The sequence below is a fragment of the Siniperca chuatsi genome, linkage group LG20 (genome assembly GCF_020085105.1).
Source record: "Siniperca chuatsi isolate FFG_IHB_CAS linkage group LG20, ASM2008510v1, whole genome shotgun sequence".
In the NCBI taxonomy this organism is placed as follows: Eukaryota; Metazoa; Chordata; class Actinopteri; order Centrarchiformes; family Sinipercidae; genus Siniperca; species Siniperca chuatsi.
Genome location: NC_058061.1, coordinates 18444015 through 18732372, shown reverse-complemented (window position 1 = coordinate 18732372; position 288358 = coordinate 18444015). Strand labels below are relative to the sequence as shown.

Genomic DNA, 288358 nt, shown 5'->3' with positions numbered 1-288358 from the left:
AGAAGTTAATTTGTTTGTAGCCCAAAGCGGCTGTAAAGCCAGGACCATGCAGATTATTGTTTTGGAATACAGATTTTCATGATGTTATCAATTCTGTCCTCTAACTACTTGAGGGCTTTTTTCTTTGTCACTGGCACACAGGCGTATTTGAATGTCCTTGCTCTCTTTGCTCACATCCAAAAGAAAGCTCATTTTACAATGTTTGTCTTGAGCTGATTTAATTAATCTGCTTATCCTCTGTTTATTGTCAATTATGTCAAACTTATTGCCTTTTCTGGAAAATGCTGCTCAGAAAAAGTGAGCAGACCCAGCGTGTTGAGAGGAGTAAAGAGGACAGCCAGGGAAATTTCCAAATAAAAGCGGGACCATGCACAAGTAGTAGAATTAGGAGTGTCACACAAACAACTTTCTCATTGTGGAAAAAGTAATGAGCTCAATTCTGATTCCTCTCACATCAAGAGTCGCTTTTTTTGGTCGCGCCGGTTTTGAGGTTAGCGTCCGTTGTGATGGCTTTTATGAGTGTGGTGACATGGCGCACTGGAGACAGAGCACACACACACACACAGACACACACAGAAACACACGCAGACATTATGCTCTAATGTATGTGTCATTGCTTCTGCACTCATACTAAAAAAACACACTAAAACTCTAAGACACACCTACACACACCCTCACACACACCTCCAGCCAGACTGTTGGACAAGCCTCATTTAGCCTGGTGTGTAACTGTCTCTGTGTAACGAATGGCTTGTGTCCTACAGTCACGGGTCCAGCCAGACCAACAGCATTACAAGTACCCTCTACACTGACCAGACACACACACACACACACACACACACCCCTCTCTACACTACCCAGATATCCTGCTTCCAGCTCCATCTATCACCTCCATGTCCACACTACGCTTCATATCAGGAGCCACCTCAGTCCCTCCAGTTCCAGACCTGAGCTCTGTTTTGGGCCTCGATGGTGCCACACCTCCCCTCCCCTTTGAGTGGAACTCCCCTGTTTAAGATGCACCATCACGTCCCCAGCTACCGCCACCACTTTCTCATTCTGTCCACAGCTACCGGCAGCGGGAAATTATGACAAATGGCCTGGTTTTTATGGCTGTTTTTTCTTCCTATTTCTCCTATTTCCTAGTTTGTTCTTCTTGTTGAGAAAAAAAAAAACATAAAAAAGACTGAAAAGATTAAAACTTTCCATTTTTGGTGATGACTCAACACAGCGCAGTGTTTTGTGGTTTGACCTTTCATGAGGTGTGCATGTGTATGAATGTGGACAGTATGGGTGTTTCCAGCTGATGTGTATAAATTGGAATATGTGTCTGCGTATAGCCTCCACACACACACGACTATGGGTGCGTGCAGAGGATGAACAGAAGGAGGATGAGAGACTCCAGCGGGTTTGTAAATGTTTCTGTCTCCTGGTTACTGTGACTGGAGTTGCTGTTCATTCAGTTCTTTATTGTATGGAAGGCAAAATGCAACTGACCAAATGGCAGTCGGAGGAAACTGACTGTTATACCCACTGATCCTGGAAGGTGACATCAGTAAAGGTTGGCACGTAGGCTCAGTGGTTAGCACTGTCGCCTCCCAGCAATATGGTCCTGGGTGTCTCTCTGGATGTAGCACATTGTGTGGACTTTGTTCTCCCCGTGTCAGTGTGTTTCTTCAGGCTCTTGTTTCCTCCCACAGTCCAAAGACATGCAGGTTAGATTATTTTGAGACTAAATATCTGTGAATGTGTTTCTATTTGCATGTGATAGAATGGCAGCCTGTCAAGGGGTTTGCAAAGTCTGACACTGTGGGCCCCCCCTTTAGACAAAATCCCCCCCATCCCCACTCCACTCTACATTTTGGAACTACAGTTCCCAAAGATGTTAACAGGAATTATGCTGTTGCCATAGATTCAGTGAGTTACGCTTTGGGCTACAACTTAAGCCCCGTTTTTTTCAGCCTGTATTTGTTCACATTTTTGCAAATTGGCACCATTTAAATTATGCCCAATTAGCTATTTGAAGTTCCTGTTTCCAATGTACCCATGGACAACTATCACTGGATTACTTTGTTACTGAAGAAACCTCAAAAAGGTGATGATTCTCAGGCAAGTTCTAGAGTTAAGAGCAGTGTCGTTTTTCTATAGTTTCTATAATAAAGGGGATTCATAGATGTTTATTCATAGATAATGACATCCTCAGAAACTGTTAGACACACTGAATCTAAAAATATGTATATCATGTCGGTGTGTTCAGATTTGACTGATATATGACACAGAGATGTAAAATGCTTGACGCAAAATACGGCAACCGAGCACCAAGGGTTTATAAGTACCTTAATTGCCTCCATGAGCTGTGTGTCACAGCTGCTGCTGCAGCTCCAACCTCTGACCATGTTAAAAGCTGGCAAACTCATCCGGCCTAACTACAAGAACTGACTTCCTGTGGTTTTTAGAACACCATCCGGCATGCACCTGTCTCTTCCACCTCTTTGCTTCTTTGCTTCATGTCTCTCCCTCTGCCCCCCTGTTCGTGGTTTCTGGGGTGAAAATTGTTGCCCTGTTGCCTCCAACTTCCCCTCATGTACATTGCGCACAGCAGACTACACATGGTATCCTATCATTTAGCCCAGAAGCCCAGCAGTACTCCTACGCTGGAATAAAACTATTTGGTCCCTGGTAGGAATTTGATGAAATGCTGACGATAAACCATGGAAACACAATTTCAACTAAAATAATTAAGGTCTCCCAACAAGAATGTGACACAGGTGCTCTACAACAGTGGTTCACAAACTTTTTGAAACCACATCAGTCTTTTTTTCCCCATTGCATTTCATTGAGGGCTTTTTACAACGACAAATGTTCCTGTTGCTTGTCTCGACTGCAGTTTCTGACTTTTGTGTACCTGAAAACCGAATTAGCCAGAAAGCATGTTGCATTACCATGACAACCAGCAACCGTGAGCTGTCCTGTCATTAGCTGCAGGATAACTGCATATTAAACACATTTTGATATCCATTGCTTATTTCTTTTGTTTGGATATGTTTGAAAACATAACATAAAATGTAGTCAATGCAAATGCCACCTCTTTTATTTAAGTAGTGAAACATCCTAACAAATGTACAATAAGAAAATTTACATTATAAAATATTGCGGCACCCTTGGCCATCTTGAGGCCACCCGAAAGTGGGTGCCATGCCCCAGGTCAGGCGCCCATGTTGCCTGGTTGATAATCCAGCCTTGGAACACTTTGACCAACTCAGCAAGTCCATGATTTAACCAAGAATAGCCTTCTATTTTGGTGAATTCAGCTTTTTTTCTGGAGGTAGCAGTCACTGATATTAGGAGAAAGGTTTGGATTTTGGGTTCTGCTCATCCCATATACAACAATAGCACCTCCTTATTGTGCACACTATGATTTAGACTGCTAAGACATCTCTTACCAAGTTATAAGTGCAGAGTGAAATCAACATTTATTTGTTTTCAGTACGAAACTGTTTGTTCTACATTTTTTTTATCATTTTTTCCAACTTTGCTTCTCTATCACCCTGCACTCATAGAAAAGAACCCGGGTTCATGTCTCTTTACATGACAGGTCATAGTTAACATCACAGGCAGCTCTCAGATTTAACTGAGCTTCTTATCATCTGTGTGAAAACAGCTGTCCGTATTGATCACTACCTACCGGAATGACAAATATTGACCAATTGTGACTTCCCACCAGATCTACAGATTAGAGGCAGGCCACAGTGGCTGTCCAGTGGGAAAACATGTGTATTTGCAAAGGCAGATCACAAATGACCGCAGTCCCGAATGAAAACAGCAACTGGACATAAACAGCAGAGAGACCTTGAGTTATTAGGTTTCACACCTCTACATATTTTGGCCTGGACTCTTTCCTGGTGATGTCATATGTTGCTGGGCTGCAGAGCTGTTCAAAACATCCACAGTGGTACTGTAAAGTATACCACTTTTATATGTCTCAATATTTGCTTTGATGGCGCCATTGTTGTGGAGTCTTTGCTGTTCTCTTCCCAGAGTTCACATGTTTAAAATTATGCTTGGAGTGTAGTAGACTTTATAGTGATCATGTTTTGAATTATTAAGTCTAAGTACCAATGTAACTGTAATGTTTTAAAATATCCTTAATTACCCATGATATGTATCTGTTCTCTCCTTGTGACTTTATCCAACCTTATCTTTTCCCACTGACCATATTTATAGTAATATCTAACAAACTGACACCGGTATTGAACCCAAAAGCAAACTTGGCAGACAGACAAGGTAGGATGAAACATTCTTTATTTTGTCAATAAGCAGACTTACAGTCGGCAACATGAAGGCAGTCAGATAAAGCAAACAAATCGAGCGGGCTGAGGTACTGTATATAGGCAGAGGTCTACAGGCAGGAATGTCATTTACTGTATTTTTATCATGAGGGGGGACAGAAAATGATAAACCTCTTGTCCTTGAATGTTTTCTGGAGAATGAACACTGCTGTCTAGTGATAGGGTCGGGGGACATGGAGGGACAAGAGGAGGGTGGAGCTGCTGAAACCATGATAGTAACTCACAGTTGAGAGAAGTTGTTGTTTTAAACTACAGCTGCGAAATGGTTAATGAATCACATAGGCCTGTAAGCTGAAACTCAACATGTGTTATCTCAGTTGGCAAAAAAGTAGGAACATTTGATGAAAATTTGCAAGTTGTAGGGAACCCTTTTCTCTGGGCTATACTGATTAAAATTAGTAGTACTGAAAACTGTGTGTGTCCACTAAGCGATGACCCACCACGTTGTGGGAATCCAGAAGTTAATGTTTATTCCCCAGAGGCATTATGGGTCCAGTTCAAAATCTGTGATGGGAGGTGCCATCACCCATACCCCCTTCCTCCAGCATCCAGACCAGCTTTCTAGGCGCTCGGCCCAAACAGCAGAGGGAAGACAGGGATAGTTACATTAGGTTTTGTGTGTTACTGAATGTCTCAGTGACTCAGTCCAATTTTTAAAAAAGTCTCTAATTAAAAAGTTCAACAGACGATTAAACCACATCATCCAGTCTGTGTGTTTCTTGTTTCAGAGTCATTCCTGCATAGCGATCAGACCAGTAGGTCCCAAGCTTGCGGTTTTACACACACAACCACATGCATACACAAAATCTTTTTTTTTCTCCTTTTATTTCTTTTGGTTTTTCTTTTATTCCCTTCCTTTATTCGCTGTGTCTCCTTCATGTCTTTTCTTTCTCCCTCTCCCCCAACTCCACCCCTTCCACCCCTCCACTAGGTCTGATGATGTCTCTGGTAGGAGACATGTAGGATTATCAGACCCTTGTAAGGGAGGAGATAGTGTTACTCTTGCTAATTTTCCAGTTTTTTACCGTCACGCATCGTGCAATGATGTGTCTCTGGTCCGGGTCAGGCTCAGGTTTCTAAAGGCCGGAAGGACTCCTGGGTTAAAACCAATCATCTCTGTGCTGTTCTGCACACTTGCACTGAGGTGTTCTGCCTTGTCTTGAATTAAAGTGGAGGCTCTACAAGTGATCTTCTGCAGCATTCCTAACAGTGGTTTTACTGTTACACTGGATGCAGGGTAAGCAAGTAAGTAAAGCTTTGTTCCTACAGCATTTTTGAAAACACACAGTTACAAAGTGCTTCACACACACACAAGAAAAATATAAATGAGTAAATAAATAAAGTAAAGAAAAAGTACAATATCAAACACAGCAAAAAACCAACAAAACAAACCAAAACAGAGACAGGGATGGAGATTTATAAAAAAGCCTTGCCTATAAAGCCGCTTAAAACAGTCCAAAGAGTCAGCAAATGCAGCAAAGTTGCCAGTCCACAAACAACAACAGAAGTCGGTAATTCCAATATAAATGTCAAAAGCCGGGCGAGACAAACTAGAGTAGCATTTTTCGAACACGTACCCCTGCACAGCTTGGTACGGTGGTCGGTGCAGAGGAGATGTTGCTGCAGTGCTCGTGGATTTGGAGGAGGATCATGACAAAAATACACAAACTGTGTGCTGTTGGACTAATTGGTGATGAATTACAAAATGCATCAAATGTTAAAGCAAAAATGTTAAGGTCCTGTCAGTCACAATTTTTTGATTTTCTTAGTTTTCACGGCTAAAAGTTAACTGATAAAGCTACTGGCTGTCGCAGCAATGCAAATTTCGAAGTTTCTGTCAGACCCATTTCGGAGGCACCTTGACAAACCTGAGACACTACTGCAGCAACAAAGACGTGGTCCCTCACTGGCTTTCCACATCAAATCATCATCTGGCCCCTGGGAATCATAACCAGAAACTCAAAGGACGCACAAAAATAGAAAATATCCATCTGCATGCCTTTTATCAAATGTATAATGCTGTGCATGCACTGTTCTTTTTTACTGATCTCAAACGTTGTGACACTGGGCGCCGTGCACAAGCCTGGTTTCCACTCCCACAATTATCCACGGCCATAATAACCTGTTTGCATACAATTATGTCTGTTAGCTTCACCAGTTTTCAGTACTGTCAATGGAAAGAACAGTAACAAAGAGCACAAATTCACCTTTTGCTTCACAATAAATTTGCACAAGGTTTATGAATGCCCCTTACATAGGCCTATTAAAGACTGCAAAACCCAGCAGAAGTGACTAATAACAAATGTGTTATTATTATTATCTCTCACCGTATATTTTCCATTTCCACCTTATCATATTACCCTCGACTGCCTCCAGAAGACCAGATGTGTACGCCTGGTCTAAAGTAAGTATGAGGTGCACACATTCTGTTTTTTGAAACACCAATTTATATGTGGGAAATGGCATATGCATAACTTCAGTGTGCATACAGTACATCATTAATAGATCTGACCCAAGGTCTCCGCAGTGGCTGGGGAGTGGCTGTGCATCCCCTATGCATGTTCTCTTAACTGGTATGACACCCGAGAAACTATTGAATTCATGACTCTCCCTTACAAGTGGTGCATTTGTAATTGTGCAATACGAACCAAAAACAAACAAAAAACTGCAACATGAGACAAGATGTGATCATTCCGGCATTCTGGGTCGTTGCTAAAAGTTGACAGAGAACAGTTTGCGCAAACACATATTAGAAACACACACACACATACCTCATCCCAGGGCAGCACACACAAACACACACACACACCGCATCCCAGAGCAGTGACCCTGTTTGTAATAAAGAAGAAACAGGGATTTCTCTGTAATTACCTTCAAAGTAAAATGGCTTAGACCGACCAGCTGAACCAAGCTGAAAGGAAGCCAACATGCCCCGTCGCTAGCACAGTACTGAAACTGTGTACACTGTGCCATCTTCCTGGTGCAGTAACCTGAGCCGGGTGGAGCTCATTAGAAACGGGAGATAAAGATCAACAGGATTATTAAGAAGAAGAACATGTTACATCGTCCTCTGACCGGTTTTCAGTAGTTTCCACTCCTTTCCAGCCTGAGCACATTATTATTCTGTCTTGAGCCAGATAAAATCAATGATGCATTTTTGTCAGGAAAATAGACAGCCAGCTACTGCAACACTGGTTGTTTTATTATACCTTTACTTCTACCTCCATGCCTCCCATTTTTTCACATTTCTCTCCTTTCCCATCTCATTTCATTTATATCTCTGTTAAGTCATCCCTCCTCTTGTCTTATTCCCAAACCTCAATGTTTTTATTTTTAAATCCAGCCAACCACAGATGTTTGGCCTGTGGCTTTTTCTTGTTGAATAATCAAATATACAGTAAGGGAGCTGGCATCAGGGTTTGAGAAAATGAACTTCCCTGCACCACAGTCTTGTCATCATTAGAATGGCGATACAGTGGGATTTCATTGTTGTGAGAACGACCTAGACATGCAAATGCTAACTACGTGTGCATCATTCTGTGCCTTGATTTCCCAATCCCTGTCCACACCGGAAGGTCAGCTCTTCATTAAGATTTTACTTTGCAGTGCCTTCAGTTTATTGTCTCTGTTTTTAACCTAAAAAAAGGATGAGTAAAATTGAAAACCATATGTTTATGATTAAAATTTGTTGTACTTACTGTTATGTGGTTTAATACACAGAAATATGGCCAATGACAACAAAAACATCACCAGTGCCTGTAAAGTCACTGGGGTTAAAACACATTGTTTATGTAGAAAATTAAAGTGGGGAGGTCACAAAAAGGCATAAATGGAAAAAGACATAAACAAGCATGTAACCTTGTAGAAGAGTATCGTGTTTCAGATGGTGAGACAACAGGGACCAGAGGCTGATTTCAGGAAAAAAAGAACAAAAACAAAGATGTGTGGGGTAAATATCTCAAGGGAGTCTACAAGGTTCAGCGGGTAATGTTTGGGATCACAGTTCACCTGGACCCTCCAGATCGCATGCATGTACTTGTGTCTGTGCATGCATATGAAGGAGTATTTTTGTGCATGTACGTGCGTGTCAAGAGGAACATTAATGTAAGACTTGACCCCGGGAGCTTTACCTTTCACCTTCAGGTCATCCAGAGGTCGTCCAGCTGTGGGCAAGAGTGATGGGAGCTGTCTGGCAGGGTTGAAATGTCGGGCTCGTGCTGGTTATTAAAGTTTTTTTTTACTGCAGGCTTGGTGAAATACTGCTGCAAGTTTGCTCAGTTCCCTTGAGGAAACGTTTGGACGACACAAGTTTCTCGTTTACTCTATTTTAGTTACTGTCTTTTACAGAGAGCTCTGCTAACGTGTTGGTTGTGAGACAGCTGACATGGCTCTGTTTATCAAACATGTTTGTCAAAGCAGGAAAAGACACAGATGTAACTGATAACTTTAATGCTGGCTCCATTGGACGGAAGTCTCCCAGTGAGCCATGCCAGTGAGCAAGCACGTATAATAGCACAACCCTGAAACTGTTACACCTAAATGGAATGCGGCCATTACTCATGTTATCAGTCAAACCTGTGCTTTTCCTGCTTTGACAAGTCAAAATTTCTGTGGAAAAGGTCAGCTGTTACCACTGAACTCTGCACACGAGTGCATGTGTTATACCATATGTACGCCTGGGTGCATGCCAATGGCGGAACCCTAAAAGAGGCTAATCATTTTCTGTCTCCCCTCATAATAAAAATACAGTAAATGACATCATTAGTTAATGTTTGCAGCACTAAGCTGTACAGCTTTCCACAAACAGGTATCTGCTACAGGCTTGACTGCTCTGCTTGAGTGAGTCATTTAAAGTCACAGGAGAGCTGTCATGGGCTGTTAGCTCACTTGCTAACAGACAGTAGGTTTTTTTTTTTAGTGTTTGTCTTTGTCATTCCTTCTGTTGCAATGAGATTTTTTTGTGAAATGAGCACAAACTCCAGGTTTCATGTTGCCAGCATGAAGGAATGTTTATTTCCTGTGTTGTGAATTGGGTAATGTAGCATGAGCAATGCAAGGCATATTCTCTTGTTCACTGTGAACTCAGGAAGCGCTGATTTGGTGATTTGCAGGTCAAAAGATGTCTCAGTGTTTGGGTTAAAACTGGGCTGAATTTGGATGAAAAATAAACGATGCATTAGGGTTAGGTGGCAGATCACATCAGCTGTTGCTAGTTAACGTCAAACCTAAACTTGTCTGGTGCTCTCTACAGCTGGTGTCTGTGCTCAGCCAAAGATATTTTATAAGGGAAGAACCTTCACTCTGCAACGCCACTGTACAATCAGAGTGGACTGAGGAGCTGCAACAGGGTGATACTAAATGTTAAAGGATTTGGATCGGGATCGAGGCCAAAAAAACTTGATCGTCCCTGAAGTGTGCTTTAAGCATAAGGACTAAATAGACATATCATTTGTGTATATTTGTCACAGAGAAATTGTATAGTCTCAGTCTTTAGCATGCAAAGGATAAAAAATACTTTTTTTCATGTAAGCGCCATTAAACATCATTTACATATATTTTTTTGGAAATACAAGTTTGTTAATGCCCAAAGAAAGCATGTATAAGGAGAACAGTATTGGTCCCAGAATTGAACCTTGAGGCACACCGCACTTGATATGGGAAAAGGTTGACATAAAGTTATTAATGCTGACACAGTATTTCCTATTGGACAGATAAGATGAGAACCAGTCTAGTGCAGTGCCAGATATGCCCACCCAGTGCCTCAGTCTATCTAAAAGAATGCCATGATCAGCTGTGTCAAAGGCAGCACTTAAGTCCAACAGCACAACAATTGAGCACATGCCCACGTCTGCATTCATTAATAGGTCATTAGTGACTTTGAGAAGGGCTGTCTCAGTGCTGTGGTGTTGACGAAAGCCAGATTGGAACTTTTCAAAGGTATTATTGTTTTCCACAGCAGCAAGAAGCTGCTTAGATACAAGTTTAAATACAATGCTTTGATAATGCTTTGATTTAAATGCTACCTTCCTGCGGTTCAATACAAAATTTTTATTTTTAATGCAAATCAGTCACTGTTTTGGCTTCATAAATGAGCACTAACTGCAGAGGTTTCATCAAAGCAGTATGTATATTCAGGAGTAAAACACAGGAAATCAAGGAAGAATGCCAAGTCGTTGCTAACCACAAGAGGCCAAATCTGGGCAAATCACTGTTCGCTTCATAAGAATTATAGATGCGATTAGAACATGTTTTTGGCTGAAAGTAGCTGTTTAGAACATTTAGTTTTATATCGGGCCAGATTCTTCATAAAACCACTAACTTCTCCTGGACTGCCATTGGACAATGCACTCACCCTTTATCCTTGTAGATGTGTTTATCACTCCCATCATTTAAAGTACTGACGTGAACATTTATGTATGTGTGTGGTCCATTACCTTCTTTTCTTAGCTATGTTCCCTTCCAAATGCTTCTGAACATTTTCTTTGTTCACACCCGACAAATTTCCAACCCAATTATCCTGACTGCTTAACGTCACAAAACAAATCAGTGTTGCCTTTCATTCTCAAGCCAGCATCACTCTTCCAACCCACACATCAACACACATTTACCTCTTTACCTCAAAATGCTTATCAGCCTCTGAACTCTCAGACTATGATATCATCAGTGAACATCCACACAGGAAACAGTTACTTATGAGGGGTTCATAAGTACAGAGACTATAAAAAGCCCGCATGGTAACAAAGCCTGGTAAATAATCACAGGCATCTTATTTTAACATGTACGGTCGATGACATCATTTAACCCGGTCAGTCAACCCTCACGCTGTGTTTGTAGTTCCTGGTGATGAGGATGAGCTACAGGAGGCTACAAGAGACATATGAGTCACTCTGCTTTTATGGGCAGATGTAGGAAACTGATAAATGTGTCAACAGTGGATTTGGTTTGTTCTGTAGATGATATCAGAATGATAAAAAAAAAAAGTTAAATTACACATCATTTGGCACGTTTTTTTCCAAAGTGCCACACACTCCCATTAGTTGGTTTGTGTTTAAATCATTGCCTGTATATAAAGATGGATGACATGACAGCTCGCCAAAAGAGAAGCCAAAACATCTCGATCGCCCACTGGTGGCTGGCTGCAGTATAGGTCATAAACCCCGTCCCCTCCATGTTAGCGGACTAAAAAATCAAAGTACATGTCAAATAAATTTTTCCCAAAGATGGTTTCTGTCATTTTAGGTAGTTCTCATCATGCTAATGTATATGTAAGTGTCCATTTTGTCTGATAAGTTTGATTTTAATTAGTTACCTAATGCCATAAAAAGGGGGTTTCACGTCACGATCACGACAGCTGATCCCGGCTCACGATTGAGTAGGCCGGGTGTATGGCTTGATACCGCGGCTCCAACCCTAATCACTACTGCGCAGACTTTGGCTCCAAATGACGTCACCAGCACAAGATGGCAGCTCCCGTATCCGGGATATTTTTGCTTCATTTTTATACAGTGGAGACTCGTCCATCTAGTCCATCCAGTCTATGGTTTAAATCCTGACACCATCTACTTTATATTGTAGCTGAATGTCCAGCTCTACTAAAAAAATCAATGGGCTTGACTGCGATGGTCAGGGATTTGATTTTCACTTTGGATACCCATGTTAAAATACATGCATACATGCTACAATGGGGTCAGTGTTACTTTATTGTCTCCCATAATACAAAAATGTCCTGGGCTAAAGGCATTGCTTGTGTGTGTAACAATAAAGACACACTTAATAAACAACAGCGCAGGCACAGCGATACTTTGAGCTGAATGTTAACATTAGCATGCTAACAGGCTCACAATGACAATGCTAACATGTTGATGTTTAGCAGGTATAATGTTTAACATGTTCACCATCTTAGTTTAGCCTGTTACATGCTAACATTTGCTAATTAGCACTAAGCAATTACAGCTGCTGATGGGAATGTTATTAGTTTTGCAGGTATTTGGTCATAAACCAAAGTATTGGACAAATTAAAATTTTGACCTGATGATGGTGCAAAATAAAAACTCAAAGGATCACCAACTTGATAAAATCACACTCGCTTTTTCTGTCACATTCCTAAGCAAAATATTCTTGTCTTACTAAGCTTTTCTTCGTACACTTTGTTCAGCGTGTGCCACCATTTCCCAGTAGTAACTGTGGAGTGTGTTGGGTGCTGTGCCAAGCCTGCGTTTTCCCATGCATCGTAAACTGCCCTCAGTGCATGACAGTGGCCATAGAGTGCCCTGTAAAGAGACCAGGGGATGTGAGTTGTGTGCCAAAGCATTATGGTGTGTGGCATACAGTATGTTGGACTATTAAACACATATTGCCCTGTATACTTTATGTGCACAAAGTTGTTTGGTACAAGACTCCTAAAGGCCAACTGTGTGTTTTGTGTGGCAGCAAACATGCATTGGATCTGGTTTGTTCCTAGCTTGTACTTGGCATTCCCCAGTCTCTTGTGCTGTGGTTGGCATTGAACTGCTTGTCTTTTTAGTGCTGCATCTCTCATTATGAGAGATGAGGGGCTCAGCACTACGGGATGTTTTCTCTCTTTTCAGTAAGCCGTGGCTTGGCACTTTATAACTCTACTTCTTTGGGCATGTGTGTATGTATGTGTGTGTGTGTGTGTGTGTTAATGGAGAGATGAAAGCAACCGAGCAACTAATCTAAGACGGATGCAATCAGACACAAACATGCACATACACCCCCACAGAGGAAGATTCATTAAATATCAGCTGCTTCCGGTGAAGAGAGATAACAAGCAGCAGTGCTACTCAGTACGCTTACACAAATGCATGAGAATGCACACACACGCACACAGGTGGGCCGGTCAGGTCATCTGGGATCAGTTAATGCTCTACAGGATCATTTCTCCATTGCTGCTGTTTAACTCTTTGCCAGCTGGCCTCAGACCAGCACGCAGAGGAGACAATCGGCCTCCTCGTCAAGACAGACAGACACACAAGAAGGAAACATTGACACCTGGATCATGAGAGGGAACATCTGATCAAGTATTAAGAGTAGAGATAATAGCTCATGCAAGGATTTAATCAGAGAAAGGGAACATCTATGCAATATATTCAAGCATCTACCCTCCACTGGTGTAAGTTGAGATAAAGATGGCAAACACTGTGAAATCATACAGAACCATGTTTACTGTATGTTGGCATAATGCAGCAGTATTTACATAAATTGAGGAAAATATGTAATGATAAACTCAACTCATGCAAAGCAGGTACAATAACAACATGTTTTTAATCAATGGACATTTAGAATGGCATCATGCAGTGGAAAAATACATTTTAATATATGCAACTTCATGGATGCTTCAAACTCATAGTCTATCATAGCTGAATGTGTAATACCCATACTAAAAGTGTAGACAATCATCTACTGAGTATTTTGTCATTTATGCTCATGCATGCTTTGAATTGCAAACGTGCAAATAATTATCCATCCAGCTCCTCTCTCACCTGGCAATCAATCCATCTCTCTTCAGCAGTTTGTTCATACCTGAGACAGCATGGTGCCTGTCTGTCCGTCTGTCTCTCCCACCTTAAGCCACCATTTCTTCATTTTTTGAGACAAGAAATTAAATGCCAACTGCCTGCTCTGACTTAGCCGGTTCCAGACCTCTGTATTGAAGCCCTTATCTCCATGACTCAAACAGGTCCGGTGTTGTGCTAATTGATGGCTATTCACCTAGTTGGGAAAGCAACCAAGCCAATCAGGGCTTTTTAGGCGGGATTAAGAATTGGGACATCATCTTCCTGTGCCAGAGCAAAAAAAAAGATTTTCAGCCACTGCCAGCGTTCAGTGCCAATGCAGAAAGTAATGCACGTTCTCTGTATCAAGGCAGAAAGTAAAAGTGTGGAGGTAATATTCCTCCACCTATCATGGTCTTTAGCAGCTAGCTTTGCCTCACCCCATGACAGACCATCACAGCAGCTCAGCCTCCAGCGTTCTTCACCAGGTGATATTTGTAGTATGTATCCAAGCCATCTTAAACAACAGTGTGTAATTTCTGAGATCACGCTTCGACAGCCAGTCCTTATGTAGAGTTCCATATTTAATGTCTTATCAGGCCAGAATATAAGGCAGATCTTTCGTAGACAGTCATTGTGGAATGAGCTGACTTAGTTGCATTTGGTAATTTGCCAGCACTTAACCCTTATATAGCAGAACCAGCTTGACCAACAATCAGATCCTGGTTTTGAGGCTGTGTTGGACTTACAGATGATATGGAGTCTTGCGTAGGCGCTGCTGGCTTTCCCAAGTCTGCAGAAACGTTGCCATTGGATGTATTCAGGGTTTTATAGAATTGTCTAACTATAAAGTTTCTTGTCTGGTGATAGGATTGGGTTGTTGTAAGTCGACTTACAAAAAGTACAACACACATTTCTTTGATCGACATGACAAAGGTTAACTGCTGCCTATAACTGCCTCTGTATTAACTGAAAATGCCGTCACCCAGACAAGTACATCAGTAACAAAACATGAACACAGTGTCAGACTGAGTAAAAGTCCCCCTTCCCTATACCAGTAACTTCACCCCCTGATGCTCTCATACAGATCAGTCAGTTCCTTCTTCCCAGAATGCATTACCTATGTAACACATATTCATTCATTCATGGCTCCAGCTCGGGATTCTGTCAGGCATTAAAAACCTGAAATTTACCAGTTTTAGATCATTCAAGCATTTTCTTCTGTCAGCCTTCATTGTAGTTGCTGGAAATAACAAGACATGGCAACATATCATCTACATTTATCCAGTTATCACAAGAAGAAAAACACTAGAATAGATACCGAAATGAGGGATACATCACTAGACAGCACGTTGTAGGTTATAATGAGTACAGCTGCATATCTTTTATGTTACATTGCATTGTGATTTCCAGACTTTAGGCACTGGCTACTGTATCCTATACTTGATTTATTGGCTGGTGTGACGGGCATTTTCCAATCTCAATCACAGAGAACTTTCATGGTGCGTAATCATCCAAATCTCCTCTGTATAAATCTGTCCCTAGGCTCCGACTGAGCCAGACTTTTTTCTTTATTTTTGGCTGGATCCTGTTCTGGATACTGTCTGTTCAGATAACACTCCTGCAGACACATGCAGGGATACAGGACAAAGACTTAATATTCCTAATTAAAAAAACTACTGGAAAATCTGTTTATATAATTTAACACTATTGATTTGCCAAATCTACCGTAGATAGTTGTGGGACATCACTTTGAGATTTCCAGCAGCTACAATTAGGGGATTTAAAACATTAACTGTATAGTAAATGTCAGGTGTATCATTACACAGGATGCGTTCAGGCACAATATTGAGTGTAGGTCAACCGCGTTTTGTCAGCACTCAGAGCCCAACACACAATCACTGTAGTCATGTGCATAAAACAGAAGAAAATAGACTTAAAGTGTAAAAATCTGCTTTGAGCTGTTACGCAGCATGTGTAGACAGCTGTATATATTGAAATAGGAGTGTATCTGTGTAGACCCATTGTAAGGGTCAACAGAGTATCCCAACAGTTTCATGATACCATAAAGAAACAACATTTTTCTTTTAACCAGGTTGTGAGGGAAGACAGTGACTTTATTTCCATGAAAATCATGAAAATTTTGTTCTCCTGCAACACGTCATCCAATAGACCTTTTTCACAGTAGACATTTTGACTTCTCCTAGTAGTAAAAGCACAAGTCTTTAACACTAATAACATTAACAATGGCTCCGTTCTATTCAAGTAAACCACAGAAGTGTGACTGTGAGCCAGCATGCACAATACCAGGACCCTTAAACGGAAGCTGCTGAATGAAATTCAGCCATCATTAATCATTAATCACAGTGACTATGTCAAAATGTCTTCCTTGAGAAAGGTCTGTCTGCGAGTGACTGCAGTGTTTGTGAAAGTGAGTTTCACCTGCACCAAAAAATCTGCTGAATCATGCTGGATTGGCACAAACAGGCTTGGCGATTGATTCATATACCATGACCTTTCATTATTTCCAGTATTTCTCATGTTCCTCTGATGGTTTAGCCCCTCTCTCTGCGGATTGGTCGGTTGGTCTGTCTGTCCACAATTTTGATTCAGAGAAATATATTTGACAACTACATGAGATATATTCCCATGAAATGTGGTATGAATAGTCATGGTTTTGAGATGTGGAATCCCTTTGGCGTTTTTTTCTAATGGGGTGGATTTTCAGTAAATTTTCCAAAGACATTCATATCCCCCTGAGGGTGAAACCATTTTATGTTGGACTCACAATTTAGACAATTAGTCTGCACTCAAGAATTAAATTTAATAAGAAGATTCCCTTGAAATTTGTTGTTTACATTCATGCTCTAAATGTAACAAACCCTTATGATTTCAGTCACCACATGACCACTCTTCTAGTGCCACCCTCGATGCAAACTTGTGTGAAATGAACATTGCAGCCTCTAGGGGACACATTAAGCCTTTTAGTCAGTGCCGTTCAGTCATGATCTGGCACCTGTGACATTTGGTTATTGGAGAAGCTTTTTGGAAGGGAACAAAACCTTCAAATGCAAAATGAAGTCAATGTTTCCTGCTGAGCAACATTTAAGCAGAAAGTGACAGTTATCAAAGGTAATACCTGGAAGGAAATAGGATCAGCCCAGAATGTCATAACCGTTTGGCACACATTTTGGCATTATGAAATATGTTTGTCACCATTTTATGGGTTAGGGTTAGGGTTTAAACTTATAGTCCAGTCAACACTGAATGTGAAACTACCAATGTCAAGATATGCCATATGGTTTGGACATTCTGTTAATTCAGGTCTTCAAAATGTATGCACCAAACACTGACATGTATACTATCCCCTGATACTCACTGTAGTAAAGTATTCATTTATTTTTCATGACTTGTGCAAATATTCCTCACTGTGTAGAGACGGAAGATCAACAATGCCAAGGCTGACCACAAAACACATCATTCATGGAGTTACTGTAAACCAGCCTGAAAAATGTCGAAATAAACATGTCAGTTTCTACTGCATGTTTTAGCTATCATTTGTGGACCAAAATGGAACATAGCCATAAAAAGATGTAAAGAAAAATGATGTCCAACTTTTTCTCAGTACAGTTTGAAAGCTAGCTTTGCTAACATTTTAGCATTTTGTGAATTCGTTATAGACACACAGATGTTGGTCTGCATTGATTTTGGCATGCTTTGTAATTTAACTTTAGGTAATTGATTGTTACATACCAAAAAGAAATGCAGCCCAAGACCATGTTAAAAATCAAAAAATCAAATCCAGAAGACAAACAAGCTTTTACATAAGGAAAGAATTTTGTAAATTTGTTTCTGTATTGCAACAAAATATAAGTTGCTAAACAATGCTGGAAGCCATTTTTAAGTCTCTGCATTTTAAAGAAGAAAACAATTGCTGCCTGGAAGGTAGGACATCAATCCAAAAATGCATAGTATATTATATTTTGGTGTGATCTGTAGTTAATGAACATATACATCCAAAACCATAATATATACCATACATTTCTGTATAACCAATGTATGTTGGGCGCATAAATATGTTGAAAACAGCATGCTTCAGGTGCATTTATGAAGCACCCATTGGCCTGTTAGGACTACAGAGAACCACAGCCATGCAAATAAGACAGAAGCAGTTCTACCGCAAAGCAACCAACAAATATTTTGTTGAGAATTGATTGTTGTGGTGGAAAACATGAGAATATACTGTAGAGTCAGGCTGGCATTATGTATTGAGTGTAACTTCATTAGCTGTTTGTGTATGTGATGGCCGACTGTATTCTTTTTCGTCAGCAGTTAACAAGCATGGTGGATGATAGAAGGGAGAGAGTGAGCTATGCGTGTCTAATGACCGCAGAGCTTATAGCCAACCAGCTGGCACAAACCTGTATGCTGTAATATCTGCAGCCAGTAACCCACTGGCACTACTGGCCAACTGTCGTCATTCTCTTCATGAAGTATGGAAGCCGTTGTATCGCAGCAGACAAACTGACCGACCTTGTTGAGCTGTCAGTCACATTAACAAGCCAGTAAAATCCCACCTTCGCTGTTGCAGGGGCGGGACCCTGAGCAGGGGGTTGTTGCCCTGTTAAAGTTAATGAGAGCTCATATCTTTTACTGGCAAATTTTCACCTGCATGGCATGGGGCTTGAACACTGGAGTGTGTCTCCTTTCCAAATGTTGCTGCTACTGCATTTCATTAATGAATGGATGACGCAAGTGTGTTGTGTATGGTGTACGAATGGTCGGTTGTTTTCATAATTCCTAAGTCCCCATGGTGTCACTACTTCTGTTCAATGATGCAAGCTACCTCTTTTATATCTGAGGTGGGAAAAAACACATTTTACTCAGTGGTGAGATGAATAACATTATAAAGCCCAAATGCTTAACACATGTCAGAATGCTAGACGTAGCATTTACACTGCTAATTTTGACTGATCTGTCAAAAAAATCAGACAAACCTTTATATGTAATTTGGTTAACAGTACTTGGAATGTTTAATATTAGTGCCAATATAGTATGATATACAATACAGTATATTGATATCAATACATTGTCCAAAATTGGCAGAGTTTTTCTTGCCCTTGAAGAGCAAGTATACCCTAAAAATCTGGTAGAACCCTCCCTCCCAGCATATTTAAAAAATGTGGAGTGAGTGGGGGGCAAACACCTGTAGGAGGTGTGGCCTTGTGGTGATCACTGCTCAGTGTAACATGCACATGTATGTAAAGCTGGTAGTCAGAGCTAACCAGCCCTGAGCAGCTACTGTCGGACTCTCTGTGTCGCAGCTGGAAAATACAGGGTGTCTGGTGGAGCTTTGACAGTCCCCAGAAGCACATTTATGGTCCTTTGAGAGAATTGCAGTGTTGTAGCTTGGCTAGCGGCTCAACTACGAGAGGCTCTTCGGTGCATGTGTCTGTGTCTTTGAGGGAGTGTCAGTACATAGCCGTGGCTCTGCTTTTTATCGCAATTGACGTGACAGTTTGTTAGCACTGAATACCTTGATAAGCTCAGAATATAGCACTGTTATCGCTGGGCCCATGTGTTGTGTTGACTGCCGGAAATCTTGTTCATGTATGATGTCATCTCTCCGCCAGCACTCATCTTGCTTGCTAATGCTACTAGCAGGTATGTGAGAGGTACAAACTGGGGCTACGGTCAGCTAGTGTTCTTCTACTTATATTTGGCGCGGCAGCTGCTATCACTGTCAGGGGTCCACGTACAACGGAGTCTTGACTATTTCGTCATGGTTAGGGAGGGGCCACAAATTTCAGCTGGAATGAACTTTCAAATCCAAGCAGGCACATACAAGCACATTTTTAGCAAAAAGGCTGTTTTTAAACACAATATCTGTATTATTGGGAGAATCACCCCTATTAATATTGTATGACAAGAATCTATGTGATTATGCATACAGCGCAACAAAAAGATTTAGTGTTTATTAGTGTAGTTCCTCTTTAAGACGAGGGAAGATAGCACGCTCATTTTTACGTAGCCCAGTGCTCTGTTTCTAACTTAAAAATGTAATCTAGGCACTTTGTAAAATGAAATGGCATTACTTTTATATTTATCATTAGTTCCTTCTTTGCCATTCATGTTCACTACTTAGCTAATTGCAAGAGACTGTGGTTCTTTGGCTCCACCATAACCAAGTCTAGTATCAAGTCAGAATACATCTGCCTACCAAGAAACTGATCTGCAAATGCTGCCTCCATTTCACTGTTCACTGCCCACTACCTGCTTCAATTGCTCCACATGTCCCTTGTACAGTACTCAAGATTAAGTGGAGAAAACACAGAACATCAACTACAGTAGGTTTCATATCTGTAATTTCCTGTCGAGAACATAACTTTGATGGATCTGCATAAAGGTATAGTCACATTAGCCTTCTGTTTTAACAAAACTGCCCCGCACTCAGTCCAGAAAAAGGATGTGATGTGACAGTTCCAAAATGGGTAATAAATAAATATTGAGCAGAGTGATCACAAATTGTAAACAGTGTATGACAGTAATGCTGCAGTTTGTAGTCTGGTAGTGTGATGATGAGACATCCCGGTAATAATGACTTCCCATTTCCCAGACAGCGCATCAAAGTTTGTGTTGGCCAACTGTGTGAACTCGCAGGACAAAGTTAAACAAAGGTGAACTCTGACATGACACTGGAAGAAAAAACACGTGCTTGGATTTGTCAGTTGTGAATGGGAGACGGAGAAACGTAATTTGGCCGTTCCCTAATTTATCTTTCAATTTGCTGAATTCATGCTGTTTGAGGGCACTCTACATTGCCTTTTATTCACCATTACCTGTGTATTATGCTAATCCTATGCTCTATGATTATCTGTGGAAAAGTATTTAAAGGGTTATCAAAAATTGGTTTTCCATCCAACATCAGATTATGTGTTTCACAGCAGCTTAGTGGAGGTTTCTGAGCCTTTTATGCACTCATGTGGAGCAGATGTGATACCATATCATTTTGCTGTTGAATGTGGGACAAGATAAATAGCTGTCATCTTTACGGGATAGATGGTGAAATCTGTGGTTTGGCTGACTATGGCAGTCACCATGACAACCAGGAAATGTTTTCATTAAAGACAACATTGTGGTTTTTCATCTTTCTTTCTTTCTTTGTCGCCACAGAGTGTGTGTGTACGCGCGTGTGCGCCATTGTGTGGGTGCCTGCCTGTGTTTGGGTGTAAAGTGTGTACATGCTATCCACTCCCAGGTATTCGTATGCAGGGCGCCACACTGACCAAACAAACCTGTTGAGAGAGACGTGTGACGGAAGGTCCACATGTAAACCTGATCCTCTGTTTGCAGGAGAAGCCAAACAGGCTGTGTTAACCATCCACTCTGATGTTATCTGAGAGAATCTGATCTCAGACTGTGGTGGAGGGGGAATGCTGCTCAGCTTGACTGAGGTATCCCAGCCACACACAGCGAGGACTTGACGTCTGACATAGAAGAGGGACATTGCCAGCTACAGTATATTACTTTCTGTATTCTGTCATTTTTGTGAAATGAAGGGTAACATAAAGGATTGAGGACAGCGATGTGGAAATGAGATTCACTGCTTGAGAGCTGGTGGAAATTAGGGGGAAACTACATTTGGACTGACAAAAGCTTACAAGCTCGCCAAGATCAGTCAAAACTTTCCCTGAGTCCAGCCATTTGTTATGTAGGGATGTGAAATACATTCACTGTGAATTCCTGTTTTCTTTGTTGACAAAAAACATTTCTCTTGACAGCAGTGTATTATTAATAAACTTTATTTATACAGCACACAAGATACAAAATGCTTAACATGGTTGGGCCAGGATCAAAACATTTAAGGACTGAGGCAAATAAAACAACGCAATTCAAATAATACAGTAATACAAAGAAATAAAATGAAATAAAAACAGATACGATATGTTGGCAATAACAGATACGATATGTTGCCGTTTAAAGAGTTTCCCCTCAGGCATCAATAACGTATTTCTGATTCTGATAAAATGTGCTAGAATTAATAAAAATGTGGTAGTTTAAGGTTTTTCATTTCCTGTTTTATTTTGTAGTATTCTCCATCTCTTGTGTGTCTTGTGTTTTTACTTCCTGTCTTTGTTTTCCCTCCAGTTTTGATTGTTGGTCCTTCCTTGATTGTTTGCACCTGTATCGCGTTGTCTCACCTCCCCTAGGGTGGGATCACTGTTGTTATACATGGTGTGATTCCTGCATGGTGTGATTCCTGTCTGGTGTGATTCCTGCATTACGTTTTATTCCTGTCCTGTGAGTGTTCCTGACCTTTGTGTGTGTCACCGTTTTGGTGCACCTTTTGTGGTACCTGGTTCCTGTGCCCAGTTCCCCAGCATTCTTATGGTGAGTTTGTATTGGATTCTTTGTCTCCCTTGGACCTTGGCTGGATCCTGGATTTTTGTATTTTGCCTACTCCCTAGTGAACTGTTTGCCACCTTGGACTCACTCCCCTGCTTCCACCACTGCCAGACAGTAACCTATCTGCCTTTTGTCTGTTCATTACCTGTCTGCCTACTGTACTGCCTGTACTTCCTGTAAACTACATCACCCCCATTAAACATGACAGTCATCTGGCTACTTCACCTCATACCGCTTCCTGTTCATCTGCATTTGGGTCCACATACCACTACGCAACATGTGACAGAATGATCCCACCAATCATGGACCCAGCAGAGTTGGCCGAGGAAGTGGACCAGATGGTTCGTGATCTGGTATGCCTAAGGGACATTTGGGGGGGAATACGTGACGAGTCCCGCAGAGAGGCAATCAAAGGTCGGGTCAAAGCCAGACTCTTGACATCGCCTGGGCTGAGGGAGGCCATTTCTGGGTGGCTCACGGACTTCCTTCACACCCAGACACCCCAGCCTGCTACTCCTCAAACAGTCCCAGTCCCGAACCCATACCTAGGCACCTGCCTGGCTCTCGGTGGTCCTCGCAGCCATCGGACTTCACTCCGGCCTGCCAGCCATCTGCCTGCTCCCCAGCCTGCTAGCCCCCAGTTCATATCCCTACATACTTACCTCCTACGTGCTAGTCTTCAGTCAGCATCTCAGCCTGCAAGCCAGGGGGCACCTCAGTCTGTTGCTTTCTTGGCGCCTTCCGGGAAACACACCAGGAGGAAGCGTGACTCCCACAGTTGCTCAGCTGCCCAGCTGCCCGCCTGCCCCACTGCCACGGCAGCCTCCAGTCTCAGTGTGGCGGCGGCGGCGGCCTCCAGTTACAGCTGGATCGCAGCAGCCATCACCCCCTGCTGGATCACAGCAGCCAGCACTCCCTGCTGGATCGCAGCAGCCCCCAGTTCCTGGACCCTTTGCTGGATCGCAGCAGCCCCAGTTCCTGGGCGCCCTGCTGGATCGCAGCGGCCTCCTGGGCTCCCTGCTGGATCGCAGTCGCCTCCTTTCCCGGCTGAATCACAGCAGCACCAATCCCTAGCACATGTCCAGCCCCCGGGCCGACCACCCAAAGTCTCCCTCCTGGCCCTTGAATCCCTTTTTTCTTTGTTTTTATTGATACTTCAACTTTTCCACGTCAACCAAGCAATATTTGGACTTTTGTTGTTGTTGTTGTTTTTTGTTTTTTATGGTGTTTTTTTTTTTTTTTTGGGTGTTTCCACTCCAATCTGCAAATTCATTGAAAATGTTTTGGTTATTCACTCGTTGGTAGGCTCTTGGGCAGATTAAGGTAGTGCATGTGAACGTGGAAGTTATGCAGTCTCACTTTTATGAAATTGGTTATTACAGGACTTTGGGGAAAAAATAACATTTTGTCTGACCTCAGTAGCAGAGCAGCTGATAAGCAGCTTTCATGAAAAGCAGGTGAAAAGACGTCTAGACTACTGAAACTTTTTTAGATTATAGCCTTTATTTCAGTGGCATTTTGATGACTATAGTTTCAACATGTAACAGGTTCTACAGGATTTCTGGACATATTTCTTGGCAAAATTAGTTAGGAAGTAAAATCCTTTACATATATTACAGTGTTATTGTAACCTGGATTAGTCTATAAGAAACTATTCAAAGCATTTTGTAAATGTTATATTTCCACAATTATGACGACTGATAAGACAATATGGGAGGTTATGTATGATAAAGAAAAGTTATTGGTCATTTGGTCAGAAAGGTCATTAATCATCTGTTAGTAGGTGTTGTATGGTGCATTAAACTAACAAAGAATTTAAAAAAAGGAGGTTGCCAAGAGCTCTAACCAAACCACACCAGGCTGGGAGGATCAGGGCAGCACACTGCAGACGAAGGTAGCAATGGTTTACAGAAGAAGCAGAATGCCTGTTTGTTTAAGGCTGTCGGTTATGGAGCGTGACCAAAACAGACTCTTAACCACATTCCTTTCTCGCTTTCTTCCCTGCTCACACTCTTGGTCGGTCCGTGTCTCTCTGACAAGTGGCTACATCAACACAGCAGGATTTCGTGCAACTCTGCACACGCCTGTTTAGTGTCAATGACTATTCATATCAGTTGTAGGCTGTAACCAGTATCTGAAACAATAACTGATGTGATGCTGAATTTACAAAGAGAAAATCAAAAGATCACATCTGTTTGTGATTTCTGCATGTGTGTTTGAAACCAACTAGAAAAGCATTGTGGCAAAAGTCAATACCAAGTCTTTCTGTCTTTCATGTCTCCTTGTCCCTCATGTTAATGCAGTAAAAGCTGAATGAGTTTGTCATCTTCAAAGTAAAATTTTCTGCTTTTCGCTCGTTCAAGGATCAAGTGAAGTAAAATAATGAAGTAAAATATAAATAGTGTATATAATATATATAATAGTGTATCATGTCTATTTCTCTAAAAACTTAAAATTCTATGTAAACCTCTGTATTGTTATTCACTAACCTTTGGAGAATATTGACAGTAAAATGAAACTTAAATATTGTTCTTAACTGAAAAACATGCAGAAACGGTACTTTTTATTTAACCCTGAATACCTCCTGCAGGTCTACCTTTCCTTACATTTTTATCAACTCATCTCGTCTCTCATCTGGATTTCAGCAGCTGGACAGTCAGAGGACACTGTTGGGATTTTCTTAAGAAAATCAACCTGGAGGTATAGTGGGACAAAAATAGAATTTTGATATAATATATAATTTAAGGTTGAAGTGAGTTATTGTGCATAGGGTAGAATGTTTTGGTCATGGTTAGAGGAAAATTCAGGTCATGGTATTGCTTACTTTTATGTCAAAAACCGTTGTTTCGCAGAATAAAAAACAAGACCAATAGTCTACAGCAATGCTAGCAGCTCTGTAAGGTTGTACTTAGGCACAGCAGTGTTTTGAGCTAAATGCTAAAGTGAGAATGCTGACATTTTCACTGTGAAGATGCTAACATGCTGATGTTTTGGCATAATGTTTACCATGTTCACCATTTTAGTTTAGCGCATTAGCATGATAACATTTGCTAATTGGCAATAAGTACAGCTGGGGCTGATGGGAATTTTATTAGTTTTACAGGTAAGAAACTGACCTAATGATGACACTACATAGACAATTAAGGGATCACCAAAGTTATTACAATTCATCCTGTGGGAAACATGAAAGTGTGTACCAAATTTCAACAATCCATCCAATAGTGTCAAGACATTTCATTCAAAACCACAAATGTAAATCACATGGTGGGCAGAAAAGTCAGGGATTGACAAGGTCCTCCTCTGGGAACCATGAATATCTGTAACACATTTCATAGCAATCCATCCAATAGTTGTTTCAGATGTTTCAGTGGTGGACCAAATGACCATATTGCCCTTTCCCTAACTGTGTGCATCCACAGGTTGGTACATGACTTACACCACTGGTAAAAAGAAAAAAAGCCACCATCACGTAGTGTTTCACTACTGTTTTGTGAAGCAGCACTACTGTTGCTACAGCTGATCCCTTGTTACTGCACCCACGTAATACCATGTAATATTATGTCTTTGTACACCCGCTGCAGCTCAGCGGTTGCGTTTGATTCACTTGTTTTCCACATTGCGCCGTGCCAGCGCTATGGTTAGCAGCAGAGCACTCTCGAGGGGCATGACTCTCTTTGGTTTTGGACCCGAGCAGCCTTACTTCCATTTAATGAGGCCCGTCTTTAAAAATGAGAGACAGAGAAAGAGAGTGAGAGAAACTTATCCTTCGCTCTGTTCTGTCTGAACAGCTGCATCTGTGGTTTTCTCCTCTGATGGCGCTGTGGTTTTGGGAGTCATGCCCTTTAGACAATCTACCTCTGCTCCGATGTTTAATGGCAGCTCATCTGAGACACAGAGAGAGGGACAGTGAGGGAGAGAGAGAGAATGAGATACACACCATTGGCAAAAAGCAACATGTACTCTTCCAGAATGATTGATAGCACATAATTAAAACACAAAATGGCACTTATTAGGTAACTTACTGAAAGTCCTTGGTTAACAAAATGGCAAACACTTGCAAACCAAATCATCAATAATTAAGAAATATGGCACAATAAACATTATATAATGATTCTATCCCCAGAATGGACATAGAGCATTTTGAAATATAACTGCTCAAGCGCTAAATGGCACCAGGCTTTGCCACAGTAACCAAAACACCATGCAACATTTAACCTCCACCTCTGCCTTTGCCAGAAAGTCTCAGCACAGGACTGATACCCAAGACCAGACACATGCAGCAGAACGGCATGGAGAAATAATCATCAGAGAAAAAGAAGAGGGAATTGGAGGAGATGAGAGAAGTAATAAAACTGAAGCGTGGTGTCGCAGCCAGGACTTGTGGTTAGGCTGAGGTATAGGCATTGAAAACAAATTTAGTGAGCACATTTTGTGAGCGTGAGGCTCGACGTAGCGTTGCTGTGTCGGATCCTGATGATGAGATTTTTCCTACTTGGTATCTTTCTTGCATTGTCCAACTGATCAACATAAACTTCTACAAAGAAACATAAAGTACCACAAACTGCGACTTAAGTGCTATTACTTTATGTTATTTTGCGGGGGGGTTTTGTAATACCATACCTTATGGTGGCAATGAGCACAATCCCGTCTTACTTTTTCTTTCTGTGTTTTTCATCACAAGTCTGCTTTTCCACTGGTCAGGTGTATTAAAAGGGCTGTATTCACTCGTCAGTATTGTGCGTGGGTATGTATCTACTGTATAACCTACTTTCTCAGTTGACTCTTATTGCTTTGTAATACAGGTCAATCATCTAAACTCCTGCTCACGGCTGGTAGACAAAGGGAGGAGTTGCAGACAAAAACATAACCGGAGGAAAACAACAGATAAAGGAGAGACAGAAGCTCACTCAGAAAAGAGGAGTGCAGGAAGGGAGGGAGGTACAAATGGAGTCAAGGACAGACAGACAGAAGGAGGAGAAGCACTTCTAGCTGTTAGTCCTGAGCAGGGAGTTGTGTAACCTTGGCATGTGATCTTATCCAGGGCAAGAGTCAGCCTTCCCTACCTTTCAGTTCTTCATTACCACTCTTTTTTATCTTGTTATGTTAAGTGTTAAGGCCCGGTGACATCACCATTTAAAATGCTCACAGGGGTAAAGTTAATCCACGCAAATCTTTCATATCAAGTTCAACTTTGGTGAACTTTAACATGCAAATTTGCACCGCTGACGAATAGCAATCTCTTCTGACAATGCTGACCTTTGAGGCAATGGAGGAAGCTGTCATTAGCTTTGTCGCACCATCCACTTTTATTTAACCCTACTCTGTTGAAGTATGAACAGCTCCAATACAGGCAGTTATGAGATGAGACTCAATGATACAAATATGGCTCCTAAACATACTGTCTGAACTTACAGTATTGTCCCTTTAGTCACAGAGCAAGCTAGCTAGGTCAGAGAGCAGTTGTGACTGACTAGCTAACTTGTCAGCCACAGTAGCTCACCAACAAGCCCTGAAAAAAGTCACTATTTCACCAAGCAGGAGGATGAATGCTACTTTCTGATGTGAGCAGGCTTTTAGTCTCTCCCTCTTGCAAATAATAATTTTTTTCTTGGAATATCTAGTTAACACTTGTTGCACAGTATTTTCAGTAGCTTAGCAGAGGTACTCCTGGGTTTAAAATCAAAAGTGGCTCCCTATTAGGTTGTGGGAATGTAAAAGGATTTGTCGGTGTAACCCCCTCTTTCTGGTTATTTCTCAGCAGACTGAAGAAACCACTCGACAGCTTCTCTCAGGTTCACAGCGTTTATTTCGCGGTACAGCTGTTAGACAAACACATGAATGTGGTTGGTGGTGATGGTGAGAACTTACAGCTCCTGCCCCGCCGTTGAGATCGTCAGCGAGCAAAAGGGCTGTAGATTACAACTTTTACAATGTGATCGTATAGTTTTGAAATTTCCAGTACAAAATGAAAATGTACTTTGTACAAATGTGTATTCTGCTTTTCTATGTAACATCTTGTTACATCCTGCCATGAACCCATTTTCTAAATTTATCTGCAAAATGATATACAGTGTAACAATCCAATGCAAAGGCTTTTACAGTGCTCATTAAAAATCATACTACAACATCTCTCCTTACAGAAGATACAAACATACCTGTTAGACAAACACATGAACGTGGTTGGTGGTGATGGTGAAAACCTACAGCTCCTGCCCCTACACATTAGAATAGAAATACAATCAACACACTGCAGCAGTCGCCATCTTACATTAGCTGCACATTACTTCCTCAGAACACAAGTGCACGATGCACAGCGGCTAACCGCTACATAAGCTAACAGACTTAGCAAGCTAACTTCACTCGACTAAACAGTATAAATACAGAATGACAACTTTCTGACAGTCACAAAACGTGACAAAGCTGTTCATGTCATTTAATATACACTTTGATTTAGGTGAAGTTAAGCTAAGTTCATAGCTAAGTATTTAAAACAAATCACTGAGCTGTTTGCAGTGTGTAGCACCGTTGAGATCGTCAGCAGGCAAAAGGGGCCGTCACTATAGTTACCACCACTTGCTACATGTGGGTGCTCCAATAAAACAAAAGGAGCAATAAAACAAATAAAAGGAGCCTTGCATAGATAAAGATAGGATATTAACTATTTTCCAAGGAAATAAAAAAATGATGACTTGCTTGCAAAATAAAAAGAATACTGAATGAATATAGAAATTCATTTTGACGAACTTCAACAATCTATAACAGTTTAGCTGCAGTCTGTTCCATTTAAGACTTCCCGCAATATTAATACAGGACCAACAAAGGATATCTTCATATGAGGGAACTTTTTGTGTTACAGGAAAATCTTTTTTCTTTTGACAATATCAAAACATGGAAAATATGGTTATTTCTCACCATTAAATATATATGCCATACTATATTTGTGAATGATCACTCCTTCGTCACTGACACCGGAAACTTTATGCAATTCACTGGGAGGTTGGCAGTATGACGAGTGAACAGCGAGCTCCATTGGGAGCCCTGGGTTAACCACTAACAACTAGAAGCATTCCAGTGCCGGCCATGCTATGCTTATAAAGCCACTTTGCCAGCACAGTGATGGACGTATGGTGCCAGCCGGGAGGGCTGCGCTAGTTGGGCACCAATATTTATTGTTCACACATATGAAAGGCAAAAGGGAATGGACAGCTCCAAGAAAATCTATTATGGAGTGGTATTAAAGAAAACACAGTTGGAAAATTCTCAAGGACAAGCAAGAAACATTCCCTTTTTCCATCTACTTTCTGTCAGCCTCCTTTTCCTTTATCTCTCCATCCAACAAAGCTGGGAACACTGTGGAGTGGCAGAAAAACAGAGAGAAAGTGAAGCCATGTCTCAGTAAGAGCACCGCTCAAGTTCATAATCAGCCGAATCAACTTTATGCTTACTGACGGGCTGTTCCACTGAAAGCTGTGCTCCCTGCCAGGGGTTGTGTGGGTGAGTTTGAGCCAGCGCGACAATAAAAACCATTGTTGCGTTTGTTTGGACAGCCCGTCCAAGTTCAGCCCTCCCCTTTGGAGCAGGTTTGTCAGCCCAATAATGGCACCTAATTTGTACGGAAGTCGAGAGAAATCAGTGTAAAGCTAAATCTGAAAAACAAGCGCTTTCTCAAGCCACCTTATTTCCGCAAGCTTGCATCCTGTTGTCATATGTTAAAGTTTATTTTGTCCTTGGACCCTGGGACTTGTAGTGATTTAAGTGTTGCTGAAACAGGGTGACATTCAGAGCTATTGTTTGCCAGGGAAGTGTCTTACCCTGTCTGCTTTAACAGGGTCGCTGTGTCTGTGTCTTAAACATTGAAGGCAAAGGCATGCAATCAGAAAAGGTGGGAGCAGGTTATGTCCAATCACAGAGATAACCCTGGACTAAACCTTATCCACTCCTTCACCCACATCCTTCCTACTCTCTTTGTCTTACCAGCTCACTGGATCCCATTTTCCCTCACTCTGTCATCCATCCATATGCCCGTGCCAGCTGTAAGGAACTGACAGGGCAGCAAGCAGAGTGGGATTTTCCCAGAAACATTAGCCTCTCTGAGGACAAGGTGAGATTGGCAGGCAGGATGACTATCTGTCTAGCTGTCCGTCTGGGTCAGTCTTGCTGTCAGTCCTGCGTTACTTGGCTTCAAACCTCCATGTAGCTCCACTACAAATTCATATTCATCATCAAGATATATGAGATGCCTCTCCACACCAGTCTTAAAGAGGATGAATAGGATACAGTAAAAAAAAAAAAAACCTCTGTCTCAAAAAAGAAAATTTCCATCTCTCACTTATTCCTCTTTCCCACCCTTTGAACAATGACATTGACTCACTGCCTGCCGTGACCCATCTCTGCCAGTCCAAGCATTTAAGTCCTTGGGATCAACAAGGTGTGGGAAAATGCCTGCTGAGACAATTTCCTATTTTAGTCAAATCACAGATCGCTGAATTTTCCTCCAATTATCCACCTTTACATGACAGGTTTAAAGTCATTTTTGTGTGAAAGTAGCTGGTTTGGATCTGTTTCTCTGAGAAGTGCCAAGCAGAAACACAACAGTAAAGCCCACAGTGCCAAAAAAGAATAAATAAATTACTAATATATAAGGATCTCTCCAAATTGCCAGATCAAAACCAGGAAAAAGTAGTGCCATTCCCCAAAACGATTGAGTTCAATATGGCACCAGTGCTGCCAGGCTTGCTCTCTCTCTGGGCATGGCTGAAAATAGAAAAGGGGTACCGCTTCCACATACAGAGCCAGGGTGAGTGTTCAATATTGCCATACCAACATGGACTACAGGGGCCCACTGTCCTATTAGGTCACAGACATATCCTGGAAAGGACATTGCTAATAATATGAAAAGTTACAAGAATATGAATCCTTGATATAGAACAGACTCTATAATAATCTAGGTACAATGAATGACAGAATGAATCTCTGGTTCAGGCCAGCTTTTTCCAACTAAGGAACATTGCAAAAATCAGATACGTACTTCTAAAGATTTTGAAAAGGGCATCCATGTTTTTATGACTTCAAGCCTTAAGAAATCAAGCCTACTACTACTGTAAGGGTTGGGTTATGCTCAAACAGAACTACTTCAAATGACACGTTGCCCGACCATATCAGAAAGTAATTATACCTGTTCTGTACGGCCACACTGGAAGGCGGAGCAAAAAGCCGGCCGTCCTTGAGAGGGGGACGATGCAATATTGTGGGGATAACGGCGCACATTTTCATACAATCTCTCCTGGAAGGTATTCACAGAAATAGTTTGTGTAAAGAATGAAAAATCCCTGGCTCCTTTCTCACCTCCACAACATTTAAGTATGTTTTAATTAGTGTATAATCACCTGAAAATAAGAATTAGTGGTGGTTTCATAACCTTAGAATAAGCCGTTTTTATCTACATAAGGAGCGGGTGTCGGACGTCCCCATGTTGTACTGCCATGTTTCTACAGTAGCCCAGAACGGACAAACCAAACACTGGCTCTAGATAGGGCCCTTCGTGTTTTTAGCGAGTTTCGCGGCCACCATAGTTTCTCTTACACGTTTGGAAGAGGAGGGTGATGTGAGCGGTATTCAAATGGTTGCAATCTGCAATTTCACTGCTAGCTGTCACTAAATCCTACACACTGGACCTTTAAAGGGTTAAATTAACCTTTCCAAAAAGGGGGTACTTTGGAACTCCCAACAATGCACACCCCTGCTGCCAGGATTCAGGTTTTCTGGTTTCTTTGTAGCAACCTTTTCTAAACCTATATGCACTCATAAAACTATAAGGAGTTTTGGATGAAAGACAAGGTGCCCGGGGTTGTGGATTAATGATATACTGTACCACCCATGCTTTTTTCTATCTATTTTCTTTATTTCGAGATATGCAGCACAAAGAGCAATGCGACTCTCTCTAGGCTTATCTCTGTCTTCTTACATCTCAGCTTCCTCTTTTTCTTTTCACAAGATGGATGTGTTTTGTGGATCATTTCTTTTTTCTTTTATCCCGGCCAGGAACCCATTTGATCAGTTTTTTTGGTTAACCTTCATTTTGACAAACAAATTAGAGCCACCTTCTCCACCAATCCAATTCACACTGACTACTCATATTCTGAATCATATGCATAATTATCATCTCATTTCTCAAACAACAGCATGGTCTTGAACTGGGATATGACAGACTGAGGGGTCGTCTGGGATTTGAACTTGGAATGAACCCTAAAACCTAATAAACTTAGAGGGGTGTAAAGAGATTGTTCATTATCCTATTCAGAAGCAGGATAGTGCTATTTTTCACAATAATAAATTCACAATAATTGATCCGCTGAGTAATGAAAAAACAAAATAAAAAGCCATTTATTTTTTAGAATATACTCATGGGTGCAACTTTTAGAAAAGGACTAGTACTAAACATGGGCGTGATCTCCATTGTACAGTACTTGCCTTTGTAATGTAAACTGATAAGTTTGCTTTGTAATGTAGTGTAATGTCTGCAATTTGTCTCCCACGTTGGTCATAGCCCATCACACTGGAGACAATATAGGAACATATCAATGACCTCATTTAAGCACAATTGTTCCACAGATTTATCACGTCCCAGCACACAAACTGTGCTCTTGAGTCACTATTGCCTGTCAAGTCATCTCTACTGATCCCAGTGTTAAAGTCCCTGAGCTCAGTAACCTGATAGAGCAGACTGCTACAACAAATATTCCTCAATTTCAGTCAAATCATGTATGAAGGGAAATTTTCCTACACCTTTCTGGTTTAGCATAGCAACATCTGCTGAACCTTCAATGTAGGCTAAACCTTTGGGGCATTTTAAAGGCTTTGGAGTTACATTATAAATATCCCAGCAAGCTTTCAAGTTTTTCCAAATGTGGGTTACTGTAACAGAGGGAAATTGGCTTGTCATCACAACAACCCGTTTGCCAGACACAAAGGTCGATATAAGACAATTCTGTTATGCCTCTTGGTCACATCCGATTACCACATTTTATCTAATGCCAATGTTTTAAAAACATTCTCACTTACAACATCTGTGCATGGCAAATGCTTTGAAGTTAAGGTTAGAGATGCACCAATCCAATTTGTCCAGGTACCAGTTCAAGTACCTCAACTGCCGGTACTGAGTACCCATTCAATACCAGTTCTCTCTTTTTCCCAAATTTAAAATCTGTATACCTCACTTCATGGAATTCATTGGAATCATTTTTACGTAAGGTAACATGAAGCCAGGCATTGCTGTGGCATGAGAAACTGATTTGGCTGACTGCCATGATTGAATGGTTATCACAGATTTTTAAAAACATTACATTTTATAACTTTGATGAAGAAATTGTATTTAATGTTTATTGGTCACGGCTGATATCGGATTTGCATAATCAATTAAGGTTAGAATTTGCAGGAATACTGACCCTGTGAATTGGCACAACCCTAGTTAAGGTATGATATTGGCATTGGACATACATTTTGAGGTGCAGAATAGACTAATATGGACGTAATTCCACGGGAAAATGGGCTGCTTGAAAACTAGTCTCCAAATTATATGTTGCTCCCCAGGCACTACTGCTTGCATAGGAGATGGACAACTGAGTCACTGTGAGGTCTCACTGTGTAAATGGCTGCATTTATATGGTTCTTTTATCCAAAGCGCTTTACAATTTACCTCTCATTCACCCATTCACACACACACACACACACACACACCGATGACAGCGAGCTGACATGCAAGGTGCTTGCCTGACCAGCGGGAGCAATTTGGAGTTCAGTGTCTTGCCCAAGGGCACTTCTACATGTGGACAGGAGGAGCTGGGGATCGAATTGCCAACCCTGTGATTAGTGGACGCCCCAGTAGTGGTGGCTGTAGTTCACTGTACAATACATTACCAGGCAATTTGACATTTCACGACTCTGTACATTTCACATTACAAAAAAACATACTTGATCCCTTGAAATAAATACATTTTAGATACCTAAACTAGAAAGGCAACAGCTCAAGTGACCTAATGAAGTTATTAAACTTACATACAAATGGTGTATGTTAAGTTTCTCAGTATATCATTATGGATTTCTTAGAAAACAGTGTACATTTACATTTGCTACTTGACTTGACATGATTGACCCGGGAGCTGCAGTGGAAAATGTTCGATAGGTCTTGGCCTCATTTTGTTCTGGTGCCGTTTGGTCCGATGCGGGACTATCACACACTAACAGCCCTTAGAGAGCTCATTTTAAACAGCAGCACTGACCTCAAAGTTATGGCTATGGGATGTGGGTACGGGCTAATACCCACGATGCTAACTATACCCCTGATGGAAAAGTCGCAGAGAGAGAGGGAGACGGGGTGACTGTAACTTTTGATTTGTTCTGCATTGCTGATACCCCCTCAATCTCATGGTTTACTAAATTACAACCTTGTGCTCTTGCTCTGCTTCATTATCCCTGTCCCACAAACACACACATACACATTTCATTTTTCATTCTCACACACTTATGAGTGATGTAAGAGTTTAGAGAAAAAGGAAGAAAGGGTACGTGTGGCTCCATGGGAAAATCTATGGTAATTGCATTCTTTTCAACACCTAAACAGGACGTCTTTTATGACATGTCTTATTTTAATTTGAGGTTGTTTAAATGTCTGATGAAACAAGTCAATCAGTAAAAATATTTGAAAGCTGCTGTACATTCTAATACATTTCTGTTCATGTCTGTGTGTAAATGAGCTTTGGCAATAACATGGCTCACCAGCCAAGCTGCCAAATGACAGCACAAATGCCACTGAGACCAGCCAGCCAGCCACCAAGCCAGCTCCGGCAAACTCACACACACAAGCACACACAAGCACACACACACACACACACACACACACACACACACACACACACACAGAAGCATTTGGGGACTCAGCACACATAATACGCTCCTGTAGCAAAGGTACAGTCTGCTCCTGTGGCGACTTCACAAATAGACTTGTTTTCTTCACGCTGGAAAGTATGACATCGAGCCAAGCAACACTCACCACCCTTGGTCCTTTCAACCACACCCACCCACCCATCCACCCTTGAAATTAGATGTTTATGGCGGAAGATAGAGGCAATTCTGTAGGGGCGGGGCTGTGGCATACACTCTTAAAAGGAGGATTTGTACTGAGGGTGTTTAGAGAGGAAGCCAATAAACACCTTAATGTTCCCGACCACAACAAGGATTCAGTGAACGCCACACATTTTAAAGCACCCTGTGATTACCATTTGTAAAGTAGGCCTTTGAAGAACCTTTGCGGCACCTCTTTGTGAGGCACCTTTAAAGGTTCTTCCAAGCGCTTTCCCTTCTCAGAGTGGACAGGACTGCGTTCTGTTCCAGGACTATTAGGAGAACAGAGAGTTTCCATCAGCAGTCACACGTCAAGATGCTTTTTATGAGGGCACTTTCTGTGGATTGGTCATCGTTGTTTTTGTAAGGATATTGGGTGCTGCTGTGAGACATTGGAAAGCTTGATTAGTGTGCGTGTTAATGTGTGTGTGTGTGTGTGTGTGTATAGCTACCTTGATTAACTAAAGCATCCTACAAGAAAGAAGCCTCTCCTAGTATTGTGTTTGTAAAGTGGTTATCTGCTAATTAATTTTAATTTGGCAACACTAAATTTAAGTAGGGTTTTTGTGCTAGATTCAATTGCTTTTATGTGTTGTGAATTTTTTAGCAGTGTATAAAAAAAGAGGCATGCAAGGCCTGTCGTATGAGTCGTGTACAAATAGTCTACCTTTCTCAAAAAACATTTGTTCAACATAAGAATTATAAGTTTGAAAGTTACCTAAATCAACTGCAATTAAACTAAAATTGTTAAATGAAGCTCAATGTGAAATTATTTGCCAATTTACTGGAAGTTTGACAACACTGGTTTTGTTGGCACGAGTATTTTGGCACGCCAACTCCTACAATTCAGTAGTTGCTGGAAAACACTGAAACAGCTGCCTCAGGGTCTTTATGCAAGTTGTTGTCCAGGTGAACATCCTCTGTTAAAACACCCGGCATTGTGACATCACCTGTAATAGAATATATTCCTCTTAACAATCACATATCCAGGTCATGGAACACATCACTTTCACTAGACATTTTTCACGGCATCTTCGTGTCAAACCATTTCTTCTGTCTTTCTGTCACAGTACGGTACTGCTCTAATTACACGATGTTGACAGTTGAAGTAATACCACTACTGACACTGCTACATTTGTTACCTTTATGCGTGCTGATTTTTTAGAACAGAACTTGAAGGTCTCTGATGTGGAATTCTACTTTTTATTCTTTGGTGACTTTTTTTGTGAATGAAACTTGCCCACAATGGAGCAGAACACATAGCCTCATTGGGTGCACTAATTATGCTAATGATCATATCTCATGAACGTGCACCTACTCATGTACAGGTGGCATTTATCAAGTTTACACACGCTACTTGTGACACGTTTGTGCCATTATGAGATTTGAAACGCTCCCAAGCAAGTCTCACAGAAGAAAGGAAGAGAGAGTACAGAATTAGAATACACTAACATTCTTGCATGAGACCCAGGAAAAGTAAGACAAAGGGAACTAAGAAGGAAACATGTACAGTAAGGCTAAAGAGGGGAGTGAAAGGAAGAAGATAAAGGTAGTAAGTATTAGCAAAGATAGAAAGTAGGAGTTCTCATCCTTTAGAGCTCCCTACATCAAACTCTTTTATTTTCTTTCTGTCTCTGTATTTCATATTACACTTTCTCTGCTGGCTTTATATGCTATAGGCTAAGTTAGCACCCAAATTGTGTGACAACTTACTAGTTAACATAATGTTATAAAGGCGTGTGCACATGATCGCACGTTCACACACTCATGTGTCATCCCAGTTACTCTCTGTGGCAGTCGTGCACAGTTCTGGATCTGACCTGACTAAAGAGGCCAATTCCTCTCAAGTGAATCCATGCTAAACTGGGCCGAGCCTAAAGCCTGATCCAAAACCACCGGGGTCATGGAGGTAAAATGAGATCAACTTGTACGAGCAGGGACTGGGTTAACAAGCTGTTTCTGCTCTAAGTGGTTTCAAGCTCATGTCTATTAATGTGCAGATGTGACGTATGAACATGTGTAGCATGAAGTATCCTTCATTTTATTACGTTAGCTGAGCTTGCTGCACTTTTGCTACATCCGCAATAGTCTTATTTGTCAGACATAATTTGGCTCCCCTGTCAGGGGTCGAAAGGATAGCGATTAATGAGTAGTGCATGAAACCAGCCTTCTACAATGACAACCATTGCACAAAAACATGACAATGTGGACACACACATGGCTACACACACTTTCACACAATTTATTTGACCTCAGCACACACTTGTCGACAATTTGGTTTGCACTTCAGTTCCTCCCCTTCGGTTCCTTGCGCAAACAGTGAGGCATGGACCAACGCAACCCAGCATGACGGGAGCCGGTAGAATGGTTTTAGAGGAGGAGGAGGAGGAGGAGGAGAAAACAAACAAATAGCAGGAGAGAGACAGGGGCCATGACTCTTGACAAAATGTCCACCAGATGTTGTGGGTCTTCTTCCAACTCCATGTCTGATGGCTCCATGTGTTAGCACACTTCCAATGGGGGGAAAAGGTTAACTGTGCTTTCACAGTAAAATTTGTTTGATTTGTTTGGGTAGGTAATGCCATTTGAATTCAAGGACATAAGGTAAACAACAATAAACAGTGCCAAAATGCTCATTATATTCAACTAAACTTACAGGAATTGGAATAGTTTATTTTGATTTCCCTTGTTGCCAAAATATCTAAACTGGCAGGGTGAAAGATGACAAAACTCTGTTTAATAAATGAGCTTCTTGTGAGTCCATGAGATTTTTATTTACAAGTCCTGGCTTGCTTATATTTAGGCAGTGTTAACCTTAACACACCCAATAATTTAAAACAAGACCAAGAGTCACAGCAGTGCTAGCACGGCGGTGCTTTGAGCTAAATGCTAATGCTACCATGGCAATATGCTCACAATGGCAATGCTAACATGCTGATGTTTAACAGGTATACTGTTTACCTCGCTCTCCATCTTATTTAGCATGTTAGCATGCATTTGCTAATTAGCACGGAACACAAAGTACAGCTGATGGGAATTAGTTTTGCATGTATGTTGTCATTAACCAAAATACTGGGCAAACTGAAAGTTCGACCTGATGATGGCACTACAGGAAAAGCTAAGGCATCACCAAACGTATTAGATATCCTAAGGGGGACATGAAAGCGTGTACCAAATTTCATAGCAATCCATTCAATACTTGTCGAGAACCACAAAACCACAAATGTCAAACTCATGGTGGCGCTAGAGAAAAAGGATAACCAAAGTCATTAGGAGTCATCCTCTGGGGACCATATCTGTACATAATTTCATGGTAATCCATCCAATAGTTGTTGAGATATTTCACACTGGACCAAAGTAGTGGACAGACCAACAGACCGACATTTCCATCCCTAATGCCATGTCGCTAGCATGGCTAAAAATAAACTCTGCTATTCTTCAGGCCAAAAACAACAAACTGTAGATTTGATCACACCCTAACCAGAATGTGTTGCATATCCACATGAATACATACTACACATTCATTCACTTCAGTTCATATCATTAGAGACAGTGTTAACTCAATGCAGGCAGCATGTGTGTGTGAGTGACGGAAGACGACTGTAACATTTATTAAGGCTTCAGTGTATGTCAATAAAGGGACTCAATCTGCTCCATGGCAAGAAGGCTTAGCACCCCATTACACACTCCAAGGTGGACAAATTTGATCCCTATCGGCCCAGAGGGTGGGTGAGAGTGTTTGTGTGTCTGATTACAAGTGTGTTTGCGTGTCAGGGACCATAAGCTAACAGGGGGGATCAGACCTCAGTCATGTGAGCTGGAATTCAGAGTTTGGCTGATGGTACCAGACACCTCGGGGAAATATGAAGGATTTCATTTAAAGGTAACACTAAGTAACCAAGAGAGAAGAAGTAATATGGTTGTTGCACATGTACACTAACTTAGAAATTTTCACTTTAAAAGCCTTCCATTGCAGCAGAGTGCGTCAGGGTGTGGCCATGGCAAAGGGTGGAAATCATACAAAGTCATAAAACACTCCATGAGAATTCATAAGGTGACAAAACTCACAGAGTGAACTAAAGTGAGGGGAGGGTTTAAGGAGAGCTATCCGGTTTGAATCTGACTTTGATCCTGTCTTATCCAGCCCTTCCTCTTTCCTTCTCCACCTCTACCTCATAGGCACCTCATCATCTTGTCGCTTGTTCTAGCGAGGCTTCAGTAGGCTTTTGGTTGCCGGACATGTGTGAGACGCTGCAGCTGCAGGTCAAAGAACACACTTTTTACTCTCTTGACTTCTCATCCTGCGTGCCCTTAGATTCAGGAGATGATATTTCAGGGAGAGCTTTCTGCAAAGCATATCAACATTTCTTTTCTTGACCTTCCAGAGGACACTGTATCCTCTGCTTTTCTCTGCTGTTTTTCCAACTTTCACCCTCTGGTATTTTCCTATATTTCCTCCTTCAGACTCTCTCTCCATAATCTATTTTCCTGTCTTCTCATCCCAAGGCTCCTCTTCTTTCCCCGCTCCCATGGGGTCTCATCTTCTCTACTGTATCACCCATTCATTATAATCCACACTCCTTAGATAATGCTGCCTTCACGGTATCTGCTTAGTGATCATAAGATGCAGCTCTGTGCTCAGCATCTCAGATGTAGCCACTGCAGAAGTCTTCTTTCTCAGCTTATTCTTTTTGAGCTATCCTTGCAGCTCTCCTCCATTCTCTAGGGAATATTTGGAAAGATCTAGTTCTTCTCTCTTAGTTATCATTGGAAGTGACAAAGAATATATTGGGAGTGTTCATGCAGGACACATGAAGGATAAATTCCCAAACATCTATCACTGCACCTTCCAAAAAAAAGGGCTCAGTGTTGCTCAACGCAGAGACAACATAGTTTTGAATCAGGGGCAATTAGAAGTGATAAAGCTGTTGGCGAACCAAGAGGTTTCCCGTAATTAAAATTAGTCATTGGCACTCACCGGAGCTAGTATCAAGACTCATGTGAACGCTGTTATTGGCAACGCATTGTTCACCACAGATTGCAGCTCGGAAACTCGATCGTCCGTTGGACTGTGAAACAACATTTTAGCAGAGAGAGAGGTAGTCAGTGAAGCGGATAATATCCATCTCTTGGACACACACCGAGTCTCTGATGGACATGAGTGCATGTTGTATGCTTTTCTTTTCTATTCTACTCTATTCTATTCTGTGGTAGGTGATGTCCAACCAATTTTCCTCTTATTTTATCAGGAAGACAATCTTAATTGTCTGAGGTTACCTTGACATCTCCTGCTCTGCTTGCTTGTGCCTCAGGGGATAACCACAGAGTCTTGTTTCCCTACCCAGTTTGACTCTCAACTCTCTGCCAGTGTCTTGCACAAAGCCCAAAAAGCTATGGGTTCATTTAGGGATCATAAAGGAGATGAGGGGATTGATTACGCGTGGTGGTGATTATGTGTCATATGCTCCAGGAGTGAGTAAGTCTTCATTCCAACCAAGCTCCTTATTTCTCAGATTAGTACACCTTTTTATGGGAATGGGAGACCAATTACTGGAATCAGCTGCTGTGCTGTTGTGTTGGTTGTAAAGACGCATGCATTTGTCTGGTTGAAGTTATAATGTTTAAAACTCCACTAATCAACATTTTCATATTAACATTGTAAAAAATGACTGTGTAATGTGAAAGGAGTTGTATGTAGTGACAAAGCCACAAACAGTTATCACCCAACTCAGCCGTTTCGCTCAGCTCTACAAAGCATTTTAGCGTCTTTTAACATTGTTTTGGCTTTACAACCCACAACTTTAATGTTTTGGTTCCCTGTCACTGCTCTAAGTAACCTCAATGGACTGATAAACCCACTGTGCACTGTGCAGCACCAAACGAGAAAGTTCGCAACTATATGGTGAATATAGTGGATCATTTAGCAGCTAAAGAGCCAGATATTTCAGTCAGGGGTTGGTGGAGACCAAAATAGAGCTAAAACAGAGTGAATATTGGACTTACATTCATTGGGTGGCCAGAAATATGACTCCAAATGAATGTTTAACTTGCTCTGTGTCTGTTGGATGTGTAAATATGCGACTGTTTGCTAATACGTTCGCCATATCAACTTTATACACTGATAATATGTTAATTTTGTGCTGTGGCCAAAATAAATCAATGAATGCAGGGTTAAGATTTTTATTTCATCAAACCCCATTATTCATTCAAATTATGTACCTAGAGGTGTTAAATACATTTGTGTAGCCACAAAGTATGTGTGTGTGCGTGTGTGTTGTGGGCTGCAAAAAGCAGCCCAGAACCAGGACAGGGATAGAGCCAAAGAGGATTGTGGGGGATTTATATTCATTTCCACTCATTTTTCACTTGAGAGAGGATTTAGGGGAAAGGTTGAAAAAGTTTTGCGGGGTGCAGGGTCATTTTAAAATATCTTTTTTGGCTTTGTGGTTTGCACAGTTCCATGATGGTGCAACCTGGGCTTGAATAGCCCATGACTGTGGTTTGAAAATCATGTTTGTTCCATCGTAATAAATGGAAAGAAATGATAGCCAAACTAATATTATCTTGAAACCAAGACCAGAGGGGTTATGTTTTACCTCCCAACACAACAAACACTATAATTAAGTGCAACTATGGTGAGCACTGTGTGTATGCATGGTCAGATATTATTACCCAAGGTCTAACCACAACATTTGAGGTGCCATGATTTCGAGGAGTTGCTCTTGATGGTGGTCATGACAACTCAGACTTTAAAAGATGTTTCTTGAGGGTGATAAAACATGTATAACCGTGGTTTATTTTGCTAAACAGCATCTGTAACTTTAATCTAATCAAAATTGAAGAAAGAAAAGGGCGGAAAAGGAATGGATGAGAGTGGTGAGATGACAAAGAGAGAAACACAGAAGAAGGAAAAGGAAGAGGAAGAAGATATGCAGTTGTCAGGGTTCATCGTTAAGGTCAGCAGGTTGAACAGTAATCAGATTTTAATGTGAACACACCTCTGCAGCTGACTGACTGGAGCATCATTTACTATTACATGCACACACACACACACACACACACACACAATCGGTACACAATTGCCGGAGTGCTTACTATAATCAGCATCCCACCACAATCACCAATCACTATCAATGGCCTTGCAATCACTGGAGCAGCGCTCCAGCCAGTCAAATGATGGATGAGTGGTGATGTCATCAGGATGTTATCATCTGGTTGGCTAATGACAGGAAGTTTTCAGAGCAGAGGTCATGGCCTTCAGGAGTTTGTCTGTGCCTAGAAACTAAATTGCTTGGTGGTGTCTTGCAGTGAAAATGACATCACAGAAAATGAATTGAGTCCATGTGTACATAAAGGACACTTATTATATCATATTGTGAGTTTGTAAAGGTGAGTGAAAATGTTTTATTTGCTTGAGAGTGAAAGTTCAGGTTTGACCATGGAAATCGTCGTTTGACAAAATAATCTTAACTCAGTTCCACCTATTTCTTTTCTGGAACTTTCAACCACCTGTCATGGTCTTCATCTGGGCATGGAATTGTCAAACAGTTTTTTTACTCTTATTCACATTAACTTACACATGCATTTACGGTAAAAATAGATTAGACGGTGTAGTCCCTCATTCGTCCAGGAGTGTTCTATCGTGAACTGAAACCTTTTCTACGATAAAAATAGATTAGATTTAGCCATGCAAACATCTACAAATATTCTCTGCTGAGGGAGAAATAATCTTATTGTTTAAGGTAATTCTCTGTTGCCGGAGACAAAAACACAGTTTGTAGTTAAATAACACTGGATTGAACCCTAGCGAAAAAGATAATATCTGAAAATGAACTCCAAACTGCTTATCATTCTGAACTTAGTGACTGTACAAAATTGAGACTGCCTTGCCAAGAAAAATGTCATTTCAGCAAGTGCCCCAAAATGGAATAAGTTTACGTTCAAGTGACAAAGTCCTCTAGCGGCCGTAGTAATGATGACAGAAGCAAAGGAGGAAGTCAGGTGATGTTACTGCAGAACTACAAAGGCCACATAGGGAGGAATTTTGGGTGGATGGATGGGTCAACAAAACATCAGACTTTATCAAGGTTCGTTTCCAACCGATAGTCAACGTTGTTTTTTTTAAACCATGTTTTGTCGTTTCATTTGGGTTTGGTGAGGAATAAAGTCAAGATCGGAGGCACTGTGGTGAAAAATTATGCTCTAGAGACATAACTGTCAGTCACAAGTCTAGTTGTTTCTCAAAACTGACATATTCCTCAGGTCCTAAGATTTGATTTTGATGTGGAAAACAAACCCCTGATAAAGAAACAGGATTGTTGTCCTCTGCATTAGACCAAAAGGCACATTTATGACCTGTGGCGCAAACCAAAGGCCTTTACTGGATGTAACTATTTCATCTTTATTTATGTATTTGCTTTTCCTTTTTACAATAAATCTCACAAGGACAGAATGAAATCAAGTATAAATCTGGTCCCTCCCACGCTCTCGCAAAAATCTTAGACTTCCCAGTAAAAATAAAAAATACATAACCCCTCCCTTTTTTCTGCCCTCCCTCCCCACCTAATAATTTTCAGACAGTCCCTTAACTGTGCTTTTAAAAAAGTTATTTTTAGCACAGTTATTTGTTTATTTTGTATTTTATCATTGTAGTCTATAATCATATTAAGATTGCATAAAGAAATAATACTAGGTTTAATAAAGGCCCCAACAAGCTGTCACTTTGTGGTTGGTGACCATAACAACAACACTGGGACCCTTCCTCACATCACATACACATACACACACACACAAACTGGGAGGGTCATTAATCAATGTCAGACCTCCCTCTTCGCTTCCCTTCATCTGTCCGTCCCTCACTGCTCTCATCCATCTTTCCCTGCCACTCTTCTGTCCATTACTTTCACACTCTGTCCTTCAGTCTCTGCATTATTATCCGTCTGTCAAACTTTAATTATTTGCACTCTTTTGAGTGAAGGGCACACTAGAGATGCAACATTAAATTCAGATATGTCATTTTCAACTTCAATTTTCAATGTAGAAGCAGCGCAACAATATCTAACAAGGTGAAGTTTATGGACATAATAAAGGAAATCACCATCACTTTCTATGTTTTGTGTTCATAAGGTACAAAGTGATGGTGACTTCTTGCAAATACAAATACATATTTGCAAAAACCTGCAAATATATAAGTATAGCTGTGTACATAGACACAGTGCAGAAAATATACTTGAAAATGCAGTTGCTGAACAGGAACAATCAGCACATTTTAGTCTGATCCTACCTTTACAGAGGCTCGCCTGTCTAACTTTTAATGTGATGTTTACCCAACAGCTGTTCTGCTGTCACTCCATCTCCAGGATGAATAGTTTGGCAGGTGCAAGACAAATGCACAAAGACTGACAGCTTCAAGCTACTACTGTGTAGCGCCACATAATAAGAGTCCTTAGTCTCAGTGAATAGAGACAGTAGACAGGCAGTTTTGATTAATGATTGTTGTTTGATCTGACATGTTATTAAGCCACTTGTTACCGTTGTAATATTTGTATTCAGGAGAAAATCAGGAGTAAGACAAGATGTCGTTCTGTCTGACAGGCTCTCCGACTGATGTCACTTTAACCAGCACACTGCACTCACCATCTGTCTCCACTGCCTGGATGATTAACTGAATGGAGTTCAGTCTTGTTAACTGTGCTTCAATTCAATAGCAAGTGTAACGCACAATGATGCACAATTTAGATGGACTACGCAAGTTTTATTTAAAAATACATTCAAACCTACAAAGTGGCATTACAATAGACACAAGTGACCCTGCCCTGCTAATTACAGGATAAATCTGGTGATATTTTATATTTTATTATTGTCAACAAATCCCATGAAACAACCAAAACCAACATTGAACTGATCCTACCCACTAGAGCACCACATTTACAGCTGAAATAGTCCGCAACAAATTATTACACACTATTGGCTCCTGTTTGAGTAACATTTGCTAAAAAGCCACAGTGCCCAGCTGTTTTAAGAAATGATTTAGCTTTTATTTAAAAAAATTAACGTATGTATTCATTACTGGTTTTTAAAGATGTATGTCTTTAGCAGAGCCAAAGACAGGCTGGGGAAGCTGACAGACGGTGTAACACATTGTTGGTTTCTGATAATTCTGTTATGTGATGCATACACGTTTAGCGCAATGCAAAGACATAGTGTAACATAGCATATTTGAAGCATTTGTGATACATTTTTATGTCTACAAATGCATCTGTCATCATCTAATCAACTCAGAGAAACACACGTGACGTATCAATACTCAAACCTCTGTTTTTCTCTCGGAGTCTCTGTTGAATATATGTGATACCCCATAGGCAGCCATTCAGAATGCTCAAATCTTCTACTTTACATACAGTAAATTGGTGGGTCAAGGCCTCTAGTTTAACTGTGGGCTTTCCGGTTTCACTGTGAGCATATAGAGCTATGGTGGGTAGGGAAATCTAAATGAATGTGGAAAAAAAATATTAAGCCATTGAATTTCTGATATTAGTCAGCCTGGTAAAAAAAAACTCAGGAACTGTGCTGCTGACAGGACAGCTGGTTCTGAGAACTGTGACGGCTATGACAGAGGCCCCAACAATGCCAGCTGTCAATCACGATGACTAATGAGCAGTTGATTACATCATTGGCCCTCTAATGGTCCACTGGGGACCTTGAGGTGGAGATGGGGGGGTTGAGAGGCAGAGACATTGACAGAGAGAGACGAACACACAGAAAGAATGAGTGAGAGATCGAGCAAAAGAGGGGAAGGGAGAGACAGACAAAGACATGGGGGAGATGGTATTTATGTTTGGGAATAAAAGGGGAGTATAATGAGCAGGATAATGAGCCCGGGACATCCCAGCGCAACATGCAGACGAGAGATGAGAGATCTGGTTTCCACTCAAAACCGCTGGGGGTTTCCTGACTGAGGAAGGGAGAGAGAGGGAGGAGGGAGGGCTGAGAGGAGGCCAGAGGAGGGAGGAGGGTCTGTGCATCCCAGAATTCCTTTGCTCTCCTCACATCTCCACTTCCTTTCCCCCATTCCTCGTCTGCATGTCCTAAACGCTCTCTGGCTGAGTGGGTGTTGTTTTGACAGCTGATCTGTTTCTAGTTGATGCTAACAGCTACTAGCAACTCGCCCATCCACACTTTGCCCACATCTATCCAAAAAACTGGCTTGTGAAGAGCTACAAGCAATGATGTTAGGTGTAATGAATAAATGAGACCATTATCAAAATGAGTGAAATCCTGCATCTCACAGCAGATGTGTTTTTCAAAAAGACCACGTTTCCAATAACACCTGTCATGAATTTAATCTCTTCGTTTTGTCTTTAGAAAGAGGATAATTATTAGCTTGAACAGACCTTTTCATCAGAATACAGTTTGAAGAACTGTGCCTGCTTTCTGTATGGTGATCACTGGCAACTGTATATAGGTTTGAGTGGGTGTCTGTCAATACAGTATGTATATCTGGATAGACTGGCAACCTGTCAAGGGTCCAGGCTGTACCCAGCCTCTCACTTAACATCAGCTGGGATGGGCTTCAAGATCCCCCCACCTGGGGCCCGGACAGCAAAGGCCTATGATTACCTGTAGTGACCAGTTGAGATTTTGGAACCACTTGTAAAATCTTAAAATCTAAAACTCACGCTTCAACTTGGGATATTTTGCCTTTTGAGAACAAAGTGTGTTAAAATGCGTGGACGACCTTCTATAGATCAGCTAATGAGAGGAATGACCTAATCTTGGTAAAATGTCTGGAAACTGGACTGCGCCACTTAGCCGCATCGAAATTATACCTAGATTACAGGCTTCTTTTTTTTTTTTTTCATTAATACTGATAATGGCTGGACATGCAGAAGTGGAAAGGTGAATTAAAAATGGATGTGCTGCATGTTTGGTTGCACTTTAGGAACAGGAACCCTTTAAAGGGCCGGGACTGTGTCGGAGGCCCCAAAGCCAGAACAAGGTCCCAACAGTAAAAGAAAAACCTTGTAAAGTTCCCGAGTTCTTTAAAAGGAGAGCAGTAGTACAGCATGAACAGCAGAATGCTATTAATGACAGTAAGATAAGATTGCTCCCGTATGAGCAATGAGCCTCAGCCCTGCCTCCTCCATCCAACTCCCACACAGGGGTTGGTGCTCCTCAGGGGCTACATCGTCTCCTCAGCCCTATTTTCATTATTCCTCAATCTCTCAGCATGCTCTGCTCATGCAAGTATTCCACACTTGTCCATCAAAGCTTAATTGTTCTGAGCCATCAAAATAATTCCAATCATATGCAGGGAAAGGGGAGTTTTAGTAACGAGGAGAAGCGACATGAATACAGAGAAAGGGGGAAAGAAACAGTTAACTTTAAGATTGCTGTCAAATTGTCTTATGCAATACCGAGCTCCTGCCAAGTGATCTGTTTGGTCACACTAGTCTTCCTACCAAGCTTTATTTGACTTTATTAGATGTTATTTATCCAGCAAAGATTCACTCAGCAGGTATGTTCTTTTTCGTCAAATGTCCTTCTTCACACTCTCACAATTTCACACACTTACACCTGGGTGCATCCAGGGCTGCTCCACTTGGACAGCCGGGAGGTATGGTGCACACATTTACATTCAAGTAGATGCTGGGATAGGTATTTTTTCATTTAGATTTGATATTGGTGTGTGCAAGCTTCTGAACGCTGCCGTATAATACAGTGCGCCTTGTTTAAAGTGTTAATGTCATCGTCATTCTGAGTTGAAGACAACTCACGAATGATTTTGATATTCTTTGGTAATGCTGGCAAATAACATGACAATGTGAAAACAATGTGACAATGTGAAAGGGGTTGCTCTTAGTGATGAACCTGCAGAGAATTATCGCCTGAATCGCATCTGACACACACAGACCACTCAAAGTGGGAGCAACATCTTCTATTGTAAATACAGTTAAAATAAGTCAGTAAGGCTTCCACAATAATGTCGTTGGTAGGTGAGAAATCTGAATGCTGACCTGCTGCATGTACACAGATTTACAGTAACCAGGTTACTGCAGTAAATGCGTTCTATGACTACCTGCGTAACCAGAGGTCTGTACTACGAAGCAGGATTTGGGGTTAGCGAGGTAACTTCAGGTTTAACCCTGGGTTTTCGGGGTCGCCATGGTAACTTATGCTGCACACCTCACCTGCTCTGCAGCAGGTTCTGTTAACAGATCAACGCGTATAAAAGCACCGCCTGCTGACCAATCAATTCTCTTGGAAAATGGCCTCACCATTCGTAGAAGATCCATGGATGTATTAATAAGACCTAAGTCGTAATAATAATAGCTCCGTGAGAAGATTCTGTGAAGCTCGGTGTGAAGATCGTGAGAGAGTCTTTTAGGAGGGCAAGAGTGTGCAAAGCCCTTTACTTTCCCTGACGATTTTTTATATGAGAGATATAGATTCTCTGCTCCCAAGTCCGTTTCACACTGCCGGGGTTGCAGCTCAAAGAATAAGGCTAAAATTGTCATACACACCATAAGAATACATCTAAGCAACACATTAATTTAATGGAATACACACACGTAATTACAGTCAGATCTACTTGTGCCCTAATGATGGGGAAGTGATATTCTGCTCTCCTTTCTGCATTTGACAGCTGCAACTGTGTTGCTTTTAGCCTGGATTATGTGTTTAACTTCCTCGTATTTGTCTAATACCATAGTTTGCTCTTCGTTTGTAAAATATGCCGTGCTACTGCCAGTAGACATAGACAATAGACCAAGTTTTCGATTGGTCATATGCTGCAAACACCGCCTCTTTTTATGTGAACGCGCTCATGGCTAGATTGGGAAAACCTGGGTTGACTTGTCGTGTGACCCGTGATTGCGGTTGTTAGGGTTAGTGAAGCCATATAACGAAAATATATCGTGGGTATGTTGAACTTGCTTTGTAGTACAGGCCACTGGTTTCTCTGAGTAACCTGAAAGTGACCACCTCTGAAAGTGCTTTTTTCATTTCTTTTCATTTCTTTTAGAATTTTTATCTGCATGCTTCTGATCACTCAAACTATACTACATACGTGTATGTTCGTATCACTGTAGTTTAAAATAAACCAATGATACTGTCATCGTTCATACTTAGGTGATGCTTACAGTAGTGGTGGAAAGGGTAAGTTGAGCCAGTGGGTCAAATGAGCCATTCCTTGTAGTTCAGCACCGGGGACCATTGCACTGACACGGTGCGAGTGCCAAAATGGAGAGCCCAGCTTTTGGTTCAGGTTTAATCATAATGGGTTGTGTTTGCAAAGCCGTATTAGCTTCAGGAAATGTCTTTATTTCCATAGACAACATTAAGTATACATAATATGTATTGTTAGTTACAAACACACATTTGGTTTGCCATAATATGCATAAAGCAGCTTATTTTTCCTAATTCTACCTTACTCAACTCTTTTGAGGTTTCATTTGTGCCCATAATCACAGTAAAGAACACCCTCTTTAAAGGCTTAGACTATAGACTTTAATACTTGATAGTCTCTTTTGGGAATTTGCTGCTGGCAGCAAAACCAAAATACAACATACATAATAACTCACTAACAAAATACAGGAAGATGTAAAACAAACTGTAATCAACAATGGAAAGAGCAGCATAGGCTGATTGAGCAAGGAAGTGGGGGCATCAGCTGGAGCGCTTGTTTTGGAGTATTTGTACAGACTGTAACCCTGCAGTCACGCACTGGTATACTGGAAAAATGAATTTCCTGAAGGAAGTTTTGTATGAATGCTACACAAATTTAGATGATGAAGTCGGAAAGTAAGGGACAGTTTAGCTGCCCAGGTTTCCAAGTGATAATTCAGTGATAACCTTTAACCCTTTCAACAAGTGAAGAATTAATGTTTTTAGTCAATGCTATTAATCATTTTCAGTAATGAGTCCACAGAATGGGATGAACAGGTGAGACCAACTTAAGCACTAATATGTAGTGATTCAGTGTCAGCACAATATTAAATTACATGCATCCAGCAATCATCAGGATCTGCTGTATGAAATCCTGTTCACTAACTCAAGAATAGTTAGTCAAGGGAAAGAAGTCAAATTCATCCGGGTATCATTACATTTAGGTATTCCAAGAAATGAGAAAGCAAAAATAAGGACATGTTGTGTCAATATTAAAAAAAGAGTGGGAACAGTATTAGGATAATGCAACTAAAGGAAGACCAAAATAGAGTCGGTATCGTAAGAAGTAGGCGAACAAATGGGAAAAAGGTAGAAAATTCGACAATAATATTAAAGGAATAGTTCCACATTTTGGGAAATACAATTATTTGCGTTCTTTCCAACAGCTAGATGAGAAATATGAAGCTATAGCCAGCAGGTGGTTAGCTTAGCTTAGCACAAAGACTGGAAACAGGGGGAACAGTTAGCCAGGCTGTGTTTGAAGGTAACCAAATCCACCTAGCAGCACCTCTAAAGCTCACTAATTAACATGTTCTCATCTCGGTTTGTTTAATCTATGCAAAAAAAAAAGTGAAAAAAAGGACGTTTGTGGGTTATGTCCTCCCATAAAAAAGTTACTTCCTAGAGACTCCAGAAACAACATCTGCCTACCAGCACATCTAAAGCAAAACAACAAGTGGTTTTACGGAGGTTATGCTAAGCTAAGCTAACAGTCTCCCGGGTGTAGCTTCATATTTACCATACAGACATGAGAGTGAGTGGTATGTATCTACTTATCTAACTCTCTGCAAGAAAGTAAATTGGATATTTCCCAAAATGTAAAACTACTCCTTTAACAGTACACTTTTCATAATAGAAAAAACATCTGACGGGTCATTGTGATCAGTGCCATGAGAAAAGAAACAGTAGAGCATACAGTATCCTTATAACATGCAGGAAACTTTATAGTATAAAGACAGGAAATTATTACAGAATTATAAAAATTAGGACTATTAGAGACTAATGTAAAAAGTATATTAGAGTGTGGAGTCAGTGGGCAGGGCAGAAGATGGCTGTTTGATTTTCTGTGAGTAAGTGGACCGATCTCACTGGACGTTCATGGGGTTCACATCCAGAAGGAGGCAGTAATGCAACATCAAGGATGCCAGCTGCTAGAAAATCTTAAAGAAGAAGAAGAATCACAGGAAGAAGAAAAGGTAGCATCACTTAAGGAAGTCAGAAAGTGCAGGCAAAACACAGGAGGGCCTTGTTTCATTAGCACCAATAAGCCCATGTTCAGTGATTCTTTGAATCACTTCAATCATTGGATTTCTTTGGAAATACTGAGCAAAGTCAACCAATCAGGTAAGATTGATGTTTTTGTCTTTACGTTGTCATTTAACCAAGAAATACAGAGCATTTCTCATGCAAGTCATGTTTGCATATGCTGGCTTTATTGTTTTTTAGTGGCATGAGTAGCATTGCAAGATGTTTCACGAGTTTGAGAGAGAAATATGATTAACATCCACTTCAAGTCTACTACTGCTTCTACTGCTAACATAACTCCCACAGGCCGGGCTGCTATTACTATTATTTTCATAGTAGAGCCTCATATTACCAAGCTTTGTAAGATTATGAGATGATGCAATATGATGAAAGACCACTGCAGAATGGTCTTTCGATCAGGTATGTCTGAAGCATCTGCTAGCATAAACACTTCTCAGTGTGTGCGTGATCGTCCCACCTCTCCCACTCCATGACTTGAATTTCACAGCTCTAGGACCTCATCCCTCTGCATAAACCAAAAAAACAGAGACTACTACTTTGGCAAATCTTCCATCTCTTGCTCTTATTATTCTTATTCCCTCTCTTCCTCTTCCTTCTGTACACTCTTCTCTCTCATCTTCCATCCCTCTCTCTTTACTTTGCCTCTGAATTGTTGTCTGCCTTGCTGCATTCCCTGGCCGCTCTCCGATACGAGCTCCTTGTTTTCTCCGAGCCAGAATCTCCCCAGTGCAATGTCCTATTAGTGAAAATGAGACACGGGAGTCAGGCTACAGGAATGCTCCTTTTCCCCCAGACAGCCTATCAATTACCATGATGGAAAGTTATGATGATATGTTTTGCTGCATCTGTAGAATCTCTGAACTAACTTTAGAAATCACACACTGTACTTGTCCTGGCCCTCTGTCCGGATAAAAATATGATCAGTCTTCTGGATTGTGAATAAAATAACGTCTAGTATCGCGACGCAATATGTTGGGGAAAGAAATGAAGAAACATAACCTCAATTTATCTCTATCTGCTATTTAGCCAGTCCCTTGCATTACATTTGTATGATTGTGATGTATTTGGAGTTGAAAGTGCCTTGCACCAGGGCACATCGGATGACTTTGAAGGTGGAAGAGAATTTCCTTCAAGATGATGGATTTTTGTTACTTTACACCGGCCTAATATCATTTTTTTTTTTTTACCAGCTTATGGCAGACGCTAAGATAATTTTCTACCATCCACTGAATTTTCAACATTCTTCCTGAATCAAATTTTATGAAGGATCTGAATGAAATGTCCACATTCTGGGAGTTAACCATGCAGGACTGTAGATATATTATACAATCCTGTATTGGGCTGTGTTTTATCAGCCCTGACTAGGCCGGACATCTACAGGACAAACACACAGAGTAGGAACCATTTTACTTGGGAAGTTCCACGGCATCACCTTACTGGAACACATATTGTTTTTTAGTCCTATTATCAAATTCTTCACTCTTCAGAACAAACACCCATAGCAAAGCTATGAAATGAACATAACAACAGTAACATCTACACAGTCAGCCTTTAAAGTGATACAACAGCTGAATGATCCAATGATTTATGAAAAGGTAAAGTCCTTTGAACATGAATAACATTGAATTTATTGCTTTTCTCACTGTTTCTGTCTTTCTACAGACCTAGCCAACTGAGACAAACTATCTACAAAATCAATTGTCTCAACTCTGCAACAAGTTTCATTTATATTATCTGCATCCAGAAATATTTTCTGCAGATGACCTGGCCATGTTCCCAGTATTACAAGGCTTTCTAACATGTGTTTAGTTACTCAGAAAACTTGTGTGTGAGCGCTGCAGGGTGATCCACTGCTGTAAATCATGATTTCGTGATTAGTGATAAGCCCCTTTTTGAAGGGCTGGGGTGCGATAAAGCTGTGAGGTTTGGTGTGTGTGTGTGTGTGTGTGTGTGAGATAGAAAACCACAGAGTGCTGCCAGATACTGCCGATGACATCATAAAGGTTATCTCCCTATCCAACAGATGTGCACATGTCCTTAATGTATGAAAACACACATAGGCTTACAAAGAATATGACACATTCTCCCTCTCTCCTTCCTCCTGTTCCTTGCTCTCATTCCCATCTCTGATTCCTTAAATCTCCTCTAATCAATACTTTTATGTCAACAATGGTTTAAATAACTACATGTAATGTGAAAGGGGTCACATTTAGTGACAAACCGAAGCATTATTACCCCACTCTGCAGTTTCCCTCAGCTTTACAGAGCTTTTTAATGTCATTCAACTTATTGTTTTGGTTTTAGTTCATTCTTATACCCGCTGTACGTTAACTTCCCAGCACCAGACAGTCAGAGTTAGCACTATAGCTGGTGAACATAATGGAGTATTAAGCAACTAAACTCATGATGATATTTCTCTCAGGAGTTGGTGGAGAGCCACACAGAGCAAAAAGGAGAGGGAATACTGGACTTACATTTGTCAGGTGGTCACAAACACGACTCCAAATGAATGCTAATGTTGCTTTGTGTCTGCTCGATGAAAAATAAGCCACTATGTTTGTTAACATGTTCACCAAATCAATTTTAATCTAATCATATGTCAATGGTGTGTTTGCAGCTTGTTGCGCTGCTCCCAAGTGGCCCAAACAAACAAAAATGAATGCATGTTTAAAAGAATACTTTAGGGAGAGGATAAGAAGAGATATAAGAAGATAGATAACAATCTTATGTTTGTGTGTTAAGTACAGAGCTAAAGCAGGATGTAGTTACCCTAGCTAGCTAGCCAAAATTGGGCAATGCATGCTATAGGGAGAGATGCTCTACAGAAGTATTGAGCACATCAATTGTTGTCTGTCAAGAAATATTTCCAACATTTAAAGGACCAGTATGTAACATTTAGGAGGAGCAATGGGCAGAAATGGAATACAATATTTATAAGTATGTTTTCATTTGTGTATAATCACCTGCAAATAAGAATCCTTGTGTTTTCATTACCTTAGAATAAGCCCTTTATATCTACAGAGGGAGCGGGTCCCCTTCCACAGAGGTCGCCATGTTGCTACAGCCCACCGTAGTTTCTCGTACATGCTTGGAAGGGGAGGGTGAGGCGAGCGGTATTCAAATGGTTGGAAACTGCAATTTCACCACTAGATGCCACTAAATCCTACACACTGGACCTTTAATTCCCCTTTATAAGCACAAATTGGTTTGTTTGTTTTTTTGCATTTCTGTTTATGTATCAATTAAACAAAGAAGACACACTGCTTAATAATAATGTTTTTAGTGCTTTTGGTAGGTGTATTTTTGAACTTTGGAAAGAGCACAAATCATTCATCTCATCTCACTCTTGGAAAGAAGCAAATAAGCATTGATTAAATCAGCCGGTATATCTGTTCATTTGCAGCATTTTCATCCCCCCAAAAACATTTTTATTTATTGGTAGAGAACAGCTGGTACTCTCCCTCTGTCTCTTTAATCTCTTTCTCCCCACTCCTTCTCCACGCCCCCTAACCCATGCAGTGCAGTGCACTAGGTGGTTAGCAGAAGAGCAGAGATGGGATGATCTCCCTCCCTGCTGCCTCTACATCTGGCTGCGTTGTGTCGAACCTCCCAGCTTGGCCGACAGATAAGCCCCAGTGATGGATACGAGGTGTCACCATCCAAAGCCCTGCCTATCTATTACAGTGCAGCGGCCGTTTCAAGTGGTGGCTCTGTACATGTGTGTGAGCTAGTTTTGTGTTTGTGTGTGTGTGTGTGTGTGTGTTCCTTGGCAGGGAGGATGGTTCACACATTGGGTCGGTGGGTGGGTGAGGTGAGTGGGTGTTTTGAAGAGCTGTGAGTGGAAAGGGAAATTATTAGTGGGAATAGAAAACTGAACAGCAGAAATAGAGGAAGATATAGGGGGACAAAGTTGAGAGAGATGGATGGAGGGAGATAAAAAAAAGAGCACTTAGAGACTTAAAAACAGTTAGTTAAGTTTTGATCTCCATTGTCATATGAAAATGTCACTTTTGCTATTCCATTGCAAATAGGCTTTTTGTCAACATTTAATATTAAACAATACTGATATTGTGTTGAACAAAGAAAGAAAACAGCTATCATAGTTCGCTCACCTTGTTTGATTAGCTTTGACCTTTTGGCGTTAACTAACTACAGCAAAGAGACGGAAGTAGTTAGCACTAGCATCTATGAAGAGAGAATCAGCAATAAATCCAATATTTTGCAATGTAATTGAATACTTCAACTAGCTTCTGTGGGCAGGATATCTTTTTGGTCCTATTTGTCTTAACTAAAAACTTTGTGTCACTCTTGGCTGTACATCATTAAGTGATATTAAAGTGACACCACGTAACACACCCTTTTCCTCTTGTCCATCTTGCGCATCTAAAGGAACAGATAAGCTTCTATTGACAGATAAGCTTCTATTAAGAGAGACAAGCAGACAGACACAAGGAGAGAGAGAGAGAGATGTAGTGTTTAGTTTTCACTTTTTGTATTTGTATTTTAACTACAAGTCTACAATGTTAACATCTGTTTGCAATCCCAGATTTCAAAGAGCTAAATGACCTCTCAAATTTAAAAATACTCCTAGGAGAAGGAGACAGGGCAGATCCTGCTGCCCAGTATATATCAACATGCCCCAACCTGAGGGACAGTGAATGGCCTATATATACACACACACACACACACACACACACACACACACACACACACACACACACACACACAAACACAAACTCTCGCATAAAAGAAAACGTTGCAGGAGTACAGGGAGTTTTTTTTTTTTTTACAAACAGCAAAAAAGATAAATGTTGGGATGCTGCTGCGACGGCTATTGAAGCAACAAGTAAATATATGTGTTTTTCTACTGCGTCAACAGGTCTCCCACAAGTTCAGTGTGTTTTCTATTTTCCAAAGGTAGCCCAAACAGAAGACAGATTGCTGGTAGTATTGGATAAATATATGGCCTCTGTAGTATAGATTAAATAATAGAATCGACACTGTGTGATCACATTTACACCGTTTACAGTACAGGGCCCACTGGGGGCCTTCAGCCATCTCTTCTCCCTCCCCCAGTGCCATTACCAGTTCCTTAGGAAAACTGTCCTCACCTAAAAACACACTCTCCAAATCCAGAACAAAAACCTTCAATGCCGTTTTTACTGTATGCTCATGTTATTGAGACGACACTTTTTTTTAAAATAATTTAAGTTGTTAACATAAAGTACTACAATAATGTTGCAAATACTGTGCAAGGTTTGTTCATTGTCTTCATATAAGCCACATTATTACATCTGTCTGCTAAAAAAAAGAAGGAAATGGAATGTAACAATATCTATGTGGCTAGAAAGACCTGACCCAATGAATGTTGTTAATGTGTCAATACAAGATAATCATTAAAAATCAAATTAAAAATGCTGTTACAGATAAAGGTTGTTGGCAGTTATTGTTTTTGTGTAGGCCTCAAAATCAACTAGAATACTCACATGAAGCACTTTTGGAACTGTCATTATGGAAGTATATTATTTATATTTATGGCAGATTGTGGTTGATGTGCCATAGTGTAATTTAAATTTCACAGCAAAGCATAAGTTGTTCAATCAGGACTGAACCTTTACTTCAGTACATGCAATTCCTATTTCTAGTAAGGGTTTGATGATGATTCCAGTGTACTGGAAATAATGAATAATAATAAAAGGATTTTCATTACAATGTATTTAAAGCACACAATAAACACAGGAACAATTACAAAATACAATTTAAATTGTCACAGATTTTTTTTTTTTTGGCTAAAGAAACTTTTTATACACAATGTGTACATGTACTCTGTCTTTGATTTTCATGTAGCTGAAACTGGAATATCACACTACACCATGCCTGGGCAATCTTCCCTCGCGGGTGTTGAAGAAAGCACAGAGCTTCTCTCTAACGTCATGTGCTTCTCTCCATCCTCTGTTTCCATCCATGTTCCTCGCGTCCTGTAGGCGTTCCCCTTGTTCTTCTGCCTCATGTGCACACGTGCACAGATACACATCCTTCAGTACCTCACAGACTTGGAACAGGAAAAACATGACCAACACCCAAGATCCTCCTTCAGTTTCAAGGTCAACCCCACAACATTGGCCGCAACAACAGACAACCCAGCCACAAAGCTCTGCTTTTCACTTCATTGTTAATAAATGTCTGATACAATACACTGTGCTAAAACAGTATTTTCTTTGTTATCCTGGTTTTGTGTGTGAGTATCAGTAATAATGATTACCTCAGAGTTACAGCAAGCCATTGTTTTGGTTGGATGGCGTTACTGAAATTTGTTGTCTGCATGGTCAGATCCGGTCCAGTCAAAGAAGGTAGTGAAATACATCAGATGGTGATCTCTGTCAAGACGCAATTCGGCTACAAGAGGATGAAACGCAACAGGTAAAGATGAAGTGCTCTCCTCCTGTCTACAAATCACACTGTGAAAAGGGCAGAGAAAATACCAGATAAAAAACCCCATCAAAACTGGATAAACAAACACGTTGTTAATGTTAGCTGATGTTAGCAGACATTAGGTGGATTCATGCATGCCTTAAGGACATAAAAACCTGGATGACCTGCAATTTTCTGATGTTAAATTGAAGTTATTGTACTTGGCCCCAAACACCTCCGAGACATGTTATCTAAAGATATAGTTAATCTAGATGGCATTGCACTGGCCTCCAGCACTACCGTGAGGAACCTCAGTTATCTTTGATCAGGATTTGTCCTGTAACTCCCCCATGAAACAAACTTCAGGAACTGCCTTCTTTCACCTACATATCATTGCAAAAATCAGACACATTCTGTCTCAAATTAATGCAGAAAAACTAGTCCATGCATTTGTTACTTCTAGTCTGGATTATTGCAATTCCTTATTATCAGGCTGCCCGAATAAGTCCCTTAAGACTCTCCAGTTGATCCAGAATGTTGCGGCACGTGTACTGACAAGAACTAGGAAAAGAGATCATATTTCTCCAATATTAGCTTCTCTGCACTGGCTCCCTGTAAAATCCAGAACAGAATTTAAAATCCTTCTCCTCACCTACAAAGCTCTTAATGGTCAGGCACCGTATCTTAAAGAGCTCATAATACCTTATTACCCGACTAGAACACTGCGCTCCCAGGATGCAGGGTTACTTGTGGTTCCTAGAGACTTCAAAAGTAGAATAGGAGTCAGAGCCTTCAGCTATCAAGCTCCTCTCCTGTGGAATCAGGTCCCAGTTTGGGTTCGGGAGGCAGACACCATCTCCACATTTAAGAGTAGGCTAAAGACTTTCCTCTTTGATAAAGCTTATAGTTAGGGCTGGCTCGGGTGAGTCCTGAACCATCCCTTAGTTATGCTGCTAAAGGCTTAGACTGCCGGGAGACTTCCCATGATGCACCTCTCTACTCTCTCCCTCTCCATCTGTATGCATTCTTATCCCATTAATGCATGTTCTGAATCTGGATCTATGATTGCAAGGCACCTACTTCCCCCCATGTTTCTGCTCAACACCCACTTATTATTATTATTATTATTATTATTATTATCATCATTATTATCATCATTATTATTCCTATCATTATTATTATTACTGTATGCTCTCTCTCTCTCTCTCTGTCTCAACCGGCAGTGGCAGATGGCTGCCTACCCTGAGTCTGGTTTTGCTCGAGCTTTCTACCTCTTAAAAGGAAGATTCCTTGCCACTGTTGCTAAGTGGGAATTGTTTGGTCTCTGTAAATAATATTATAAAGAGTACAGTCTAGACCTTCTCTATAGGAAAAGTGCAGTGAGATCAGCTCTGTTATGAATTGCCACTATATAAATAAATTGAATTGAAAATATATGTCAAAGGGACATTAAGTCCAATATTCAATTTCCTTTTAGCTCTTTTTTGGTCTCCACCAACTCCTGAGGGGAAAAAATGGCTCTTAAGCTGTTAAATGCTCCACTATGTTCACCAGCGAGTTGCTAACTTTGTCTGCCTTTAGGTTGGTGCTGGGCAGCTGCCTGCTACAACTGAAAATTATGTTGATTAGAGCAATGAGAGTAAATCAAAAGTAAAAGCTGTGAAATCATAACAATGAACTGATAGAGGCTATAAAGCTTCATAGAGTTAAGGGAAAGTGCAGAGTTGGATGATGATTTTCTGTTGGTTCGTGACTACGAGCAACCCCTTTCACATTACACAGGTCAATCAATCCATTGTTAGTATAAAAATATTGATTGTGATACTGCTCCCAAGTACAGACTGTTATCACACACACACTTCCCCCTCACTCCCCACCTCACATTTTCACTTCTTTCAAAGTTTCTACCAGGCATAAACTGGTTGACATTATCTGAGAGCATCTGTCTGTGAGCATGCATGTGTGTACAAGTATTGCTTGTCCGTGTGTATTTGCATGTACAAAGCAGTATCAAGCTTTCTCTGCCCACAAGCTTCAGTCCTGGGGAAGATTGCTGTGCCATCCACTTTCATTACTGCATCAGTGAACTGTTCTACTGCTGTGAAATAACTCATAGGGATTTATCCGCGCAGGCCAGTTGTCAAAGCCCCTAGAAGCTCATAAACCTCAACTAAATAATAAGCTCTTCCTCCTCAATCCACAAGCCACTAGAAAGATTCAAGACCCCCGATGGAACACTCAAGACCGCCATAAAGCTGCTGACCAGTTGAGATGTGAAAGTTGCGGGCCTGTGATCGAGGGAAGGTTGCTGGTTGGAATCCAGGACAGGTTTATAAAATCTAGGAAAGTGAATGAAAAATTATCTACCTTTGCACTCAGCAAGTGCTATCAAGCAGCCAGTGACCAAGGCATTTAGTCCCTCACCTGCAACAGTATAGCAAGCAAAGACTGTGACATGATAGCTCACACCATTTACATGTCCCATATAGGGACAATATTTTGTTATCGACACTGTTGGGAGTTTGTGTTTCTGATCCAAATACTTACCTGAAATGTTGGTGATCTAGGAACTGAAGCTTTTTGTACTAACTAAAAGTTGCACTGGATAAGGATGGTAAATGGTGGGTAAATGTAAAGGCAGACTCATTATATTCTGTATGAAAGAGACTGAAATGGAAAAATCTGGAAAAGTTGAAAGACATATACTGGAAGGCGCCTCGCTTGTGGAAAGCAGTGTTCATGTGTCAGAGAAGAGTAAGAGAATAAAATGGCAAGATTTTAAATTCTATGCACGAGAGTAACTGGAATATACGGTATACCCAGAACAGCAGCAACACAGCACGTCAGGATGAAAATATGCCTGAGGACATGTTGAGAAAAATGTGCTTTAATTAACTAAACTTAAGGACCGGAGATTTATTTTAAAGTAACAATTAAGTGATAGTCAGAGCATCTTTAACTTCCATAATGGATCACTGGTTGAGTGGGCAAAAACCAATCCATGGAGAACTGTTGGCCTCCACCCACACCTCCCTTGCCCGCATTTTTAGATCAGGAGGATGGGGAGAAATGAATAAAGGGCTCAACCGTGCTCTTTGGAAAGCACACCTCCTCCTGTGATATAGTTATAGTTTTATATGATGGGTGGTGTTAGCTATTTGCCCCAAGCCACATTTGATTGTCCAAATTTATGTTTACGCCCCGAGTTCAAGACGAGTCATCAAAAATATTGTGATGTTTTACAGTAAGCAAGAAGTAGAGGGACTTGGATATAAAGGCTTTTTGACATATTTGACATATACCAAAAAATAACTGAAATACTGTATATATTTTCTTTTTATCATCATTATATTTTCATTGTTTCTTTAAAACTGCTTTATTTTTGCTAAAGAGCAATCTAAAATCTCATAAATCTTGACATCTTGGTTGATGCTCCAGTTGCTGCGTCTCATTCAATGTGATTTTTCCACCAGACTTTCACCGCTTCAACCATCTGCTGTCAGCGCAACTTTTAAAGCTTTAGCTCCATTTAGAAGTCTTCACGTGTACACTGGGTTTAACTTCTTTCCAGCCTGTGACCCGAGTCAGGCCAGGCCTAAATTATATCCGGTCTAATCAGGTCAGGTGGGGTCCCGTTCTGTTGCTGCGGCTCTTGGATAGGTGTTTCAATATGGTGTCTAATGCCCGAGTGGATTGGATGATTTTGGGCATCAAGCTCCATTTACTCTTGAAGAAAAGTGCAGTTTTCTTCTTTTTGTGATGTAAAGCAATCCAGGCATTTCCCCACTAACATCCAGCCAGTGCTGAAAAGTAATTAAGTACATTTACTCAAGTACTGTACTTAAGTACAATTTTGAGGTTCTTTTACTGTACTTGAGTATTTTCATTTTATGAGAAATATTACTCAACTACATTTATCTGACAGCTTTGGTCACTAATTACTTTTCAGATTAAGATTTCACATGCAAAACATACGAGGGGCTTATGAAATATGATGCAGTGCTTTACTATTAAACTAACCAGTAGTGTATAAAGTACATTAAATGAGCTAAACAGTCAGTAATAATATCCAATAATTTTTACAAATATGACACTCTGAAAGGAGTGTTTCTGCATAACAAATACTTTCTACTTTTGATACTCTAACTACATTTTGCTGATAATTCTTTTATACTTTTACTTAAGTAACATTTTGAATGCAGGACTTTACCTTGTAATGGAGGATTTTTAGACCATGGTATTTCTACCTTTACTTAAGTAAAGCATCAGAGTACTTCTTCCACCACTGCATTTGAGTGGAGACACATCCACACTGCCGATTTTGTCAGCAATGGACCTGTTTGTTTACAGAACATGTATTAAACCCTGACCACATTAACTAATCTCACTGCACCAAACAACTACAGCTTTTCCAGTTGTTCAGTTCCCAGATGCTTGTTTCCACGAGAGACCTGGGACCCTGTGCTTCGACCTCCAACTGTGTAAATGTGTAGTAAAATCTTCCAGACTGGCTTTTCCACATTGATGTACAGTTTCCGCTGTGATCAGAAGTGGCTTTTTGGGAGGGCCAGGAGGTTTGTAAAGAGAGGTCATTCACCACACACACACACACACACACACACACACAGAGGCCTGGACCGGGTCCTGAAAGGAAGGAAATGGGGAGAGTACACAGAGGCACTCACACAGACACACACACACACACACACACACACACACATACAAAAAGTTGTATATATATATATATATATATATATAGTATATATATAGTTTGTGTATATATATATATATATATATATATATATAAGGAAGTCATATTATATATATATAAGGAAGTCATATGAAGTCACACGTGAGGTTAAATGTTGTAAAGACATGAAGGTGTATATATTTATTTGTGCGTGGCATCTGTGTGTTTATAACTACCCATGTAGTTTTGACTACAGTATGTCAGAATCATGCAGTAAAAGCAGCCCTGGAGCTCCATAAAGCCAACTCTACAGTACATATTGTTGCCCCTCAGCTAAATAAGCAAAAACAATGCAGTTCTCCGTTGTTTTTAATAATGAGTTGATTTTCAGACTGAGGCTCACGTTGTGTTTTTTATTTTCCCATGTTGCTGGATGGCAGCAGCAATGCAATTAAAGTCATTGTTTCATTAGGGCATGTTGCCTGTGAGCAGGAATTAAAAACACCACAACACAGCACAGCTACAGTACCTTGTCGAGTACACACAACTTTTTGTGGTCAATGTTTTTTTTGTTTCACACACACACACACACACACACACATGCACATGCACGTGCACACACATAGAACTGAAAGCCCCAGCAATTAGAACCCAATCAAATTTTCCTTTGTGCTTGTCAACAATCTTTCCCACATACATTTTTTCACTCATTTATCTCTTTATGCCTGCATGCTTCCACCATATTTTCCAGAGTTGTTAGTCTGCATATTCTCTCTCTCTCTTTGTCTTTCTCCATCCGTCCATTTCTCTCTCTGTGTGTCTCTATCCCAGGCTCTTAAACTCTAACTCTCGTTCTGTCTTTGTGTAGTATTTTGCATCTGAAAAGACCACCCATGGGTTCAGGAGGGGACAGATTCTCAGAGAGGAATTGGTTTAGAATATTAATTGGGTTTTTTTGTTTTGTTTTGTTTTTTTTTTCTTGGGAAAACTGCCCACATTAACACCGCCTGCCACTTTCATTTCAAGTCCCTGTTCTGCATCGACAAACTGCAATGCAGTAAATGGGGAGATATTCGGTTTGAATCAAGCAGGCTACCATAGCTACTGTTCAACTAGCTTTTTTTAACTCAGTCCAGTCTCTCATTGTGCATTGGCTTTCTAAAACTTTAAACAAGTTTACTATACATATTCTAAGATAAGTGACTATATAGTACAGCACTTGGTATTAGCATTTGAGCCATTTGTGATTTTAGATAAGCAACAATTAGCTTGTTGGCAGTTCTCATGAACTTTTCCCAGCACAGCAGTGTGTGTATTATGTGTGTTTCCAAATTGATACTATTTTGGGAATGAACTCATCTAATCTGCTGTTATTTTCAGAACTATATTCTTAGCTGTCCTGCCTGCCACTTCACCCCGCACAACACCACGTTATTTCATCTCTAGTGACCTCAGAGATTGATGAGATAACCATTTGGTCCCGTACCCTCGCTGCCCTGCTCATACCGAATCCAGAGTTTCACCAGCGTCCGTCATGCTCCGTCTTTCAAACCTCACACTACTCCAACAATGGTGTGGTGCTTAACTGTCAACCGTATCAAGCCTATAACCGGACTACCCGTCTGGAAGGGTATCGGATGGTAATCAGCGCGGCAGTCTACAGTTAGTGTTGTCACTCAGAGCCTCTGACGTCACACCAACATGCCTGTAAGATTAGTTCTGGTTCAAATCCAGCTGACTAGCATTGTCACCCGTGATCAGCATCCTGCAAATGCCTGTAATGGGACGATCATTAAGAGTTTGCAGAGTTGTAAATTAGAAGTATGTGTTGTGACGCAGGGGAAGGCGGTCAGAGGCTGGGGCTGCCATCCTGTCTGGAGCCTTACATTTAGGAATTTTTCAGCATGATTATGTAGTGCTATAATTTATAAACACAGAAATATCTACCTCTATATAGAAATATCTACCTCTATATCTTTTTATAAAAATCAGTGATAGATGAATGTAAGTAACCTCCTGTTGTGTATTGTCCATGTATTTCTCTTTTCTCACTTACCTGATCAAGGCATGCCAACCCTGTCTCCTAGAAATTACATTTATATGGTACTAAGTGTTTTTGCATAATTTTAGGAGACAATGTAATTACTACGTGGATTTCGGCAACGTATTTTCAAGCCCAAGAAGTGGCACATTGTTGTTTGGCACAGATGTAGGTAGGGGGTCAGAGTGGATAGTGGGCATACTGTACAAAGGAAAGGACTTCGACACCGGAGACTCTTTGCTTGGGTAGTTTTAGGCAACACAACCCCTTTCGTCAGGGAAAGATCATGGATTTGGTTAAATATATAAAAAGTAAGCATCTCCTGTTTTACTGTTGACTTCAATATTCAATATTTAACTAAGGCAACAGCATTTCCCTAACCTTCACAAGTGCTCTGAGTTGTCTATACATAACGGCAAAAACTGCCACTTGCCAATGTTGTGGGGAAAAAATGAATGAAATGCGCTGACGGGAAACATTTTATAGATACATTCAGTACAGATATTCTGCGGTTTCGCAGATATGTTCATCAAAAATGAACTCCCTTGGCTTGGTAGATTTCCTTGATAAAAGAACATAATCCACGTGGGAATACTGTTCTCTCTCAATGTATTTGTTGTTGCAAGGTAGTAGTAGTATATAAACATAATTTTAAGGAGACAGGGTTAGGCAAGGGGATACTTTTGGATTTATTTGGCCCGGTGTTTTTGTTGGAACTACTTTCTACTGAAGAACTGGTCTCTCAAAAACTACATGTTTTTGTATTTCGGGCGTGTGGGTGTGTACACACTGTGCTTGATTAAAGTCTGTCTGACTCCCCCATTGATTTTGTTGTACCTGTTGGAGTGGGAGAGGTTACACCTTTCATCATTCTTATTGGTTCATGGAGTCCGGTGGCCTCATGTGATTCCAGCATAGCTCCACCCAGCTTTGACTTGAGCTCTAATTAGTCAGAAAAAGCGCAAACCCCTGTGTTGGTGTGCAGAACCTTTAACATCTTCTTTTCATTGTCAGGGCTCAGACATCCACCAAGCAGAACCTGATTCTGTAAAATGTGGCTTTTGCTTTTGCTTTTGAACTCGCTGTGATCGCAGTTTAGTTGGCCGAGTTGGTGCTCATGCCTCTGATGTGACGTGACCTGTCTGCTTGGCTGTCCGCTGTGGAAAACATCCATATGAAACATGTCATCTGTCCTGCGCTTGTTACTACCATTTCCCCTGTCATGCGAGCGCTGCAGAGACTGATGGCTTTTTCAGATGGGACGATGTGCTACTTGCTGCTGCCTGCAGTCGGCCTACTCTCCACCTTTTTGATATCCTGCCATCTGTCTTTCCCTCTCTTGTTTACTCTGCTATCTCACCTCTCATCTCTTACCCCATCTCTCTTTCTCTTTCATTTCCTCAGTATCTGAGGATTGATCACTATCAAAGCTGCACAGGGTGAGATTTTCATGTAGAAGTGGGGCTGAAAACCGTCCCACACCTCAAATCACTGAGGCACCTACATTCACCTCATTTGCCCAAATTATCTGTCTCCACTGAGGAGAAACAATAAATCAAAATGAAACTAAAACAAGTAGGAAACAATCTTTGTCTGTAGCAATTATGTGATGAAACACCTGCATCCTGGTCATAAGATACATCTTAAATCTGATAATGATTTGTCTCTGCATGTCCTGGTTTACTGTCACCATTTGGAACCTTTGAATGACTTGTGTAATATGACCTCTTAACATCTAGTTTCCTTTCATTTGCCTTTTACGTAGTTTAAAAGTTGGAAAAAGCATATTATTCTGTGCTGTCTGACATGTAATATACATAACACTGAATGCAATATTCAAACCTTGACTGAGTGTTTTTTTATGACTGCATCCTTCCATTACAGGGAATAATTTTAGATATTTTATGCATCATTGTATACTGTACACATATTCCCTAAATTCTGCCTGACATATTTGGTATCTTAAATAAAGTTCTATAGGTTTGAACAAAGTTCTGCTGCACAGTATGAGTTTGTAATGACCAGCGAAGGCAGTGGGATTGAAGAGGATATACTGCCACATATACATATCACTTTCTGTTGTTTTTCAAAATTGAACCATTGGTGAAGAAACTATATTTTATATTATATATGTATATCTAAAATCATGTTTAGTCCCTCTGGTTTCCTTGGCTATGAAGCATCACAGACAGTGTGCAGTTTACTCACATTATGTAATATGGTGGCTCTCAGGTCCTCAAAATACAGTGGCCTTTTACTGCCATTTGGAATCAACAACATGCAAGACGTTGACTGTAACTTTAAACAACTAGCTGATGCTGCATGATGAACTCAATATGTACTGACGAGGCACATTACAGCGTGATAATCAATACAGTATCATATTTGGACACCTTATTTTAAAGTGCTTTACAGTTGTAGCAGTTGTGTTAGATGCATTGTTGCGATGCAGTTAAACTAGACCGCACGCATTTACAGCTGACAAGAAAACAACTAGTCATATGACCTCTGTCACCTTTCTGACTGGCACATGTTGTTCCCAGAGACAGATTGCTACTTTTTTTCTGTGTTCTTGCAGTCAGCGAGTTGTATCGTATGTCTGTTACAGTGGTGGCAATTGGTGTTTACATAACAAGAGCTTGTAGACAGATCCATCGTCCAACTGCGTCGGTCTGCTGGCATATGTGAACTCAAAATGTAAACTCATATCAGTAACAGAAATGTGTGTAGCTCTCAAATGACTAGTTACCAAACCTCTGCTTTTATTATCCAATGGCTACGATAATCGAAAACCTTTTTATTCCAAATAACTCCTCATGGGGATGCAGCTGCAAGGCCGCAGTCCATCAGCAGTCATGCAGTTCAAAGTGAGTCTTGGCTACATCTCCGTCTCACCCGTTGGACTCCTCAACCTTCCATAAATGGAGTGTTCAAACGTCGCCTCCAATGAGTACGAAAACATTGTGTCGCCTAACACATAATCCACATCATAGGAAAGTGGTGTTTGGTCCCCCGGCGGCGTGACATCACTCAGTGTTTCCCCTCCTTGACCTTTGTCAGATGCCAGCGCCGAGGGGAGGAGTCTGCTGCTGAGCAGCTTGTGCCCACTCAGATATTCGATATCGAATATTTCATAAAACTAATAAGAAACAACTGAAAGAGGTGCATGGAGTGTAATGTGTTTTATTGTTGCTTTTTGCTTGTAAATTACTTGTGATAGTTGTAGTTGCGTAACAGATGCTCTGCTTGAAGGGACACCAAGAACAAATCCACAGTCCCATAACGAGTACATCGTACAAAATTCAGAAATTTCCCCTCATTCAGATCCCCAAATGTTAAGCAGCACTGTTGTCAGTGTGATGTCAGGTTCAAGGTCTGTAGAACTTTATAGAAGATCCAACACTGTAGAGCTTGAGATCAAACCTAATATTATACCTGCTGTATTTTCCACTAGTCAAGTGAAGTCAGTTTTATCTGTATAGCCCAAAATCACAAATTAGCCTCAGCGGCCTGTACAATCTAAACAACATATGACTCCCTCTATACTTAGACCTTTCAGTACCCATGGAAAAGTATCATACAGAGCATTTAAAAGAAGGAATTTCTATTTAGTTATTTTAATACTTTTAAAAGGGACAGTTGCGTGGCATCAACCAATGAAACACACCACAGCATTTAAAGTTTTATCTAGTTGGAACATCTGTCCCCAGATGGGGCTTTATACAAATACATACAGCTCAACAAGAAAACACATGCTGAACAAAACAACACAAAACACACACCGTAACACAATAAAAATACCATATGAATCTAATGATGGGGCGTCCTGGTAGCCTAGTGTTTAAGAGGCATACCATATAACCACTACCACATACCCGCTTCGATTCCAGCTGGGGACCGTTGCTATATGTCATACCCCACTCTCGCTCTCTGCCCAAGTTTCCTGTCTCTGTATGCTGTCAGCTTTCTAATAAAAAACCTTCCCTTAATTACTTCCCCCCATAACTACGTCTAATCCCCTTTCGAAAACTGTTAAAAATGATCCCATTCTGAATTCTGAGAGTAATATTGATCCTCTGAACAGACAACAACGTCTGTCCCTCTGAGGTTTCATGAAAAAGGGCATCTGACGATTCCCCATCGATGTAACTGAGCTCTGAGAGGTTTCACCGTGTCACTGAGCACCTTTAGGAGTTTTGTTATGTAGGTATTTATAAGTTTATTATTAGCTAATTTCAGGGCTGAAACTAAAGATAATTTTCATCATTGATTAACCTATCGATTACTTTTTCGATTGATCATTTACTATATTGAACGGTAAACAAAATCACAATTGCCCACACCCCAAGGTGATGCCTTCAAATGTCTTGTTTTGTCTGACCAACAGTCCAACACCCAAATATATTCAGTTTACAATTATATAAAACAGAAAAAAAGCAGAAAATTCTCACATTTGAGAGGCTAGAATTTCTTGCCATTTTTGTCTGATAACTGACTTAATCACCTAATTGTAATATCTTAACATATTTAGTTTTTTGAGAACATGGCGGTGGTGGGATCTTAGCAGATGGATAAAGATCTCATAGCGATGCACTTTTAAGAAGCAGACAGGAGACCGCTGACATGGTCTCAAAAAAGAAAGAAAAAACATAGTAAAAGCTTCGAAGCTGATATGTATTGATTGCCTATTGCACTGGGTTGCGTCAGATTGTGTGTTTATGTAATTGCATCCATATCTGCCCATGCTGCTTATATATTCCAAATGTTATTTTCAGAGACGAATAAAAACAGCCTTTTTTTCCATTTTCATCTTGACCATTGAGCAGTCTGAGTAACTACTATGGGTTTTAACAGCCCATCTGAAGCTAAAGCATGAAAGTAACCTGAGTTGGAGTTATAAGGTTTTTCATAGGACATCATTCATATACATGGGGTGCAAAGCTTGAGCTAAAAGTCTGTGTTACGGTTCAGTTCTGCAGTGTGGACCTGTTTGTATGAATCTCTTCCTCCCCTACCAGGAATTTGTCTAAGCAGGACCTGTCCACCCCACTTTCTTTCTCCCCCAAGTATCTTCTATTGAAATAAATTCTGATTATTTTCAGTAGTTTCACAGCACTTGCTATATCGAGTGCCCGCCTCCAGGTCCCCCAGAGCCTCACCCCCTGCTGCTACCAGCTTACGGGGGAGAGAGGGAGGTAGAAAATAAAAGCAGAGGGGGAAAAAAACCAAGGCTTCTGGGAAAAAAAACACTAGTCCTGTTTCTTGGCACTCTTCTCTTAACCCTTTCACTGACTCTGGCATGTGGAAAAAGTACGATCTGTTGGAAGGTGCTTCAATGTCGTATGTTATTGAGCACGGTGATGTTGCATAACTGAACGTTTCATCCTAAGGGATACATGACAAACTTTCTTTTTTTTAATAGCATTTTCTTTTTTTATTGCAAATACATATACAAAAGATTCTTTAAAGACAGTACAAATACATGGCAAGATCACAGAGGAAAAAACTGGAGAGTATTGGGAACATCAGTTCTTTTGATATGGAGAGAAAAGGAAATGGAGCTTGCAGAGCAGAAAGGATGGACGGTCCCTCTGGTGATCGCACAAACAAAAAAGCCTAACAAAAAAACTGTAAAAACCTTTGTAACTGAGATAACATTTTCCAGTTCTTTCAGCCATAGTTTAAAGTCCAACTCAAAGGAAATTCACAAATAACAAATAATCCGTACACATTTCGTTAGATAACTCCCTCCCCCCTCCCCCAACCCTCAGAAAAAGGCAAATACATACTTAAAATAGACATTTATATAAGATAAATAAACCAAAAAAAGACGATTACAGCGTGTACCGTTTTGTCTATGTACCCCCAGGGTTGAAAATCAAAATTTAAAAAAACAATGAAAAGGGAAATTATATGCCGTCTACATTGCAAAGAGGACGATTCATTAGTTATAAGAATAGTATGCAAAATAATTACTTTCAAATAAAATTAAAGCTAATAAATAAATAAAGTTTTAAACTGGATTGGACCAGAGGGAAGGGTGAAGGGACTGTTTTGGACACCAGCATGGTGGGAGACTGCAGTTGGACACCCAAGGGGGTCAAAGGTGACTTCCTGTAGCTGTCAAACACACGCTGTTGGACGGTAAGTGTAATCTCAGCTGTGGCCATTGCACGCATGCGCGCGCACACACACACACACACACACACACACACACAAAAGTTTGAGAAAATGTAAAAATCCAAGGCACGGATGGTGGAAAGGGCTGCAGTCTCCCCCGTCAAGACAGCACAGCATTGTGAAACCAAGCCTCTCTCTCTCGTTCTCTGTATTGCCTAATAGCTTTTCCAATGATCACGACACATAACTTGAGCAAAACAATCAACAGCTTAAATACAAACCATACTTGCTGAATGACACAGAAAAGAGTAAGCAACAACGACAACAAAAAAAACCCAGAAATCCTTGTATGAAATCGAACAGAGAACCAAATACTGCACTACCATGAGTGGTTAGTTGCTGAACTGTTTAAAATATAAAGCTTTTTGTTTTATATCTACAGGTACAAATAATTACCCAAACCCTCCCCCATCCCCATGGGTTACAAACTGCCAGCGTATGAAGGAATAAAACAGAAAGAAACACACAGTACCTACTGAAATATCAACAATCAATAAGTCCTCACAGAGGATTTTCCTAAGTCTTTTCATCTTTCTAAAAATATATATAGTTTCTATCAAGATACAATAGCAAGGCACGACGTGAGCCAATCACAAGTCCAGCTCTCCGCTTCTTCGAATTCAAGTGTCTGATTCAGGGAGCAGCTCTGGAGGAGGAACTCTCCCTGGAGTAAAGTGTTTTGGAGTGAGTGAGTGAGTGTGTGTGTGTGTGTGTGTGTGTGTTAGGTGTGTGTGGCTGTACATGTCACTGTTCATATGTGAGCGTGCTGTCTCTCAGTCTGCCGGGCGGCTCAGGGTCTGGTGAGCTGGGTGTAAACCGGAGCCTGCTCCCAGTGCTGCGGGCTGCTCTGGGGGATGGAGGGCACCCCCGTGTTGTCGGCTATGGGCGTGTACATGGGCCTCTGGCTGGGGCTGCCCATGTAGCTGAAAGTCGAGTATAGCCCCGAGCCCTGCCCCGCCCCCGCGTGGCTGTAGTAGGAGGCGGCGGTGCTGCCCCCCTGGTGGTCGGGGTAGTCGTACTGCTGCGCCCTGGAGATGGCCGGGTAGGAGGAGGAGGGGCTGTAGTGCTGCAGGTTGAAGGGGCTGTAGGCGATGTGCTGCGGGGAGCCCTGCTGCTCACTGTAGTGGCTCGGGCTCAGCTGCTCCGTCTTGATCTGGGTCCTGTGCTGGGCCTGGGCCGCCTCTGAAGCGCCGCTGCTCCCCAGGGTGGTCAGGGTGTGCTGCTGCTGCTGTCCCTGCTGATTTTGGCTTTTAGCCATCCAGGCTGCGGCGACTCCTGCCTGCGGACTGACCGGGGCACCGCTGCTGATGCTGTAGGTGCCGGTGTAGCTGACTGGCGTGGTGTTGCCAGGGCCGCTAGCAGAGCCAGGGTGCCCGTTAGGCGGAAGGTACTGGTCGAACTCGTTGACGTCAAATGTCTCGATGTGGGAGATGACATCGCTGCTCAGCTCGCCGATGTCCACATCGCGGAAGTCGATGTTGAGCTGGCGCCCGCCGGGGCCTTCGGGCAGAGAGCGGAGGCCGCCTTCACGCTTTAGGTCCATCTTGCCTGAGCTGACATCAGTCTTTGGGGTGGTGGGAGGAGTAGGGGGCCCCTGGGAGCCTGGAAGTTAAAAAAATAATGAGACAGATTAGATTTTGCTTTCTACATTCATTTAGTAGTAAATGTAGTACTTTTTAGGCAAACTAATAGGGCTGGGGTTAGGGAATAGGGAATGTTTTTTTAACTTTTAAGGTTTTTGAATGAGCTTAAGAGAAAAAGGGGAGACCATGAGGCATTCAAACAAGCACTGAGTTAAATGTCGAACTACTGAGGAGACTGAAAGAAAAAAAAAACTTTTGTTTCTACTCACCTGAGTGCTCACCCGGAGAGTGCACCTCTCCCATGCTGGAGGCCGGGGAGTCCGCCTGCTGGAGAGCTTTGAAGATGGCGTTTGGGGAAATGTGCGTCTGCTCGCTGCCGTCCTCCGACTCGCTCTGTCCGTTCTTCACCGACTTCCTCCGCCGGGGCTGGTATTTGTAGTCAGGGTGATCCTTCTTGTGCTGCACCCGGAGCCGCTCAGCCTCTTCCACAAACGGCCGCTTCTCACCTTCGTTGAGAAGTCTGCGCGTGAAAACGACCATTAATGTAGGCTACCAAAATAATGAACCGTGTAGTACTTTAAATGCTCTATTCCAAGACAAAAAACTATGTAAATGATTAAAACCATGCAGCTGATTTGGTTTGCAGGGAAAAATAAAGTGTAAATGTACAAAACAGAAAAGAGGTAAAAAAAAAAAAATAATAACATACAAAAATCACTCTTATTGCATCTTAAATCGGTGCGTAAAAGCTTAAAAGTAGAGCCTTCACACTTTCACACTTACCTCCAGAGTTTTCCCAGAGTTTTGCTGAGCTCCGCGTTGTGCAGGTGTGGGTACTGATCCGCCAGCTTCCTCCGCGCAGCCTGAGCCCACACCATGAAGGCATTCATCGGTCTCTTAACGTGAGGCTTGTTCTTAGAAGATCCGTTAACGCGCACTGGCATAGGCACGAGGGTCCAATCGTAGCCCTTGAGCACCTGGGACACAGCGTCACGGATGCACGCGGGAAACTTATCTTCCTCGTCCTTCTTGAAGTCTCCGTCCGCTCTGAGCAGCCCGTTCTCCGACGGCCGCGTGTTCTCGGTGTCGGAGCCCGAGACGGACGGGCATGGAGAGCCCGCGGAGTCCTCGGACATGCTCGGGCTCGGGGCATCAGAGAGACACTTGTCTTGTTCCTCCGTCATCTTCAGGTAAGGGTCGAGGAGATTCATGCGAAAAACTGTTTGGTGCCAAATTACGCGTGAAACGGGGGACTTTTTTTCTGCTTTCTTGCGAGAGGAAAAGCCACTAAATGAACTTTACCTTACCAAGATGAGTTTGATCAAAGTCTTTCAACTGTGAGAAATGCACATAAAAACGGTAGCTGATTCTCTTTTGCTACGGTGCAGAAAACCGATTTGGAGAGCGAGTGTCTTTACGCATGAGCTTCTGACAGACTCCTAGGACGAGTGTGTTTTCTGGAAGCGGATCCGCACTTGGAAGTGCAAAAACAAGCCAGTTGGTAAGAGTTTGCTTTCAACTCTGTAGGATGAAACGGTAAAGTGCTCCTTTCTAGTCTCCAAGTACAATCCCCAGAACGCGTGAGTGCTTTGAACTGCAAACGTTGTGCATGCGGGCTTTATAACAGCGTTACCATGCCGCACAGGAAAGCCCGAACCTGATTGGGCGACGGCATGTGACGCCAAAGTAAAGGAATTTGATCCCATTTTTTTCCCTCTCCTAACCAGCACAGACAACACACACGCAGACACACACAGTCACTTTCTCTCAAACAAACACACACTGCCCACCAGCCAGTATATATTCTGTTGGTTCGGCTGGATTCTCCTATAGATATTTACAAGGCTGTATGGGGAAAGAGTGATTTTGAACATTTAATCAGACATGTGGAATATTTATTTATATGCTATACTTGAATAAAAATGATCGTTTTTATCATGAAGGAAACACTGAAAGAGAAATTATGTCATTGCAAAAGACCTTGGCAAAAAAAAAAGATCAGTCCACAAGAAAGATTATCAGTACATTTCTGTAATTTATGACATTTAGCATCCTAATAAGCTATATACGCGTTCTATTGCTACTGTAAAAAAACATTTTCTTGTGTTTCTAAGTGAGTTTCACCACACTGGGTCCATACCTACAGTTACATCATCTGGTCAATAGGGGGAGACAGCAGTCTAGGAACCCGGTGAACTACCTCCCTTCCCTTGCTGAGGGCAGCAGGAGCAGGAGGAGGGAGAGGGAGCTCCAGCAGACTGCTGCAGTGCAACAGTTGCTGTCAAACATCAGCTTCTGATTTGTATCGCTCATCTCGTTTCAGAGCAATAATCCGGTGAATGGCGGATTTTGTTCAATTTGCTGACTGTTCAACTTCCACTCTGGCCTTACTTTTTACCAAATGTTCCTCATAAAGTTGAGACCATTTTGAGCGTTGTGTTACACAGTGTTATAACTTTTATATCCATTTTGGAATTATACATATATTTGAAACCAAACTTCCAATACATGTCTACAACAGGTGTTAGTTTACCTGGCTATTACCATTACAAGTAAAAGTCCTGCATTCAAAATCTTAAGTGAAAGTACAGAAGTATAACTGCAAATATCAAAAATAAAAGTACTCACTATGCATCAGAATGACCCCTTTCAGAGTTATATTACCACATACTACAATATTGGACGAATATTTCAGATGCATATATGTGTAAGAAGCATTTTAATGTTGTAGCTGGTCACGGTAGAGCTGATATTAACTGCTTTACATGCTGATGGGTAGTTTAATCTGTAACAATATGACATATTTTCTGTTTTGAATAGAAAGTCTTAACCTGCAAAGTAACTAGTAGGCCTAACTCGAACTGTTATATACATGTAGTGGAGTAAAAAATCACAACATTTCCCTCTGAAATGTATTGGAGTAGAAGCAGAAAGTTGCAGAACATTTAAAAAGTCAAGTACAAGTACTTCCAAATTGTACTTCAGCACAGTACCTGAGTAAATGTACTGTCCACTACAGACAACTGAATGAATGTGCATCATCTATGAGTGTTTTTTCAGTTTTGCTCACCGAACACACACACACATAACTCCCTTTGTCCTCTCTCTTCAGCGACGCTCCAATCAGAGTAACATGAGGTGTTCTGCAGTGGTCACTGATGGTAACCTGCCTGCACACGCCCCCTTTGATTGTTTATTATGCTTTGTGGAGATGTGGAAATGTAAATCTCAGTTCAGGCTAACGTGGACATGTGCTACCTGAAGTCGCTTTTAATAGCTCACAGATGTCGGGCAGAGCTAATTTCACTGGGCTGCTTGCTTGGTCACTCTGTAGCTGCACATATGGACACCCACAGCCCTTATTTCAACAGATACAAATCTTTTTTCACCTTTTCTTTCTCCCCGTTTCTATCTCTGAATGCTGTAATGTTGCTTGTTTGCATTTAGTCTAACTGCTCAAACTCTGCATCACTCTTTCGTAATTCTTTCTCTCCCTGACCAATTAGGCCTGTGGTTCCAAAACACTAAAGCCTAACATCAGCGACTCCTTCGTTCCCCTGGCGAGTTTATTTACATGAGACATGCTTATTTAAGATACTCACTTTGAACACAAATAGAAGGGAGCAGTTTGGCTCTGCGTTAATAGCTCGTGGGACGCGTGTGCACTGCGTGCCGTTACACAAGGCCACCAAAACGCAACCGTGTTTGCTTGTAAAGCTACAGAGGCGTGAACGCATTGACTCACAGAGCTGCGGCAGAGGGGTGGAAAACATGGTGTTGCTATTGACAGAGTAAATATGGCTAATAGAGGTTTGCAAAAGAAGAGAAGCTGGAAGAAGACGGAGGGAGAAGATGGTGAAGTGGAAGGACCATGTGGAAAATCAGAAGTGTAAACGGAAGGAGGGAAAGGAAGATAAAGAAGCAGAACCAGAAGAATAAGAGAATGGTGGCAATAAGAAAAACAATTAGTTAGACAGTTAGTTAGGACTACATATACGGTAAGTATAAAACGAAAGACTGAGTGAACCCTGGCCATAAAGAGCAGCTGCTCAGCTGTCACCTAGCAGATCTGCGTACGTCAAACACACACACGTTACGACACATATGACCTCCACTCCCACATGACATCTTGTCAAAACTGTAAAAAAAAAAAAAAAATGCTAAAAACAAATCTGAGATCAACATATGGTTGAACACACCTGAATACAGTCCTCCTCCTCCACGTGTCACACAGGCGAGTTAGACTCCAAAAAATGATTCATATGACAACTGTTGATACCAAACACTCAGTGCACAGTACGCTCAACTCTCTAAAGTGAATATTTAATTTCTAGAACGTTCACAATTTGTCTTCCAAACAAGTTTCAAATTGGTCTGACAGCACAGTGTGTGAGAGATCTGTCTGTGGTTTCAAAGCTACTGCAGGATGAAAGTGTAGTCCAGTCTGTGGCTCATTTAGGTGGCAGGGGATGACCAGCGGCTGGTGGGTGCAGAGGGCAGGCAGGCAGGGTGAGGTCTTGGGAAACTTCTCATCTTGACTTCAAGCTACAGCGTAAAAAATCCGAGCAAACAGTGGGAGTCAACTGCTAAACCCTGTCCGCTTTTCTTTGGGAGTCCCATCGGGCTTGCTTTACATTTCTGAGCTTCTCACCTGTGGGAGGAACAAATGTGTGTCCAGGTTTCTGATATGCGTTCTATTTTAAAGGTGGGGTATGCGATTCTGGAGAAATCCAATACCATGACAAATATCATTATATAGAGCGAACAACGACGCAGCAAGTAATGTAACTAACGTTAGCTAGGTTGTAGGTTAGCTTAGCTAGGTTGTGGGTTAGCAAACTGACGCTACAGTTGCTGCTGCGAAGCTAACAGCCAGAGAGGACGAGACGGTTTCCCAGAGCAGCACAGCAGCTCCAGACAGCGATGCTCACAACTCTCCTGCTCCTATAGCTAACACCACAACAACAGCATCTTGGCAAACTAGAAAGTAAACTGAATGTCCGTGGGCAAGTCATGAAGGAAAGGAGACACTGTATTCATGCAGCTCCTGTTATTCTGACATGGGAGTATTCATGCATTATTCTAAGATGGCACTGCCACACCTAAATGGAATGCAGCCATTAATGCTACTAGTTGCACCTGTGTCTAAAAAGTCAAAAAGTGCTACAAACTACTAACATTTTAGAGACACTTTATTTGGTATGTTCATTGGAGAATTTCTTTGACGATTTAGCTTCATTTGCTCTGGAAGAACTGCGTGCTTTACTGTTTCTGTTGTAGCCTGGTCCCAGACCTGTGAACCAGAGCCAGAAAAAAACCCTACATCCATGACAAATTGTGACGGCCTTAAAAATGGCAATAAGAATGGATGAGATTGACGCAGGTGTACAACAACTCATGTATTGGTATATTTCTACAATTGTCCTGAAAAACATCAAGTTAACTTCCCCTAGCAACCACCACCGCAGCTTTCCTGGCGACTGAAACAGACTTCGGTGGAACAAATACTTGGTTAGGTTGATTACCGGTTCTGTAAATGATCTTATAATGCTACAAACTGCACCTTGATAAAATGATGACCATTAATTTTCTGCGGCAGTTGTGTAATGACAGCAGGAGAGGATCAGAGGCATTCAAACACCTCAGCAAGAATCTGAGGGAAGCATCTCATCTCTCGGTGCCTGTAGCCTTCAGATAGGTGTGAAGTGTCATTCTTAGAAGATTCGGGGTGATTAATAGCTGCCGCGAGCCTGTGTGTGTGTCTGTTCCGCTCTGATCTGAGCGTCTGGGCACCGGGTGTCTGTTGACTGAACGTCATTCTGCTCTTCATGCTGTTTAAACAACACTTAGAAAAGACCCAGGCAACTCCCGGGGAGGACTGCTCTCTCTGCCATCCATCACTGACTCAAGTCCTGCTGCCTGACTCTCCTTCCATGTCTCTGTTTCTGTCTCAATCCAAGATTCAAAGTTTCTGTTTTCCTCCTTCTTTTTTTTTATTTTAAAAGACATTAACTAAGCCAAAACCTGGGCTGAAAATCATCCTAGATAATCCCGTCCAAAAGTTAGCGAGTCAACACTCCTCTCCAGACTAAATCCTGTAGAAAACAGATCCGATCATGTTCATGCCCCTGGGCACATTTCCCAGCAACCTCAGTTGTTGCTGATTAAAATATGTGCATTAGCTGATCATACCACACTGTACGAGAGGTTGGAAAAGCGAGAGGAAACCCAATCCACTCAGGCTGAGTCGAAAAAGCCGCAGAGGAGTACCATTTCCCTCCGAAGATATGGCTTGTGCAAACAGCCCTCGCTTTTAACAATAACAACGGTCTCACCCAGCCAGGCCAAGCTAACTAATGACAGATCCACACCTTAATGCTGAGCAGTTGTTTGGGTTTAGGCGAGGGAGGACGTGTGTGTGCGGTGTGTGTGTGTGTGTGAGGGGTGGTTTTTGGGGGAAAGAATGGCAGTTGTCAGCGGGTGGCTCGTGCCACTGGAAAACTCCCTCCCTCTCTCCTTCCTTCCCTGGACAGAGAGCAGCACCCATGATTCGGGCGGAGATTGTGGGAGAAAAGCTCTGACGCAGCGAAACGCTACTCTGAGCGACGGAGGACATCCAACCATAACGCAGCACATTTTTACAGCTTATTGAATTGTGCCGGAGGCAGGATAGGGGTGGTGAGGGAGGGAGGGCAGACGTCTGAAATTATTCCTGTGTGTTTTTGGTCCTCGCTCTTTTGTAACAGTTACAGCTTGTCTCTTGGCCAGCAGTGCTCCATTTCCTTTCTGGGCCCCTCTCTGTCTTTACAGTTGTGGTTGATGGTAATTGATGCCTTGCAGTGTGTAATGATTTGAAGTGCTAACGAGGGTTATTTGGTGTCAGGTGGAGGCAAATCTAATCTTAGCTGCGTGTGCTGTTGTAAATTGACAAGCAAATTCTGAGAAGATGCCTCATCAAATACACAAAAAAGTGTATTATATACTGTAGAACCTGTACTGAAAAAACATCCTACATCCATTACAGTACATTCGACAAAAAAAAAAAAAAAATCGTAACTCATGGTCCACTTACTAACTTTTTCTGGGGCTTTCGACCATGTCTCTCAGATGCATACAATGCCAGATCTGTCCTGCCTGGATCTGACATTGGCTTTTTTAATCCACTAGTCGTAGATAACACAGCGAAAGGTAGTAAGCGGACCTTGAGTTACGATGTTTTTGTCAAATTTGAATCTTGTGTTCAACAACAAGGGTGCACACTTAGGTTGGCTGAAATATAACAGAAGCAAAAGTTCCTCTGTTCTGTTTCTGTTTCAATCCTTGCTCCATTCACATGGATTCAGGCAGACGGTCGACGGCAAACCGGACATCATTTTAGTGGACGAGACGGTAAAATTAGGTGATCAGCACAGAGCTGGGTGGAATACCGGGTAGGTGATATGGAAAGTGTGTTATGCTGTATTAGCTTAGCGAGATATCTGGCTTTGTAGCTGACATCACCATAGCAACATATCGTTGTGCGTGTTTCGTTTCGACGTCCTGCCATTCCGTTGGACTGTTTGTCTTTCCTGTGCCGTCCATCTCCTGTCTCCTGTCTATTTAAAAAAAAAACATGAAAATATGATTTAATATTATTGCCTAATCAAATTTAATCATTACTTGAAAAGGATCCAACCTTCCCTACGTTTGAATGAAGGCATGTCACTGTTGTCATTCTTCCAGTTGTGTGGTCCTACAGAAAACCTGCTCTCTTGCTGCACAGTCACCCTGCTCCGAAACACAGACATCTACTTAATGAAACGGTGATGATATCTTGCTGCTTTGGCCGGCTCGCTTCAGCTGCATCCCTCTGCTGAAACCTCCATCCTGCTTTAACCACAGCCATCCGGATTAAAAAAAAAAAAACCTTTGAAAGGAAGGAAAAAGTTTAATGACATAAATAGTTACCGCCAAGTTGGCTATACAGAAAAGCCATTTGGCAAAAGAATCATACTCTTCTGACATTAATCCTGCATTCATCCTGTGGAGGATTGTTTAGTTGTTGTACTATAAAATACATACGTCGGTATTATGTCACAACCAGTTATTGTACTTTTTTCATTTGTTAATGTAAAATGGTTGTAGAAGTCATTTGTTTGGATACATTCATGTTGTCAATTTCCGAAACATGCTGCAGTGCCATATGCTGCTTAGTGCTCCTAAAAAGCTTTTTACGATTTTCCACACTTGACCAAAGTGTTGGACCCACCATCTGACCGGCTAGTCAGCTAGGTCCTTAAATGTTTCTTTTAGCAAGTAAAGTCTCCTTGGGTGAGATATGTTCATTTGAGTCCAATATAAATCATTGAATTCAATCAAGAATTTTCAGAAATCAAGTGATATTCAATTCTTGACACCTTTGCAGTGATCTGTCTTGCTCTCGCTTGTTTCATAATATTGATACGTATTTAAACAAGGACAGCTACTCGTGTCACCCTGGTCATATCCAACCTTTTTATGTTGCTTGTAGAGATCTCCTTGGGAATATGCACAACAGTACTTCAGCAAACATGATGCATCTCAGGGCTTTTTCAAGTTGTATTTCGGGTATATCCTAGTTGTCTGTTATCTGATATTTACTTAAATAAATCCCCTCTCTTGGACATACAATATGTCAACACACAGTGTTTCTCCAGCACGCACCACAGAGGGAAGAGAGCTGGGGCAGAAAGTAGTGGCTATATTATGGTACTGTGACTTTCCTGTCTTAAGTGTAAAGTAGCAGAGACAGTGTGAAGTGAGAGGAGCAGGGACGCTGAAGGCAGTTCGGTGAAACACTGACCCGTCCGGCTCCAGGCTTTCATAACGCAGACTGCATGCAGAAAGCAGGTGCCGAGCCGGTCAACCCTCTGTCTTGTAACTTTGTGCAGAGTTCAGGACTCTGACATTGTGGTGTGGTGCACAGTATATGTGTGTATTCCTCCTTAATAAATGGCACCACACAATCGCAGTTAAAGGGTCTTTTATTTTCATTCTTGTCAACAGAAGAACTGCATTAACGTTTGCATTTCTGAGCTTTTGTTATTTGTAGTAAATAAGGTTTGTGGTTTACATAAGCCTGAGAAAATTCAGTAAATAACCTCCATTATTATCTCTGTTGGTTGTTACAAACTGCTCTATTGAAACTACAGAAATGTAATATCATGGCAGGCTAACAGAAAATGTGTTACAACTTGTGAATATAATGAGCATTTGTTTGCTTACATCATTCAAAACTCAAAGCAGAAATTGTTGAATTGTGAATCTCTTATGTAAGTAATTTCTGGTTTGGCTTACAAAAGACATCAATCACTTCTGTATCAACACTGGAATAATAATTCTGTTTTGCCTCTTGGCTTAAGAACATACTTTTCTTTTGTCTCTGAAATGCGTCGTGATGCTGCTTGGTTGTACAGATAGAAACATTTTGAAAGCCAGATCACCAAGAAGTTGGTCAACACCACTTTTGAACCCTGTGCAAATAATATCATTTCAAAAGCCACACTTAATTCTGAAACTAAGACGGCAAGTAACACACATCTGTAGAAACTTACGAAGGTGACTTTGTTAGAAATGTAAAATATCATGCTCGTTTCAACATTTCCCTTCATGATGCTTAAGATAGTAATTTATGTTCAACTGTAATTGCTCAAAGTGAAAATCAAAGCAGAACATTTAAATAGCTTGTGTCTTTCAGCACTTTTTTCTTAAATACAATTTGTTCAATCAAATTGTTGGCAGTCAAGACAAGAACAGCAGGTGCACAAGCGTATGAATGTCCTTCATTTAGCTAATGCTGTCAATATTTGAGTTGTCTTTGTTGGGGAAAGTTAACTCTGCCACCAATCTCCAGTCAGGCTCTTTTAACATATTTTTCCCATTTAAACCAATAAACATGTGGTGTGTTGGCGACCGCATACTAAAACAATGTGAATGCAGCATTACGTCATTTGTGTGTGTGCGTGTGTGTGTGTGTTTGAATGAGCACACTGCAGAATTAGATCTACGTTTTTTGTGCATTGTGCGTGTGAGCTTGCATGGATGTTACAGTGGTACCAAGCTGTGTTGATGTAAAACAAGCCAGCTGTGGTATCATGTCCAGTCCTGATTTGCCACATCTGGTCTCATCACCTTATGAGCTTTCACATTGTCAAAGTCTTCCTCCAGTATCCTGATCATTTAATCCCAAACTAAGCTTCTCTGACCAGAGTTTATCTCTCAAAGCTCTGTGTGATTGTCTCCGTGAGGCGCAGCCTCGGTCTAAATAAGATTCAGATGGGAGCCAATAAATCCATTGTCAGGAATAACTTGTTACCTCTACTTTACTTTTTAAACCAACAATTGACTTGTGCGGTTTGATTTGAATTTCTTAAATTGTTTGTGAGGTTATGGCTGGTGGGGCTTTAAAGAGGTATTCCAAAGTGAATTGAAAAAAGTCATTGAAACCAGCAGTGAACTTATTTCCCCTTAAAACAGCAGCTTCGTAATGTTTTTGCAGTACCCATGTTGCCAGTTTAATTTCTGTTCTCTTACATAGCTTAATGAACAGTTCTAGTTCTCTACTTCCATTTAAAAATGTCTGCACTTGAATTAGCTTTGAATAAAATAATCCACCAAATGGTTTATGTTAAACAATACGTCAACATGCAATAAGTCATTTTGCATCGCTCTGAGGAGGAAATGAGATCGGTAGTTACTGCGATGCTGACTCAAAATGTCCACTCCGCAACTCTCCGCCAACACGACAGCCCAGTCCGATCTGTTTAGCCTCAATAATAGCTCTAAGCTGGATTTCCTCCTACTGTTTGGATAGCGCCAGTTTTCTGTGCCCATACAGGTCATACCTCTTTCTTCACAATGCTACGGTACCAGTCTCCGCTCTCTAACCTGCCTCACCATGCTAGTGTTACATGTGGCGCTAGGAAATTGCTCAGTCTGATTTCCTGCCATCAACATGTCTTAGCGTAGCCTTCACACAGCACGAAAAGGAACAGAACGTGGGGAGGAGAAGGTGCAGTGAGAGGTCGTCCTTTTATTAGCAGAACGGTTTTATCTAAGGGGACTTTGAGTTGAGAAATAAAACTGGGTCTGGGTCTAGATACTAGATGCCTGACTGCAGCTAGCCTCTCTCTTTGCCGATGTTGCGTTTGATTCGAGGCTGGTAGTGTACAGTGTCGTTTTTTCGGTCGGTATTTTTACTTCTACTTGAGTAAATTAAAGTACTTTATTTTAAAAGTATTCACTGTGGAATGTGTTCACTTTTAATTGAAGAGGATTACCATTTAGTTTTGATTTTGAAGAAAGTAACATAAAAGCATTGCTTTTACGAAGGGAATTATTCTGTTACAATGTAAAAGAAACTGGTGGTGTATGCTTCAATATTTTGCATGCCAACAGAACATCACAGCATAACCATAATGAACAGCACATAAAGAGTGTTTGGAGTGCTGCTCAGTTTTTAGGAGTCTTTTGTGAATTGTTTAACTTAATCCCTCACCTCAAGAGTCAACCTCTCCAGCTATGGCTCACCAGGAAATGTCTTTTTGAGTATCATGTTTGTAATGATGGGAAGGTCTGGATATTGCTATATCTCAAAAATGAGTTTCTCCTCATTATGACAAGTCCCTGTGACAGCTTTGAAACCACAGAATAAGTAGTTCTATCAGCTAATAAGAGAATAAGTAGCCATGGGTGTGCCAAGCAAGGAAACAAATCTGGGGGGAAAAAGAAGCTTTTTTGGCCTTCTTTGACGGAATCGTGTAACTCCTCAGACCTAAAAAGAAAAGGCGATAATGAAAAGATTTGTTGCGTCCAGCTTTCTCTGGACTGAGCACATGGCATTCTGGTGCTTAAGGGACAGTTTTACATTTCACTGTTCAGTTTCGGTTCGACATTTCCTGTGTGCCAAACAGATTTCGAGCCAGTGACCATACCCATAATTTAGGCAAATAGGGTGAATCCACAGGGTCTCAATTATAGAAGATGGCACACTCTTTTCTTAAGCTGCCTCAATTTGTGATTTAGGCGGAAAGATGGATGTATTTTTACATCAAACCCTTGCCAAGTGCAGCTTTAGAGCCTACTCTGTAAAACTCAGGAACCATACTATGCTCTGGTTTGTTCAGTCCTCTTGAACTCAGAGCCATGAGCTGAGCTGCTCATCGCACCACTGAGGCTCGTAATTAAAAATCTCCAGTTACTTCCTCCTTACCTCTTCTGACCCCGGCCTCGTGGCTCAGCCATACCCAGGGCCAGTGAGCCGCCTCTGGGGAGCCACGGGAGGAACTTGGCCTGGGCACTTGATGGAGACCGGACGACGTTGGGAAGTTATGGGGATGTTGACTCAAGGGTGACTAGGGTGGGCGGACGTGACCACTGAAGAAGAGCGTGCCAGGTAAACACTGTGCAATCATGATGCCAGGGTAGCCTTGCTTATGATGCCAGTGTGTATGCTCCTACGCTGTGTTACAGCTTTCTGTCTCGGGAGAAAATTGTGGAGGTTTGAATGTGACCGAATAGGCAGAGAGAAACAAAGACGGAGACAAACAGACGGAATGAGAAGCCGACTAAGCGAATGAGACAGGAACACGCTGAAAGCGATCATATTTCTGTCTCTGGGGTTGCTATTAAAGCAGCATCTAACACCCGGGAATGCAGGAATGTCCGCTGACGTCTTTCTCATCAGGTAGAGAGAGCGAGACGGGGTGGAGAAAGTGTCAGCTTGTTTCAGGAAGGAACCGATACTGCAGGGCCGTCTGAGGATTCAAATATTGCCACTCAGGGGAAAGACAGGAAGACAGAGATATCGCTTTCGTGAAGAATGGAGCAGAAAAACAGTCAGAGAGCAACAAAGAAGAAGAAGAAAAGTGTATTCGAATTAAACCATGATTGAATAACGTCTAAATCCTTCACGGCGAATGAGCCGGGGGTAAAGGTAACACTGGCCCCCTGTCACTGGGACCCCCTCCTGGAGCACCAGCCCTGTGTGGTGAGTGAGCGGTGGAGTAGCAGAAGGCCATACCTACAGTAAGCACTCTGTCTATCTCATAGGCTCATTCAGCCGTGTGGTTTGGCAGGTAGAGCGGCGATGTAGGTGGCTGTGAGTGGAGATATGGAGACCTATGTGTGCCGAGCTTAAGTATTAAATTTACCTCTGCCATTAGGGCACATTACACATTGAGTCTGTGTGTGGAGAGGGGCGAAAGTGTAGGCTTATTGCAGCTAATCCCTCACCTTTAGCCTGCACTTGGCATTTTGCAGCACCTTATATTTGTCATGCACCTCAAGTTTAGGATTCTAATAAGGAAGTCCAGGCCTAAGCTTCTGCGAACAGTGCAGGAAAGTGCCGTCTATCAGCTGACTGGATGAGCAGCGGGGGGGAACGTCTGTTCCAGTAATGGTGGTACCACTCGCATACATACCTACACAGAGGTACTCCCAAACATATATCAGCACTGTTTCATATCAAAGACCTTTATTTTGGCAATCACTGATGTTTGCTTGAAATTAGCACTTTTTAATAAACTGATTTGGTTCTGTACATAGTGTTAATGCACAGGAAAAACACAAGCCAAAGCCTTTTGACGTCTGTCTGGGTAATATGGGCTTATAGGAAGCTTAGACAACTTCCCATAAGACAACATAGAGCCATGCAGGGTTTCGTAGCACAAATGCCCTTTGTGGGACACACAGAGCGGGCTCTCTTGAAGTCTTGAAGTAGAGAAAATGATCCCCCCAAAAAGGTCAAGTTGTAGATATTGTGGAAGTACCAGTTTCTACTGTACGCTTGCTGAATACCCTGTCCTCAAGTGGATTGTTATTTTTATTAAGTTTCTTTTCCATTTTCAACTGTCAGATGGAATTGGTAGTCATGTGGACCCATATTTATCAAACTGCTCCAAGTTAAATGTTGGACTTGAGTGACAGATAAAAGTAAAAATCACTTTAACTCCTACTGGCAAAGTTAAGAATAAAAGCTATTTATCAAATTGTTCAAGAGCAAAAATTTTAATTTTAAGAGAGCTAAAGGTGCCTCTTAAGTTTGTTAAGAGTACATCCTTGATGGCTGCAGTACAGAGACAGAGGTTAACATACCTTCTGATATATGTTAACAAAAACAGTTTTATATAGGGTAGTTTTAGCCTACAATTTGCATTTGATTTGAACATTTGATAGGATGTTACACCACTTTTTAAAATTCATCAGGGGTGCGAACAACAGTAAAAACAGAGTAAAACTGATTTTTGTTTCCAATCACTTTCATGCCTTCCTATTGTCTCTCTTGTGTTGTCTTATCTTTATGTGAATTCTCTGATGTACCTTATTTTAGAATTTATTTCATGCTCCAATTTGAATTTCTTGTTGTTCCCATTTCAGCCATTTTGCTATTACGCCATCCTTATTTATACATTGGAAATATATTAGATTGTTGTTAATTTACATTTTAATTGCAACTGGATTTCTGAGGATTTCACACAAATAAAATGAACTTAAAAAATTTAAGAGCACATGTTCTTTTTTTAAAAGAATAAATAATGGGTCAGATGTAAGATATTCCTGCTCTAAGCTCTAAGTGATTAATCATGTGTTCACTTGAGAGATGCTCTTAAATGTTACTCCTGCACTTCACTGTGAGTAGGAGTAAGTCACTTGATAAATGTGTCTTCTTCACTTTCAGCGCACAGCTTCTTCCTCCTAAGTTGGCTCTTTTGAGCATTCTTAAGCGCAAGTTTGATAAATACAGGCCTTAGTTGAGAGATCCAATGTACTTTTACCTATGTAATAATTCTTAAAAAAAGAACTATCTGCATTAGTAATGTAGCATAGTTAAAGGATGAAAGTTTGAAGAGAGGCTTGTAGTGGCTGCTACTGTAATGACCTGAATTTGCAATGGTCACAAAATGTCTTTTTACATAAAGGTATTTTTCTATTTATTTCCAGTGTTTACCCTTTTTCCTTCTGAAAATAAAGTATGAAACCTATTAACCTGGCGGTTAAGTAGCAGAGCCCTGATATTGCTTCAGACCCATGTGTGGCTTGTCCTCCTCTCCTGCCTGTGTACACTGAAGCTGTGCCAGAGCGGTGCTGCGCTGCGATGTGCTGCGATCTTCTGTTCTATTCTGTGCTGTCCTGTGCTGCGATGCCGGCTCCTCGCTAGGTGCCAAGTGATTTTTATCACTGGGAAAACAGTCTCCTTCCAATCTCAGCCCTCTTAGGAGCATATGAATACACTTTACACTCACACGAAGGAAAACAGGTAACTTGAGACAGGCTTGGGGCAAGAGCTGAGCCCGCAGGTAAAAGGGCTGCAGTGTGTCAGCGTGTGTGCAGTGTGGCATCTGAGTGAGTGTGTGTTGAACTTGTTCGCACTCATGGATACCTTTTATGAACAGAGGTGTGTCTGCACCGTATATATGCTTCAGTTTTAATGCTCCACATACAGTTAGCACTGCGTTTTTGCCACAAAAGATGCATGGCTAAATCTTGTGCCTCCAAAACCAGAGCTGACATAAAATGAGAGCGGAGTTAGGATCTGCTCCTACATACTTTGTTTTAATTTTAACCTTTTATTTATTCAGGGAGAGTCAACTGGGCAAATGTGACTTTTTCCAGTGATGCTCTGTGTCACATTCATACAGTGACACGTGGAAGCTGCTCAGTGCAACCTGAGCTTTCGGCTGTCAACCGCACTTCAGCAGTTACATGCAAAACACCTTGCTCACAGACAACATAAGTTGTAAAAGGAGGGGACGGCATGACCTCATTTTCAGCTGGGCCAGGGATTCAAACAGGCAACTTCAGTACATCATCATTATCATTATTAGTGGGGTTCTCGTGCATTTATATTTCATTCATTGAGGTATGGTTAAAATATAATCTTATAAATGTTATTTTTTTTATATTTTGTAGGCAGCTTATATATACATGTGCGGAGTAAAAGGGGCAGTAGAAAACAGTTGAACAGAAAATAAAGACAGAATTAAAATGAATCACTATAGAAGATTTATACCAACTTCTGGTATAAGTCACATATACTTGCGGCTTCATCCCGCAGACACAGACATGAATACAGATGTTTTGGTAAATAAACAGATACCTATACAAAGTTACTAGAAATGGGCCTGAAATCTGTGCACACAACTTAATCACAGTTTTACATTCAGCAATGGCATAATCAATCCATGTAATCGTTTTCAGGGTTGATTTCCATGTTTGTTTTAATCACATATGTGGAAAAGGAAACCTTTGGAAGGTAGCCACTACTCTAACATGGAAACTTTGTGTCCTAAAACATCGATCTGGAGTAATAACCACCATAGTTTCTAACCTGAACAAGGCGAGGCAAGGCCTGTCAAGGGCCCTCTCCTCATCAACTTCTGTTTATTTAATTTCAGATTTTCTTTTTTGCACACACATGTACATTAATCCCCAGTCATACGTCTCCATCCCTTCCCTCCTTCTTTCACCAGGGCTGTTTGTTTTAGATTTTTTGAGGAAAAACCTGCAGTGAAATGAAAATAAAGGTAGCTTCATACTCATAATATTTGGAGTGGAGAGCAATTTATTTTCCTTTTATTAAATGCTGATTAATATGCAGTGTTGGGGAGACTAATACTGCGGGTTTCATTTCCCCAGTATCCTGTGCTGAGCCGGCTCTGCCTCAGAGGTGGAACCAGCCGCAAACAGGCTGCAGATATGGAAGTCTGGTTTGAATTAAAAGAAAGAAACTCCTTTTCACCGTTGCTCTTTTCCTGTCTCCTCTTCTGTCAGTTTTTTCTTTCTGAGCTTGTAATTGTCAAGATGAGGTGTGTTTTGGGGCTGGTGTGAATGTGGATGCCAGGAATGTCCAGACCCTAATCGCTCTGGTTAAATTTTCTCTTGGATTCGGATGTGTGCGTGTGTGTGTGCGTGTGTGGATTCCTTTTAATTAACAATGAGCATGTATCATCATGGCAGATGAGGAAGTTAAGCCAGACAGTAACAATGCTGCCTCAGCAGCCGTAGCAAGATCTCAAACCACATTCTTAGTGTATGGAACAGCAGCAACCTATTTTTTGCTACATACATCAAGATCTGTGTGAAAGAAAAGTGCATTTGCTGTGAATTAGCACCGCTGAAAAGTTTCAGCTCCCTTCTCCCTTTTGCAAGACTAAATGGGCAGAATAGTAAACTTGGACACAATGACTATTTTTAATTTTTCTTTCCAGCGAACTTCACTTGATAAATTATTTGAAGAAGCCAACTGGCTGCAAATATTGGTTATTTCTCATCTAAAACTCATTTATCATTAAGAGTAAAACCAGACACTCAGTTTAGCCTAATATATTAGTTTGCCAATACAGTGGGCCGATACTGGGGTTTTCAGAAAAGTCTGATATCGGCCTGAAAAGTGTCTTTCAACGTCCTGTCATTTCTCTGGTATGACGAAGATCAGGATATCATTTTACAGCCTCAGAGTTGCTACATCTGAAAATCCTGCAATGAAAAGTGCTTCAGGAGATGCTCACCGACAAATGTATAAGTCTGGGGTTCAGTGGAGAGTTTAATTGTCCCATGATGATCTGACTGTTATTTCAGATACTTGTCCACCCTGATGACAACAATACAGGAAGAGGTGGAAAATGTAAAGATTCTGATACCTGTAATAAAATAGCAGCTCACGGTCATGTCACAAATATTGGTACTGGTATCCCATTAAAAAGTCAAAACTTAAAGCTGCTCTCATCAATATTTTTATTATAACAATGGATCAAATGACTACATGTAATGAGAAAGATGTCTCTTGTAGTGATAAATGCACATGATTTTGAAGTTCCCCTTAATCCTACGGGTGGTTCTAGCATTGTTTAACTCATTGTTTTGGTTTTACAGCCCACAACTTAACTGTTTTGGTTGAGTCTCACAGTTCTCATCAGTATTGTTTCTGGCCTCAGCAGGCAGCTACCCACTGCAACCCACCGTACACTAACTGCCCAGCACCAAACAGCAGATGGACAAAGTTAGCCACTATCTGGTGAACACAGTGGAGCATTTAGCAAGTAAAGATCTAGAAATTTCCTTCAGTAGTTGTTAGAGAGCAAAATGGAGTTAAAAAGAGGGTGAATATTGAACCTGTTTCGTGTCTGCTGGATGTTTTAATTAGGCAACTGTTCCATATTATTCCAATTTCCATATTAACTTAAAAGGTGATAATGTCAATGTTGTGTTTACAGCTCGTTTCCGATGGCACAGAGTGGCCAAGAAAATCGCTTATTTCAGGTTTAAATCAAACCTTTATATTGATTCCACAAATGAAATTGCATCCTCCTCCAACATCTTCTAGCCACTTCAGCAGTTCAAAATGATTGCGATAAACACATCAAGCTACATAATTTTAAAACCGTGTTAATTGAACAAGAATGTCATGATATTAAACTGCCACAATTGCCAGGGAGATTTGGCATATAGCACACAGTTAAAAACTGATGTACGTGCTAAGACGAAAACACAGCAGTGCAAGCAAACATACACAAATTACACTAATGTTTCTTTGCACATGCACACACTTGCATGCAAGGAACACCTCAGAGATGAGGACCTGGTAGGGAACTATGACTCACGTCCGTTGGGTAAGCAACGCAGGTCGGCCCGTCACGTGAAAGGCTGTCCTGGAACAACTCCGTAACCGTATAACTCGCTGTTTAAACAGGCCTCTGAGAGATGCCCTCTCATTTCCTGCTGGAAAAGCTGATCAATCACAGCTCTCATCACCTTGGAGTCGTGGAGAAATAGAGATGTGGGTGGACTGGTTCGGGACAGAGAGTGAAAGGTGAGATGAGTGGAGAAATTACAGGATTCTGAGGTCTTTTTTAACGGTGTTTGTGCTTTATTAGATAGATGAGTGCCCGAAACATCAAGACAGCCAAAGACCATGACTGGCAAAAAAAATATAGCCATAAAGTTAAAAATTGTGAAGGTGCAAGTCCATATTCAAGCACTGAGGTATCTTTTCATGAAGTTTGAGAGTGACATATTGTAAGAAATTAGATGTTGTAATTATTAAGTGGCAAATTAAAAATACATTACACACTTATTTAAAAAAGTAATTTCTTACATCGTCATCAAGTTTGAAACAACATGACCACATATATTCCCTCTGTAGGGCAAATATTTAGTAACACGGAAAGATGGAAGTAAAGGGCAGGAAAGGAGGAAGAAGAAAGGCGAAGACAGGATTGCTCCTTCGCTCCCTCCCTCCCCAATTTGTCTCTGTGAGTGTTTTACAAGAGCTAGATGAATTGCGAGAGGTAACATCCATCTATCAATGCATAAAGAGGAATGTTCTGCTCTTAGTGGTCCTCCCTTCACTCCATCCCCCTGCCCGACAGTTAAAACAACACGTTGTGCCAGCAGCTCTTGATTTCCACTGCTTCAACACCATGTCGTTTTTCAAGCGAGGTCTATCAGAAGCATTTAGTCTGTAAGCAGAGCAGACCCCAGTAGCCAGCTCACCCCTGCCTTCTCTGACTCAGACCATACTCAGCTCCAATTTGTCCAGACATAGGCCAGTGTGTGTGTATGTGTGTGGGTGTATTCTGATATGCTAGTATTGTGTAGATGAAGCACTGCAGAATAACTTTTCTTGTACTTTTCTTATGTTGGAATGTTGCACCATGAAACAAAATGGATATCTGGTAAAGATTCATGCTGAAATTGATAATTTGATTAATAAAGTAATGAATAGTAATGAATCTGTTGCTGTATGTCACTACACATTTTTTTTCTTTCTGTTAGCTGTCTTGCAACTTGCTAAAAAGGCTAATGAACTAGAGCTAAGCTGCCAGGCTGTTGTTGCCCATGGATGGATTTTTGGCTAATGTTGATTAATAAACTATAACAGAATGATTTATGGATGTAGTGAGAGAGGACATGAAGTTAATTGGTGTGAGTGAAGAGGATGCAGAGGACAGGGTTAGATGGAGGCACATGATTCGCTGTGGCGACCCCTGAAAGGGAACAGCCGAAAGGAAAAGAAGAAGAACAGAACAATTTAAACTTTTAACTTTACAGGAACAGAGGTAAAGCAATTATGCCCAAGAACTTAGCATCATACAGTATAGTAAAGCTAGGAAAATAGTTAGATATGGTACGATCTATGCACCCTAATCAAAGTATTTGGGTAAAAATCAAGGTTTGGAAGACCTTACATAATTCAGGTGCAGGGAATTTCACCGGCAGCCATGAAAAGTCATGGCTGTCGTTGCCCCTCTGTCTGGCCTTGATGCCCTCCTGGAAATCGTATGCCCATCAGCCACTGTGGCCTTAGTGCCCCGCTCTCTGCCTGTTTTGTTTTTTTCTTTCCCCGCCCTGCCTCTCTGCCCTCCCCTGTCAAGTCCGCCCCGCTCACTCGTTAGCTACTTCCATCATCAACCCCGGAAAAAACAGTTTTTAATTCAGAATGTTATTGATTAAATGTTATTCATGTTATTAATTAATGCTATTTACTATTTCTCTATAGGGCACAATCCCATACATAAATCTGATATATGACAAAATATGTAAACTACATACAGTGAATATGCCTGTCTCGCACATATATGCTTATAGATGTGATGTAAATATAAGTCATCACCATATATACTCATATCATATACCTCATCAGACTGCATCCAGAAGACATTAAAACTTGTTTTAAAAAAGTCTTCAATAACAATCATGGAAGTAGCTAACGAGTGAGCCATCTCGCTTTCTTTTAATCTTTATTAAGAGTTGTACATGCGCATTACCAACCTTCTTTGGTGACAGCAAAGATGCTCAGCATAGCGACCCAGTGACCCCAAAGACGACGCCATAGTAAAGGTAAGCATTTAGCTATCAACGAATAGCCTATGCAAATCACGTTAGATAGAAGTGTGACACTGCTTATTAAAAAGGTATTAATGCTTTTAGAAATGGATTTGTCTGTTTAAGGGAATCAAAATTGTGTTGTTTTTTTAACTTACGGCCTTGATTACCTGATGTGGCCTGGCAGGTAGAGCATCTTTAGCTCATTTTAGCTTTTATAATGTGACATTTTTCTGAGTGAAATGGAATATGTGAGCTGAATATTATTTCAAAAATAATTTCAAATATTTCAAGGTTTTGAGTTGATCAATCAAAATAAGGAGTCGCGACTTAGCAAGCATGGAGTTGAACCACAGCGATCTGGAACTCTAGAGGACTATTCTTCTTCACCCACACTTCTTTCTCCCACGTTGTTAGATCATAAGGGGGAGAACGAGAAAACATGAGTAAATTAGACCATAACAATGCACTTTTGGAAATGTAAAGAAACATTTTTTTTAACTGATATCCAAACACACACTTTTCCCATGATATTGTTCCGCTAGCTACTACACACAAGCTAACGAGATCCACTGCAGTTACCTGGGCACCCCAAATCCTATTTCATTTACGCTTCAAAACGCTATCGTGTCATCCAAAATATTTTTATTATTTTACAGGAAGAAAAAAGAGGGACATTTGACATATACCAACTGATAGCAGAATAATGAATGCTTCCACAGAAGATAAGAACTTGGAAAATGTATTTGTTATTTTACTCTCCCTTAAAGTATGGACACATGCTATGTTGCATTAGCAATGCACATTTTTAAAACAATTTCTGTGAGAGTTTGGACTTCCACAGTGGCTTCATTTGTTTTGCTAGATAGTCTGCTGTTGTTACCATAAATCTCCCACTTTTTAGCTACACTAGCGGCTGTAGGGATGGCAATGCCGTCCAGACTGAAATAGCTCACGAACTCTTGGATGGATTGCCATAAAATTTTGTATGATGAATCCTAATGACCCTCTGACTTTTCCACTAGTGCCAACAGCAGGTTGACATTGTAGTTGAGGGTGAAATGTCTCAACAACTGACTTTATGATTAGCATTGCAGCCTCACAGAGCGGCTAGCGTGGCTGTACACTCGTAGGCTTGTTATTCCATGAGCAGCAATATGCAGCAACATCTGCTGCACATTGGCTCGTTCCCAACAACGAATTGTTTAGGTTAAGTAGTTGCACTCTGGTACAGTTTCATTTTACAAAATATTATTTCTGTTATGTCATTTAACTTATAAGAGGCTGTGAACAAATCCATGTAGTGAGATTCCTTGGATGGCCGTGATGTATATCTAACCAACCAATCAACCAATGTTTTATACAAAGAGTCAAAACCTATAGCTAAGACTATACTGTACAATCTGGCTTTCGGGACTCATGCACTGTAACACTTGAGGCTGCCAATCCCTCGTTAACTTGCCACGTCCTGTTGAAAAGAAAAAAAAAAATTTCAGTGCAAAAAAATCTGTGAAATAGATCCCCATTATAGCTTCATCTATTATAGCAGACTTTAGTTTTATGAGCTTTTAACAAGTTTCCCAGGGGTTGCAATAATTTCTGTGGTTTATTTTCGGAACATTTACTTTTTCTTTTCCTTAAAGGATCGGTATGGGCCTTTAGCTCTCCAGCCTGCCTTTCCCCCATCTCAGTCCAGTTTCACACTCCTTCTTTGGGGCACTTTACTGTAGTTGGATAGCATGTTGGTAGAGCCAACGTCAATCCTCAAATTTCCACAATCCCAATTCCAAGTCACCTCTTAAGGTTATTGCTGCTTGATTGACATTCAGCACGTAAAGAGTAATAATAAGCAGGAGAGGCATGGCAGAATGGTGACAAGAGGGCAACATTTCACAAAACCAAGAGCCGAGCTTAAAACACGCAACATGGAGGTTTCTGAGCTGTCAGTATGTTTGTCAGTGCATACCTTGTCAGCCACAACATCTTGTACCCGAGTGTCATGTTCTGGCAACAAAACATAATTCCTCTCTGTCTGGCTGTCATTTCACAAAGCCTGAAAGATTACTAGAAATCACATCCATATGTGGGAAAACAAATGAGAGAGGGAGAGGATGGTGTAGAACATGACTTCCACCCTCAGCTGTGCCCACAGAGCTGCTATGTATGTTTTTTTTCCTTTGACCACGCAGATAAATCAGCCCAGGGAGGACATCATTGTCCCACATCTTACCATGCTTTCTCCATTCCTATCTCCGCCCTTCATGCTTGCATCCCATTCCGATATTCCCGACATCCCTCTTTCATCCGCCTGCCTCTCATTTTCACAGACTTCTCCATCCTGTCATCCTGCATGTTTTTACATTCCTTCAGCTGCCCTCCTCCGTCTGTCCCTCCATCCATCCGCACACTGCGTCATGTCGTTATTGTGTGAGTCTGAGCAGTTTGTCTGACAGCCAAAGTGTAACGCTACACCTCTGACCTGGAAGAGTCAACAGTCTGTAGTTTTAGTTAGAGAAACATTTCTTGAAGCTGCTGTGCTGAGTTTTTCAGAAAGCAAATGAGCTCCGTGGCAAAGTTGAAAACCAAAAAGGGAACGGTGGTCAACATACATAGTCCAGCTAAGATACAGTATATATTTTGGCACATGCAATTGCTTTAGTTTTAGTCCTTTGATAAAAATACATATTAAGTTTTAACAAACAAAAGTCATGCATTTTAGTCAAAGTTGAGTTTGCTTGTATGAACATGTTGTTCTTACTCATTGTGCATTATTGCAGTTACCTGTTCTCTCCACTGCACAGCGTAATCATTCAGAAGCCGGATTCATGTTCCTGTTCACTGAAAAACACGAAAAACTAATGTTAACATTACACCCACACTGCTCAAGAAATGGTATGTTAACGTTTGGCATGCTGGCCTGCCTTTTTTTTTCCCCCCCAGCTGTTTTATTGCCACTTGATGACTAATTTTTAGTGGGAATTTGGATGCATTTAGTCTATAAATCATTACTTTTTTTCCCTTCCAAGAACCTGTAAGTTTAGCTAACATTATTGGCAGAGACATAATATTACAAAAATGATGCTGGTTATTCATACAAGTTAAGCAGTACTTTTATCAGTCAGGAACTACGATGTGTGATTTTCCAGATGCATTTAGGTTGTTGATTAAGACTACAGTGTAGTTCATTTGTCCCTCTTTCATTTTATCATTTAGTTATTATTTGTTGACCAATTTTTTATTTATTTAGTCATAATTTTTGTTATCAAAAGTTACTTTTTATTTAGATTTAGTTTCATTTTCATCCTGGTAAAAAAGTCAAATACTTTTAGTCATAATTTACATTGACAAAATGAACCCTGTGTCTAGCTAATCTAAATAACTCCAAGAACACTTAAGAGTTGTTGTTACCCCTTTTCACCCTGCTTCTTCCCCCTGCTCAATTGTATTTTGTCGTTTTGTCATTGGTTTGCACAACTTTAATTTTACTTATGAGATCATTTCTATCTCAAGAGGAGCTTTGCCTTCACAAACACATCCACATGCCACTGTCATGGTAACTAGGTTTGGAAGATTCTGTGGTCTAGGCGTTACCCTCTCTCAGAAACTTCATGTGTTCTTTTAAAAACCAACATTGTCAAAAAAGTTAATAATAAGACATTAACCAAATCCATACTTTATACCTCCCTCCCAGTCCAGAGCTTCTACTTTGGATGGTTGTGTTCCCCTCAGAGGAAAATGACTCAGCATTCTGCATACGAGTCATGCTGTACTCTCTCCCTGAGTGTTGAAAACTGCTGCTGTGCCCTTCTAAGCTACAAACCCTGGTGGCTTTATCAGAATCTGGGAGGACAGGATGTGCTGTGCTGATTCTAATGTACATGTAGGTGTGTGTGTGTGTGTCTACAGGATCTGTGTTCTCAGCACCGCCCCCTACAGAGCGCTCTGGCTGAGGCCCGTTGCCTACCTGCCAATCAGATTTCTCTTATCCTGGGCCAGACAGAGACTCGAGTCCTAATTCATTTCCTAAGAGGAAATTGTGGAGGTAATGATGCAGTTGCGGGTATCTATTGGCAGCTAGGGTAGGGTGGGGCAAGAGACTGTAGTGAAATGATTAATTTCAAGTAACCATGATTGCACAAGGACTCCTGAATCATAAAAAACACATGATTTTACAAAAGTCCTTTTCATTTTTTAGGATGACGACCTGACCCATTAAGTATAGAGCATTGTATATTGTGTTTACACAACAATACTTACAAATGTAGAGATGTAGTACAAATTGCAGTAGCAAGGAAGAGTGCATCGGGTTGGAACGTCGGCCTTGTTCCTTGACAAATGACCAAACCCAAACAGTTTAATGCAGGATGATGCACAGCCTTACTGCTGTGCGCTGTAGGCCAGTGCCTGCATATTTCAGCCATAAAACACAGTCCATGATAAATGATGACCACGTTGGCAGATTAAGAACGAGCTTAAGGGTTCACCTCCCCAAACCTCTACATATGGTTAGGAATGCACACACTCAGATTCCCACCTGCCCTAAAATCTCATTCACCTATCAGACATAATGTCATACTTATCAAATAAATTGTGAGAATGTGGCAACTTCACTGAAAATAAGTCAGACCGAGGTGGGATGGGAACAGTAAAATTATCACCCAAACCGTCAGTTGTAAATATCCATTAGTCTGCCTTTCTGCTTCAACTTTGACCTTCTGAACTTGCTGTATTTGTGCAGACATACAGGTTTCTTGTGCAATGACTACTTGCTTTTGGCTACACTTTCAAAATAAAGTGGTTTAGATATTCTGGCTAAACTGTTGGCTTGTTTACAACCTGTTTTATTGATTGTTTCTGTGTGACTTATGTTGTATCAGTGTTGCTGTGTTCCCAGATCACTTCAATTCCTTTGGTGAGTACAATGGTACAACAACTGATAGTAATGATGGCCAAAACTACAAAAATAAGACCCAAGTTGTAATAAACAGGAATAATTCTTTAAAAATGCTATAATGAATATTTTTATATTAACAATGGATTAAATTACTATGTACATGTGAAAGGGCTCGCTCCCAATGACGAACCCACAGAGAATTGTTCACCAAATCTGCAATTCCCCTCAGCTCTATGGAGCTTTTTAGCTTCTTTCAGCTCCTTATGTTGGTTTTACAGCACACGACTCTTGGTTCAGTCTCACCACTCTCATGACTTGGGGGCAGCTTGTTTCGCTGCCACTAAGTTGCCAAAAATACAATTGAGAAAGTTTTATGTGTTGTTCTAGGACACAATTTTTTAAGGCTGGACTCGAATATTCAACTATTCAGATTCGATTTTCAATTTGGGATTCAGACATTCACACACGCACCTACACCTCTGTCTCTTACCGCTTGCCCCGCCCCGCCTCTTTATGTTTCTTGCGGTATCATACAGGGATAGACACAGGCTGTAACTGTTTGCTCTGTTGACTTTTTTTCGTCAGCAGTATGTTTTAGATTGTTTTGGATTTTTTCATCCGCAATTCTATTTTCACAACAGCAGGTGAGCAGCGTGTGAAGGAGGCTTGTTGTTAATGACGTAGCCTATCGAAAGATAGTGATACCGAATGACATCTGCACCAACCAGGTGTGTTCACTGTTGCTTTACCTGGTCCGTGCTTGTAAAATATCCACCGTGTCGGCGTAATACCAGAGAACGTCCCTCTCTCTGTGTGTGTTTCTCTGCAGAGCATGTGATTGTCTGTTAATCAATCGCGGATGGCGTCCGTCTCTCGGACGGATAAAAAATAAAAAAGTTATGCACACTTATACACCCACATATGTAGGTTAGAGGAGACACCAGCAGGCACACCGGCAGGCAGTAAGAACCCTGGACACAGCAGACCTGCTACACCGTGCCAAAGTTGCCTTGCCAAGATGTAATTGTTTCCATATTATACAATATATTAAACAGTCATTTCCCTCTGTCTTTCTGTCACTCTTTCTTTCTCTCATTATCACCTCCTTCTCTTGGCATTGTCCATTTCACCCTACATTGACTTATTAAATGATTTAATATTAACTACACCAATATAGTACGTGATATCTCTGATTTTTAATAACTAGCAGGTCTTTCCTGTTTCTCTCACTACCACAGTCTGTGCAAGCTATTCTGTCAAAAATAACTGTTTTACCGTACATTAGGGCACATTTCAGAAAATTCAGACATTCAGCACGGATATACTGAATGGGCAATTTCGCATTCAGAGTGCTCCTACATTAGTTTAGGTTTTTAGGGTTTGGCGTGCGTTTATTTTTCCTCTCCTGTGGTGAGGGGGGTATGCTATGGAGCAGCTCCCCCCGGCCCATTTGTGTGGTTCTGTTTCTGTCCCATAAATAAAAGGGGAAATACAGACTGAAACGGGCTCTGCTCTGGTACCAGATGTCTGGGTTTTTTTGGTTCTACATTTTCATGGCTGTAAAGAAGAAAATAACCCGCAAAAAATAACAGGTGATGGAAGAAAAAATTCAAATGAGTTCCAGTTCAACAACTGCTTGGTTATGGCTTTTTTTCTCTTCGGTTCTGGACTCGACTGCAGAAATAAAGCTCTGGTTTGTGGGTCGTCATCTGGAGTGTTCCGCAAAACCATGTGGTGGAACAATGACTGAAATTACCCCCCTCCCTCTGCGAGATTCTGGTTCCAAAGCAGGTGTCTGGGCTCTGGTTTCATGGCTTTTTGGGTCTTTCACACATGTCACACTTTCTGGTTGATTGAGCTCGGTCCTGGATTAAATTCAGGGACCGTGTGCTAGATTAAATTCTGGGACTCGTTCTGGGGTCGCGGTTGCGGGTTGAGCTCTGGGAGTAGATTCTGCCTGGATATGTTTTACTCCACCAACGTCTCAGACCTCAGATACTCTGCCGGCAATTCCACATATTCAGGTCAGGATGGCCAGATAAGTGAAGGAGAGCAGGAGGAAAAGAAGACTGGAGGCATGTCAGCAGTTCTGCATGAGGAACCTTGAGAGGGCCACAGAGAGAAAAGTGGAAGACAAATTATATGGACATGATTCAGCAAGAAAGCAAAAGCTGGAAGGATGATGGATAGGATGGTGAGGAGGATATGGGGAGAAGGTGTGAGTCAGCAGCTGGATGGAGAAAAAGAGTAAGATGGTGATGAAGAGGCTAGAGGAAGATGGTTGAAACCCAAGTCAGTAGTTGTACAGATGTTCTGTCTGTGTCAAAAGTAGAAGAAAAATGTGGAAAGAATTGCAATTGACTACTGGTAAGATTTACTTATGCTCATGACTGGAATCTCAAAGCTTCACTAATCAATATTTTATTATAACAAAGGAAAAAATGATCAATGAGCTCAAATAGGCCTACTGTATGCTACCAGCACAAAGTTAGCGATAGCTGATTAAGCTAGTTTTATAAGCAGCTTTATAAGGTTATAATCTGTCTGTTTTAAGTGTGAAAATGACAATTGGCCATTTTACATGGGTTTATGTGACTGTTGGCTCAGAGCAGTTGCCAGACAACAAGCTGTTACTCCACTGTCTGGCCAAGAATTAGTCGGACACATAACCCACTGTAAAACAGGAGAAAATGTAAAAATTATTTTAAAAATGTAAACTTTTTTGTAAAGGATTAAATATGCAAAATATAACATGGCAATTAGTAAGCTTTAGAGGTGCTGATTGGCAGATTTTGCTACCTTTGGAAAGAGCCAGGCTAGCTGTTTCCCCTTGCTTCCAGTCTATGTGCTAAGCTAAGCTAACTGGCTGATGGCTATAGTCTTATATTTAATGGACATATATAATAGTGGTGTTAATCTTCTCATCTAACCCACAGGTAGGAATTAAATAGTGTATTTCCCAAAATGCCATTCTATTCCTGTCTAGATACAGTTATGTCTTGTTTTGTCAGCAATATTTTTGTGCCGAATTTTTGCTAGCAACAGAAACAAATTGATTCTTGTCAGGCCATATCAGTTCAATTAATCTGTTTAAATGTTTGAATGCTCTTCAAGAAGCCAACTAATTACAATACAAAATGAACACAAAACATTTCTTATTGATTCTGCTTACTCAACATGATCAGAAAATGCTGTTTACACAGTGATTTCTTTCTCAGAGAAAAAAATATTAAATGGAAAATTGACAATATTAAATGACATGAGTGTGGGAACCCAGTCTTTCCTTCTTTCCTCAACTGAACACCATCCCTGTCAAATGTTTCATCCTATGAGGCCTTTTGTGTCACCACGTAGGCTCATTCTAAGGGGAACTATATGGGGAGAAAAACATCAAGAGGAATGGGCTGGTAACCTGCTAAAGCAACATGAAGAGTTCTGTGTTACAGTAAACTGATTATATAGAAATAAGTATATTTCGAAATTGAAATTGAAGTATAGAATATGGAAATGCATGCAGTGCAATGTCTTCTGTGGCTACAGATGTAAAATGTTTCAAGAATGATGGAAATGTAGCCGGTAGGCCTCCGACAACAGAACATACGTAGGTTACTAAACTAACTGTCAGTTACTAACCCTTGCCCTCGTCTCGTGTAGTCTTTATATCTGCCAAATGACACAGCCTGCTGGGACGCTCGAGGGAGAGACAGGAATCCAGAACAAACACATTAACGTCACCTTGATGACCATCCTCTCTCAAGCTTTTCCAAAAACCACCATTTTGTCCTTTCTCATCTTCCCTTTCCTCTCGTGATTATATCTAAAACAAATTCCTATAGTTTTTAAATGTTGGCAAGCATAAAGCATTCACACTTTTCGACGGCTACACCTTTGTCCTCTGTTGGCTTTCCTCTCCAATATGATTATCTTTAGTTTTCACAGTTTGAAATGTTGGCAAACGCATAAGTTTTGCACTCTTTTTCAACTTTCGACATTGCATCTCATACATATTTCATAAACAGATTCTTCCAGAACTCCCATTCCATCATGTTTAGACGTAAACAACTCAGGTTATGTGTGATATACACTAATCTGTGCATACTTTCTGCTGTTTTGAGAGAAGTTGTTTGAGGCTTAAAGCTCAGTTCCCAAGAGTCTGCTTCTCTCACTTCAGCTGGTGACTCGAAACACACCAAGCAGACTATCGCACTGTGACATCTTTCATCTGTTCCAACAGAATTTGTACCACCTACAGAAGACCTGAGGTGCACCAGTGTCACATTTCTGAGGTTGGCAACATCATATGGTGTGTCACTTACAGTGGGATCGCCATATGGACTTCAGGGATGCTTAGGATGTCAGTGGAGATGTTGGGAATGTATTGTCATAAACAGAACAGAAACAAATATTGAGCCAAGTTTTTTCTCATTTTTTTTGTTTGGAATCTGTTTTGCTAAAATTAAAAATGAAGTTACTTTGCTGTTGCATATTTCCTGGTTTAAAATGAATATTTGAACCGTTCTCAGCATGAAGAGTGAAGAGTAAATTCTTAGATTGACTTTATGTGTATAAAGTGTGTACAATAGGAACTAAGGCCTTTATGAGAGTAATCTCATAAAGACAAATTGTGTCACTTCAGGAAAGTGTACAAAGAACATAACCTCTCTGTGCACCTTATGTACTGAAATGCTCCTCTTCAGTCCATCATGGAGTAACTTTATAGCTCTCCAAGCCTCAACCACCTGCTGCTATGAGTGAGCCAGATGATGGCTCCTTAATTAAAATGTCCCCCCGTTGCTGCTCATGAACTTGACCGGGTCAGAGCAGACAGCAAGTCTGTGTGTGTGTGTGTGTGTGTGTGTGTGTGTGAGGAAGAGGAAAAGAGACAGCCTTTTATGTTTAGTATTAACTCATGGTGATGAGTTTTTAATTGTATAGAGAAAAAAGTGCACAAAATCATATAGAAAAGCAGACGCATTGCATCCAGAAGTGGTCAGAAACACATTTGGTCATATAAGTCAAAGTATGTATTGTCTCTTCAGTCCACATGTAGCAGCTGTGTAATGGGGAATACAGAACTAATGTAACTGGCAGCATGCAATGATGGCATGTTTAGGTACCACACCAGCTGAAATGTAGACATGGTACAAATACAAAGTCAGTGGAAAGACTTTGAACTCAAGAAAACAGATAATAGGCGTGAATTAAGGCAAAAATGCGTGCTTTCTTTTCCCCTTAACCTGAAAATTCAGTAATCTCAGGTATGTTTATGTTCATACCTGAGACCTCTAGCTGCCGTAGGAATTATGGCTCTTCTTCCCTTAACACAATGAAAACCACTGTTGTTGTTAATGTTGGTTTCTTTTTACCATGACCACGATCACTCCCCAACCTTAACCAAGTAGGTCTTTTAAAAATGACGACAAGTATCTAGCCTTAAAGAAGCGTTATTTTAACCCAAACCATAATGTTTCTCTAAATCTAACCAACCATAGTGGTATCATATCAGAAAACACCTTTATAAGGCACTGACAAATGATGTTGTCCCTCCGACAGGGGCGTCAAATAAGAAAACGCTTATGTGTTGTTGTGGAGGGCAGTAAAAATGCCGTATTCCGTTGTTAATTTTGAGGACTTGTTGAATAGATTATTTTGTGAATGCAGAACAGAACATGTATAGAGTTCATCTGTGGCATCATGGCTCTGGTCTTGTCACTCCCTGCAATGATACACGAAACTCAGATTAGGGCATACTTAGTGACAATACTAACTTCACCCCTAAAACCACATAAGATACCGAGCCTAATGCCAGCCATTATATGAAATCTACTACGCAGTGAGTTGCCTGAACTAGTTTGCAAGCTTTGCTCTACTTAATAAAAATATAGAGGAATAAGAAAGGAGGAGAGGGCCTAGTGAACCAGAAATTATCAACAAATTGTGTTCCTGCTCATTTTTATATATGTTACATTCAGTAAATTAAATCATTATGAAGTCACAGGTGGTGTGTGCTGTTGTATAAGACATGCATACTATCAGTTCAAGTACACATTTTTTGGCTGCTTATGAACTGTAAAAATACTCCAGCAGGCAAATTCACACATATAAAGTGAGATGAAAATTAAGTTTGCAGTGAATCCGAACACACTTCCATTGTCTCTTTAACATCACTCTACTACAAAAACGTTGTCTTTTACACATTGCCCAATGACCATAAACTCACCAATTAATACACAATTTCTACCTCAGAGAAATGTTTATATGACAGTCCAGCTAAAAAGATCTCGACACTGCATACCTGACAGGTTTGCTAAAAAAAGTAAGCATGACAGGGAGACAGAGACACAGAGAGGGAGATATTTTGGGTTTACAGGTTGTGGAGGTGTTGCACATGCTGGGTGGCAGACTTATACTTAGACTGTGACTGTGGCATTGTAGCTGGTATTTTATCACTGTGGCTTCCGTGCTGGCAGTCCTCACCTCACATGAAGCTACATATGACCTGTGAAACACAGATGATGTGTGTGTTTATGCAGTTCATACAGGTTGACGCTGCTGTGTATAGGTTTAGAGCCATGCCCAATTTAGTAAAAAGCAACAAAGTTTTAATCGTCTTGTCCGCAGGGTAAAAACCATGGACGCCTGGCGATGGCTATGTTTAGCAATCTCAGAGCTGGCAGGAAACAAAATAATCTTGATGCTGTTTTTGGATGTGTGTTTTTCTTTGTTTCTGACACTGCACATTCCAGCTGGATAACAGGTTTTAACCGGTTGTTATTATGCAGTATTGTGTTTCAAATTCTTTGCCCTATTTTCAGGAAACTGCTGCTCCCTATGCAGAATGAAGAATTTGATTCCAAAACACTGCTTAGCCATTTTGGAAATAAAACATTGCTTGATATCAGCAAATATACTAGAGCTGATGTCATCTGAAATGCTATTATTTCTCATGTCTCCAGGTTGCTGATCATTTCGCTAATGTTACATAGTAAGTTTAAGTTTTAATTATACAGCTGTATTTTTCACATGGTTGAAAAGCTTTTCTTAGTACATTTTAAGAGCACTGACTCAGTAATAACATAAACAATTAACTACTCATATTTCTCACAGGACTTCACATAGGATCACTAGCATTATAGCAGTTATTGTCAGCAGGGGTTAAATTGGAATTTGTAAGAGGAGGGAGCCCTTGTATTTAAAGGGTGTCTATTATTGTTACACTCTGACTCACATGGATGAATAAAAGTAGACATAAAATAATAACTAAGAGACAGAAGACATTTCATTATATTGTACAACTTGCAAAATATTTTACTTGTGAATCAAGAAAAAACTCTAGATAATCAACTGATAGACAGAAAATAGATAACTGATCCACATGAGGAGACGGTTGATTATCATACTAGATTAGATTAGACACTAGAGCTTTTTGAAAAAAATTTCAAATACAGTGCTAACGCATAAATGTAGGGTTGCACAATGACTACAACATCGCAAAGTGCTAATGCAGGATAGATACATTACATTAGCTACATTAGCTCTAGCGTGGTTCCACACCTCTGAATCATCACCCCAGATTTGTTCAGCGATTCAAATAGATTTGGTGTTTAGCTCACTGACTGTTGTTTCAGTGGGCTGGACCAATCAGAGCTTAGTAGGCTGGACTAAGAATGGGGATGTTATCTTCCTACAGAGCAAGCTAGCTAATTTGCTACTCTGAAAAATAGCGACACAAAAATGGCAACAAGCATGGGTGAGATTGACATAGCTGAACAAGTAAGTCGACTTACAGAAATAACAACTCTTAAATCAACGTATTTGATCAATTAAAAAAAAACAACAACCTTAAGTTAACAGCTCCTAGCAACCGCTACTGTAGCTTTAGCTAAAAATGACACCTGCGGGATGGATCAGTCACTCGCACTACTAATTGGTTAGAACAAAACAAAATGATCACCCCTTCCAACAAGAAATCAGTTAACATGAACACAATGTCAGGTTTAATGAATGAAATGAAACAAAATTGTAGTTCTGCCTGATTATCGGAACTGAGCTACATTTTCGAGCTACATTAGCTCATATCAAAGCTTTCTTTCTTAAACACAAAAAACAGCTGTGAACATGATTAACAGGGAGAACAAGAGTGAAGGCACACAAGAAGATTACTTGTGTACTAACAAGGTACCTAATTAACACTGGCAAGTTAACCTCATGTAACCAAAGGTTTAACATCACTAAAAATAAGAAGCAAAGAGTTAGCTTCCTAAAGCAAAGCAATCGTGTTGTTAAAGGTGCAGGTACACAACTTCTTCAAAGGTTGAACAGAACACAAACTGTTTTCGTCATCTTGCCCAAGAGTTCTGCCTACTGTTCTACCTACAAGGCTTATTTTTGTCAGTTCCACCAAGTTGTTCATTTTGTAAAACCGGCCCATTGATCAGATCACACTTACATAATCTGTGTTTGCAATAAATTAAAAGAAATCTGGGAAAAATCATACGTGCATTGACAAAACTGACCCACATAATTGTAGCCTGGATAATTTCTACAGCTGGATGTCACCTCCTCCATTTTATCTCAGTCCCAGCTGGGGGACACTGTCTTCCTGCCACACACACAATACCACTTCCCTCCCACCACAATATTGCCTTAGGTGGCAGTCGCAGTGGCTGCAGTGCTGAGGGGACCACACAGGGAGATCGGTACAGAGAAGAGCGATAGGGAAAGCACCAGCAGTAGGATGACTCCGTCCTCCCTGGCTGCTGGATATGATGAGTCAGCAGTGTGTGGTTCAGGGGGAATAGACTCTGTGTGTGTGTTTGTAGGTTTATGATGATGGCTCTAAGATCAGTAGACAGTGCTCAGTGGGAGCTGTAAACCTTTAACAGCGTATCGAACATAATTTAACACCACATAGTGCAGGCTGTGTGAAAGCTCTGGACCAAAGCTGTTCTTAACACTTTTCTCCCTTCAGAAAATCCCACTTGATTTCCACTCAATAAAATACTGTTGATATAACATCAGTAAATGGAGCCAACTCTACTTTCACTCAACATTCAGGCCTTTAAGACAGAGCTCCTCGGTGGCCTGTAGTCATTAATCCATGGTGTTTTAGGTCTGCACGGAGTTGGGATTATTCTTACCGCATGTGCATGCAAACAGCATAATCTGACTGTTTTTTTTTTTTTACTGTGTGTGGATGTGTGTGTCCGTGTTTACCCAGTTGTAATTGGAGTGCAGGTAGGCACAGAGTGTGTCATTTTGTTCTAATCTCCTCCTGGGCAATTCAGCCAAAAACAGCCCCCCATAGAGCCTGCTTGACCCTGCACCTTGGCTGCAATTACAAAGCCATACGACACACACACATAAACACACACTACCAAACCTGTCCAAATTCATCCTGTGCTAGACAGATACCAGGACCTCAGTGGGCGTGTGTTTCCAGAGGAGATGTGACCTTAATTGCTTAAGTCTTAAATTATCTTTAATTGTGCTCGCTGTGTTGCTTTATGGTAATGGGAGGGGGGTGGCCGGGTTCATGTTGAGCTATAGTTACAGCAGGAAACAGGGCAGTGAAAGGCCATGTAGTCACCTCCAGCTGAGTCCACACACACAAACACATACACAGGCTAGAGAGAGGCACACTTATAGGTCTTATAGATTCATATGTACTCATAAAAGTGCATGCAGGCATGCAAAGCACTCAAATATACATATATAATATATATGTATACTAATATAATATACTCACACACAAAGATTGTGTGTATATTACAGCCACACAAAACACAAGAATACCATCAGTTATTATGATACACATATTAAAGTTGGATACAGATTACATCTGCGGCAAGGTACTACAATATATTTATTCTCTGAGGTCATTTGGAGCAAACAAAAATCTTCTGGTATTATTTATCCAATTCAGTGTTATGCAATATGAGATTACTGCAATGCTTTTTCTGTTCATTTTCATACTGGATTGACTAGATTATTACAGATATGCTCAAAGATTGTGGGTTAAACACTCAAATCAAGATTCCATGTAGTATATTATATATATATATATATATATATATATATATATCACCGCCCCGAGTGCTCCGATAACCACTGGCACCACTGTTGCTTTTACTCTTCACAACTTTTCTAGCTCCTCTTTCAGCTCTTGGTATTTTTCAAGCTTCTCGTGTTCCTTCTTCTTGATGTTGCTGTCTCTTGGGATTGCTACATCTGTCACCACTGCCTCCTTCTGCTGTTTGTTGATCAACATGATGTCTGGTTGGTTAGCCATCACCAGTTTGTCAGTATGGATCTGGAGGTCCCACAGTATCTTAGCTCGGTCATTCTCAGCTACCTTAGGAGGTGTCTTCCGTTTTGTCCATGGGACTTCCAGCCCATACTTGTGGCAGATGATCCTGTACAATATGCCAGCCACTTGGTTATGGCGTTCCATGTGCGCTGTTCCTGCCTGCATCTTACACCCTGCTGTTATGTGCTGAACTGTCTCAGGGGCATTAATTCCAGGTTGTTGTTTTGTTAAAAAGCTTCATGCATAAAGCTGACTTTCTTTCAAGCAGTCGACCAGGTAGACACAGACGAAAAGCCAAAGCCAAGTACATAGAACAGGGAGGATGTTTGAGTTTCTGTATTCATCCAAGTTCTTTAGTTCTCTAATGGATGATTAGTGGGTGGAATTCAGTCCTCTGCAGGGAGGACGAGCTTCATGCTGGAGAACAGCCAGTCTGGACAGAATCCTTTTCCAGTCATTATCTTCTTCTACCAGTGCAGATTTTATGGATTTCTACTAAACGTCCATGGCTAGATTGATAACTGTCTCTGTTGAGGTTTCTGTGGTTGGTGTCATAATGCTTGAATGAAGACCATGCTTTTGTGTTTTTTCCATCTGGCCCAGACAGCTGACTTCAGGTCAGCATCACCGCTGGCCCATTGGAAGCTAAGTAACCACTGTATTATCTGCTGCTTAAAAATTATGGAGTTTACAGTATGGTGCCACAGCATGTAATATCAAACGTGTCACTCACTGATTAGCGTTTCCCAGTGACAGAAATAATCCTGTTGGTTGATTTAAACCTCAGTGGGTGGAGCCAAAACTGCTTTTCTGGTCAATTACTTGGAGCTCAGTCAAAAACACAAGGGCCAAGCAAAAAGGAAGCTCATATTATGTAGCCTCACGTATTTACTAGTAATAGAAAACATGCATCTTTGTTATTTGGCTCAGCTGACCTTTCAAGGTCACGAATGCCAAGATTAGAGTGTCATTACCATTTATATTGTTCATTTAAACAATATTTTGACCATGGTTTCTCCAGTTTGCCAATTTGCGCTCCAAAAACCTGTCTTTTCGCTGCTCTTAGTGAGATTTAACATAAGCAATGAGATTATTTCTTCCTCCAGAGCAGCCCTGATTCAAAAAAATGTCTGGAGAAGTAAACCTGCTTTAAATTAACTCCAAACATTACAGGGACTGATGCTAAAAAAGGGAGTTCAGCTATTGTCTCGGTCACAGAAACACAGTAACTGCTGTAACTCTTCACTCGGCAAAGAAGAGCCTGCATCTTATCTAACGGACTACATAAAAAGGATACATTTCGAGTAGCAAATGGAAAGTTATTTGAGCCATGAGTCACCATGCTGTGTGATATCACCAATGTTAAATCAGCACAGAGTAGTTGCTCCTCACCACTGGAAATCACACACGTGGGTGTTTTACAACAGCAGCTGTCGTACTGACAATCCCTCAGTGTCAACACATCAGCATAACAGCCAGCTCTGCCCGCCTCCCTCCATCCTTCATCGTGTCTTTTGATTTCAGAGGTCGGGGAGACGATGGGTGACGACAGCGAGAGGTCAGAGTTTGACCGCCATTAAACTGTCAGAGAGGTCAGAGTGTAGGCAGGAACCTGACGTGTGCTGTGATGTAAACCTGCTTCATCGCTGGCTCAGGGAAATGCGACTGGATGGATGTTAGTGTAGTAAGTATCCTGGTTAGAATATTCCGTTTTAAACTTATTATGTAAATGTTAAAGGTGCATATGAACAAATGAAAGGGTCGGCGCTCTTGAAACCAGGCTTTTCAAGCAGCAGCGCCAGGTGCATGTAGCCAAGATCAACATCTAATAAAAAAATTTCAAAAATGTCCGCACACTGGCAAAGTATCACTTTTATTTCAAGTACAAAAGTGACAAAAAAGTGAATGTTTTGGTCACAGGACCATCATCAGCCCAACTTCAAAAAGTACAGATGACTCGACCCAAACATTCTTATCAGTGTAAAATCCTACTTTTAATTGATTTATTTTATTCTGTTATAAAACAATATAAACACAATTGCCCAAATAAACAAAAAGAATACAAATAAAACATATAACCAAGACAAAAAACACTAATTGAATAGAACATAGACATGGCAGAACAGAGAAAAAAATGAAATGAAATATAATTAAACAATAAACTGTAATCACAGCAGGCTGCTGGCATAATTTGTTGTCACCAGATTATGTTCTCGTGCCTGCCGCCTGATCAGGTCACCTCTCACAACCATGGTTTGTTGACCAAGGCACATACATACTTTAGACCTATTCAAAGTTGCAGTTAAAAAACCCGTCAACAATAAAAACAACCTAAAGCTTTTAAGGCAGAACATAAAGTTATGCATTTTCAGTCAGCCAGATGGTAGCCATCATACAGTAACAGAAGTATGTGTTACATGTGCAGTCTCTAATTTTGCCGATGCACTGCATGTATAATGCATTCTTTGCGCAGTGTGTGTACCTTCAATGTGGCACTGGTAACTAATGGCATAGCGAGTATTGCCAACTTTTTTACCTTTTGCCTATTTATATATCCGAAAGATGTGGAGCAAAGTTACTATTCATTTGGAGACATGTTTCTGTCCACCTGACAGAATAAAAGTCCACTCTCCTTTAAGCTCTGTTTAAAGGACACGCTATTTATGTCCTATATAGCGTGCGACCCCTTTCGCATACGTATAGTAATTTAAAATATTCATCATAGCAGCTTTAAGCAAATCTCCAAACCCCATTTCCTCTGCATAATCAAAAAACTTCTGTTGTTCATGCAGGATTAATGCAGGGAACTCTCAGTTGTATGTATGTTTTCTTTCAGTACAGGATATACAGTAGCAGTATGACTAACTACATGTAGGCTTTTTAATCAACTAATGAAGAAAAAGACAGCCAACAGACAGCAATGCTGACAGGAGTTTCAGTCTCTCTATAAAGTGTGAAGTTGTCAGTCAGGCCTTCAGTGCCAGCTAGGCTAGAGCTAGCACTAACTATAATGAAAAAAAGATGTTATGCATAAAGTTGAAGCATGACTGGATAAAAATATTAAGTCAACAGAACCTATTGGTGTTGAAAGGGCATGGTTGCACTTTAACTTCATTGTTGTGCTTTAACTAGCATATTGGCCCATATTGATTATCCTATAGAATTGTATTGTTAATATACTAAACACCACTTAATGATATTTTGTTCACACTGTGTTGCTCCCATTACAATACAATTTACAGTACAATGTGTTATTTCATAGTTAATACATTACAGAGATGTTAGTTTGCCACTTACACTATGCTATTTTACCTATAAATTAATCCACCAGCAAAGGTACATTTCTTAACCTCTATACAAGGGCAAAAGTGCAGCGTTTTAACATTTGTTTTTATAATCAGTGATATAACCTTAGCTTTGCTAAAGAGAGGGAAAAAAACAGCTCCTTGTTGAAAATATTAAAAAGTGTTTATGTTGTATAATTTATTATTTTTGAAGATCTTGGCAGCTTTCCAGCAGCACCAGCAAGAAACACACAACATACCTGGAGGCCATAAATCTGACAGCGATCACAGCAATACCAATGTCAGGGAATATTTGCTGAAATAGTTTATATTGACAAACATATGGATGGGGGAGGCACTTAATGCAAAATATAGCACGTTGCCAGGTACATTTCTGTGGCTTTTCAACACATACATGCATACACTGCGTGCGTGTGTGTGTGTGTGTGTGTGTGTGTTTGTGCATGCATGTTGACAGGCTTGTAGCTGGATATTTCACAGGCTTGGCATAAGTCCTTTACTTATGTGTGGTCCTTCTGTAAACATGTCAGTGTTAGAAAAATCCTCAACAAGCATGCACGATACACAACATACACACATAAACAGCATCTGTGCATACAGCTTGTGTATGCAGTTCATTGGTTGTGTGTTGTTGTACACTTACACAACAAATATGCTCTCTTCATCTTTCTCATTATTAAGACACTGAAGACACACAGAGACACACACACACACACACACACACACACACACTGTTGCATTAGATCTAGGGTACTGATCGATGAATCCACTTTGGTCCTCCAAGATTATGCCAGGTAAGCAAGGGTCCAGACACCAATAATTGCTGCAATCTTGTGGATTTTTACCTTTTTTGAGAATAAGAAAAATAGAAGCTTGTGAAAAAACTTATAATCACTAATAGTGTCCTGGAGTACTGGACCACTGACTACTGCAGGGAAACCTAACTGGACTGCAGCACCACACCACCGCAAAGAGCAAAATTCAGTTTATTAATTTCACAGTTGTGCTTTATTGAACTGCAGACAGAAGAAGTCAGTAATAAACTACTTATGTTAGAGGCGATATGGGCAAGGTGGGTGGTTGCTCTTTTGAGAGTAATTATAGGCTACATTAGATTGTGATTTTTGGTTTATGCCATAGCTAGAGTCACGCATTTTGAAGTTGTAGGAGCCCACCTGTCACCAGAAGCCTAGGCCTTTTTCTTTGACGGGGTGGAGGCTCGTACTCCTCAGATGAAGACGATTCGTCAGGTCTCTCCCCCATCAGATTCTCCCTCACTCATGTCCTGAAGCATTACCAGTGCCTCTTGGAAATGAATGTTTCTTATGTTACGGGCCATTTCTTGCTTTTGCAATCTTTTTGTAAGCTAGGTATAGGCTACTGTAAGCGTAGGCTACGTGCAGTCTCGCAGTCAAACATACATCTTGACTAAACAATGGGTATTGCTAGGCAACCGGCATTATACAACGGTTTCTATGAAGGGGGTGGTTTGGAGTATAAATGATTTTTCTTTTTATCCCACCCGCACCATAATTCACGAGATGATTAAGAAAACCCATTTTAGGATTTTAGGGGTTTTATTTTAACAGTTACATCCATTTGAAAACGCGAGGGGGGTAAAAAATGACCCCTTGGCGATTCTAGTGTTAAGCTGGGGCGCCCTTGTGGCCTAGGGGTTTAGGGCACCAACCATGACCTGCAACATCCCTGGTTCGAGTCCGGTCGGGGACATTCCCCATCGCTCTCTCCCATCGTTTCCTGCCATCACTCCTCTGTTAACTCTCTAATGAAGGCATAAAATGCCCCAAAACCACTTAAAAAAAGCAATTCACAATGCAGGATTGTCACAACATCTCCACTGTTGCTCTCCTGTCCTCCCCCATGTGTGTTGCATCTGTGGCTCATCAGATACCCCATCAGTGCTGACCCTCCATTGTCTTCCTACTGCACGCCCTGACCTGCCGACCTAAGAGACATATAACATTATATGCACAGTTCCTCATCTTAGTTTAGTTTTTCCTTATAAGTGTAGTAAAGACTATACATGACTATTTTGTAAAATTACTAAAGTACTTTATTACAATTGCTGTGACGTTAGTAATCTTGTTTCATGAATCAGTCATTTCAAGCTGTAGCACATTCAAAACACTACCAATACACTTGTATTTTGATTGTAATAGCCATCATCTGTTTTGCAAAGTGAAGTTGATTAGAAAGATGACTAAATCACAATTTTGATGGTTGACAAGTCTGACTTTCATTCCACTTAGTCAGCTGTAAATCAATTATATTGATCAAGCATACCGTGTCTTTATCTGCTCCTGTTTCACAAGCACGGACACATACCATATATTTAACTCCATGTTTTCCTTTGGGGAGTAAACCAATTTTTTCAGTTCATTTAAATTTATAAGAATCAACTGAATGGAAATCTTTTTTCTTTTTTTTTCCCCTCCTCTTTTTGGCGGGGGGAGTTTTATGGCTAGAAAAACAGAATTTGTGGTTTCGACGGTCGAGGTTTGATGCAAACGGCTTTGGAACCTTTTATGCAACCTGGCGTCCAGTAGACTAAAGAAAATATTTTGCTTTCCACCCTTTTGAGCCTTTTAGCCTCTGCTAGGGGAAAAGGAGAGAGGGGCTGAAAAAAAAGAAAACTTGTGGAGAAAAAAAAAAGTCTCTCCAAGGTCAAATGTCCTGAGTGGGATGGCTGCCAGATCTGCTCCATAACCACTTTGCTCACACACAGTTATTCGCAGAACACACACAGTTACACACACACAGGTGGAAGGGCACAAAACATACGGCAGGGACACACACGTATAATCTTTACATGTAATCTGGAAAGAACAAAATCACTGGAGATACAACAGTTCAATTATACATGTATGTAAAAAAAAAAAAAAAAAAAAAGAAAGAAAAAGCATTTGTGTCTTTGTGTTGGATTTGTTTCTGTGTGTATGGTTGTGCAGACACACCTTAAAATCTCTCCAAGGTACTTTATTGTAAGTGCAGAAAGATGATCAGATAACTGCATAAAGATCGTGGCAAGTGTGTGTGTTGTGTGTGTGTGGGTGGGGGGCACAAAGAAAGGGCAAACAAATGTGTTTTCTCATCACAATCCTGTCTTTGTGTGCATGCGAACATGTTATGCTTCCACTGTGCTTTACGCTCATTGAGAAGTCTAATCTGTGATTAACCATGATGTCATACACACATGCATGCACATAAGTGCGCGCACACACACACACACACACACACACACACACAGACACTCACAGTCCACAGCCTCCTGTGTGCAATTAGGATGCAGTGTGGGGTAGCTTAATGTAAAGTCCATTACTTGAGATCGCAGCCTGATTACATGCAGAGGCCATTTTCATATGTGGCTCCCTCAGGTTCGCGCTCGGCCACACAGAGGAGCTGCTGCCGAGAGGGCGACGAGGTGGTGTGTTGGCCAGACACGAGTACACTGGTGGTCCTGTGTCGCCCAGGGTTGTGTCCAGAGCTGGCTTTGCTGCACCAAAAGCCAGATTAAGACAAATCAGCTAGGACTGCTGCACTGGGTCAAAAAGGGATTGGGTATTCTTCACAATGAAGCAGTGTGAACCAAAAGACAAAATGCAGTATAAATCTAAGGTCCTGTGATGCAGGAAGGCTGTTAAGCTTTAATGAAAGAATGACTGGATGAAGTACCAACGGATTTAGACCTCGAAAAAACAGTCCTTTGCCTTTGTTATCCTCTTTAAATGAGTTGTTTCTGAGTATTATCAGTCATTTGATATCAATGGCAAGCTGGCAGGTTAGTGTCTGAAATGCCAAGTCAACAACACAGTGAGCTTGAATGCAATTATTATCTTTTTATCAGGTTTGACTTCATTTTGAAAGTCACTGCTTGATTACTGAATGTGAGCGCAGAGAAACTTTCTTCAGCAGATGAATGTAAAATCATCTTTCTAGTGACAAACTCTGCACACACATCACTCTGCACAGTGAAGAAACAATAGCTGTGACCTGACGGAGATCTGATACAGGATCCAAACACTGTTCTTAGATCAGATCTTCTACTTACTGTCTGGTTATTGCGATTTATTGTTCGCTCTGCCACTGTCTTTGGTTAATAATGTGATTTCAGGAACATATTGCCACGTTGAATATTTACAACTTTTATATTAGCAAACATTCTCAAATAAGGAATTGTTTCAGTGCAGCTGAATAAACCGTCTTTTCTCTTTTTTTCTATCATCAAAAAGACTAAAATTGCAGCATATGGCCATCAACAATTAGTCATGCTGACACATTATTATGAATACCTGCTGTGGTGGAACAATTCTTCCGATTCCTTTATTTAAGTAAAAGTTGGAATAATACTGCAAGAAATATTACATGACAAGTAAAAGTCCGGCATTAAAAATGTGGTTGTTAAATCTATCACAAGACATAATAAAGATGATCATATGTGTTGTGTCTAAAACAACATTTCCCTCTGAAAGATAGTTGAGTAGAAGGTAGATAGTAGCAGAAAATAAAACTCAAGTACCTCCAAACTGCACTAAATATAGTATGATAATAGGATACAATAGCTCTGCAAGTGCACTGCACTTGGGTCTGAGACATTTTATAATAATAATAATTTAATTTATAGAGCACTTATCAAAACAAAGTACAAAGTGCTTCACAACAAGAGAAATAAAATACCACAGTGAATGACGAAATATAAAGAAATAAAATACACAAAAGCAATAAAATAAACAGCCAGTTCAGGTAAAATCAGGATATGCTTTCAGATAAAAATGTGTTTTGAGAAGAGACTTAAACGAAGACACTGACTCAGACAACCAAATTTCTTCGGGCAAGTTGTTCCAGAGCCTCGGGGCCCTGATAGCAAAAGCTCTGTCGCCCTTAGTTTTCATCCTGGACTCAGGAACAGACAGGAGACCCCTGCCCGAAGATCTCAAACTACATGAAGGTTCATGCAGGATTACAAGGTCTATAATATAGTCTGGAGCCAGGCCATGAAGAGCCTTAAAAGTAATCAACAAGATCTTAAAATCAATCCTAAAACCAACAGGGAGCCGATGTAAAGAGGCTGAAACAGGTGTGATGTGGTCGTACTCCTGGTTAATAGCCGAGCAGCTGAGTGCTGTACAGTCTGTAAAGTTTTTTGATTTGAAGACGAGTGAACAGGCTGTTACAATAATCAAGGCGTGAGGAGATAAAAGCCTGCACAACAGTTTCTGCATCACTAAGATTTAAAATAGATTGGATTTTTGCAATGTTTCTGAGGTGATAAAAACATGATTGGACAAGCTTAGTGATATGTTGCTCAAAACATAAATTGTTATCTTTTTGTGTCATTTCCATAAGATGTTTATGCTATTTTCACCCAACATATTATACAGTGTGTGGTTGCATTGTATATGTACAGTGTACAGTACAGTGCAGTACAGTATAATGCCATTCAATAAAACGCTACAACAAACTGAGTTCTAACATAAATTTAACATTATAACCCTTACAAATATAGGTAGCATTTGTCGTATAGCCATGATATTTAATTGCGTTATACATTTAGATGAATTTACTGTAATTAATAATTTTTTTATGTAGACAAGTTGGTGAACTGCACAAGCTTCTGGAAACTTTGTCCTCTCTGTATTTCTGAGATCCTTGTCTTCCCTTATGCTGAGGTACAGGAGTATCCAGGTTTGGGCCTGTGGTGCTTTTTCATCTGACACTCCATCCAAACGCGGGAGCACGGTGTGAAGTTTTCTCAGGCTGCCGCTGCCGCTGCTGACGGAGAGCTCTGTAAGATGACCCAGGAACCAGCTGGGGCTGCAAATAGATGAGGTGTGCATGTGTGTGTGTGTGTGTGTTGATCCGTGACTTCATAATTACCAGCCGCTCTCAGGGGACCATCAGAGTGCTGCTGCTGACCTAAGCTGTGACCTCACCAGTGACATCACGGCCGATGGGGCTCCGCTTCAGCTCAGAGGCAAAACAGGAAGCTATGATTGAGTACGTGCTGGAGCACATTTGTGTGTGTGCACAGCTCCTGTGTGTGTGGGCTTATGTCTGTATTTATAGATGTGTGTATTCATATTTGAACTGTTGGTTGGGTTGGGTCATGTGTTTATACCAGTTGCCACAGTCGCCCCTACATCTTTTAAAAAGCAGATATGTTGTTGTTGCAAGTACCTTATTTTTCTGTCGCGTTATACTTATGTATTTATTTTTTATTGCAAGCAGCTCTAGCTTTCCTGATGATTTCCCATGATGTTTTGGATTTTTTCCCATAGTGCTTTGCATGTGTTGTGGCAGGAAGGTTTGGACCAGATTTAGGCAGCCTCTCCAGCACGAACTAAATACTCAAATGAAGTTCGGCATGAGTGTTGATTCTGTGCTGATTACCGATTACTAAAGTACATTTCTGAGCTCCATCGTTTTCATAGCGTATTGTCATTTAGTTTGGCTGCCATAATGTTATGGTGCAGTCATGATTTACAACAGCGTATGGCTCCCATACTGCACTGTTCTGCTCATGTATTTTGCGCGTGTGGGCCAGATATATCGGACACACCCTGAAAATAATAAATTCAGCGCCTATGAGCAGCTAAAAAATGAGACACAAAAATTCAAAAAAGCCAAATTTATCAACTTGACAGATACCTGGAGCTACTGCAATTCAGTTACAACTCAAAGGCACATATTGACTTGACATTAGCTTTATTATGAAGCAAACCTGATGTCATTTCTCATGTGTGGACACATCTTTTCGTCACTACTCAGCTTTTATTCCTTTCACACGAGTCACATCCTACAATAAATATCCACAATCATTCAAAGAAAGACAGTAATAAATAATAACATGTAAATAATATAATCAGCAATTCAGTATTCAGCATTTAACCTGCGATGTGAATACAGCAGAGAATCCATGTCTAGATGCTGACGTGGTGCAGGGCTGTCTGTGATGCACCTGAGGGGACGAGCTCAGCCCAGCGGGGAGCCGTCACACCCCTGATGTGTCCCGGTGCCCCCGTCGACCCCTCAGGTCTTCACGAAGCCCCTGATGATCCACCCAGCAGCCCTTTGAATCTGCTGTGAACAGTGCCAACTGCTGGAGGGCGGGGTCATGTGGGAGAGGTCAGAGGTCAACAGTCAGCACTCCAGCAGCGAGACGCTGATTAGACGGTGCCTTCATCTCTCTCTGATCCTGACCTCTCAGCTGGACATCAAGAGAAGAAGTCTGAAAGCTGAGATGGGAGCCCGACACTCGCACATAGTCACTGATCCGCCCACGCCTACAACACTGTTTATTTCTGCATTGCATCAGGCAGAAGTTAAACAAAATCCACACTGTTTCAGCACAACATTAGACTCTCATTATTCCTCACAATAACTCTGACTGTCCACATGAATTACCCCCCAACAACCTCTGTGTGATGTAAAAGGTGCTCAGCTGAATTGAGATCTGGTGATTGTGAAAGCCATAGCATATGATTCACATCGTATTTATACTCATCAAACCATTCAGCGATCACTCGAGCCCCGTAAGGAACCATCTGTACTCATCATGTTTCCCTGCTGTTTTATCCAGGTCTCTCCTTTGATATATACTGTATATCCTGTCTGTATCTGCATGGGAGAATGAACTTCTGCAAAATCAAAGGACTCCCAAATGCAACTGAGAAAAACCATTACATTCCAACTCATTACTTTGTAACTAGTCAACTAGTCAAACACCAGAAAAGGCTTTAAAAAATCCAAGGATTCCCTTACTACCTCAATTTTTCCTCATAAGAGTGAAATAGAAATCATGAGTCAACATAAGAAAGAAAAAGAACATTATTAAAAATTATTGAAACAGTTTTGAAAATTATTTCAAATTAGTTTAATTTGCATGTTAGTACTTTTTTTCGTCTGTTAGTCTTCTACAATATATAATACATAGTGCTGTTATTTTGACTTAAATATCACTGAAATGTCAAATTAGTGTCACATAAAATGTGGCGTCTGCGATGACTCACCTTTATTAGTTAGCCGATAGTAGAGATGGGATTAGAGATTTCGCAGCTCATGGCAGCCCTTAACCCACAAGCCGCCAGGGCACCCAGATTAACTTCCTTTACTGATGTTTACTGTGATGATGAACATAATTGATTTTTTTTGTGTGTGTTTAGATAGGAGCTACATAACACTGCACACATTACCTGTAGTGTTAGTAATTCCTTAACCTGGCAAAGTGATATGCTGTGAAAGAGAATAGAGTGAAGTCATGCATTACAGCCTGTCTGACTTCTATCGTCAAGAAGTGATATTATATTGATATCAAACATTAAACAATTGCTTTGTCATGTGGCGTTAGATGAGAAGATCAACACCACCATGGTATGTGCATATTTAATGCACATACCATGTATGTGCATTAAATATGAAGCTAATGCCAGAAACAGTTTAGCTTAGTTTAGCATAAAGACTGGAAATGGGGAAACGGGCTTTCCTGGCTCTGTTGAAGGTGCTGATTTTGTTGCACAGTGATTTCTCATTCTGTATTATAATTTCACTGTTTGCCAGTGAAATTATAATCATTGTGGAGTTTTTTTTCATGTTATCTTTATTTTGCCTTGTGTTTCCATGTGGCCATTTGCACCCCAGGTCCCTGGTGAGTGTACTTTTTGACATTTGTTTATTTCCTTGGCTCATGATACTGTACAGCACACGTCTTTTCAAATCACTCAATCTTTATCTACTCCTCCTGTTTTGTTTTTTTCTCTACCTCGCCTTCCCACACCTCATTTCTCTTTGCCTTGGCACCTTGCCCTCTGCAAGGTCCGTATACTGTAGTTTTAGAGGCAGAGGGCTCTTGTTGGTCATTAATACCCGAGTTAAATGGCCCGTGACTCTTCCTGGCCTGGCAAGGAGGCAGAGATGTATAGTTATAGCTGGTACTGTTCCTACCAGACTTCCCCAGCAACAGCAGGGTTGTAGCCTCGGATGTTGAACAGCTACAGCCCTGTTCACAGTATGTAAAAGGACGAAGGCAGGGATGGATATGGGTGGGGAGGAAAAGACGGGAGGTGACATGTATGTTTGAAAAAGGAGACAGGACAGCTACCTGAGTGAATGTGGTCTATTTAGTTTAGGTAGTGGGCTGCCTGCCTCTACTTGGTGCATCGCTGGTTCAAGCCTGGGTTTAAATGCTACCCTCAGAGACACTGTGGTTTCAGAGATTTACACTTAGCATAATTATGGACTCCAAAGACGACATATTTACACCAGCTTTGCATCTGAAGAAACCGTGGTCGTATTTGGCAGCGGGGCCGTGGCAATTACTGGTGTTTCCCGATGAAAAATTGCAATCATTTTGCTTCCACCTTCAGCAAACTTCAACAAACTTTTGGGACAACAAATCAACTGACCACTCCGCTTCCATCCACAGGCCACCTAGGAGCAACAACCCCCCTCCCATGACGAATCATTACGAAACAAAAACTCCTCTTGTTTTCTGCCCTCTCTCGACGCATTTCGTTTCCCACCGCGAGCCACCGACGCTCAGGCTCCGCGTGTCACCCCGGGTGTCATGAAAAAATCTCAGCAGAGGAGAGTATCCCTCATTAGCCGTCGTCATTCCTGATCAAAATAGCATTCTGCATCAAAACCAAATTAAATATAAACTCAAGTAGTGGCGGCACCACCCACGGTACGCACACACACCGACCTCCCTCGGTAAACAGACAAGGCTTTTAGCTGGGGCCCTGGTGGTCCGACTGTGGTCCCACCTCGCACCAGGGCCGTGCTGGCATCCGTTTGAAATCCAAACCTGTCCGAGGAGAGGGATGCTACGCCCTTTTCAGTCCTGGCTGCGAACCAGGAACCGTAAATGCGGCTCCTAACCTGAGGTGGACAAATGGAGGGGAGGGAGGAACGTCTGAGGTGGAAAGGGATGCAAGATATGTGTGTGTATGACATGTGAGATATTATGGATAAAGCAGTAAAGGTGCATGTAAACAGGAGGAGAGAAGTTTGAAGCTTAAGCTGGACTTGGGGTTTTTTACAGGCGGGTAATATATCTTATGTGGTGTATTTAAAAAATAAAATAAAATCAGGGTGCATCAGGGAGGAGTCAAATTCAACAGAAATGCCTCCCTGGTCAGCTCACTTGGACTATGAAAGAAGCCATTCAAGGCTGCGGGTGGCGACAGGTCTGGCACGCTGCTCGAGAAAAACTAAAACGACGATATGAGGACCGTAGAGCAAAAACAGGGGAGCCAAAAAAGTTTTTTAGCAAACATTTTTTGTTTTTTTTCTTGAACCACCTATTCGTTTTTGGGGATTGGTGGGGGGTGCAGTGGTGGAATGATCTAGTCAGCAACTTTTTTTGCCCTTCATTTTTTCCGTTTTTTAATCTTTTTTTTGAACTTACCTTCCTCTAAGATTTAAAATCTAACTTGGCACAAATGTGACATGAAGCAACTTCCGTGACCTGGACAATATCAAGTGAAAACACTTCTCACTTCTCCCACGTCTTAATTTATTCCTCCCTGACCTGGCAGCAAAGTCATAACTTTGACTGTCACTCTGTATTCGCGCAGGAGTTCTAGCAGGATATATGTGGGAGGCTTTGTGTGAGCGTGTGTGCGCATGCATATCACCATGCATGCATGCATGTGTGGGCATGGCCATCCATGCATTTTTAGCAGGCAGACACCTGTGGCAAACAAAGAAGGCCTTATATCCCTGCTGTGGGATGACACTGTCATTCAGCAGAGCCCCAGCTGCACAGCATTCACTCTGCACTCGTATTCAAGCTTCGTGCCCATGAGACATGATGAATGGTTGTCATGACAACACAAAGTGCACCCCCTCTCCCACCTTATCAGAAGTCACAGAATGTGGCCCTCGTGTTTGTTGCTTCACTGTTGAGCATCAACCGTTGTGGTCAAAATTTGTAGTAGAGTTCACAAATAATGACCTTGTACAACTTTATATAATCGGTAGCAAAGTCATTATTGTGTGATGAATTTTTGGCACCGGAATTAATGACATAATAGCTCACGCCCTGCACCCACACCCAAATTGTACCTAATCTATTTCTGTCTTTTCTTTATCTGTCCTTTCTTGGGATGGACGTGGGTCAAGCAAAAAACAAAGGAGCTGTCACAGCGAGCATCAGGCCAGAACCCCCACCCGTCTCCATCACTAACCTCCACACAACAAGCTCTTTATAGTGGGCACAGATGATAGTCAGACAGCTGCATGTTTGTGTGGAGTGTGTGTGTGCAGATAAGGGGGGTTTAAGTCCAACTCGAAAGCTGAAGAGTTTTCAGATTGTGTGTGAAGACTGAAAGTTTCTTCTGTTTTATTTGGACAGTGTGGGAACACGGGGGACAGACAATTGTGCTTTAATTTTAACCAAATTCGTTTTAAATCTTATATTATTTCATTCAAATTTAACTTTGTTTTGTTCCAAACCTTGGTAAAACAACTGCAAACAACATTTGTCTCATGTGGCATGAGAATGTGCACCTCAAAACTTTATTCGGCCTTGCAGTTTGTAATTTATTTGTCTGGTGTTCATAGAAGAAAATGAGTGAGAAAAATGCCCACTATCGGCAGAGAGTTGAATTCTACTCAGTGATTTCAGTTTTGTGATTTTCGTTGTGATTTTTCAGCAGGGTAAATTTGTATTATCGTGTTAAATCCCGGTTAATATTTGTTAGCAGAGCGCTGCATGTATCCCAGCAAGATGAAAAATGTTACTGTGTTTTACCACACAGCTTCAGGCCAGTATTGAGTAATTCCTGTAATAGTAGCAGTGATCACACATGCACACAAGAACACAAAGCACAGTAGCATAAAATATATTTTATATATATACATATATGTGTGTATATATATATATATATATATGAGGTCTTTCCCCTCACTGTTGTGTAATGATGATAGTTTTACATGTCAGGGTTCTGTCCTTCACAGCCATTAGAGCTGAGGCCTGGTTATCGTTAGCAACCTCTGAAGGAGAACAGTAGGGGATGTAAAAAGTTAAAGTTGATGCCAAGGCTGCGGAAAAAAAACCCCAATAAATTAATCAATCCTCATTTTTGTGAAAAAAAATATTTTGTTAATTTATAGTTTGCAATAAGTTGCGGGGTTTTTGTCAAAGCAAGTAGTTTTTAGATGGCAGTAGGTAAAATTAAAAATGTCAGAATCCATTTTAGAGCATACCTTAATGGCCATATAGCAGTAGCCATGGTATTAGTGTCTCTTTGAGCATTTATAGTGCACCTGTCATGCTTTTACAACTCCAGACTACTATTTCTTGAATGTTACACAGTAATGCAGAAGAACAAAATTACTATGGCATAAAACAAAATGAATGTCTTTACCAACTGTACCTTGAAATTTCCAATAGTTAAAAGCAAAACGTCATATTTTCCAAGCAATTCCTTTTTTGGGTTGGAACTAAAATGCAATCCAAAATGATACAGTACGACTGAGTGCAACATTTACTCACTGCGCTTCCTCCACCTCCTCATTTACTGCTGAAAGTTGCTCTCTCACCCAGATGTGTGAAAGATAAACACAAGTGGACGAGGCAAGTTGATGGAAAGCTGCTACACCGAAAAGGTAAATTACAACACTTCATCACAAAATAATTGTTGGAACACTCCAAACATCACAGATTAACAAGAACTAACATTATAAGCATATCCAAGGGGCGATTTTTCCTTTAAACTGCATTATTTGACCTTCCATGTGTCACCTGGGCAAACGTCATAGCGCTTGCTAGCCTACCTCTGCACCTTGGCACTTTGTTAATGGAGACAGAGTGATGGAAAGTGAGTGTTTTAGTAAAAGAGCAACACTGACAATGAAATTGGGTGTTTGAGAGTGATAAAATAGAAAGAGAGAGCAGGCGATCCATTAAGCCTAACCATTTCTGTTTGGAAAGTTCTCCCTGGCAGCAAATTCGTCCCAATCATCAAGCTCGAATGTAATCACTTTATGAGGCCAAGGCATAATGAATATAGTGTTTAGGTGTGCAGATCCAGTCCTGGCCCCTGGTTCTCTAGAGGGAAGTGTACATTTCTGTGGCATCCTGTATTTATTTGAAATACCCTCTGTCTGGTCTCATAATACAGACACAGGCAAGTGGGCATAGAAACCCTTTTCTATTCCATCCATTTTCATGATGCGGTCTCGCATTAATGGCACTCTCTATATGTTTTAAAGAAATAAAGCAGTAAAAGTTGCTCTGCTCTGCCTTCACTCAATTTGTCTCAAGTTTTAGGGGAAAAAAAGCATACAATTTGTTTCCATTTTTAGGTTAAGGTATACAATTTGTCTCTATTTTACTAGAGAGGTATATTTAAAGCACATGGGTCTTGGTTTTCTTAAAAACTGTACCCTGTGTACACACATTAGAAGACACACAGTTTGGGTGTAAGGTCAAGCGTTTCTCAGGTTTTGGATTTTGTTCTTGTTAGGGTGTTAAAGCCCCTGGAACAGCATTTACACCATCATAGGGCACTAAAACCCTCTGCTGAAACCACGGGGAGGAGGATTTGTAAGTGTTAGCAGCTCTTTAATGTACACGTATGCACTGTGTTTAAAAAAACTGTGAATTACTTTATTGCCATTACTGCAGTAGCTAAATATATCAGGAAAACTACTTCACTTTCTTGCCAAGAGTTAGATAAGAAGACTGATACAGTACCACTCTCATGTCAGTGTGTTAAGTATGAAGCTGGAGCCAGGAGGCATTTAGCTTAGCTTAGCATAAAGACAGGGAAACAGGGACAGGTTTATCCCTGCTTCCAGTTATTATGCTAAGCTAATCTCCTGGCTCTAGCTCTGTATTTGACGCACAAATGAGAGTGGTATCGATCTTCTCCCCTAACTCTCTGCAAGAAAGTATTTCCCAAAATTTGGAACCATTCTTTTAAAGGTGTAATCTGTAACATTTTACTGCTTCTTTGCACAAAACAGCCATATAAGTGGGTTTTGCCTGTCTCAGTCCTCTGATACCTTAAAGGCTGATGGGATTAAGCTTTCTGCATAGGCACAGCTATGCAGCCTGAAAAATAAATACACAAATGTACATAAACTCATATAAAATAGAACTGCACTAAAGATATGGTTAGTATATGTAAAGGCATTCAGGACTTATTTTACAGGAAAGGTCAGCACTATAGACGGGGTGGTGAGAGGATAAACAAATACTGAGCGTCTCCTCTCACACCTGCTGCAGCATGGCTCGCCTCTGTGGGCTCTGGCTGCTGTAAAATTAGATCCTCCTTCCTGTGTCGTCACTTTTCTCTGTGTATGGAGAAGCGTCTGTGTCTATGCAGGCATACATATTCCCATTTATTTCTGTGCAAATGTGTGAGCACCTGCATACATATGTTCGTACATGTGCATGATTCGGGTGTCACAGTGCCAACATCCACAATGCCCTGTTCCAGACTCCAGCTCTTGTTTGTTTTCGACTTAACGCTCGTCTGAACATGACTCCTGTCCAGGCCAAAAGTGTCCTTGGTTCATTTGTACAATGCATAGAGGAAATGCCCCAACATTCCTGTACTCACCAAACTAATTGCTGACATATTGAAATGTGACAACATTGCTAAAATAACGTCAGACAGGGAAAGAAGCTCAAGAGTTCAGATGAGCATATAACAAACGGTTTAGCAAGATTATCTCAACCACTTTATTTGAAGGTAAAACTGAAGGTAAGCGCACCTGAAATATCTGTAATAATGCCTCATTGTGCAGGAAAACTGGCAATTACGGTAGGTCAAAGTTGAACCAGGAAACACAGTCTGCAAATTTTTAGGTACAACTGAGAATGTGGGTAATAAATGTCACTTTTGCGTTCCCTTATCTTTTCCGAATAAGTTTGTTTAAAGCCCGTCTGATCCTTTAACTGCTGGTGTTTCTTCCCCCCATCTGACTTATTTTCAGCATTGTTGCTTAACTTGAGTACAAAGTTATTACCTCTGCCAGGCATAAGCCTGGAAGGGATCATGCGTTTGGTCATGTTTGTATCTTTCAGTAGCTAATCTTGCATATTACTGGACCCAGCAGTCTTTTTTGTGCACATGTATGACTGTATAGTCAAGGACCTCTCGTGGTTGCGGTGATTCACAATTTTTGAAAAACCTATTTTATTGACTGCTCTGTTTTATACCGACATTGACTGCTGACTAGTCCCTCCTCTTAGCCGTTGGGTAGGGGCCACAATTCATCAACAACTGCTTCAGTCTGTAATCTTGTTTCCGCTAGGGACAACATACGTGGCAGATTCTCTCGCTGGTGTTTCGTAATTGTCCGAGGTTTGTCTCCATATATATTGTCTCCCCTTCACTACTTCCACTCATGCATACACGCTGGACACACAGCTTGCCCTGCACTCCCTGTTCCCCACCCACATGACCCCAGACCAACGTGATATCATGGGATGGCGTATAAATAGCACGGCACTTTTAAAGACATTTTGTGTGTCATGTCTACACATTTTAAGCTTTTAGCGTGTCATTTAACGCTGTTAGAGATGCCGCATTTTATGAGTTTTGGAGGTGCAGGAAAGGACGAAGTCAGGTGACCTTCATCGTCATGGTAACAATAGTCAGGTGACCTTTGTCGTCATGGTAACAATAATAAACACGTGGTTATGAAACGGTCGCATTCGGTTAGGTTTGGGCACCAAAACCACTTGGTTATGTTTAGGAAAAGATCATCGTTTAGGTTAAAATAAGTACGTTAGTTACGTCAGTTAAGTTATGTTCGTAAGTTAAGTTACATTATGTATGTGATTTAAGTTAAATACACTATGTAAGTTAACTTACGTACGTAAGTTAAAATAACATTGACATTTGGGTTCACACGGGACACAAACAGCGGCCTCCTGGGTGAAAGTCCTGTGTTTGTTTGACCCATCCATCCATCAACCCCAACCTCCTCCGCACACGGACTCTTTATACTACGTCACCTGACGTTTTTTTCTCTATCACATTCGTGCGTAAAATGACACACCTGTCTCTGCACAATATAAGTCCGTAGCGACTAAATGGCACGCGAAATGACACGCGAAAAGCAAAGATCTGCACTCTACTGAGTGCACTCTTCTAGTTATATTGGCAGTCTATGTATTTATGATTGATATATCTACATATACAGTATATCATCACAGCTAATTTAAAGCGATATCATTATAAGTTATATAATGTAAGTTATATAATAGATGCCCAATTAAAGCCATTGTCTTGTGTTCTTTAGCTCCAGTAGACATTTTTATTTCTGGATTCTATGCAGCAGCAGCTTTATGTAGCCATCTATTTCTATGAATAGCTGGAATAACGAGGAGACCACACTAACACACACATACACACACACACCTTCCCCCTCAGTGGTGCATATGTTTGCAATAATGAACTGTGCCTGGTAAAGAGTAAATACCGCGTGGTGGTATTCAATGGAGAACAGGTGACCTGTAATCTGAGTTTATCATACAGAGACGCACATACAGAAGGCCAACCAGACATCTGAGCACACAGTCAGCAGCTCGCGTGAGTTTGCGCCGATGCCTTCCTACCGTACCTGCTGGTGTGTCGAATCACTTTCACGCGGCGGGTTCTGGGGAGTGGCGGATCATGCGAAACCCATCGAGCCACGCTCCGCGGCCGGCGTTCACATCAATTGGTGCTGACACCTGGCAAACGCTCCGGCGTTTTCACGTATGAGAGAACATCGACATGCAACTTCCTCCTGCGGTTTGGGTTGCTCCCCAAACATCTTTCCATTACCTTCCAGTGCCACACAGATGTTTTGGTTGATTTTGCGCTGTAACTCGTGAAGGTTTGGGTTCAGTGGCCTTGTTGTGCTGCTGGTGGCTGTTTGGCTGGACTCTGAATGGATTTAGAGCAGTGTTTATTTGAGATCAGATTGCCATCTGTCTGGAGCTATGGAGCCTTTGTAAGCCCAACCAGTAGATGCGCACAGTGTGGATCTGTATGTAAGTCATGCCTATATGTGTACAGTTAATCAGCATGTTTTTCAAATGGCTCTTTATATGTGACATATAGGTCATTCATAATCCAGAGGAAACTATAACAGTAAAGGTTTCTGGAGATCATTTGAGAGCACACTGGCCCATGAATGTACACTACCATACATTGTATAAACATATACAATATATTACAAGACAGAAAAGGGCACTTAGGAATCACATATTTTTCTTTTGTTTAAGCATAAATTAAATTTCTTATTCACAAACCTTAATTTATTCAAACAATAAACACATAGAAAACAAGAAATATAAGGGATCCACATGTTGATGAAGATCAGAGGTATTGTATGACAGCAACACAGGGTTTTAACATTAAAGGGCCGGATATACTACAAAATGGACATCGAGAGTTTATACAACATTGTGTTTGCATATGTGGATGTGTTCATGTGTTTACGAAATGTGCAATCTGCATGTACACTCTGCACAGTTATACATGTTTAGTTGCACCGGTCATCTTAAATTTGCATCATGCGGACCCTCGTGTCTACTCAGACGCAACAAAAGTCAGTGGGGTTGAACGGAGAAAGTTTACCATAGGTATAAGTTGTGTGATTATCTATCGGTGGTTCCCAACCTTGTGACTCCTTAAAACAAAGCTACGTCTTCTTGGAACCCCTCATCACAGACTGAATATGTTTATTGCTTCTCATTTTGTGTGATTTGAATAGAGGCCTGGAGTTAAAATTATGCAGTAATTCGAAGAAAAGTCTGAAAATATAAACCTAATTTTGTGTATTCAGAAATGCGTTTTCTCTTTTCTATCCTGTTACGCTTCTTGCAACACCTCAAATTTATGTTGCAACCCTTTTGGGGTGGTTGGGAACCAGTGGTCTATCTTATAGGCAACCTGTCCAAAGTGTTGTCTATCAGACTGCCTTCAGCCTAATACCTTAGGGAATGGGTTGTAGTCCCGCATGACCGTAAACTCAAATAAAAGGGTAAAGAGTGGGAAAGAGCAGAATTTGCTTAAACCTACAAGAACTGATTTGTTTGACGTCTTTGGGGCAGCTGAAATAACTTGTGAACAAAACATTGACATATCATCACATTTTAAGTTGTTAGCAAACAGTTGCTTATTTACACATCCAGCAGTTATGGAGTAACATTATCATTCATTTGGCTGTGTTTGTGTCTGACGAATGTAAGTCCAGTAGTATCTCCATCAACTCCTGAGGGAAATATCAGACTCTTTAGCTGCTAAATGCTCCACTGTGTTCACCAGCTGGTTGCTAACTGTGCCTGTCTGCTGTTTGGTGCTGAGCAGGTAGTGTACAGTGGGTTTTTACAGCTTTTTTACTGACCAAAATTGATGATTTAACAGTAACATTGATACATTATTATTATGAAATTATGGATTATAGCCGCTTTAAGTAATGAGACAGGGAAGAAAATGTCATTTTCTCAACAATTCTAGTTGTCCTTGAAGTTGCATGGTGGACCACTCAAATCATGGGTAGACTGCGTAACAAAAAATACTGTTTGCAGCAGCTTTAATAAAATGTTCCCAGCAGGTATCTGTATTACATGATATGGTAACTGCTAAATAAGGTAAACGTAAAATGTGCTGTTGGCTAACTGACAACTTTCTTAAAACACACTAACGTTCTTCATTGCACGGATGTAATACGATACCATTAACAACTGAAAACCTTCAGTGTGGAGAGTAATATTAGTGAATAGTCTTTTTCTGAAGCGGCGTAATGTGTTATTTTACAAAGTCAGTCTGTGTGTGTAAATGGACACTTACTATTTCATCCTTAAAATGTACTATTTCATCCTTCAATCCGTGAGGGCTTGAAGAGGCTTGTTAAGATATTGGCGGGCGTGAAGCTGTGGATTAAAGGTTGACCGCTACTTGCCCGTCAGATTTAATGTTAGAACACTTCCTGTGTTGCAGAAGCCTCTGTGCTCGACTGTTTTCTTTTGACCTGTGGTTTAGAATCTATGGAATTTGATGAAAATTGTAGTCCAACTATTTATATCACAAAATGATAGAGTGTAGGTGGAGGAACTAAAGGAGAATTTAGGTATGATTCATCGCTTGCATAGTTGATTTTTCTTAAAATCCTTTTATAGAAGATTTGGTGAGCATGCACGTGCTGTTTCAGCATGACTCGTGCAGTTGTGCATGCAGGAGCTGCACTTTTTCACTGTTACTTGAATTTGCAGGCTAAATGTTCAAGGACACCCACTTTGATGACAGAAATAGATTTACAGTGTAAAATCCTCACGTGGTGATGATGGCTGACATTTCATAAACCAGTGTTTGAATAAGAAAACACAATACTTGTATGTGAAGGCATTGGTCTCCCAGAAATTATGCCTGGAGGTCCATGGGTGTATTGGCTGTACACAAACAAGCTCATGTAACCTATAAAAACCAGGGGGAAAAAACAAGAAAAAAAAACATTTAGGGTAACATAACTGATGATAATCTTCTATTTCAAAATACCTGAGGTTGTAATTTGTGTTTTCAGTTTGTGAGAATTAATGATATTATGTCACAAGTAGTTAGACCACAATTTTCATTAATTTCCATTGATTCTAAACCACAGGTCAAAAGGTGATGAAATTTGTTCAGTTCAGTTCAAAGATTCGTAGTCACTGACTTTGTAGTTCACTAATTCACTTTTTTTTCCTAAGCTAAGTGTTTGCATCGCAGTTCAAAGGCACTTTAGAACGTACAACATTACTGTTCAAATGTACTTTGGTGTGTATAACAGTAAGTGAGCACATCACCGTTCATTCAGTCAGTGAAAAAACTAGCATATACAAGCACTGTTTAATAGCTCAGCAGCTTATTATTTATGACAGAGTTATCAGGTTATAATGGTTTCTGTGGCTTCCGTGGTTTTTTAAGAAGCTTTTAATGAGGAATGTGATGTGTATCACGGCGAGCTGACAACGGTGCTCTCAGTCACCAGTGAGGGGAGCTGCACTGCTAAAAGCTACTGATTCAGTCAGTGACAATAGTGAGTCAGTATACAGTAGTCAGTTCAGTTTAAAGATTTGTTGTTAAAGATCCATTCATATATGCACTCATGACCTCTATAACAAGTTACTATCAATATATAATCTTTTGTGCGCAAGGTCTGCGCTTAAAAGTCCCCTGGACACCACATTCAGACAAGCCACCATCCACAGTGCAAGAGGGTTTTTTTATGCATTTAGCTGCATCATTGTTCAGAGAACATCCAACCAATCTAACCAGTCAAATAACAAGCTGAGTGTCACCAGAATATACTTTGCTGCTTTTTTTTTTTTTTTTTTACTTCCTCTGCACAATATCCCAACATGTTATTCTCTTCTTCCCACTCAGCACTTTGTTGCCCACCTCGGTACTTCTCAAGGACGGTCAAATTGTGTATTCCACCCTTCTCCATCTGTGTTGCATTCAACCGGCCCGGACTATTGTGCCCTTCCTAAGGATATCACAGATCTGGTTACTGCACAAGCAATGCCACTCCCTTCATTGGAGATCAACTTGCTGCCCAGCGAGGCAACTCTCTGCGCTCGGCTAGCTGACCTTAAGATAACGCCTTGGAGAGATACTTCAATCCACTATGCATGGAGGTATGTTTTTGTTCACAACAATGACTAATTCCTGAGTATGCATCCGAGGTATGACAAAGAAAAACACTGTACCAAAAACAAGTTATTTCTAAGTTAAATCTAATTCAGGCAGTGTCTAAATTTCTTCAAGTTGTGCAAGACTTTCCCTCAGTATGTTTTACCCTTTTTTTCCTCTTCTTCGCTGTGCCCTTTGCCACAGAGGGAAAGGGGGTAATAGCGTTCACTAATTTGGCCCTGGGCTGCGCAGTCAAAGCCATATGCCAGAGTGAATCTGTAAAGCTAACATTAGGCAGCAGATATCTGAGGCTAGTGGCTGTGGGCTTTGACATCCTGTATTACACCTAATTGCCACCAGACATTACATCGAAGTCTCTGCAAAAATCCCCCACAACCACCTGCTCCTTGCTCTGTTTACCTTTTAAACCGGGAATAATGCAGGGGAGAGCAGGGCGAGAGTTCCTCATGGTTATTTTCTGACACCCGAGCTGAGGATTGGGGAACTGGAATGTCAGTAGAAATTTGAATTTGAGACGTGTTAGGATAGTTAAGGGGTATCCCCCAGTGCATTGTGTTGCAGGGGTACAGTGTATACTTTTCTGATTTATGTGTTTTTGTAAGAGTAATGAGAGAGGGAGAAAACAGGGCAGGGGTAATATGGAGGCATAACCATAATTAGGTGAATTATAAGTTTCACAGTCATTTTTGTAACATAGGGGAAACTTTTAATGAATGTTATAGCGAGAGGAGTGTAAATGTATTCTGTGCACAAACATTTGGTTGTGGCCATGATGTGGTGAGTGTAGCATTTTTAGCAATTTCGTACATTTTAACCACATACCAGTGTCTCATGTGGGCTGTATATTAATTCATTCTCCTCTGTCCCTCACTCCTCCGACATGAAAGACGCAGGAAAATTCCACACTCCTTGACAGTGTAATGATGAAATGATTTCATAGCGCGCTACCCTCTAACACCACAGTGTCAACCCCTAAATAAGTCAAGCACTGCTCGCTCTCTTTTCGACTAATAAAGCTTCCTGCAAATCTCAAACGCCGCTGAGGACTGTACAGTGTGGAAATAATAAGCCAGTTATAAAACAACAGTGTTTACGGACTTCATGACTCCAGTTTGGAAGGAAACCATGAAGTTTTGTTACAAATTTAATTCAATTTCTCTGTCTGGTGCACTTGGATACAGAACTCCACGTCCAAGAGGTGACCTAAGCGATCGGATTTGGCTGTTGGTTGTGATGTATTTTAGTTTGAGTGGTTAGTTACAGTGGCGGCCTAGAAAGAAAACACTGGCTTGAATTTAGACTCAGTGTTCTCAAATACCTTTTCTTGATGAACCAATTAATTTTTGAGTTTTTCTGTTTCCAGTTATTTTCACCACAGATTTTCTGTTAATCATTTATTATAATCAGTGCAATATAAAATTACTTGGGTAACACTATTTATAGCAATTGTACTTTAATGCAGGAAGAATGAAATGCAATTATTGATCCCTTTAGGGAAATTCAACTTTGTCTTGACATGCTTGAGGTCAAGTTCAGTCAAAGAGCAGAGTTCATATACAACCACAGAGACTCGTAGGTATTCTGTATGCATCAGGCAGATGAATAGAAAAGGAACAAATTGAAAAGTTTAAGTCCCTTAATTGTTAGCAGAGTTCAGCTATTCAACAATAGTCGCCAAGACCGAGACAGGTTTGAATCAAAATAGGTGCAAGATGGAGAAAAATCCAAGATGTGGTATTAAAACCAGACTCAAGATCGAGACCATCAAGGCCAAACTCAAATACCACAGCACATTTTAAAGTGCACAACATTTCAACAATCATGGCACAGCATTCACATTTGTTTTGAGTCTTTGATGTAACTTCTGAAGAAGAAGTAACACAATCTCCCTTGTACAAAAGTAAAGTTGAGTTCTTTAGCAATAAAACACATCCTTGCTTAATTTTATACACTCAAGGGCTTTGCTGCGTGCCTTATTTGGTCTGGTATGACCAGTAGCTTAAATGTTTGATACTGCTAACTAATATTAGCTAAGTTAGGTAAATATAGCTATGTAACTGACATTACTGAGTCAGTTTGCTTACTTTATGACGGCAAGGACCTACATGAAGCCAAAAAAAAGTTGTGTGACATGCCACTGCTGATTCTTGTTTGTTGCTGTGTGCATTTCAGTGCTAACAAGCTAGCAAGTAGCTTCTTTGTTAGCAAGAACTGTAAATTTTAGCCTATGACTCTCTCCAGCTATTTATATGACTTACTTAATTTATGTTTGTATACGTGGTCTTGGAGGCAAGGCACATAGAAAAGAGGGTTCTTGCAAAGGGATATCTTCTCCTTCAAAGCCATTTATCCACACCCTTCCTAGCTCACCACTGCATCACTTTTCCTTTATCAGTTTTTCAGCAAGTCAGTAGAGAGATTTGAGGGGAATTTCGCTCTCATTTTGATGAAGTTAAAATATTTAAACTTTTCCTCCCTTTTCTCGTGTTGCACGTCACGTCGCCTGCTATCCCACAATACTAGGAGGCATAGAAAACGTATAGGGGTGAACTTGTTTCTCGTTGCATTCGATGACTAATTGATTGATATTTATTTATGCATATAGTAGACAAACAATCCAAGGGATAACATGTAAAGTGTAAAACACTTATTTTCCAACATGGTCCCTGGTAATACTTGCCAACCCTCCCGATTTTCCCAGGAGACTCCTGTTTTTCATTGCCCTCTCCTGGTTTCCTCCCGGGGTCACAGTTCTCCCGAATTTCTCCCGATTTATGACAAATTTGCACACCCTTTTTTCCTTTTCCCGATCACAACCTGTTTCTGGCACCGTACAGTCGTGACACTGAAGAGGGCTGCTCACGTCTCGTTCTCTTCAGTGAGTGAGAGATGGAGAGAGAAATGGAATGAATTATTGAATGAAAACTGATGAATATTAGTTTATGCCAGAGATTCACGCCAGAGGGGTGAATTATTCTGTATTCTGTCCTGAGAATTAAAAGTATTTAACATAGAAATGCTGTTGCAGTGTACTAATTATTTTGTTATTTTCATTCTTTAAAAGTCACCGGAATGCAGGAAACAAAGTCTCTGAAAGTCATGGAAAACAGACAATCACACATAACATGTGGGTCTTCACCCTGACTTTTCTTTAATTTTGTGACTGTTATGCTACATTTTATCACAAATATTTCACTGGTTTCATCACAAAAGTAAAACAAGAAGCTAACACACCATACCTCGCTAGCAGACATTGACGTTTGTTGTTCCCTCCTTGTAGTCTCATTCTACTCACTATCTGTCAGGTCGCCTAATGATGATGTATTTAGAACAACTGACACAAGGAGAATATGGGCAGATGAAGTAAAATTCAGTACTTTGCTATCATGCTGTAGTTGAAGCCTGCTGACACGGTGGCCCCACTTTAAATATAATTTAAGCTTGGTAATATAACCAGCAGCACAGTCCCACCCCATAAGGAAACTACTGTTAGCCTACATATAGATCTGCGTAGACAGACATAGAACAATTCAAGCTTTACATCAAGGAACATTTCAGTGTGTGTGTCACATTGTGTGTGTGTGTGTGTGTGTGTGTGTGTGTGTGAGAGAGAGAGAGTGGTAGACAGAGAAAGGTGAAGGAGATTTACAGCCCTAATCAAAAACTGGCACACGGTTGGAAATGTAGCGTGAATGATTTCATGAAACTGTCCCCACTCTGATGCTGTGATTTATCACATAATATGGGAGTCATAAAAGAGAGAGAGAAAAAAACAACAACAGGGACAAACTTTCACAGGCTGTCCTGTGTAGTGTAGCCTGCGTGCATGACCATCCACATTTCCTTGCCAGAAAAGCAAACAAATGTACATTTGGATATTTTCTTTTTCGCCTTGGATGTTACACAAACCTGTTGCCAAAGGGATGATGCATCGCACCGCCAACCCTTCATCAATATGGATAATTACGCTTTCTGCGAACTCAGTGCAGTTGCGTTGTAAATATTTTTGCTGAGAATCAGGTTGTTATTCCCGCGATGGCTCCACACAGTCCAGGCCTTCCTGAGATGAACCCAAGCATATCCCGTGTGTCACTGTGTATCTGTGCTGACAGGAAGCATGACCAACTGCACTTTGGCACTTCATTAAACAAATCACTGGAACAGTTACCCCACGAGCCTGCAGGGACTCCCAGATAGAGAGAGAGAGCGAGGGTGGGTTCTGTAAGATTCTTTGTCTTCTCATGGAATACATATATGGACATGTATTGAAAAGCACAATGTAATATATTATTAGCGCAGAAACAATTAGTCTGTTAATCAATTAGTTGATCGACGGAAAAGTTTGATAAATGTAAATTGTTTAGCTCATTTATCAAGCAAAAATGCACATCCACTGTTTCCAGCTTCTTAGACGTGAAGATCTGCTGCTTCTCTCTGTTTTAGATTATTGTAAATTGAATTATTTTGGGTTTTAGACTGTTGGCCAGACAACACAAGCTATGTGACGATGTCACTTTGGGCTCTGGGAAACTGTAATGGGCATTTTTCTTTATTTTATTATGAACAAATAAATCAATTAATTGAAAAAAATAATTAACACATTAATCACTAGTTGCTGCCCTAAAAAATATCCAGTAATATGGGAGGATCACATGTCAATAAATTCTCATTATCATAGGAAATATGCTTATTCACTGTCATTCCAAGCGTTTAATGAGGACAAAGATACCACTCTCATGTCTGTCTGTTCAATATGTAGCTACAGCCACACAGTCGGTTATTTTAACTTAGCATTAAGCCCCTCTAAAGCTAACCAGTAAACATGTTATGTCTCATTTGTTTAATCCTTAAAAAAACCAAGAAGTTGCTGTTTTACGGGTGGTAAAATGTGCCAGATTATTTCTTGGCCTGGAGACTTCAGAGAGTCACTGAATAGTCTGACCCATAACAACGTGTAAAACTGCAACATGTCCTTTATAAACTTTAATTAGTGAGCTTTAGAGAGGCTGCTTGGCAGATTTAGTTTTTCCTCATGCTAGGTTAATCTCACCATCCTGACTGTCGCTTCATATTAAACAGACGAGAGTAGCATTGATCTTCTCATCTAATTAAGTATTTTTAGTAAATTGACGATACATCATAGATGTTGCAAATATAGTATTCCCTATTCACAATGAGCTGTTCTGGATGAGCTACATAACTTAAATATAGATGTAAAGAATTGTCTACAACAGCAGCTGCATCAGTAATACAGGAGAATGATTGAGGGGGTTTGTATGTGTAGGGTTTCCCCTGGAAAAGATCTTTTCTCATGATGAATTTAATTAGTAGATGAGAGCCTACAAAATAGGCTTACTAAATGAATATACGACATTTTCTGTTCGAAAAAGCACCTCCACTTCTTTTCCCTAAAATCTCATCTAAATGTACTAAGGTTTATGATGTTAGCAGAGGTGGTTTCAGGTGAGGTGGCCCACTTCTGCTACAGAACCCTGTAGGCAACCCTGATGATGGAAGGAGGAGGCAACACTCATTCAGTAGGAATCTGTGGCTTGTGAGAGGATCTGCTTGTGGGACAAAACTAAAACCTAAAGCAGAGTCCAGGCACAGAGCGCAGGTCAGAGCACAGCCCAAAATAGAACAAGGAATCCTGACGTTTGTATTTAAAGGGGTGGGAAACACCTCCTCCCATGTGTGTGTCACACTCACACACAGCTAGAAACAAGAGGCTTGACTATAATAAATGAACTGCCACAGTAGTGCTATTTCAGGTTGGGTCACTGGAATAATACAGGGCTGCGAGGCACAGCTGGGGCAGCGATCAGATGTTCCCTTGCGTGTGGTGCTGAGCTTGTTTCTGCCTCCTGTCACACACTGAAACACAGACAGACAGACAGACAGATAAAGCAGATTCAGACTCCACCATTAAATCCTTGTCTGACTGACTGAATACTCTCTCTCTCTCTCTCTCTCTCTCTCTCTCTCTCTCTCTCTCTCTCTCTGTGTCACTCTCTCACTCTTTGCTCACCTCAGTATTCAGTTTCATCTCAGGAGAAACGTGCTCTGGAATTATGAGGATCCAATTATTTATTATTATTATTTAAGTTGATGAAGTTTTGCAGATTTCGTCTGTCACGCGTGTAAAAATGGTCAAGTGATCTGATGAATGCCACATCATCTGACCATTTTTAAAGGTTCCCTGTGGACTTTTAAACCTCTAGTAGCGCTAGAGAGCTGTTTTTCTGAGTGGGTCCCAATGCTGGATTTAGAATACTTAAAAAATCATCGTTGCAAATTTTTTAATGAGGAGGGAAATGCACTCAACACGTTTGTTAGACCTCAAGGATACACAGTGAGTAACACTGAATGTAAACATAACTTTAAATTACAGGCAATGTGATAAAAGCAGAGGCATTATTATTATTTTTCAGCACTTTCTATAATGTATTATTCTGTTGTTGTCCAGATTATTATTGAATTCCTTCTTTATGTTTGGCAGGCTGGTAGTAGGTGTGGCTTATCCATATACTACTACTACTAATTGTGTACACTATGAACTATATACTCATCAGTATACAGTAACATACTGTTTTTGCAGTTAGTATACAACACATTAACTTAACTGTTTTTTACCAACATTGTTGGAAAGCTACTCCCATTAAAACTTCACAAAGAGAAAGCAAGATCAGAAGATTTAATACCCTTTGGTTTGTTTGCATGTTTTTAAGATCTTTCCGGAGCTGTTTCGCCACCATTTGCAATTGATTCTAATGTTTTGCTGCTCTGAGTAGCTCCACAATTTCCCTTGTGCAATGCATTGTGGGAATGTACTGTACATTAACAGCACACTCAAGTAAATATGCACACTTTTTATCCTTTTGTTTGCGTCATCAGGGCTTTCATCCGCACTCACACACATGCAAACGTAATGTCGGGGAATGACCGTAGCCCTGGACACTTAAAGAGCTCGTCATACTCATAACGCAATCAAAAAGCATGTCTGCTGACAAGAATCAGCGAATCGGCTAACCTCTTATATGGCTCCTCTTACCTTACAGCACCATTCAGTCTCCTATAGGACTTTCTTCCCTCCATCACATGACTACATGTAGCTCAGTCCCCAGCTCTCCTTCCCCCAGCCATACAGATCTGCTCTCAGCCCCCCAGCCTCTGCCTCTGCACTCCATGCCCACCCAGGTCCCTCCACAGAGGGGCTTCCACCCCAGTGGAAACAGACCTGGTCTGGTTACCCACTATGGAGATGATGGATTGACGGCTCACTTACGGGAAAGGCCGGGCCTTCAGGTAAACAAGTGCAGAGCTGTATTAAATATGAAGGAGAGAAAGAAAACATGTTCTACCTTTTTGGCTAGAACGTAGGGAAAAGGAGACAGGAATGTGGTTTATGCTGTATGCATTAAAACCTGAAGCTGTGTTAAAAAAAGAGTACATGTTCAGGAGTCTCACTCAGGCCAATTCTCATCTCTAAGTAAAGTAAATGTGACTTGGTTATTCGTGTTCTAATTGCTTTTCCAAATTAGCAGATTACATTAAGATTGTATCTGCAACTTGACGCAGCACTTCAAACATGAATGATACCTTTTAGAAATACCCTTGGATTCTTGATAGTGGTGACATTTTTCTGTCCTCCGGTTGGCCTACTAAGAAATGATCCATGGGAAGCCAAATCAACAAGGAAATTGGGCTAGATCTTTGCCCTCCCGAATGCGGTATAAAAGCAATTTTGCTCATTACCCTGCCACGAGGAACGTTCACCAACATTACTCTCCGATTGGTACTGATGGCAGTAATTTCATCTTCTAACAATCTGATCCTGACAAATGAATTTCTGCTCCATTTTTTCATGCCAAAAGAACCCCCCCCCCTCTGCCCCCGTCAATTCAGCTGTGACAAAAAACTGAGACGGACAAAATGAGATAGTTTAAGTGACTGTAAATGATGATTAACCAAAGCTCCAACAGTCTGGGTCTTCCAAAGACAGAAAAGTCTACGTTACCTAAAGAAAAACTGCTGTAAGGTTTTAGCCATATAAATAAGAGGAAATTAATTAAATGCAGGGCGGGTGGTTTGGCGCCATGGAAAGAATACACAATTTAGAGTCTTGCGCCAAGGAGCCAAATGGACAAAATGAAGGTGATCAGTCATATTTTGCTGCTTTTTGACATTAAGCATATGCTTTTTTTTTCTAAGAGGTCAGCTAAGCAATTTAGACAAATTGGACAAAATTGCAAAGGTAAACACAGGGAGAGGTCTCGTAATGTTTCTTTCACTCTCTTTTTCTTTCCCTCAGTCTCATTTTCAGACACTATTTTGTTTAGTAAATCCCTTACCTGAATTTTCTGTGACGGTAACAGTGAGACAAAACGACTCTGTCAGGGCTATCAGGGGCAGGACTGTGTTATGGTGTTTGACTGCCCCACCATCCACCAAGCCAACTCAAACTACACTTCTTTGCCCAAGAAATACTTATGCAACTACTGAAACTACATTGTAGTATATTAAAGCTAGGGTAGGTAATGTATTTCAGAAGCATTTCTTGTCATATTTGTTGAAATTCTATTTACATCCCAACAGCAATCAATAAAAAAACCGAGATCTAGTATCTGTGGCTGTCGCAGGCCTGTAATAAGCCCATCCAATCATTTCATTTGGGCTGGCCTGCCTCCCTGCCTCCCTGCCTCCCTGCGCGCCCTCTGCCCTTGCACTCATTGTGCATGTTGTGTTTTGGGGGAGTGGCTTCAGAGGGAGGCCTGCAGGGAGTGGGTGGGATTTTTTTGGTTGGATACTTTCAAAACTAGCTGTCTCTTGCTAATTTCTCCAACGTTACCCACCCTAGCTTTAAGTTCAAATACCGTATAGATTTATGCATTTATCTCCATACGCCAGGGTTTCTTTCAATGAATGGATATGCTTGTAGAGATTCAGTGTTTTGCTCTAGGGCAATTTGACAGGATACATGACGTGATCTTTTAGTTGCAGGCCAGTCAGTTTTTACTCAGTATGTATATATCTAATTCCAGTGGCACTTTATCCTGTACATTTTCTGCACCAGTGTTGCCTTCATCAGCCTGTCGGAACTGCATGGAAAAGTCTAATTTATAACTCGAATTTTTCACTCTAGTTGACAGACAGTAGAGTTTTGTCACAGCATAAACTCATTTGGAGCATAATGATCTCCTTTGTTCACCCAGTGCACATGCTACTGAATAGCTGCTGCTATGACATCCACTAGTGTTGAAGATGAGCATGATTCCACTGAGTAAAGAAAGTTGAGTCATTCTCTGATCCTCCTGCCTGCATTGTTTCATGCAACTGGCAAAAAAATCTTTATATAGAGATAATTTCATGCAAACACCATACTTGCAACCTATGCATGAGAATGCGAGAGGCCTGTAGGACTCTCAGATGTATCTGCAATTTTGGAGCAACAATCATTTGTGAAACGTGATGGTGCCACCATTTGCCACCATAAAAGTGATTTGCGAGCACTGCTTACACATGGTAGGTAGGTAAGCAGTGCTTTCTTATGCCCTAGGTACACAGTTTGCAACAGTTTCCAGGGGTGTGTAGTAACTCGTTACAAGCAACGCAACTGAGTAAAAAACGTTTTTTTTAGGAACGGTAACTTTTTACGTTCCTTTTTAAAACTGTACTTTTACTTTTTACTTAAGTATTTTTTGGGCCTGTGATCTACTTTTACCTTTGCTACATTTGCCAGTTATTTATACCCTCGTTACAACTAGTTGTCCACTATTTATAGCAATGCTTGACGGTGAATTCATTAAATAGAATATCACCGGTGAAACTGATCTTGGCTTTCACTCAGTAGTTGTTATTTATTCAGGAAACAATCATTTGTAAGAATAATAGGGAACTAGCAAATATGTGTGGATAAAACAGTCTTGTTGGGCTATATATGTGACACACAGGTCTCTCTCTATATATAGGCTTACCCTACTTCATTCAACAATGGGCTGCTCCTGTGTTATTGCCACAGTAATTCTTTTTCTTTAATTTTAAGATTTTTTTTGGTATTTCTGCTTTATTTGATAGTCACAGTAGAGAGAGACAGAAAAGGCAGGGGACAGAGAGAGGGGATGGCATGCCACAAAGGGCCCAGGCCGTATTCGAACCCGGGCCACTGTGGTAAGGACTCAGCCTTGATACATGGTACGCGCTCTACCAGGTGAGCTACTGGGGCGCCCAGCCACAATAATTCTTTATGTTGTCAATGTTCATACATGATTTAGGAATAATTGTATTGGGTGCCTGTGCTACTGGAGAAGGCAAATCATATGCAGCTCCCTTCATATCAAAGCAAGTGGTTTGGTTGGCTACATGTCCATATCAAGATAACAACAGATACAGGCAACAACGACAGTAATAATAATAATAATAAACTTTATTTGTATAGCACCTTTCAAAACACAGTTACAAAATGTTTTACAATAAAAACAGAGCACATTTAAAACACAAAGAGAATAACACCAACTAAAAAGTCATAAAAACTAAGCACATTATAGAACACAATGTCATAAAACAATTGAAGTCTACAAAAAGCCACTTTAAAAAAGTGGGTTTTTACAAGTGATTTAAAAGGGGCAACAGTGTTGCCCTGATCTCCTCAGGCAGATCATTCCACAATCTCAGAAACCCTAATTGCAAAGGCTGTATCACCTTTGAGTATTGATGTGGACCGTGGAACATTCAGCAACGAAGCATCACAAGATCTCAGGGTGCGGGAAGGGACATAGGGCACTAACAGATCTACTAAATAATTTGGGGCACGGCCTCTCAGGGCTTTGTAAATAATCAATAATATCCAGTAGGCGATTTGTTAATTTGTAACAGGGGGGATGGCCCAAAGGGAGCGCAATTTAGATTTTTTTCTATTTTAACCGGTGCAACTTTTCTAGCCTTTACACCACTGGTTTAGCGGCCCACGAGTCAAGTCAGTGAGTGAGGTACACACACACAGGGAGAGAGAACTGCAAATTTCACATGCCGTGCTCTAAAAAGAGAAAAGTAGAGAGCGGAAACAGAGCTTTTAATCAAGACTGGACAGACTCTTACATGTTTAATCGTCCCACAGGCAGTTCAAAACCTGTATGTCTTATATGTTCCGAGATTGTGACGATTATTAAAAGCGGCAGTGTGAAGCGCCAAAGACGAGACAAAGCTCAGAGCATCTTTTGAGCAGGTTAACAAGGGGAACGGATTTTGGTAATTTTGCTAATGGTAATGGCATCCCCCCTCGTCCCCCCTCAAATCGCCTACTGATAATATCTTAAAATCAATTCTAAAAGCAACAGGTAGCCAATGTAAGGAAGCCAGTATCGGTGATGTGATCATATTTCTTAGTCCGAGGCAAAATCCTGGCAGCCGAGTTTTGGATGAGCTGGAGACGGGAAAGGGATTTTTTTACTGATGCCAGAGAGCAAGGAATCACAGTAATCTAATCAACTAGTTATGAAGGCAGAAAGTATAGTAGGCTAGGCAGCTAGCAAGTATGATATTTTAAAGTGATCATATTGTTACCTTCATGTAAATTAAAAAACAAAGTAAAATAATTGTATTGAATTGAAATAGCTAAATTAGAAATAATCAACATGCAAAGCAAAGTGCATTCCCTAGAAATAAATAACCATGTTGCACAGTGGCTATTTCTAACCTGATGCACAGCGGATGTTTGGAATTTATTATTCCAAAAAAGAGACTTGACTCAGACTATCGACTTGACTTGGACTTGAATAAAATGACTTGTGAAGATCTCTGGCCCACACACACTAAACAATATTAAAACACAAAACACAATAACTTGTACTTTGAGTAGTTTATTGAGCAAGTACTTTTATACTTTTACTTAAGTAGGTTTGTCAAATGGTAATTTTTACTTTTACTTGAGCAATTTTTTATGAGAGTAATTGTACTTTTACTTGAGTAAAGATTTTCAATACTCTACCCACCACTGACTGCTTCTATCTAGCTGTTTTTTGCAGAATTTTTTGCATAGTCTCAAAGACATATAGTGAATCTTTTGCGATTGATGGTGTCTCACACCATGAGACAAAGTTACCCACCCAGTACAGGGCTGTGGTGGGTAACTTTGTCTCATGGTGTGAGCAGAACCATCTGTAGCTCAATGCGACAAAGTCTAAGGAGCTGGTTGTAGACCTACCAAGGGCCAAGGCACCAGTGACCCCGGTTTCCATCCAGGGGGTCAGTGTGGACATTGTAGAGGATTACACATGGACAATAAACTGGACTGGGCTAAGAACACTCAAGCGCTTTACAGGAAGGGCCAGAGCTGCCTCTATTTTCAGAGGAGGCTGAGGTCCTTCAACATCTGCCGGACAATGCTGAGGATGTTTTATGAGTCTGTGGTGGCCAGTGCTATCCTGTATGCTGTTGCATGCTGGGGCAGCAGGTTGAGGGTAGCGGACGCTAACAGGCTCAACAAACTGGTGGAGCTGGACTCTCTGTCGGTGGTGTCAGAGAGGAGGATGCTGGCCAAACTACATGCCATCTTGGACAGTGTCTCCCACCCACTCCATGATGTGCTGGTCAAGCAAAGAAGCACCTTCAGCTGAAGACTCATCCCCCCAAAATGCACCACAGAGCGCCACAGGAAGTCCTTCCTGCCTGTGGCCATCAGACTCTTTAACTCCTCCCTCTAAGTGTCAGTCTGTATGACCCTAAGTCACTAAACTGGACATTGGATCATTAACATGATTGCAATACTTGAAATAATTGTGCAATATTCTCTGTTTAATACTCCAGTGCAATATACTCTGTTTTCAGTTTTAAATTCCCTATTTATTGATATTTATTCATACTTCTGTTACTGCTGTGCAATATCCACCGTCTCATAATCATCTTAATAAGCTACTCTTGACAGTACTCATTATTGCACTATTACTTATTACTTATATTATTACATTGTATTATACCGTACATACTTATCAACCTCTAAATCTACTTTGGTACTTACACTTATTTTAGCTTTTATACTTACATCCACTTTGTACTTAATTTATCTTACCTGTATTATAGTGTATTATATTTTGATTTACTTCTATTCCTTCTATTCTCAAGTGTGCATTGACGTGATAGCGAGCAGCTATAATGAAAGAGTTTCCACTCAGGGATCAATAAAGCATTTCTGATTCTGATTCTGAACTTCAGTGCCCTGTTTAGAGCCCTGTATGTTGTTGTCCATCAGTTGTCCATCAGTTGCATCAACATTGCAAAATATAGACTATCTGATGTAGTGATGTGAAGTGGACTTCCCCTGGGATTCATACAAGTGGCTGCAGGGTCAGCCTCAGTGCACCACTCCGGGGTCGACTTGTCAGCCGAGACCCAGCCAGTGCCTTTCAGCACCATGGTTCCATGTGGTACAATAATGGCAAGATGAATCATTGGCTAGAGGCACACACACACAGAGACACTCACTGAACCCATTGCTAACACCTTTTGGGTCTAGACATGCGTGCAAGGTGCTGAAAAGCAAGAGCCAGCTGCAAGGTGATTGGTTGTACTGACCACAGAAATTAGGTTTACACAGGGGGGTAACAAATATAGGTTGCTAAGACACTGAAGGAGAACCTGCTGCTGCTTTTCTATTCTTTCACAAGTCTTTCTTTTTAGTTTTTCCTCCCCTTTTGGAGCCTGCTGGAATTCCTCGCTCAGTCTTTCTTCACTTCCTTTCGGCAGTTTCAATGAGGCAACGGTTCACATTTGACAGGTTTTTATGCCACCTTATTAGCCTAAAGTATAATTAAACTGATGATTGTGGCCACACGTTTAGTAAGACAGGGTATGTAGAAATAAAACATTAACCGTCCCTTTAAGTGCGAAGCTTGACTCTGTTCGGTTTGTTGTCATCTATTTATCTAATGACTCCTTCACAGTTTAGACAGTGGGTTAGATTCTGTCCACTCCTGTATGCCTAAAAAAGCACGCTGCTGCCACAACCCTAATCACCTAATTGCCCTGCCCTGCCTCATTAGAAAACAAGCCTAACTGGAAAATCACCTTAAGTGGTCTAAATTAATGAGACCTTCACATTGAACGCTGAGTCATCACAGGCCTGAGTCAGGGCGACGTCACCACAAAGAAAACGGCTGCTCCATAAACTGTCAATGGGCATTTTGGGCAGCAGTGGAGAGGCTGACGCTGACCTTCTGACCATCATTATACATGTCACACTATTTGATATGTGTGATTGTTGTGAGTCACCATTGTACTGTACGAGTTTTGGCCATAATGGCCCAGTGCACTACAAAGTGGCACAGCAAAATTAATCTTCGCAAAATATTTGGTTCTAGAAGCTTAGTAACATAGTGACTACTCACAGGGTTAGTTGATGAACTACTGTAGCTGGCAAGCTAACCACTAGCCAGCTGGGACATGCTAGCGCTAGTTAAAGGTCCCTATGTTTCTTTCTATTTTCTCTGTACTGTGATGTTTACATTTTGTTCTCTGGATTGTACACCATTGGGACTTGCTAACTGCTTGCTAAATTACAGTTACCAAGCTTATCAGCTTGAGTTGCTAACAGAACAATATGTTAATTCAAAAGACTGCTTTCGAAAACACAGTTGTTTAGAAAGCTGGTGAGCTAACCAGTAGCATGCTAGCAGTCATCAATAGCTCCAAAGCTTCTTTCTTTCTTGGGCCGTTTACTCCCCCTTGGCATTTTGCTCTCGGAATTGCACATCATTTCATTCAACAAAGATTTTTATTACAAGGGAAAAAAGCTCTCCGAACTAACAAGCTTGCTAACTACTTGGTCAGCTCAGTCGCTAATGGGACAATATGTTACACAGTTTATTCAAAAGACATATTTGTACCATCGACTCCTGTCTCATAGCTGTCTGCAAACCATATGTGAACCAGTTCATACTCACTGCGACACACAGCTAAGAAGCCATGATAGCTTCCTGCATTTTGGACTCTCTGGCTGTCTGCTCCTTCAAAGGTCAGCACTGTGGGCTTGCTATTGGTCAACGATGATAATTTACAAGTCAAAATTTATCTAACTCAAAGTTGAGAGGATTTACTTCATCCCTGCAAGCAAACCCACCAATCGTAAAAGTTGATTCCATTGGAATGAATTAATTTTGATGTGAAATATGGCCTTATACTGGTGTGACCAGGTCTTATGGGTATTTGAAGCAGCAGATATTGGAAGGAAGATTGTTTTGTCTCTTTGTTTGCAAAGTTATAATGGAATAGTAACAAACCTGAAACTGATAAGTAACAAATTGTCAAAAACGTGCAAAAGTACATTATTGAACTTGACAGTGAATGAGATCCAAATAGGCAAGATGACTGCAGTGATGACCCCATTATTTTACAGCCACTGAGTTTGATGACTTCATTATGTTCGCTCCCATGGTGCTGCATTCCTACCTGTTGCCCTCTGACCCTCGACATGCTGTGTGGACGGTAGGCATGTGTCTCTGGAGCAGAGGAGACGTACATATTCTGGGTTAAAACAAGCTGTAAAATATCAACACTGTCAAGATCGTTTTTGGATAACAGAGTGAGTGGAAGGTTGGTTGTAACTTTCACAGTTACAATGTAGGCATACCCCTTTCTTCTCTTCGTCCTCTCCTTTACCTCCTCATCAACACTATCTATCATTTTACTGTCTGCTTGAATCTTTCACTTGTCTCTATCCTAATCTTTTTATTTTTATTTCCAGTTTCACATTGCTCCGGCTGTCAGTCTGCTTTCCTGCTCCTCTCTGTCGTAATCGGCTGCTTTTATAGGAGAAATTTGAAAGTTGACACATACGGACATTTCATTTACGCTTCGGCATGCTAACAATGCATGTTATGTGCACGCCTGTTATCATACAGCCCTGTGTAATATGCAAGGCCATATGAGATATGAGATTACAAGAGGTAAGAGATTAGCCTAGCCTAGCATAAGGAGTTCTTTCTAAAGTTCCAATAAGTTCCTGCTGCATCTTGGTTCAATCTTTACACAAACAGAAATCTAAATACCACAAGTCGTGATTTTACAGGAAGTTACAGGATGTATTTCTTTCAAACATCAGCATGTAACTTCCTGTAAAACCACAACTTGTCATTTTTACATTTCTGTTCAACGAAATTTAACATATTAATTACTAAGCTGTAAAGGTTCTGGTAGGTGTATTTTTTAACTTTACAAAGAGCCAGGCTAGTTACTTCCCCTGCTTCCAGTCTTTATGCTAAGCTTAGCAAACTGCCTCCTGTCCCAGCTCCATACTGAGCACATAGACATGAGAGTGGTATGGATCGTCTCAACAAACTCTTGGCAAGAAAGCAAATAAGCATATTTCCCAAAATGTCCAACATTTGAAGGCTTCATGTTTGCTGGTTTGGGAAAATTTGTAATTTACTCAGTGCTTTAGTGAACACGAGTTTATCAGTCTGTTCTTCCCTACAGTAGCCGAGCCATCTGTCTCTCATCTTCTGAAAGTATTTACCGTTCGCTTCCCCTCTGCCTGCCATCCCTCTGTGGGAGATTGAAGTGTTGATAGTCGAGAAAAGATCGTTCTGCTGATTCCTTATTTTGGCAAACTCATCACTCCAACCTCAGTCTTCAGCCTCGTGTGATGTTTTTTCATTTTAAAGGGTCATAAGCTAAACAGGTTGAGATTTGTTCCTGTCTCATCTGCCTTTTAATTTTTGTAGGAGTAAATCTTCAAATGCAATTATATAGTAGGTCAGTAACACTATGAGTGAATTGTTGTCAACAGTCTGGCCCGCAGTCCTCTTGCAATCCTCTGAGATTGATCAGTTGTGACTACAGATGACGCCACCTCCACCTCTCTGTTTGGTCCTCCCCATATCTATTTTCCTGATCCAGCCAGTGTCTCCATCACTGCCTGGCAAGACATACAAAAGCAATTCAGGTATCCCTCGTTTGATTTGGGTCAGGGCCTCCCAAAACTAATACCTGTAAGCCCTATAATATGGTAATTTGTAGCGGCTGGGGTAAGGAACGTGGATTTATCAATAACGCGGCTAGCCGGGCTCATATTAATCTTAGATTTGGTTTTTGGAGGGAGACGAGGGGCGCACTGAGGGGTTAGGTGAAACAGAGGTTATTCAATAAGGGGGTGGTTGTTATTCCAAAAGGGAACCAGGGGAACTTATAGGCTGTCAGTGAGCAGGCATTGACAGCCCTGTAGACTGACACTCCATGTCTCTCCCATGAGGAGAATGGGTAGATGATATGCATGTGCAAACATACATGTGTATATGAATATTCAGTCAAGCACATGGAGGTTTATGAAAGTTCTCTTTTACTCTAAAGCACTGAGATTCTTCAAAAGAAGCAGATTTTCACCTAGGTTTAATGTCGCAAAGCCTCCAAAAGTTTAGTTTTCTGTTGCAAGAATACCTGTATTCCACAGTTTGCAATAAACAAGGTTTTCTTGGGACAAACACAGCCCAGCATATGCTGCTACTGATAGAAAAAGACATTTCTAACCAGAAAACTGGAGAATAAAAATTGCAGATGAGCTGCTGATTATGCACCAGAGTCTCTGAGACTCTAAGGCTGTATTCAGACCAAGTCAGGCGTTGCGGTGAAAACGCCAGTCCTCCCATTCATTTGAATGGGGGTAGTGCGATTAGGCTGCCGCGGTGAGGACCTCAGGGGATGCAGAATCTGGTCTGTCTCAATACCCACACACTGCCTATACAGCATGAAAAAGTTCATGACATGACATGTTGGATTCAGCATGTTAGTGTGATTCTTCTAACTGTAACATTAAACCCACCTCTATCAATTATAAAATGTGCAATAATTATTACATTAGCTGAGCTGTGATCATAGCAAGGACACATTTAAATGTGTAAATACCAGTAAACTTTATGGAAATGCTTTATTGTTAGGTTGATCCTTGTGTTTTCTGTTATGGAAAGAGTGTAGTTTACTCACATACAAACATTGTATAGGCCTCCACAGATGATTATCACATACAATAATACATGGTTCTTTAACTCATTTAAGGTTATTTTTGAGCATATATTGATATTGTTAACATTACTATATCTTATTTCATCTTTCCTTTTCTTTTCTATTGCTGGATATTATAAATGATGGGTAATCTCAATCATGACAAGGTGTGTATGAAGCTGACATATAAGCTTTGAAAGCCTGCTATTGGCTGATTTAATGCTTGAGGGCGGGCAATATATGTAAATGTATAGTAGGCTTTGTTTTTTGGAGTCACTGCATTCAGGAATCACACTTAGACTTAGTTTTAAATACCAGCCCTGATTTTCAGCCTTTTTTAATAATCAAACAAACACCAATAAATTCCCAGATCTTTTTTTTACATTAGAAAATTTGAAAAGAAGAGCTGTACTTTTTGTACAGAAAGTCTAATTACTTTCAACTAATAACCATGTAATCCACTGTGTCTTAGTTAATTAACCAAAAGAGAGTAAAACTTTTAGCCAAACACAAAAAGCTAGCATGAAGTGAAAAGTGGAATTTCTACAATTTCTGAATGCGTACATAGACACTGGACAACAAGCAAATGCATGCACGCACACACACACTGACGTAAGGTAAACAAAAGGAATTCATTAAGTCTCCTACCCACTGTCTTTGCATCATACCTGGGTCCTGAGCCAGGGAAGTGCTGTATAATGAGCTGCAGAGATGAAAGCAGCTCTCCAGGCAGCAGGAGGCAGACTTCTTTATGCTGTGAGGTGTTTTTGGCCCACGTTATCTTCTCTCCAATCTCTACAGACAAAACAGGAGCAGACCTGGCAGATGGTTGTAATAAGATAAAACCACCTCCATGGGGAATGAATTCAAGAGCACACGCTGACAGGTCTCTGGGGCTGTATACCAGAACAAACTATCCTAAATTTTGTACTGCGGTCCATTTTAATCATTTTTGTTGTGAGAGTTTGATTTTTGGGTGCATTCATTAATTTTCTTTTCTTAAAATCAATCATTCATCAGAAGTGATATAAAATATTGACTGAATTATTTATTTAGTTAACTGTCTTACAAAGGTAGCCATTATAAAGGTCTGTTATGTAAGTCTAGAACATGTTATTTTACATGAATTATGTGGAAAAACTGAGTTTTGCTCTTTTTTACTGGTGTCATATGATGCAAAGAATGGCCTGGTAGTTGAGAGACGGCAGATATTTGTGTTACACCACACTAACTTCACTGATTCACTGACTTTCTTCCATCCAATTCCATGGGCTTAAAAGATACAGCCATGCATCGCGTTGCAGTTTTCACATCTCACAAAGTCTGTGGCATCTTTTTCGACCGTGAGATCCTCAAAAAAACTAAACTCAAAACACTGACATATGCTCACTGAATCTGGTTGTGACTGTGGTTGTGTAGTTAATTAGAGCCAATGTGGCCACACTGTTCATCACCTCCACTCCAGCCTTCTCACAGTTTGTTAATACTGGATCCCTGAGATGACCTAGACCTAATGGACTCATTAATTAAACACACTTTACTGTGTTTTTAATTAGTCATCTGTTCATTTAGCGAATCAGCGCTGTTTTTTGTTTTTTTTTTGCAGCCAGGAGCTCAGTGCTATGTAGCGTTACGCATAACAGCTGCTCAGTGGTCAGCTTGAAAGAGAGAATAAATGATGTGTCTGGGAGTGGAGCAACTGGAACTGTGAAAAAGAGTGTGGCGGTGTGTGTCTGCTTTGTTTCCAGTGTATTTGGTTTTGGTCGAGTTGTCTTAGGAATGGCAGTGTTCATTGACTGACTACAGTACATGACAGTGTTTGTTCGCCAGTTGATTGTTTATCTCAATATGAGGGTTTAGAAATGGGTCTAGAGGTGTGTGCATTCATGTGTATTACATTTGAGGATCTCTAGGCACACAGCAGGCACAGCTCGAGCTGGCGGAGTGTGCTAGTCGCCTCTAACAGCCTTACAAGTGATTTGTGAGGCTGTTCCCATCAGGCGACTCTTGCCTCAGCACAAGTAGAAATGTTTTTCTAATTTGTATATTTTCTGAGGCAGAAACCAAAGCGCCTGTGTGTGTTAATTAGTGGCTGTAAAGTACTTCCTGATGTAGCATGGCATATCAGCATTGCATTGTAACAAAGCATTGTGGGCCTGTGTGACCACTGCTTCAGCTACTGCTGGTTCCCACTCTCGTCCTTGCTTATTTCATTTGTGCTTTGTAATGGGAGTCAGATGCGATAGTGTTTACAACAGGCCTGAATCAGTCACATGCCGTCTAATTAGCTGCAAATGGGCGAACAGCAGAGGCGGATATTTTTCCTCTGAGTAGTCACGAGTGGCGAATCAAACCCTATACTGACTCTACATAATTGTCTACATGAAAAGTGTCCAAGCAGGGAGAGGCTGCTTTTGAAGTACTGCAATAAGAAATTATGCTTAAACACAAAAGAGAAAGATGTAAAAAGACTAAGTTATTAAGACATTGTATGTGGGAGAGGTAATTTTTTTGTTACTATACAGCGGAAGCATATAGCAGAGTTAGCAGAGGCATAAAACTGAGACTTGAACCTACAGTGTGTCTTGCTCAAGGACACTTGCTCACGACCCCTAGTAGAAATGAAAGGTACCTTATGAAGTTTTCTTGTGAACAAACAACTTTGCGTTTATATTCGTTTCTCACCAAAATGCACTGTTTTTTTTAACATTTTAAAACCTGCATTGTTTATATCCATGTTTGCCAGCTAGCAGTCTTCCTCTTCCTTTGACTCATTGTTACATTTCTTGGCTCATTCCCACTACCAACTGGAATGACAATGAAAATAGCTGAACACAGGGTGGTTTAAACAGGCATTAATTAAAAAGTAAAATAAAATAAAATAGATTTTAAAAGTATCTGAAAAAAATACACAGTGAATAAATGCTGTAAAATTAAATTATAAATACATATGTACAAACAAAATGTTTTTGATACAGAAAATAAAATCATAACACTATGGGCATGTGAGAGAGAGAGATTCTCAGGCCATTTCCATGTGAATGAATGAATCACACTCACCCTGACTCCTCCAAACTATTGATTTATGAGAATTGTAATTCCTACCCACACATGATCCTCTGCTACTGGCTATATAGCAGCCATTTAACTCTACGGAGCGACACATCTAACAGCGACCTGTGACTCTGCTCATGAATGGAGGCAAAGAAAGGGGAGGTCCTGTTCCATTGTCCACTTCAATTTATCTTCACCCAGGACAAGGCCTCTTTCATCCACTCTCCCTGCCAGTCTTTTATTGGGCTCTCCCAAAACGGGTGGGCGATGATGGCCCCGCAATTCAAAATGCAACTTGGAGAGGTCAAATGTCGGATGTGTAGGACGGCGTGAAGAAGAAGGAGAGGGACAGGAAGTGTCGGGGTCAGGACAAGAAAGAAGGAGGGATGGGTGGATGAATGGAGTAGAGAATAGTGGAAGAAATTCCAGCTTGAAAAGTGTGAACTTGAACTCAGCAATAAAAGTGGGGATAATAACTCAAGCTGCAGACACCTTCCTTAATAAATCACAGAGGTGCCAACAAAGAGGGAATCAGTGTTGACCGAGCATGTATATCAAGCGTTGGCATTTTTGTTTTATTGGCATTTACTGTATTCACGTTATCTATATATTTTCTTCTTATTACAGCAATTATATTAGTCCTCTTTTTCTTTATAAACTTTATCATTAAATGCTCTGCCTTGGTTTCATTTAGATTAACATGTAAACTCATACAGAAACTACACCAAACTACTGCAAGGATGAGGGTTATTATTTATTGTCCATCGTGGTCTCAACAAAAGGAGTTTCTCACTACACGGCAGCGCGCCAACTTTTTTTCCTTTTCCTTCCTCTTTTTCCCTCTCTTTTTCTCCTTGGTGTTTTCCGCTGTCAGGCTCATAACTGATAAGACCTGCCTTCTTTTTTTTTTAAGATTATTTTTTGGGCTTTTTGCCTTCACCCGATAGGAACAGCCAAAGAGAGACGGGAAACGTGAGAGAGAGAGAATGGGAACGACACAAAGCGAAGGGCCGTGGGAAGGCAACCCCGGACATGGGGCGCACGCTCCACCAGGCAAGCCACAAGACCTGCCTTCTTGGTGTTTGGCAGTCAATCCATGAGGACAATTAACAACCATGTAACCATGACAATAGATAGAGTACTTTATTAATGCCAATATAGGAAAATTGTTACATAAGCCAAGTCACATCAATCAAAAAACAACAAATAATGAAATGTAAATAATAGACTAAAATCTTTAAACTAGAAGACATTCCTTTACCCGCCATGTTCCTCAGCTCTTCCTGGGGAATTTCTGGGTGTTCCCAAGCTAGATGGGACATATAATTCCTTCCAGCGTCACCTCAGCTGACTCCTCTCAGTGTTAAGGAACAGTCGTTCTACCACAAGCTCCTTCCAGAAGTTCCCTAGTTCTGATGTCAGAATGGTGTGGCGGGAGGGGGTTTTAGATGCTATTCAACCATCCCAGGGTCCCCGCGGATCCTTAAAACATCTTAAATCTAGTTTTTGATATTCAAGGTCTAAAAATGTCTTAAATGTCTGGAATTGTAGGAGGGGAGGCAGTAAATTTGATGTGAGGCAGAATGAATGAGTGTTTCTATATTTTTTTCTTCAGTTTTTATGTTTTATTTTGCCGGCATTTTATATCTCACAGCAATGACCATTTCTACAACGTCTAATATCTATTTGTTTCTTTGTTAAATAGGTAGCGTAAACTCCGCTTGGTTGTGGTAGTACGCCTTGTGTACAGGCTGTGATCCGCATTTTATCCTAGAAGAAGAACGTGTTTATCCAGCTTGCGATTTGAGGGCTGCAGCAGGGGGAAAGGAAAACACCAAGAACACGACGCTGCGAGCAAGCAATGCAGACTCAGCCACAGACAAATTCAATAAGAAGTTCCAGAGATTCGTACGAGGTGCGATTTGAACAAAACATTCAGACTTGAGATAATGGTAAGCACGGATTCTCACGGAGTTAAAATTAGCTCAGCCTTAAACAACTACAGCAGTTAAATTTAACATACACATTAATGCAGCAGCATCAGATATAATAGCAAAACACTGACAGAGAGCATTTTACTGCAGAATGAGTACTTTTACTTTTGAAACTTTTAAGTACATTTAGCTGATAATACTTAGAACTTAAGTAAGGTTTTGAATGCAGGACTTTTACTTGTAGTTGAGTATTTTGACAGTGTGGTATTAGTACTTTTTTACTTAAAGGATTACTTCTTCCACCACTGCTGCTCTGGCAAAACCTTCAGGCCCCGCTACCATTCATCAAACTGCTGCTATACAGTTTTATTTTCGTTAATGAGAAGGTAGTTATGTTAGCTAATGTGCACTGAATATTTCAGTTATTCAAATTTAATTCAAAACGGTGTATACTGTAGTGTAGTTTGTCGATTTCTTTTGCTACGGTAATGGTATTATTTTTTTCCTTTTAGAGGTATTAAAAAGGTCTTAAAAGTCATTAAATTTGTACTTGTGCAGATACGCTGCATCCAACAAGCACTTAGGCTGAAGTATCCCCACGGCTTAATTGTGAGCCCAGCCATGCTGCGAAGGAAACTCAGAAGGTGCTACATTGGCCTAGAATACTACTGAAAATAACTATATAAAAATATTTATACACAGGTATGTATGTATGTATATATGTATGTATGTATGTATGTATGTGTGTATAGCCATGTTATAATACAGGAATATGAGCTGCTGTAATACTAGAGATCCATTCTAAGGTAATAATAATTATTGGATGACCAGATTAACAGATTTAGATGAATAATGATTATCATCATCATTATGAAACATTATTGCCAGCAGCTTTGCATTGCCATGAATTATGAGTGTTTCCATTCCAATGCTACATTTCCCACACACTCCCATTTTCCTTCCAGCTTCAGGAAGCCACTCGCCAAGCCGCTATAGCGGTGGAAAGCCACCGTTTCCCATCGCAACCAGATGTATAGACATCTATTTCCATAGTACTTGGATGGGGCACACACTCACACAGCATGGTATATACTGTATCTCCTATAAGATCCTACACTAGTCTGCTAGCCTGATTACAACCTCAGTGTTTGTGTTATGCCATGTGTTTTTGCCAGCGGTCACCGGTGGGATGGCACAGTGGCGACAGCTTAAAGAGCAACTCCACACACTGGTGACACACACATCCAACACACACACGCACACACACTCACATGCATCCACACTGGCACCAGGGCTGACTGGCTAGTGGAAGATCACGTCAGTTAGGCCTGAAGGCAAGAATAACAGGCCAGGAGGCTCAGTGATGCAGCCACACACACTCAAACACATCTGCACACACATGTAGACAGAAAAAGACACACTGTTGTAACACTGTGGAAGGTTTATTATCATGTGTTTCCTGGCTGTGAGCTTTTCTACAGGACAAGTTTTCTTTTTGGTTTTCCTCTGCCTGTGTGCCTGCAGTCCTGTGTGACCACTGTGACCACCTTCTGTATGGGATGTGCCTTGAATCTGCTGAAGAACTGAAATGGGTGGTTGGAATAGAATGGCTGCTGAAGTGAACTAGTTGTGCATAAGCACTGAGAGCATCCATAAATCCACTTCACGCTGTGCACAGTGAAAGTGCAGTGAGATGGAGCAGAGACGGGTGCATAAACATGTCCTGTTGAAATAAAGACCATCGGACACACACACACACACACCTGCTCTCTCCTGTGACTTGGTGCCGCTGTGCTTTATGTGGCCTGAAGTGGTCTGTTGAGGAATGCTGAACAGAACCACAAATGGACCAGACAAACAGCCCAACGACATAAAACTCAATTGGCTGGTTCCTGATCTCTGTCTCTCTACTTCTCTTCATCATCCTTTAGGTTTTTTTCTCCTGATCTGCTTTGTTAAGTCCACTTCTTTTATGTAATTTTTTATTCTGTTTCTGCCTCTTTACCTCTCCTTAGCTGTCACAATTTATTCCTCTCTGCCTTTTCCTCTATCACTCCCTTCTTCCTCCTACTACTTTCTGCATTCCCTTTACTCTCTTTGTCCTCTTTTCCTGTTTCTCCCCTCCCTATCAAGTCTTTCTACCTCCTCTCTTCCTCCTTTTTTTCTTTTAGCTTACTGTCCCCATTTATAAGACAACACTAATCCTAAACTAACTTCCCTTTGTTTTTAGCCACGCTTTACGGATGGCAATGTCAGTCCAGACTGAAATATCTTAATAACTATTGGATGGATTGCCTTACAATTTTGTACAGACATTCATGGTCCCCAGAGGATGAATCCTACAAACCGTGATGACCCCCTGACTTTCCCTCTAGCACCACCATGAAGTTGACGGTTGTAGTGAGGAGTAAAATATTTCGACAACTATTGGATGGATTGTCATGAAATTTGGCACAGATACGTCCCCCTCAGGATGAACTGTAACAACTTTTCTGATCCCTTAACGTTTCCTTTAGCGCCATCATCAAGTCAACATTTCAATGTGTCCAATACTTTGGTTTATGAGCAAATACCTGCAAAACGAATCACATTCCCATCAGTCTCAGCTGTGCTACGTGTTTAGTGGTAATTAGCAAATGTTAGCATGTAACAGGCTAAACAAAGGTGGTGAACATGGTTAACGTTACACCTGCTAAACGTCAGGATGTTAGCATGCAAACATTAGCATTTAACTTAAAGCACTGCTGTACCGAAGTACAGCCTCCTAGAGCTGCTAGCATGGCTGTAGACTCTTAGTCTTGTTGGAAACGACAAGACTCATGATAATGAGCTAAGCTTTATTTCAACAATTGTTATGTATGGTTCATTTATACATTTTATACAATTTATTCATATGACTCCTTATTTCATAATATCTTTTTTATTTATTTAATATTGAACACTTCCATACATATTCCACAACATAGACACTTTCCTGACAGGCTCTTGGAGGGGGTCTGATGATGTTCTATGGGTGTTATTTTTCAAACTGCCTTTTTGAGCTCCTCACCATTCAATACTGTGACCCCAAGGTATGTTTTGCCGCTTGCTGCAGTAAAGATGTTGCGAGAGGATTTCGTCTCCTTTTCACTAGTCGGCAGCAAAACATGTTGAGCCATCAGAAACTCCCGTAGTTTAACTTACTTTTAGCGCTGAATAACTCTTAACGGACACACTATAAACAGACTTGAAGCAACTCGCTAGCCTAGCAACATTAAGGCTGCAAACAACCCATAATGCAACACCTTCTGTAGCAGCTGGTGTTACACTGGCTCTCTCACTCAAAAGAATATCTGATGTTGTGAATACATAAATGTCTAGTCCTCGAATATGATATGACCCCCCCCACTTTATCTAAATGAATTTCAAGAAAAAAAGTCTTAGGCCAATACAGTACTTTTCGCCATTTCTCGTTTTCTCCCTCTTCTCTTCCGACATTTCTTCCTACCTTCTTTCCTTTATTCCTACATCCCTCCTTCCTTCCCCCATCTTCATCTCAGGTGGCTGTAACTCTGCAAATGCTCATCAGGAATTCTGCAGTGCCAACTGCTCCCCACCGACCTGGCAGCCAGGACAAACCCTGAGTGTGAAAGCTCTCATTTATCACCGGACACCACAGGGCAACGGGCCCAGCCAAGCTGTAGCCATGGGCAGGGTAAGGTAAAGGTTGGGTAGAGTGTAGGAAAGAGAGGAGGAAGGGGGGGGGGACTGAGATGCGAGGAGCCAAATGAGGTGGGGAGGATTGAGCTGGGTGGGGCAGGTGGGGTGAGCTGGTGTGACTATGGGGCAACGAGCTGAGTTACCTTTGGGAAGGGACGAGATAGGAGGAGGCAAAGTGGGCAGGGGAGGAGGACAGATGGATGGGGAGAAGCATGCGGTGGTAGGGGGAAAAACAGGATAGGGCAGGAAATTTGCTGCATTGGCTTGAACATTAGCAAAGCTGAGAGGAAACACAAGGCGCAAAAACGTCAATCTCAAGAAAATCTAGAATGGTTAAACGTGTCAAATATGATAATTCATGACAGATCAATGCAGCAGAGGATGAGATATCCTGACTTTTACTAACTGGTATGGGTCATGCTACAAAAATGCAGGGTCCTGCAAATCCCATAATGCAACTTAATAGCAGCATTACCTACATCACCAACATCTTTCAAACTCCACACCTCTAGTTTGTAATGCTATGCTTTCAATAAAAAAATTGTAGTCTCCCACCCCAGTCCAAGATAACCCTGATGACATCATCCAGGTTGTTTTCTCAGACTTTAGAAAGCTTCTCTAGAGCTACATAAGAAATTATAGAACTGTTTTTACATGCTGAGTATGTTGCATCTCATCACCACTCTATTTAATTTACTTTACAGTAAGCTCTTTACCTCTGGTTGCACGGTTGCTTGAGCAGGAATTTTTTTACTAAACTTGAAGAGCGTTGTAATGAGTGGAGAAACAAACAGGCAAACTGAAGTTACATTACATTACTTATCAAAAGACTGAGATTCCAAAACTATTTAGTTGAGTTTGCTGACATCACAACAATAGTCAAGGACCTGCCTAGGCGAGCTCATCGTGCAGGAGGACAGGCGGGGCAACATTCAAAATAGCATACTACTAAATATTAATAATATAATAAAACATAACATAGTAAAAACACAAATACCACAAATAGGACAAGATAATAGAATAAGACTAGCTAAAAACAAAATGTATTTTAAATGAAAATTCCTATTTTGAACATAAAGCCTGTGTTGCAGATTGAGGGTTTGAAGTTTGGAAGACATTGGCATTTACCAGGCAGGGAAGATCTTTAAAGGTGCTATCAAATAGCATTATGGGAAGTGTAGGATTCAGCATTTTGGGATCTTGACCCATTCTAGGGACTAAAAGCCAGGATATCTCGGCCTTGATTTTGACCATTCTGTTTTTAATGTTTCTTGCAAGCCCCCCAACAGTATGCACGTGCAATACAAAAATAACTGGAGTATCCCTTTAATATGAAGATATTCACAAATGCTACATGGACATGTATGTGATGTGCAGGATAATCCACAGTTAAGTGTCCACTAATTCAGCACACCCCAAACATGCATTCAACTACTGCATCACTAAATAACCCACTTATGCAATAATAATAACAATAAATAATAAAGTGTATTTGTTTAGCAGCTCTCAAAACCAGTTTCACAAAGTGCTTCACATAAAACAGATGATAAAAAAATACAGGAATTACATCAAAAACAGAATTAAAGTAAAACAGTCAGCATAAACATATGCAGCATTTGAAACAAAATTAAATATCAGGGACAATATTGCATTTTTGGATAGACCAATAAATAAATAAATCATGAATGGTTTTAAAGTTTAAAAGATTTCAAATAGTGCAGTTCCTTAAAAAACCCAGTGATGATTATACACTGACCTCTGCAGTTAATTTTGATGGGAATGTTGCTTGACAGACAGTTAACGTAGATTATAGGCTGTTAGTATTCAGCACAACCCAGGCCTCATTAAAGGGCATCATGTTATGTGGTTGGGTTTGTTTGCCCTGCAGTTTACACACTAAACAGAGTTGCCAGGCGGTAAATGTTTCTAAAATGCAGATCAATACTAAACAGTGGAATAAATGAATTCTCATGGGAATTATGGCTGGGAGCTGTGCCTCTGACGTAGAACTGGTCTTTGAGAAATGTAGGCCTTGATGTGTGTTGACTTACTCTCTGCCATGCAATTGCGGGTCAAAGAAGAAAAAGCAAATCACAATTTAAGACCTCACACTGGTCTGCATGCATTCCTATCAAACAGTTAGCATAATATTTATTTCCTTCTTGTTCTCCATTGACGTTGACACTGCTCGTTTAACATTTCCATCGGCAAACATTCTGCAGACGGGCTGGGCTGCAGAAACACAACTTATTTTATGAAATTACCCACCAAATGGCCCATACAAACCCGGGACTAGTTGTGGTTTTCTCTGCATTTGGTTGTTGCTGGTCACAAACGTTTTTTTTTTCTACTGGATGTTTGATTGAGCAGATTTTTCCAGCTTTCCCGCCCCTGCTGAATAGCCTGCCATAATAAGACTAAAATACATAAATGAAACCACTTTTGCCATCAATCTCTATGTTTATGTTGCCTTCCCAAACTAACTTTGACACCTATCGTGACCGTGGGTGGGAAACTTCAAGGGAAAGCTGGCAATCCTGTTGATCACATCTATTGAGGCCTGAATTTGACAACAAAATCAATACAGGAAAATATGTAACAACTTCCACAGTATCACATGGCATTTCCTAGCATGCTAATGAGCAAAATGACACTGTTATTGCAGGAAATAGCAAAGCATGCAAATACCGAATGAAGTTCGGAAAGGAAAATATTGGTTGTTGTTTTTCAGTATTGCAAATCTTATTCAGGCTGTCAAATCCATTTATAATAAAAGTCACACTTTGCTACAATGTTAACCACAAGAGAAACCCCCATTCTGTATCCATAGCATTTTTTAAAACTTCATTCAGGGGTAGGTATCAGCATATTGAACTAGAGCTCAAAGCATGTTTATAGTAGCTTAAGTGTCTAAAAAAATAGGTAAAATAACTTCCTATCTCTTTCATAAGCCTCCTTTTATTTTCATGTCACTTAATAACACTTATGTATATACACATTAAATATTTGGATGTAGAGGAATACATTTTACATGCATTGTGTGGAGCATAAGGGTTAGCCGCTAAATTTGAGTGGTCGCAAGATGATAACAAGATGAAAACATGTTTATGCACGCTGTCAATCTGTGCTGTCGTTTATTGTGGTATACTGGATAGTTTCACCTCTTGAGATCTTTATGATTACTCAAATAATACAATCTGATACACTCTTTGGCTGCACTACTCTCAACACAGACCAATGCAACCTGTAACAGGGCTCACAGGAGGACATGTCTTCATTTTAAAGGGTCACAAGTCAAAATGGTTGGGAACTGTGTGTACTGTTGTCAGTGGAAAAACAAAAAATATTTACTCTACAGTTCCACTCATTACAAGTCCTTCTGGGAAGAGGCCTCAGTTCAAGAGAGAAGATACTTTATAATCCCATTAGGAAAATCGGGTAAGTACTTACACAATACCTACCACTGTACTTAGTAACTATGTCACTATTACTTCACTTATCCGTTCTGGTCAAAGTGACATTTCAAGGACATTGCGGGACATATTAAGTAGGTCACTCATTGGACAGCGCTGCGAAGGACAAGGAGGACAACACACGGTAGTCAGATCCAGACCCATGTGTGTCTGACCTTAGATCTGTTTGCTTTTCAAATCTTTCCATCATCAGAGTTACACACAGTCCCTCCTCATGCATCTACTCTGCATCTCTCCTGCACTTTGTGTGCACAAACTAATTTGGCTTGTTGTGACCACACATATAAGTAGAATTATACGCACTATGCTGCATGATAATTATTCCACTGGAATCAACACAATGGTTAAAAGTCCCTGCAGTTCTGTGAAATGTTCCTTCTCCCCCATTCAACTGCCTTTAAGAGAAACATACACATATAAAATACCTCAATTTGGTTTGAGATGAATGGGCGTCAGGTTGACTTGGCTAAAAGCAAAGGTGAAACTACAGGGCTTTAAAGTTAGTTTATTCGGAGTGAGGAGATTAAGTCTTTAATTAGGTCTGATTTAGGAGATTTTAAAAGAAAGGGGATTTGTTTTACACCGCGAAGGTAATAAGCTAATTTCAGAGCACGGCACCAAATCATGGTCAAACTTACACAGACAAATAAACAAGCGAGTTTTTGTCCAGTAACTCAAATTGCGCACCTCGTAAGCTTGTAATTATCATGCTTAATTTGCAGTTGAAAATAAGCAGGGTTTCTCAATGGCTTGGGATGATGTGTTTTTCCTTTAAACTTGTTTCTTTACCTCATATATTCCAGTGGGATGCATAGAACAGCATGAGTCAAGTCATCTGAATGCACGCTGTCGACTGATGCTTTATCCTCACATGTTAACGGCTGTGGTGCATTCGATCTCTTGCTAATTTCTGTTTACACTGTTCAAGATAAAACTTAAATCAAACACTGGCATTTATAGTCCATTTCTGTATGCTAGCAGTGATGTTCCTAGAAGATGCATCTTTTCAGGTTAGGGGGTCATTTCGGTTGCATAGTTTGGGGGCATTATTCCCATTGATGATAAAAACATTGTACTCACTAAGTAAATTGATGCGACACAGTGACATTGCTAAAAAGAAGTCAAATTAAGCAAGAAACACAAGCTGTCAACAAGGCAGGTTCTTACAGGTTATAGACTGACATTTTGGGAAATACTCTTATACACTTTCTTGTCGAGTTAGGTGGGAAGTTTGTTACCACTCTTATCTGTTAAATATGACGCTGCAGCCAGCAGCTGGTTATCATAGCTTAAAGACTATTTAGTCTGTACAAAAAACAAAGTGTGAAATAGGCTAGTTATCGTTTGATGGGGGGATACGTGTGGGACTATTTCTTGTGAAGTTGCAAGGCAACCAATGGAGAGTCCTGAAAGACCAGTAGGTTGTTTTTTTGTTTTTTTTTAACTTTTGGACAGAGCTATTCTAGCTGTTTCCCCCTGCTTCCAGTCTTTATGCTAAGCTAAGCTAACCACCTCCTGGCTGTAGCGCAATATTTATGGACAGATATGAGAGTGATCATAATCTTGTCAAAAAAGTGAATAGGGGTATTTCCTAAAATGTTGAACTATTCATTTAAAGAAATTTCCAGTTTAGCAAAACTTATCTGAAGAGAAAATGAAGGCAAACGATAAAACTATGACCTAAACATCCATCACAGTTTAGAGACCAAACTTCTGCACCTTTGACCTACCGTTCTTCTTTTGTCATTCAGCCTGAAACTATGTTCACAATTACCAATTTCTCCTTAGGTAGATCAGGTTATTTTATTTTGTATACCCTAACCAATCAGTAGCGAGCATCAATCCTCAGTTGACATGGAAGCTATGTTAGCTAGGGGCTGTCAACATTTTTTACAACAATGGAAGAAATATGCTGATTTAAGAGTTATTATTTCTGTACATGTAAGTCAATTCTAACAATATGTATAGCTGTGTCAATCTCAACAACACGTGTCGCCATTTTTGATGTAGCGAGCTAGCTCTGAAAGATGATGTTCCCTTTCTTTAATCCTGCCTACAAACCTGTGATTGGTTAAAAATCTCTCTAGCAAATGGAAAATGGCCGTCAATAAGCACAACACTGGACCCATATGAATCACTGAACAAATGTTTTTACCTCCAAATAAAGTGGTTTAGATAATCTGTCTAAACTGTTGGCTTGTTTGCAATCTGTCTGATCATCTAATTTATCATTTCTTGCTCCATCGGACAACACTGCAGCGATATGTTCCCAGATCTCAGCAATTTCATGCGTGAGTTTATTATCATAACCAACAGAAATGATGGCCAAACTACAAAAATAACTCTCAAGTTGTAATTAACCAGAATTATTCTCTAAGGATTTAATAGAATCAAGTCTTTTATCAATCTCTGTTGTTGAACTAAGAGCTGTTACTATCTGAGCATCACTGGATATTGAGACACATCAATAGCTTCTACTAATCCCTTGGTTGAATTTGGCTCCCAGTGTCTTTGCTTTCTAATTGCAGCGGCACCGTTTACCCTTGTTTAGATAATAGCAGAGATTCCAACCACAGTTTGATCAACTTTGGGGGAAATGTGGAGAAACAGTCCATTGCACTTCAAACAGAAAGGGAAATGTGAAACACATGAAGAGCTAAACTCCAGTCATTTCTCAATAATCTCTGTGGCTGGGGCGTCCCTGAATGCTTCCTCACTCGACTGTACACTCACTGCCTCGGCTTACTTTTTAAGTCACACTTCAATATTGTAAGAGGGAAAGCCCTGCCAAGGTGCAGCATTTAATGTGATGAGTTGTTATTGTTGATTTAATTTCATTCCGAGCCTTATTAATACTCCTTGGACAGGTAAAGGCTACTCCTTTGGTAAATCTACTTAATGTAGCTGCATTCTTTAAGGCATGTTCTAGAAAAATCTCCTGCACATGTTACAAAGACCTGACTGAATCCACTGCTCAGCCCACACACTTTTTCCAGTGGTTTTTGGCCTTGGCAGACCTTTACCCACTACAGCTACATGCCAGCGTCCAGACTCTGTCTAATATGAGAAGGTGATGTGCATAATTTGTTATATATGTATTGCTTAAAATCTGAAATATAAACACAGCAAAAACGACAAGCCCGCTGCCCTCAAAACCACAAAGAATAACAGTTCAGTTTAAGCGTTCTGGCTGCTCGCATCTGATTAGGACAAACTCTACATTTGGATTTTTTTTCTTATTTCTTTCATGTCAAAATGGCCAAAGGCTTTCCATAAACACCTTTGAGAAATGCAGGGAAAATGAGATTGTGGGTATGGAAGACGCAGTTTGTATAATGAGTGCGTGTTGGGGGTGATCAAGACCCAGAGTAGTCAAATGGCCCCACTACACCACAATATAGCTTTTTTTGAAACCTCGTTATTGGATTTACTTTATGATTTTTTTTTTCTGTGCTTCATGTTTCCTAATAAATTCTGAGTTTTATTTTCATATGAACCAGCAGATGGGTGGAAAGACTGATGTTCCTCCTCCTCTCTCTCCTGTTTAGTGTGTAAAGTATGACTTTACGGTACATTGACGTTGAGAGAGAAGGGTCATGGACTTCAGTCTAGACCCCTCCCCCCCACACACACACCCCTCAGTCTCAATCCGACGCTCGATTAGCGTTCGATTTTGTGGGATTTTCAGTTGCGCTGTAGATCTAACCAAAAGAATAACCCAAATACCTCAACGTCTGCTTCTGGTCCCTGTAAAAACATAGTTAGAGCGGGGAGATGTACGGTGCGGTCGCTGCACTGTGCGCAGACACACACTGTAATTGGAAGGATCAGTGGAAAGGGGAATTTGAGACAAGCCAGAGCAATTTGAGGGGATGACAAGATATTGTGAGGGGCTGAAGAGAGGATGGCAGCAGGTGAGAATGATTTGCTGGAGTTTTTCTTGTTATACTCCAGGGCTGCTTTTGCCTTACCTGCAGCTTAACCCCCCCCCCACACACACACACACACACACACACACACACAGTGTATAAGTGTATATGCATACTGTATACACACCCAGAGATTGTTATTGGGTTTTAATTATATAGTATATATATATATATGCTGGCATGAAAAAAAAATTAAATTAAATGTTCTAGTTTTGAGTCAGTATATTAATACAAAGTATCAGCCACTTGTGATTTCAGTTTAAAAATACAAACATTAGTATTTGCTTCAAAACAACCTTACACACACACACACACACACACGCAGAGAAGTGCTTGCCAATGTCTGTTCACAGTAGCTTTCATCATTCACAGCGACATGAGCGGAGGGATATAAAGGGAGACAAGCAGGATCACCTGCTATAGCTCACCTCACTCTGGCTCCTGCATCCCTCCTTCCTGTCTCCTCGTCACCATGACAACAGACCAAACAGGGCTATGCCACACTGACGCCAAACAAGCTCCAGCTCTATGATATCATACCGGATTTCTTATGCTGAAAGAGGCTGTTTCCAAGACGTCCGCAGGATTAAGCATCGTCTCTGTCACGTGATGAGAGACCAAATGTATCCAAATGCTGCTTTTTTTACCTCCTTGACATTTAAACACAGATGCTATAAAATATTACTGTTTTGATATTAGAGAGCCTGAAATATCTGTTAAAGTCGATTCACAGAAGAACATATAAGGGAATTATTTGTTCTTTTTATTAGTATGGTCATTTAGTCATTTTTCCAGTGTAAACCTACACCACGCTTCAACAACAGAATTAGTACTGTATGCACTTGGGCTTGTCTGCATCACATTCAAATAAACGGGTAACTGATTGTACATGGAATAATACAGAATCTCTAATTGCTATATTTGCAATCACTTTGTTACAGTAATTATCACTTGTTGCAACTGTCAAATATTTCACTTTGGGGGGAAAAATCTTTTCTTCCAGTGACACACACATTGATATTAAGCAGTGTGGTAGTGTTTCCCTGCTTGCTTGAGCCCTCCTTGTGAACCCTGAGCCTCTGTTCAAGGAGATGTAATGGGGTTGATGTTGGCAGGCCATCAGACAGGAACTCAGAGAGCTCTCTGTCGGCAATCATGGATCCTCGGTCTGCAGTACACAGCTCTGCTATGGCTAAAGACGTCCTTTATCGAGTCTTAGCTCTCCTCAAGTGCATGGGCACAACTCTCCAGTCTTGGCACATGTATGCATCGGAGGTTTCAGCAGTGTTAAAAAAGGCATATTAGGCATTTACAAAAAAGACAGGAAGAAGTGATTCAGTGAAGTCTGGACCAGCCTTTATACACAATATTTTATTGCCATTTCTCCACAACTTTCCTACATTTCCCAACATGCCTTTCAGTAGATTGCAGACAACATGCAAGAGGGTTCTCTGCATTCATGTGGCCCTACTCATGTTTGTAACAATATGAAGTTATAATTATAATTATGAGTTCAAGATAGATACAGTTTTGTTGTTGCTGGTGCACAGACCTTGCTGAGACTGAAATATACAGCACCTCTCAGGGTATGTAGTAAAATCAGATCTGCTGTTTAGCTAGAGAACTGCAGCAACATAATGGCCAGAAAACCATGTGAAAAGTAGCTTGCATGAAATATTACTGCAAAGTCACAACTCAGTATATATGATTTTATAGTCAATGATGTAACCTTACTAAAAACAGAAAAAACTCCACACATTTCCAATATATTTCCAACACAACATTAACACACACTAGTTCCATTCAGTGTGAATGTGCTTATATGTGGAGGTATACACAGCAAAGCTAGTTGTGGGCAGAAAAGCAAGGTACATCATCATCAGCATGTTAAAGTCCATCAGTGCTTTCTTCCTTTGAAATCTTACCCTCATATCATTTAAAGCTTTCTGACACTTTTTAATGTTCTTTAGCCTGTAAATTTAAGATATTGCAGTTACAGTGTAAATAGTGTATTTATAGGAGGGGTTAGTGTCCACTGAAGCCATGCATGTAAGAGCAGGTCAAACGACACACATGCTCACGGTGCAAACACTCTCTTCGGTTTTCTGAGCCATCTTGTTTCCCATAAATGTGCTAAATGTGCAGTTTCTGCAGTTAGCATTAACCTTTCCTGCTGAGATTGCGTCACTGTACTTTACATCCACTTCCCTGATTGTGTAAAACCCACAGACACGGGGGCCTTATAATGTAGTCTTTCATGTTGTGTGTTTTGCTAACCCCGTCCACCCTGTCAATGAGATGAGGAGCACGTTATGGCTCAAAATGATTCATTACCTTAAAACCATTGCTTAGGGAGTAGTTTTATATTTCAAAGTAAAATCACTTACCTGTATAAAATATCTGCTGATGTGTTTCAGGTAGCAATACTTCTCTATAATGAATGTGGAGTGTTTTGGAATGAAACTCTTAAAATGCTTGGTGAGAGTGAGCGCCAAAGAGCCGCACAGCAACTCCTATTCATAGGTCCAGTCCAGGAGAGCCCATTGATAAAAAGCAGGCTGCATTAAAGTAGGAGCGAGTGGAAGTGGATGAAAGGGAATAGATGAGGTCACTGAAACTGATTAAAGAACATTTGTGGATTTTTCTGTTACAAAACAATTTATATCCATTTAGAACAAACAAGGCATCATTGCCTAAAGGCCATCATTATGTACCCCAAAGACAGTACATACATAAAGTACAGTTACTTATTCATTCTATATGAGGACATTAAAATATAGCCAAGTCTGCGTGTCTTATAATGATTTGACATTAAGGCAGCAATGCCCCCCCCCAAAATGAAGAATTTGCGCATTCAATATATATATATTTATTTTATCCAGAACATAGATGCCAAGGGCCCAGGTAGCCCTGAAACACATCCATTAAAACAGTTTGTGTTATTCCAATCCCTCACTGCCTGAAGTTGGAGAGCATCAACATCCACAGAAAAACAATAATAAGCTTGGAAATTAAACAAACTAGCAAAACTTTTATTGCACGCAAACGTTTTGATATTACCTCTCCCTCAGAAAAGCGGCCTATTCAACTCTGGCTCCCAAATTACACTCCATGTGCGTCTGTGTGTACGTGTGTGTGTGTGTCGTGCACCTACATGGTGAAAAGCAGAACTGTTGATATTGGTGTAAGATGCCAAACAGTTCTATAAAAGGACTTTTGAGGGTCTTACTGGGCACTGCGCCAGTCTGTCTGTGCCCTTGGGATGCCATATTGTGTGTGTGTGTGTGTGTGTGTGTGTGCCCTTGGGATGGCGTAGCATGACGGCAACAGGAGAGGTTGGAGCCCACTCTAAATTAATGATACAGTGATGCTTTTATTTTGTCTCATACTTTTTCCTCCTGCTTTGCCTGCTGTACTTCCGTCCATCTGTCTCACATAAGAGGATGAGTATCTGTCACCATCAATAATTGTGGGAGATTCAGAGAATAAGAATTTTTGACAAAGGTCTTATGGACGTATTTGCTAACATGAAAAGTAATTAGGTAGATTTGGTCTATTCAAGTCAACAACCAGTAGACAATAAGCAGTGTTCAAACTTAATGTATGAACAATGATATAACACCCACTTTAAAGAATCAATATTTTTTGCATTGTTTTGTTTTTAGTCTTTTTCTTCTTTTTTTTGTGTTCTTGTTTGCTGACCTTAGCACCCAAGTTTGACGTATTATGGCCTTTTAAAGTTGTTATGGCTAACAGTTGCCTATTCACACATCCAGCAAAAAAGAGCAACATTACAATTCATCTGGAGTCGTGTTTCTGGCTGCCAAAAAACAACAGCCTGCGATGGCTGGAAATGGGTTTGATGAGAACACTGAGAGTGAACCAAAACAATAACGTTGTGGGTAAAACCAAAACAATGAGCTGAAAGACGCTAAAACACTCCATAGAGGAGCTGTCGAGTCAAATGATAATTCCATGTGGCTTCATCACTACTAGTGATACCTATTACATTACACATTTGATCCATTGTTATTATAAAAAAAATATATTATTAGTGCAGCTTTAAGATTAATAGTGAGTTAATGTATCAATATTTCTGACTTGTTAAGACGCAGAACATTTATTTCTGTTATATGCAATTGTTCCTGATGAAATCCCTTTAAGCTCCCACACATACCATGTGGACTAACTGATTTGGGCTAGATTTTTTATTATTGGGAATAAAATCAAGGAAACATAAATAAAAATGAATTATGTATAAATGTATTTTTAGATAGGCAGCAAAAATTAAGGTAAGTACGTAAAAGGGTGTGGACTTTTTCATAGTATAAAAATGTGTAACTCCTAAATTTGCTTGTTAGGGTGGGGAGAAATTGACAAAGGAGACCAGATCCAGGGAACAAAAAAGAAAAAAACATCCACAAAACTGTTGGCAGAAGAAAGTCATGTCAATCTCCAAGACTATCCAGACAAGCCAAGTTTCAAGACCAGACCCAAGCACGTCAGCCCTACAGCTGCTAACAGGCTAATGAACTTGTGAACCATGGGGCTTCAGCAACTCCCCAAACAATGCGGTGATTGAGTAGAACTGACGGCGATGTGCTTCACCTTCACTTAGCCTAACGGACACTTGACTGAGTCCCTGGGGCCAACTCTGAGGAAGGGGGTCAGTGTTTACCGTTGTTTACCCGTCACTCTGCAAGGCTCCTGCAGGTTCCCCCTCACGCTCAACTCCCAGAATGGCTCGCTAAGCCAAATAGCCGAGGCCTACAGCTCTGGTTGTTGATGTTTACTCTGCCAGGACCCTGCCTCTAGTCCATGGCAACGCAGATACCATTTTGGAGATTGGGGGGAAAATATTTTCCCAAGCAGGCTGACTCGGGGCAAAATAAACACCTCAGTTTAGGGGTGCACACGGCATCGAAAGAATCCCACCTCAGTCAAGGAAATTGGTCATGAGATGGAGGTAAATAAAGAGAGAGGAGAGGAAGAAAATATGGCGTATATATATATAAACGTAAAATGATACAAAAGATAAAGAATAAATACAAAAGCCAACGGGTTGGACAGCATCGGTTGGACATCCCAATAAGCATGGTGATACAGGTCAAAAAGCCCTTTTGAACTGGGATATGTCATATATAGTCATTGCCTTAAAAACGTTTAAATACTGTTGAAACAATGGTAATATGTAAAATACACATCTAAGAAAACTGTGCTTTTTAGCTAACAGGCTAATGAGCCAAATGCGATTATAATGCTATTAACAAATGTATTTAAAGGAATAGTTACAAGGGAAATACACTTATTTGCTTTCAATAGGTAGATGAGAAGACTGATATCATTCCTCTCATCTAACCCTTGGTTTTCATTCCAATCTAACAACAGAACAGCTGGTATCCATGATTAAGTCCCCCTGATTTGGTTAAATTTGTGGTAATTAGTCAAATCTGTTGCTCTATACTTACGTCACATGGTTAAAAATAACAAAAATTAAGCAGGATGGCTGCGAGTGGAGTGGCAATTTCCCAGTCTAGCTAGCGCAGGAAGCTTTACTTAACTGACTTGTTTTTTTTAGCATCTTCAATCGGAAAAACAAAGTACGAAAGAAGTTCAGTAAGTACCGTAGGATTCAAACCCAAGAATGAATGATAAAGGCTGGGAACAGGTCATAAAGCAAACACCTCAGGGGTGGAGGTCGCAGGTTCACAGGCATTAATCACAGCTGTCCAGCTAATGGCGACAGCAGCACTCGAGACCAGGTTTGATCAGCAGAATCGCATGTGACTGTTGTCCCGGGGAAGTTGTCTCCCTCAATAACAAGCTCTGAATGGGCTCCGTAGGACGAGCTGTCTCACACACACACTGACGTTTCTACTGAGGAAAGCCTTTACTGTGTAAGCCGCTGAGTTTGTGCTATATCTTTAAAGGGTAATTCCAATATTACAATTTAGGTCTTATTTACATAGTATTGGCCATCATTTCTTTCAGCTATGTTTGTGCACAACTGCAGCAGTCCGTCTGTAAACTGATGGATGTCTTGGGTAATATCAATCAACACCAACCCTACTTAAAATCATGTTTATTTCCCTTGATAGAGACCTGATACCTATACAGACAATGTATTTGCATCTTACGTAACTATTTAATGAACACTGTCCTTCACTGTCTTATCTTTGATTGATGTTAAATTCTAGCATCTTTTAAGGAGAATATACATTTTATTTCAATTAAATTAAATAAAAAAATATAGCTCAAATTCAGTTTTTAACCTGAAAAACAAGCACAGTAGGTGGGAGTCACTTTTCTAGCCCTGACTTGTTCCGACAGGTTCTCTTGCAGGCTGCTTCTGCTCATAAAGCTTATTGCTGTGAGTGTACGGTAAATGAAGGTGACTCAGATGATCAAAGAGTGAGTGTGTACAGAGTTAAGATACCACTTACTCTACATTAAATGAAGCTTCACTACACTGAAGCTAACTTTCTGCAAACAGAAAGTGAAAAAAAATGTAGCTAGCTAGTGGTTAGTTGTAGAGAAGTTGCTGGCTTGTGCAGACTGCACTGGCTGAATTGTGATGGTTAGTGTGGTTGACGATGGTTGTGTTAGCTTATTTGGGAAATCCCCTGAATGTGTAAACTCAAGCTACTACTAGATTTACTGACTTTTTATTAAAGTAAATCAAACAGAAACTATAACAGGCACCAATCCTACCAATTTTGTTCATATACTTATACTTATAATTTATATAGTAACTCATTTGTATTGCCAAATACACATTACGTGTTACATTTACTTAATGCATGATGTTTGTAGGGAGGTGGTTGGTCATGTGTGTCAGTTCAAGCTTACAAGGGGTGTTAAGTTGCTATTTAAGGTTAGCAAAAGATTGCAGTTTCGGTTAAATGTTAATTAAACCACTTGGGGGCAGTGGAAACAAGTTATCAATCACAATTTTATTTATATAGCACCAATTCATAACAGAAGTTATCTGATTGCACTTTTCCTATAGAGCAGGTCTAGACCGTAATCTTTGATATTATTTACAGAGACCCAACAAATCCCACCAAGAGCAAGCACTCGGCGACAGTGGCAAGGAAAAACTTCCTTTTAAGAGGCAGAAACATCGAGCAGAACCAGACTCGGCCGATTGGGTTGAGAGAGAGAGAGCATCCAAGCTTTTAATGCGAACTTGTTAGCAAACAGTTGCTTATTTACACACCCAGCTGTTGCAAATCATTAGCATTATTCATTTGGAGTCCAAATTAAGTCCAATATTTACTCTATTTTAGCTCTGTTTTGGTCTCTACCAACTTCTGAGGGAAATATCTGTCTCTTTAACTGCTAACTGTTCCACCATGTTCACAATATCGATTCCAGCAGCTTTAAGTAAACATGTTGTGTCTCATGCTTCAGATCACTGTTGACTTTTTCAATATTTAATCAAAACACCAACTTTCCCTTACCTTAACCAAGTGCCTAAACATAACCATGATAAAGTTTCATCATGCTTTAGTTCCTGCGAGCAGATTTTATATTGCAAGAGCGGATATTGGAGGGAAAACAAATCTAATACATTGTCAGTGAACAATTTGTTCAACATTTTGCGATATGCCAGATAAGTTAATTAACATTTCCTAATCATATTGATAAAAAATGTAATCCGGGTGGCTTTATGTTCCTTGCAAAATGTATTTGCTGTTGCTAATTAGTACAATATAAATGTAATTTCTAAAAGACAGACTTGAGGGGGACAGAGGATTTTCAAATGTGAAGGTGACGTGCTTTCCCTGTCCCCAGTGGAAAATAAGCTGTTTTCTAAAACTACTAAAATAGAACCCAAGTTGTAATAAAACTGGAATGATTCTTTAAGAATGACTATCATGTACTCAAATCAAAACTTTCCAATAGGAAATCAAGGAATATTATAAATCAACTATTAGTTTGTTTCCATCCACCTATTTTCAATTTGTGCATAAAAAACTGTGTGAAAACGGCAGACATTCGCTTATGCTTGACTGAGGTAGGAAAGTTGTGTATCTAAAAAAACAAAATGCGACAAACTGTGATGCAAACAGACTTAGCAAATAAATCATGTCATACATGAAGCATGTGACTTAAACTTCACTCAAGTGTCTGCTCCACTGAAGAGCCAAAATATAGCGGCAGAAGAAAACATCAGATCTGTGTTTAGCAATTAGAAGACTGTAACCTTCCTCAAATGAATACATGAAACAAACATAAATGCCCATGTCATCATGTTTTCTACATGGTTTTCCACCCATTGACTGGCACTCATTTAATTATGTAATCTTGTTGCGCCCTCTTCTTCAGCAGTGGTTTAATGGCACCTGACTGGATAATTATCGCCACCAGCTGTTTTTCTCGATACGCTCAACTCATAATGTTTGCATAACAGTAGTGGATGGAAGCGCGCATTCATTCACATTTTCTTTTGATGATTTTCTGGAAATTGTAAGTTTAAATTCAGTTCCTTACTTTTGTTATGTGTTCTCTAAAGTCTGGAAAACAGGTTAGGCTGCAGAGAGCAAAAAAAAAAAAACAGGTTGTATCTAATCTGTTTTAGTTCTCTTCCCTCAGTGATACTTTCTTCTTCTGTGGCTGTAACACCATGTCTGCATGGTGTCTGTGACCTTCCTCTGGCATCTCCCCAGATTCCTATCTGTCGTTTGTTCTTCTATCTTCCTCTTGCTTCTCTTCTCTTCCCCTCATCTCATTTTCTCTTCTCTTATCTCCCTTCCTCTTGACCAACGCTAAGAAAATTCTAAATATTTATCTGCCTTTTATCTTTGCTCAAGTGTTACCCCCAATCTCCCAACCCCTCATAGTCCACTGAAATTCTGCTTCTCTTCTTGTAGGTCATGTCGTCCACGCCATTTTCAGAAAAAGGGATTTGGTTAAACAATATTTTAAGTCTCCCTCCTTTTCCATCTCTCCCCTTGAGTAGTTTGAATCCCTCAATCCAAGAACAATTGGCCGCCGTGACAAAAGCAGGAGGGAAAATAAAAGAAAATAAATTGATGGTGTAACCATAACATACTTTGCAGACATGGAGGTGGGGAGAAGAGCAGCAAAGGTTTATAATGGCAGAAATAAATCATGCTGTGCTTGTTCATGTCAGCGGGCTGTTTAAATTTGAGTCTCTTTATATAAAGCTTGAAGAAAAGTCCGCATTTGTCCCGACTCTGTTAGTGACTGAGGGGTGATTGAGGGTGAAGGGTGGTGTTGGGTTGCAGGTACAACGTTGCAGCTCATTTAATGAAGAAAAATAATGTTATCATACAAAAATAAGAAGCTCAAACTGTGCAGTAGGCTCTGACAAATGGCAGAGACAAATGTTCACAAAACAAAGGCAGTTGGCGATGACAAGAGTACATTCACTGTTGGAGAATGGTTTCCATCTTTTACATTCGTTTCACTCAGTTACAGATATTTCAAGCTATTCTTCGCTTTAAACTCCATCCCAGTTCCTTTTAAGATCCAGCCACATTCCTTTGAAATGTAAGGCTTTCTTTCTTTTTGTGGTAACATAGTCACAAAAAAGAAACGTTGCTGTACACAACGTTTGCATTTGCTAAAAACGTACAATTTTCTATATCAACCGGTTCTGAGTCACCATTTTATTTATTTTACCATAAAATGTCAAGATGTTTGACAACCACACGGGTTAGTGAAGTCTGCTTAATCCCTGGAGAACCTGTTTAATTCCTGCAACCACCTTTATAAATCACAAGGAAACCCATTGTATATGTATAATTAGCTGGCCAGAGTGTGTACTGTTGTCACTGTATGTTGTTACTGTGTGAAGTTGTTGTCTGATGTGTACAGTGCTGTGGAAAGGAATTTCCACTCGTGGACAATAAAGTCTAAAGTCTAGCACAAAATGGTATGGGCTAGCTTCACGGAGCAGAGTGGGAACAGAACAAAATCCCCTTTCTCCCAGCGCTGGTTCTTTGTGGTAACTAGTAAAAGTAATTGCATAATGCCCCTTTCTTTACTGAAAAGTAGACAATCATTCAAAAGGTTGCATTTTTAAAGAAACATTTGACTAAAAATGTTAAATCTCTGGAAATGTAAGAAAATACACGTCAAGATCTACATCTATCTACAGAGATTCCGTGTTACACTATAATGTCATAAGAACAGCCCACAGCTGCATTTATTCTACATTCTATTCATTTTAAGGTCCTATATTAAAGGGTCAGTTCACTGCAATTAATTTTTTATTATTTTTTTTTAAATAGTGTACACCTTAAACCACTTCTCGTATTTGTTTACAACAGCTGATGTAGTGATGAATCATTGTGGGGCCACTGGTTGCAGCAACCCACACATACACTGCACAGACTCACAGTGACTCTGAGTATGCCTCTGTCCCCTGCCGATGCCACAAACTTTAAACTCATATACATTAAACTGGTATTCCTCCTACATAGAAACTACCATGAAACGGCAGGTCATTTTTTATTACTTTCTGCTAACAAGCCAAAACCCCGGGCCTGCACAGCCAACCATTTGGAAGTTAAAAAACTGCCCATGATTAATGATCGCTGTGACTTGTCTGAGTGAACCAAATGGAGTGTGCATGTAAACGCTCCCCTGCCAAAGCCCTCACCCTCACACTTATTGTAATCATTACAGGGGGGAAAAAATTAGAGGGGGAACTGTAATGGGTTAATTACACCACTATCGGCGGGTGTAGAAATGCAGGCCTTTTTAATTATCTCCCTCCATCATTCGACACATTTCTATTATTTTCCTTCTTTTTATGCTCTCTGCTTTGACTGAGGTGCAGCGGCGTGAAGGAAAATAGGGGGATAATTGGGTTCATCCATCTCTCTCGCTTTCTCTCTCTGAGCCCCCTCCCACCTCTCACTCCACCTCCGCCTCCTACAACTGTTTTAACTCCCTCTGTATCTAAATACCCACACACACACACACACACACACTCTCTCTCTCTCTACCCCCTACTTACCAGTTATTCTGTTTCAGTCACTCTGACCAATTCTGCATTCACGTGATTTGGAGGAATTGCAGGCATGGGTCCACACAAAATCAAGTTGGACTGCAGCAGATATTCACTTTCCATGTTTCTCAAGTTGATTTGCATTCTTTGACTGCTAACACTGAGGCCGCTTTAAAACTTGGATTTAAATATATCTCTCACTGCCATTGTCTCCGATTTAATTCCTGATTCAGTGAGGTGGAGCTGAGGTGGGACGAGCATGTCTAAACACCAGTGATGAAAGTAATAGGCTGAGCCACCTGTCAATAATGCAAAAAGCTGTAACATCTTATTTAAAATGACAAACCTAATTATAGGTACTATAATAATATTTTTTTTTATTTTCTGAAAAGAAAAAAATTATTTTGTCTACGTAACGGAATTAACATCAGGACCATGGACAGGTCAATGTTTCCTCCAGGAATTTGCAATCTTGTGATCGAAAGAATTCAAGCAAAAATGTTCAATTTTTGGCAACTTCTGGACAGTTTTATTTACATAAAAATAATTTTAAAAAATTAATAACCACCCAACATAGCATTTTCAAAGTTACCAAAACTAAACCAGCTCTAATCCAGTCCTGAAACTGCACAGGTCAGCCGCTAACAAAAGGAATGTTCACGAACAGGTCATTATCACCTAATTATATATTTAGATGGAGTCCTGTCTAAATTTCATGCTTCACAGCAATAATCAGTGCATTCTACAAACACAAACAGCTAGCATGCTCTTTTACTGCTATTTATAGCAAAATAAGACAAAAAAGGGTTATATCACATTTCTTTAAAACCTGCTGTAAAATTTGTCCTTTTGAGCCTCAAAAAGGCTCTTAGAGACGGACTGTTATGAAAACGCTCAATCCCAAGACACTGACTCTATTCCTTTTGTTTTATTGTACGCCCCTCCTTCTTTTTCCCCTTCCATTCCTCCCTCCATCCGTCCCCTCTTATCCCAGGGACAGGGAGGATTACAAGATCTCTATAATGTGACGTGAGACGTGTGGCCCCGCGATGCCCCTGGAGATCGCTCACACTCCTCATGATGAAACAACCTCACACACATACAGAGTACATGTCAAAAGGCTCCCAGAGATGATTTCTCGGTGCTTTGCAATCACACCAGTCTGACATTCACTGAAGCTTTTAATCTCTGCACATTAATGAAGTGTCCCGTCTAATTTCCCCGTCCCCCCGATGATCAGGAGGTGGAGGAAGGACAGAGAGCGGTCAGAGGGAAAATCACCGGCAGCAGCTCCATGTTAGCTGATAGACATTTAGAAAAGCAGACAGGGACTTCCTATTTACAGGAGTGTGTGCACGGATTAGTATTTGTGTGTGTTTTGTAGAAGAAAGAGAGACGTAAGGGAGATGCAGTATGGGGGCGTCCAGGATTGCCATTATAACTGGAAGGAGGGCTAAAATATGCAACTTAAGCACTGTAGTAATGTTGTAGTGCTGAAATTGGACTCTCAAGGACTGGTCCCACAGACCTCCTGGAATTATCAAAATAAAAGCCAGGAAATCGTTAGTGGGTTGGGTTTTTTTTTTTTGTGTGGAAAAAGGCTAAAATCTTTAGTGTTTCTCCTGTGACAAAACTACTACCGTTTGCTTTTAATTAAGTTAAGAATAACAATAATATATGATTAGCTAATTCATTTATGATACAATTAAATAGACCCAGCTAAATACATTTTTAAAAATTACTACTTAATTAGAATGAAATACCACTGAGAGTAAAAGTTTGTTCTCACTGATGTTGCATTGCTGGTGTTTTGGCTTGTGTTGTGATTTGGTTATAGAGCTGAATAGGGAGCTACTGTAAGGTCCCATTTTCATGCATTTTTTAAAATTTGCTGCAGTATTCATTACCAATGTTATCGAAGTGGATTTCACTGGGTCATTACTACAGACGGTGGTCGAGAGAGCTCAATGCACTGTAACATAAGAAAACACCTTTGACAACACATATCACGTTTATTAAAAAAAAAAAAACCTGCAACTAAACGCAAGCAAATTAAAAACCCATGGGTGGATTAAAGTTTTACAGGAGTTACAACAAAATGAGTTTCTAAAAACTGATGAACATAATAGGAATTAGTAAAAGGCTAAAGCTAGGTGTACAGTTTGAATTGGTCAAAATATTCTCTTCATTAGCTAGTGTTTTGTCTATTTGCTTCTGTTTCCTTATGTTGCAATGCATTGAGATTTCTCAGCCACTGCAACTGTACAGTAGCTCCATCTGAATTGTTAATGAGGTTGGCAAAAGTTCTGGTTTTTGTATTGTCGCATCTGGTTGTTGTAATGCAATGCTGTGATGCTTGCGCACTTTACGTTACTCTCAAATGATTATTTGAGTTAGTCCATGCTTACCTGTTTATGTAAGTACAGCACAGACTGTATGCAGCTAAGTCCATGGATGTATACATAATATGTGTATATTATAATTAATTAATACCCAAAATGAAGTGCTTAAACAATGTAATACATAAATCTACTCAAAATGTTCAACACAATTAGATTCGACTTCTTTTTCGGATTTGATGGCATGCATATGGCCGTTATATGGATCTTAAGCATTTTCTTATTCAAATTACTACTTCTGCATGCAGAGTCTGAAATATACAATTTATTTACATTTTTGTAGAAGCATGTCAATGTTCTGCACCATTTCAGCAGAGAAACTGAAATTCAAATGCTGCCAGTCTGAGTGTAGCAGGGTGACAGGCAGCGCCCAGGAACCCAAGTGATACAGAGCCATTAATTTGTTTGATTTGAATGGTGCTCAGTCAGACAGTGTGCAGAGAGAACATTTGAGAACAGGTAAAAAAAGAGGTAAGTAATCTAAACAGATTCAGTTTACATTCAACTGAAAAAAAGTTAGTAGCCAGTATGGCAGGTGACCATTATTGATTTATCCACTGAAAACAATTTTTACTGGCATGAAGCGCTTGGCGGGTGGGGGTCTGGTTATGTGTATCATCTTTTTATATATCTAGTGTGTGGGTGTGAGTTAGAGAACCCGCCTCTGCCTGCGCTGAGTAGCAGAAACCCACTCTTATGCCCAATTCAGCAGAAGAAACACAATGAAAACATTCAGCTGTGCTCCTCAAGATTGTTTTTGGCCACAGAAGCCCTGTAGGAGGAAACACAAGCCCACCTCTATACCGCTTTGTGTCTGCTGAAATGTATGGATCCCCCTCGTCTACGGCTGAAGTCGTGCAGCATGCCAAATATTATTTAATTAAAACTCCACTTTATAGGACGCAATTGCAACAGTTTTGCGCACTCACATCGTGACAAGGAAATGTATCTAATTGCTTAACTTTTATTATTGATACAATATTTCATGTTTTAAGAGGGTTTTGGCCAGTGTTAGCGATGGTGACGACGGTGGAAAATGAACCTGGGCTCGGTGTTTTTCAGTCTGCTAGGCCTTGTCCTGGGCAGCGTTGTGGTCAGACCTCAGTCCATAGAAAGTGATGATTGGTTTGTCTTAGTTAACCGCTGACCAGAGGAATCCACAACAGTTCCAGTAAGTGGGGCTTTAGACACTGAGGAGAAGATTAGTTTCTAATTTCACTGTGAACCACCTGTCTCTCTGCCCAAATGTATTCTTTCCTTCTCTCTCTCTCTACCTGTCTCACAGTCGGGGATTGCTCAGGCCCTAAAATCCTTCAAGCATCTCGTATTTTTATGCTATTAATGCATTTTTTACATGCTTTTCTTGCATTTTGTTTACACCTAGAATAAACACGTGATCTGTATCTGGATATTAAGGTGTTTCCACTGCAGGAACTTTCCCAGGGAACCAAGAACATTTTGAAGAACTCAGGAGCTTTACCTGTGTTTTGACCGGAGGAACCAGGGACAAAATATTCCTCCTGTACGATAGTTCCAGGTGCCAAAAAAGTCCCTGCTTCGGTGGTAGTACTTCCCAATGGCATGGTTCCCAATTCCAGAACTATCAGACCAGGGTGTGCAGGGCTAGACGACGCTGATTGGTCAAACACAGACGCCTTGGCTGCTTCAGATGAGGTGGTATTGGGTGCCACAATTTATTAATTTCAGGAAAAGGAATGGACATTTCTTCATGTTCATTAGAATTTAAAACAAAGTTGTGTATGCGTCTGTGTGTGTGAACAAGCTGAGAGCTCAGAGGAAAAATCAACAAGAAAATTTAACTTGATTCACTGATTGTTCCATCGCGGTTATGAACTAAAGTGCAGAGAAATGACCGTCACACACTCAGCAGATCATCTGCTTTGCAGGTGCTCTGTAGTTTTCTTATCTACCCTTGCATGTCTCCTTTTCTTTCACTCACCTACATTTACTCAAACATCAGAGTCGCACATCAGTAAATACAAAGAACAACATGATTATTTCTGACCTGGAACTACTTGGTTGAAATATATGTTGTCTGGATGATGACATCTGATCATGGGCCTTTGAATTTACACTAGGTATTAATAAGCGTTGTCATCGTGATTCTGCCTGCACTTTCAACAAAACATGGGGGTCGCATGTCCCAAAGGAAGCGATGCTGCTGTGGCTCTACTTACTTTGCCTTTGCTGAGTTGGGGGTCGTTCATAGCTTTGGGCCGAGCTTGCTTAAGATCACAAGAGATGGTGAACTTTCAACTTGTTGGGCATATTTATCTTGTTAATCATATGGCAAATTGTAATTTATACCGGCTGAGATCCAATCACAATGTAATCCAGACCACCTCCAGATGTGGATTTGATACCACTCCGATTGAAATGCCTTCTACTGTACCTGCATTTACACCTTGCATTAACTTTGCATTTTTTCTTATCCCGATAAGATAGCCAGATACAGATTGCATGTTAATACCAGGTGTAAATGGGCTCTGAGCTGCAGTGATTTCAGTCACACATAATGTTGCATTATGGCTGAATTAATGTTGCACTTTTTTGTGTTAATAATTTTTCCAGCATTATTGCAGAAGTATCAATGCAATGGGTGAATCGTGCAACACTTAGCACTGCACTGTCAGTGTCTGTGTCTATAAACACTAAGTAACCTGTATTGGCTGGACCCTACAGTCTTTTTTGGTTTTACTTTTCTTTGGTTAATTATGCTCCTTGATTGAGTCCTAAATAAAAGAAAGTACAGTATTTGGCTTCAGTTTCTTACAGTAATGAGAGAACACAATTACAGACTGTTTGACTGTTTCTGTCTTATCTCAGTACATCAAGAGTTCTTTAACAACTTTTAAATATAACGTAAAAAAGAAAGAAGATAACTGTGGGAAACTGAAATGAATGATGATAATGTATTGCTAAACGATATGTATAAATAATGAATGAATGAATGAATAATTAATTAATAATAAATGAGAAATCATAAATGTGAGGATGATGATGATGATTTAGATGATGAAACTGTCATTAATGGAACAGTAGAGGTAGATAGCCTTCCTCCTGATAATGTTCTTCAAACAGCCCTCGTTTTTAACATCAGTCTTAGCCACCACATCTGAATATAAAAACAACTGTGGCATAATTTACACAAATAGCTCATGAGAGCTTTAGACATGTAATTAACAAGGCTAGGTGTCTGCCTCTTTTGGGTCTTCATCCTCCAATTTTGCACAGCCATTTTCTTCACCCAGGTAGGCAGCTATAGGTTCAACAGCAATGTCCAAAACTGTTCCCTGGTCCTGCTTTTTCATATATGGAGTTTTGGTGACTTCTGGCTCAGCCTCCTCAGTGTTTAACATCAGGGTTTTGTTTGTGGACAGGACAACGGAAAACAATCAACCAGAGAATCATTCGAGTGTCACGGAACATCAGTGGGTTTAATACGCTCGTCTGCATTCAGCTGCAACTTCTTCTTCACCAGATCTATAAACAGATGCTGATCACTGCACTGTCCCCAGCTTGTTGCCATCAGCTGACACATAAAGATAGAGAAGTCAAAAATAAGTCAAATCACTCTCTCAAATTAATTTTCTCACATTTAAGTCCAAATAACTAACACTGATCCAAAGAGAGCACACTGTAAAGGTCATCAAGAGGCTCAAACATGAGTATGAGTACACACTGCCCTCTTCTCTCGATAATCACTTTTAGTCGGTTCGGTTTAAAGTAATCTCAGATGTAAAATTTGTAAACATAAGGACATTTTCAATAATACATGTGAACCCTTTCCATTACTTAGACCAGCCCATCACAATACATTTGAATAGGCTGAAAAGGAAAGCCGTTACAAACATAACATAGCTTTGGCTTTCTCTGATTTGGAATCAGTGTTTAACAAAATCTTTAAACATAATCCTTAAAACGAAGTAGTAGTCACGCGAAAGAATAGACTGTTTATTCATCCCAAACAACCAGCTGCACAGACGTTAGCTGTAGCTAGCTAGCAACATACGACGTTTCTAGCTAACGGTGAGAATGTGTGTTTATTCGACATCTCAGACTGAACTCAGAACTCACCGGGAACTCTGGTTCTCTGTTATTTCCCTCCAGTCTCTCTTCTTTTTCCTCTCTTCTCTGTACATTTATGAAGTAGATTCATAAAGCCCCAGTATCAACGCAGATTTTTTTCGTTCAACTTCAAACATTTTTTACTCACAAAAATATGTTTTCTTCTGCCTTGAGCAAACTTGCGCCCATTCATGTCCACTAATGTATTTCCATTGACGTTGTATGTAATGTAGCTGCGTGTAAAATTAGTGGATTGTCTCCTATCGTGGCCATGTCTTTTGATTGTGTCATGGTAGTATGTTTTTGTCTCTATATCAAAATATACCAAAAATGCTGTGGGGGAGGGGGCTGTCTAGTCATCACCTGTCTGACCCGTGAAGGATTAGTCCAAATACACTCAAGACACCCCCCTCCCCCCAGACTGATCCAGCTTGGAGCCTCATTACCTGTCTGTCTGCCTGTAGGTACGATCCATCTGACTGTCTGACAGCGTCTCCTCCACCGCTGCTATTCAGGCTTAATGAGAGCCAATGAAAGCAGCCCCCCTCCTCTCCCCCCCTTTCCCTCCTGTTCTCCCCCTGCCCAGCCAAAGCAAAGGCCGGCCGTAGGCCTCATTATTAAAAGCAATGGCCAGGACTCAGGCCCTGTCTGTACAAACACGCAGCGACGGAGTTGGGAGGGAAAGGGAAACCGGCTCGCGGGGGGATGAGGTTTCAATAAACGTCAGCCAGCGTCGGCTCTGTTTGGACTGCAAATTATTGCTGGCTGATGCTCTATTATTTTACAACCAAAGATCGCTGTCGAGAGAAAGGTAGAAGGGGAGGAAAAGAAAGAGAGAGTTGCGAGGGAGGGAGGGATCAGGAGGGAGAAAAAGAAACTCTGGAAGGGCGCCTATGGGGAAAAAAGGGTTGGTGAATACTATAATAATCTTTAAAAATATTACTGGAGCGGCCGCAGCTTAAGCTAAGAATAGGCTGGAAAGAGCAGAGTCCTTGGATGATTCCACTGTAGATAGGAGAAGTAGAGAGCGAGGAGAGGAGCAAGCAAGGAGAGAAGGGAAGAGAAGAAAAAGCAAGTGAGGGAGAAGGAGAGGAGAAAACAGGAAAGCCAAGTGGGAGGGTTATAAAATCAACACCTTCAGTAAACATAACTTACAGCTGCCTTATTACTTCTGCAGGGAAACAATTATTCATTTTGATTTTTTTTTTTTACATTTTTGTGAAATTTCCTTAAAATCCAAATGTGTAATGGTCCATCAAACATGTGCTCAAACAAATGAGGAAAATACAATGAAGGTCATCAACAAAATCCACCATCATCCATCAGTCCTGCGCAGGTGCTGCAGCAAACATGGAGCAAATGAAACCTTACATGCAACTCTCAAAGCAGCGGGTGCTGCTGCTTGAGGTGGAAACGGCATCACTCCGCAGACACCACATGACATGTTTAACCCGGGAGAGACCAGCAGACACCAAATGTTGCTGGCAGTACATGCAATGGGAGTAAAAACGCATGGATATATTAATGCGATAAATTAGAGTTATTACTTTTTGGCAGTTTTCATTAGAATCTTTTATGCAGGATATTTACAATCAAAAAGTTGGACTTATCGATCGTAATACAGTCATTGTCTATAATTTTGTGGAATAAGAATTATTTTGCCCACATTCCCTTTCTGCAAAGTCATTAGTCTAAAGCAATGCTGTTGAATTGCTGAGTATTGACATTTGAATGCAATTTCCCAGATATTTTCTTAAGTCATGAGATGGAGCAGAGATGCAGGTGCACACTGGAGTCTCCCTTTACTATTCTTACTGCCTGTTATCTGTAATAACATTTGCACTGTACCACAGCGCACACAGACCATTTGTTGTAGCTTTTGAAATCTAACAGAAATCCAGAATGTCAAAAAAATAAATAAATAGAGGCTGTTTTCACATTCATCTGCTGAAAGTGGAAAGTTTCTCTGTGCTCATAGAAGATCTGATTTTAAGGGGTGGGGCCTACGAGCATGATTGTGACATCACAAATAGTTTGGAAGCCAATCCTGGTCCAATTTGCAACTTGTACGCATACACTGAGAATGGAAGAAGTAGGAGACATCATGTGTCCAGCAGGAAAACTTTAAAAATGAACAAAATTTGCATATTCATAGATTCTGGATTTTTTTTTTTTATGAGCTAGAAGGAGTAGATGCCTTTTTAATGATTGTAATGTGGGAATTGTACTTTTTTTTTGCAGAAGACACACATTATTGTTCCAAGCAGACAATTTGTATATGTGTTTTAATACATGTCTGGAGGGGATCTTTAAAGATTTATCTTGAGAAGTGTTCTTAGTGTCATGTTTTTTAGCCAAGCTAGCGATGGGGCTCTGTGGATGGCAAGTTGGTCAGTCCGTCAGTCCACCACTTTGGCCCAAACTGAAATATCTCAGTAACACTTGGATAGATTGTCATGAAATTTTGCACAGACATTCATGGTCCCCAGAGGACGCAACCCACAGACTTGAATGATCCCCTGACTTTTCCTCTAGCACCATCATCAAGTCAAAATTTTAATTTGACCACTACTTTCAACAACCAAATACGTGCAAATTCATTTAGCAGGTACCTAATTAGCTAAACTAAGTTGGTGAACATGGTAAGCATTATACCATGCCGATGTTGCATATTAGCATTGTCATTGTGAGCATGTTAGCAGGTTAGCATTTAGCTCAAAGCAGTACAGCCTCACAGAGCTGCTGGCTTGGCTGTAGACTCTCAGTCTTGTTTCTGTAGTGGCTGCTTTCAGATTTGCGCTAAACATCTGACTCTCTTATTGTGGTGTTGGGCAAAGATATTGTGTGAACAGTCTCTAAATGGGTTATGTTAAGGATTAGATTTGAAATGATGCACAGATGCAAAAAACAGTCCAAAAAAACACCATCTATTACCAACTATTAACAGATAAGCATAGCTCCTGAGCCCACAGAGAGACTGTGTAAGCTCTGTCACAAATGAGCAGCTTTGACAAACTCCTTACATTCCTTTAGACACATAGTTGCAACACATTTGTGGCCCTCTTTCAGGCTGCTGCGGTCGATATTATTCAAGAGCTGCTGACATTTAACAGGCATCTCTGCCGTTTAACATGTTTCTGTCTGGATGTTCCCAAACTAATTTGATCCTTGCATTACAGAGGGGTGTGTTGAAGACTTGGAAGACTTTCACACTGCATAGTTTAACCACTGTATGTGTGAGTGTGTGTGTATTTGTGGTTGTAAAGATTTTAATGCATTTGTGCATGTGTGTCTTATGTCCCCACTTTCATAACATCACCCTGCCCCTAAAATAGGTTTAAAATGTCATCTGGCTGACAGGGAAAAGCAGTTTTCTTACCTCAATAAAATGATCTTGGATTTTAGTGTTTGCCTAACACTCTTGTACCCATTTAATATTCGAGCATGCTCCTCCACTCTGGGTTAGAGAGGAAAAAAAGGTGTAACTTATAATGGGCTTGGCCTCGCTGGCAATTCCTGCAGCTGAATTAAAATGCAACATTATATGGCTTGGCCAAGGTTAGTCCGTGTTAGCCGGGGTGCTGTTACGGGCACTTTTCGAGCCGCTCAATTGAGGTAATAAATTGAGTCTGATGGCTAATTTTAGGTGAAACCCAATACCTCTGGCTAAACTACGAGCCAGAGGGGACCATTTAATCAAAATATGTCTGGCACTGCCGCCAATACAGAAACAAGCCGAGAAAAAACAAAAAAGATTTTAGGGTAAATATATATTTTACAGAAATTTGTTTTAAAGGATACTGTACCTTCTGTCAGTCAAGTAAAAAGAGTTAACAAACTGTGGGAGGTAGCAACCTGTGATTTAACATATCTAAATATCCACTGGGCTGATTAAAGTAGTGAAAATAGCAGTTAAAATGGCAGTTAAATCCAGCAAATTTAGCTGGTGGACAACATATCTAAATGTCAACATGTCTATTTATTCATCAGGATAGTCATACTTTGAGTAAATTAAATGTTAAGCATTCCATGCAGAGGAATTTTGAAGCTAATCCTTTGTTATTACAGTCACAGTTTACCAAAAAGTGACATTTGGATCAGTTTTAACACCACTAGATACATTTAGGAGATATCTATAAAGAAATAATTCCTTGCAGTGGAATCAAAAATGTGCTTTTAACATCCAACATGTTCCCCTACACTCGCTAAATCATTTTGTGAAAGTATCTCTCAATTAGCAGGGGAGGGAAAAGATCTCCAAAGTGGCGTCGCAGCCTTCGCAGCCTGCCAAGAGCCACATCTCGGGGCCGCAATCAGTGACACTCACAATAAACGGGCTGATATTTAATCATTAGGCGAGGAATGCACAGCGGATGTCTCTAATCTGCTCCCGTGGCTGCTGAAAAGTTGCACGGCACGCAGAGTGGAAGCCGTGAACTCCCTGTGTCAGCTTCAACAGTGCGCCTGCTGGGTTTCGGTGGCAGACCCGAGAGGGGTAACGTTGCATAGCAGGAGGCCTCAGCATGCCATTGCAATTAATGTATTGTCTTACCTAATAAGATGGAAATGTTGGAATGATTAGTGAAGACTGTGGTGTGCACTCTGGGTTCGGTGGGAGGATTAGTTACCAAAGTGCTGAGGCGCTCACTTACACCTACTGCTGAGCTGGACTGACAGAGAAAAATACTATATTCTACTGTATATACAGTATTATTGTTGGCTGTTAAAATGTTTCAGCTTAAGTTTACAGGAACTGGGAAAAACAGCCTTGTTTTTGGCTCGATTGCTTTATCCAATTAATCCTGAAAATGTTTTACTCAAATTCTCTCTAGAGAAACGTGCATTCTTCAGTCCCATTAGCCATTTGGCAGGTCAGTCGTTAAAGGATCACTCTGGTGATATTTTATATTTTTTCAAATCCCATGAAAAGATCAAACACCAACAATGTAAAATGTAAAATACTCTGCATGCAGTATTTACTACTGTTTGACTAACCTTTCCTAAAAAGTACAATGCTCAGCTATTTTAGAACATTATTTAACCATTTTAAATAAAAGCTCATATTTGTGACCCCTTATTAAAACTTTTAAGTCTTCATTAGGATAGTATGGGTTTAGGGGTGAGAGCCACAGACAGGCTGGGGAAGTCATAAAGTACTGAGAGACAGATTAACGCAGGGTTGGTTTTGGTCTTTTAATGGGATTTGTTGACAATAAGCAAAATACAAAAGGGATATAACTATGATACAGTTTGTATAATATGAACATGAACCAGTATAGAGTATGTACAGAATGATATTAGAATATACTGTTTGCATGATGTTGTCAAACATGGATTATTGTTAACAAACTGAAACTAGAAGGGAAAACTAATTGGACATTATGGCTCAAGCTGTTGATTTTAAGCATTAAAATCTTTTTTTTAACTAGACATAGACCATTGAATGAGGAATTACATTCAAACCTGCCCAATTACAGCTTTGTAAGTGGGTCATAAATTGTGAGTCTGCAGTGCTGAGATATAGAGCAGTAAAGATTTGACATATCAGCTGGCAAAGCTGTTAAAATCTTTAACCCTAATTACACAGCGCAAGCATAAATTAACATTCAGAGCTTGTTAATAAGTCGTACAGTTCATTTTGACTGAAATAAGTAACAGAGGAGAGTAATAGAGCACGGATGCATGGATCATGTGGACTGTTTCCTTACTAAAGGAGCTGAGCAGCAAACAGAGTGCAGTGCCCCTGCAACTACTCTACACAGCCAGTGGCTGAAACCACAACATCCATACTGCTGTGTCACACTACATGGAAATATAATATGACAGTAATTATATTTTGCATACCTTCATGGAATAATCAAATTATTACCAAGCTATTTTGGGTAAATACTACCGCAGCAAACCAAACAAGAAGAGGTCACATGATTTTTTGAGAAAATATTTCTCTGGTGAAGAAATTAGCCACCATTGAGTGTTCATAATTTGTTTTTTATTTTCTCCCTAAACATTTATAATTGCATCCAGAGGGGTGTGTGGGTGTGTGTGTGTGTGTCGGAGCAGCTGCCCTGTGCCACACTGCTATTGTTGCGAGAGCAGGGTCAAGTGTTTCGTCACTCATGCCCACATCAGTTAACAGGACCGCCGCACACATTGAGCAATGCACATATGTGGATGTTTGTTTACAAAACCCTGCTGGTAGGAGACATACACGGGCAAATGACAGTGGGGTTTTATTTCAATTTTTTTTTTTTTTTTATTGAAGAAAGTTGATGAAGATTATATTTATATCCAGTATCTTTACCGGAATCTGAAATTTGATTGTTTTTTATCGTCTTTTTTATCACTGTGTATTAATACAGTATATATATATATATATATATATATATATATATATTTATTTATTATTATTTATTTATTTATTTATTTATTTATAAACTGAATGTTAGAGCATAGTTAGCTGATGTGTGTATCTTGTTAATGGATATCATGCATTTAAATCCATCACACACTCATTGCATGTGATCCCCTTTTTTTCTTTTTTCTGTTTTGCCTCTCATACTGGACAGGGATTCATTCAAGTCCTCTACATGCTGCATTTCTTCTTCTTCTTCTTTATGTAAATATTGTTCCAATGACTATTTGTACTCTGCCTAAATACTTAAAGGAATGCTTTAACATTTTTGAAAATACACTTATTCAGTCTCTTGCCAATAGTTAGATGAGAAGATTGAAACCACCCTCGTGCCTGTAGGATATATATATATAAAGCTACTGCCAGCAGTCAGTTAGCTTAGCTTAGCATACAGACTGGAAACAGGGGGAAACAGCTAGCCTGGCTCTGTCTGAAGGTGACAAAATCTGTCTACCATCACCTCTAAAGCTCACTAACACATATCTTTGTTTAATCTGAACAAAAATGTGTAAAAACAATAGTTTTTGGTTTTACAGGTGTTATGTGCCAGACCATTTCTTGGCCAAGGGAAGTAACTTTGTGGAGTTTTTTTGTCAGTGGAAACGCAGGAAAGTTACTGCGCCTGTCCAAGAAATGTCTGGAACATACCCCACCATAAACCCAGAAACTATTGTTTTACAATTTGGGTTTTTGTATTAATTAGTGAGGTGCTGTTGGGTGGATTTTGTTACTTTTGGACAGAGCCAGGCTAGCTGTTTCCTCCTGTTTCCAGCCTTTATGCTAAGCAAAGCTAACTGGCTGCATCATATTTATTGTACAGACATGAATGTGGTATCAATCTTTTCATCTAACTCTCAGCATGAAAGTGAACAAATGTATTTCCCAAAGTGTCCAACTCCTCCTTTTTATGTATCTATACAAGTATTTGCAACTTGTTGTGAAGCTCTTGGTGCCCAGGTTTTTGAACGTGCTATACGATGCAACTTACTTACTTTAGCGATGTTATTGGTCTTGATCTGTTTTTGTTTCAACAACTGGAATCAACAATTCTTCTGAATATAATACAACAGGTCAAATGTCTCTCAACCAACTTTAATTGTCACTTAATTATAGTTGTGGAATAAAACCTGATCTTCTTCCCAAATGATTCCTCTTGAGCATGAAGCAAAAATATTGGATCTCCACAATAGCTGCATCTTTAGACTTCATTAAAAAAACAAAAAAAACAAGTGCATCCCTCTTTTGAAACTATTTGACAGTGAACCTCCCACTGTCTTGTATATTTATATGTCGAGTTGATGTGCTGATCTTTATGGAAAACATGAAGAGATTATTGGAGGGAGGCGAATCAAAATGACACTAGTGACACACACTCAAGCCAACCAATATACACTACAGGAACCACAAGCTGGAGTACCTCAGGCTGTGGTGAGTTTATGGCTTCTTGTGACGTATAAAAGCCAGCGGCTCCTTAGTGTTTCTTTGCTTCTGATTGAGTTTTAATTGATTTCTCATAGAAGTGCGGTTCATTCTTGTCATTTAGATGGAGTCTTTTGGGTTTTTAATTTGCAGATCTCTTGATTTATCCTCCGAGTCTGTGATTATTACAATTATGTGGCTTTTGTAATTGGTGGATATCGAGTTGATGTTTTTTTGGGGGAAAACATTACTTTGAAACAGTGAATGCTGCCAGGGACAATGAGGCCGTCCCGGGTGGGGTTTGATACGTGGGCACCCTTGTGGTTGAACCAGTGTGTATGTATGTGTATGTCTCACGTACAGTATGAGCATGTTTATTCATATTTCTGCATCCTGTACGTCCACAGTGTGCGTGCCGACCACAGCGCCGGCGCTGCCTTGCTGTCTGCTTGCCAGTGTAATGCATGTTTATGTTTACTTAAGAGTGTGTGTGTGTGTGTGTGCATGTGTGTGTTTAAAGACTGACTGTGATGTGGAGCACCTGCCCTCTCTGCCCAGTCATGCCGCTGTGTGGCAGCTACTGAGCTGGAACCTTCCAGATGACATCATCAAATGGTGACAAGGCAGACAGGTCAGGGCGCCTGTGGTTGTTGCCGGAAAAGGCTACTCCCCAAAGTGTGTGTCTGTGTGTGTTTGAGTACACACACGCCATTTTTTCATATTGATTTTCATATTGACTCGCTCCCATCAACAGGTTGCATTCTTTTGGTATGTTCATTTTGCTGTGTCATTTTGCTGTGTCTGTGTGACAGCTCAGACTCTGACCGATCTAGAAACCTGCCAGGAACTCTAGTTTTCTCTCCTTTTCTTCTTGTCTGTGTCTCTATAGGAATTGGAGTCATAAAGACATAGAATAAACATTTAAGTTAACATTTTCAACTTGAGCTGGCATGTCTTTACCCCAATTCACCCTGTCGAGGGCAAATGTATGTCTCTTCACATCTACTCACCTCTTTGCATTGACTTTATGTGCAATTGCACTGCCTCTAAAATTCGCTTTGTGTTCAGTATGAACACACATTTAGTTAGTCATATTAAAGTTGTAAGATACAAGATTTTTTAAAGATATTAATATTTTCAAATGATGTGCAAATTTGTTGTCTGGAATGCAGCATTTTCTTCTTCAGTTTTTCTCTTTCATTTGTCCTCTTCAGGAGATTACCTAGCAACCACCTCGTAACACATTAGCAACCAAATATAATATCCTAGCAACCACCTGCTTCTGCCCTAGCAACTGCCAGAAACTCTTTAGCAACCACCCAGCAATTATTTAGAAACACCATAGCAGCCACCTGGAATGCACTAGCAATGGCCTATTACTTCCTTAGCATTTGCACAGAATATGCTAGCAACCACCTAGCAACCTCTGTCCTGAAGAGGATATGGTTGGAATTGATTTTTCCATTGATCTTTCAGTTTTCCCGCCATCTGCTGTTACCAAAAGGTTTTAGGTGCATTTGCTCTGGAAGAACAGCGCCCTCTTCCTTGTCTGGTGTTTTAAAGCCATCCAGAAGCTTTTCCTCTAAATCCAACGTGAAAGAACAATGTAAAATTCAAAGTACAAGCCACGACCGGCTGATAAACTTCAGTAATCTTTTGGTTTGTCATTTGCTAAATACAATATATTTCATGATTTTCTCTCTTTTCTTTAATTCTTATGTACATTTCTGTAAATAATTAAGTAATAATACATATGTAAATAAAAAGTTATTTTCCTGGTGGCATAGCATAGTGTTAAACAATGCAATATGTAAGGTGTTATAATAATTTTCTCTGTGGTTTTGTTTAATTTCTTTTTTAAACACACATGTCAGTGCTTTATAAAAGAGTAAACAAAAAGAGAAAGAAACAGGATTTTTGCACCCACGTATCTTCCTAAAATATTCTACCCACTGCTAAGTTTCTAAACTTCAGCTCTCATAAAATGCTTTCTTACACATTCTACTTGACTGCTCTTTGTTTCTCTCTTTAGTTTCACCCTGAAGTATGCATGTGTTGGTCTGTCTAGACCACAGAGGACAGGTTAGTGAGGGTATATTCTTTTTCCATTTGCAGATTTAGAGGATATTATGGCCTATTTCCACCTGTAAACCCAAACCCAAGAGTTCCTCCACCTACCTGATATTTGTCAGGATCTGTGTAATTACTAGTGTCTATCCCTCGTTCCCCATCTCATATCCTGAGCACAACATTTGCCCAGATTTACCTGCTGGCTTTGAAATGGTTTTCTCTCAAAAAACAAGACTCCAATTTCACTGCAGGGAAAAGAAGTGGCGGGAAGATGCTGCCAGGGTGCAAAATAGACAAAATATCTTCTGTCCTGTGCGACCTGCGTGCCACCACATCATAATCAAATCAAATCATTTCACTAATGACTTGCTGTGCACAGGAGACGCTGCGTGGCTGCCCAAACAAAATAACCCAAAATGCACTGCAGGTAGCAAAACGGTATCTGCGTTTCAGCGAGTGCTCCTTTGGAGAAACAGTTTTGATTCAGGAACATTCCTATTTCAGGAACTTTAAATGTTAAGTAAAGAAACATTATGAGAGGAGAGCTGAATGGAAAGCTGTGAGTATGTGTGTGTGTGTGGATGTGCATGCATGGGGATTAGAGGAGCTGAGAGAGTGTGTGTATGTGTGATTTGGACATACACCTCTAAGCACACCTAAGTGTATCTAGCCAAATGTTTTTATATGGTTCCATGACGGGGGAAAGAGTGTGTCTAACAAAGGAGACTATTTCGATGGGGCCGGTCAGTGAAGGAGTGCTGGACTCATAATGACATAGAAAACAAACAGTGGTGAATGGGCACATGGTCCCTCCGTAACCACAGGGCCCTTAACGGGAAGAGCCTGTCCAGCAGTGCACAGCCCAGCTCCAGCACTACAGGAAGACCCAGGCGCCAAGGAGTTAAAGCACACCTACTGTGTGTGTGTGTGTGTGTGTGTGTGTGTGTGTGTGTGTGTGTGTGTGTGTGTGTACAGTGTGTGACACACAGATCAGATCAGCTGCACATATGCACAAATACCTGATGAAAAGATATGGACCCTCTCACGCACACATGAACACCAAAAAAACAAAACAAAATCGCCCACTCATGCACAGTCAAGAAGGTACATATTAACATACAAGTACACACATTCATACTCAATCTCTGTCTCACATGTACACACAGTCACAGGGGAGACTTCCCAATCAACCACCAGCAACAATATTATTCTGCCATTCACTGTCGCGGGCGTGATTGATGAAGCCGAGGCAAGGCCGGACTCCAGATCCCAACATGGAGCTCGTGTAGAATAACAACACGCAGACAATGCTCATATTAGACTCAGATTGTTGCTACATGTACAATTTAATGGCCAAAAAATACCAAGCTGTCCCCATGTGGAGAGCCGTGTTCCAATTGCATGCCTAGGTGAAATGTTTGGCAATGTAAGAGAAGTTTGAGTGTATCTGTAATCCCGTGTTCTGTGTGTGTCTTGGGAGTGCTTAGCGTTGAGCATGTAATACACATACTTCTGAGATTAGGAGTAAGACAAAATTTAGAGCAAATGTGTATCCATATTTTGCAGACTGGGAGAGTACCACCAGCTGGATAGGGAGTGATGTTGCTAGTAAATCAAAATGAACACTATTGGTTGCTACTCCCATGTATTAAAGGCCACTTGCATAAAGTTGATAGTTTCTCAAGTCCTCCATGTAGGGCCACTGGCCGCATTTTAAATCTTCTTGGTGACTGTATGACTACTGTGGTTTAATTCAAAATTACTGTCGCTCTGTGTTTTTCTGCTCTATGAGTGTGTAGGTGTGAACAGGTGGTAGTTTGTGTAATTATTATTATTTTTTTTGGTGGTCATCCATGATAGCTACCACTGCTCATGCTATCAACCCAGTTATGCCTCTGTTTATATAGAGCACAGCGGATGCATGTTGCTTTCATGAAGTGGATTTGAAGCTGGATCACTGCTGTGTTGGAGCAGTAAAATAAGGATGTCAGTGAAAAGCAGAAATAGATTGTTATCATATTTATTATTACCTTTCTTTGGTTTCAGATAGTGATGTCTATTTCCACAATATTAATGTTTTAAAGAATTTTATTTAACCCTCAAGTTACATACTAAACAGTATGAAGATTTGTTTCTACAAAGGCCTGAAATTTGAGGATATTTTTACATGGGAGGCAGGACAAGACTAGTGAAAACAGTGAGCTGTTTAGCGTGGGTGGTGGTGTCTAAACAACAGATGCACGGGGAAACGCAGACATGTGTTCGCTTTCCGGTTTCTGTCCCTCTCTGTTGGCCCACGCAGCTGTTTTAGAGATGCTGAATTTACTTTTATTGCTCAGTTTTATTTATTTTCTTACTATGTCTTGCAGAGTTTTCCACCCTGTGAGGTTTAGTGAAGACATTTTGAGGGGAAGTGCACCTCTAAGCCAGTTGCTATTTTGAATCCTTTCGAGGTCTGTCACAGTAAACAATGTGCAGGAACTAATATGAAGCCTGTTTATAAATTTGTGCTTAAGCTTTTAACACGTTAGCATGGATTGCTGGTGCAAATGATAATCCGGGGACACGTGGATGATTCAATTAATAAATTTACCTTCCACGCAATCACCCAAATACAATATGAATCTCTTTCATATGTATTTAAATACACTGAAACAAGGCCCCTTTGAGGTGCAGACACGTGCACAGTCTCTGACCATGGTGTCCATGTTCTCCATTCACTCTGCTTGTTTACATGTAACCATGATAACTGTCAATAGCTCTTCACCGTCAGCTCTCTCAAACCCACACCTCCCCCCAATACACCCTCCGTCAGACATCCCAAAGGTCCATTCACCGCTTTGAAAACATCATAAAACAGGAAAAACTCCACGCTGAAAATTGTGCCAGGGCGTCAGCAGACGGTTTATAAGGTCACGCTGGTGACTAAGCATCAGGAAACTGTCACAGACAAGCCCTTCATGAGGCGCGTTTTTATTGGGAATTTGGTGATTTTGATATGATGATATCACATTAATTAACATTATATTATATAATATCGAACGTGAACTGAAAATTATGTAAGTGTAGAACTGACACACACATAAGAAAAGATCATTTTGTTGCCAATCACTGGCGTATTCTGCATTCTCGGCAGAGTTAAGCTAACTTGATCCTGATGGGTAAAGTAGAAATGCTGAGAAACATTTTTCACCATAAGACCTCTCTGGGGTGTCTGGACGTGCACGTGTGCTGACCGCAGCAGCTCCCCCACTTAGTTTTATTACATGGGGTCGTAGTGTTCTTCCTTGCGTTGTTCTACTGGCTTTTTTTCTCTATAGTCGCATATAATACTGCCAAGGACTAATTGGCATAGTTACATATTCTCCAACTGTATCTGGTTCAGTCTGTCTGCGTGTGTGTGGGCGCGCGCTTGTGTAAGTGAAAACCAGACACAAACCAGCCGAGAGAGAGAAAGAAGGGTTGCTTTGGTAGAATGTCTGGTTTGTGCCCCCACTAACCACAAGTAGGCGAGATATATCGGTAGTTCCTGTGCATTATGGGATACCGCGCTGGCAATAAACAGAAACAGAGGAAATCTGAAATGAGGTGACTGAGACTTTTTATGACTTGTCCTCTTCACAATGCAAAGGTCTGCAGCATGAATCGCCAGCCCAAAACCAAACATATGACCTGCCACATATCAAACATATCTTACTGTCTGCAGCTGAAAAACAAGAACACACACTGGGAAAGCTGGACTGTCTTTTGATTGATATTGTCTCCAAGGTTAAGCACACTTTAATGAAAAGTCCTCCTCTCCTCTCCTCCCTTCTTTTTTTTTTTATCTTTTTGCCTGCCGTTCTGGCTCATTGGCCCAGGAAACATGGCCTGAATCAGAGAGGAAAGTTGATGATGATGATGAGCTCTATTCATTCTGAGAGCGTTGACATATTTGCTACGATAACCAGCAATAATTCACTCCCCTGTGTCTTTGAGCATCTGAGCAAGCGAGTGTGTGTCCCTCCTGTTGATCATCTTTCCACAGCCCCAGCCAGTATAGTGTGTACAAGCATCATGCTAGCCTAGATGTATACATGTGCAGTAGGTGGTGAAGCAAGTTATTGGTTTTGTACAAGAAGTTGCTTACCTTTTTTCTCCCAAAAATGCTTAGATATATTCAGATTTAGGGGTTGCTACATTATGGAAAAAGTCAGAGAATTATATGACATGCTGCTTTCACATTGTCTATCCAAGCCATCTTTCAGTGCTTAGATTAGCATGGGTGGTCACAGCAGGAAAGGAACTACTTTACTAGGATTAGGTGTAGTCAAATAAATTATTAATAAAAAGGGCCAATGAAAATAGAATATCATTGCATCATTTTACTGTTTTTATGTCACCGTGGACACTGACTGACCAACTGACTTATGGTTTAATAAAGGCTGATATCATCCTAGTATCAGTGCAACTCTTCACTTTTACTGTTGCATTTATATTTTCTGTATCACTTCCTGGGATCTTGAAAACATTAGGACTGAATCTTCACCCCCGCTGCTCTCATCCTCATGTTCCTCCATGCTCTTTGATTTGGTTCTGGCTCTGATATCAATAAGCTTGATTTGGAAGGGAATAACTGAGGTCATCCTATGAACTTGAACTGGATCCACTGATACTGTTTGGATAGGTGCACAGTAGGCCTTGAGAGACATACAATGTAGCTGTAACCATCACTTTTTATTGCATGCTTACTGAGCCACCGCTGTACTTTGGCTCAATACTCAAGAAGAATTATTTTGGGGAAGGAGATTGTGGATTGAAAGATGAATTTATACAAATATTTCTCAGACCCAGAGCTGCTCTGAGGGCAGAAATAAGTTCATTGGTTAAACCGTAAGGATCAGAGCCAAATGGTTGCTTCAGTTTAGCGGTCAAAATTAATGGATCACTTGACTTTTAATTCATTACAATGATATAAATGATAAAAGCTATGCACATACTATTATTAAAAACCAATATGCATATTATTATTGCTACTTTACTGTCACACAGTCAGCTAAGCTAACAGGCTAAGGTAGCTAACTTACATAGTTTTTCTCAACAAGACAATGTCAACTTATAACATACAACCTAATGTTAACAATGTCAACAGTCTTCTTGTCTCTTTTCCTTCATTAGGCTTCATTCTGGCATTACTCAGAAAAAAAGCAGTTCTTTGCAACCATCGTCTTTAGAACTTCTCCACCTCAGAAACTTTTTTTTTTTTTTTACAAATGTTAAAGTTAAATTCTTTTCAGCTGTCAGGAGTTTTAAGAATTGTTACATATTATCCTTAAAACAAAAATTGGTGCAAAAAACAGAAGAACCTAGTAAAGCAGGTGTTGCTGCATAGTCTGGAGCAGCTCAGCGCGAGGACACTGTATGAATTATTCCTTATTTGTCAAGTTCCATGCAATGCCAAAACTACATTACATCAAACTGCTTACAGACTGCACAGCAGACACTTTCATGCACATATAAACCACTTCACTTACATGTATTAATAATGTTCACTTTTATTTGCAAGCTTGTGCACTGGCTTGCAATGATGCTGTATTGGCCTGGCTGTTTGTTTAAAACGTTCAGGATGCTTTGACAGTTCATCTCCTTACTGACAAGAGAAGCTATGAGATCATTTGCATCACTAAGCTGTGAAAACACATTTTACTTGACTAAGACTTGATCCTTAATTCTGTCTTTCAGTAGAAAACTGTTTGAAGAGCTAATCAATAACAGATGTTGCTTTGTCCATTTTGTCAACTTTAATCTATCCAGTTTAGGGATGCTCGAGGTCAGAGTATGTCACTTTCGCTTTCCCCGAAAAGATTTTTCCAGCATGGACTCAAACTAGCAACTCTCCAGCCACAGGCTTGACTCTCTGCCCATTAGGCCACAGCTCATCTCTTTGTTCTGTCCAGGATGTTCCTGCTCAGAGCTGCTTGTTGGACCACTCAGCCAAAACTTTAAGCCACTGTGACAGTTACTGGCAACAGAGAGCAGCAGCCCTGCGTGAGTTATAGAAGATCACCACATGTGTGATCCCACCGAGCATGAGTTATGCTCCCACTGCCTCTTGTTGCCTTTTGATCACAATTTATCGCTGAGTGTTTTGTGTCGATCTTGCCTTCTGACACACTGAGCAGAAAACTGAGGGTGAAATTATGTGAAAATATTTTTATGTTGTCTCTTGGATATTGCTGAATAGTACTCTGCTGATTGGTTGATGTTGGGCAGGGTGGAGTTATTTGTATTGTACAGCATGGACAATTATGGGAGGTGAGTTATTCTGGCTAATACAGATTTGTATGAATTTGTTAAATGAATTGACCTTTTGCCAAACCCTTCCCCTGGACGGCAATTGTCCAATCATATCTTAACAACCGTAACTAGGCACAGTGGGTCTGTCAAGCTTTAGATTTTAATCTCCACATGTCCACATCGGCAGCACGGTGGCTCAGTGCTTAGCACTGTCGCCTCACAGCTAGAAGTTCTTAGGCCTTTCTGTGTGGAGTTTGCATGTTCTCTCCATGGTTGCGCGGTTTGCCCCACCATCAAAAACAAAGGTTAAGTCTCCTGTCAGTGCCCTTGACCAAGGTACTGGCTTAGAACTGGAGTTGGTCCCCAGGTGCTGCACAGTGGCTTCACACAGCTCCTAATACTTAGGATGGGTTAAATGCAGAGAATGGATTTCACTCTGCGTTGTACTGTGTATGATTGTGTATGTGACAATAAACTAGATTTGATTTGAAGGAGTGTGCAAGGGCCTTTAGAAAGAGTTTAGATTGTGGTGTTGTTTTTTTATTAATTTTCCAAAACGAAATACACAAGCTTTATAGTAAGGAATGGATTCAATTGTGTGTTTATCTACTCTGACGTAAGCTGCAAATGCTAACTAGCTTACCTAGTTACGATACGACTTACAATAGCAGCTCCAGAAAAACTTCTGTTAACATGGTTAACAGCTTTAACCTCAGTCTTTTAGCATTATACCATGCATGCCATCATCTGCATATTTAAAATCCCTTTAACAGGCTTTTCATTTAAAAAATTTCATTGAAAGCACCTTGTAACAAATATCTAAAGCGACTAAAGTGACTGATAGACTCACCAAGATCTCTAGTCGCTAGTGTCCATGTTCCTCATAGATGATAACCTCAGCTTAGCACCACACACACTCAAGGAGTGGTGCTCTTGTCCTCTTGTCCTTTGGCCACAGCTTCCCCAGATGTTGTAGCTATGAACAGAGGGAAAAACTAAACATTCAGGGTAGCTCTGAGTCACCAGCCTAATGGACCATGGTATGAAACCTGATATGGGCTGCGTCTGCCTTGAGAGGGCAGTTTAGTGAAAACATTGTCATTACTACAACCTGAGGCCTCCCAGGCCAGGACCTCATGCGGTGAACCGTATGCCAAGAAACGAAAGAGAGGAGAGGGAGAGGACAGGCTGAACATGATACAATCGGTGATGGAGGGAGTCCAATTTCAGACAGTGAGAGCAGAGAGGAGGGAGAGGGAAAGCGCTCAAGTCTTTGTTTTATCTGGAGCGAACAAGATACTTGCATCATAGCAGCTCTCCAAGAATAATGTCAAAACCTGATGACTCAAAGAGAAAATAGAGAGTTGATGAAAATAAAACTTAGCCTGTCTCGCCTGATTAGCAGTCAAACTTGCAGCAGAGTGCAAAAGCGGCTTTTGGACAACATTTATGTTTGTATATCATTATCTTGTTTGTATGTTGTTTTAAATTTTTATTTGCTACAAATTCAAGTAGGCTACCAAAATAATGAATGCAGACAGTGTGAAAAACAAAATACAGCCAATAGCTCAGTATATCCCAGGTGACTAACTCTGTCAGCTGTCACTCAGCATTTTGCATTTGAAATACTGCTAATGTTATTCAAAGTCCACAAGACAAACTGGTGGAAAAATCAACCTTTGCTGCCTTTTCAGCCATCAACACTCACTCTAGTACTTCGTCAGCTAAAAATTAGTTTTTCTATTTCAGCATACATTGGCTCAAGTGTAAAACACACAAAAAATTTGTCTGGAGCGTCTGCAGGAAATGCATGGAGGGAAATAACCATGAATATTAAATATATTTAAAGAAGACTGTTGATATAATACTTTGCTATCGATGATAACTGCCAAAATGTGGGAAAACGTGAGGGCTCGCCATGAGGTGTGTGTGATATGCCTCTGTTTTTCTGATTGAGAGACACAAGAAATTGTCCAGATTTTTCCAGTGCAAAAGCAGCAATGTGTCTCTGAAGCTTATGTTCCACTGTTTTATTACAGCTGTTTTTTTGAATAAGGGGTGCATGTATGCACAGACAAACAGAAAATAGTGACCCAAATATGAATGTAAATATGAAAGTATCAGTTACCTAGTTGATTATCTTGGAAGGCAAGCTACCTAACTAGCTTACAAGCTAGTAGTCTCGATTCAACTTGAGCAGTGCAACAGTTTGTCAGGCTCTATTACCAATGCTTTGCTAGTACAGGTAGTCTTATAGACCATTTTCACAGCAGACATTTTTACTTTTCACAGCAGTGAAAGCACAAGTGTAATTACAAACTTAAATGACAGCTCCATTTCATTTGGGTGTGAGCCATTTCAGTGAGACAGTATGGGCTTGCTACAGGACTCCTTAAATAGGCCTTTTTCACGGAAGACATTTTGACATGTCACAGTAGGAAACGCACAGGTATTGATAACAATTCAGGTTTGATACAGGTTGCAGACTGGTGGATCCCATCCTATCCATAAACACAAATTGGCACTTATCGAGCCAAGCAAGCCTATGTCTAAAACATACAGTGAAGCCACTTTGTGTCAGCACCAAAGACAGTATGCAGCGCTCTACATGCATTGATTAACGAATGGTTCAGCGGCCTCATTGAAAATGAGGACATGCTCTCAATGATTCCTCAAGATTTAAATAAAGGAATAAACTCCACAGCCAGTGCATCCACAAACACACATATTATACATATATATTTGCATTCTTCCAACTTTGTATTGCAACTGCTACACAACAATTTCCCTCGGGATCAGTTAAGTTCTATCTTATCTAATTTTAAAGCAAAGGGGAAACTGCACCGTTTTTCCACACCGCATATAGCGTGCACACACAATGCTACAATGCTAGGCAAGGCAGTGGCTGCTGAAGCTCTCACATGGAAAATGAGTTACAATTATCAATAGTTTGTCATTGTAAAACTTCATACTCCTCTCCTTCATGGTGGCAAACCTATCAACCATTTCGTCTTTGGCAATGTTTGTGTCCCACTCAACAAACAGCATTTTAGCGCCTAGCTAGACCAACGGCAAATGGGAGTGGATCAAAACGAGGCTTCATACTTAAATACTGACGTGACGGCCCACATTTCCCATCATGCCTAGTGCTGGACTGAGCTATTCCTATCCACATATGCAATATTGCCTGCTAAGGGCTTCCCTGCCTCCACTTGGCTTTGGAAATTATTCAACAGCAGTATATAGGGATGGAAAAAAACAGTATTATAAAACATATTTCCATTGTGCGACAGAGGGAGACACTTACTGAGTAGTAACCAACTGCTTTGACCTGTTCAAGTTGCTCATTAGCTTTACTTGGACTAAATGAGCGCACATTTCCATCAGAACTGCAGTTAAATACCATCTCTAGTGCTCACAATGGCTGACACATACTTGTAGCACCTATATGCACATCATACAGAATGATCTGGAGGTAAAAAACTTCAAAACAGGTTCTTGTTCATGTTGGTGAATCCTTGGCACCTACATTTTAATGCACATTACTGTATGTCCAGCTCTCCCTCCACTCTTTATCTCAGCCCCCCTCCTGATTTAGAGGTGAAGTCTGGATTTATAACTTTGGAATAGAGCCTGCAGTGGAAACAAATTTTGGGTGTCTGCCTTTTCACCCTGAGGGTCACGAGCAGTACCATGTCATCGCTGCAGTTCCCCCAGTCACTCACACAAAAAGCCCTGCTTCATGTCCCCAGTATGCGACTGCATTAAGACTGAGACAGTGTGTGAATGTGTGTGTCGCCCCTGGTTTGGGGACACACAGAAAAACTCTCATGCTGGGTGTTGGGTGATGGAAACAGAGCCCTGTCAGGGTATCTGCACATTTTTAAAGTACAAATTTAATCATTTTAAGACCTTTTTAATACCTCTAAAAGGGAAAAAAATAATACCATTACCGTAGCAAAAGAAATCGACAAACTACACTACAGTATACACCGTTTTGAATTAAATTTGAATAACTGAAATATATTAGCTAACATAACTACCTTCTCATTAACGAAAATAAAACTGTATAGCGGTAGTTTGATGAATGGTAGAGGGGAAGGTTTTGCCAGAGCAGCAGTGGTGGAAGAAGTATTCAGATCCTTTAAGTAAAAAAGTAATACCACACTGTGAAAATACTCAACTACAAGTAAAAGTCCTGCATTCAAAACCTTACTTAAGTTATAAGTATTATCAGCTAAATGTACTTCAAAATCACCACATTTGGAGATACATGGTTTTACACTGGATAGAATGGGTATGAAAAACTGGCATATGAAAAATAGTAACTAAAGCTGTCAGACAAATGTAGTGGAGTAAAAAATACAATATTTGACGCTGAGATGGAATGTTAGTGGAGTAGAAGTAGAAAGCAGCATGAAAAGAAAAGACTCAAGTGAAGTAGAAGTACCTAATTGTACTTAAGTACAATACCTGAGTAGCCTAAATGTACTTATTTACATTCCACCACTGCAGAGCGGACATATTCGCAGTAGACAAATCATCTGTAGTACGTACAGCCAAACTTGCAGTAGCAGTGTACGACTCAATGGGCATAGTACTTTTTCGAGTGCTAGCATAGCGCTTGTGCTTTCATGTGAGAATCCATGCTTACAATTATCCCAAGTTTGAATGTTTTGCGACAAATCATCGCACCTCGTACGAATCTCTGGAACTTCTTATTGAATTTGTCCATGGCTGAGTCTGCATTGCTTGCTCGCAGCGTCGTGTTCTTGGTGTTTTCCTTTCCCCCTGCTGCAGCCCTCAAATCGCAAGCTGGATAAACACGTTCTTCTTCTAGGATAAAATGCGGATCACAGCCTGTACACAAGGCGTACTACCACAGCCTACCAAGCGGAGTTTACGCTACCTATTTATCATAGAAACAAATAGATATTAGATGTTGCATGTGGTCATTTTTGTGAGATTTAAAATACTGGGAAAATAAAACATAAAAACTGAAGAAAAAAATATAGAAACATTCCTTCTGCCTCACATCAAATTGAATGCCACCATAGCTTAATGTTATATTTCATAAAAGTGTAAAGATACACTGTGACCAACCCCATGGTATACAGAGGCTTGCAATCAAATCAGTTGTAATCAAAAACAGTTGTAAGTTGTATAAAGTAATATTAAGACTACAATGATTAATCTGGTAAAGTATAATTGTTTGCAAATGTAGACTACTGGAAACATCTTAAAATGACAGAGCTAATTTCACGAGTATGTGAGGGATGTTTTGCATTGAAGGGATGTTTACATTGGTTCAAGAATGTGTCAGGGAAATCTGCACAATTGAATCAAGAGATGCCCAGGCAACTTGCCACATGATGTAAATATCAGGCAAAGTTGGCCTGGTAGTAGCACAACTTACTGCGGGATACTTTATCCAGGCACAGAGGAGTTTAAATGTTTAGAAACAGGAGTTCATGTTCATTTTATGGAAGCTGTACATTTTAGGGTTTTGAGATGTCTGTGACTGCTTTGTGTCTGTCCCAGTGCTCATGTTTGTATCCAAAGAGAAAGACAAACAGATATGGTATAAGGTGGATTTTTATAATTTAAAGGTCTTATTAACCCTCTTTTCCCCTGGACCTCTGTAAACTTGACAACACATGAAGTGGCTACACAAGATTGTAGTGTATTCCTGTGATCTGTGTTGCCTGTCTGCAATTCCAATTTCAGTTTCCTTTGGAATAGTAGTAAAGTTGAAATTGAAGCTGAATATTGGTTATGGTATATACAGTATAGTAGTATACAGTATATATAATAGCTAACAAGCCACATTACCAAAGAAATTCATCACGCACATTGATAGTAAAATCATCACTGCCCAGTCAGAAAGTGGGAAACAAACAAATATTTTCTACTTCAGTGCAAAACACTGTTCTCCGGCACCCCAACAACAAAGCTGTCCTCTGATAATGATAGAGCATAATGTTATATGGTGAAAGATTAAGGAGGGCAATATGAGGAGAGGTAGATTTAGTCAGGTACAGATGTCAGCCATGTAAAAATCTCTAAGAGGAACAGTTTGGATAACTCAAGCCTCTCTGTTTTCCACCATCAGTAACATCTAGCTAATGACCTGATGAGAAGTTTGATAAGAAGCATAAGAGTTGTGTGACAGTATCATTTAGTTCAACCATGTAAGATTAAAACGAGCACTGTCTACTACACTAATGCATCGATGATGACCACACAGCAAAAAAGGGTGGAAAACGTACAATGGCCACAACAAAGTGTGGTCAGCAGAGGGGGAGTCAGTGGTCGGAGAAAATGCACCTGAGGTTGTAAAAAACGAATGTTCTCACTTCTGATGTCATGGGCAGGGGTGCACCGGCCGGCGAAAAGTCAGCCCACCTTTTCCTGTCCTGGCATCTGAAGGACACCCAAGGGAGCAAGACGTCAGCGTCACCGCCAGCCGTCCGCCGCCGTCACCATCATCAACACTAACATCATCATCATCTATGGAAGGTCAAGTCCATATATCTTTCATCCATCCATGTTTACATAGTTTGGATGAGTGATTTGGTGCCTGCCTCTCTTTACCTGTTTCTCTGACCCTAGTTTTCATTTTTTGACTCTCTCCCATATTCCATACCTAGTATAAATACACTTCTTAGCAACGCCATATGTCATTTAAAGTGTTTCTGAGTTGGCTATCAGGCTTTGTCTCCTATTTTATTACTAAAACCTGTTAGTGTTGCAGCAGATGACATGTCTGGTGTCCAAATGCAGAGTGCAGTGAGTTTGAATCCAATGCTAAGCATGCTAAACTCATTGTACAAATCAGAGCAGAATCAGCCAAAGCTAAAAAAAACTTTTTCGTCACTTCACTTTCCCCCCCACTTATCCTTACTGTCTCACCACAGCCATTCTCTATTTGGGTTATATAGCTTGGATTAGACAAGCCAGGATTTACACACACAGGAAAGATAAGGGGACATTTTTACGGCACAACCACTATTTTAGAGGTGCGTATGAGAGTCGGAGAACCATTTTTAGACTGCAGACATGGATGGAAAATTGTTGTAAGCTACTAAAAACTGGGTTGTAACATTTTAAGGCCTTATGGATTTTCACGGAAACACCTCCTAGTACAGAAAATATACCAAATTAATCATGTAGCTATTAGCATGGTTGTCTGTATCCAGGCAGGGGGAACTCGTATTAAATATAATACTCTATTCAGTCACAGATTTTTAGTCTATGTTTGCGCATGTTCTTTGTACACCATACTCCAGTCCAGTCTAAAATGATTTCTGTATTCAAAGAGCAAAATAAATAATGAATAATTAATTATTTTGAATATTCAAAAAAAAACTCACCAGTGTTATTCCAAAAGTTTAGGAAGCACAGTTAAAACACCCCAGCCATGACACTATGTGTGCACTAAAGTGGGTCAAAAACTACATATATTTTCGAGATTTCAAGAACATTTCCCATCCAGGGAAGTTTTTACTGAGAGCAATGCTCTCTTTTCTAGGAACACCCTGTTCACACTCACAAAGCTCACACACCTCGAAGCGGCCCAGTACAACCACAGTCCTATCTGTAGGTCACCGAGCGGTTCCACTGCTGCAGGGGTTAAGGGCCTTGCTCAAGGGCACCTCAGAGGTGGTAATGAGAGAAGGGCAAGCACTCTTTTACTTTACCCAACCAGATGTATCCTGCCAGTCGGGGAACCTAGCCTCAGAATCAGACTGAATACCCACTTCGTTTCACTTCATTCATTCAGCCTGACATTGTGTTAATGTTAGCCGATTTCGTGTTGTGAAGGGGGGGGTCCTAATCAGTCAGTAGCAATTGACAAATTGATCCCTCCAACAGCATTTTCAGTCGACACGGAGGCCGCACTTAACCTAATGTTTCTCACAACAATCAAACAAATTTGCCAATTTAAGAGCTGTTACTGTATTTCTGCTGTTTCTCCAATCAGGAAAAACAGCCAACACCAGACCTGTTTGAATAAATAAATAAATAAATCAGATATGTGGGAGGCGATCCAAAGGTCTGGAACCAAGTTAGATTGAACTGGCAATCTTTTGGTCACAAAACACCACTGCCAAACACTGTGAAACTAAGAAGTATGCTAGCTCAGAAATCCAGAATTGTTTGCCCATTGAGATGGATAAAATATAGATAACTTGAGGCTAATTGATACAAATTATAAAGTGGTATTGTCATAACAGAGATTACTAATAGTAGTAGCTAGTTCGAGCAGGGATTCAGGAAACACATGATGATGTAATATATTATTCATGCTAAATGCTCGGTTAACTCACTGTCACTCAGTATTACTTAGTTTGCGACAACTTGATTAAACACAAATTTATTTTAGGATATGTGGCATGTAAAAATAATATCAACTCAAATTTCTGTATGTGATCAGATCAGATGTTAATTAGTCAAATTTAGATTTGCTGGTAGGCAGATTTTTTTAAACTTTGCACAGAGCCAGGCTAGCTGTCTCCCCCTGCCTCTAGTCTTTATGATAAGCTAAGCTAATTGCCTGCTGGCTCTAGCTTCATATTTCGCGTACAGACCATAGACAAACATGGACATAGTGTTCGTGACATCGCCCATAGTTTTCTGAAGAGCCGTTGTGAAGCTCAAAGTGGGCGGCTCCCGGCGGCTCCGGCCATTGCCATCTTGGCAGTGCATGGCTCCAGCTAATCCAAAAATGGGCAAAGAGGTGGAGCCGAGGTGGGCTGGATGATGCCTGGTTACTGAACCACCTAGCAGCCAGCCACCTGAGAGTGCACCCACCTGTCACTCAAAGCGGCCATGTTCTTAATTATGTGTAACTTTAAGCCTTAATTTAATTGAAATGGGCAAGTTATAAAAAAATGTATTTGGAAATTAGCTATAGAGCTATATATTCTGCCAGGCTGTAAACAGGTTTATTTCTGCTGTAAAGTTGGGCATTTTAACATGGGGCTCTATGGGGATTTGTTTTAATTTTGGAGCCAGCCTCAAGTGGCCATTCGAAGAACTTTGGCACTTCCGCATTGGCTTCATTTTCCAGCCCCGGAGGTTGCCGCTTGGTACAGACATGAGATTGGAATCGATCTTCTCATCTAACTCTTGGTAGGAAAGTCAATATGTCAATACTATTCCTTTTGGCATGTAAAGGTTGGCATTGGCACTGGGTCTACATTGGATACAGAAGTTTTGCTCCAAAACAGAGCGTGATCCCAAAAGTTTTGAATCCCAGAAACCTCAGCACCTGGCCACATAATAGTTTTTCCTGATCAACAGTCCTGCAGTATCAACCAAATCCTGTATATCAGGGTCATTTTGTGGTATTTGTTGCACCTTTACAATGTCTGTTACACAATCTGAAGTCTGAAAAACAATCTATTAGATCCTATTTATTGGTACCAGTCATAGGCAGGAGTTCCCTAGTGGTTCACCGTACGTGTCGGTGACCTGCTGTCCTGTATGGTAATGGTGTCAGTGGGACACAGAGTCCTCTGTGCAGCAGCAGCACACTAGCCTGTTGTGACTGTGGCTTGTTAAACAGAGGCCCTGTATGCCCCTGCATGAGTGGCACGTGTGTCTCTGCTGCTAAATATAGCAACAACAATGGCACTGGGAAATGCCTGTTTAGACAAAACCTGACCTCAGATGATATCGGCTTACGGCTTATGAATAAAGCTTAGAGAAATGTAATTTTCCATCAATGGTAGAAAGGCTGAAAACTAAGGAGGACTGTTTGCTGGTGCTATTCATTTGTTTCATCCCTTCATGTGTAATTATTATCAATTTAGATCTGTAGGTCTTGGCACAGAAGGAAATTTAGAACAGTAAATGGAAAAGCTTTCAAAAACTAGTGTTGAACTGGCAGTAGCGATAAATTGACATACAGTATATTTCCATAAAAAACACATAATTATTTTAACTTGCATTTCAGAAGACACACAAATTCAGTTGAAATACTTTTTTTATTTTCTATGCCTTACTTCACAAAACTCTTCCTGCACTGACTGACTCTTTGTTTAACCCATATTCAAATGGTCTGCATACAGCAACCTATAAGAGATGTCCTGCTATATCAGGCTTAGTGCCAAAAGCACCAACTGTGGGTCAGCACAATATAACGTGTTGACCCTCCAAATCCTCCCGCTTACTGGGGAGAACCATTAGAACAATCCCTGGTGGAATATATCACAGTTATAGCTCTTAAACCTTGTTGCTGAAATACTCCTGTGCATATTGGTCTGGACGTCTGTGTGCCTCTGGTGGTCCGCTCAGCTGAAAGACGGCGATTAAATAATCATCGTCAATCGGAATCTTTGCTGTGGGTCCTGATATGGGGCAGTTAAGAAAATGGCACGTTCCTCGATGAGAGGATCTGTCTGTGGCTGGAAAGTATGGAGGGACTGTACAACCTCTGGCAGTGAACTGCAACTACAGAATGACCTTCCCTCTCTCCTGAGGCCATCATTCACCCAGGGGGGCTGTGAAATGATTTATTGAATAAAAGAAAGTAGATTTTAACATGTTTTTAATCTTGCAGTGCAGTATAATAACCTGAAAAGGGCAAATAAATATTATCACTTCACATTAATAATGATTGTAAAGTATTTGATTGTAAAATAGAGAAAACATCAACGCTTCAGTTACTCCTGCTGTCACTTCTCCCTTCACCTGAGCCCTCGGCCTCCTCCACGCTGTTAGATAAGTTTACCCCCATTACCCTTAGGGATTTGGTTGACGTTGTATCTAATACCAATCTCTCTAATTGTAATTCTGACATTCTTCCTTCCAAGCTGTTTAAAGAGGTTTTTGGAGTCATCGCCCCCTGGCTTATTAACATTATCAATGAGTCTCTTAGATCTGGCATTTTAAACAGGCCTGTATCCAGCCTCTCCTTAAGAAACCTGGATCGGATCCAACACGCCCCCATATTTCTTGTGATTTTTCACCTCTTCAGGCTAATAAAAATCCATCAAATTAAATAATCTGGGGGGAAAAAGTCAAATCACTCTCATATCCACACTAACGAGGGGTCTCAAGCCAAAAAGGTTGGAAACCACTGGTCTAAGATGCTAAAACTGACATGGTACAACTTGCCTACTACTACTTAGTCTGACTACCATCCGTAAAAAACCCAACTGAGGGTTTCATACTAATATTAATATATCTGAATCTGAATCTGGCGCATTTAGTATTTCTGCGTGATAAATGACAGGAAGGTTTAGTTAATGACCATATAAAGACAAATCCTTAATATGTATATGAAGTACACTGTGATACATCTTTAGAAATCCTTTTCCATATATTTGTAGCATAAAAAATGACACCTAAAATGACTAAATATGGCAAGTGAATCTCTGCTTATAACTATTTTTATTCACCTAGCAGGATTTATTTATATTTCAGCCCTGTGGGTAACTCCCAGCCCTCCCCAGCCTCTTAAGCGTCTTGTTATCTCTGTTAGGTGTGTTTGGCCAAGAGTGTGAGAGCTGGATGCTGTATGGGCGTCTTGTTCCGTGTGTTTGCTTTTCACCACTGGAGTGACGAGAAGATGGATGAATCTTTCAGTGCCGATAACTCTGGTTTTTGCCACCATTAGCTACCAAGCAGGCTAACACCCCCTGTGATCCCTCTTCATCTCAAATAGACTGGAAAATTTCAAGATTGTTGAGCTGTCAGGAGTGACCACTTCTATATTCGGTCCAGCCATGATGGACAACCTGGGTTCATACCCAGCAGTCTCAGTACCTCTCAGTGTTGGTCTTCTCTCGCTCTCTTCTCTTTCTCTCTCTCTCTCTCCACACACACACACACACACACACACACACACTGTCTCTGTTTAGAAGAAACACACAGAAATGCAGGAAGGCAGTGTTCCTAGATCCGTCAAAGCTAATTTGTCTGAGCCGTTTGCCAACAACACAAGGATTTAGACAACGAGGGAAATTATGTTGAAGTAAACATGCCTGCTTGCATGTAAACTCATCAGCACTTGCAACGCGTTCCAAATAATTCCGTCTAATTTTCTGAGATGAAGTGGAGGAAAATGCTTTGCGATGGTGCAGAGAGTCGTCGGGGTTTAAGTTGCGGACTGCATACGTTTGCGTCATGGTTCCCAGACCACAACGCTGCACGCGTCATGAACAAGAAGAGCTGGAATATTTGCTTTCAACAGTCATGGGAATCTTTAATATTCACAATCCAGCTTTCTGATTGTACCAACTCTGCTAAGCTTGTTTTTTTGCACAACAGCCAAACATTAAACATTTTAGTCCCTTCATTAGAGCTGAACGCTCCATCTGCATGATTAGGCAAGCTTGTAAAACACAAAACAGAACATTGTGGTTGTATTCTAAAGGGATATTAATTGGGCTGATAAATTTCAATAAATATATTTTTTTTACTCATGAATATTGGGCAAAGGTTCCCCAGTGATCATGAAAAGCATAAAATACTAGGACAAAGGTCCCCAGAATGGGGTCATACAAGGGTTAGATATGGATGCTAAGGAAAGAAGCCCACTTGATGCTGATAGTTAAGTATTAAAGATGCTAATATCCAACATTTAGTTTTTGTTTATTTAAATTTGATCATTTGTCTGCCAAAAATTACAATAACATCACAAGGATTGAGTGTCTCTTGAAGAATTATATTCTAATCATGTTGGAAAACCCTCTGAAACAGAATTCAAACCATCATGGGACACTAAAACTCTCAGTTGAAACTCCTAACAAACGTCAAGGTAAGTTAGTAGCTGATTGAAAATAAAATAAAAGTAAAGTCTTCCCCTCCATCATAATGACAATGAATGGCACTGGCTGGCTGATATCTGGTTTTCATTAAGAATGTAGTATCCGCCAGTATTATTGCTCTAACGGTAGTTGCTTGGTTTGGAAGAGGGTTCATGAGCATCCCCACAAAATGAGGAGTAACTTTGTCAGAATAAATTCAGAACATATCCAAGATGTGGTCAGAAAACAAAGTCCAAACCCCTGCAGAAATTAAAATACTAATATTTCACATGGCAAGAACCAATTTAAAGACTGCTAAATTGCACTATTGGGCCAATATGTTGCGCCATTGTGATCATCATCAAGTCATCAAACATCATAGCATTTTAAAGTGACACGATGTAACTTTTGAAACAAGAAATGACACGTTCTTCCTCTTACAAATGAAACACACTGTGGGCTTCTGCTGATACAACCTGACTTGGTCTGACATGACCTGTAGATTCTGGTGGCCAATGTTACGTCATGATAACAAACTTTTGATGGACTTTGCTTTGTAATGGACCAAGTCATTTCCCTGACATGATGATTTCTCTGTACTTGTGCTACTGCTACACTGTGTTTTATCAATATCCCATAATTGTTACTTTTGGCCACTGTGGCTGCTATTCAGCAAAAGTTACATAGTCTTGCATATACTTTTGCAAAGAGGCAGCTTTGGGTATTGTTTTTGCTAGAGATGTTTGGTTTTCACTCAGTCTTCAGGTATATCCACAGAGACCTTCCAGGCAAAGAAACCATCCAAACACCACTTGTACATTCAAAACTAAATGAACTATAATGAATGTCTTGACCCCCACATATTTAGAACCCAATGTGCCAGATGTTATCTTTGTCTCACCTGATTAATTGTATACAGTCATGATTAAATTTGTACCAAACCTAACAGCTAACAATCATGATTTAATGCACATCTAGTCTCCTTTATATATATATTTAATGTTTAGGACCTCCTGTGCTATAGTATCAGTTACTGCATATTTTAAGAGCTTAGTGGTAGGTAAAGCCCAATGAACAAATATTTGGCATGTCCAAGCAAACATTTTGCCTTGTGTTTAATCGTTAGAGAGAACAGCAGACCTGTGTAGGTGTCCTTCAGTGAATCTCGGTGCTACATAAACACTTGTGGTGGAAGGTGTTTACTCGAGTCTCCAGCAGACGTGTGCTCAGGCGTCCACGGAACAACTTAAATGTGTTGGTTGCATGGCCAATTTGACCTTCTTGAGAACTTGCGGTGAGTGTGTGTGTGCTTGTAACCTATCTATTACAAACACAGAGTGAAAATGCTGCTGGGAATTGCAGGAGTTTGGAATGAACAAAGTCCTCCCTCCTGTCTGAAAGTGTCTTTTGTTTGTTGTATGCAAAGGGTAAAGGTCAGTATGTAACCTGCACATACATCCAGGAATCATTTGACAAACAGAGCCAAAACAAGGTTAGATTGAAGGTTAAATTTGAGAATTTTCATCATGAAATCAGCCACATATCTCAATGGAGTTTTGTCCTGTGATGGTCTAAATACAATTTCAAAGAGTTTAATACTCATCACAAAACAAAAAAAAATGACTCCATGCACGTTGTTGCTTTTAGAGTCGTTGATCTAGAAATCGATATAGTTTCCTTCATTGTAACTCACTCTGAATAAAAAACATCAGCTAAATGCCTTAAATGTAAATGTGAAACCCAAGTATTGTCTTTCCTAACAGGATGTCTGCAGGAGGAAAGCAGCCTCTCATAGAAAGCTGTGTCAGCTTAATAATGCTACTGTATCCGAAGATGGATATGGACATTAAAATTCAGAGGAATGTTGGTGCCAAGATTCTCTTGAAACTGTCCTCACTTGTGCTAATACACATTCATGTACTCAGGGAGACATATAGAAGAACGCGCTTACAGTTGTATGCATTACATTGCTTGTGAGGAACTTCCTTAATGGCAATCATTACTTAGCCCTCACCTTTATCTAACCTCAAACCTTGACCCAAACCTAGCCCTGTCTGAGACTGTGTCATCGATTTTGTGGAAGACAGTTCCGGATGCATCCTATTGCAAAACGTATGGAAGTGGTTGTGCGCTGTTTTATTGGAGGTGGGGACACAAGCAAAGGTGTATTCAAACAGTACTGTCACAGGTTCTCATTTGTTATTTTTATTAGTTGCCAAGCTTCAAGAAGGCGGGTCTTATTTAAGATGAGCCTGTTAGAGGGCAGACACAAGAAAGTAGAGGAAGAAGGGAGGAGAGTGTCTTTTGCTGATGGACAATGAATCATAACCCTCATCCCTGAGGTATCTTTGGTTTAGTTTCTGTCCGTCTGTTTGTTAACCTTAATGAACTGCAGCCAACTTCAAACTCAATCCACGACAGAGCAAGGCCAGCTGTGTCCCCCTGCTTCCAGTCTTTATGCTTAGCTAACCCTATCAGCCGCTAGCTGTAGCTTCCTTTATAGCATATAGAGATGAGAGTAATATCTTCTCATCTAACTCTCAGCAAGAAAGCAAATAAGCATATTTCCCAAAACAATTATTACTATTACTTTCAGATATTACCTGCCTGTCTGCACAGAGTCTTACCCCTTCAACTGTTGTTCTCAGTAGTTGTGAGTACATGGTTATGCTAGCTAAGTGGAAGTCTACTGAGCCTATTGATTTACATCTGAACCCCTCCACTCCCCCTTTCTCTCCCTGGGCCTATAGATTTACATTAGCCTTTCTGTAGAGAGAAGGCAGAAGCAGACTGAAACAGGGCACAGGAAAAGGTTTATGGGGCCACTATCTATTTACAATGCTCTACTTTTAATCCCTATGGAAAGGACAAATATACATTTACTCCCACATGTAAATGCAGGAGGGAGCTCACATACATCTCTTGGGATTTATTGTATGAGATGCTTCAACATCATAAAAGCAAAGTCACAAGTTGATGACACAGCTTCCTGTGGTCATAGAGCAACGTTGAGGCCAGTTTAAACAGCCTATTAATTCAGCTAAATTCAAACTGATTGAACGACTGGTGCAAGCTCACTGCTGACTTTCCCCATTCAGTTTCACACTCTAACACCCATCTCAGGCCAGTGCCTCGTTTGACATACCATGTTTGACAGCGCAAAAGCTGTTTTATTTCAAAATATTTGCTCAATAATTCAGAGACAGATGTGCTCGTATTCCCATAGATTTGATTTCACGCAACTTGAAATAAAAGCTCGCCCCTGCTCATAAAACGCACCAGTAAGCTGAGTCTGCTGTGGGTACGTTATTTTGCACATGGAAGGAGAGATACATTTCAGGTTGTTATCAAGGATTGTCCAAAGACTACACATGCCTTCACTGCTATACTGGGGTCTTGGCACGTCAGTATATTTGCACAGTTCTTCGTCCACACCGACAGACTTATGGAGTCAGTCACACTATTACATTTCGGTTGCTTGTATGCCAATAAAAATGTTGTATTCGTGTCTTCTTCTGTATGCTGATTTGGCACTTACAGTTACAGACTTGTGCAGCTCACATTGGTTTTGGTGCACATGCCCAAGGACTTGTCAAGATGTTATACCAAAACATGCTTGACTAGATGGAAAGAGAGGGATTATTCCCCTGAGCCATTCAACAAAAGGGTGGTAGACAAGCATATGATTCAGTAATTGTTGCCCTTTCAAGTCTGTCTTTGCCCTTTGTCCATCATGTCCAACAATTTGTCCATAGTTTAAAAAACAAAGTCACATTGTTAAGTTCTGTAAGCATATTGAACAGAAACTGTTTCTGTTCTCTTTTTTTTACTGATGGATCACCAGTGAGATAGTGGTGTGATTGTTAATGTAGTGTTGGAGGACAGGCAGGCAGACATGCTGTTAGAGGCATTATATCATAAATGTAAATGCTGAGAGGAGCAGTGGGTGATGTGGGCGTTTTCGCTTGTCCGTGGGTTGAAAGGATTCCGCAGTTCACACAGTTTTGCCCAGCAGGTAAGCAGTTTCATATATCTCAAACTCTGGAAGAGAAGGTACAGTAGTCTAGAATGTGAGATTGTTTGGCTGTTAGTTTATAGATTTATTCACTTTTAATAACAGATGAACTGTTTGTTCTTTGATCAGCTAATACACGGACACCTCAACTCCTTTTAGTACATTTAAGCTCATTTCGTTCAGACTGACTTTAGGCCTTCATTTGAATGAGAGCACTACGTTGACACACCAGGGCTGCCAACACAGAGGGCTTTGGGCAAAAAAACGCAGGGTCGTCCGGCAGAATAGTTTTACCTGGCTCAACTTCTGCCTGAACGCAATACGGCGTCGTCCGGCAAGGCGCTCCATTGGCCAATCAAATACATACTAGTGCTCATTCCAGATAGTTTACTTTGTAACATAAACATCATATTTCTAGTGTTTAACCTGCGGTCGTTGTGAAGATAACAAGAACTCAAAGAGAAATTCAGCAGAAACTACAAATATGCACAAAAGCAGCACTCCCAAATTAAATGGTATTAGTTTGTGTGCGTACATGCATTTCAGCGTACTGTGTGTCCATATGACTCCACCTGACCAAGAAAGTGATGTCACCCTCTTAAAACCAGACGCGTGGTATACCCAAGGCAACATGACAGCTTTATATGTCAGCTCTACCTGCCATGACATCTTCATAGGTTTGGCCAAAAGACTTATTGCTTTAACACAGGGTGTATACAGTTCATATCAAATTCTCTTTCTGAGCTTTGAGTTATACTGTCAAAGGAAACCAAACTAATTCAATGAAAGCTATAAAAGAAGTTTATTTTGACAAATGCTGCAACACAATATACTCAGGCCTTCCAGACAATAGTGCAATCTGATCATTTGATATCTGAAACACACAATTCCAGAGAGGCTTTTGGCAAACGGGCTGCATATTATTGGGTGAAGGTAGTGGATAAGATTTTTTTGGTGGCAACTGACTGGCAGGTTTATTAGGTGCGATGTAATTCGATATCCACAGTGTCCCGGGAACTGATGTAGCTTGTGCCATGTTTGATTCATTGAGATCCCATAAAAGCCAAGAAAGAAAAAAAAAAAAAAACTACCTCCTCCTAACCTCATGCCTTCAGCCTCCTGTCACCTCAAAGTCTCAGGCCAAAAAGGTTGATACGCTGAGAGATTACATCAACATTTACCCTGATATCAAATGTCAAATTAAAGAGGACATTAATTAAACTTACTTGCAGAATCTAATGTAATGCATCTTGAAGATGTACTAACATACTACAGTTATGATTTTAATCTTTATTTTACAATGGTGTCTTGCACCATTTGGTCTAATTGAAATTAAAATAATTTTCCTCTTCCTTCACACCCATAGACTAGAGTTTCTTGGCATCCATAGGTTTCTTAAGGATTGTTCTAAAGCTTCAGCTAAAGCAGCTGTGTTAGAAACCTTGGGGTTAACTGATCAGCTATCATCATTTCCTTCTTGGAAAACCAATTTTCTTGTTCCATTGTTTTTTTCCTTTGAAAAAAGTTAGTATTTCTGTCTTTCCAACCATCTTTGGAATGTAGCAGAATACCAGAATTGAACAAATACACATTGCCTAATACCTCTGCAACTACATGAGCTACTAGTTCACAGCAGTGTAAGGGGGAGTGACAGCATGCAGGCTTCTATTGACCTGCTGCTCCTATTGTACTTAAATCATTCCACAAAGGCAGAAATAACAAGAATTTCTTCAGGCATCCAAAAGGAAGGTTTCAGAGGAATAAAACAATCTGTTTAGGAAATATTGACAAAGGAATGTAAGGTTGTGAAATTTTATGTGCCTACAGATGAGTTTCTGTAGGGGTAGTAAAGAGTTTTTCTTTCTTTGACCCAAATCTGCCTCGCTGAGGTAAATTTCATCTCCAGGAAAGAGAATCCCACAAATCTTTGCCAACAGACAGATAGACACGGACAGAATGGTCCCATCAATTGGCCATGACGACTGAATTTAAAGTATCTCTTTTACAGAGAGGGGAAAATATATACAGTATATTGTTCTTGAAGAAGCCTGGACACTCGGCTATTTCAATCAAAGCACATTTTTAAGCTCTCTGATGTTGCAGAAATGAACTCACAAGAGAACAGTTGTGTTGCATTTAGCATCTTTCAGTTCATAACCGTAACACAATAAACTGTGAAATGACTTGTCATGTCAGTTGACAAATATTAGTAACTCTAACTTTACAAGGACGTTTGGGGCAGAAGAGAGCAGTTTGGGCCATAAACTTCAGTTATCATGTAGGATATGATCTTTCAGTACTTATTTAATAGCTAGATAGTTCAGTGTTAGACAATAAGATGGCAGAGTTTGTCAGGAAACATGAAAATGAAATTAATTGTCAAAGAGCTGAGAATTTTGCTTTAAGGAATTAAAGATCGAAAGCTTTAATAATTCTGCATTTAATTGAAGGAAAAGTTAAACATTTTTGGAAACACGTTTTCTCTTTCTTGCCGAGGCTTAGATTAGAAGATCGATACCACTTTCATATCTATCCATTAAATATGAAGTTGGAGCCAGGAGATGGTATGGTTAGCTTAGCTTAGCTTAGCATAATAAGTGGAAGCAGAGGTGAAAATGCTATCCTGGCTTTTTCCAAAGGTACCAGCACCTTTCACACAAGTTGTGGTTTAACACACATGTTGGCAAACCAAAAGACAGCCAATAGCAATTGTTTCAGCATGATAACATAGCAGCTATAGGAAAAGAGGACTTGTTTTAAAAGAAAGAAAAGAAATGTGTGTATTTCGTTTCATTTGTAGGCTGTTATATTTAATTAATTGGTCAAATTGTGTTTTCATTGCAGTGTATGAATAAAATTACAGTTTGAATTTAAAATTACACATAATTATAAAACTAATTTAATATTTACCTTAAAATTACAAAGAAAAACATTAAATTGTTAGTATGGACATAAACATTTATATAATGAGCTTCATATTTAATTACAGATAATTATTGTCATTTTACGTAAATTTGTATGTAATTTAAGAAAGTCGAAAAATTCTGTATAAATAACATTTTTTTGTATAAAAATGAGAAAGAAATGTAATTTGTCTTTATTGGTGTACCTACCATAACTGTTGGGTTGTTCATTTACATATAATAATAATAATTTATATAGAATTGTGTATACTCAGATGTCTAAAACGCTTTTACAGTCTTTGAAGAAAAATAAACGTTTACAGTTGAGTATCACCAGGAGCTCTCCATCTCTTCATCCATTTCTCTCTCACCCCCCACCCCCCACCCCACCATCCTTCTCCCCAGCATCATTTGTCAGTGTGACAAATACAATTTTTAGCTAAATGTGTCCTGTTGTCCCCAGACTGCACTAAACACCAGTCATGAAAAAGTCATTGCTAACAGCCAGACATCCTGATCCAACTCCTGGCATGGTAGATGCATTAAGCTTCCCTGGCTGCCTCCTCCTCCTCACCCCTGTGGAGAGGGAGTAGGGGGGAGATGGCGAGGTATGGGTGAGAGGTAGACGAGAGAGGTGGATGGATGGGGGTAAAAGGTAGAGAGAATGAAGAAGGGCAAAGTTCTCCAAAAGGGGGGCATACGTTGGAAAGGAGCTGTAGGAGGAAAAGCTGGCAAAAGATGAGGATGACAGATACTCATTGAGTGATAAAGAAGGCTGAAAGAGGAGGAGAGTAAAGCAGGCATGCTGGATTGGATATAAACTAAAGCAGGGTAGCACACTGTGGGGCATTTTTGAGGGTACCTGAGGGACAACCTCGAAAAGTAGCCCCACAAGCATCCACAACTCCTGATGCTTCCAACAGCTGTTCCAGTGGAGCACTCTGCATGTCTGGCTTCTGGGAAAAACATTTTCCCTCACATTGTGGGGTCTCTCTCTCTCTCTCTCCCATCATGGGTAAAACATATCAAAGCAGTGTGCCGGTAGATCAGGAAAACATTGGCCCACTGGGGTCACTGAAGTGATTTTTTTTCACCCCTATTCTAATTTTCCTACATCTGTCTCAAGCACTCACTTTGTCATCCAAAACTGCTGTTAATGTTGAGCGGGGGCTTATTAAAAGAAAGTGTTAACGGAGGAGAAGTTGTCACGTTTCAAGAGCAGATAATGGTGTTCTCATTGTGACTCACAGTGTGAGGAATTATCAGTATTCTTCATGTGCCATTCAGATGGCAGTGTTCTTCTGCAATTTGTCTGGTTTCTCTATTGCACACCTGCCAGCTGGTCAGCTGAGTTCTGTCTCCTTTAAAGCAGGTGCTGCTATATGTGTGATACAGCTTGACTGATATAGGTTGTTAAAGGCCAATACAGATATTTTTTTAGAATGAAGTCACCTGATCTTTAAATCTGATCTTTCTAATATCCCCCCCAAAAAGTCCTTTAATGAATACATTCAGCGTTTCCCCATAGGTTTTTGTTCACCTTGATGATTATCATCAGTCAGACTAGTGGTTCCCTTTGGACTTGTGACCCCTTAAAAATGAAGCAATGTATACTTTTGACCCCTCATCACAGGTGATGGCCTTAGTGTAGACATGAGTTGTGAGTAGTTCTACCTAAGAGTGATTTTTCCTTCTTGGATTTTGGTTATCTGAATTTATTTTTAGAGGCCTATCTTTTTTATGTTCTTGTCCCGTTAATCATCTGGTGACCCCTCCAATTTATTAATTAAGATTTATTTTTTATTAATTTACCACTTGGAGGATACCAACCCACAGGTTGGGAACCACGGATTTAGAAGATAACGGGACACTCTCCAGGTCATCAGTAAGGGTCAATAAGATTTTGAGCTTGTAAAATGATGTTGAGAAATCATTTGAAAGCCTGTGGTTTTATATCATCCTTTTATAAATATGTGCAAGAACTCTGCCTAAGAAATTCAAGTTTGTGAATGTGTACAAAAGACTTTGTCAATAAAATGTGTGCGAAAATGATATCAACGGTAAGGTTAATCTAAGACTTTGACAAAAAAAAACTGCTTTTGTAAACATTTGAGTAAAGATTCAAAGCAGAAAATTGTGAATCGTGAAACGCAGTACTCAAAGTCCCCACGCTGTGTGGTACTGAAGTTACTCATGCACACACACATGAAGTTACAAATTTGAATTTTGCCCCATCCTAATCAGGGACAACATTTGTACTAGTAACTTAAATCATTTCACAAGCTCAAAATCGTATTGACCCTTATTTGAGTGTATATTATAATGACATAGATTGTAGCAACCAATGACAAAGACACTAATATAAAGTTAAATTAAAAAAAAATGCAAAGATGTATTCCCAGAATACAATAAGCCAAGAATTTGTGAAGGGTCAAGAAGGTCCTGTTTAAAAAGAACAATGAATGTGAAAGCGCCTGGGATAATAGGGGAAATACTAAACTTAACCAAACAAAGCTGCAAAAACATCACTACCAGTAAGTCCTACCTCAAGAGAAAAAAAAGGAAAAACAAAAGTTATTCTTAAAGGCACAATCATCAATTTTTGTACAGCAGCCTTTCTGCCACATCTGTCCACATTGTCTCAATAATAACACATGGAAGAAAATACTGTTAGTGTGACTCAACAAGGCTGGAAATGAGCTAGGAAAAGGAATAATGCACAAGTGGACAAGAACACCTTTGTCCTAATGAACAGGTCAAATGATAGCTCGCAAAAACTATATAGAATGTTACAAAATGTTGTAAACTTTTAGGTCAGATTAAGTCCCGAGGACAAAAGTAGACGCCTAGCCAATTCATGCATCATGGGAGGATTGGATTGCTGTCTGATAACTTATAAAAAGTGTAAATGCAACCAAAAAGCTTTACAGATGGACTGATTGCCCAAGGTGGTTTTCCTTGCGAGTTATTTATGTAATTGTGCTAGTTTATGGATAGTTGTTAGCTGCCTAGCTAAGCTGTTATTGTTGTAGCCAAACTGCTAATATGCACAAGACATTCTTGTTCTGGTGTTTTTGGCAGTTACCGAACAGATTTAAGTGCATTACCACCCTACTCGGGGCTGGAGAAGAGCCCACCATGATTTGTATTTAGCCTGGGAAAAGCAAGACAAATGCCTTCAGATTTGTGATCTTTGCTAAGAGAGATGTATTCATGTGGTTAAGTGTAAACAAAAGTGTACTGAATCGCATGTGGTTTTTAGCTCAGTATGAGGCACTTGAAATGACAAGTGTAAAATGGGGCTGCAGATAAAATTCCTACCCAAAATCATTGGCTTTGTGATGATAATGTATCTTTGATAGGAGAGTACAGAAAAGATGACTTTAGAATGGGGATGCAATGAAAATGCAACATGGATGAGAACAAAGTGATGGTGTCATAACTGTGGGCGGTGGACAGGGAAGTAGCGCAGCACAGAGAGTGAATCAAACTGTTGACATGAAAAACACAGAACACAATAATTGGGGAGTTAGTAATTGGACGCATCCAATTTTCCTTCAAGGGGGAAATGGGTTTTGAAGAGTGGTGAGTAATAGAGGTGCACCACTGTGGGGAAAGTGGATCAGTAAAATATGAGAATCTTTCCTCCAAAGCTTTTGCCATGCACTTCAATTAAGCCATGCTGGCACTGTTAAAAACAACATGTCATCAAACTGCTACTTCAGAGATTATTGTTCTTTCCAAGGTCTCCAAATATTACAGCATAAAAAGCTAACTCCGGTAAATGTTACACTAAGTAACAAGCATTTTCATAACAAAGCCATGGAGACAGGAGATATGACTCATAACCCATCTAGAATAGCTAATGACTTGTCATGGCATAATGCAAGAGATACATTGAATTAATGTTTTCCCAGACTTGAAGTCTCATAGTTGAGCATTGAGACCAATTTAGAGTTAGAATTACATGTCAGAAGCCGTGACATTGCAACCTGACAACAGCAGCGGTCAAGCTGCTTCATGATTTCCCTGTCAGCAAGGTGAGTCAGGCCGTGACTAACCAGCGAGACTAAACCACTATCAAGCGTCTACATCTATGGCATGAGGGCCAGCAGGCATGGTGTGTAGCACAGGAGTAATTCTATCTATTCCCCTCTGTTCTCTGCTGTCCCAGAAACATAAGCCACTCTTTTCTGTCTGAGAGACGGAGGGTGGGGTAGTTTTGTTCCTTTTCTGGATCCTGACACGAACCTGGAAGCCTTGGAGCCACAGGGGCCAAATGTTTGGGAGCTACCCAGTCCTCAAGGCACCCAGAATGGGGAGTGAGTGCCAAGAGGCTGCCTCGTCTGGGCCGGGTGTCTCCTCGGGGCTTGGACTCACAAGCTTAGAGATCAAGTGTGGAGGGCCTAAACATGGAAGTAGGAGTCTATACTGTAATTTTAGGTAAATTGTTGCCCAAAAAATTTGCCGTGTGTAGACAGATATGATGGACTTGTGATTTCTACCAAAATCAATAAAACATTGTGGATACCAATCCACTGGCAACAAATCTGACAAAACCTCATGTATAAATGTGGGAAAAGCTTCTCGTGGTGTTAACAGCAGCCTGTCGTCAGTCAGACTGAGGAGTCGGCTATTGACTTTTCATTCTTTTTTCATGAGGAGACAACAGCTCCACTTCGACTCCACAATTAGACCGAGGTAAAGAATTATACTTGTAGCCATGGTACTGCAGTCTGCATGGCGCACAATTCTTAGAGGACATTTAAAAGTAGCAAGAATGAAAACTATGGAGCAGGCACTTGTTGTCTGTTGGGTTTCACTTGTTCACTCTCAGCATTGACCACAAAACCAGCAGAGAAAGATTGTTTCATGAGTCATGTTACTCTGATTCACACCTGCTTGTAGAAGGAGCTATTTTCACACTGGCTTTAAAGCTGCAATAATCAATAATTTTATATTGACAATGACTACTTATAATGTGAGTTAGTCACTTGTAGTGACTAACTCACAGAGAATTATTACAAACTCTACAGTTCCCCGCAGCTGCACACAGTGATGTAGCACCTTTTAACTCATCATTTTGGTTTTAGCAACTTTAGCACTTTTTTGGTTCACTCTTACTGCTCTTATTAACTCCTTTCCAACAGCAGCAGGCAGCTGTTTTTAGTAAAAAAAAAAAAAAGCTCAGATAAACCTGTCTGCTACCTGATCAACACCAAACAGCTGACAGACAAAGTTTTAGACTAGCTGGTGAACATGGTGGAGCATTTAGCAGTTAAAGAGTTAGATATTTTATTTATTATAGTTATTTATTTATTGGACTTGCATTCGTCAGGTGGCCAGAAACAGGACTCTAAAAGTAAGCTGGCGTTGCTCCATATCTGCTGAATGTGTAAATAGGCAACCAATAGCATAACATGGCATATCAACTTTCTAAGGTGATAATATATCAATGTTGTGTTTACAGCTTTATCCATTGCCTCCAGGTGGCCAAAAAAACCCTACAACCATTAATACTGTTTTATGCCGTGTCTACTCAGAGGGCGTTTTAGTCCCATTTTTCAGTCATCATGCACGTCTGACAGAGGATATGCTGTCATATTAATCAATATTGCTATCTACACTGACTACATAACCGCTCGAGTTTAAGTTGTGCTTTTCGCGTGTAACCTCGATCTGAAGCGTCTTTTAACGCTTAAAGTACATTTTCATCCATTTTACGCACATAACTACAATGATCGTGTATTCAGGGTTCGGAGTAATGCCAAAACATGGATGAGCTACATAACATACTGTGCCCGAATGCATCTGTGTGTTAGAAACAGGTACTGGCAATTAACCTAGCATTTCTTAGACATATTTTTCATATTTCTGTTGATAACATGATACACATAATGAAAATGGCATCAGTCTTTGTCCTCAAAACACAAAAGTAAGGGCTTCTCTCTAGTCCCATCGTTTTGTACTGACCTTCAACCAACAGACAAGGAGAACTTGTCGCTTGTAGGACAGGCCGAGAGAACAATTTCTACCTCCACAGTAGAGGAAAATATAGACCAGAATGCCAGGCAGCAACAAGGCAGATTGTGCTTTCAGTAAGGGAAACTAATCCACAGCTAAATGCAATGCGTTCACACTTCTATGAATGCATTGAATGTTACAGATGGATTATATCAAGCAATGTAAGAGAAACTCAGTCCCTGTACAGGAAATTGGGTACTTTTCATTCAAAGCGTAGCAGTTTGTACTTTAAGCTGGTGTTGGTGTGTTTGTTTGTTGTTTCTAATGCCTACACTGCCAACCTCATGACAGGGAGCGGCAAGAGCCAGGCCAACCACCCAGACATGATTTGGAATTAAGCAGCTTAACCGCACCAAGCCAGCCAATCAGAAAGAGACTAATGGGAATACACGGACCTGGGTATTTAGCTGTCACAGAGCCATCAGCAGGAGATGGAGAGGCGACCGCGCAGTGGTGCCGTAGTCTGTGATTACGCTGCGCCGCCAGAGGAAAATCAAAGCACTGATTACACTCTGCAGCTCGCTGTGGGCCTGGCCTCACAGACTCAGTGGTCAGAGTTGACTGACACTCAAATACCAATGGAGAGAATTTACAGTTTCTGCCTTTTTATGTAAAACAACCCTCAGATAATCAGGGATTCCATTTCACTGTGGGAATCCCATGAAATGTTGATGCTATAGTGCGGCGAGCTCCCATTGTGTTGTTTATACACTTATGCCAAATCTACTGTCAACCATGCAGGACTTTAAGGGATGCTAAAATCTTCTTCACACTCATCTCTGCCTCAGCATTGATGGAAACACTGATTACAGTGTTGCACAGTGTGGGATTATTCTTATAACCACATGCTGGTCGGAGGTGGCCGACGTTCAAACAGTAATAGAGAGAGAAAGGGAGTTTTCTTTTCCAGGGTGGTTTTGTTGTCATATGTACTTTTTTCAGTTTTGTCCTCTCCAGTTGTCTTCAAAATGTGTATATGGTGCAGTGTAGTGTTATAACTGGTACTTTATAAACCACAGTTTGAAGCAAAGTTTGCCATTGAAGCTCTCAATGTTTACTGCCTACATCACTTGTTGAAATGATGCTCTAAGAGGAAAATGATTGAAAAATCAAGCTTTTTTCAGCCAGTTAATGTTACAAGGAATCTAACCAAGGTCTGTCAGAGCAAAATGGTTTGGAGATTGAAGCGTTTTGTTTTACAACATATTCATTTGGTTCTACTGTTTAGCACTCAATAAAGGCATGCCTTCTAGGAGGCCTCAAGGCAAAAACGAACTGCTGGGTTCTTATTAATCCCGTGTTTTGTATGGTATTCCTATGCTGGAATACTCGCCCCAGGTTTACTGGGTGGTAATTTGATTCATTCATTCAATTTAGACCCTCTTCAGGTCATGGCCTCAAAAAAGCAGGCCCCACTTTAAGGCCCCTATCACTCAGGTGCAAACAAAATGTTTCTATTTAAAAGCCTGGAAACATATTACTTTCCATCTGTTATCAGTTTGACAATACAAAATATTTTCAGTTGTTTTTAAGCTTCTCTGCTTTAGAATGCTGTTTGCTTCTGACTATTGTAAACCTTCAATCGAAAGACAAGCAGTCCAATCATTTGTCTCACCCAGAAAACAAGAACAAAGAGAAATTCTAGTCCCCAAGTCTCAAAAAGTTTCCCTCAGAAAGTCAGGACAAATCCAGGCAAGGCCAATCTCTGTATTTGTTTATCAAAAACATCAATGCAAAGTTTAGATCCCACCGCTTGAAAGGGGACAAAAGGAAACCATGAAAATATCTAACTAGTGTTTATGGTTTGCAAGGATCTTCATGATCTTATTTTATAGTTTTTTTATTCACTTACACTCAGATAAATGATTAATTGATGATTACCACTGTGGAATGTGATCATGTTAACCAAAGCCTTATCATTCCTGTTTTAAACATCTCATATTACTGTTGACCATCCCTCAAACGTAATGCCTCTTGACCCATCCACAGCTGGTTAGCAGCCCGTCGCCAGCGACCTTTAACCCCGCATCCAACATAGCTGCCATCTCCAACAATTATCTGCAATTGGTCAGTTATTTTCTTAGACCACTGAAATTACCATGTCGTCAAAGTAAGCAGGCGATAAAATGTAAACGCTTCCATTTGCAGATCAGAGCGCAGAGAGGTGTGCACCTTCACACATGTGGGTAAACAGCCTCATTCGTACACATTTACATTCTTAGACATAGTCCTAACTTATCCATTACATTGTGATCTCAGGTTTTTTAAATTACTATCATATCAAAATAGTTTGAAATTGCAAACAAATGAAATGCTTATGAAACTGCATTTTTGGATGAACATCTAACTTAAGTTAAAATTCTGTCCAATGAAAGTAGTAGAGGGTTTTGAATATGTGAACTTCCCCTGTACTGAAGTACTGTAGCTGACTGCAGCCCAATTAAATCCCTATACACAGTTTCCATCTTCAGTTCCAGATTTATGACCCTTTCCAAACAATACAGATGCCCCAATACAAGAATGATTTAGTGCTGCTATGAAACTATGATTCCTGTGAATGAGGGAAAAAGTGAGATGGACAGAATGGAAGAAACTATAATAGAGACGTTAATGGTGGGTATTTGGTGACTTGTGTTTGACAGCGGTGATTACTGGAGTGGTGAAACAACAGCACTTACAGGACGCTGCTGACTCTCATCCAGGGCTGGATTGCAGGATCAGCTGAGATTGATGTCAGGCATCAGCAGTAAGTGAAGACTCTGCCACGACACTAACACTGCCAGGGTTAGGAGTTTGAATCTGAGTGAAGCTCAGTGGGTAAGGCAAGGCACTCCACCGCTCAGTTCCCACTAGGTTTATGATAATTAAATGAATGCACTTGAACTCCCTAAGTCCCTTTTAACGTCATGTCACTGTTGCTGTCCTGAGGTGTCTTCCATTTTTTCCTTATCTGAATCGAGGGTCTAAGGATAGATGGGGTTGTATGCTGTACAACTAAAGCTAAATGGGGAAAAAACAGGGATTCTAGTAATAAAAACCAAAACCAAAAGCTGCACGAGAAAAACTGCACTCAGTGCTTGGTGGTCTTAGCATACAGGTTAAATCTAACATCACAAACCTGGGAGGGATTTTAGATTCTGATTGAAATTTTATTTCTCATTTTAACAAGGTCATTAAAACATCTTTTTTTTCCATCTTGGAAAAGTTGCCAAAGTCAGACCTTTTTTAACTCAGAAAGATGCTGAGATACTCACTCATGCTTTTACTATGAGCCGTTTGGACTACTGTAATTCACTCTACTGGATTACCCATAAAGTCTGTAAGAAAACTACAGCTAGTTCAGAATGCTGCTGCCAGAGTCTTAACTCAAAGAAAATGGATGACATCAGTCCAGTATTTAAGACACTGCCGTGGCTACCTGTATCTTTTAGAATTGATTTGAAAGTTCTTTTACTTGTTTATAAAGCTTTAAATGAGCTTGTTCCTCCCTACATCAGAGACTTTCTCTGTTCCAGCCAGATCACTAAGGTCCTCCACTGCTTTTCTTTTAGATGTTCCTTATGTGGCCCATAAAAGTATCGGTGAAAGTGCCTTCTGTTCTTACGCCTCTAAACTGTGGAACTCACGGATGTTAGAAAGGCAACGAAAAGAAATGAAAGACTTATTTTGTATTGAGTTCTATGTATTGACTTTTAACACTTTATTGTTTTGTTGTAAATTTTAGTCTCACAAAATGTTTTTGTTTTGTTTTGTTTTTGTTGTTGTTTGTTTTGCATAACTTTACTATGTAAAGCACTTTGGGCTACATGTTTGTATGAAAGGTGCTATAGAAATAAAGCGGAGTTGAGTAAAGATTGTAAAAGCCCTTGAGGCAAATTTGTGATTAGTGATATTAGGCTATATATTACTGATGTCTTATCTTCAGTACAGGTTACATACAAATATGAGAAATATATATTTCGCGCCCTGACTTGTTAGTGTCAGTTCAGTGCACCTGCAGAGCAGCCGCCCCACACTGAACTCCTAACAATACAATTTCCTGTCTGATAGCAAAATGTGATGTGTTGTAACTTGACACATTTCTTTCTCAGCAGTGTTGTGCGGTCAATTTTTGACATAATGATTCAGCAGAATTCTGGAAACACAGACTCAGTGGCAGCAATGCCAGTGGTTTATGTACTTATTTGCTTGTGTGTGTGTGTGTGTGTGTGTGTGTGTGTGTGTGTTAGAGAGAGTGCCCTCTTAGTCCGAGACTTGTCTGTGTTTATGTTGGGATGGAACTCCTCGTGGCGCCATTTTGCTATTTACGCAGCAACCTGTATTGCGTCATGTTTGTGTTTTTGCTGACAAGGCATGGCGGCTGACGCACAGGAAAAACAGGTGTACGTGCCTCTGCTCCACTTATTTTCCTCAGTGTCTTCTTTAGGCACCAAACATGTTCGGCGGACTCGAAAGCAAAGCCAGAGGATCTGAGTCGTTTTTCCATGAAGGGCCAGTGGAGACTAATCCAGTTGGAGTGATGTCACCATCACAGTTCTTACCTTTTTCAGTGTCAGCCTCTGCAAATATAGTAATTTTCTGAGTGACTGACAGATCCATGATGTAAGCAGCACCGCTTACATTTGCTTGGATAGCGTTGAGGATTATCTGCCAAGAGGGTGTCATTTGTTTACAAAGCTCATTCCTAATACATACTGTATGCTCTGATGCTGCACAAAACCCCCCCCTGCATTACATTTTCCATCAAACTGCTCTCACAACATAATGTTCAGGTGAGCAGACTGACATTTTAGTGATAATTTAAGCCACATTAGTGCGTAGTTGCCCTGTTTTTCTTCCATCTCATCAGAAAGAGTTCATCTGTAAATTTCCAAAACTTTCAACCCTCGATTTTGGCAAGAAATTTGGAATAATGTTCAGGAAACAAAACACATAGCCCACCATTCATTTAGCCTCCGTTGCCATGACGATGTTGCAGTCCGGTGGATGCGCATGCATGCTTGCGCCCGGTGTCGCTGACTCACGCCGGGGCTGCGGTCCATGAGCCAGGCGCCAATCAAATGCAACTTGTGTGCCACTGAAACCGCCGAGTCCGTGCCACCCTGGCCTTTCTCTGCAGCTGTCACTGCTTGGCAGGAAAAGAACGAGAGAGAAAGAAAAAAAGAAAGACAGAAAAGAAAGAAAGAAATCTCTCAGGCAAGCGACAGGTCTCAGATATTTGGCAAAGAAACCACAGAGGGCAAAAAAATGAATTCCCTAAAAAAAAAAAAAAAAAACGAAGACAAAAAAACACGAAAGGACAGATTTTTCATTGCTGTTCTTGTCAATAAATCCGATCTCTGACAGGAGGTTTGGAGGAGTTTTTCTTTTTTTTTTTGCTAAGCACGCTGTTCCTCCCTCTCCTGCCTGAGAACAAATGAGAGGCAATGAAAAGAAACAAACTGGGTCTAAATAAGGTCTGAAGGCAGAGGAAATCAGAACGGAGGAATAACACAGAGCTCGGGCAGTCGGCCTTCTCCGGCACTCACAAATCAAACCACATAACGTTGTCCCAGGGCTTACAGTAGGAGATGTTTGACATGAGCGCTCCCCGCCCAAACACACACTCACGGATACATGCACACACACTCATGCGTGCACACATGCATAGACGCACACTGATGCAGAGATTGCGAGCATGTCTCGCCTCAATAGCAGTAGAGTCAAACAAATTGCTAAGGTCTGTGCAAACAAGAACAATGTGTGGTAGGATTTGTCCAACCACTCTCTCTCTTTCTCGCTCTCTAACACACACACACACACACACACAGTCCCTCCCTCTTCTTCTTGAGTTACCTTTATTTATTCCAAAAAAAAGTAAACCAGCCAACATCACGTACAAGGTTTGTATTAACACTAAACATGGAATATTACGTATCATGTCTTTTTTTTTTTTTTGACATTTCCCAATCATGTATAAATCTTGTGACCAGTCACGGAGCAAAGCAGTTCATCAAGCTTTATTTAGATGTGTCACATTTGAACCTGCAGAGGAGTGCTGGTCTACCCTGATTACCAAAAATAAACAGTGGGGGAAGAAAAAGTCTGACTCATTCATCATTGCATCATATTGACTGGCGTTTGATGTTCTGAGGTTTGTGGATGTAAGTGAGAATGGCAAGGATTTTCCTCTGCATTACTCAGCATCTGTACTGTAGATCCATGCCTGTGATGTCTGTGTGAGTGGTATCAAACATTCATGTAATGCAAGAAGAATACAGACGTATTAGTTATTGATAACCAGGTAAGCCTAGAAAAGTTATATATCTTTAGAGAGAATCTGCTCAACTGCACATTACAGGTATAGAAAGCTCAAAGTACTATAATGTCCTACAGCTTTTCCCTCCACGTCTTTATCTCTCACATTCTCTTTCTCGGATTGGAGCAGTCATTTGTTTTGCTGATAGAGTGTTATCGCTCTGCGCTTGCATTCTTTAGTGCTTGTTGTTTGTAGTCCTGTTGATCGGAAAGGAAATCGCTCGGAGACAGGTTTCTGTGAGATGAGAGAAGCGGGGCAAGCGTCTTCAAAGCCTTCAGTGATGCAGCCTGTGAGAAAACGGAAAAACTCTCTTCGTCCTTCATATCATCAAATTTCAACCCGCCGCTGTCGTCTAGCAGGGGAACCGCTCCTCTTGCGCACCAGGTGCTAAATATACATGTGAATCTTAAATGTCCTGGCATGTCTGAATAAAGCCATAAGGAACATTAACATAAACGACACCTACATCTGAATGATAAAAAGCCATCACTTCAAGAGCTTGATGAAGGCCAGCAGTGTTACATATTCAGTGTCTGAAAAGGGCTAAGAAAAATTGTTGAAGTTGTCATTGTGTTTAAAGGAAATTCAGATTTTTAGTTTTTGCAGTTTTGCATTGCCAGTATTTATAGCTATTAGATGTTGGTAGATTGCAGCTGTAACGGCTGTTTGAGAAAACATTATCTGGTACTATTTGTCAACATGTGCATGGTTTCTTATCAAAGAACGTCCACAGACAGACACGGATCATGTACACTCCACTACATGGGTCACCAGTGGACCATGTGAACATTTGGGCATGAATGGTGCAATACACCAATCACAGACTGGGACTTAAATGCACAACATTTATATTTCAATTCTGGCAAGTCCTTATATCTTGATCTAAGCAAGTCTGGATTATGCAAACATTGTTCTTTTTAAAATATTTTCCACTTGTTTTTTAACCAGTAGCATCTAATTCTTCTAATCAAGACCTAAACACATGCAGACCTCGAACTATTCCAAGATTTACTCGAGACATGCACATAAGTTACAGTTGACCTTTGGGTTAACCTCAGACCCTGCTAACATTTGTTTAAGTTTACTCTACAGTTACACTCCCTGTAGCTCAGAATCTAAGCTAGAGTCAGTTAAATGCTTTCATGTAAATGTACAACACAAAGCCTGCAGCCACATGCAACATGGAGACTGATGGTATCTAAAAACACTCCTTTTAAACAATGTGATTTATTTCCTCAACCATAACAGATACTGTATGTTATCTTTAAGGCAGGATCTGGATGACAGACTTTTCTTTACCACGGGTGGGCGGATTAATTAATTGGCATCATTAGAGTCCTGACAGTGAAATGAGCCTCATTAAAGAGAATTACATGAAACACACACCAGCCTGTGCAGGCGGGGGGGAGGGGGGTAATTTTAGGGCTGTGTGTGATAAAAGGCAGAAAGAGAAATAAAGAGATTGAATGATAAAAACATCCAACTGCAAAATACAATAGCATCAGTGGCATGTGATCCTGTGTGGACTGAACGGGATCATTGTTGTGATTCAAACAATAGAAGCAACTGGGCTGATTTAAAAAGCCTGTCTCATTAGAGCTGCTGCCCCAGTGATGTGACTCCCCATGGGGGTTTTGCCCCCTCTTGTGGAGCTCAGTTAAACTGTTTCATTCAACAAGTTGGAGTTTGTCCGTGTTTCCACTGTAAGAATTCAGTCGAGTCTTGAGCAGAGTTTCATGTTATACTGCACATTCAAAAAGAGTAATAGATTCAGTTTTTTCTCATATGTGGAAACACAATTTGAATGCATTAATTCAGTTTCATGACATGAGCTTTATAGAGCACCGAATGTTCCTCCTTAGTGAGTGAATCATTAGAGCGCGTTATTCAGAGTGATTGCTAAACATCATTCCCATCACCTGTATTTGTCTTTCCATCCTCTGTAAGTAGGACAAAAATAAATATCTTCATGACGCATCTCTTTGCTTCATCTCTGTATTTACCTGCGGTCCTTAATCAAACTGGGCTTCCAGTGTCAGCATAGCGCCAGACGATGCCAATCCCTGTACCAGACTAAGGTTTAGCAATAGGGCAAAAAGAGATTAAGGGAGAGGAAAGAAGACCAGTGTGATGAATCAGAGAGAGAAAAGAGAGCACAGGGGCCTTATGAGACTGAGAGAGCGAGAGAGAAAAAAGGCAAAACAATACTGTTGATAAAGAACGGACAGAAAAAAAACTCTGTTGTGACCTTGCATCTCCGTAAATCAACAAGCATAGGAAATTAAAACACTTGTGGAAAAAAAGTTGGCAAAGCATTAAAGTGAAAAAACAAAAACAAAGGCTGTATCGCATGCTGCAGTGAGACAGGGTTTACCCACAAACAGATGTCTTGGACTTTATAATGATTTTACTCAGAGGAGAAGCTACAACGCCGACACCTAATGAGGAGATAGTGGCAAAAACATTAGAGCTAACCTTTTCTCTGCTACATGCTAACAGCTATCCCTATGTTCACATCAGGAACTGACTGCAAAGCCGCTAAAAAGCTGAGTGACCAGTCGATGATGGGCAGTCAGCAAGCTTGTTGACCACAGAAACCTTGAAATCCACTGAAAAACTAGAAAGTGATGTGATTTTCTTTCATGAACAGTCTGATAAGTACAAAATGAATGAGCAGTTGATGTCATCCGTCCACAGCTTTTCAGATTTGTAATGTGAAAGACTCCAGAAACCACATAGCTTCATGGGTCAGTGTAAACTAAACAATGTGTTCTGTTAAAGATACCCTGTGGAGTTTTTTTTTCCATTAGTATTGCATTGTTTTTCAGAGTGAGACCCTGTTCTGTTTTGTTTGGATGGACAGTTGATGGCAAGAAGCGTAGCAATGAGCTAACAAAGGCAGTGAAGTGGAAGACTGCTAATAAACATGGATGGAAACATGGATGGAAACAATGCATGGTTTAATATAAAAATATTCATCATTCATCTTTGTAAATGTCTCATGAGGAATGAAAAGAAAGGAAATTCAGTTAACATGTTTGTTAGACATCAAGGATACACATAATGCATTTTGGTCAGAAAAACTGAATGTAAACATAACTTGTGTTTGCTTGTGTTTTAAATTAATGCAGCCTAAAAGGCGCTTGCCAGCAAAATATGTAAACCCATTAAAAATACTTTATGTGACAGGAAAAAAAACAAGACACATAATTTGGTCCACATTAAAGCAGCCATCCACTACATAGATGACATGGTGAAATGCTAAATTTGCTAAGAACAGAGCACACCATCACCAAGTGCAATGTAACATCTGTTTTTTTGCTTCGCATGGACCCTTATTCCAGCCAAAGAACACACTTTTTTTTGTATTTAATATCAAACTCAAAGTTGCTGAACTGTATCAAACCCTAATCATAAATGAGAGCCCACCCTACTTGACTTCATCACAAATATAGTCAGCATCAAGGCTCACAATCATCCTTCATCATTCCCCAATTCTACAAGTCATTTGGCTGGGGGGGAACAGTGAAACACACTCCGACACACACTCGGAGGGGAGTTGTAATTGTGCAGAGGGCCTTAACTGCATCTGATAATTGGTGGCTGTTTTAAGAAAATCTGCCCAGCTATCAGTCACCTAAATGGGGCGATGGAGGGGCCTAGTCTCACGCACTCACGTCTGAGCAGAGGTGAGGGAGAACAGGGCCGTGTGTTTTTAAGGTTCACAGCAGTGCTCTTAGGGTCTCGCAGCTTTAACCTAGCCAGCTTCCCTGGTGGTCGGCCAAGAGCAATGGCACGGCCTCTCGGGGAAGCAGATGACTCAGTACGAGAGTGTGTTTCTGTGCACTGACTACATTCATTTTGCCCTAAACACACTTCAATTCAGTTAGAGCTGCACTTGAGTAGGCACTTAATTTCTGAGTGCTTTTGTGGAAGTGGAAAGTAATGACCGCCACTACTACTGCTACTCTCAACAGGGACTGACTGATAGTAGTTTTTAAAGGCTGACACCAGTACAAGTATTCAACTGATAAATAAACTGTGCCAAATCTCACAGAAATATAACTTCACCATAATACCAGACATGTGACATATTGTAATGTTAATAAAAGGCTAATCTGAGCCACAACAAACATACTGGACTAACTCCTATTCCTCCTTCTTGCGTGAAATACAGCTCTTCACCACAGCCATTTCTCCCTTACTAGTCACACATTTTGTCACTTTTTTGGCCACAAGCGATAATTACAACATAAGGGCACATTGAATTTCCCTACATATCCCCAAACTCAAGTCAGTAACTTTATGGCATCATCATTAGGTGGACTGACAGAGCATGTGCAATGGGACCAAAAGCAGGTAACAAACATGTCTTTTAACGAGATACTGCATGTTTACTCGTTGTTTTTACCGTTGCGATAAATTCATCATAATGTTTAAAATGATTCAGCTCTGTGACATGCTAAAACATAGCACAACGCAAGTGGAGAAGACTCCTAATGTCAGTGAAGTGACTCATTAGCGGCATTACACAGCAGTATACTGTTGAAATTAGCATTAAAGGGTGTGCAAAGATGAGTATATTGATCATACTTTTCAGTGTCCTGCCACCCTACCAGCAGAAAGATGGTTATGTAAAAGTATTACATCATCTTCTCAGATGGGGCTACTTAGGACAAACAAATACGGGATGGAAATATCTACTCTAACCTTATTCCCTGCCAATAAAATGCAATCTCACCTACAGTAGTAGAGCCGAAATAGAAACTATCATTTTGGTTGTCAGCACCTCCACAGTTGCTTCTCTTTGCTGTGACTGTGTCCCTGTATGTCTACCTTGTAAGTGTGGCTCTCACTGACCGACAGTGGCAGTGGCGGCTGGGAGACAAGGTCTGCCGCCACATGTGGAACATCACAGTCACTGTACGGTAGTCAGCCGTGGAGCCGGAGAGTCGCTGTCTTCTGCTCCCACAGGAATCAAACCTGGAGCTGAGAACTGGGATCTCACTGTGAGGGCCATGACTTCATGTTTTGCTCACCTCCTCCTCCTCCTCATTCTGGTTCTCATTGACTCCATGTTCTATGACAACATCGCTCTTTCTCTCTCTAGTTTACGTGCAGAGAGAAGGCCAGCTTCTGGCCACACTCCAGTTAAGGTCTTATTTGGATTTAGTTATTTACATGCACTGTTGATACCCTGGGGATTGAATCTAACCCTGTTGCCATAAATAAATAAATCACAGATAGAACGGCCCGCCAGCTAAAAAAGTTTGAAAAAGCAGCAGCCATCACCTCCCATCTTTAACTGAGCAGGAGGTTACCACAGGCGAAGGGCACAATGATCCTGGAAGTAAGCAGTGCTTATCCGCCATGTTGTTTGTTAACATTTATTTATTTGGCTCATATGACCAATACTAAAGCAAAATTATGACATTTTGATGCCAGAGCAACACAGTTAAAAGTGTAATATAGCAGTAATCCGGGCATCACCTTAACCAGGTTTAACCCAAAACCAGGTTGGGAGGAAATGGCTCCTACCTCCTCCTCTCCCTTTGTCCATTTCATTCGTCCTCTTTGTCTCTGGCCCTGTTATCCCATCCCTCCACCCCTCTCCTCTTTTTCTGTATGTCTCACTTTTCCCTCTCCCTCTCCCTCTGTGGAGCAGGTGACACAGTGTAAAGCAGGTTATCCAAGGAGCTAGGGTCCAAAGTGACGGCATTAGTCATCTGAAGGCAAACAAACTGCAACTAATCTGGGGACTGTTTACCAGTAAATGTCACCACAGCGGAAACGTAAATGTGTGTGTGTGTGTGTCTCTGTGTGTGTGTGTCATAGCCATGGTGAGAACACCTCTACCCTCCCCACCTCCCTCCTTACAACTCCCTGCAGTTCCACTCGTTTGGCTAATTTCAAAATGAATCGCGGCACCTCTGGAGTTATTAATGACCTAAACAAATAATCGACGTGGCGACTGAAATGGCGTCTCATTTCCTTGCCAACGCCCTCCGCCCTAACTCCACCCCTATATCCCATCTGGAAACTCTAGCCAGGAATATGTAAATGGCAATTAATTGGAGAGCCCAATTTCTGCTTTTTTAAAAATATTTTGAGTGAAAACACAGGCGAAGTCGTGAGTGCGCGGCTAGCAGAGGCTGAGCGTCTCCCAGGCACGCCGCCAGATCCCCGATGCTGACTGACTAAATGATGCCGTCGTCAGTCAGGTCGAAGAATAATTTCACCTCATTACACGGCAGGCGAGGCAGGTAGACACAGGAATTCTTTCCAGTGAGCAACATAGGAAAATAAAACATAAAAAAATAACGTGCAGCCCTGACATTCGCTCCTTCTGGAATTCATAGTCTGATGTCTGCTTTGGTCAGGTACGGGGCCAAACCGCTTTGCCTAAAAAGCTTCCACCTGCTTGTTGCAGGATAATTCAAGAATATGATACACCTCTGCATAGAACCAATGCAACACATAATAACGCTCATACACCCTCACTCCATCTCCAGTCCGCCATATTTTTACCTTTCTTATTTACCTTCTCTGCCTCTCTCCCCAAAGATTTATAACGTGGCAGGTACAGTTTAGTATGTGAGCAGTGAGCTGTGCAAACCACGTCATGACAACTCACGCACTGCCACACACTAAAGCAGCATTCTCTCTCTCTATCTCTCACACACACACACACGTGTTGCTGACCAATCAGAGTTCAGAGGGGATAGCAAGGTGGCTCCCCAAGTAATGTCGAGAGGCCCTCTGTGCCACACAGGGCTGGGGGAAGTGCTCAAGTGTGTGTGTGTGTGTGTGTGTGTGTGTGTGTGTGCTGGTGTATAGTAACTTATGTTTGCCATGTGTTTTTCAGTGTGAGTTTGCATGTGTGTCTGTGCATTTGCATATTGTGGTGTTAGTTAGTAAAGTGGGGGTGACATTGGCATCTTTGCTTTCTCTTTCTTCTCCTCTCCTTTTCAAAAATCTTCTGTTCAATTTCACACTCCGGAAGAAAATAATATAATCATGTCTGTAGAGGCAGATTGTTTTTCCATCACTTGTATTTCAAACAGTAAAACAAAACCACCCCTTAAAAGCTTTTTGCAGAAATACAAAAAGAAACTCACTTACCGAGCTGCCTCCAACTGAGAGAAGATGAGGATTTTATTATTTCAAAGCATAACAAGAACTAGAGCTGAAATGATTCATTGATTAATCAATCAGTTCATTGACAGAGAATGAATCAGAAACTATTTTGATAATCAGTTATCAGTGGTTTAAGTCACGTTTTCTTATGTGATCATAAAATTCACATCTATTAACATCTAACTCTAAAATCTAAAATTATTACTTGCTGCCTTAAAAAGAGACTATACATAAGTGTCTGTCAATTATTAACCTTCATGGAACCTACACATTTTGCTTGCATTAAGACCAGCTGGAGTCAGATATGAACAATTCAAAAAACAACCTTTTTTGCAATCTATAAAACTTTACAACAAACACAAAAAACATCTTCCCTGCATTAATAATTCAACACAAATGCAGGGTAAACACATGAAGCTGGGTATTTGCAGTCGCTACTGAAGACCTGCTGGTATCATGATGTCACCCATGACCCACCCATTGTGACATCTCTGTCCTATCAAGTCTTTTTCTGAAACATACATTATAATTGCAGAAAAAAAGTGTGTGTTTTGTTGATGGAATATGATACTTTCAATATCCTCAGGCATGATCTCAGAAAAAGTGTGAGATGTTCTGATATGGTAAAAGTTGAGGTTGCATGAATCTGACGCAGACTGTAAAGCATATCTGTCTCTCATACATCTCTCCCATCACGCCCGTACAACAAAACTACTGTAAAATCCATATGGAAGCACTATACTGCAGCAAAACACCCCATAAACTTTCCTATTTTTCCATCATCTCACACCCACACACATAACCCATACCGCATCCCAGAGTATCCCCTCTGAGATGAAATCAATAGCTGTCTGGATTGATAAAAGACACCTAATTCAATTTATAAATTTGATCAGGCAATGTAATAAAATAGTAGCTTTTGGTTGTAGCACGTTGAAACCTAATCGCGTTTCATGCTCTTGTGCCTTCTCTCAAATCATGTGTGTTTGGGTTTCAACCTCCAAGCACTCCGCTGAACTCGAGAAAAATGGAGAGCGGGTGCTTGCATGAAGAAACTCGACCCGGTCCACTAGTGGTCTCCAACACACACACACTCACACACACACACACACGTTCAATTTAGTAAGCGGGCCTGCTCTTATAGCTTTGACAGGGCTTTTAATAGCCTGATTAAAAAGGTAATTAATCACTGATTTCTGGACAAAATATATACAGTTGATATGAATCACCCTAGGGTTGACATGTTTGGTGCAACAGCCATGGTCACACCGGGGTAAGTGATAAATATGTGGCTTAGTCAGTCAAGCAGGCAGAGTCAGGATCAAGCTGTGCCCCAGTGGACTTGTGTTCTGCAGGGTGTGTGTTACATAGACCCCTCGGTGTCTGTATAGGCTACTGACCCGTTACTGGACCCCTCTTCTACCGCCTGTTAGCATATAGCACCAGGGTGCTGTGGGGTTGACACACACACCCTCCAGCTCACTAATACACATGTATGTGTGGCCCCTCGCTCACACAGAACATCTTGTTAAATTTTATGGTCAATTTTAGATGGAAAAAGATATCAGCATGGATTTTATTTGGTGTGCTGTTGATTGGGAGCCCCTTGCCTCTACCAACCCTGCATATACAGTATCATCACTGCACTGTAGAATATACATTTATTCATCTGAAAGAAATAGTTAAACCTGTTGGGAAATCTTATCGGCTTTCTTGTCAAAATTCATACACCCTAATGTCTGTATTTTAAATATGAAGCTACAGCCAACAGCCGATTAGGTTCGCTTAGGGGGAAAAAAATGGATGCAGGGGGAAATAGCAAGCCTGACTCTCTCTGAAGGTACTAAACAAAAATTCACCACGTTCATTAGTGAGCTTTAGAGGTGCTGGTCTATTATACCATTTTTTTCCATTAGACAGAGCCAGGCTAGCTGTTTCCCCCTGCTTCCAGCTAAGCTAAGCCAATCTGCTGCTGGCTCAAGCTTCATATTTACCGTACAGACATGAGAATGGTATCAATCTTCGTATAATAATGAATAAATAGATAGATAGATAAATATTATATCACAAGACATGTACTTCTATTGTGTAATATTGATATATTCCGGAACTTTAATTGAAAGACAATTTATAGCTAAAATAACCAGATGACAAGGGGTGCTTTTTGGCTAATCCAAAAAATCAAGATGCTCATACTAAAATTAGAGAGAGATATTTAACGATTAGCTACCTTGGTACAAACAGTATAGTGAAATATCTATCATGTGCAATATTCTCTGTTTAATACTCCTGTGCAATTTATTCTGTTTTCAGTTTAATATCCCCTCTTTATTGACATTTATTAATACTTATATTACTGCTGTGCAATATCCACCGTCTAAAATTCTGGTTAATCTGCTACACTTAACTCGACAGTACTCATTATTGCACTATTATTTATTACTTATATTATTACATTGTATTATTATTACCATACTTATCAACCTCTAAATCCACTTTTGTACTTTACACTTATTTTAGCTTTTATACTTTATATCCACTTTTGTACTTAATTTATCTTAGCTGTATTATAGTGTATTATATTTTGATTTGCACATCTCTTATTTCTTACTAGAAATAATTGTCTCATTGCGGACTTATTTATCATTATTTCTATTCTATTAGTACTTCTATTCCTGTGTGCATTGACGTGACAGTGAGCAGCTCTAACGAAAGAGTTTCCCCTCGGGGATCAATAAAGTCTTTCTGATTCTAATTTGACAAATCTTTATACTGTCTCACGGTGTATATCGTCAAATTGCCCAATCTTACTAACAGTATAAGTTACAGTAGGGATGACTGATGGGTAATGTATTTTGATAATATGACTAATGCTGTTTGGTCCTGGTTTGGGAAGAAACTGATTCATCAGCACAAAATAGAACTGTTTTCACCTCAGCAAATGACAGATTTACTGCACTGCATTTGTCAATCACCCAATCTGGTGAATGTTTTAGATAAATTCTCCCTCCATGTAGGCTTTTCTCAATTAATGATTCCATATCTAACAGCAGCCACGTGATGCATATCAAAGCTTCTATGACCTTACAAAAACAAATGTGGGTGCACAACACCTATCAGGAAACTGTCTGTCATGCAAGTGTGTACAATTTGAGGCAAGCCTAAATTTGGCTTAAATTACCTGAGTCACCTCCAACCATGAATCCACATTTCCGTCTCATCATACACATATAGTACATATGGGTGCAGTGCAGTGATGTTGGAGGAGACAAGATGTGACTGAGAGAGGGCAGGGGGAAAATAACAGAGAAGCAGAAAAAGAGAGAGACGGGTGGCGTCGGAAAGAAGCGAGGCCTCACCAGTCCAGTGGAAGATTTCAATTAGTCATGGAAACGGGAGTGGCCCACCCTGCAGCAGTAGTGACAGACCTTACTTGTCCTCCTGACATACATTCGCAATCCTCCTCCTCTGCACTACAGCTACAAGCTCTCTGCCTCTGTCCATCCTTACTCCCTCCTTCCTCTCTTTCTCTGTCCATCTATTTGAATCTCCATTCCTTTATCCTTCCCAGGATTTTATGTCCTTCTTCATCCCTTACTCTCTTGTTCAATCCCCTTTGCTGCCTTTCCCTCCTTGTACTTTCTCCTAATAGGCTCTTACCCTCTTTCCTTTCTCTCTCCTACCATTTTCTCTCAGTGACAGCCGAGCTTCAACAGCTTTTTACATTTCATTTTTCTCCGCCACAGCGAGAGAACAGTCGGGCATCGGGGGCCTTGTTCAAACAAACGGGGCCATATGGTTCGCCGAGAGTGGCGACACGCCATAACAAACCACTGGCTCCTGGCCGTCGCAGGCACATGGTGCATAGGGCCCCGCTTCGGCAAGCGGGGACAAACGGGACCTGCCGTTCTGGTTTCCATGACAACCAGACAGCAACATTAGCCGCGGTGAGGTGCGGAGTGATGGCAGATGGGAGCTGATGTATTGAAACACCTGTTCGGGAAGGGGAATGTCTATTTTGGTCTGAAAAATAACATGCAAGGCAAATATTAAACGAATGAGGAATGAAATAAGAAAAGAGACAAAAGATGAAGAAATAGTGTTATGATAGGCTGCAGGGAGAGGTGTGTGCGATCTTAAACGACCTCTAGTAATGGTATGAGTCAGGATGTGTCAAGGCTGACTCAAGTTAAATACATCAGCTGTATGAACATACAGGACTGTTACAAAGTACTTAATCAGAAACAATAGATACAGATTCAGGATCCAATGTGTGATTCAGAGGAATTATTGGGGGGACGAGACAAGGGCCCTTGAACATGCCATGGATTATTGTGTCAGAGCTGTTGCTGAGCTGCTTTTAGGGGACCCAAACTTCTGAACAGCCACTATTATTAATTCATTCAAAGAGTTGGATTCCAGACAGGGAAATGTAGGAAACTTTATAAATTCTTTGGGGATATCAGGCCATATCAGGGAATTACAATAGCAAGTTCACATGAATATATCTGAATATATTTCATAATTTGTATTGCATTAGAAGGTTGTTTTAGCACTGGAGTCAAAAACAAATTGTTAAAGACATTGTTCAACATTTCAAGATTCCTATAAACTTTTTTTAGATAAGTTTTTAGGAGTTAGATAAAAAGATTGATACCCTTCTCATGTCTGTGCATACAGTACAGAGCTGTAGCCAGGGGGTGATTAGCTTAGTATAGAGGCTAGGAGCAGGAGGAAACAGCTAGCCAGGCTCCTAAGTTTAAAATAACCTACTAAAACCTCTAAAGCTCACTAATTGACACGTTGTATCTCATTTGTTTAATCCATACACAAATTGAAATGTAAAAACCACAATTTGTGGTTTTAGGGGAGTTTCATACTGGAACAATTCTTTGGTTAATTGCTAGGCTAACCGCATCCTGTCTAGCTCTGTACTTAATGCCGCATTCATGTCATAATGGAGTTACTGTAATTTCCAGTTCCTGACTAAATAGTGTTCACTCCAACGTCCAAGTATTATAACTATGAAACTCAGATATACTCAGAAGTTCCAAAATATCCAACTAGATAATATGGAAGTGTTTAAAAGCTAAGCAAATATGGATGCCTCATGTCAGCCAAGGTCTGTCTTTCAAGGTAATCAAACCTAAATTCAATGTCTATAGTGCTATATTGTCAACGCCTAGTGAACCTCACACGACTAGCTCTGCCATCAAACAATCATCTTGAGTTGTCTGACATCGCAAGTACTCGTAAGTCATAGAGCTAGTTTGGGCTAAAAACAGAAGTAAGAGACAAGAATATAGTTGGAAATTAAAACATAGAAACAAATTTATGTTGGAAATGGAAATGCCTTTGAATTGTATATGAAGGCTACAAGAACCATAACTGAGACAGAGAAATGGAAAGACTTGACTGCAAGTAGAACATGAAATGTAACGAGATTTCTAAACAGTCCAAACAGTTTATGCCACGCATCTTGATAAGATCTCCCTGCTACAAATAAAAAACACATTAGCAGTTTGTTTCCACAAACCTCCTTCGAAACTGCTACTCCCAGCTTGCACTTAGCATAGACTTTCCAAGTAAGTGGCCAGATCTGCAAAAAGATTACCCAAATGACCGAAACCTTTCTCTCCACCTCTTCGACCACCTCTACCCCCATCCAATGTAACTCCACCACTGGACTTGCAGCGCTGACTGAATGGCACCTAATAACCTCCCAAGTCATGTTTTTCTTCTCTTTCTTTCTTTGATTCTTCTCTCATCCATCCAAATTGTAATGGACTGAGAGTTTATTTTTGTCAGCTACAGAAGTAATTTCTTTCCCTTTTCAATTTTTCTCAATCCCTTTCTCTCCCTTCTTTTCCTTCAGAATTGTTTGAATTTAGTCTAAATTTTAGACAAGTAATGGCAATATGTGCTTGCATACTGTATATTTTTGGGACTGGGACATTTTTCTTTGCCTGTTAATAGTTTTCACTCTCTAGCTTTCTTTGCTCTTTACTTTTTCTTCACTGGCTCTTTGCATTTGGTCGTCATTTGGCCTCAGTCACAATTGCAAACTTTAAACCTTACCACAAACCTTAAAGTTTAAAGCTGCATCCACTATATCTTACAACCTAGATTTGCTTTAGTTTTAGCAGTGAACCGTGGGACAGGAATCCATAGTCAATCAGGCCAGTCAGAGATGGAGAAGCTAGATTACGCACATTTCTAAACTGATTACTCAAATCAAATTAAATAACCACTGAAGACCACAAACCTCAGGCGTTTAAAATGGAACGGGCTGTACTTGTTAGTTCTTTGTCAATGTAGAATTCATATTTATTTACATATTTATTTTGGCCGGAAGCTTTTGGAGATTCCTGCATGCCCCTAATTAAATATTTCTTAAGCATACAATTCTGGGGTAAATATTCACACAGGTAAACACATTTTTCCATGGAAGCCGACCAGTGTAACCTCAGTGCTCCAGCAGCTTTATTAGGACAGTTGACCGTTCACTAACCCCCTCCCCTGAACAGCAATTGTACAATCATAGCTTAGTAACTGTAACTAGCTACAGCAGGCCTTTCTGCCTTACTTTGGATTCCTTACATGTTGAAGCGATAGTAAGAACGATACAGTTTAGCATTAAAAGAGTTTGGAAGGTGGTGTCTTTTTTTAGCCTTCCCAAAACCAAAAATGCAAGAGCAAAAGTATAGGGAATTAATTAAACAGCATGTTTATCTGCTCTAACATAAGCTATAAATGTTAGCATGTACAGCTAGCTAGCCTACTACCTACAGTAGTAACCAAGCACAACTACATTAGTTTGTGTGTTTAAAGATTACGTTAAAAAAAAGCCCTACTTTCAACTAGCACATCCACTGTATAGTACTTCCCCACTGTGTGGAAGCTGATCCTGCAGCTATCAGAGTTTAGGCTAACGTTAGCAGTTCTGTCCTGCTCTATATTGGATTTGGGGAAGTTTACACTCTAATAAACAAATCAGTTAGTCCTCACCCTAAAAGTCTTTTCTCTTGTAATGTTAAAAGTGAAAACATACTGTTTACAAATACAAACAAGTATGTAAGAGCACCCAAACAGGGTTTATGTTGGCTTAATTAGCTAGTTAGCCACAACTGATAAAATGCCAGAGACAGCTGTCATTTCAGCCGGCAAAATTATGGTCGCTGGCTAAAAATGAGAAGCCGCTTTTTCACCTTCTCAAGGACCCACTGTTTAAAAAATTACTAAGAATTTTAATGGTATATCTGCCACCATTATTATTGTAAACTGCATTATGTGCCCAAGCGAGAATGGAAAGCTTGACAGGTGTAGCAACAGTAACTACCCAGATAGCACACATACGTCTAGCAGATGTAGTTGAATCGGCAAGACGTAGTATGAAGAGCGTGTGCTAATTGGCAATATATCGCAGAGACATCAGCAACAATGTTTGGCCGATGAATCGAAGTTGCACCACCAGGCTGCTCTACGGCCTCTTTTAACTATGACCTTTATTTATTTAGGTCAGCAAATATTTCACTATCCGTGACCGAAATTAACATGTATAAACATCAAATTTGATGGGAAAGCAGACAATGAAAGACAATATGCCTGACCACCAAAAATAGCTACAAGAGATTTAATATTGGGCCGGATATGTCGCCATCAAGCTCTTAAAAGAACTCCAGCGCGGAGAAGAGAAGGAGCAGAGAAACAGAAATATGTTAACTTTACAGGTCGACAGGTGTGGACTCTGTGGAGACACAATGGAGCAGCTGGATTCTGCTAGCAGGCTCTGCTACAGACAGCCTGCGAGAGGGAGAAAAAACAAAACACATGAGCACATCACTTTCAGAAACACCGCCAGGTTGTTCACAAGTAGGCTACAAGAGCTGTGAAGCAACAGCATTCTAACACAGCCCTATTGATAAATAAAAATGAAAAGCACTGTTGCATTCTACTGGATTTTTCCATAAGCGCCGGCTGACAAAACATTTCCAGCCGACTAGTTTCTTACTGTTTCAAGTCACGATCACGTCACTTTTTAGATCTTGGTTAACTATATTTAACTATTGGATGAAGGATTTTAGTCATTGGACATCTTAAGTTATCAGAGAAAGGTTGAGCAAAACACCGATTTCTAACATGAAACTGCCTTATTACTACCTGTTTTAATTTCTGGGTTGTGCCCATTGGTTCCCGGTGATCCGGCCAAGATTTCAGCGGGGGTCCCGACGCCGATGCGTCACCAGTGAACAGGTTTTTCTGCACCAAAGGGAACAACACCTAGCTAGCTGGCTAAAGTTGGCTAACATTAAGTAATGAGCCAGCATCTGGGCTCGTCACCTGTGCTATATGGCACATCAGGTTGCGCCTTATCTACTTTATTAAATGTCACAGAATTAACAAAATAGCTATTTTATGTCAATTAACTTCAAGTGACAGCGTCTCTGCTTCTCGAGAGCTGCAAGCAACTAATGAGTGACAAAGGCAGTGGGCCGACCCAAAGCCTACCTAATCCGAGACTTTTGAAATAGAGCACACTAGAAGAAATCAGCCTGTGGGCCGATGCTTATCAGACGTTATGAATAGAATGCCAACGTTACTATCTCACGCCGACATCGGCCAGGAGTGTGTGTGCTATCTGGGTAGGGGCTTAGCAAACAGTCAATCGAGAGTGAGGTGCCTTGCTCAAAGACAACTTGACAGCATTTGTTTAGGGACAACAAAATGTTTCTTGCCCACTTATCCAACTCATTTTTCTTGCTGTCACAACGCTGCCCCCGTAGCTTTTTAGGTTTGACTTTTCCCAACTGGCCCGGTCACAGGTTAATATCTAACCTCCCACTCCTCATGACTTGTCCTCCTCCCACTTCTCATCCTTCTCCGAGCACACAGATGTCTTCTGTGACAACTTTGGTGTTTTGAGTCAGCTTGTTTAGATGAAAAAATCAGCAAGAGATCATGACATGCGGTCAGTGTGTTGTTTTTTTTTTTACTCCCACCCTTACAGCGAGCACTGCTTGGTTCGACACCACTGATTGCACCCCAAGGCCCTGGGAACATTGGCGGCGTTGTATGGCGAGGGAGACTCCAAGTCTGATAGATTAACATTAATATGGACTGGGGGAGAAGGCTGGGCATATTAAAGGTCATTTCCCTCCTTCATGGCTATCGAGGGAAAATGCAACGGGCTATTGACTGCAGGGCCACACATACATGAACGAATGCACCAGCTCACACAGACACAAGAAAAAAGACACTAACAGGCACAGAGATGTAAAGACGCACATGGAGGCATGAAAGAGAGTGCAGGCGAAAATGTAATGGCGAGCACGCAAGCATTACACAAAACATATCCACACATAGACATAAAGACACTCACTGTCATACACAAAATGTGGGCCTCCACATGAGATGGCATTATATAAATGTACTGCACTGGTAAACTCTGCTGTTTCGACAGCCTATTAAAATGCAGTGAATTTATAACTCCCAATTTGGTGATTAAGGATTGTGAATTTGCTTGCTCTTAGATTCAGGTTCTTGTCACACAGGGCCTGTTTTCTGTCTATAAATCTAACGGCCAAGAGCCCCCCAAAGAAGGTTATTGCTCCAGCCAATATAGGATTAAGACCGTTTCATGTACATTTTTCACTACCTCTGGCTAAATATGTGAAAGCTGTGTCTCCCAGGTACTAACTGTACATTTCCATTTGTCTTTGGTTCACTTGTAGAAACATCCATCAGGTTTGCTTTTCTTAAAACCAAATGGCAATACAATTAGCAAAAAAGCTATTTTCCCCTAAAGACATTCCAATAGTAGTATTATTTTTAGGGCTGCGAGAACAGTACTATAGTGAAAGTTGCTTTATCTCCTGTACCAGCTTTATTTACACTTAAACATAACTAATGTGTGTCTGTTTGGTTTTCTTAATATTCTCAGGCCCTGTGGCCCCTCTTCTGTAGCTGAGGGGTTTGAAACATTATTGTGGTTCGGTAAAAACCATTTTGAACAAATGTACTCTATCTATCAATATTAAACTTTAAGAACCGGGCTACAAAGGGTACTTGCTGTTATTTTGTAATTTATATATTGTTGTATTTTAGACAGATCAGATTTTGACGCTGACTAAACATAAGCTGATTGGACAGAGGACTAATGAGTTCAATTTCAGTTATGTTTTATTATTATTTATGAATTAATAATGTTTTCAGTGCCGTTTATTTGTCTGTCAGCAGGATTACGGAATAACTACTGGCCCGATTTTTCATTAAACTTGGTGGAAGGATGTAGCATGGACCAAGGAAGAACCCATATAATTTTGGAGCGGATCCGATTCACAGGGCAGATACACAAATAATTTTTCACTCGCACCACATTTTGCACATTATAGTAATAATAAACAACTGACAGTTTAGCTGCATCTTGACTATGAATGAAAGGCATGCTGAGCACTAATTTTAGACCTTCCTGTGTGTTCATTAAAGGGTTTGACGATATACTGTATATATAAACAACATGTCATCGATGTTGATGACATGTCTCTACTTCCTCCCCATAGACTGTAATGAAGCCAAAATATCTCAGATACGGGAGCAGCCATCTTGCGCTATTGACGAAATTTGGAGCCATAGTCTGCGCAGTAGTGATTGGAATTGGAGATGCGGAATCAAGGTCCCGCCCATACACCTGGCTGACTCAATCGCAAGCCGGGCTCAGCTGTCAATCATGACGTGAATTATTGGAGCTGGATACGGCACCGCCACTCAGCCTTGCATAGAATTTCTTCCAGTGGCCACTTGCGGTATTGCAACGAAAAATTCCCCTGCAGCCCAAAAAGCATTTTCCCCATAGGCCACCATTATAACAGGGATGTCTGTAAACTGTTGACAGCTCAAACTGTTATGACTCTTTCTATTATGAATTTTTGATCCATGGAGGTTTTACATTTGTAAAACTTTCCTTGAGCCAAAAAAAGCAATTTAAAAATCTGTGACGTCATCACAATGTAAAGTCTATAGGCCGAGCGGGAACTCGTGGGCGGGGCTAGTGGGAGAAGCACTACTGTACATATTCAATGCGCCACATATCCCTATAGGTTGATTGTGGACGCAAACAGCTTGAGGTGAAGGGCGTAAGAATACTGCCCAGCTTGGTCACCGAGATACTTGACAGTCGTGACACCCAACGTGTCATCCCGGCAGAGGTGTGGGCCAAAGTGTTTCCAGAACCTCTGGAGACAATCCCATCCAGAGTAATCCTGTTTTATGAAGAGAGAAAGGTGCCTACCCCCACACAATTTAATTGATCAGTTCTTTACTGATTTAATTATTGAATCACTTTAATAATTTAAAATTAATTCATGTTTCATTAGTAAATTGCTTGTCCAGTCAGTTCTTTATTTAATCACTTTGATCAGTTAATTTAATGAGTTCATGTTTTATTAGTAGATTGTTTTTCATTGATTAAATTGTTGTCCAGTTGTAACCATTATTTTTTTGTTTGTTTGTTTGCGATGAAGGATTCAAAACATAGAAAAGCTGTGAGCTGAACTGCATTACTGGATGACGAAGCTGCTGAAGGAGTATGAATAGTTGTAAATAGGGCTGGGCGATATGTTGAATATATTTGATATGTTCGAATATTAATTAATGTGCGATATAGCAGATGACCATATCATCATATTCGAGTTTTCAGTGTTTCCGCTGGTCGCCGCTGAGGGGTAGTTACATTACTTTGGCCAGCCATAAAGTGTGTAGATAAGCTCAGGTTGCAGTATAATAGTTACTGAAAGGCTGTGTGTTGTTTGCTAGCACAGAAAATAAATGAAAAGCCCCGTTTATCTAACGTTACTACGGCGTCTTCTACTAGCCTCAACTCCCTTACGTTTTTTTTTTTTCCCTTTCAACATGCACTTCTGCTTCAATGTCATCACATTCTGCCTCAGATTTTCTTTCTTCATCTTTTCTCTCTCCCCCATCCAAGTTACAGGATGTCCTGTTGTAGACATATGAGTGTTTTTAAACATTATGGGCATTAACAGGTACCCCCTTGACTATTACTATTTTTGGTTATGTGAATACATATTGTAATGCAGGAATATGCAGATGAATAGTAATACTGGATTTTTCTATTATGCCGTGATACTGTAATTCACCACTAGTGGAGGACTGGCACTGGAGTAATTATTTGATTAAAGGGAGTCATTGTGCAGTGATTGATAGGAAAGAGTGCAAGCAGAAGAACTCTGAGCCCTAGAAGAAAATGTGTTAGCAGTGCAGTGAATTAACTGGCATAATGGTGGAATAATCAAAAAGTTATGAATTGTAGTGGTATGTAAAAAAACATGTTTTTACTATAATAAACCCACACTCAACTCACACACACTAGAGACGGGCTCGTTATTCCAAGTGTCCAATACTGTGTAGAAAGTTCCAATGTGTGCAGTTTTATTGTAACAAATGTAAATTTTTTTGTCTTTTGTCTATTGTCTTTTCTGGACCTCTTCCACTAAACAGTAAAGCAGACCACGGCACGCACATTCCATCAAAACAACAGCCAATGATGTAACGTACGCTGCTAGCTAGCATACCGGTAGCTGGCGAGCTATTAGTAAGTATTCCGTGTGTAAATACAACAGAAATAATTGATGTAACGCTATTGTTTGTCCTATATGGACAGATTATATATAAAGTATACCTTTTACAACGACTACATTTAATTTCTGACACGTATAGCTAATGTCCATAGCACAACGTTATCTTATGCACTTGAAAATGAATGGTTCTCTATGCGTTTTGTAGGCTACTCACTGTTACAAGCCAGTTCAACTGCTATACTGTCCCACATTTTGTCTTTATAATCTTTATTTGGTTTGTGAAAGAGGACACTATGTTGTGAGACCAAATGGATCAATCGATCAATATCCATCTTGTTGTGTGAAGTGTGAACGAAAGTATGACAATAACGTCCAAGACAATCAATTTGTTGCGTGAGCAAAAGTCATTATTTTATTGTTTGGCTTGTTTTTATCGGCATACGAAATTCGCCAAAATCGAAACAGCTGCGGAAAACAAAAATGGCGAAATACTAAAGTTTCGGATTCAGTGTGGAAAGGCTCATAGAGATAGATGGGCTAAAATTTTTAAATTGACATGCAATTTATTCACGTTTGGTCTGAAAAGGAGTTGGTTGAGACCAATATGGAGCTAAAAGCAGAGTGAATATTGGACTGACACAAAAACGGCTCCAAATGAATGCTAATGTTGATCTGTATCTGCTGGATGTGTAAATAGGCAGTTGTTTGCTACACATTCACCATATTAACTATATAACATGGTGATGTCATGTTATGTTTACAGCTTGTTGCATTGCCCTAAAGTGGCCAATAAATCAGTTAATTCAGGTCTAAAGATTTAATGTGTCCACCCATTGCCTTTCCCCCTTCTTTTTGGGAGGAAAATCTTTTTTTCATGCTTCTTGCAAGCACTGCCACACATTTCTTGAGTAACATATACTTGTGGTTGTTGGTTGTTTTCACCACTGGATGATAGACTTTTGATTATGAGGATGAGCTCCAGAACTGGTCAGCATGGATAGGAACCAAAAAGTGCAGCTATGAGGGTGTAAGCTTCATTATTTTTATGCTTAGATGCAGAAATTGCAAACACACAGAAACAACTGGCATAACTGAGAACATTTTGTTTGTGATTACATTGGCATAAGAGGAAGTAACCAGGTAATAACATATTATCACACACGCAGAGAGTCTGAAAAGTTTGCAAGTGATCCGAGTAAGCCAGCTTTCATCGCAGGATATTGAAGCGCCAGTAGGACGCAGGTTCAGGTTCCACGTGTCTGTGTGCTGTGGCCTGTTTGTGTACTTTGGATAAGCCTCGCACTCCCTCAGAGAGAGGAAATAAAATCAACAAAACAAATGAGGAAAGGCTTAAGAGTTCATATTGATTGGAATTAATTGCTAATGGCGTCACAGGCAGAAATAACAAACAGGTTAGTAAAGACTTTATTATATGATTCAGCTGGTTTTACACTAATCAGCAGTAGGTACAGGTTGTACAGTTGGCATGCCCCCCCTTACCTGTACCTTGCTGTTTATTTCCCACCTCTTTAGTACCTCTAACCTTCACAGCATGTTGGCTATTTGCAAATTCTTGTCTTGACAAAGTCCTTTGGAAGTCTTACTGTCCCTCTCTCTTTTTGTCGGTGATCTACTAATTAGTACCTCGTATGCAGTCCCATTCTATCTTTCTCCACCACCACATGAACAAATTTATAGTCCTGGCTTTTAGATATAAAGTGTTTTCTTTGGTTCCGTTCCCATCTAAGTCTTGCTTATTTAAAAGCCGTGCAGCCTCATACATTACCTGTGGAGTTTAGGTCTTAACATTATGTCACCATGGGATCGGGGGTTCTGCTCCTGCACTTAAAAGCCCCCTGATGACGGACAAAGACATAATCAAACAAACTTGGAGGAAAACACGCCTGCCATGCTGCGCGCGTGTACTGCACAGTGCAAACACACACACGGTATAGATGTATGTGTTTAAGATTGAAGCTACATTACATACAATTTTGCACTTTGGCAGTCCCAAGTGACAGTAAGAAGAAACAGTTTGAAGGCTGCATAACCCTTTGAAAACTAGAAATTCAGCAAAAGAATGTGAAAACCAGTACACCTGATTTACTGCCTTTTTGGCTGTAACCATAATAAAGAGAGACACTGTCTTCTTTTAACCACCAGGTTGGGAACCAAGTGATCACAGGCCCTGTTTATACCTGGCATTAACATGCATCTTGGGTGATTCGATCACAAGTGGACAGCTCCAAGTACGTCAGTTCACACCTGGCATTAGATAGCCTCTCCACATGCATGTCACGTGACCACTTGTGATCAGATCTCACTTCCATGATCTATATGCAATAAACAAGTACATAATTTCCATTTGCAAAGACTAAATGTGTTTGAATTTGATGAATTTACTGACCAGGCCACAAATGAGACAAGAAATTAGGTTGGAAAAACAATGTTTTCAGGGGCCTCACTGATTACTGTACAAAAACTGTATTCACTGATTTTGGTTAAACTGGATCATATTTTATGGAGAAAATATTTTCTGGTTTTCCCTCTGATGTTCGCCAGCTGCTCTGCCTCAACTCTCGATGATTTACAGAGTTTCATGATAGACAGATAGCTTTTTTTATTGCTAAAGTAACCACTAGCTGTAGCTGCCGTTAGCTAGTTAGCTCAGTAAGCCATGCAGCTAGCAGTCCTATTCGCTTTAAATGAATTAAATAAAGCTTTATTAGCCTTTTAAAACCCTCTCCTCCCAGCGGTCCAAAGCTCCTGTGCTAACAGGGCTGTGTAAACACCTAGGGCCTTATTCAAGCTGCATTCTTGTCTGTACTTGTGTTCTTGTGTCCTTGTGAAACGTCATCTTTTGTCGCCCAAGCATTTCACAAAGAACAATTTTCATATGCTCACAGACCAGTCACAGACCACTCTTGCCCCACAGTCACACAGACCACTGCAGCCAATACAGCCGATGACTTCGGCAACAACGGCAGAGGAAAGCCAGGCCCACAACTGTAACATATTTTTAATTTCGTATACCACAATGCCAGCAAGAACGCATTGTCTCAAATTATCAACAGTGTTCTATGTGCTCATGACTTTGCGGAGTTCATTCTTCAAAGAACAACTAGCAAGAACGTTCTAAGCCAAGAACAAGTCCGTTCTTTGCATTCTTGAGTTTGAAAAACGTTGCAACAGTCCGGGCCGAGTCAGCTAGCGTTAATAGGACCGCTAGCTGCATGGCTAACTGAGCTAACTAGCTAACGACAGCTCCAGTTAGCAGAAGTTAGCGGTTACCAGTCTATGACGGTTACTTTAGCAACAAGTAAAGCTATCTGTCCATCAGGAAACTCCTTAAATCACAGAGAGTTGAGCAGCTGGATGACATCAGACAGTATGTACGTGTGTACGCAATCCACGAGAATCCATTTTGCCTATTGTTGTGACTCCTTCTTCTTCTTGTTTCGCCACTCCTATGATACTATTCTAAATAGCTTAAAAGCTATACTATACTATACAGAAGAAAAAAGAAACAAACAAACACACATTGATGCAAAACCACATTTTTCCAGTTGCTACTGTCAAACTGGGACACCTTTACTGGCAAACTGGGACACTTAAAACACATTCAATTGCTATTCAAATGTAGGCCTAATAAATTAAATACACCATAAAAATATAAACATCAACAATAATAATAATAATAATAATAATAAACCACTTTTTTTAAAGGAGGAGTGCAGGTACAGCAGATTCACCTCTTCCCACCCCACAATATTTTGTATTGGATTTAATTATTTCATATAAATTTAAATTTTAAAAAGAGGAAACTTCATGAACATCTCTTCTTATGATGATAATTTCATTATTATTCTATTTTTAAGCTAACTAACTAGCTAGCGATTAGCATTGCAAGCTATCTCAATATAAGCAGTTTGCAAAGCAAATCTTTGTTGAAATATCTAGCCAGCTAGCAAAATTTATGAGGGACACATAAAAAGGGAACCTAATTAGAATGACTTGAATGGCTCTCCTATTTTGCCAGTAATACACTTTGCAGTTTTTGTATTGTTAAACTGGGACAGTGTCAAAATCACATTTAAAAAAGATTAATATGGATGTAATTTTAAAAAAAATCTGATTCACAATTACATCCCATAACAAAATATATAACAATTACAAACTCTCCATCAGTTTTTTTTTTTTTTTTATAACCTTAACATTCCACACCCTCAAAGTCATAGCCACAGAACCTTTTTTTTTCACAAACTTGCTTATGATGTGTGTCTATTTTTAGTAATGGAAGTATATAGGCTACATGTAAAGATCAAAAACGTTAGGCTATATACATAAACGGTAAATACTAATAACAAAGCTATCTGTGAAAAGTGAAGTAACTAACTTAAGGATGAAAAAGCCCTATAAGGTGACCACAAAGGTTTGAGGCGAAGGTATAGTAACTGTAGACTTGACAGGAAGTAAACAGACATGCAGTTCGTAAAACAGATATACATGTCACACTACACTGTGCAAGTAGAGAATTGGTTCTCTCATTTAAACATATTTATTAAAATGGCATAGCTAAATAAGTTACCAATCTCCAACTTTGGGACATACCCATGTTTGTTACCAATTTTTGTTGTACTAACTAAACCTTGTCATTACACTGTACTTCATATACAATGCTCTCTTAGTATCTCCAATCCATTGTCCTCCTTGACGATCCATTTTCTTCCTTGGGAACATTAAATGTTACGGGAGCACTAATCCTCTTGTATATAATGTGGGCAAAGAGGCAGCCCATTAAAAGCAAGAGGCTCTGGATCATATGCTAGACGTCCCATCTGTGTTTTAGCAAAATCATAATGCACAAAATGCTGACTGAACAAGGAATGTAGTAGAGAAGATATGCCAGGCTGAATCATCATGTCCAGGCCAACTGTCTGACCAGAGTCAGTTGTCACGAGTTGTTCTCCGCATTTTCTCCTCCAAAACCACTACAGTGCCAATTAAATGCAGTATAGTTAGCTCAGAAATAATAACCTCAGTCATTTCTTTGGTACTGGTTTTATAAATCACGACAAAATGACAGTTTTTATCACAAGTATATACTGTAACCACTGGACACAGAAATGCATTGGCTTCGTGGTTTGTAGCTCCTCAAGGAGAGTAGTGGTGCTGTCTGCCCAGTGCTGAAGCCGTCTGGGTGGTCCTGCATGAGGTTTTCTGGGAAAACTTGTTGTCTCCTCTGTCACTGGCGCATGGCTTAAATTGAAGGAACTGCAGCAAGCGTAGTATGAGATAGTATTGGACCGTTAAGACGGACACAATCTGGAAAGCAAGAGAAAGTCTATACAGAAAGTCAGCAAGGTGAGCATGTTCAATTAACTTGATCCTAAATTCCATGTGATCACATCACATATGCATGTGTTGTTGTAAATTGTCTTGTCTGTATGTATCCTTTATCTGCCACTGTCCCATGATTCCAGGTGAATAGTGATAGATTCAGAGATATACTCTATCTTGGCCATGTGTACATTTGCTCTCCTTTAGAGGTCAAAAGCTGAGGTTGATGAGATGTTTTGGTTCTCTGTTCATCTTTAATGTTCAAAGTGGGATGCTGCCTCTCCTCCCTGAGATCCCACTTTACTCAGACAGACTTGTTGTTACAGCTTCGACACAGGATGCCACAATGACTCAAAGGAAGTTGGTTTGGAAACTGGAAACCCACACATCATCTAGGTGCATTAACTCAGTCGCATTCAATGGATATTGTTCACACAACACAGTGTGGCTCACTGTTACAAAGTGGCACAGAATTTATATTTTATAACTTTTGTGAAGCTGAAATTAATTGATGCTATACAGCCCCTCAGTTTATATCTTCAATCAGTCACTGGAAGGTTATTGGAATTTGAAAAGATTTTTTTTCCTGACACCTATAATGCAGATCCCATAGCTCTGGTGCCCACATTCTCTAAATGCTAAAGCTAAAACTTTAGCATATCCCCATCTCAAGAAAGTTTGAGACAAGACCACTTCGTCTAACGTGTTTTGTGTACAGTAACTGAAAAAAGATATTCCTCTACAAGGAATGATGGAAGCAGAAAAGAATATATTTACTTTTAAGTTGAGTTTTATAACTAATAGGCTAACACTTGCTATCAGTTCAGGTTTTAAAAAATTTATGTCAAGATACTTTGGCAAAGTTCGCAAATTTGAAAACTTATTTCAACAAAGTCATGTCTTTTTTTTCAAACATCATTTAAAGTCTTACGCACATAAAAGTGACTTGAGTTTAAGTCATGTGAGACCTCATTTATAATGTAAGAATCACGAAAAAGTAAACATTTGTTTGTGTTCAAAACTAATTATGCTGATGAAAACTACCCAATATCCATGGCAACTTGAACGCAGGAGAATGTGAGACCAACTCACCCTTTTCCGCTGTCACACACATATGCACACACACGTGTGCACACACATGTACATGCATGTACATACAGTCTCCTTGAGCCCCAGTGCTGTAACAAGAACCTCTGGCTGTCAGCACAGCGCTGTGAAAACAAATTAGTCCAATGATTAATGGAAGGGAATTAGAGCCAGCAGATCATCCTGCTGTGAAGATGGGACACCCAGTGTAGAAGTGCATGTGGCATACAAGTCTCACGCACATACACACACACACACACACACACATTTTCATTACTAAACTTGTGAGGACCTATGCTTGCAATATTAATTTCCTCAACCCCAAACCATGTTTCACCACTACACCTCTTCGCTAAACTCTTATGTTAACTTGTGAAAAGAAAGAAAGAAAACACTTACTCTACGTATTACAGGAATATTTATATTACAAATGATCTTAATTTAACAGAGCAAAGTACCCACCACCCTCCTGCATCACACACCATATAGTCCTGATGGCAAGTGCATAGGACCTCTCTGGATTGAAGAATATAATTAATCTAAGATTATAATGATGATAATTGCCTTACTTTTCACAATAGGTGTTTTAGCTATCCGGATAATAGCCTTCTGACAGCCTTTGGTGGCTTTTCAAAGGTTGGATCCCTGCCAAGGACAGTGGAGTTTTTAAACACATGAAAACAACCCTGATTAGAGTTAAAAGATTTTCACAACACAGTACATTACAAAAATACATAAATCCTACAGTGCTGAACAGCTGACGATCAGCCCTGCCCTTCTTTTTGCCTCTATTCTAAGAGTTTTCAGCTGTGTGCTAACTCCCACACAGCTGTATGTTTCCTTTGAATCTATGGCAACACATCCCGAAATTATTTGATAAAGACCAGCTTTGGACGGTAACCAAATAAGGCTTTATGAGTACTAATCATGCAACAGTTGGATTTATATTGGAATCATCAAATGAAGCAAAGCGAAAACCATGATTAGCATATTTATCTTCACCCACCCATCACAATGAAAAACGGCTTACGGTATGTAAGCACAGAATAAGGAGTGAAGATCTTGGGGTGATGAACATGGTATGGTTAAATGACATTTAAGCAAAAGGCTAAAGGCTAAATGACACATTATTTGACAAAGCTGTAGTTCTTAGGTCTCAGGATTCTTTAAGGATAAATATCCTTAAAGTTACTGACTAAACATGAGGTCAATGTTGGCCTTCAATTAAGTAAATAAAATAAGAAATACCATCACTTAAAGAATTTCATGGCTTTTAATAAAGACTTACAGTGTCCACAATGATCTAAATGCTGTTTCAGAAGCTTTAACACATCAACAAGTAGGACATTCTGGGATAAACAGGGAGTACTGTTCACTGACTTTTGTGGCAACATTAGTTAATAATAGTGGAAAATACAAGCAAATCCATATCCAACCAACCCCACTGTCTGTTTTCAGACTTTAATTCGTACCCTGACAATGCTCCTGCAAAATGGGCAGCAATGTTTTTGGAGAGAATCAAATACCTCTTTGCCAATACCTCAGAGATTGGTCAAAGAGGGAAATGAGACTGATTGGAGAGATGAGCTAATTAGATTAGAATTATTTTTCATTAACGTCATTAGTGTGGTGGATTAAGAGGGGAAACTATACAGCGGTGAGAATAATGCTTTCAACGTGCTCTCTGCTATGAGCTGGCAGCATTCGACACCAAGGTAAAGAGATATCCTTTTCAGAAAATTAGCCACTGGAAGCGCTCATCACCAGAGCAAATATTGACCGCCAATTTGGAAGTGATAGGGGGGAAAAAATAAATACATTGTGAACTTTTACACCATGTGCCGATACTCTCCATCCTCTTTATATGTTGAACTAAGCCGGAATGACCAGCCGCGGTTTCCCCCTCAACATTTATTCTGGAGCGATACACCAATTATTTTTAATGGAGCTGAAAAACAGAATGGCGCAAGGAGCTAGTGAGCAGCGGAAGGCATAAATTGCCTGCGGGTGGGACGCAGCAGAGCAGTGATGACCTCACACAGGAAGCTGCGGCCTTCTTCTTCCCCTTCAGTGTCTGAGAGTGATGGGTGATGGGATATGAGGCGGGCCTGACGGGGTCTGGATCTGTATGCACCGGGGCTGCATGAGCACTTTGACTGACCCATGTACCGCAGATTGACAGGCGAGGGAGCTGCAGATGTCCCACCCGTCAAGAGGCAGATCGCTAACATGGTGGACGGTGACGGATGGAAGAAGGGATGGGAGAAAGAAAGGCACTGTGAAAGAGAAGTAAAAAAAAAAAGGGTTGAAGAAAAGGGATTTGAAGAGGTACAGAGGAGGAGAAAAGGTAGAAAGATGAGGAGATGACAAAAAGGAAATAGAGGAAGGAGGGCAGAGAAGTGAGGGATGTAGGGTGAGAGGCCTCTGTCCCTCTGGTAGCTAGAGTGGATGTAACCTAACCAGCAAGAGCAGTTAATGACATTTTATATAACTATTAAGCAATTATTGAATACACAAAGCCTTTTTATAGCATCCGAGCACCGTGTACGCTGGGGATTTAAACAGCGGAGGGGAGCACAGGGATTAAAAAAATAGTAATAATAAAATCATTCGAACGTCCAGGCCAAAACCTACATTTTCATGGCAAAAGCAGTCACGCTTGTGCATAATCCACAGCGCACCTCGGGTTTCATGTGTGACTGGGGTTCGTTCCACAGTGGTCTCAGCTACTCTCTTTAACAGGTACAGAGCTCTCTGTGGGCTTGCTCAATGAGTCCATATAGCAGACCACCACTCTGGCTGCTGCTTTCCCCCCTCCAGGCTCCCAGTAGAGCTCACACGGTGGAGAGACACACTCATGCACTCAGATGATGGAGTCAAGCTGCCAAGTCTGTAGCAGGATGTTGAGAAGTCCTGCGGCGAGGGAGCAAGCCTGTCGAGCAACAGTGCCAGTCTTTGGGGGATGAATTCATTCCGGGACTACACAATATCAGCCCAATAATGGCCAGAGCAGACAGATGTGGAGCATTTGGAACAAAAACGAGCGCTTGACATAATGGCACATTTTAAGTGTTTGAATACATATTTTCACCTGGGGGTGATAAATTGCCCTGAACTGACTCATTAAACTGCTTGCTGCTTTTAAAGAGGATGAGAAGAGCTGATGTGATTGGTGAGCAATGAAGCTCCAACTCCACCTGCTGACTGCGACTTCCTCTTACTAATAATGTAGTCACTCTGCTTTGGTCTATTCTAATTAGCATTTAAGGTTTTGGTCGCTAAAATTGCAGAAATTGACATTCCCACATGCTTATGCTAGATGTGCACAAGTAAAAACTCGTTTCATATTTTTTGGTGAAATAAATGGTAAGATAAGGTTAAAGTGATATTAGAAAAATAATTAGAAGGAAGCAAGCGCTTTCTGGCTTTGTGTACGTGCACAACCAATGCATAATGCCATAATGGCCTTGTGGACATTCTTTACATCCCCTTGTGGACATTCTTTACTATGATTATGGTTACTTCAGTGCTGTCGCTGTTTCGGGACACAACCACATCAGAGCTGTTCACATAATCACAGCCTCTTGGGTATTATCGCCATGTTACACAACACCTTCGGAACTCTGTGTCTAATTCTAGCTCTTAGCCTAACTGCAACTGTAAATCATTTTATTTAGATAAACATGGACTATGTGCTCTTGGACCGTTTCTGAATGTTTATATGTTCCTGACTTAGTAAGCGAGTGTTGCAAGGGTATTAATCATCAGTTTTTCTTGCCAGCGGAACGAAGTTGTCAGTAAAAATCTGGGAGCCAGGCCGGGACTCTGCAGATCGTAGTTATATTTACTCTCTCTACAGTAGCACCATGGGACCTGCTGTGAAAGCAACCTCTGTCTAATCAGGAGAGAATATTCTGGATCACTTAGCTTTAATATTTCATCTGCCAGCAGTCCAGTGAAAGGGATGTTTTGGTCAGAGGAATCTCCTCATGACTCATGGTGCCCTTACATCTACACTCATTAATGAGGAAATTTAAATTTCAATAATTGCTGCCATTTGCTTATGAGTAAAGCATAAAAGTTCAGATTCAAGTTCATGTCAATGTTCTTTTAATGGTAATCTCAATATACTGGACACAATAGTTAAGTCTGTTAATAACCATATGAAACACAGTGGGATGTAAGTGGGTGTAAAACAACAGGAGGATCATCATTTCTCTAAGCTAAACTTTATATAGTGTCAGCCTTGTATATTGTTTCTGAATGACTGCATATGTCATGCTTTTCTGAGCAGGTTTTACAGCTTATTACTAATTGTGGCGTTTTAAATGTGTAGTCTCCAGGTCATGAAAATTATCCTGAATGTCTTGCATGTTCCACTAAAGAAAATGAGAAAAAAGGGCCACATTCATCAGAAGAAAATAACATGCTTTTTCATTATTTACAGAAAAGAAATCAGAGTTATTCTGTGGAACAAGGTGCACCATACATGTAAAAAAAAAAATAAAAATAAAAAGAAACCAGGAAAAGGCAACTAAAAATAACTGCAAAACCAAATCATAATATTTTCTCAGGGCACTGTACGTGTGACTGGCTGACACAAGGAAAATAGACAAAGATGATTTTTAGAAGTATTTTTTTAAGACCTCACTCCATTTCCCGTGAAAATATTGTATCAAGTGAGTACATGGAGTAGGAGTGAGGAGCAGGAGGTCAGACTGGGAGGCGTAAGGTACCATGGGGAAGTAGAAAATGTCTTCATATTTTATATGAATATAAAGTATGACATATTAATTAATTATATTAGTTGTAGTTTATAATTTTAATACTTTCTTTAAAGTTATAATCCTTAAGATTTCAGTCCTGATTGATTCGGTGACACTCCTGGTTACCGTGGAAACAGCAAGTGTGATTTAATGCTACAGCAAACACTAGCTGCTCAAGGAGAAATACATCAGATGAGCAACTGGTGTATCTGTTTACCTGCCGTCTGCAACTCTTTGTGTAACAGCGCAGTGTGGCTGTTCTTTCTTGTTACTAATACTAACTGCTAACTGCAGTTACAAATACATTGTGTTTCCTGTTGCCAATAAAACAATAAAAGTCCACGTGTTTTGCAAGTTGAATGTTTTTAATGTGAAGCAGCAGCAGTAGGCTGTTCCGTTTGCATTTGTTGTAACTTAATACAGCTCTGATACAGTGCAGAGAGAGTAACAGTAAGCAGTGAGGCTGTGAGATCAAATCTCACTGGATTACATACTGCATCGTTTCCTGTGCCTGTGAAGGCAATTTGCAAGAGTGGCGGACTCCGTCAAAAGCACAAACTACTATATAGAGAGGTAATTACAGAGTGTAAATACATTGAATGGCTATTACCATAAATAGTATCAAAAGGGAGGTTACATTTCATAAAAATAAAAGGTATAACTTTATTTTAACACCACTTACTTAGCATTTAAGCATTCTACTTAGCATTCTTTTTTTGTCAAACTACTGCTTCCAAAGTCAAGAATGAACCTTTAAGCTCAACATGTCCTCATGAGTTTTGATTAACAGTTTAACCAGCTTGTGAAGGATTTGTACACGTATAAACAGTTAATAAATAAATGATCAATTAATAAATAACAGTTATAACACATTGTTCGTGTATATATCGTTATCTGTCTTATCAGTCATTCATTAACTGTTTAGACACCAGTTACAGATGCTTCATAGGAGAAGTTCTAACAAATTTTAAGTGTTTATTAGCTCCTTATAAGTGCTAAATAGGGGCAGTTAAAGATCCAAATGACATCTAATGAAGATGTATCGCTACAAGAACATTGGTTTTATTTAACCTGAAAATGTATTGTTAATGTATACCATGCAAAGTTTCAAAAATGCCAGCACCTTATCGAATAATTGTTGAGTCAGTGGTGTCGACTCCCCTCAGCTAAATAACATTTTGTGCTTTCTTACTACATATTTTAACCATTGCAAAGGCCACACAGCAGACCCAAGCTATCAGCCATGTTTATAAAACAGCACGTACCTGGCGGGCAGCGCTGCCATTCATCCTGACAACTCAGCCGGACAAGACTGATGGAGTGCTGACAGTGTGGATGGATGGGCGCAGAGGGAAGGAAGGAAAGAAAGACGGAAGGTGCGGAGGCTGGCACTGCCAGATGGGTGGAGGAGAGGAGAAGGAGAAAGGTGTGTAAACTGGCTGCAGACGGACAGATGGAAAGTGCGAGGTTGGGTTTGCGCAAGGTGTGTTGGGTCAGTAAAGGAGAGTATAATGGGGTGTAGGTTGATGGTGATGGTCGTCCTGCGCGCCACAGGCCTCCCCTGCTCCAATGATAACTTGCGGTTTTCGAAGTGTTTCTCAGAGCCACAAAGAGGTCTAAGAAATGGCCGGCACTTGGCAAGCGGTGGACTGTTCCATCACAAACAGGGACCTGGGACCCTCACTCTTGAAGAAGGAAATGTTTCTAAACCATATACCACCCAGTTTACTCTGGCACCGTGCTGGAAACCAAGACTTTTATATGCATAGCTTTAACATTGGCTTTTGGAAACGAAGCAGATGATGGACGAGGGCAGAAAACTACCTGCTGGTAAAAGGAACACCAGGCTTGTAAAGGGCGTGTATTACCCTTCGTTTGTGACTTGTTATACCAATTAAAGGCTTTGGGGATCAAAAATAGGGGAGTTTAGTTGCATGTTTATTCTTATTCGGCCACTCTTTAGTTCTGTTTTGATCCCAGTGAGGCCGTAACTTGCATCTCTGGTTTATGATTGAAACGGTCCAGAACAAGACGTGAAAACCACAGATCACAAATACCACTGTAAGAAGACAAAATGGGCCCTGTTAAGGTCTGGTATGAGCCGGTCACGACTGAGGACCTGCTTATAGAGGCATGTAGATGGAATCTAAAATAAATGGATCTGGGACTGTGCTGCCACATCCATAATTGGCTTCTTAAGTCTGGAACACAGATTTGAAGCTTACTATTAATCTGTACCCATTAGGTTTCTTGTTATACTTGCAGCCTTTCATTTTTTGCTCAAAAAAAAAATTTCTCTTTTTCTTACACATTTTCTTATTTGTTACTATGGTGACTGCTCAAAATAGAAAAAGGAAAGTGTCACTATGCAGATGGTGGGATGACTATGACATATTTGGGAAATTATACAAGCTAACTCTTCTAGTCCACTGTTTCTTTTTTGCTGTGCTCCTACTGTACGTGGTCTGTTAAAAAGGTCCTGGAAAGGTCAAGATCAGGTTCTCCCTTTGTTGAAGTCAGTGTGTAACAATGATCCTCATCTAACACCTTCAACTTCCTGTCTCCATTATTATTTTCCTTAACCCCTCTGCCCCTTAGTATCACCACCATCTCCTCCTCCTTCTCCTCCTCTCTCTCCTCCTTCCTTACCCCGCCTTCATCTCCCACATTCTCTGACCTAATCCATCCTAAGTGTTTACAGACCACTCGATATCTCAAAGGGGGTCAGCTGGTGTTTCTCAAACAAACCCATCTAAATCAGATGAGTGGCAGTGGTAGTACTATAGCGAAGAGAAGTGTGCATGTTAAGTGTACGGTTGGTAGATTGAAACCTGTGCTGGTGAATTCAGTTGAGAAAATGAGCAGTAAATGCATTTTCATGCTTGAAAGAGAGCAAATATTGCCTTGGAGCAGTAAAGTGTATTGTCCTTCCTGACTCTTACTCACACCAGTAAAAAAAGAAGAAAGTCATAAAGGAAGGAGCTACTATTATTAAGCTTTGTGGCTTTCTTACTACTATAACCAGTTGACCCTTCAAGTTCAAACTAGCCATTTTAGGCTATAGCATTCTAGGTGAGGTAGTTAGCTTGTCTGCTAGCCTTTAGGTCATGTTTCATGCAATTTTGATAGATTGGCACAAAAACATGCAGCCACAGCCACACTTGATGTTTTGTGAGGCTGTGCTTAGGCACAGCAGTGATTTAAGCTCCATACTAAAATCAGCATGCTAACATGCTCACAATGGCAACATCCTGATGTTTACCACGTTCACCATGCCAGTTTAATATGTTAGCAAGCAAATATTTGCTAATTAGCACTAAACTCAGTACAGCTGACTGAGGCTGATGAAAGAAAATGTCATTAGTTCTGCAGGTATTTGGTCATAAACCAAAGTATTGGACACATTTTAATTTTGACCTGATGATTGCTCAGGAGATCACCAAAGCTATTAAAAACTGTCTGCGAAGAACGTGAATGTCTGTACCAAATTTCATGACACTGTACAAAATTTACCGCCTATCCATCAAATAGATGTTGATAGTGATATTTCACTGGATAAGTCAAAACTTTTACCTGCTGGTAGCTCTAGATGAAAAGTCAGGGGTTCACCAAAGACATTAGGATTCATCCTCTGAGGACCATGAATGTCTGTTCAAAAGTTCATGGTAATCCATCAAATATTTCTTGAGATATTTAAGTCTGGACCAAAGTGGTGGACAGACTGACCATTAATGCCACCCATAGAGCCATGCAGCCTGTGTGGCTAAAGTAAAGCTAAGTAATGTTCACTCAACACTTAACTGGGAAATACCAGGGAAGGGAACGCTGCACACTAATAACTCAGTGCAATCTTTTTATTTTAAATTGTAGAGATTATGAAGTTTTGGCACATCTTGCGTTCTTTAGGGTAAAAGCCAACAATCATCAGACTTACATATATAGTGTCTAGTACAGGTGTCAAATTCACAAGGCAGTCAGTGTGAATATAAATATAGAGTCTGCACTCATAGGTAGAAGATGTGCCAAAATGTCGATCCCTCGAATTTGAAATAAAAAGATTGCATCAGTATTGTTAGTAATGTGACTTCCATCTCAAATTCTACCTGCGAGCCAGCACCTTACCAAAATTGCATTTTTCTTTAGTTATTCAAACAAAATAATTGAAACATGACACAAGGGGTCAAAGGTCAAACAACAGGTTGGGGAGTGGGTTAATAGCAGGGAGTGAGAAGTTGGAGGATCACACAAGCAAACAAGGAACAAAAGGTGAGAAAGGTCAGGTGAGGGAGAATGAGAAAGGGAAGAGGGAATCCAAAGAAAGGGGTAGGGGTCGTAAGAAAATGGGATGTGTGTGAGTGTGTGTGTGTCCAGCTTGTGGAAGCAATGTATGTTTTTCTGTCTGATCTGCAGATAAATGCCGGGACAGCGAGAAGGGAGGAAACAGGGTTGTCGGTGGGATGGGACAGGATTAAACGGACAAGTGTGGAATCTGGGGGTCAAGAATGAGATTTAAGGTCTTTACCCTTGAACGTAGATCATAGGAATGACTTTCAGTCCGTGGGGGCTCCCTCTATGTTTGTGTGTGCATGACAAAGAGAAAGGGAGAGACACAGATATGGAAGTATTGTGGGAAGCAAAGTCTGGTCCTACCCAGATTTTTCATGCCTTGACTAGGTATACAAACTCTGCTTGACTGCCTCTCATTTGAACCGAAACCTCCGACACACACATGCACAAACAGACATGCAGAGATACATATGATCTCATGTAAAACACACACACACACATTTTCATTTCAATCCTATACAGCCACAAGCTCCCACACACCAACGCAGTCACTCATTCGGCTCTCAAACAGAACAGCTTCATATTCTTCACATTACAACAAAGTTGACATATGTAAACATATAAAATAAAGCCCAGAACGCCATCTCTCTCAGTGTTTGTTTTTAGAGGACAAGAATTACTCAGACATGCAAGAGCCATGTTCGAGAAGCCCTATGTTCAATCATCCTGCCATGTGAAGCCAACTCCCCCTCAGCTGCATCTGTCCTTATCTACAATATCTCTCTTTTACTAGTATGTCAGGTAAGACGATCAACGCTGTCTGTCATTCTTTCTCTTCACTTCTCCATCCTTTGATCTTGGTGTTGAGATCATTAAGCTCTACTTAACTGGCATCAACCAGCTGGTGTCCTCCTCGACGTTGTGCACACACGTCCGTGCTCTACAGATCCCCTAAACCAGGGCCTCTTCAATTACAAATTCAATTGGGCCAGATTTTAAAACCAGGAAATGTAGACGGGCCAGACATTTTTAGCAGCCTATTTAGAACATTTTTTGTTTTGTTTTTTGGTAATGACAAATTTTAAACAAATGCAAATGAATGTAATAAAAAATAGCGGAGATGGTGGTAAAATAAAGAAATACAGAGACATATTTTCAGTAGAGCACTTCCCTACTTGTGACTGTCAAAAGCCAGATGTTTTGAAAAGCTACTAAGCGTGGTCAGAACTCACATGAGAAAATGTTGATTTGTGAAAGATATGATTGGCGGTGTCGCTACATCCGTAAACATCCTGCCCGATCAGTACTGCGCATGTGGAACTCTAAACAGAGATGGTTGAAGAGGTTGCCTCTGGGCCGGATGTGGCCTGCAAGCCGCCAACTGAATAGGCCTGCCCTAAACTCTCCTTCCAGGTTAACTCTTGCCTGCCTGCACAGCAGTGTAATTTATGAGATGTAATTATGGAGGTGTCAAAGAAACAAAACAGTCTCACTGCATACATGAGTGACGTGCTGCGTCGGGTGACTTCCTGTTTTTTGCCCTCTTGACCTTGTTGGTTGATCTATATCTCTTAATTAAAGGGTACAAACATCAGAAATAAGGTCTACCAATTAGACCTTTCAAAGTAATTTGGGGTGGGTAATTTAAATCCTTGGGTTGTTTTGTTTTTTAACTGACCAGATTATTTTCTTTCTGTGCACATGATTTGAAGCTATACAACATTACATGGATCACCAAGAGATTTATTTGCAAATAAATCCATAAAGAAACCAAAGGTTATCTATATTACATATTATAACATGATATGAAACAAGTATTCTAGAAAATTATATGTCTGGATCTAGAGTCATATCTTTAAGGTAGAGCTGCAAGACTCATGGGGTTCAATTTCCGCTGGGACCATGAAGGCCAAAAATGCACACTTTGGATAAAAGTATCATCCCATTACAAATATAATGTTTGTATCTCTGATGTTGAAAATGGATGTTGACAGTGCAAACCTGACTCCAAATCCCCTTTCTCTCTCTGAACTTGCTTTCTCAGTCTCTCAGTGAACGCAGCCCAATGAGCCAGAACACAGAATTCTCCCAGGGGTCATTGTCGTCATGGACATCAGGATCACAGACTGGAGGTCTCCTGTCCGAGCAGTGGCCCCTGATACAAACTAGGTCTTGCAGAAGGATAGCACTGGAGAGGAACATCAAACAATGGCAGACAGGCCAGGTTGGTCAATAAGAGCGACAACATTTGAGTGCTGAATTTGAAAATGTGAAGTATCCTCTTGATGCTGTTTAGACCCATCTTCACACAGAAAGTGTCTCAGTTGTTGGAAATTAGGGCTGGGCATTGTTTAATACTATTACAGGTACAAGTTTCTGTTACCAAAAATATACTTTTTCTGATACCTTTGAGGAATATACACATTTTCTACAAAACCCCTAGTCGCCTAGTATTTTCAGCGCCCACTATTAACCTCAACAACCTTTGTTGTATGTTGCTCCCCATATGTCTTTCCCTTCATTCCCAGTCATCCCTCTTTAGACTGTCGAGTGATGACAGAGTGGCAACTGTCAATAAATATAATACCCAAAACTCTGTCAGTACCCCCCAAAACTCCTCAAATGTTAAATATTGGCTAAGCATGAGCTGCTGTACAAGATCTGCATTTAAAAAGTAGGAAAAATTGGAAACATTTTGATTTAAATCAGCAACTATCTGACTTAAAAACAAATAAACAGGCAGGCATCCAATGGGGAATTTAAATAATGGACAGCTCTTAAAACTTTTTAGTCAGTACCAAAACGTATTGAGATTCAATGTTTTATTGGAAGTTGCAGAAAATCACATAGTACCTAACTGGTTGTGAGAGAAATTGCATGATGTTCTTGAAACAAGAACAGATGCCTAGTAAATGGGGACTAGTACAGCGTTGTACTGGCTACCTGTCATGACCTACAGCAACAGTTGTCTGGTCCAAACCTTCACATGGATCATCACTTCAGTTTCATTGTTTTTCTTTCAGTCTGTGGTGAGACGACACGCTGCGTGGGGGAGGCAAGAGCTTCATCACTGTTTACCTTCTCCATGCTTGGACTACACTAAAGCTGTGTGTGGGCCAGACCCCCGCTGAGACTGGTCGTGGAACTACTGTCAGCAGTGTGAACAACACCAATATCACCTCCCGCTGTATGGACAGGTTCCGCACCATTATCTGGGTGACTTGCTAACCAGAATTCCTCATTCATGAGACGTAAAAAGCCTGTAACATTGGTAGATACTTTTATCCGCAGCACCATGAGTGTATACAGATGTAACTGATGCAGTTGTCACACTTGCTGAATGTTCGCTGAAATACTGCTGCACTCTGAAAAAAAGTCTTGTTCCTTGACCAGTCATTACGAGTAGACTTTGGGTTTGTCAAATCCTGTTGACAGTGTGAAAATAGCACTGAGAGAAAATTAGAAAAGAGTTGGCTACGACCCATCTGAAACACAGAGATACCAACAGGATGCCTAAGTTCATGTTTGTTGCATCTTATTCATCTTATTAACTGGACAATTGGACAGAATGGCGGAGTATTAGGATATTTAACAGTGGCGCCTTACAGGAGCCAGCTTGTGCATTTAGCTAATTAAGGAAACCTTACATGGCCTTTTGTTTGCACTATCACACTGAGCTTGAAGTAAAAATGAAGCCAGTAGTCACTGTGGAAGTACCTGTCAAAGTTGTAGGGTTTAAGGCTTGGTCACACCAGAATTTGTAACAGAGAAATCCCAATGGACCAAAATCAATGGAATCACCACAATCAGTGGATTTGTGTAGGCAAAGTAAATTTGTGAAATGCTTTCATATTGAGTTCAACTCTGGTCAACACTGACACCCAAGTTTCTGTGCTGTTGATCAATTGCAAATCGTCTAAAAAGTGCTGAGCTGAGCATAGTGAATACTGAACATTAGTACTGAACATAGAACACGGAGAGTCCACAACAGAGGAAGCTATCATTATTAGCTGTGTCTCGTACAAGCACGTCACCACTTTCTGGTGTGACCTGGCACTTGGAGTTTTACCCGCCAAATTTGGTTGTTTTGAAATTTTAGTTCCGGGTGTAAAATTTAAAGGTTCAAGTTTACTGTTCTTTGGGCAAATTGTAACACAGTCACCAAAAGGTTTAGTTGAACAAAAAACATTATACATGTCTTAGGTTTGCATGTTGTCTCTGGCAACCAAAGCACACACATGCACTCTAACTTATAGATGCAGATGCAAACTTTGTAGATATGCAGCACACTGAATGGATTCTACATCCATCACCTGAATGGATGTAGAATATATTTTCCCCATAAAATCACATATCCCATACTAAATGAATGTAAATGACTATGATGGATATTGTTCAAGCTGACCATTCACTGGATTTTTTGTAGTTTTTTTCTAGAGATAAATCATCACCATCATTGTTATCAACTATTCAAGAGATTTAACTAATGCCCTCATATCATGCAGCAAACTCATAATCACTGTAAAATACATACTTGTACTACATACATGATTAATTAAGGTATATACATATATAAAGCCTTAAGCTGGACGAAAGTTTTACGTTTGTATATCTGTACAATTTTAATTTGTAAACAACAGCAACATTTAGTTTTTTCTTCAACATCTAGTTTCAAAGATGAGTCCTCATCCTGACCTTCTGACACAGAACAAATACAGGATACCAAGAACAACTCATTACAAATTCCTTGAATAAACCGTCCTAGTTTCAATAAATTTAACACGGCAACAGAACCTCCAGACACTGTAACCCGGGCCAGTTTCAGGCCTCAGATGGTGGTCTCCCTCATTCACTCTGTGTTCGCTAATGACCCTGGATCTGGATTGCCATTATAAAACACAGATAAATGTTTACTGTCAAGAGATGACATCACGAGACTTAAGGACTGTACAAATATACAGGTGCTCCACCACCCCTCCGCTCTCTCCACTTCCTCAAGTCAAGTCCACATTGGTTCGATAAAAACAACTCTAAACGCCAGCATACCATGTTCACATTTGCTCTGTTTCATTTATTTTGTTGGCCGCTGAAAACATAAACTTTTACTTAGCTCTGTGTTATTAGAATGTAAGCTTTTTTCCATGGAGGAGGTTGTGTGTGTGTGTGTGTGTGTGTGTGTGTGTGTGTGTGTGTGTGTGTGTGGGCATGTCTGTATTTCTTGACCTGAGTTTTCCTTCTCTGTCCTGTCACGGATTAAGACCCTGTATCCAGACACTTGTTTTTAAAGGCATTACATAAAACATTCAAACACCAATAAATCATTAGCATGTTAATATGGATACATAATGCATCATGACTGCAAATAAACAAAAATGTTTCATTTCCATTGATGGGAAATTTGATGGATACTTTGTGGCACAAAGTCAGAAGATGATAGTGAGTTTATTATGTCAATGTTACATAACAGAAATCTATATTCCCTATTATCCAGGACATCCTCCTCTTGCCTTCAAATCAAATGCCAAAGAGCAGGGTAGATAAAGAGAAGTATGCATGTAGCTGGAAATAAGAGGGATTTATGGGAGATGTGGTCTTAATCTGAAGAAGTACTATCACTGAACATACTACTCCTTTGTTAAAGAAGCTATATTTGTTTACAGGAATTATACATGGTATCACCGTAGTAGTATCACAAGAATTATTGATCTTTGAATAAACTACAAAGCTATTGCTGCTGTCCACACAACAATGAAGTAAAGGAGTTCAATATTTTGGGGAAATGCGTTTATTCGCTTTTTCCCAGAGAGTGAAATGCTCCTACCCCCCGCCTCCCCCAAAAAGGACCACAATGGAAATAAGCTGGTTGAATGACATTACAATTTAGGTGGTGAAACGCTGAATAATGTCAGTTACATTATCCTTCATAGGTAAATATTAGTCACTGCTGGATGGTAACTGGGGTAGTTTTTATTAGGTTTAATAAAACAGCATTTAAGGCAAGACATTAAAAAAACACTAAAATATTACATACATATATAATATATTACATACATTCCAAATTGTGGTACTCACAATGCTACGTCAAGGACGTAGCATGGGTTTGAAAAGTCAGGAGTCTAGGGGTCCTCCCAGAGGAAAAAAAGGATTTGAATAGCATTTTCTGCATTTCTACATGCTTTTATCATATTCCCAGCTACTTAAAAGCAACACATTATGGTTAAGATGGCTATCATGCTTAGTTTAATCATTCTGCCAGAAAAGTGGTAAATATACATCAGAAAAAGCTGTCTTATCAATGCCTGAGAGTTGGCAGCCCTGGTGATGTAGTTTAGTTTTGTCTTACAATACACAGATTACTTAATGTAGCCTGTAACATTAAAAAAAGACCATGCAGCAGTGCCACTGCAGGCTAAAAGCAGGACAATCAACAACTTCTAAAATGTGTCTACTGTGTACATAATCTTTTCTGCTAAGGTTTCATTTTCCTCTGAATCTCATTGCTGTCACACCCGCTTCTCAAACAAGACTGACATCCTCCCTCATTAGACATTCAGCAGCCACACAGTAACCTGAACCCTGTGCCTACACACACACACTTATATTCACTCAGGGTGACCCACTGCCACCACACTCCTATCACAACCCGTCTACATCTGGTACTATATTTTGTGTGTACGCATAGTATGTCTATGTGCTGACAAAGCCCCGTGCACACATGCGCCTCAGCTGTAGCCGACACTCAGTACCAGCTCGGAATCTAATACCCCCCATTGGAAACACATGTGGAAGTCTGACAAAAGCCGGCATGTTCCCTGTGCCATGTATCTCAGCAGTCAGTCTCCATGCTGTCGTTTTGTAGGCCGAGCACTGCTCTCCAGTGCCATGATGGCCACAGTGCAGTGGGCCTATTGTGGTTTCAAGAGGAGCCTGATGGTTTTTTCACTGACATTTAACATTGCTGAATTACTGTGACATTTGTATGTATGTGGATAATTGTATTAATGATTCTAGTTTTTCATGGTTTGATGTGAGCCATAACAACATGTAGAAGAGTCACTTTTGACTGCATCCATCAGCATCGTCAACATCGGGCTTGCGGGGCTTTAGCCGTGAATGTTTTTTGACTAGCCCCGAATCTTTCTGACAGAGGAAAAAATCTATAATCATCACGAAATGTAAATAATTTAATATGCTGACCACCCCCAACCCTTGCTGCTGTCTGTGTGTGGATGTGCTCGATAACGTCCTCTTGTATAGTGCAGTCCAGCTGCAGCCCTTTTTTGGCATGGACGTGTGACGTGCAATGCTACTTCTGCTTGGCTGTCAGGCTCACACAGCAGCAGTAACAAAGCTACACCAAAAAAGTATGTATAAACAAAAGTCCTATTAGCGACTGTTATGCCCCTAGATTTGAGAACCACTGCTGTATTGACTAATGTAGCAAAGCAAACCCTAATGACATGATATCTGTGATATCTGCTGCTGGTGCATTCTGACATTTTTGCCGGAGAACATGGCTAAGCTAATGTTACTGGTACATGTCAACAAGCTAATTAGCGTAGGGTAACAGCACTGCCTGGATATATCTGATTGGGAACAATGTTTAAGGTGGTACATGATTTTGTCATGTAGATATAAAGGATGTAGGATACTTGGGGAGTTGGTAACAGAATTTGGAGAAAACGCAATACCACCTAGAATTTATAAAATAGTATAAATGTAATTGTAGTGTTAATATTAATAAATTAATAATAATAGGAATGACAGATATAGGAAAAATAATGTCAGTATTAGTAACAGAGCCGATAACAACAACTGTAGTAGCAGTTGTCGAGCAGGAACACAGGGGCAGCAAGTAGCCCACAACCACAGATCCAGACTCTGCAGCTCCGGAGGCAGAAATACCTGCTGAAAATGATAGAAGGAGAGAGGAGAGAAACGAGAAGGCACAGAACTACGGGAGAGAGAAGATGTTGAGTTAGTAACATGCAGTAATGGGATAAAAATGCATACAGATGGAGAGGGAGAGGAGGAGAGAAGAAAGAGGTGCATCGTGGGAAGTCTCCCGGCAGTCTAGGCCTTTAGCAGCATAGCTAAGGGATGGTTCAGGACTCACCCAAGCCAGCCCTAACTATAAGCTTCATCAATGAGGAAAGTCTTTAGCCTACTCTTAAAGATGAAGATGGTGTCTGCCTCCCGAACCCAAGCTGGGATCTGATTCCACAGGAGAGGAGCTTGATGACTGAAGACTCTGGCTCCCATTCTACTTTGGAAGACTCTAGGAACCACAACTAGTGACACAACTAGGGCAGTATTGTTTCAGGTTAGACCAGCAGTAACTGCTCTCATACTGCAAATTTATCTCTTAAACAATGCCACAAAATCTGTGATTTGTTCAGGTAACTGGAGCTAAGCTGCCACTGTGACTTCAGATCCTAATTTGCATATGAATTTGCCACAGCTCCGGCTGTTAGCAGAGGGAGGGAGCTATACTGAGCCTGGCATCATGAGACATATGTATGTATGTGTGATTTGTCACAAAATGTTTTGATCATCCAATGAACCAAAATAGTCGCTGTTAGAAAAAAAAAGTCAAAAAGGTGCCAAAGTTCAAAACTTAAAGCTGCACTAACCTGAATTCTATTAAAGCCCCTGAAAACTTGGTTTCAAAACAGAAGCATTTCTCTATAACATATAAATATTCACAACAAAATAATCAACCATCAAGTTGATGTTAAAAACATGGTGTTTTTATTTATGTTTTCAGTTTAATACTCAAAAACTAATCTCCTTCCTTAGGACTGTGTGGGTTTGGTTTGATCAGATTTGATTGACAGTGCTGGCAGCATTAGCAAACAACCCCACAACTGTCACCCACAGGCGTAGTCTCCATGACGTCACCCACAGGTTTCTAAAGAGCGATTGTGAAGCTTGGTGTGGTGGCTCCGGCCGACACCATCTTGGCAGTGCCTGACTCCACTGGCTCCTGGCTAATCCAAAAATGGGCAAAGCTGTGGAGTGTGGGTGGAGCTGAGGTGGGCCGCATGAAGCCTGGTTTCTGAAACCAGCCACCTGTGATGGCACCCACCTGTCTCTCAAAGTGGCCACGTCCTTAATTATGCATAACTTAGCCTTAATATAATTTAAATATGTACCTCCCGTACAGTTGTCATGAATGGGGAAATTAGCTATGGAGACCAAAACATTTTTTTGTACCAGGGTGTAAACATGTTTATTTCTGTTGTGAATTTGGGCATTTTAACATGGGGGTTAATGGGGATTGACTCACTTTTGGAGCCAGCCTCAAGTGGCCATTCGAGGAACTGCAGTTTTTGTCAGTTTCGCGTTGGCTTCATTTTTCAGCCCGGGAGGTTGTCGCTCGCTGTCATCACATTTTGATTTTAATCTTGCTAAATCGTGATTGGAGTGTGGAAGTAAGTGACATCACATTTTCCAACTGAGCCCCCACTTCCAACCGGTGAGCAAATCACAGACAAAGAGACATTTTCTCATTTCTCACTCATCGCTTTTCTAACTGTTTTCTAATTTTGTGTTTCTGAATGGTATAAACACATACTAAGATGTTTGAGAATATAGGTTTTAAGGGCCTTTAACGATGGGTCAAATGACCAACATAGAATTATCACTTGACTGACCCCAACGTTACTGTTTTGTTTCAGTCTCCCTGCTCACATCAACCCAATTCTTCAGCTGGTTTTGCACAAAAGCGCAGATAAATCCATTGTACACTACCTGCACAGCACCAAACTACAGACAGACAAAGTTTACAACTAGTATGTGAACATAGTGGATCATTTAGCAGCTAAAGAGCCAGATATTTCCCCTAAAGAGTTGATGGAGACCAGACCAGAGCTAAGATGACTTTGTCGAGAGGCCAGAAACACAACTTGAAATGAATGCTAATGTTGCTTTGTGTCTGCAGAATGTGTAAATAGGCAACGTTTGCGAACATGTTGGTCGCATATACTTATCAACAATATGTCAATGTCAGCCTTGCTAACTGTCAGTTAGTGAGCTTGTTGGCTCGTAGTTGCTAATGGGAAAATAAGTTCACACAGTTTATTCAAAAGACGTGTTTGTACCATCAACTCCCGTCTCAAAACTGTCTGCAAACCCTTCCTCTTTTGTAAAGCAGTTTATGCTCTAACAGATGAGAATTAAATAAAGTGGATGATGCGACACAGCTAATAAGCTATGATAGCTTCCTTCATTTTGGACTCTCTGGCTCTCTGTTCCCTCAAGGGTCAACAGCTGTTGTGCGAGCAAATCCACTGACCACAACAATTCCACTGAATTATTATTGATTAGTTTTGTGGTGACATTTTTAAAAAATGGTGTGACCAGGACTTAAGAGGAAGTGGTTTTAAAATTCTACCTATGCTGTATTTTCTGATCTTAAAGACCCGAGTGCAGCAGAAGCAACTCAATGTATCTTCTAATCATCAGACATTCTGTTATTTTAATGAAAGCTGCTGTCTACACAAGATCTGTCAAAAATAAATGACTGTTCTTTTAGTTCCACTTTTTATATTTTGAGCAGCTACAACAACATAAATGTGTATTTATCCAGACAATAATTGCAATTCATGCAAAATGTTGCTGGGCACACATGGAAATAAAATGTTTTCTGTAACTGAAGTGTGACCCATTTAAAATGTTGGCCCAACTTGCTCCAGAGTACACTGGTTATAGGTACCAGGCAGACTTGTTATATTTGAATAAAATTGACATAATTTGTTAGTTTTAGACCAAGTAATCCAAAATCATTTTGCTGAGTGTACAGTGATGACAAAGTTCATGCAGGGAAAGCAGAGGCTGCTAGGAGCTTTAATTTCTACCTCGAAACCTTGCACCTTCCCAAAGTGCCAAATTTCCGCCCTGGTTGGAGCAGACTGGCACTCCTGCTTTTGGCCTTTGAGAGAGAGAGAGATTAAGCTTTACTCAGCTGCACAGATGGCTTGTCTTTAGCCACAGAGGCTCAAGCACACCTAACCTAAGCTGTCTCCATTCTCTGTTACTGACTGTCTACTGATTTGACTGACTAAATCATTTGCAAACCATTCTTGACATTCAGTTTTCTCAAGCGGCTACTAATCAGCAGTCCTTCAGTCGGAGGAAGTAATCAGGTAGGGCGAGGAGTTTTTGAAAACCAGCGCATTGTGACAATCTGTTTTGGCACTTTGTCAAAACCCCTCTTTTGTCACCACCACAAGTTTGAGAGCTAATAGGTGGTGAAAAGCCTGGTTGGAGGCCCAGATGAAGCAGATTATTTTATGAAGACTGAAGGAGAGGCAGGAGAGGCATCCAAGCATTAGCATGTGTGCTAGCCAGAGTCAGTCCCAGGAGGGAAACCCAAGTCTGGCCATGGTGTCCCGACGGATATCCTCTGCCGAGGTTAGCATATCCCTGTTTCGGCTGAGTTGCTGAAAGTTGTATGTGTGCGTCTGTGTATTTGTGTGTTAGGGGTTATATGGCCTGTGCGAGTGTGTGCGCACGTGTGTGTTGCTGGTGAAAGATTTGTTATTTGGAGCGGTGAATTTTAATGACGTTTGTCAACTCTAATATGCAGAGCTGCCCAGCTGTGGACAAGACTGAAGTTTTCTCAGCTTGCTTTGTGTTTATTTAAAGGAAGTGCTGGTTTTCAAGACGACTACTGCAACTTATTTCTGGGATAAATACGTGTTATTTATAGACAGAGACAGAGATAGAAGCATATATACAGATACATTTACAACCTCATTGTCAGCTTGAGGATTATGGGTTTTCCAGGCATTGCAGGAGAAGACCAGTAAGCTGTCATCATTTGTCATCAGATGAACTCTGGTGGCAAACTACTTTTATCATCATTTGTTGTCTGTCTATTTAATAACCTGACTACAGGGACATTTCTAATATCTAATATGTTTTTTCATTTAGGCTTCAGTAGCTCCTGTTCTAAAATCAAAAAGCAACAGACTAGTTGCACTGTCATTACCTTTGCAAATACTATGCTATCACCTAAGTAATAAAAAGGGTTTTACAGAAATACAAGTATTCCCTGTGGAGGACTACTTTTTATCAATAAGAAAAAATTATGGCCTTAAAAGCATATGGAGGTACACATGGAGGTGATTTCTAAGTGCAAGGGTTATAAATTATAAATGTTAATATAAAATAAATACAATATTAGCGCAGCGTGTTGCGACCAATCCTTGTTATTTTGTTTGTCCATATTCATTAGCGTTAAATTACAAATGTACATATCATTGAATTGGTTCCCTTAGTGATAAAAAATATACATTTTATTTGTGTTGCTGATCATATGATCAATGATGTAAACAAAACATTAATAGCATCTGAAAATACTGTCAACCTAGATTTAGTTGATGTCCATTGTTTGTACCTGTGATAAAAGACTTGACGAGAGGTTCCCTATATGTTTTGAAGTTTAGTGGTTGGTGTCTTGTTTACATTTGGAGCACAGATTGTACCTTTAAAAGTCAAAGTTTGAGCATCTTTCAGCTTCCTTCAAAGAGTACTCCACTGAGTGCATTGCACTCCTATAACGTTGTCAGACTCCTGATGGATAGTTTAAAAAGAAAACAGAGATATTGTCTTTTTTATTCCACTCATTGTTCTTCTTTGTCAAAACCTGACAACTACACTACCCACAATGCAACTCAACTGCCGACAGTTCGGACAGAGATTCTGGTGTGTTAGGAGCGGGCTACAGAGGTCTTATAACCTCACTTCTTTCTAACTCCACACCCCCATATTTTTTTCATTTTCAAATTTACTTTTCAAACTCTTCAGCCCCAACTGACACTGACTCAAGTGACATCACTTGAGGCAGTTAATAAGACTTCACGCAGCTCCTTCTGGAGCCACAAAAGGCTTTATACAACTTTTTTTCTGCTGGAGTTCCCCTTTAAAATGATGTATTATTTTATAAGCATGAACGAAATGTGGTCAACTCGTTCAGGGATTTGAGTGGACTACTGAAAACTAGGCGTGGCTTAACGAGCATAAATATGGAGCGTAGAGGACTGTAGAGAAGTGTTCACCTCCCCATTCACCTGCACTTGTTAGATCAGGACGTGAAGGACAGGGAGAAATGAATAAATTAGACCTAAACCACACACTTGGAAATGAAAACAATGTTTACACACAGACACTTTCGACCCATGATATCGCTCTGCTACTACAACCCAAGTGTCAAGTGTGGTTTTATATGATGGAAGGGGTTAGCTGGTGGGATTTTCATATATAAATACTCATAAATTATTTTTGGACATATATTTGACAGAACAATTCATTCAGAGACGCGGGATAAAAAGTTGGGAAATGTATTTTTTTTTATTTCACTTGGTCTGTAAGGCTTTTACATTTGCTGTTCAAAACACACATCAGGAGGTCCTATAGGAAAAATCTGCCTGACAGGAAATTATGCATTTCATGTTAAGACAAGGAAAAAGATTTTGAACAGAGAGAGGATGACAGAAAGAACACAAAACACCAGAGTTTATGCCATGGTAAACCCACACAGGTGATGTTAATTACTGTGCCTGATTAGACCTCTTCTTGGGGCTCTGTGGGTGTTTGCACAGGGGGCGCTTGATTTACATTTTCCCGACTTTCCTGTTAGTTTTGTTGCACCTGTTCGAGCAGCTTTGACACCTTTAGCATTGTTATTGGTACATGGAGTCCACTGCTTTTATGTAATTCCTTCATAGCCCCGTCCACCTTCAACCTGAGCAAACCTCTAATCAGATCAATGAATGTATGAACGCCTGTGTGAGTGTGCAGGGCATGTAAGTGTCATTATTACAGTTAAGTATAGAATGTTTCATGTAGTACATTTAATCAATGATGGTATTAGTCGTTCATTGCACGTGATAAAATTGGGATGAAATATGGTGCAGTCAACTGGTTTAATTTACATAGAACTAACAAAATATTACAGTTCCTCTGGAGATAAATAAGGCTTTCTTAAAAAGGTGCACTATGCTAAAAGAATGGGTTGTAGTGTCTAAACAAAACAGTAAACAAATATGGACTTTTTCTGATCAAAATAAACAAAAAACATTGTGCTGCGTTAGCAATAGCCGCATATGAACCTGCAACCTCCCATTCCAATGTCAGTGGGAACCTGGAGGCATATGTGCCACAGATTGTCCTCTGAGGCTACCTCTGAAACCCAACAGGCTGTGAAATGTTGCCCTGTCAAACTCTGAATCCCATAATTCAGCAGGACGGGCTGACAGCACCACCTTCTTCTCTTCCTTCTCACCGTCCAGACTCGTCAGCTGCTTCCATCCATCCTCAGCTGAGACAGACGCAGTGTGTTCACAGCTCATCATCATCATCATCATCGAGTAAAGACGCGGTCAAGTGGCTTCTTCGCTGGCTATATGTACGCATGGCTGTTTGTGTGTGTGTGTGAGTGTGAGTGTGTGTGTGTGTGTGTGCACTGTGTTTCTTTCTCTGTGATCAGATATAATGTGTTTATAAAGCGCTCCAGTGTGCCAGCTCTGAGCAGCCAGTGTTTCTTTGTGCCAGCGAGGCCTGTCAGCTGGTTAACACACAGATTTGCTCCCTAATTCTCCCTCAGTGGCTGGGTAATATCTGATTAACAGGTAATGAGCCACATCCCATTCACCAAACTCTGTCTCACTGTATTATTCCCTATCTTTTCTTTATTTTCTCTTTCTTTTTTAAACTTAATCACCCCATTTCTGTTTCTTTCCAGCATAAAGACTATAAAGAATGTTCTACTCTGGTATTTATACAAAATATTAATAATAGTCAAAAAATAGTCAGCTCTTTTGTTGAATAAGATTCAAAAGCATTAATCATTATTCTAAAGAATGCAAATTTAAGGCAGCAATTTTAAGGAAAAACCACTATAAAGTGTCTAATTAAGGTGTTGGGCCACCATAAGCCTCCAGAACAGCTTCAGTGCTTGTTGGCATAGATTATACAAGTCTGTGGAACTCTGCTGAAGGATGAACACCATTCTTCCAAAAGATATTCCCTTATTTGGTGGTTTGCTTATGGCAGTGGAGAGTGCTATCTATCATGCCACTCCAAACATAGTTAGAGACATTCTCATTTCAGTTTCAATTGAAATTCAGTAATGCATGTTCGCAAACACATTTGCAATTAATCAAATTACCAAAAAGCATACACACAGTGAACCTGGTACTTTGAGGGGCCCCTGAGGGTCCAGAGCAGTAACCCGTTTTGTACAGCTGGTGATCCAGCCTTGCGTCCTGCATTGACATTCTCAGTCATAGGTTCTCAGTAACATACCAGCAGCACAGTAATTGAATGTGCACTTTTGACCACAGTTATTGAACCTATTTACCGACGTCATAGATCTAAATGCAGATGTCACTTAATCACCGTTTCTAGTGACACACTAGCCAGCTGAGCAGCCTTTATGACTGAAGCTCTTGCCATTTGAGCCTCAATAAGAAGAAGGTATACTTTATTAATCTCTCGAGGGAAAATTACTTTTTTAATGCACCTTCTTTCAGATTACTTATTTTTCTTTTCCTGCAATCTTGATCCAAAATTGAGGATTTTTTTACCTCACAGTCACAGAGCAGGATTGAGCATGAATGTTAATTGCTTAATTGTATCACATGGAAGCGTCTGCATTCCACTCATTTGTCACCTGTTTGTATGGACACTTCATTTGTGTCTGCTGTTGTACAGGCTACCATAGTTAATGGGGAAACAGAGCTACTCCTTCTAATCTCTTGGACAAACTCATGGTGGTCATAGAGTGCAAAATGATCTTTTAATACTGTCTAGCACTGACAGCATTAAAAGTCAGATGTGATTACTTCAGGGAGACAAAGTTTAGATAATTTCTTCCTGGCTGCTTCCAACAATTTCAAAGAAACTACATTTTTGCAGAAGCATAACTTCAGCAATCACACGTGTGACTTTTGCAACAGTTTCATCTGAGCAGACGGATTCTCACACAGTTTTCGCTGTAAATGTTGGGGAAAATGAGAAGCAAAGAGGGCATAACGCGGCGACTCTCAGATTGTTTAATACCCCGTCTGATAGGTTTATAAGCTTCAGCGGCAGACCAAACAGCAATTTTTGCCGCCATAATTGCTCAATTTATGAGCCAATGCTTAGATATGAGAAGTATTGCGCTCCATATTTATGCCAAAACAAGTAAACTAATCAGATTTAAAGGGCAGTACAAATACAAATGCAATAGTTTTCATTGAAAACGATTTATTTAAAAAGAGATCGGGTGATATTTTGTGATGGTTGAAAAAAAACTACATCTGCCGAGGCTCTTGCAATAGCTGAAATTCCCTTCCAAAGAAAACAACACAGTTTACTAATTTTATTTTCAGTGTAGACATATTCAGTATTCGTACATCTCTATGTGCAGTGTGCATGGATGAGTGTACAGTATGTTTGCATGCACGTACTGTAGTTACGCCTGAATGCATGCTTGCACTTCCACATACTGTGCATTATGCATTTAAAAATACACAGCTGGATCTGAACTCAGCCCTGGTGCCAGTGTAACAGTACCTCCCTTTATGCCGCACTGAGGCCGTGAGACAATAGTATCATGGAAGAAGCTTGGGATTCAGGACCTCTAGGATTAATCTTGGAAGAGTCTTCCAAACTTATTAAAGTCACTGGCACGGTAAAACAGGGCGCGGGCACAACTGTAAATGACTGTGTGAATGTGAATGTGTCTCTGAGCATCGGGCATTGAGTTGATCTTGGCGGTTTTCTGCTGTTGTGGGCAAACAGGGAGGATGTATAATGAGGAGGAGATCCGCAGAGGTCACGCAAATGAGCGATGCCGTCAAAACCATACAGAGAAAGCCTGTGTGAAGGCATTTAACTTGAATTCACATGTATGTGAAGCAGGGACGTGCACAGACCTTTTGAGGGCCTGTTGCTCTAACCTGAAAAAAAGGACAGCCCCCTTTTTTCACGCTCGTTTTAAGCTTCACACTGCCATCGATCAATTTGACTGAAAAATACGTGGCACAATGGTCCTTATTTACTTGCTATCGACAGCAGAAGCTATGTAAAGCATTCAAACTTTGAGGAAACAATTTTGAAACCACAAAAGTGAAAACCACAATATTCAAACTTTAAACATAAACTCTTTGAACTCAAATGAGTATGAGTTTATTGTATACATCATGGAAATGTAAAGTAAAAATTTAAAAATAGATTTTGTAAATTTGAGCCTTTGGAAATTTAATATACTTCACTGTATCATCCAAAACCAAGTTTTGATTGTACTCATATCTCCAGGAATGAATACCTGTCTATGTAATTTCCAGAGACAATAATATGTGCTATCATTCTTTTCACTGCAGTTCCATTTTATGTCTATAGAGCTTCAGCAAAACGTTTGTCACGAAGACACTTTATAGACATACATACAGTTTAGAATTGTAAAGAATACCATTGTCCACAGCATATCTTTGTCTATGTCCCACTCTTACTGGCATGGCCCTTTATAGCAACTCCTCCACACACCATTACCACCCTCATATGCACCTGTCTGATGTGTCTCCTGATGCTCAGCATGCTCTTCCCTCGCTCTCTGGTCTGGAGCCTTGTGGTTGCGCCTGAATTATTAGAATCAGAATTAAGAATACCATTGTCCACAGCATTTTCCACCAGATTTGCTTGGGCAGAGTAGAACTACTATTTAAAATAGCAAGTTTCTTATATATACTTTGCCAGTTCAACAATTCTAATAATTTCACTTCTGAATGTCTGACTGAATCGTCAGCTTTCATCACTGCAAAAAAAATGTTGAATTTACATGGACGTGATGCCGATAGTGACTTGACATAATGCTTCCTGGTGAAGCCCAGGAATTAGACTGGAGTAGCCTATATCTAGTTTTGTATGTAAAAATATGTACTAGAATACAGAACAATTACTAAATGTCATATAGGATTTCATGAACATATTTTCTGGCCTTACCATCCCATATTTCACTACAGCTGTTAGAAGTATTTTTCTTGATCACCAGGCTCTCCAATGCTCTCTGAACTGGAGTTTTTGGGGTTAGACCCCTGCAGAAAAGCACTCTCTTTAACATTATGTTAAAGTTGAAACATATTCCCAATACTATGCACAGATATAATATACTGTGTATTTATCATTGATTGAAATATTCATTTTTTTATTTAGTTATTAGCCTTCTTCCAACTTTAAAAAAAATGCTTCTGAGGAAATAGGCCTAATGTTACTTCACATTAAATTAATTATGTAGGAAATGGGTGCTTGACATTTCTATGATAATGCTTCACCTGCTGGCCTGCTGGTAGTCTGAATCCAGCTCTGCAAAGTTTGCTGAAAATCTTTATTCTCTATTAATTGCAGTTATGTCATTTAGATAGAAGTCTTTAAACCAAAACAGTTGCCTTAAGTAGGCCGTAGGGTCAAACACTGAGCCCTGTGTTCTCCAACTTAGTTTGGTAATAAGTTGATTAGATGCAAATTTATTAAAGGATAGGTCCACAGTCTGTCTTCATACTGGCCATGAAAAGATCCCTTCCTAATGTGCTTCCAATGTAAGTGATAGGGGACAAAATCCAGTCATGGTTATGTGCAAAAATGTATTTCTCTGTTGAGATTTACAGTGGTTAAAGGGGCACCAAACTCTGTAGGTGTGATCAATTAATTATAGCTATCAGAATTATCAAAGATTATCATAAATAATAACTTTAATGAATAAAGTCCTCGGGGGTATTGCTATGTGAAGCTACGTTATGCCCTGTTAAGTTACATCACCAGTCCAAGGAGGGAAAAGGCTGCCTTGGTGCAGCTTGGTGTCCGCGCCGAGTCGACCACCCCGAGGTTCAGCGAACCATCAGGTCTGGACGAGAAGAGAAGAGCGGAGAAAAGAGACAGAGCAATGACCGCTGACCCCTTTTATTGACCTGGTGACATCCGGGTCACAGGTTAGACTGTCCGATTGCCGCTGGAAGGCTGCGTTCAATGCTCTTGGGATTTTGCAATACAAAAGAGCATGCAGTCTCCTAATAAAAGTTCAGTTAAAAATCACACAAATGAATTAATTCATGTGTGGAGTCCCAACAGCTCGTTTGCTCTCCACAGGGAGGACTAACACCTCCATTCAAACTAATATTTAGAATGATTTATTTTGTGGAGAAACGTTCGTCTCAAACATTGGAAGTGTGACTGGAGTCTGACATCCCACAGCCGTCTTTTAGCTTCTTCACCTTCTGGCTGTCTTGGGTTTCCTTTGGTCACATTAAAGGATTTTTGGATTTAAATGTTTCTTTTTAATGGTAACCACTATAGTAACCACTATACCTGCTAGCATCCAATTTCATGTTAAAACTCAAATCAACAGAAGCTCATCCATCAAGACATTAAAAAGTTATCTTTTGTCTGAGCCAGGCTTCGAGAATGCTGCAAAGCGTGACAGGATGTCTGGCTCTTGTCATGTGTGCGGCGACGGAGCTATTTCAGAGGCTTTTTGTTCTTTTGAAAACCCACCAACCTGCTCCAGCCAGCAGAAAGTGAGCAGCGGCGCTTCTTACAACAAGAACGAAAGATAATATATTTTATTTTATGTGTTTTGGGAAGAGAGAACGTTAGTGGGACTCCATATATTAAACATAAACCCATTTAAAGCTAATTGAATACAAATACAGGGTCAGGGTATAAAATAAGAAAAGTGGGCAAAGGGACATATCAGGTATAAATGTTAACTGTTATATTTGTCCTACCAGTAGGTGAGATATTCTATGTCCAGACTATTATAAGAAGTGAGGCCCCCTAACATATTTTTCTTGGATAGGGCCCACACACTACATACACACCGCATACGCACACAGACACACATCCTCCGTGGAAGCTCAGCGTGCTTGGAGAGGAAAGGCGGACATTTCGGGGCACGGGGCTACATTATACTATAGTAGCGGCTTTTATGAGACAGACAACACCCCTGGCTCCAGCGGGAAAACCTCATGATGGACAGGCACTTTACCTGAGCCAAGAGCAGGCGGGCTAGGAGGAGGGAAAATGAAATAAAATCAATACTCGAACATAACTTTTTAAATAAACATTTGCACTCTACGGACATTGTTGGCAGTGGGAGCCGGTAACCTGTCCCTATTGGTGGAACTCAACACCAGACCATTCGTGGAGCACTGGCTCCCATCGAGGTGATGGCTACTGGCAAGATGTGACGTGAATAGCAGGCTATGTTCTGTTTATCCAAGGTAAAAGAAGAGTGAGAGGGGGGGAAAGAAAAGAGGGAGACAGGGCTCAAATCCCGCAGTAAGGCTGCTCTTTCCCTGACCAAGGGTTTTCACGACTTGGTGATGATGCTCAAAGCTGCCTCAACCGCTGCAGGAGTGATGCCTGCTTTAAGCAACAATTCTCCTCTAAGAAATGAGATTAAGCTGTTTCAACTGCAGCAAGCCTGTGCCTCCCCTGAACTGAAGGTGTGATTCAAGTACAGCTTTTCATTTTGTGGCGAGGATAGCGGTGCATTTAATGTCAGAGACACCAGTGGAATTTTGGGTGTTGGGCCAACATGTCATGAACTGACGGGGTAAACAGAATTAAAACTGTTATTTCCTGGCGTGGAAATTTTGCTTATTGATTTTCATTTTAAAAATTCAAACAGCAGTCATTTACCAGTGATTTTTTTGGAATAGCTGAAGAGTCCAAATTGCTATGTATTTTAAAGAAATTCTACAACAGCTCATCATTATTCATCATCTGCTTAGGATGCAATAGAAAACAGCTGCCAATCTGCACAAACTGAAGAGAAATCCATCATAGATACCCAGTTTCTCTACTGACAGCAGAAGCCTCATTAATCCAGAATGCAAGTCAGCCATAAGACACGGAGGGCGG

The 288358-nt window shown here is 40.5% G+C and overlaps 1 protein-coding gene and 1 long non-coding RNA gene across 2 annotated transcripts; one reads left to right on the top strand and one right to left on the bottom strand.

Moving 5' to 3' along the window:
* Positions 1–51536: 51536 nt before the first annotated feature.
* On the top strand, positions 51537–273004 carry LOC122867706. Its single transcript, XR_006375974.1, has 4 exons — positions 51537–51679; positions 132246–132499; positions 269493–269672; positions 270472–273004. It is a non-coding gene; the product is annotated as an uncharacterized LOC122867706 (long non-coding RNA).
* On the bottom strand, positions 70146–74109 carry LOC122867705 (transcription factor Sox-9-A-like). Its single transcript, XM_044178845.1, has 3 exons — positions 73290–74109; positions 72776–73026; positions 70146–72525 (listed from the first exon to the last, which is right to left on the bottom strand). Exons 1-3 carry the CDS (start codon positions 73715–73717, stop codon positions 71714–71716), a joined length of 1491 nt encoding a protein of 496 aa, XP_044034780.1. The 5' UTR covers positions 73718–74109; the 3' UTR covers positions 70146–71713.
* Positions 273005–288358: the final 15354 nt, after the last annotated feature.

Bases quoted from the DNA above. Each gene is read 5' to 3' on its own strand.
- LOC122867705 (XM_044178845.1), bottom strand. From the start codon at position 73,717: ATGAATCTCCTCGACCCTTACCTGAAGATGACGGAGGAACAAGACAAG. The intron at 73,027-73,289 runs GTAAGTGTGAAA...TTTCACGCGCAG, and splicing joins ACTCTGGGAAAACTCTGGAG to ACTTCTCAACGAAGGTGAGA. The intron at 72,526-72,775 runs GTGAGTAGAAAC...TTTAACTTCCAG, and splicing joins CTCTCCGGGTGAGCACTCAG to GCTCCCAGGGGCCCCCTACT.